Below are 288,358 nucleotides of genomic sequence, written 5' to 3'. Positions count from 1 at the left end.
GCTTTGCCATGCCATGACACCCAAGCCCCTGAAAGAGACCCCAAGTCCTTATGTGCTGTTCGAGGAGATGTCCACGTTCTTGTCCTCTCCTTCTGTCTGTGTGCTTGCCTCTTTGTTTCTGGGATCTGTGTCTTCTTGTGTCTGAGTCCGATAGGGCTTCATGTGTCTCGCTGACACCCACTTCGGACCTCGCCCTGTGGAAATACAAGCTAAACCCTCGCCTCACGTGATTAGTGTGAAAGGACCTTCAATCTGTCCTGTTTCTGGATTTCTGATCAAAACTAAAGGATTCTCCCTTAGTTTTGCCTGGGTACTGTTAGAAAAATGCCTGATAATTGGTGGCTTGGGTTCTGAGAAGGAGCTGTTGAGAAAATTCAGCACATACAATGCTTTGTTCAACCTCATGTGAGATGTTGCCTCTGACTCCCCCCTTTTTTGTTTATCCAAAAGGGATTTCAGGGTATGGTGTGTTCTTTCAATGATTGCTTGACCTGTGGGAGTGTGGGGAATACGGAATATATGTCTGACACCCCACTTTTTCAGAGATTTGTCAAGCATCTTCCCTGTATATGTTGGACCATTGTCTGTTTTTATTTCCTGAGGCACCCCTAATGATGCAATTGCTTGCAAAAAGTGTCGACAGGCATGTTGTGCAGTTTCTCCTGTGTGTAACAATGCAAAAATTGCTCCTGAAAACGTATCAACAGAGACACGGATATTTTTGAGCTTCCCAAAAGATGGATATTTTGTGACATCAGCTTGCCACAGTTGGAGACTCTGCAATCCTTTCGGATTGACTGTTCCTGTGGATGGAGGTGGTTGCACAAGCTGGCAGTCTGGGCAAGCACTAATGATTTCCCTCGCCTGGCTTTTTGAGATGCTAAAGGATTCCATCAGTGCCTGTGCATTTTGATGAAAAAATGCATGGCTCAACCTTGCCTGCTCAAAAATATCCAGTAACGTCTGTGAAATGGGCATGGTTAGCTTGTCTGCCTGGGCATTCCCTTCTGCTTAGAATCCTGGGAGAGATGAGTGTGCCCTAATGTGAGTAATGAAATATTTATGTTCCCTGTTTTCCAGCAGCGTTTTCATACATGATAAGTATGAATATAAGATGTCATTCCTTGTTTCTTTCAAAAGTGAACCTTCCAATTGTTTGACCACATTCGCAACATAAGCTGAATCTGTGATCAGATTGAGAGGTTGCTGGAACAATTGAAAGACTCTGACCACTGCTGACAATTCCACAATTTGTGGTGAACCTTGGACTATTTTTACATCTGAGTCCCATTCCCCTGTGACTGAATTCTGCCACATGATTACTGATTTGTGGGTCTTCCCTGAACCATCGGTGAATACTGTTATCCTGTCCAATGGTTCCTCACTTACTCTTGGTTTTTCCCTGTAACATATTTTTGATTTCAGCAATCTGTGACCTGGAAAATGAATTGTGCAAATTCCTGGCTACCCTAACAACTCAATTAACAATCTTTTGATTTTTGCATTGCCCAGTCAAAATAATCTTTTTTCAATGGTGAATGAATTGCAGAAAAATTCCTGCCTGACATTGTCAGTAGCCTTGTCCTTGCTTTTATGGTAATTTGGGATGCCATCTCCAGGTCTGTGAGGATCGTCTTTGGAGACTTTTTCCCCCAGCACTGCCAACTGAAAGGTCAGTGATTCTACAAAACGATGTGCTTGTTTCTGCTGAATGACCTCTGTAACGTTCTCGAGTTCTTTCCGCGCTTCAGGTGTATGAGTTCTGGGAGATTCGATGTCATTGTCCCCTCACAAAAGATCCAGCAATGATGAGATATCATAATTTGTGTTCCCCAAGATTGGTCTCATCCAATTGATTTCTCTGACAAGCTGTTACAGGTCATGCAAATTGCTGACTTTGGAGATGACTTCCATTTTCTGTGGTCTTATTGTTTGCTCCGAGATCTTCCACTCGAGGTATTTCCATGGTGCGATCTCCTGAATTTTTGAAACACTGATTTCCAGTCCTGCTTTTTGTACCTTTGCAATCACACAGTCATTGTTGGGAAATTTAGCTGACTAGAGACTGGAAAAGTACAAAGCCGTGGCTAATTCCAAGTTCTGCACCTGCTAGATAGTGTGTCCTTGGGCCTAGCTGTAGTACAATAACAAATAGTGAAAGAGACATGAGAAAAGAGAGATACAACCCCTAAGGAATGAGGAAGAGTTAATGGTATAGTTTAACCAATAGATTGCTTGGCTTACAGAATATTCATAAGCTTATTATTTGCTGTATAAGTGTTTGATGCTTTCTTCAATAAATTGGACCTGTGATGAACCAGCTGGTGTCCTGGTCCCCTTCCTACGACAAATGGTGACCTCGAACGTTGACCCCTCGTCTCGCACTAAAAGAAAAAGGGGGAGAACCTGCCACGGTCGAGGAAGTTGCAGCTGGGTCCTGTTTGCAGCTGGGATGGTGCCGGAATTTTGAAGCACCCTTGGGATTCACATCCGTGACTCAAGCCATTTACGTGCTGCCGGAGCCTGGAAAGCCGCAAGAGCGCTCACGAATAGGTATGAATAGGCAAGCAGCATATAATTTATCCGCCGCGTATTTAAAAAGGCGAGGACTAAAGGGGATAGATTTAAAAAAGGAGCTACTAGGGTTGTTAGCCTACGGCTATGCTAAAGAAGTTTTCCTTAACCCACATACGGTCCATGAACTCTCGGAATGGTGAAAATTTGGGGATATACTGTGGGAAGCAGTGTTAGAAGATGATAAGACAGCAAAGAAACTGAGCAAGCCATGGTGGGTGTTGCACAATAGACTGCTTCAGCATGTCTCTGAGCGCAAGGCAGCAGCCGCGGCTCGGGGCGCCTGCGGGGCTGTGCCCCTCCGAACTCGGCATGGGCTTAGCGGCGGCAGCTGTGGTGAGCGACCGCCTGAAATGTTGCACCGCAGCGGCGGGGGGAGTGACCCGCGCTGCCAGCGAGTCTCGAGAAACAAGGAGCCCAGCGCGGGGGGGTCGCCCGCTCCGACACAAGCGGTGCGGGACTGGAGCGCTTTTCCAGTGCCAGCGTTTCTCCCTCTGCCCCGCGGCCGGCAAAAAGCTTCAGTTTTAGACCTAACAGCCGTAATAAATGTGACTCTTGTCAACAAAAGATCCCTACTGCAATTAAGAAACCAGTGATAATAAACAAGAGACACCAAAGAGCATTGCTGTCAAGACGTTTCTCACCTAAGTTAAAAAGACTTTTTGTTCTTCCTGGCAGAAACTGTCAAAGAGAAATCAGTGTGTGAATGCGTGGGTCAAATTTAGGCCGATTTGGCTTAGCATCCATTATGCTGTCAAAATCACCTGTATTAACATAGACTTTGAAGCCCAAATAACTCAGTCAGTAGAACATCAAACTCTGAAATTGTATTTTGAAAAATTTAAAAATGTTAAAGATGTGTTAAAGTGATTGTATAAGTAAGATGTAGTAAGTATGCTTTTTGTATTCTTTGAGCTTTGCTTGGATGTGGTAGAGGTAAAAGCAAGCACTGAATTCAAAAGAATTTTTTCACAGATATACCTTGAACAAACTTCTTATGTTTAAGTGCATTTAAGCATAAAAATGCTGCAGCAAACACGTGAAGAAAGTTGTTTTAGTTTAGTGTTTTGGAATCAGGCCTGTAAGTAAGTTATAATAAATGCTATATTCTATTTCTATGGTAAGTTCTATCCGTTACTAAGTAGTTTAAGTTAAATTATCTATTAAGTGTCATTAAATGTTAAATATTGTTAAGTTTAAGTTTTGTTAAGTTTATGTCCTGTTAGGTTTAAGTGCTGTTCAGTTTAATTTTTGTTAAGTGTTATTAAGTTTAAGTAAAGTTAGACTCTGTTAAGTTTAAATTATATTAGGTTTAAGTTATGTAGAATTTAAAGTCAGTTAAGTTTTGTTAAAGTTAAGTTCTGTTAAATTTAAGTGAATTTACATGTAAGTTCTGTTGATTTAAAAATCTGTTACGTTTAGGTTCTGTTAAGGTTAAGCTTTATTAAGGTTAAGGTTTGTTAAACTTAAGTTCTGCTAAGTTAAAGTTTTGTTGAGTTTAATTTCTGTTAAGTTTAGGTAAAGATAAGTTTAAGTGATGTTAAGTTCTCTTAAGTTTAAATATTTTAAGTTTAAGTATTTTAAGTCGAAGTGCTATTAAGTTTAAGTGATGTTAGATTTATTCTTTTATGATAGACGTTTATTTTATAACTTGTGTGCAAAGTGTTGTTGTGAACATCAGAGAAACTTTAGTTAAAAAGGACAATCAGAAGCATTTGTGAGTAGAGCCATTTCTGTTTGAAGTATATCTGCTGTTTGAGAATAGAAAGCAAACTTACCAGACAATCAACGCAGGCGAAACCTGTGCACGTTACTCCTTTAGCTTATTTTTGTAGGTTGTATTAGCACACCTGAGTTTTGTTTGAGCCTTGTAGCACATAGAATCCTTTTTGTATCTGTCATATAGCATATCCTATAAATAGCGATAGCCTTTTCGGTTTGTTTCCCTGGCTTAAATCCCTTATAAGAAAGAAACCTTGCTAGCTGAGAATACTATTTGTAATATAATAGTTGTTAGAATTGCCTATTTTTGTGTTGCAAAGAGTGTGACACAGTTATCCCATAGAAATTTGTTTTTTCCAAAAAAAAATAAAAACAGGGGAAATGTTGGGAAATTTAGCTGACTAGAGACTGGAAAAGTACAAAGCTGTGGCTAATTCCAAGTTCTGCACCTGCTAGATAGTGTGTCCTTGGGCCTAGCTGTAGTACGATAACAAATAGTGAAAGAGACATGAGAAAAGAGAGATGCAACCCCTAAGGAATGAGGAAGAGTTAATGGTATAGTTTAACCAATAGATTGCTTGGCTTACAGAATATTCATAGGCTTATTATTTGCTGTATAAGTGTTTGATGCTTTCTTCAATAAATTGGACCTGTGATGAACCAGCTGGTGTCCTGGTCCCCTTCCTACGACAAGTCATGAGCTTCTTGCAGCTCCTGTTGTGTTGGTACCTTTGCAGAGGCTCGTCCCTGTTGATACTTGGGACAGAGAATGCAAGTCGAGGAGCATCATCTAGATGGAGTGGGATGCTGAAGAAACAGTCCTTGATATCAATGATCACAAGTGGCCAATCTCTGGGAATCATTGAGAACAAAGGAAGTCCCTGTTGAAGCGGTCCCATGTCCTTGATGACTTTGTTGATCTTTCTAAGGTCATGCAGCAGTCTCCATGAGCCTGAAGTTTTCTTCTGAATGACGAACACCGGACAATTCCATGGACATGGTCTCCAGAGGGAAAGTCCTGCTGATCAAACACCGGCATGACTTGTTCCGCTGCATGTGGTGGCAAAGCGATAGCTTTGGCTACTGGGGTGTTCTCTGGAACAGTCAGTGGTGGTCGAAGAGCTTTGGCTAAAACTGTCAGCTCTTCATTCTGATTTGCCGAGATCATCAAGGAGTAAATGACAAGTCCAAGGATGCTGCTTCTGTCCTTACCAATTATTAAAAAGTCCTGTCTCGTGGGCGAAGTTCCAGTGACACCAGTAGGTATCACTGCGTGGCTCTCATCCATGAAGCAACCCGAGGTCCACAATCTTCTGTGGGCAAAGCACAAGGGTTGGAATCTCTGTGAAGTCTACATCTGTGTGTCTCCTTCTCTGCTTGTGGAATGGTCAGCGTTTTATTGCCTGCGCTTCTTGTCAGCGTTCTCTTGCACTTGATGGAGTTTCACATTCTTCACTGAGATCCACCTGGACTTTTGCACCTGCTAAAACACAAACAAATCCACATCCCTGCAGGGACTGGAGGATTTTCTCAAAATCCCAGAGGTGAAGAATGGGCCCTGATGTGAAAATAAAACATTGATCTGTTCTGTTTCACTCTCTATGCAATATTGCATAGGGAAATGTAAGATAACAGCAATTAGAAATCAATTAGATAATACACATAACCAATAATACATCTGAAATCATACAATTATCAAGCACTACAACACTGAACTGTCATCCCAGAGTCTGCAACAGCTGATGAACCTTAAAACAACAGAGAATTGGAGAATTCATGTCCTGATTCATGTTTCTCCAAACTCCCTCTGAAAAAAGGCTCAGCTACCATATATGGTGAAATTGCCAAGCCAAAAGGGTTTGAATACTTTTTGATGCAGAAAACATCTGGGCTGATTGTCAATCACTCCATTCAAGTAGAGCTAGGACCTGGCCAGAGCCCAAACTCTAATTGATGGATGTCACTTAACACATTCTTAAAACAAAACTCTTAAAAACAGCAATTATGAATAGGAAACCTTAGGATTAAAGATCAGTCAAACCATTAAATAATTGAATCCCTCCAAAACTTCTGTCAGGATAGAAATTCTTCAAACACAGCAAACCTCTTGAATTCTTGGCTGGAGTACCTTGTTAATAACTGAAGAAATGATAACTGAAGAAAACCACAAAACTGGCAATCTGGATTTAAAAGAAATCCAAAAAACATGAGTAGTTAAGAAATAAAAAGACAGGATCCTAAAGAGACGCGTGTCTTGTAGATGATCAGGCAAAGAGATAGTGAAACACATGAAAGATGGCTGTAAATACTACAATATCTTGATAATAATTCTTATCACAAAAGCTGAGAATTCTCATTATATAATCAGCTTATCAACAGGAAATGTTTGAAGGGGTTAAGACAACTGTTTTTAAAGTATTCATAGTGTTATATGTAGTAGAGATAATTCATGCTATAGAAAATAGGTATATGTATGTATAAAATATTAGTAGACCCTAAACCTATGTTGGTGTATGAAATGTTGGTGAAGGTTAAACATATGCTTGTGAAACCACCCTGTCCAGAAACAGAAGCTATTCATATTGTTACTAGTTCCCGGACAGAGATAAGATAAAATGAAACCCTGTTCACATATGAACAGAGTAGCTCTGAGCCACTGTGCCTGCAATCGGCTTTGTCAGGGCTAGAGGTATTCACATGTTAACCAGTTCCACGGTCTGGCTCTGGGATTGTGTTGGACCCATTATCAGATGCAAGAGACAGGCTGGAGCCGATTTACTCTGCACCTGGGAGATATTATCTGGAATTTCCTGGGTGATGATCAACGGGACATCTCAGGAAGCCCACGAGGTCTTGCACCTGGACTTGAGATGGCATCACCTACTACATACGAATAGTTCTTCCTCTGGAATACTCAGACATTCGTCTGGGCTGTGGACACTTTCTTTGTCTGATTCTACACATGTATGGACCCAACTTTACATGCCAAGAGAGACAAAGAATTATGTGGTCATCTCAGGCAGAATAAACTGTATATAAGCAGGCTTCTGGAAGCATTCGGGGTGTACCTTTCGGGGGGAACGCTGCCACTCTGTCGGCCGGATCCCAAAGGGCACCCAGCGGCTGCTCCCGGGACTGACGCTGTCTTGGTTGTGGGAAGGTTTTCAAATTTTCTGGTTTTAATTGATCTAATAAATCTTTGTCAAATTTTTATAAATTTGGCTCTCTTTTTGATCATTTATAACAATAGCATCAACAACAATCACTATTTATCAGCATTACCTATAAAATCCAAAAATAACAAAGGTTACAAACTCAATACCAACAATCCCTAAAACTCTGACCCATTGGAGAATCAGCTGATGACTCCACAGATAGGATCTGATTGGTGTTTCTGAAATGCTCTGTCTTCAGAGACATTTCAGATAATTGAATCATTACTAATACTTCTATCTTTATATGGTGGTTTCCCTCCCTGCGAGGCATTTTTCGCGATAGAAGATTTCCATCTACATCATATTTGGAATAACATTGATTTGCATTGATTTCCCCTTTTTTCTCTATCTTGGGCAAAAGCCTGGTGCTTTCTCACTTTTCTCTGATTTTAGACAGCTTTTTTACATGTCCATCTTTTGCATCTGAAGCCCGATCATCTGGTAAATGCTGTTTCCATCACTTCTGTGGGACCGGTCTGTTAAAGAGTTCGACAAAGTGCGTCACATAACATGTGCTGAACCTGCGAAAAATCTCCAACGTGAGATTTTGATGGAGGCTGAAACTGTGTGCTGTTTGCTGCCATCGGCTGCGTGCCCGTTGCCATGGGACCGGAGAAGGGGTGGTGCCTCAGGCACCCTCTGCACCCTGACCATGCCACGTCTCTGCCTGTGTCGTCACGGGAGTGTGGATGCCCCCACCCCGACCGCGCCTCCCCTGCACTCGTCTCGGCGCAGGCGCGGTCTCGGGAATGTCCTCCTTGCCCAGATCGACACCCGCACTGCTCACATCCCATTCCGGCTCCGTGCCAACGCCCGCAACCAGTGCGCGCGGTCCCCGCTCGGCCGGTGTCCGTGCTGCGTCTGCGAACTGGGGAAAAAATCTTCCCCGCTCTGACTTTCGTGTTTTTGTGTCACCATCAGGCGCCTGCTGCGCTCCATAGCGGTTGCAGTCCAGGACCCTGCAGCAGTCCTGGCTGGCTTAGTTCCGCCCGGCGCAGCTGTCGCAACCCGTGCGCTTTCCCCGGTTGGCTGCTGATTGCCAGCCAACGCAGTCGCACGGGGTTTTCCCTTTCGCGCGCCTTTGACACCGCCTCGCCTGAAAACGCCGCTGCCGTCGATACCGCCCATGCGCCCGCCGCTGCCACCGCCAGCACCGTGCCTCCCGCTCCCGCGGTCCCACACAGTCCCACACTCCGTTCCTCCCGGCCCGGGTCCGCTCAGCTCTGCCCCAGAAGCTGCTGGGCATGCACTGGACGGCTGCTGACCGCCCGCTGCTGCGATCGCGTGCACTGCCGTGCGCGCTATCGCCTCCACTGCTGCTGTGTCTGCAACTCCCCCCGCTGCCCCTGTGGCCCACCTGCCGGCCTCCGAAACCCCCACGGCCGCCTCTGCGGCCCCCCCTCGGCTGCTGGCCAGCTGGCGCCACCATGGCACGGGTTCACCAGTTGCCAAGAAGCAGCTCTCCCCCGGGTCCCACGACTCCCTCCACCCTCCTCCCCCTGAGTCTGTGTCAGAGGACCCTGAAGTTTCTGGGGATTCTGGGCATTCTGGGGACCAATGGGACCTTGGGGACTCTGAAGATGATGCCAATTCCTTCCACACCTGTTTGGTGGGGATTGTTTCTGCCCCTCCCTGATCGGTAAGAGCAACTGCTGCCTGATGATGCAGGGCGATTCCCCTTCCCCCATCCTTGGGGGAATATTTGGCTGCCTGCTGATAGCTGGCAGACCTCGCCGAATTCCGTGGAATTGTCTCTAGTGTTACCCTTGCTGGGGATAAAAGCTTCAAGGCTGCTTTATCTTTTTTCAGAGATTTTCACAGGGTGTGTGGCTGCCATGCCCTGTAGGGCTGACAAGATGCTGAGTTGTTTCTGGGAGCATGTACCCCCCATGTTTTCAATTTTGACCTTTCTTACCAAAAGCTGAATCATCTGCAAGGTCAGTCTGGAGTTTGTCCTGGTCACTGTTCAGCAGCTTGGAGGTGAGGATTTCCCAGGTGCGCTTCTGGTTCTCCTCCTTTCCAGGTCGAGCTTGAAGCAAGTCGTCTTGGCAGAGGTCAAGATGTTCTCTCTGGATTTTTCCTTGAAAGTGCCTGCTTTCTTCTCTGGCTGGGTTGCAGCAGCTGATGGCCAGTGGCGTGGCTGCTTGCCAACTGCCCACCGGGGTGGCCTCTTGGAGCCCAGCCAAGGAATGCCAACGTGTCGGGATCTCTAGCTGGTCAGAGTGACCCCGAGAAAAGTTGGAAAGTCTCTTTTCCCAGCCCAGCGCTTGAAGAAAGAGTCAGAGCTCTTAATTTCTCAGTCTCAAAGTTGTTTATTGTATCTTATCTATAAAATTCTTTCTCCTGTCCTGCCAAGGTCTGCTCAGCAAGACAGTCAGAGGCATTCTCCCTGCCCTCGGGGTGGTGTTATGTCTTTTTACTACAAACTACGTATACAATGTTTACAATTACTTTCCAGTACCTATCACCTATGTTAGCCAGTGAGCTTCTACTCTAAACCAATCTAAAAGTGCCAACATCACAGCAGAAGATGGAGGCCAAGAAGAACAAGAAAGTCTGGACACGCCCAGATCCCTACACCTTGCCCCCCTGAATCCCCATTCTAAAAACGCCAAACTCTACTTTTTCACCTTGTGATAAATTCACTAGCATTCTCCTTATTTTGTCATGGCTTGCAGATCTTCATCTAAAGTTGGTAACTTGCTCCACAGATCATTGTCGCAGACATCTTTTTGTGGAAATCCTTTCTTAGGATTTTTTCCTTCCGAGAAGCTAAGAGGCCTCAGAAACAAAATGTAAAGTGTTATAAACGAAAATCTGCCAATTTCTTTGTGAGAGAAAAAAAGTTACAAAAACTAATCAGACCCCTGTTGCTGCTGGGGTGCTGCTGGTTTGTTATGGTAATTATGAGTTGTTGGCGTTAATAGTTGTTTTTGGTATCCGTAAAAGCCCTGGCTGGGGCCGAGTTAATGGCTCTTCTCTGGGACAGTGAAGGGTGGGGACCTCCCCAAACAGTGAGGAGAAGAGACTTAGGAGGGGGGGAGACATGCAAAATAACCCCAAGACCGGCATGCCATGAGAAGCTACTGCTCTGAGCTTGCTAAAAGGACCCCCAAAACAACGAGCCAACATAGAGTTGAGAGATTGGAGTGATGTCTGGATGTGAGGAATGGAGTGCTGAGCCTGCAGAGATGCTGAACACCTTCGTAGTCCCTCTCACCCTGAGCGCCGGAGTCGTCCCGACGCCGGGACCGGGAAGGGGGATGAGGCTGCGGAGTGAAGACCAGGGGTCACCACACCCTAAAGGTTCCCACATGGTCTGGACCCCCAGCTCTGCCCCTAGTGGACAAAGCTGCGCATAACCTCCTCCTCGTCACCCTGGGAGAGACGAAGGAGACTGCAGACCCGTTAAGCTGCCCAATCCTGAGCTGATCACTTTTAATAAAGGCATTAAAAGGAGAAAAAGTCTCCTGCCCTGTTTATTTCATAAACAACAGTTATCTGCTGCTGTGGAATGCAACAGGTGCGTCTGTGATTGGTCTCGTCTGCTTGTTTGTAACTAATAGCCAATCACAGCGGAGCTGGCTTGGACAGAGTGTCTGAGGCAGCTGCCTTTGTTATCATTCTTTTCTATTCTATTCTTAGCTTAGCTAGCCTTCTAAGATGAAACTTTTCCTTCTATTCTTTTTAGTATAGTTATAATGTAATATATATATCATAAAATAATAAATCAAGCCTTCTGAATATAGAGTCAGATCTACGTCTCTTCCCTCATCTGGAAAACCCCTGTGACCACTGTCACAGGTCATAATCAAAACCACAGGCATTTTGGGCTCTGAGACCCCTGGCAGGGGTCTTGGCTGCTCAGGACAGCCAGAGGGATGTCCTGGGTTCTGACAGGTCCGTGCCCAGGAGAGGCGGGGGAAGAGCGAAATGCCAGGGGGAATTGCCAAGACACTGGCAGCATGGTGGGGGCGGGGAGTTAAGGAGAAGACGGAAGTGAATCTTCCATTTGGGGATGGGTATGGGGTGTCCCAGGGACTGCAGATCCAGGGGCCCCAAATGACACCAGTGCAAAGCTGGGAGACGGGAACAAGCTGAATGAATCAGGGCTTGGCAGCGGCGGTGTCACCGCCCCACCCACCGGGTCTGGGTCCAGCTGCCCCGCCCATTGTGGGCAGGTCCTATGGCCCACTGCTGCCTCTGGCCTTCCGAAGGAAAAAAAAAAAACAAAACAAAAAACAGACAGCTCAATGGCCCCAAGTCAGCCTCGGCCCAAGTGGTTGAATTAAAGGCTATGGCCATGGCATTCCAAAGATTTTCTCAGTACTCTGAATTTGTTAACAGTTTTACACAGAAAAGGTAATTCTTAGAGCTTGGGCCGTGGCCAGGCCCTGACTACCTGGATGGGGATGATTGACAATCAACCCAGATGTTTTCTGCATCCAAACGATTCAAGTCATTTTGGCATGGCAATCTGACCACATATATATATGACAGTTGAGCCTACTTTCAAAGGAAGTTTGGAAAATCATAATCCAGACATGATTTCCAACTCTGCTGATTTGAGGTTTATCAGCTGTTGCAGACTCTGGAATGACAGTCAGTGCTATAGTGCCTGATAATTATATGATGTCACATGTGTTATTGATTATGTGCATTATCTGATTGATTTCTAATAGTTATTAGTAACCTTCTCCAGCTGTTCTAAGTTTCAGGATTCAGCAGTTCTCTGTTTCAGGACCAAGAAGGACATTCAGGGATGTCAAAGATCAACATCTCCAGTTAATGGACCTTCTCCTGAAACTCAGCTGTTTGGACTTTTAAAACAATGATCATTCATTGCACTGTTGTTTGGTTTTCTAATATTGTAAACTTTGTCTCAATGATATTGTGAAAAATGCATATTTTATGATTGGCTTTTCACAAATATTAAAATGAATATTATATGTGTTATGTTAGAAAGTTATGCTGTATTAATTTTCTTAAGCAGTGTGTTAAATATAATTTTAGGTTATAACATAATGTTAAAATAGAAACTATGCTATATATTTTTTTAACGAGAGGAATGAAGTAGTCACACTGAGCAGCCACAGGACACCTAAATTTTTCAGAGAAAAGGAATTTATTGCTCCCTTATCAGAAGAAACAAACTTCTTCCCACCTCACTCTGTCCTGAAGATGCTGTCAGGATTAAGAGGAAGAAGCTGACACTGACCAGACAGAAACCATTGTTTGAATGGAAGTTATGCATCATGTATGAGATGTATGAATATGCAACAGGCTATTGCTTTTAAAGGTTAATCCTCTGTTAATGTGTGTCCTTTTTCAGGCTTATTTTGCCCAGAAAGAGGTACCCAGACTCTTTGTTTTTATTGTCTCGTATTGTCCTAATCCTAATTGTCCAAATTTTTATTGCTCTAATTATATTACTATTTTTATAACCATTTTATTACTATTAAACTCTTAAAATTTTAAAAACAAGTGATTAGCATTTTTCACAGATATGATAGAAATAGATATTCTACAGGTAAAGAATCTCACTGATCATTTTAAGTCAGCATCTGATTGAGGTTCTGATTGACAACCAGAAAATTGCTAAGGGAACCTCTTGAGCTGTGTTTGTTCTCATTCCTGCAAAGGGCCCTCTAGAGGACTACAAACACTGCCTTTTTTCTTTAAACACAAAAGGGTAAACTGTGGCTGCAGCTCTCTGGCCACAGAGAGCAAGACACAACTTTCCCAGGCATTGTCCTGGGGAAGGGCTGTGAGAAGATCAGAGAAAAGAATGATAAACAATTCTTAGCTTCACTTGCTGCACCTGTTGTTGTGAACATGTGGAATGTGTTATGGAGATTTTTTACCAAAGGGTGATTTCTTAATTGGCCACTGGTGATGGTGTTTTGATTAATTGACCAATCTGGTCAAATCTGTATCTTGACTGTCTGCAAGGGCAATGGGTTTCTTAATAAGTATAGTATAATAAAGTGATTGATCAGCATTGTGGAATCATGGAGCCAATGCTACTTATTTCCTGGCTGGGGATGTCATGCTACGATGCTCCCCTGCTACACCTGAGCAGAGGAGGGGAAAGAAAAATAATAAACACTTAGTGAGTGAGATAAGAACTGGGGGGAAATATTTCAAGGGCAAACCACGCTCAACTTCAGTTGCTAAGTGAATTTTATTACTAACAGAATCAGAGGAGGATAATGAGAAGTAAAATAATCCCCTAAAATACCTTTTGCCCTCCAGCCTCTCCCTCCTTCTTACCAACAGCGCAAGGAGACAGGGCATGGGGGTTTTGGTCAGTTCATCACTGTGAGAAATGACTGCTAACTTTAAATATTTTAAAGGTTTATTAAACCTTTACAAAAATACAACAAAAGGACTAAATAAGGAAAAACAGGCCTGGGAATCCCCACATGGCTGGCTTGTCTTCAAGATGGGTGCTTCGCCTTTTATACCTCTGGGGGTTGCATCAGCCAACCCTAGCCCCTCCTAAAGTCTGTCAGTCAACTCTTCTTTGCCATTTATTGGTGGAGACTGCTTTCTTGTAACTTGATTAAAGGGTCATGTGTTGTCATGCCGCACCTCCCTAGCAACAAGCTTTCCCATTCCCAATTGCCCCATACAAGGGGTATATGTACACACCTTCTTTCTACCTGTCCTAGACAACCTAGGCTGTCTGGTGGCAACAATACAGAGGAGGGGGGAAAAGAGAACTATGGGGAGAACAGAGGACATCTTAACAACAAATCAGAATAACATAACTATACATAAATAAATCTTCTCTTAATATAAACACAATATACATCCCTTTATTGCGAGAGCTAATCATCCCATTATCTATATCTATAAAAATCACTGAGATTTTCTTCTGCTGCTCTGGGAGAGGAGTCCTTCCCCTGTGAGACCGTGGGGTCCCTCCCATGAAAGACCGCTCTCCATGAACTTCTCCGGTGTGGGTCCACTCTCACAAGCAGCAGCCATACCACACGTGCTGCAATGTGAACTTCCCCCACAGGCAGACACTCCTCCCAAACTGCTGTGATGTGGGTCTCTCTGTGCATGGGGTGCAGTCCTCCAAGGACAGGCTGCTCCAGCCTGGAAGAAAGGGCCCTCTCTCTCTACCAGGTCTTCCACTGGATCACAGCCTCCTCCAGGCATCTACCCAATCCAGCATAGGCACCTTCCCAATGGGCTGTGGGTAGATCTCTGCATCTCCCATGAATCTCCATGGGCTGCAGGGGGACAACCTGCTTCACCATGGTCTTAGTCACAGCCTGCAGAGGAATCTTGGCTACGGCACCTGGAGCAACCCCTACCCCTCTTCCTTCACTGACCTTGGTGCCGCCATGTTGTTTTCCCTCACATGTTCTCACCTCCTCCTCTTGTCTGATGAGAAGCAAAACTGAGTGATTTTGTTTTGATTTTCTTCTTAAATATGTCATCACAGAGCCTCTCTCATTGTCCCAGTTTTGGCCAGCAGCATGTCCATCTTCACAGCCATCAGCCACTGGCTCTGCCAGACATGGTGGGAAGCTTCCATCAGATTCTCACAGGAGCCATCTTTGTGGCTCCGCTGCTGCCAAAAACCACGCCGTGCCAAACCAATACACACCTGAACCAGGGTAAGTTAGACCACATGGTGCCACCTAACAAGGTTTCTGTATTCAGTGCACAAAAAATTGGGTTACCCAGGAACTGCTACTCTTTTTTCAACCTTTCCTCTTGTCCGAGGGTGACATAATGATGCTTGTATCCCTATTTGTGTGTTCTGTTCATGCTGGATATTATGTTCTGTGCTTTCAAGACTGGCTCTGAAGAGTGAATGTTTTGTTTTGGTTTTGCTATCAGCTGCTCCCCCACAGCTGTGTAATGGGTTAAAACTTTAAGTTTGTTCATCAAAACTGACAAAGCTATTCCAGTAAGACTGTTGCACCTCTAGTTTGTTTAAGTAAATTTCCAGACTTTAAAGGATAAGGAAGGTGAAACCAAAAGGACAATAGGTTTCACAAACATTTGTTTATCTGTTTAGTAAACTGTTAATATGGGTGGGGGGGTTGCTATGATTGATAACACAGTATCAGCTCATCTGCTCAGTAAACCAAGGATTCCAGGAACTCAGCAGATTGAGCCTAAAAATTCCAGGAATCAGACAAAGGAAAATTACCAACCTTCATCTTCAGACCCCGAGAGGTGGACTATGACCACCTAGACACAAAAGAAGAATACACAGAGTACTACACATCAACCTGGAAGAAGGACTGTGTAAGAACTCCACAGAAAATCAGGAGAGTGTGACAGTGGCAGAGCGGAGACTCCCCTGTCGTCCAGAGCTGATTTGCTTATTGCTTTGCCCGCTGTAATCAATAAATTCTCAATTGGTTTTACTTGGCATATTGTCGGCTCAATTTATAACAAATTTGGTGCTGTGACTCGGATAGGGATAATTGCGGAGGGCGGATTTTACCGAGAAGGCGCCCCACCACCCCTGGTGGTCTCGGATCCAACTTTTCCCTTCTACCCTACCGACGAACCTAAATTTAAGTCATTAAGCAAAGGGAACCGGTCGACCCTGTAAACTTTGTACACAAAGGTCCGGACGAAGACGCAGGACAACAGGATGCGTAAGTATAGTGCAGTGATCGTTCGGTCTGGGTCGGGTAACCTGGAGTGTTGCGAGTGAGAGGGGAACCGGCAGCTCGGATTCCCCAAGTGATTGCGGACCCTCAGTAGTGTGTTTTCCACTGCTCGCGAGAGCATGGGCCACGAACCAGGGGAAGTGAAAGCAGATCTGTTGTGTGAGTGTACTCCATAAGATGGGGCGGGCGTACTCCAGAGGATGGGACAGGCAAGAAGTAAGCTGTCTGTATCTGATAAACTTGGTAAACTTCCCCCAGTGCCTAGAGACAGTCCGCTGGGATTCATGTTAGATCAAGTGGTTGTTTGCTATTATTGCAGGGAGAGGGGACACCTAAAATGAACATGCCAAAAGAGGGAAAAGGATGGGAAACGATTTCAAGACCAGGAGTTCTATTTGCTGGGAGAAAAAGAGAAGCCCCTGATAAAACTTATGATAGGTCCCCAGCAACAGATCCACGAGTTCCTTGTGGACTCGGAGATCGAGCGATCTACAATTCGAACTCTCCCCAAAGGCTGCACCCTTTCCACAGAAATGGTGCAGCTGAAAGGATTTAAAGGGGAAGCCTTCGGGGTACCTATAATAAAAGATGTAATAATTAAAGGACCCTCCAAAATGGGAATAGGGTCTCTATTGCTGGTCCCAGAAGCTAATTGTAATCTTTTAGGGCGGGATCTTATGATTGAATTCAGAATAGGAATAGAGGTATCTAAAGGCAAATTAGGTGTAAAATTATTTCCTTCAGAAATTAACAATGAGCAAATGTACCCCCTAAGGGAGAAAGATGACTGCGTAAATTATAAAAATAAGAAGAAGGAGGAGGTTCCCTTAATATCACCATCATATACTCCTCCCCCACCAAACGCACACCCTGTTCAAACTGGGAGTCAGGAGGGGGATCACCTCCCCTTCCCGGATGGTTATCCAGATGATTTGGGACTACTGACTCGAAGTAAAACCAAAAAGGCTGCACCTCTATCCCTTGAGGGAAATGCCAATGGGGGTGCTCAAGCCGGGATTGGGTTTACTTCAGTTCCCCTTAAGGGACAAAATATCGACAAAATAATTAATAAGAAACAGAAGAAAAATATCTACAAGGTAATCAATAATAGACAGAGAAAAGATGAAGCACCTACACACTGGTTAAAAAGACTTAGGCAAAACATACAGATGTATTCAAGACTGGACCCAGATAGTCCAGCAGGACAATCTTTTCTAAAGATGCATTTTGTGGTTAAATCATGGGAAGATATCAGAAAGAAAATTGAAAAACCAGACAACTGGGAGGACAGAGGATTGAATGAACTCCTAAGGGAAGCTCAGAAGGTGTATGCAAGAAGGGAAGGAGTTGGAACTCCGAAGATTGAGCGGAGGAAGGAGAGTGTTTGTTTTTATTGTGGGAATAAAGGACACTTTAAGAGGGAATGCAGTAAGAGGAAGGGGGATGATAAAGAGAAATGGATGCAGGATTTAAATAGAGGGTCTGAAAATAGGGTTTCGTGGGTAAATTGGCAAGCAATTGCAAGGGAGGCAATAGATCATCAGGATTATGACTTCCTGAATACTATGAGTGAAATACAAGCTTTCCCTGTAGTAAATACAACTAATAATCAGGGAAAAGTCGATGTCACAAATACTCCAGTTGATCAGGAATTAGTGACTCAACTGCAGAATACGGACAATGAATCTGGCCTCCACAGCGAGACAAAAATTATAGAGGCAAATCTAACAGACAGGCAGCCTCTAGATCGGTTAAAAACAATTACAACTAAAACAAGGGAAATTGAACAGGCCTACAGACAAGACTGTGAAACCTTTAGCATGGTAGTTAAGATGTTAGTGGATAAAGATCCATCATTAGAGAAAGCCATTCAGTTTGCCCTGAGGCAGACCTTGCATGAAAGAGGTGAGAGATGCGTTGAAGACCTCAAACATTTTATTGCTCAATACGATGCTGCGAACCAAAATGTGTTAGAGCCTCTCAGAGAAGGCTCATACTAAAGATAAAAATATGCTTTTAGAATTTTTTTGCATTTTGTCTACCATAGTACACGAATCTGCTTTTTAGGATTACAATTTGAAGTGATAAAAGCAAATAAGTTAGGGTAAAAGTTTTTATAATAAGGAATGTATGTTTTATGTAGTTTGGCCAAACTGTGTGAGTGTTTGATATGTGTGTTTTGTTTGACAAAGTGCATCAGAAGCCCAGATAACTCCATTGGTGGAAAGTTAAATTGTCTATTGAGTGTCATTAAGGGTTAAATACTGTTAAAGTTAAATGTTAAAAGTTTCATTCCTGTTAAGTTAAAGTGCTTTTAAGTCGTGCAGAATTTAAAGTCGGTTGAGTTGTGTTAAAGTTCTGTTAAATTTAAGTGATTTTACATGTAAATTCTGTTGATTTGAAAATCTGTTAAGTTTAAGTTCTGTTAAGTTTAAGTTTTGTTAAAGTTAAGGTCTGCTAAACTAAGTTCACATTCTGTTGAGTTTAATTTCTGTTAAGTTTAAGTAAAGATAAGTTTTAGTGATGTTAAGTTCGGTTAAGCTCAAATGTTTTAAGTGTTATTAGGTTTAAGTGACATTAGATAAATTTATGCTAAATGCTTATTTTATAATTTGTGTGTAAAATGTTAACATGAACATCAGAGAAATTTCCATTAGAGCCTAGCCCTGTTCAAAATATATACCAATTGATTGAGAAAGGAGAACAGGCTTGGTGGGCAGTTAATACTGATGAAATTTGTATATATGTTATTTTTGTTATTCTTTTGGTTTATTGTAAAAAATCACTCATAATTATTTTAGAGCATGACAAAAATGTTTTTGTGCCTTATTCTTATATTTTTAAGTGGTATGCATAGAGTGAATAATCCTTTTGTATGCCTTTGAAGTTTGCTGGGAGCAGTGGCAAGTCCATCACCACTAGGAAAAGATTTCTGACAAAATTTTATAAAGGGTGTTAAAAGGGAATAGACAGATATCATTCTGTAATTAGAGAAGCCTTTGGGAAAATAGGTAAGAAATAAATTTTAAGAATAATAAGGGTATATAACCTAACAAAACAGGTAATCAGAGGATGTGTAACCTGCTTGAAGGAGAACAAAGCCCATTTCCGAGAATGTCCCTTGGGGGGGAGAGCAGACCTCTAGCTGACCGGCTATTTACACACATTTTGATTGATTTTACTAAACTGGCTAAAGTAGGGAGACATCGATAACTGCTAGACCTAGTTTGAAGAGTTAAAATTTTGTTTGAAAATATTATACCAAAATATAAGGTCATGGAAGTAGTTGACTCTGACAGAGGACCGCATTTTGTGTCTAAAGTTATTCAAGAAGTAATGAAAATAATGGGGATACAATGAGACCATCACACTCTGTGGCACAAGAAAAGTTGAGAGGATGAATGGGGAAATAAAGAAACAACTCACCAAATTGATGATAGAAACAAAGTCGTTATGAATCAAGTGTTTACCTTTGGTACTATTAAATATTAGAACTCAGCCTAGGGCTGATGTGGGGGTTTACCCCTTCGAAATGCTGTACGGGATACACCCCAAGACCACCCCAGCCTCAGGGACTAGCAGTTTAACACATACTTGACCACCCTAATGCGATATAGAGAAGAACTGCGGAAAAGAGCATGATAGCCCAAAAGACCACCACAGAAAGAAGGTGAATTTCATGCCAGCAGAACCAAAAGACTTGTGAAGAAACCTGAAAAACGGACTATCACATTTAAACCAGGTGATTGGATATTAATTAAATCATGGAAGAAGACTTCATTAACCCCACAGTAGAGGGTGTAAATGTAAAATTTGTCAAGATAGACGGTAGAATCAGCCACAAAAGAAAAAGGGGGGAGTCAAGTTCTTGGCAAAATCATAGACGGTGCCCCTGTAATCCGATCCCTCGTACCCTTTGATAATGAGCTCTCTCTCTCTGAAACAGCATAACAGTGATAAGTTAGACCCTCCTGAAGAAATACCTCTGCTGCCGAGAAGACTATACCTCTCTCGTAGCTCGAGGCAACCGAGTTGACGAGCAAAGGCAGAGTGGTAAGTACCTGTGGAGGAATAGATTCTAACCTAACAAAGAGAAAGATTATGGAACAGGCAGAGCATGAACTCCTAAAAGGAAAAGAGGAACAGTCACTAAGTTGGGGAATGAATTGGCAAATATTTCAATTCAGAGGCAATATCTACCGTCTGACCTGGCAGGTTCTGGTTTTTCTCTTCTAAATGTTGTAACCTGAGTGGATAAGGTTCTGCCAGAGTTTTATATTAGGGAAGGGGATATCCCTGTGTTTCTACCCCTACAGGAGCAGTATAACTACCTGCGAAGTGGACCAAGCCTGCTTTCAATGCAACGGCAGGTGGACAATCTGGCAGACAAAGACAAAGAGCGATTAGAGGAGAAGCTGCCCCTGATCCTGCGGCCACTACTGATACAACTGAAAGGACACTCGAAAGCGGTCGACAGAGCCGTGACACGCTGCCAAACGGCTAAAGAATTGATTGACACTGTTGAATCATTATCGCCTTTTTACATAAGGGGACCAGCAGGGAAAAACTGCCTTGAGTGTTATAGCCCGTATTGTGTTGCTTGAGTAGCACTGTATTGCGGGGGTTGTGGTAAAACTTTTTGGGTGGAACAATCTTTCCTCTGGCACTTATGGTGCAACAAATGCCAGCACAAGCACACATTTGATAGCTGGCAGGGGGGACCTGAGGAGGCAGACAGGGCTGGATACAGCTTCGGCTTTAGATCTTTACGAATCTCCTGAACAGAAGATTTTGGCTTACTGTTGCAGTGTGTTGTAAACTTCCTTCCCCAGGTGTGCCAATATCTCTCTTCCCCTTCCCCCCTCGCCCCCTGCTGGGCTGTCAATCAGGTTTAACATTCCAGCAAGGCGTCATGTGGTTGGTCAAGTTCAAAGGATGCCCCTCAGGCCCAGGGGTCATTGGCCTGTCTAGGTGTCATCCCCCCCTGAGACCCTGCCCCTCTCACCTGGTTGGGTGGCTCACCTGTTCCCTCCCCTTCCCCTGTCCCTGAGCTTAAAAAGGTGATCAGGCCATGTGGTCAAGATTCTGTTGGAGCAGTTGCTCACATTCAGACCTCTGTAACCATGGAATAAACCTCTGGATATAAACCCTCCAGCAGAATCCATCTCCTTTTCCTCTTCACCATCGCCTGAAGCTTTCCTCCTGAGATAAACGGAGTTCCTAACAAGCCTGGACTTGTTCAGTGCCCAGCTGCAACCACCAGCAAGCTAAAGGTATCTCTGGGGTGATTACACCACAGTTGCTGCCTTTGGTCCAGCAGCAAGGGTCAGACTGGCCCAGGCACTATCTAACTGGTAATATTGGGACTCACATTCCAATATTTTGGCGTCCCAGGTCGGGCAAGCGATTCTGCAGCCCAAGACAGACTTTCACTACCTCGGAGAAGCTTCTGGCAGCCGTGCACCCAGCTGAAAAGGGCTTTGGTGGCATCGCCCTCATCTAGAGACTTTGGGAATATTCCCAGAAGAAGTTTCGTGGACTGTTCGGCGCCTCTGGAAAGCCCAGCTCCTTTGTGGCGAGCAGATTTTCCAGAGGGAGGACAGGGTAGCCTCTCTTGCCCATAGAGAGGTCCTGTTCTGGTGAGGAGACCTGCCTTAGACCCCAGCCAGCTACAGCTTCCATTTCGGGTGAGTATCTCTGCTCTTGGTGGAGCAGAAGCTCAAAAAACAGACTTTGCCGTGAGTTCTGTTCCTTTTTTTGCCTTTGCATTTTTGGCTGCGCAGCCCCACAGACGGGAATTCATCGCGTTCTAGCTTTTAGCTTTCTGCTGCATGTGTTACTCTCTTTTGGAATTCGTGCCGGAGCGGGAGTGCTCTCTGCCCTTCCCCCCGGCTCTGCAGCGCAGCGTGCTCGGCTCTCTCCACGTGGTCAAGGGATATCTCTCTCTCTCTCTCTGCGCGGGGGAGGGGGGTTCTCTGCACACGCGGCGCGGGGGGACCCCGATTTCAGCTTGCCACGTGGCGTGGCTGCTCTCTCTGCTCCGCGGGGGGGCTGCATTCCACGGCGGGGGAGGCTTTGTTCCCACCTGGGCTCGGTAGGGTGTGCCCTGCTGCTGCTGCCCGGGAATTTTAAAAGCAGTATATACAGCTGCATTGTGAAGCTTTTGTCTGTTCATTATCGCTTTCCTTTCCTATCTGTGGTTTTTTTTTTAGAAATCGGTAGCTGATTTTGGCTTTGTTTTTGGTCAGGCGGGATTTAGTACTTTGCCTTTTACATCTAACATGGGTTCGAAACTCAGCATTGTACAAAAAGGAGTGTATTATAATATTGCTAGTATTTTAGTCAGTGGTAATGTGAAGTTCTCAAAAGGAAAATTGAAACTGTTTATAAGATGGCTTTTCCTGCACTTCCCGAAAATGTCCCCTGAAGAAATCCACAATATTCAATTCTGGGATAAAGTTGGGAATGAATTGATAACCTTAGGACAATCTGGCAATGCACCCTCAGCTAAATTGGTGTTTTGGAGTTTACAAATTCGAAAAGCATTGCTCAAACAAAAGGAAATGGCGAAAAAGCCAAATGTAAAACCATGTACCTCTGCTCTCCCTGTTTCTCCCTCTCCTAGCTCTAAAACCCCTAAACCTCTTTCCCCAAAACTTGGTATTTTAAAGAGAGCACACTCATTGGGAAGTCGACTCCCAGAGTCTGTTGAAATGCCTGAGTTGCCCTGTCCACAAGGCTCTGGCCAGGCTGCGTGGAACCTTCCCCAATCCCCCTTGTCCCCTCCTCTGAAACCCAGAGCACGTGTCAGCTTTCCAGAGAGCAGTGATGCCCAAAATGGCCCCCAGTCCCTAGGGGGTCCACAAGATGGTGGATGCCATGTGGCATCTTCCCAAACCTGGTCTTCTTCTTCCCAAAATCCTCTTAAGCATCCCAAAACTCCAGCCCCATCCCCCTCTCCTCCTGTTCCTCGTGATACCTTCCCCTCTCCCCCTCCCTTCCCCAAAATACCCTCAGCTCCACCCCTCTACTCCTCCCAGGGGGCATCTGCAGACGTGATGTCACCAGGTGTCCCCGCCCCCTGCTCTCCCCCTGACCCCGCCCCCTGTTCCCACGGTTTCCCCGCCCCTTGCCGGCCCCCTGTCCCCACCCCCTGTACCCATTGCGTCCCCGCCCCCTCCCCGGGTTCCCACGGTGGGGACACACCCACTGCCTGTACCCAAACCTGTATCTGTGATCCCAATGCTTCCAATTCAAGGGATACAGAGCAGGGAACAGCAGACTAAATGCATAATCCCATGTTGTCACTGGCTCCTGTTACCTTTCAGCCTGCAGCTCAGGGAGCATCCCCAACTGCTAATTGGAGTTCTTTTGGACGACAATTGATTAAGGAGATGTGTAAATCTCATAAAGAATATGGTCCACTCGGTCCATATTTCCGTGGCCTTTTAAATTCTGAATTGAGTAGGACTGTAGTGATTCCACATGATTTAAAAAAGCTTTTTTCCTGTCTCATGACCTCCACGGAACTCAAATTATGGGAATTAGCATGGAAACAACTGCTAAAAGATGCTCTCCCAGGCTTGCATGCTGATCCAAACACAGCCAAAGACAACAGAGGTAACCCTATCACCATTGAGCACCTCTGTGGTGAGGGCCAATGGTCTTCTCCCTCAATCCAAGCTACTGCAATTCCTGCAGAAACACTCGAGAAAGTAAAAGAAGCAGCTGAAAAAGCATTCTTTTCCCTACAACCTGAGGGGCCTTTTGAGCCCTATAGTAAAATTAAACAGCTACCATCAGAGCCTTTTTTGAAATTTGTAGAAAGGTTAACTAGAGCTATTGAAATACAAGTTTAAAAAGAGTATGCTAGAGAAGCGATTTTAGAGGAAATGGCATTTACAAATGCAAATAAACAGTGTCAAGCGGCAATCCTGAGCCTTCCTATAGAACCTCCCCCTACACTAAAAGATATGCTTCTAGTCTGTAACAGGAAAGTGCCTCTGATGAGTGTGGCTGAAGACACCACACCAAGGCTGCTGCCAAGACCACCTCAGCGTGTCGCCGTTGCCAGCCCTGCGCCTTTCCCCTCAGCACAGCAGTACCCTGGGCAGCAGCGGAGACCAGCAATGGTTGAGCCCACAAAACCATGCCTGCTTTGTAATAACCTAGGGAACTGGAGTAACCAGTGCCCCCTGAAAAGAGAATATGATGAATTCAGACATGGCAGGGGAGGACAACTACAAGCCCTCCCTGAGGGTCAACAACAACAAAAAAACTGAAAAAGGAGCGCCCGCCTGCCAGGCGTGCAGACACAAAAAGAGCAGGCCAAGGGAATAAGGGTAGCAAAACAAATCAAGCGTGCAATAATATTAATGTTTGTGTAAGTGAAGCAGGTGCTTCAAAGACCAGGTCTGCTGGTACACTGTTGAAAGTAAAACAAAATAACCTTTGTTATGATTTAGGTGATCCTGTGTTAACCACGTCTTCTGTCAATGAGCCTTACAGGTTGCAGCTGACAGAGTCACTCCACCTGGAGGAAACTGACTGGCACTTTATCTCTGTCAATCCTGAACAGAAGGGTACTTGGAACCGAATTCGTTGTAAGTACATCGTCATTGGGGAAACCAAACACACACCACAAGAGATCGCAATTGCTCCAGGAATGACAACATCAGATCCTGAGTAATTTGTTCTTGGCCTGAACTGTTTCCACCCACTCCTGTTTCTTCCCAAGGGACAAATTGTTGCACAAGCTATCCCTGTGCCATCTTTACCTGAAAATATCGAAAAACAAGGGCCCACAGTTGTCCGGGTCCAAGTTATTGGGAAAGACAAACCCAAATTATGGTGTAATGTCAGTGGGGGTGGGGAGTCAAAACGCATTGAGATGCTTATAGACACAGGTGCAGACTGCACAGTGATTCCAGTACAAGACTCACCAGCACATTCGCCTTTGCAAAATGTTGCCGGTCACCTTCAAGGTGTAGGAGGTCTGCAATTCGCAAGACAATCCAAAAGCATTATTCAATTTGAAGGACCAAACGGACAATTGGTAAATATCCGTCCATTTGTGTTAGATTATTCGGAACCTTTGTTAGGGAGAGATTTCATGGCCCAGTGGGGTGTCACAATTGATATTCCAGACTCTCCACAGCATCTTTGTGCCGCAGTCATTGAACAACAGCGCCCCACCCAAAAACTGAAGTGGAAAACAGACAAACCAGTTGATGTGAAACAGTGGCCGCTCAGTAAACAAAAAATAAAGGTGCTTGAGGAACTAGTAGAAGAGCAACTAAAAAAGGGCCACATTGTGGAGACCATGTCCCCATGGAACTCTCCAGTGTTTGTCATCCAAAAAAATGACAAAAAGAGATGGCGACTCCTCTGCGACCTCTGACAAATTAATAATGTAATTGAAGATATGGGTTCTCCCCAACCTGGTATGCCATCTCCAGCGATGCTTCCCCAAGATTGGAAATTAGCTGTTATTGATATTAAAGATTGTTTTTTCCAAATCCCCTTGCACCCTGACAATGCACGGCGTTTTGCATTCTCAGTCCCCTCCATTAATTTAGAAGCCCCTATGAAAAGGTACCATTGGACCATTCTTCCTCAGGGCCTCAAAGTATCTCCAGCTATCTGCCAGTGGTATGTCTCTTCCCTGCTTTCCCCAGTACGTGCAGCTGCAGAGAAGGCCATAATCTATCATTATATGGATGATATCCTCGTGTGTGCCCCCAATGATGATTTACTCACACATGCGCTTGACCTAACGATCGATGCATTGATTGTTGCAGGGTTCGAGCTCCAGGAAAAGAAAATTCAAAAGATGCCACCTTGGAAGTATTTGGGCTTAGAAATTGGAAATAGGACCATTGTTCCTCAAAAACTAGAAATCAATCCAAGGATCAAGACCCTTACGGATGTCCACAAGTTGTGTGGGTCCTTGAATTGGGTAAGACCATGGCTCGGTCTGACTAACGAAGACCTTGCCCCTCTTTTCAATTTATTGAAAGAGGGAGAGGACCCAGGTGCTCCTAGGTCTATTACCCCAGAGGCACGGAAAGCTCTAGAAAAGGTTCAGATTGCAATGTCCACAAGACAGGCCAACCAATGTCGGCCTGACCTGCCATTCAAATTTATCATCTCAGGTAAGTTGCCACACCTCCATGGAATCATTTTCCAGTGGGAGCAGAAACAAACACCTAAGGCAAGGGAAGCACCTAAAAAGGGCCAGGATCAGAGTGACCCTCTCTTGATCATAGAGTGGATTTTCCTCAGTCACCAAAGGTCCAAGAGAATGACAAAGCCTCAGGAGCTGGTAGCGGAACTGATCCGGAAAGCAAGGACCCAGATCAGGGAGTTAGCAGGATGTGATTTTAAGTGCATTCACATTCCAGTTGAGTTAAAATCAGGTCAGAATACTATGAAAATACTGGAACAATTGTTTCAAGAAAATGAAATGTTGCAGTTTGCTCTGGATTCCTACTCAGGACAAATTTCGGTAGCGCTGCCCACTCACAAATTGTTTGAACAATATGTTCAATTTACTTTAAAATTGAGAAGTGCTCTAAGTAGGAGACCTTTAAAAAAGGCTCTGACTGTCTTTACAGATGCATCCGGGAGGTCCCACAAGTCCGTTATGACTTGGAAGGATCCTCAAACCCAGCAGTGGGAGACAGACATTGCTGAGGTGGAAGGTTTACCTCAGGTTGCTGAATTGGCTGCGGTTGTTAGGGCCTTTGAAAGGTTCTCAGAGCCATTTAATCTGATTACAGACTCTGCATATGTGGCAGGAGTAGTATCCAGGGCAGATCAAGCAATACTGCAAGAAGTGTCTAACATCGCACTTTTCGAATTGCTCTCAAAACTGGTAAAGTTAGTCACTCACCAAGAGCAACCTTTTTATGTGATGCATGTCAGGTCACACACTGACTTGCCAGGGTTTATCGCTGAAGGCAACAGAAGGGCAGATGCTCTTGCTGCACCTGCAGTGATGGCCACTCTCCCAAATGTTTTTGAACAGGCAAAAATCAGCCACCAGCTTTTCCACCAAAATGCACCTGGCCTGGTTTGTCAGTTTAACATCACTCGAGAACAGGCCAAAGCGATTGTGGCCACATGCCCAAATTGCCAACAACATGCACTCCCTACAGTGAGTATGGGAGCAAACCCAAGGGGACTGAACAGTTGTGAACTGTGGCAAACAGATGTAACACACATACAGTCTTTTGGGCGGCAGAAATATGTTCACGTTAGTGTAGATACCTTTTCTGGAGCAGTCTATGGTTCTGCCCACACAGGAGAATCATCTATCGATGCTATTAAGCACATCTTACAGGCTTTTTCTTTCATGGGCATCCCCAAGGAGCTGAAAACTGATAATAGGCCTGCTTATAAATCCAAGGAATTCGGGAGCTTCCTGCAGCAATGGGGAGTAGAGCACAAAACTGGCATCCCCTACTCCCCTACAGGTCAAGCCATTGTAGAAAGAACTCACTGTGATATTAAAAGGGTCCTGGACCAGCAACAACAGGTTCTGAAGGTGGAACCTCCCTACATCCGGTTATCCAGGGCGCTATTCACAATCAATTTTCTGAATTGTTCTTTTGACAGCCTGAACCCACCCATCCTACGCCACTTTGGGGGGAGCAATCATAGGTTAATGAAAGAAAAACCTCCAGTTTAAGTAAAGGACCCTGAGACTTGTAAAATGGTGGGACCTTACAAATTGGTTACTTGGGGACATGGATATGCCTGTGTGTCCACCCCCTCTGGTTTAAGGTGGGTTCCTTCCAAATTGGTAAAGCCCTATGTTCCTAAAGTCTCAGAGAAATCTACAGAAGCATGTGGTAGATAGGGATAGGCGCTCTGGAAGATTACGCGATGTCACAGAAAGGCAGGATCCCCTGTTCCCCTAAGATAAGAGATTACCCTAGGAGTGTGGGCCCGCTAACAGTAGTGCTAGTAACTTTCCATTCCTTACCCAGTAATTTTCCATTCCTTACTAACCATAGATAATAAGGACAGACCCCCTTTTGACATAGAGAACCCCTTAGACTATAAAACCCCACGAGAAGAAGTAATAAATGCCTCTGACCGTCCACCATATTGGTGTCCGCGTGTTTTATTGGCCCGAGCGACCCTAGGGAGTTTTGGGTTGCCGTGCTAATCCTCAGAACCAGGTTGCCTTGCCTTGCACCAGAAGGCAACAGAATCACCCCAGGTTGCTCATGCTGCCTGGAGAAGAAAACGCCGCACGTGTTCTCTGGAGGAAATTGCATTTAAGCCTCCTATCTGGAATAGTTTGTAATATATGTTTGTTTCAAGTTTTTGTACCAGTTTAGATCCCACTGTTCATGTGTAGCTTTGAGATGCCATGAGACCGAGACTGCTTCTCGTCCTACTTGTGATCATCCCACCTGCGATCTCCTGCATAGTGCCGCAGCCCAAACCACATATCGACTACCTTGACAAAGGCTCTCAAACATCAACAGAGAAACTGACAACTGGCTGAATGGACTGTTCAAAGGCTGGGGACTCTCGGGCTGGTTGGGATCTATTCTGAAAACTGTGTTTTTAGTGCTGTTTATTTTTTCTATAGTTTTGTAGTTGTTAGCATTGTTTTTGGACTAATCAAACGCATGGTTCTCAAGTTAATTTCAAGCTCATCTCCCCCTCCTGAGGTCTACCATTTGGAAGCCCTCAGTGCTCCGATGGATGACCTAGAAGCCTCAGTGGAAGACACTGACCCTCTTGTATAGGAAGAACTGATTTACCAACCATGGTTTGGCAATCATTCTGCACCACAAACACAGTCCTCTTCTTTTTAAACAAAACTAGGGGAAGATGTTGCAGTGTGTTGTAAACTTCCTTCCCCAGGTGTGCCAATACCTCTCTTCCCCTTCCCCCCTCGCCCCCTGCTGGGCTGTCAATCAGGTTTAACATTCCAGCAAGGCGTCGTGTGGTTGGTCAAGTTCAAAGGATGCCCCTCAGGCCCAGGGGTCATTGGCCTGTCTAGGTGTCATCCCCCCCTGAGACCCTGCCCCTCTCACCTGGTTGGGTGGCTCACCTGTTCCCTCCCCTTCCCCTGTCCCTGAGCTTAAAAAGGTGATCAGGCCATGCGGTCAAGATTCTGTTGGAGCAGCTGCTCACATTCAGACCTCTGTAACCATGGAATAAACCTCTGGATATAAACCCTCCAGCAGAATCCATCTCCTTTTCCTCTTCACCATCGCCAGAAGCTTTCCTCCTGAGGTAAACGGAGTTCCTAACAAGCCTGGACTTGTTCAGTGCCCAGCTGCAACCACCAGCAAGCTAAAGGTATCTCTGGGGTGATTACACCACAGTTGCTTCCTAGACACAAAAGAAGAATACGCAGAGTACTACACATCAACCCGGAAGGACGCTGTATAAGAACTCCACAGAAAATCAGGAGAATGTGACAGTGGCGGAGTGGAGACTCCCCTGTCGCCCAGCGCTGATTTGCTTATTGCTTTGCCCGCTGTAATTAATAAATTCTCAATTGGTTTTACTTGGCATATTGCCAGCTCAATTTATAACAGCTGGAGGGACACACAGGGCAGTACATAGTGCTGCTTTTGCTTTTTGCTTTGCTCTTGCTTCTGCTTTGCTCCTGCTCTTAGCTTCTGCTCATTAGTTAGTTTAGCTAAGCAGTCCAAATTTTTCCTGGACTGTTTCTCCTTTCCCTTTTTTGGACCTACTCGAACCTGCTCCAGACTGGGACCTGGGAAACACCAAGAGTTTGCACCCTGTGGCCTGCAGCAGCTCCCCCAGCACCGGAGGGACTGAGAACAGAGCGACCACCCCCGAGAGAGACTTACTGAATTTGTCATCTTTTTCAGAGCGGTGAAAGAGTTTTGTCATCCGGTATTGTTCATTTTGTGTGCTGAGGGGTGCTTTGCCAGTTTAAAAAACAGGTTCTTTCCACTTGTCTCTGAGGAATTCTTCCCGAACCGGTTGGGGGGAGGGGCCGCGTGGGTTTGCTTTCTGGAGGGGCCCCGTTTTGGAGGTTTTCTCCCAAATTTTCACTAAAACAGGACACCTTTCAATGCCCTAAGGCCCCATATTGGGCACAAAATTCTGTCTTGGTTTGAAAGACAGGTGTCTGCCACGGAAGGCGGGAACCTCCCTCAGAATGAAGAATATGACCCCCTTCCTTCCAAATTATTTTAGTTTTGAAATTAGGGGCATCCAGGCAGAGATATGGCAAAAGGATAACAGTTCTTTACTATTATGTGTATGTATAACAAGGCAAACAAAAAAACAACAATGGTAACAACAACAAACAAGAAAAGAAAACCCAATAAACAGTCTCTTCCCTGCTGCTTAAGCATTTTCCCCTTCGGTGTAGTTATGGTCACAGCCAGCAGGAGCACTGGCAAGCTCCTAGTGGGTAGGGCAGGTGCAATGATTCCCTCACGGCTGCAGGGGGCGTTGTGACACGAGTTCAGTCGCATCTCCCTCACGTGGTAATGCTGGACGGGCTGGTTGGAAAAAATGAGCTGCAGAAGGAACCTCGGGAGCAGCGGCTGGAAAGGCAGGGCGGGCTCACCCGAGGTAACAAGCAAGAGGTAGCAAAAACTCAGTAGATGTGTCAGGAGCTGCAGGGTGTCCCAGAAGGCATGGCTACAGTGTAGCAAAAAACCCGAAGCAGTGGCAAAGAAATGGGGGGCTGGGCAGTGTCAGCCAGGCTCCTGAACATAGCCAGGAAAGGCTTCCTTGGAGGGGGAAAGGGCTCAGGGTTCTGGGGTTTCCCCTGAGGCACCTGAGCAGATGATGAAAGGTGTTATGAACAAAAATTCGGTTAATATTTTTTTCTGTGAGAAAAAGTTACCACTACTGCTGGGCTGCTGCCTTTGTTATTGTAATCACGGGTCGTTGTCGTTAATGGTTGTTTTTGTATTAGTAAAAGCCCTGGCTGGGGCGAGGTAATGGCCCTTGTCCTGGGTGGGGACCTTGCCCGAGGCTAAGTTTTACCTTTCTCAGAATAGGGAAGACACCTGAGAAGGTGGGCGGGGTTATGCAAAGTGACTCCCAAGACCAGAATGATTTGTGGGACCCCCATCTCCAAACTCATGGAGAAACCCCAAAAACAACGAGCCACCTAAGAGTTGAGAGACTGGAGGGATGTCTGGACGTGAGGAGCCGAGTGCTGAGCCTGCAGAGACGCGGAACACTTTTGGACCCTCTTGCCCTGACCATGAGAGTTGACCCCGGCGGTGAGACCAAACTGACGGAGTGGGAGGGGCACCATCTTATGGGATCAGCAGGCCCTAAAGGCTCCCAAGAGGATCTGATCCCCAGCTCTGCCCCTGGTGGACAGAGCTGTGCATATCCTCCTCCTCTGAGTCGCCTTGGGAGAGACAACGGACGCTGTAGACCCTTCGAGCCGCCCAATCCTGAGCTGATCACTTTTAATAAAGGCATTAAAAAGGAGAAGAATTCTCCTGGCCCCTGTTTATTTCAGCTGGGGGCTCTCGTCCGGAATAGCCACGCCACAAGAGGACTCAGGACTGGCCATCTTGGATCTTCAGAGGACAGCTGGCTACCAGGACCAAGAGGGACCGGCTCAGGACAGCGATGCAGAGGAGCACCGGAGCACTGGACTGGTGAGAAATCCGGTGGCGAGAGTGGGAGACATGCGCATGTGTGTGTGAGTGAGACGAGGGCCGGCAGCCGGACCTTCGAAGTGAGAGTGGACCCCTCAGTACTGCAGTTCCGGCTTTTCGCGAGAAAACCGGCCAGGAACAGGGGGAAGCGAGTGGAATTAGTGTGAGTGAGTCGTCTCCCAAGGGGGAATAAAGGGCCCCCCCACTCCGGGCGTGCGGAGTGAATTACTGTGTATGAGTGGCACGCACCCAAAGTAAGTCCTGACAAAGGGAGGTCAGGCACTTTTGTAAGTCTCGAGAAGGATTCGAGTAAGATTTGTCAGTCCTGAGAAGGATTCGGGTGTTTCACAAGCCCTGCAGGCAAAGTAAGTCCTGACAGAGGGAGTCAGGCACAAACCCCAGAGAAGGAGGCTGTGGTTTGCTTTTAAGTCCTGATACGGTAAAGCCTAAGAATTGGCGGGTGAGGCGAACTAAAAAATCAGGCAGTTGTTTTCCTGACTGAGGGAGTCAGGCACGACCCGGATTCTTGGCCGAGGCTTCGTGTGTTCAAGTCCCGATAGATGTAAGACCTGACGTTGGGAAGTTGGGCAATCAAGAGATTGGGCAGTTGTTTCAGTATAAAGTCCTGAGCATCAGGCAGAAATTGAAGTTCAGTGGAGGAGGCTGAAGATCCTCAGACAAGGTTTTTTGGTTTTTTTTTGAAATTCCCGGTCAGTAGAGGCACCTTCAGGATTTTTTATTGAGACCTGAAAAATGGGAGGTTGTAATAGTAAAAAGACCGGCAAGAGACTGAGGTGTATACCTCCCAGTAGTCCCTTAGGAGAACTGTTAGAAAATGGGATTCTATAGAGGCCACTGAGGGATTAGATAAAGTGAAAATGATCCATTATTGTATGGAAGCGTGGCCAGAATTAGAGTTGCAAGGAGGATGGCCTTGGTGTGGGACAAAGGATAAGTGGATGTGCCAACAATTAAATAATTATCTGACAGCTCGAGGAGATACCAATCCTGAGCAATTACTGTATGTATCTTGCTGGGTAAAGAGCGCTGTTGGGGATGAAGGGGTGCAAATTTGTAAGGTACAGAGGAAGAAAGAGGGGAATGAAGGAGGGGATGATAGAACTAGTAAAAGATGGGACCCCCTGGATTATTTGCCTCCTTCTGCCCCTCCACTTTATAATCCTCTTCTTCAAGCACCTCAAATGGCAGGTCTGGTTCCTCCCCCGGCTGCCATCTCATTACCACCTCCTCAAATTCCTCCTTCTACCACTTCATCTTCCACTATGATAAACGCAGTATCTCCTCCAGTCCCTTCTGCACCACCACAAGTACCTACTCCACCTGCTGCATTCTCCACCCCTTCTCCAGCTCAGCTTAATATCTACTCAGGTCCCTCTCCCCCTCCTATTGCTGTCCCTTTACCTCCTCCTAGTTGGGACACAAATGCCTCCTCGCCCGATAAACAGCTATCAGCAAATACACCTGCTGATGGGCAGAAAGTTCAGGGTAACCCAGATATCCCCCAAAGTAGTTTGGCATCTGAAGATGGGCCATACTGTAGCACCAGATCCAAGACCTCCAAGGCAGAGAGACTCTTTCCCCTCAGAGAGGTTCCTATGGGAGGAATAGCGGGAGGTGTTGGCTTTGTGAATGCTCCCCTAACTGCTTCTGAGGTGAGAGGATTCAAGAAAGAGTTTGGGCATTTGGTTGAGGACCCAGTGGGCATAGCCAACCAAGTGGATCAATTTCTAGGTCCAAATATCTACACTTGGGGGGAGATGAATTCCATCCTGAGTATATTATTTTCCCCAGAAGAGGTCCTGATGATAAGGGCGGCTGGCATAAGAATATGGGAGAAAGATAACAGTCCAGGACCCCATGTGCCAACAGGTAAACAGAAATTGCCGCTAACAGATCCCAGCTGGAACCCTAACCAGGAGGAGGGGAGGAAGGCCATGAGGGAATATAGGTCTTTGATAATACGAGGGATCAAAGAGTCAGTTCCCAAAGGAACTAATACCCAATTGGCATTTGAGGGTACACAGGACAAAGATGAAGCTCCTGCTGCCTGGCTTAATCGCCTAAGGCGGAACTTCCAGTTGTACTCTAGAATAGACCCAGACACCTCAGAAGGTCAAATGCTGCTAAAAGTCCAATTTGTTACCAAATCTTGGCCTGATATAAGGAGAAAACTGGAAAAGATGGAAGATTGGCAAGAGAAGGACATTAATGAGTTATTAAAGGAGGCATTGAAGGTGTATTTAAGGAGGGAGGAAGAAAAAGTAAAGGCAAAGGCTTAGATCATGGTTGCAGTAGCTAGAGAAAGTGCAGGGGGGGGTGAGTCCACCATCAGGGGGAGGCAGAGGTAGGCCAGTACTGACCGGTGCACGAAGGACAGAGAGACTTCAAGAAGTCCCTTTGAGAGGACGACAGTGTTATTACTGTGGGGAGGCAGGACACATCAGGAGGTTTTGTAAAAAGCTCAGTCTCGATGAGGCAATAGCCAAGGAACAGGACAATTTAGATAGGATTCTTAAGGGGGAGGACTAGGGGTGTCAAGGGCTTTTTACTATAGGGGACCCGATGAAACATCTAGAAGAGCCTTTGGTAAACTTTGAAGTGGGACCCCTAAATGAGGAATTTGAAATTTTGGTTGATACAGGGGCAGATAAGTCCTGTCTCAACAAAATACCACAAGGTATGGAAATTGGGAGACAATTTTGTGAAGTATTGGGTGCAGAGGGGAGACCATTTAGAGCATCGGTGATTGAAGAAGTGAAAATAATTGGAAACTCAAGGCAATGTAAAGCTAATTTTCTTTATCTGCCTAACTTAGAAAAAAGTTTGTTAGGAAGGGATCTGCAAGTCCATTTGGGGGTTGGGATTGTTCCAAGGGAAGGGAGGATGGTAGTACAAGTGATGAAGCTGTCTCAAGGAGATGTTGCAGAGATAAATCCTGAGGTATGGGCTGAGGGGGGAAAGAGAGGCTTATTAGACATTCCACCGATAACAATAAAAATGCAGGATGATACCTCACCCATACGGGTTAAACAGTATCCGATTTCCCTAGAAGGAAAGAAGGGGCTTGCTATAGTCATTGAGCAACTGTTGCAGGAGGGAATTTTAGAACCCTGCATGTCACCACATAATACCCCTATACTGGCAGTTAAAAAGGCTGAAGGGAAATATAGGCTGGTACAAGATTTGAGGGAAGTCAATAAAAGAACCATTGCCAGACATCCAGTTGTGCCCAACCCATATAGTCTCCTAAGCAGAATTCCAAGAGAACATGCTTGGTTCACTGTCATAGATTTGAAGGATGCTTTCTGGGCGTGTCCTCTGGCAACAGAATGTAGGGATTGGTTTGCCTTTGAATGGGAGGACCCGAGTACGAAAAGGAGGCAACAGCTAAGTTGGACCCGATTACCACAGGGGTTCACTGAATCCCCCAATCTCTTTGGACAAGCTTTAGAGAGTTTGTTGGAACAATTTGTCCCTGAACAAGAAGTGCAGATGTTGCAGTATGTTGATGACCTGATGGTATCAGGAAAGGAAAAAGATCAGGTCAGACAAACTAGTATTAAACTTTTGAATTTTCTGGGGGAGAAAGGACTAAAAGTTTCCCAAGGGAAACTACAATTTGTGCAATCAGAAGTAACATACTTGGGGCACATAATAGGGGGAGGGTATAAGAAACTGAGCCCTGACAGAATTTCAGGTATTTTAGCTCTCCCGGCCCCAAAAACGAAAAGAGATGTGAGAAAACTCCTGGGCTTGTTCGGGTATTGTAAGTTATGGTTGGATCAATACACACAGAGTGTGAAATTTCTGTGCAATAAACTAGTGGATCCAGAACCCCTAATTTGGACAGCTGAAGATGATCAACAATTGGAAAACTTAAAAAACAAATTGTCTTCTGCCCCGGTCCTAAGCTTACCAGATCTCAGAAAGGGCTTTGACCTGTTTGTGAGTGCAGAAGGAGGTATAGCCTATGGAGTATTAACTCAAGAGTGGGGAGGGTGTAGGAAACCCGTGGCATACATCTCCAAATTGTTAGATCCAGTGGCTAGAGGCTGGCCAGTTTGTATACAGGCAGTAGCAGCAACCGCAATCCTTATAGAGGAGACTCAAAAATTGACCTTACAGGGAAAAATTAAAGTGCATACTCCTCATGATCTTAAGGCAGTACTGAGACAGAGAGCTCCGCAGTGGTTAACCGATGCTAGAATATTAAAATATGAGATAATACTAATGAATACAGAGGACTTAGAATTTATCACATCAAATGCCCTCAATCCAGCACAATTCCTAATGGGAGAGCCTATAGAGAATTTAGAACATGATTGTCTAGAATTGGTTTATCTCCAAACAAAAGTAAGAGAAGATTTGGAAGATCAGCCTCTAGCTACTGGAAGAAGCTTATTCATAGATGGCTCTTCGAGAGTAGTAAATGGAAAAAGAGCTTCAGGTTATGCCATTATAGATGGAGAAACATTACAAATTGCAGAAAAAGGGAAACTATCCCCAAGCTGGTCAGCCCAAAGTTGTGAAATATATGCCCTGAAAAGGGGACTGGACTTACTGGAGGGGGACCGGGGAACCATTTATACGTACTCCCAATATGCGTATGGGACAGTTCACACATTTGGGAAAATATGGGAGGAACGTGGGTATTTAAGTTCAAAGAGAAAGAGCTTAGCCCATGAGAACCTAGTCTGATCAATACTAGAAGCCCTACAAAAACCTACAGAAATAGCAGTGGTCCATATAAAGGGGCACCAAAGAGGAGACAGTTTAGAAGTTAAAGGTAACCGACTGGCTGATCAGATAGCCAAAGAAGCAGCTCTAGAACCAGGGGATCCAGTAAAAATTTTGAAGACAAAAATGACACCTGAAAAAGGGGAAGACCCTATATTTAGTGAAGAAGAATTAGAAGCAATAAAAGATTTAAAGTTACATCAAGGACAACAGGGAGAGTGGTTAACCTCAGATGGACGGGTGTTTTTGAATAAAGCACTGGCTCGGACAGTGCTAACAGAACTACATAAATTAACTCACTGGGGAGTCCAAGGACTATGTGATCATTTCCTAAGAAATAATCTATGCATCGGGGTATATAGCCTGGCTAAAGCTGTTACCAGAGGGTGTATCATTTCTCAAAAAGTGAACCAGAAAGTTATGAGAAAAGTAGCACCTGGAGGAAGGGAATTAGCCTTGAGACCCTTCCAAAGCATACAGATAGATTTCACTGAAATGCCCCCAGTGCAAGGGTACAGATATTTACTGGTTATAGTTGATCATCTCACACACTGGGTAGAAGCCTTCCCGACCAGAAGGGAAACAGCTCAAGTCGTGGCAAAAGCAATCCTAGAGAATATTATCCCCAGATATGGTATTGTGAACACCATAGACTCAGACCGAGGTCCACATTTTGTGTCCCAAACATTACAAAATATAATTGAGGCTTTAGGAATGAAATGGAGGTAGCATACTCCGTGGCACCCCCAGAGTTCTGGGACAGTGGAGCGAATGAACAAAACTCTCAAAAATGTATTAACTAAATTGATTGAGGAAACAAAAATGAATTGGCTGAAGTGTTTGCCCCTAGCGCTATTGCGCATCAGAACAAGACCTCAGGCTGACATAAGAATTTCACCTTATGAAATGATGTTTGGCCTGCCATTCTTGTTAACACCTTATAGAACAGGAGACTATCTGGAAGGGGAAGAAGCTACCAGAAAGTATTTAGAAATAATTGGAAGAACTCTGGAGGGGCTTAGAAAGAAAGGATACCTTCCTCAAACTTCCCCTCTCGACATAAAAGTTCACAACATTAGTCCAGGAGATTGGGTTTTGATAAAATCATGGACTACGGGAACATTAATGCCTAAATTTGAAGGCCCCTTCCAGGTGCTCCTGATCACAAATTCAGCTGTGCGGACCAAAGAAAAAGGTTGGACTCATATCACAAGAATAAAAGGGCCAGTCTCACCCCCAGGTACGGGACCGGATCCAACATCAGCTTCCCCCTCTGGCACTGGACCAGAGTCCACACCACTCTCACCCCCCGGCGCTGGACAAGATTCATCTGCTTCACAAGTTAAATCACCTGAGTATACTGTGGTAAAAGGACCAAAAGATTTAAAGTTGACTCTCAGAAGGAAGAGTCAAAAAGACTGAACTGTGTGGGAAAAAAATTATTTAAGAGTTCTAATATTTCTTAAAATGTTTTAAGACTGTTCTGTGTAAACTATTTTGGTAAAAAGTTTAAGACTGTAAATAAGTAATTCTGGTTAAGCTCCTCAATTTATTTCTAAAGACTCCAGGTTAATCCTCTACAGAACACTCCCCTGGGAGGGGAAACCAAAATTGGTAGGGAACAGACCAAGAGAGGTTTAACCAGAGAAGCAGGTGGAAGGGACTCTAAAGAGCTTGGAAGCTTCTTCTTAGTAAAATTCCCCAAGAGGCAAGGCCGGGTGGGCAGGCTATGCAAGATGACCCATACCGGACTCTTGGGAAGGGTAGTAATGATGGCTCTGATTGCTGGTGGTGCTCAGGGGAGCCCAGCTGAGCCATGCAGTGAATGCTATCAACCCCTCTATGAGGAGGAAGTGAGCTCCTGGTCTAGAGTCCACATCAGTTCTAACCCTGATTGTGTTAACCTCTCCCAATTGGTCCTTTATCAGAAAAATAAGAGAGTGTATTGGAGAGCATACAATACTGCCACTTTTAGGCAGCCACTCCTAGGAGAGTGCCCTATAGGGGAAGCCTGGTTGTGCTTTGAATGTGATGCTGCTGAAACAAGCTCAGCAGATCTAGTAAAAAGCAAAGAAATGATGAAAATGGTGAGAAAAATTGTTTGTTACAAATATTTATATGAGTGTACTGGAAAAGAGATAAACCCCTTTTGGAACACATTTCAGGGGAGCCTTAAGCCCCTAGATTTGATCTCGTCTGGCAGCTGCACCGCTAGAGTGATAAAACCAATTTTCTTATTACCCAAAGAAACTGGATCAAGTTTGGGAGTTCCTATATATAATAATTTGGGAGAAATTAAACAGAACAGGCACAGTGAAATAGAAATTAAAAAAATCCAAAATTGTAAAAGCCAAATTCGGATCCCAATATCTATGTTAAACAAAGTTATCTGGCTCCAGGCAGTATTAAAAATAAAGAATTCAATTATTAGGAACATTTCAAACGAAATAAAAAAGTTAGCATGTGTAAATAATGAGGAACAAACTCCTACACTTGATCCCAGTGGGTGGGGGAACCTGGAGATTTTCAAAAAGGATGTATGGGAAAAGGTAGTTTTTCTCACTGTGTGTGTACTTGGAGGATTGCTCTTTTTACTATGCTTGTTTATCTGTTTTAGTAGAATAGTACTTGCCGTGCAGACCAACCTGAAGAAACCAAGGAAAGTAACAAGGTTAAGTAACCATGATTACCAAAGTGCACAAGAGATTTATAGTAGATTCAAAACAAAAATTGGGAGTTGATGAGAGCTTAGAATTTAAGCTCGATCAAAGAAAAAGAGGGGGGACTGTTATGAACAAAAATTCAGTTAATATTTTTTTCTGTGAGAAAAAGTTACCACTACTGCTGGGCTCCTGCCTTTGTTATTGTAATCACGGGTCGTTGTCGTTAATGGTTGTTTTTGTATTAGTAAAAGCCCTGGCTGGGGCGAGGTAATGGCCCTTGTCCTGGGTGGGGACCTTGCCCGAGGCTAAGTTTTACCTTTCTCAGAATAGGGAAGACACCTGAGAAGGTGGGGGGGGGGGGGGTTATGCAAAGTGACTCCCAAGACCAGAATGCTTTGTGGGACCCCCATCTCCAAGCTCATGGAGAAACCCCAAAAACAACGAGCCACCTAAGAGTTGAGAGACTGGAGTGATGTCTGGACGTGAGGAGCCGAGTGCTGAGCCTGCAGAGACGCGGAACACTTTTGGACCCTCTTGCCCTGACCATGAGAGTTGACCCCGGCGGTGAGACCAAGCTGACGGAGTAGGAGGGGCACTATCTGACGGGATCAGCAGGCCCTAAAGGCTCCCAAGAGGATCTGATCCCCAGCTCTGCCCCTGGTGGACAGAGCTGTGCATATCCTCCTCCTCTGAGTCGCCTTGGGAGAGACGATGGACACTGCAGACCCTTCGAGCCGCCCAATCCTGAGCTGATCACTTTTAATAAAGGCATTAAAAAGGAGAAGAATTCTCCTGGCCCTTGTTTATTTCAAAAGGGTCCTTTTTTAGTGAGGTAGAGTGTTAATAAGGTTCCAGTGCAATGGCCACTCCCACAAGCAGAACTTCACTCACGGTAGAAGGCAGCAGGTGATGGAGCCCTGTAGTGTTGGCAAATTCTCCCCACATTGACCGCAGCCAGTTTCCTGTCAGAATGCCAAGAGAGCAAGAGAGCTAGGAGCTGCACAGTCTCCTTTTCCCCAGCCCAAATCTCGAGGTATCTCTGCCAGTACAAGAGAAACCTCCCAGCTAAGAGTGTAGACAGCTGCACCCTTCCCGTGGCAACTCCTTTTGTCTCTTTTAAGTATCGATCATTACTGTCTCTTAGCAACATTTGGGAGAAAATTCCCTGAGAGAAAGAAACAAAAGGAAAAATCCTAAACCCCAACACCATCAAATGTTCTAACCTCCTCCTCTTCTCTGGCTAGAAAAAAACCGTGCTCCACTTTGTTTTGATTTTCTTCTTAAATATGTTATCACAGAGGTGTTACCATCATCTCTAATTGGCCCAGGCTTGGCCAGCGGCATGTCCATCCTCAGAGCTGAGAGGAATGACGGATTTGTCTTTACAAACAAGCTGTGGGTCTGCTGGTAGATACAACTAGCATTGAGAGATAAAAGAAACAATGGGAAGGATTCCACTGATTGATGAATGGAAAAAGATATTTGCTTTTACAAATTGTTATAGGTTAGTTGCGGTGGGGAATCAATCACCAACTAGTAAGTCCAAATGAAATGAATTTATTGGTGGATAATCATCACCGACTAGTGAGTCCAATTTAAAATGAATTTATTAATTGTTAGAGCAAGCGATAATAGGCAAAGTCAGCGCCCCAGGCGCGCTGGGCGACAGGGGAGTCCCCGCTCCACCACTGCCGCATTCTTCTGATATTTCGTGGGGTTTTTATACAGTCCTGCTTCCGGGTTGGCGTGTCTTTCAGGGTAGTACTCTGCTTATTCTTCTCCTGTTGCTAGGTGGTCGTAGTCCGCCTCCTGGTGTTCTGAAGATGAACGTTGATATTTTTCCTTTGTCTGATTCCTGGAATTTTAAGCTCAATATACTGAGTTCCTGGAATCTTAAGTTTACTGAGCGGATAAGCTAATACTGTGCTATCAATCATAGCAAGCCCACCACCCATGTCAACAGTTTACTAAGCAGATAAACAAATGTTTGTGAAACCCATTGTCTTTGGTTTCACCTTCCTTATCTTTTTAAGTCTGGAAATTTACTAGGCAAACAAATGGATGTGGTGCAACAGTCTTACTGGAATAGCTTTGTCAGCTTTTGATGAACAAACTTAAAGTTTTAACCTATTACACAAATAAACTTTAGGTTTGCTGATAAATGAAATTGGACATTGAAAGATGAAAGAAAAAATGGGGGAAAACCCTAAATTCCATCAGAATTAAAAATTAAAAAGGAGGGTTATACATTAGAGGGAAATCTCTGGTATCAGGTGTTCCGGGAAGTCTGTACCTCTCAAGTACTTCAGCCAATGGGGAAAGAGAGAAGGGAAATGCGGCCGGGAAAATTAAGGTAAAAAGGAGTCTGTGTCCTCCAAAAATTTGAGAGACCCCAGGGGAATGCCCCATGGCCTCTCCCTTTATTCGAATAAAGACAAAGGACTCCCCTGTCTCCTTTTTGGACATAAATCTCTGATGTTTGTGAATTAATTTTCCTGACAAGCTGGGAGCTCGGTCCAGGATCTTTCCACCATCAGGGGCGGCAGGCAGCGAGCAGAGCTAGAGGCATGCCTCACCCAGTTTGGGTGATCACCTCCCCTTGGTGGCGGCTGGCACCAAGCAATTGATTGGGTTCCCGAGACTGTCCAGGAGACAGACGAGTGGCAGACCACGGGGATCCGTGAAGAGTCCACAAGGAAGAAACACTGAAAATCTCACCGGTGAGTAAAATGGGATCTTTGGGGAGCAAACCTGGGAGGGCACCCATGGAGGGTAATGATTTGCAGATAGAAAAAAAACTCCACAACTTTGTAAAAGTTGTAAAGCCAGTATGTTTATTAAAGCGCTGGATGCATGTGGGGATCGTTCCCTGTGAAAGACATGCGCTCCTGAGAACTCTCAATCCTTTTTTTATCCCCCTTACTGGTACATATGCATAGAATTTCACAACAGGTTCATACATATTAATTTTACTAGTTTCCCATTACACTTTAAGCTGTTTTTTTTATCAGAAAGTACAGAAAGAACTCCTGGGTCATCTTACCCTGTCTCCCGCAGCCTCAGCTTTGGTTTTCATCCGTTTCAAAGTTCAAGGGGTCCTTCTTATCTGTTATGAGTGGAAAAGTTTTCAATTTTTTTAAAGGTTGCAGAAGTCACAAGTTAAACCAATTGCTGCCAAATTGGAGTTCCAACTATTTGTGGTTAATGATTTCATGTTGTAATCCCCTGTTGTTAATAGTTTTCCTTTAATTACCTGTTCTTGATGGTTAGAAATCCCCTTTTGTCGAGTACCACCCTGCTGCTTCCTGAAAGATGGCACCTGGGACTGTGAGGAGGAGGTGACATCAGGGTTGGCATGCAAATGAGGAAACCCCTCACCAAATCGAGCAGGAAAAACCCCTAAAACAATCTGCTACCAAGGAGTTAAGAGATCGAAGTGATGTCTAGACGTGAGGAACATAATCCAGTGTCCACTAAGACCCTTTTTACCCCTCACCCTAACCTAAAAAGATGTCGGCTAGAAAGAGGACCTCCAATGTCAAACTGAAAAACCAGGAATCTCCTGGTGCTCTCCTGAGAACAGAAACCCCAGCTCTGCCTGCATACCAGCAGACACAGCTGCACACTTCCTCCTCCTCCGTGCCAATCCTGGGAGCAGTGGTGGCATGAGCACGACCCGTCGGTTCTCCCCACCCAAGCTGATTTCTAATAAAGGCATTAAAAAGGAGGAAGGTCTCCTGCCCTATTTATTTCATTATCTTTCTCGCATTTTTCCTTCAGCTGAGGCAGTTTTTTTAAACAGCACATTCCACCTAAATCCAAAATTGATTTCCACCCTGGTAAATTTCCACTGTTTCATTCCCCTCTTTCCTAAAAGAAATAAGTAAATTCGTTTACTTAATGCAAATCCCTATGATAATAAGTGTCTCTTAATGCGTTACCATGTACATTTGATAAGGAGGTTTCTCAAGCATACGCAATCTTTACCAGTATATACAAGCACAGTTTTTTGATCAGTGACTGGATGAACCTTGAAGTGGCAAATAGTTTGTTCGGTGTCAAGACACACATCTTGAGCATTAATCCTAGTTGTTCCCTAGTAACAAAAGATTCTAAGTTTACCGTTTACCACTTTTCATTCACCTTTCATGCCCATACCCTATGTTCTGAGAGGTAGAACACTGTTTTTTATTATTTAACCATAGTGCAATGATGGGGTGGATAACATAAACAGTGGCATTAAATATTGTTGTAAGTAAAAAATCTGCCAATTTTTTTTGGAAAAAAGAAAGGTTGCAGAGTGAAACCAGTTAAACCAGTTGCTGCTGTTATAAATGATCAATTTGAGAGACAAATTTAGAAAAATTTGACAAAAATTTATTAAGTCAATTAAAAAAAAAGAAAATTTAGAAACCTTCCCACAACCAAGACAACGCCAGCCCCAGGAGCAGCCGCTGAGTGCACCCCGGGTTCCAGCCAGCCGAGTGGCAGCGTTTCCCCAAGAGGTACACCCCGAATGACTCCAGTAGCCGATTTATATACAGTTTATTCTACCTGGGGCAGAGATGACCACATAGTTCGTTGTCTCTCTTGGCATGTAAAATTGGGTCCATACATGTGTAGAATTGGACAAAGAAAGTGTCCACAGCTCAGATGACAGTCTGAGTATTCCAGGAAAGATCCATTCACATGTAGTAGGTGATGCCATCTCGGGTCCAGGTGCCAGGCCTCCTGGGCTTCCTGGGATGTCCTCACCCAGGAAATTCCAGATTATATCTTCTAGGTGTGGAGTAAATCAACTCCAGCCGGTCTCTTGTAACTGATAGGGAGTCCAAGCAATCCCTGAGCCAGTGGGGAACTAGTTAACATGTGAATAGCCCTCACCCTGGCATAGACAATCACAGGCACCAGGCTCGGAGCTACTCTGTTCATATGTGAACAGGGCTTGATTTTATCTTGACCTCATTGGGGAACTAGTAACAATATGAATAGCTTCTGTTCCAGGACAGGGTGATTTCACAAGCATATGTTTAACCTTCACCAATATTTTATACCCAAACATAGTTTCAAACTCTGCTAATATTTTATATGTACATATGCCTACTTCTTATAGCATGAATTATTTCTACTACCTATAACACTGCCAAGGTGAAGTTCTACCTGTTTGTTATCGTAATCACCGGTCGTTTTCATTAATTGCTCCTTTTGTATCGGTAAGGCCGTGCATGGGGCTAGGTTGATGGCCCTTCTACCCAGATGTGAGAGGAGGGGACATGGCGATGGGGGAGGGAGGGGGGGGCAGGGCATCAGAGAGAATGCAAAATAACCTTGGGACCAGGATGCCATGGGAAGCTACCCCACCAAACTTACCAAAAGGACCCTGAAAACAATGAGCCAACACAGAATTAAGAGATCAGAGTGATGTCTGGATGTGAGGAACAAAGTACCGAGCCTGCAGAGATGCTGAAAACCTTCATTGCCCCTCGCCCTGAGCAAAGACCTCAGCTGGAACCAAGACCCCGAGCCTGGAAAACTCGTAAGTTGAAAATGGGGTAGAGCCCCACTACTCTTGTGAGGATGGGACCCCCAGCTCTGCCCCCTAGGGGACAAAGCTGCATATTCCTCCTCCTCCGAGTTGCCCTGGGAGCGGCGATGGTGAAACCGCAGACCTGTCGAGTTCCCCAACCTTGAGCTGATCACTTTTAATAAAGGCATTAAAAGGAGAAAAAGTCTCCTGCCCTGTTTATTTCACATATGGTAAGCACAAAGGCAGTGGCCACATTAGAAGCAGGATCATAGGTGAAATTTACCATAGTCCACCAGGATTGAAACTTCCTTTCAAAATCAATTGCATTATCCCACGCAATTTTCCAAATTTCAGCTGGAAAATCACATTCACCCCCTTCCCGTATGATCAAAGCTGCTGTTGTCTGCATCCATAACTGTGCTTGTATATAACTGAAAGCTAAAGACACATTATCTTGAACCATACTAAGTGCTTCTACTACTAACTTGGGGCCTTGGTCCCCGAACTTTTCCCACTTTGGCAGTACTTTTGAAATCTGCCACTGGCTAGTTCCTAATGCCAATAGAGATGACTGAAAAGGCTGTTTCAATTTTGCTAGACCACCTGCTGCAGTGGCCAGCTTGTTCATCAGTATTTCTGAATCAATTCCATTTAGAACTCCTAATCCTGTCCCTAATATCCCAGTTAGATCTTCTTATTCTGTTCCTGAGGTGTACTTGTCTTTGTAACCACGTTGTCCAGCCCTCAAAGGATGTCCTTAGGAAAGAGGAGAAGGATGGTTGGATTTCTGAGATGTTAATTTGCATTAGGAATTATATCATCTATACTAAATTTAAATGAGAGCCCGATAGCAGCACGAGCCCAAAGGCAAGTCACTTCTGCAGGCTGTATTAATGTGAAATAACACCAACAATCTGATTTATTTGAGCTATCACAACGTCCTGGTACCTGTATACAGGAGAGGTTGATACACTAATTTGATTTGGTCTCTCATGAGTGGTCCTATTGACCATCCAGCATTCTACCCTGATTTCTTCTCCTCTGATCCCTTGAAGTGTCCACAGTTCCCATTCCTGTCACTCCTGCTTCTCATATACCTGATTCCCATGGATTACTACAGTGGATAGGTTTAAATTTTTATCTCAGAAGGTTCTCCCATGGATCCAGTATACTGATTAAAAGCCTGGGACCAAGGCCATTCAGCATCAGTTTGAAAAGAGGTACTCGCTAATTCCAAGACTCAAATTATAATTATGCACAAAACAATTCTGTAAATGAAACTGCAAACTACCCATGGCCGCAATATACTTATTTTGCCCAAGTAAGTTTTAGTCTCAGTTCATTGTCTCCTGGTGTCACTTTCCAAGGGGCTTCTGGGGCCATCTTCTCTCGAGAGTGGTGGATCCAGGCATTCTGCTCTTTGACCTTGATCACAGTGAAGGTGGTGAGAAGCACCTGGAATGGTCCTTCCCATTGTGGTTCCTGTGACGGTGGTCACAGGGGTTTTCAGGTGAGGGAAGAGACGAGAATGTTGACTCCATGTTCAGAAGGCTTGATTTATTATTTTATGATATACATTACATTAAAATGATACTAAAAAGAATAGAAGGAAAAGTTTCATCTCAGAAGGCTAGCTAACCTAAGAATAGAAAGGAAAGAATGAAAACAAAGGTCTGTGGCTCGGACAGAGAGAAAGAGCCAGCTTTGCCGCGACTGGTCATTAATTCCAAACATCCAGATGAGACCAATCACGGATCCACCTGTTGCATTCCACAGCAGCAGACAACCGTTGTTTACATTTTGTTTCTGGGGCGTCTTAGCTTCTCAGAAGGAAAAATCCTAAAGAAGGATTTTAATGAAAAGATGTCTGCAACAATTCCAAAGTCTTTTCTGTAAGACACTTAGCATATACATAATCCCCAGGCTGTATGTTATGTACTGGTCCATCTAGCTCCCTGCTCCGAGTTCCAGCCACATGCTTTTCAATTTCTCTGAGCAGTTTACTTAAATGAAATGTGATCCTCTATCTGAGGATATTGTAGCTGGAACTCTGAAATGTGGTATTATTTCTTGTAATAATAACCTGGTGTCGTGGGTTGACAGCCTTTATCCCAATATCATGTGTTGTGTCTGGCAGCTGTGCCTTTTCTCTCTCCCCCCCCCGGCCGTCTTGCTGCGGCGGGGCGGGGAAGAGAGGAGGGAGTGTGTGACCAGGCACTTTTGGCTTTTTGGCTTTTGGCTGCTTGGCTTGGCTAGCCACTTGCTTGCTTGCTTTCTGCTTTTTGCGCAGTTTTTTTTTCCTTTTCTTTTGTTCCCTCTTTCTTACCCTCCCCTGAAGATACTGGACCGGCTCCGGACCTGACCTGAGACGTCCAGGACACCCGGAGCTTGCGAGAGAAGCTCAGCGCCCTTCACAACACAGTCTGGTTTCTTTTCTTTCCTTGTGTTGGGGAGTGTTCTTTTGTTACTTGTAAATAAATAGGTTTTGTTTTCCACTTTGCTCCTCCGAGAAATTCCTTCCCGAACCTGGTGTTGGGGGAGGGGTGGTTGGAGGTTTGTTTTGTTTTGGGGGGCTCCCTTTTGGAGATTTCCCCTAATTTGTCCTAAACCAGGACACCTGGTCACTTCTTGAACCTAGACAGTCCTCGTGGGGAATGGTTCTGGCTACCCTGAAAATGTATCTGTAAATACTAATAAATATGGATACCCCCCTTTTCTTGGGAGTTCTGAAAAGTCAATTTGCCAATGCTGTCCAGGCCCATGGCTCCTCCCAATCATATCAAGTTTTGGTCTGGGGATATTTTTGGGGGTAGTCTGGAGGCAAAGATCACACTGTTGGCTCACTTGAGTAATAGAGGCATATAAATTCCTGGCAATGATTCTTTCATTTTTCTGGTGCTCCTCCCTTACTAGTGACCACAACAAATGGGAAGGGATTACCAGCTTCCCTTCAATGGTAGCCCTCCCTTCTTGGTTGTATGCCCCTTTTTGATCAGTTTTCTGTCTTTCTTATTATATTCTGGCTTATCTTCAAGGGAAATCTGTCCATCTGGAATTAGGACTCCTTCAGTAGTTACCTCACCTTTCGCTGCTTCCTTTGCCTCTCTATCCGCCCGCTCATTTCCTTCCTCCAATTCTGAGCTCACTCTCTGGTGTGTCTTAATATGCATAATTGCTACTTTTTCAGGCAGCTGAACTGCTTCCAGCAGCTGGATTATCTCTTGCGCATGTTTGATGTTCTTTCCTTGTGAGGTTAGCACTCCTCTCTCTCTCCAGATGGCTCCATGTGCACGCACGAATCCGAATGCATACCTCGAGTCTGTATAGATGTTTATTATATTTCCTTTTGCCATTTCCAAGGCAAGGGTCAGTGCAATTATCTTGGCCTTCTGTGCAGAGGTGCCTGATGGTAAGGGTCCGGATTCCATTACTGCTCTGCAGGTAGTGACTGCATATCCAGCATGTCGCTTTCCACTGGCAATGTAGCTGCCCCCGTCAGTGAACCAGGTCTCTGTATCATCCAAAGGAGTGTCCTTTAAGTCTGGGCGGCTGGAGTAACTAGCTTCAATGGTCTCCAGGCAATCGTGGTTTACTGCTTCTCCTTGATTTCCATTGAGAAAGGAAGCTGGGTTGACAATATTTGTCACTACTATCTCTACATCATCTTGTTCTACCATGATGGCCTGGTATTTCAGAAACCTCTGTGTTGAAAGCCAGTGACTGCCCTTTACTTTCAGTACTGTGGACACTGTGTGGGACACTAGAACAGTCATTTTCTGTCCCAGGGTAAACATGCGTGCTTCTTGAATATTCAGCACAATTGCAGCTACAGCTCTGAGGCAACCTGGCTGTCCTTTGTCTGTTGCATTTAGTTGTTTGGAAAAGTAAGCAGCTGTTCTCCAATATGGACCCAAGTCCTGAGCCAATAGTCCCAGGGCAATTCCCTGTCTTTCATGGGAAAATAGAAAGAATGGTTTACTTACATCTGGAAGTCCCAAAGCTGGAGCTGACATGAGGGCACTCTTTAGCTGGTGAAAGGCCCGTGTTGAGACAGCGTAAAATCTCCCAGAGTAGAAATCCATTTTAAATTAGGTGAAATGTCTGGAAAGGGTGAAAACTCTGTAAGGCCTAAGTTAAAGGGAAAACTGCAAGACAGAAATAAGAAAGAGACAGGGGGAGACAGATAAAGAAAAACAGAAACTACTGCAAGGGCAGGCCAACTTGACCCCGAAATTCTTTCTGATAAAGAAGAACTAGCAGCAAATGTCACGCAAAATCTATAAAATGAATGTGTATGAGCCCATTGTGAAACTGTATGCATATGTATTTGGGGGGGAAGATAAAAAGAGATCTGAAGTTCTCAGAGGTACGCATGCCTTTTTAGGAGAGAAATCTCCGCATGCGTCCAGCGCTGCAATAAACATACCAGCTTTACAACTTCTACGAAGTTGTGGAGTTCTTTTCGCCTTCTCCGCAAAACAGTGTGGCTTCCTTTGTGCACTGAAGATTTCCATTGGCAATAGGAGCATAGAGGGGTCTGACAAGTGAGACAGAGTAGAGATCCATTCTGAATTAGGTGAAGTGTCTAAGAGAGGTGAAAAGTCTGTGAGGCTAAAGCTGTCATTTGGTTACCTTGGTTACTCCCGCCACAGTTATGTCAATCCTCTCTGTTATATGATTTCCCCTCCCCTGTGTTTCCTTATATGTGAATTTGTTCTCCTCCCTGGGCCCTGTCAATCACTCCCCACTCCTCCTAGTTTGCCAGAATCTTCTGTACTTAGGGAGACTTGATTGGCTGTGGCTCCGGGGCCCCTCCTTTACATTGTTTCTATTGGGTTTTTCCTCATGCCTGTTATCCTAAGTTCACTCCCCTACCTTCCCCTATTGGTCCTTTGTAAACCCCTCCCTGAGATCCCTCCTCTCTTTTATAACCCTGTTACACCTTTTGTTCTGGGCACATGCTGGTAGACACGTTAGATTCAACACCTAGGTGTCTGTCACTCCCTGGTTCTACAATAAATCTGACAAGTCTCCAGTGAGTGTCCGGACTCTTTACTCTCGTCGGCCAGCAGCGATTCCATCCGCTGTGAGCACAGCCCGAAGCCTTCTGACACCGAGGGGTGCTCACATATTTGCAGCTGGGTGTTTGGCCGCCCTCCTGCTAGCCAGACACCTGACTTTAAGGCCACACCTCGCTGCACTCGGAGGAGATAATAGGAAACCGACTGGCTGATGAAGAAGCTCAGAAAGCTGCATTGTTGACAAAAATATCTAAGATCTTCCCTTTGCTCCCAGTAACCCCACTTCTGCCAGAGAAACTGTCTTTTCCACCAGAAGAACTTGAGATAGATAAAAAGAGTGGGGCAGAGGAAAGAGGGGATAATTGGTTTACAAGGGATGGTAAACAGTGGATACCAAAAGCTCTGGCCTTACAGATATTAAAACAACTCCATGAAGGGAGTCATTGGGGCTCCTGAGGACTGGCAGTAGCCTTCCTCAAAAGGTATGCTCGTTAAAAATAGGTTAGAAACTGTTGCAAAATAGTTGATAGATTGCTAAGCATGTAGTATTAGTTTGATTTTTATATTGTAAAAGGGGTTAAAAGGGTAGTTATAAGAAATACGGTACTCAAGGTATCATAATACACCTAAGTAAAGTGCACCACCCCCGAAGCAAAAGGAGCCAGCCTGGACAGAACTGTAATGGGCCAATCAAGTGCCTTAAAGCTTCATGCAAATGAAGGATCCAAAAAGAAACCAATTCAAAGGGACAAAAAACAGGATAAAAAGGGTCTTCTGACCCACTGAATCAGTGCCGCTCCATCTGAGACATCGGGGACATCACATCGCTACATCACTACTCAAGAAGATCCAGCGCCGTAGTTGCAGCATCCTCGATGGGAACGCTCCTGCTTGCCCACAGGCCCCCGGGCTTTAGGCCTTTCTTTTTCTTATAATAAATGCTGAAATCATTTTAGTACTGGGAGCCTGCTCTCGTTTTTAACATGCTGCTGTGGGTATTTTTACTCTGGCAAAGCAGGCTATAGAGGGTTGTTTGATTTGTGCTAAAACCAATAACAGTTACAAGGAAACTTGAGGGGGGGAAGGGGGGTGTCATGGTTTGACGCTGACACAATGCCAGTGCCTCCATGAAAAATACTTTCCCCCTAGTGTCTGCTGTGAGATGTGACCAGAAATAGTGCAAAGCAGGCTCCAACTTAGGAATAAAGGAAAGAAAATTATTAACTTACAATATATAAAAGAAACACACAGAACTCAGAATGAAAACCTTCCAAAAACATTCCTCGTCCCCCTACCAAATTTCACACACATCACAGTAGTACAAAACCTTGGATTCTCAATTCAGTTACCATGCCTCAGATCACCAACTCTCAGTCCATCACCACCCTTCAGATAATCAATTCTCAATTCATCAGGAAGAGAGGAGTCCCTCCTGTACCATAGGCTTCCCCAGGAAACACAGTTGAAACCTTGAGTGTTGCCATGTCACATGTGGCACCACCCGAAGAACATTTGCCATCATAACATCTTCCTTCCATGTACAGTGCTCTCACCACTGCGCATGAACCAGAGCTGCTTCTAGGGTTCCCTTTTTAAGGATGCTTTGCCCCGTTCCAAAAAAAGCACAGTCTCTCACTTTTGGGACACCAGTCCCCCCCAAATTCACCCCCTGGGGCCGAGGGGTCTTGAGAAAAGAGATCTTCTTCTTCTCTGAAGATCAAGGGCACTAACCACCCTCCTTACCCATTGTCTCTGTTCCCGCACTCCTTCACATAACATCACCGCACTATCTTGGCTCCAAGCCATTTCGTCCCCCTAAATGCAGTCTCTGTGTGTTATTAACAAAAATTCTGCCAATTTTTTTTGTGAGAAAAAGGTTACCACGGTTGCTGCTGGGGTGCTGCTTGTGTTATGGTAATTACGGGTCATTGTTGTTAATAGTTGTTTTTGTATCAGTAAAAGCCCTAGCTGGGGTGAGTTAATGGCCCTTCTCTGAGACAGTGAAGGGTGAGGACCTCCCCAAACAGTGAGGAGAAGAGACTTGGGTAGGGGGGGATATGCAAAATAACTTCAAGGACCAGCATGCCGTGAGAAGCTACTGCTTCTAGCTTGCTAAAAAAGGACCCCCAAACAACGAGCCACCTAAGAGTTGAGAGATTGGAGTGATGTCTGGACGTCAGGAACGGAGTGCTGAGCCTGCAGAGATGCGGTACACCTTCGGAGTCCCTCTCACCCTGAGCACGGGAGTCGTCCCAATGCCGGGAGGGGACGGGAAGGAATGGGGAAAAGTAACATCGGAAGGGGTCACCACGCCCTAAAGGCTCCCACGAGGACGGGACCCCCAGCTCTGCCCCTAGTGGACAAAGCTGCGCATATCCTCCTCCTCTGAGTCGCCCTGGGAGAGACGACGGGAAGCTGAGTGTAAGTTTTCTGGTGCTGTTTAGGTGGCCTGGAAAGGCCCAGGGATGGCCTTGAAGAGCCCGGCGCTTCAAAGGACGAGGAGAGACTTCTGATCTTGTCTCGGTCTCGGTGTTTATTAATTGTTTATCTAAAAGATTTTCTTTCAGCCCGACAGAGGTCTGCACAGCAAGTCAGCCATGGGCACACTGCGAGCCCCCGGGGCGGTCACTTATCTTTATACCTGAAGTTACGTGTACAATATTTATCATTTTTCCCCAATACCCTCTACCCTTATTAACCGGTGCACTTTTAGTAATAACCAATCCCAAAGTGCCACCATCACCACAGAAGATGGAGGCCAAGAAGAAGAAGAAGAAGAACAGGACACGCCCCAATTCCTCCATCTTACTTCTTTAGACCCCCCTGTACCAAAATCCTAAACCCTGTGTTTTACACTTTAACTAACTTATCCCCTCACCATTCACCCAGTGAAACCTTCCCAGTCCTCATACAGGCGTCGTCTCCTGTGTCGGATCAAAGTCCAGCCACCAGACACTTCTGGCAACATTCCAGGACTCCCGAGCCCCCCAAGGGTGTTCTCGGCCACTCTGCACCTCCATCCTGAGGTGCTGAGATCCCACATCTCCCCCTTCTGTTTGCACCAGGAAGACCTCTTTTGTTATCCGATTCATAGAGTGTTTTAAACATGCAAATATGCATGGGATGACAAGTATGAGGACTAGGAGAACTATTAAAACATAGAACCCTACTCTTAAAATTCCTCTCCAAATGGGAGAGATGTCAAAGAACTCTACTCTTAAAATTCCTCTCCAAATGGGAGAGATGTCAAAGAATTTTACCATACATTTTGCTTTGGCTGACTAATAAGTAATTACCCCCAGTGCTTATTGCAATGAATGAAAGAACGATGCACATAAGCATCATGAATCTCATGGCTTTGTTTCTATGTGAAATCATTGTTTCGCTTTTCTTTCAGGATCTTAACAGAAAATTCCCCCAAAGTCCTTAGTTCCTTTTTATTTCTCTTCCGAGTCGTCTTGGCAATCTGAGTCTCGACCCCTGTCTGAGTACTCGTCTCTTTTTTTTCTTGGATCTTTGTTTCTGGGATCCGCGTTTTCATGTTCTCGCACTCGAAATGGTTTCACGTGTCGTGCCGACACCCACGTCAGACCTCGATCTGTGGAGATACAAGCGAAAGCCTTGCCCCCCACTAGGTGGTGCTGTCACCGGCCTCCCCAGCTCGGATGACAGCATGAGCTCGACTGCCCCTCGTCCTGTCGACTGCCGTGTTCGTGATCTCATTTGAGACCGTGTCTGTCTGGCTTTTAATTCAGCTGGAAATGGAGCTTGAACACCAGAACGTCTCCCTTGAAGGAAAGGGACTGGGACTCCGAGGGTGACAACCAGAAGTACCAAGGCTGAAGAGGGTGTGGAGCCGCTGGGACATAGGATCCCGAGCATGGCCCCTCCTCGCCCGAGACGTCACAGGGGATCGGGCTCGCCCCCGCCCGCGCTCTACTCTCTGCGCATGGGTGCTCTCCGAGTCGCTCCCTGTCTCTCCCGAGCTGACGTCACTCTCTCCCCCTTGTTCCACCTCCGAGGCTTCCTCCCCTCGGTCTGTCCCTGACTCTGTCTCCTCCTCCTCTGATGCTGTGTCCCTGGCTCCTCCCACCGGCGTGTACAGCCCGCCCCCCGCCGGCACCCGGGCCCGCCCCGCAATTCGACCCGACTTTCCCCCCGGGTTCTTGCGAGTTTTGCCCACCGCGCGCGTCTCCGCTACTCTGCCGGCCGGGGCGGCCGCCACCGCCCGGCGCCGCGCTGACAAAAGCCGCGTCTGCACTCATGTCTCCCTTTATCTCTTCACCCCCGCTCCCCGCCGGCTCCGCCGCTGCCGCGCCTGCCCCCCGCGAGGAAGCGACCCCCCCGATCCCTTCTCTCCCCCCTTCACCCCCCCTTCCGATCCTGACTCCCCTGTACTCTCCGGAGTTTCAGGACGCTTTAGGAGCTTCCTGGGGTTTCTGGGTTTTGGGACCGGGGCTTTAATATTATTTCCTGCTCTCTTTTCTCGAGAGCCCTTTCCCCCGGCTTCTTGAGGCCAGAGCTAATTTTTTTTTCCTGGAACCTTGCTCCCCACCCTCCTTCTGAGGGTGCCGCAACTTTTCGTTGCTCTCCCAGTCTTTTCGACTGTACCGAAATGCCTTTCTAGCATTACTCTTGCCGGCGAGAGCAGCTTTAACGCTGTCTTGTCTTTTTTTTTTTTTTTTTTGTCGTTAAGAAATATAAGTGTCTATTGATTTCCTGCCAAAACCCCACTTCGAATAGCAGGCATTTTTTCGGCCAGTGGGTAATTAGGCCTTGCCCACAACAATAGCTGTTTTAATTCTTTCTTTGGGATCTCTTCTGTATATGCTTGAGCCACGCCTTGTAAGGCGGACAAAATTTCCCGTTGTTTTTGGGAGAGTGTGCAATTATGTTTTTTTTTTTTTTGATCTTCTCACCGAATCTGTCGTCAGAGCTGTCCGAAAGCTCCCTGTCTCTGTCCAGCAGGTCACAGGAGAAGGAATCCAGAGGCGCCTTCCGGTTCCGATCCGGGCTGCTCTGCTACGAACTGTCTTCGGTAGAAGCTGAGAGATGTAATTCTCAGTGACTGCTGTTTTTTTGCAGACTCTTCTGGCCGTTTTTTTTTTTTCTTTCTTTCTTATTTTCCTTTTTTCTTTAGGCTTCTCTCCTCAGGAGCTGCCCTCTCGGCTCTTCAGCTCTTCAGCTCTTCAGGGCTGATCCCACCCCGAAAGGGTTGGTGGGGGGTGCCCACGCAGCGAACGCCACTTGTAAATTTCATGTTTCTCTTTTTTTTTGCTGATTTATTTCCGGAGATAGCTCAGGGATGCCACTTGCTCGGTTTCTCGGCTGTTTAGGCTTGTAAGTTTTCTGGTGCTGTTTAGGTGGCCTGGAAAGGCCCAGGGATGGCCTTGAAGAGCCCGGCACTTCAAAGGACGAGGAGAGACTTCTGATCTTGTCTCGGTCTCGGTGTTTATTAATTGTTTATCTAAAAGATTTTCTTTCAGCCCGACAGAGGTCTGCACAGCAAGTCAGCCATGGGCACACTGCGAGCCCCCGGGGCGGTCACTTATCTTTATACCCGAAGTTACGTGTACAATATTTATCATTTTTCCCCAATACCCTCTACCCTTATTAACCGGTGCACTTTTAGTAATAACCAATCCCAAAGTGCCACCATCACCACAGAAGATGGAGGCCAAGAAGAAGAAGAAGAAGAACAGGACATGCCCCAATTCCTCCATCTTACTTCTTTAGACCCCCCTGTACCAAAATCCTAAACCCTGTGTTTTACACTTTAACTAACTTATCCCTTCACCATTCACCCAGTGAAACCTTCCCAGTCCTCATACAGGCGTCGTCTCCTGTGTCGGATCAAAGTCCAGCCATCAGATACTTCTGGCAACATTCCAGGACTCCCGAGCCCCCCAAGGGTGTTCTCGGCCACTCTGCACCTCCATCCTGAGGTGCTGAGATCCCACAGCTGAGGACCCGTCCGAGCTGCCCAATCCTGAGCTGATCACTTTTAATAAAGGCATTAAAAGGAGAGAAAGTCTCCTTGCCCTGTTTGTTTCATGTGTCACAGGAAATAATGGTTCTGTCCATGGCCATACAAGAAAAGTCCAGCCAAAGGCCACTCCATCGTCTCCTCCCACCTAGGATTCTTCTCAACTCTTCTGACATCTTTCACTTGCATGGGCTTTCATCGCACTTGCCCATTTCCTGCTATTTCATTTCTATCTCTCTTCTCATTCAAATCCAGGAGCATCAGTATTTGTAACATTTCCTTCATTCAAGAAAAGGGTTAAAAATTTCAGGGTCTGCCTGCCCAGAACTCCCAGGACTGCCCTGCCTGGCACCTTCTCTGATGCACCCCCCCTTCTCCTTAGCTCAAATTTCAAGGTGGCACAAGCACAGGCAAAGGCGCTCTCTCTCTCTCTCTCTCTGGGGGGGAGGAGGGGGGGCTGCCCAATGCCTCTCGGTGCTCCTCCACCCTTCCATCCTGCAGGGGCCTTCACCCCCCCTTCTCTGTCCAAGGCCCTGGCCTACCTCACCCAGCAGCATGGCTTCCTCTCCCCTGCCCAGCCTGCAGCTGGGCAGGGGAGGTCTGACCTCTTTCACCCACTGGAACCAAGAGAGCTTTCCTCTGGGAGTTCTCTGCTTTTAACCCCTTCCCATGACTGCTCTGCCTTGGGCTGTACATCCCTTCCAGAGATGACAGGTGATTTTACTGAAATGTTGTGAGTAGCAAGATTTAAATATCTTCTGGTAATACTATGTGTTGGGAAGAATGAAAGTTTGACAAGAAAGTCTCAGGTATGTATGCTTGGCAGAAAGATTTTTGAATGTAGAATCTGAAGAAGGAATAGAAATGAAAGCAAGTTTTGATATAGAAGAAAAGAATTGCTGAGCCAGTCTTACTGGATAACTAAGAAGGCAAAGGGTATCTTAGTTAGAAGAGGTTTTTATGACTTAGAGCACAGGATAAACCTACCTGAAACAAGATGTTTTTACCAAGCAGAAAGATAGCACAGGCAAACAAGTCTGCCAATGTTGCAAGTAGAAAAAAAGGTCTCAGAATTTTCCACTGCAAGAAAACTGAAAAACCTCTAGCTTAAACTGTAACGTATTAACTTTTAGTGATTTGAGAATAGTAACATGAATATGGTAATTCTAGTAGCTATGATAGGCTATAGATAAAAGTTAAGGTATAGATTGGTTCCTCTGTATTAAGATGCTCAGAAAAGTATATAATGCATTGTAACCAAAACTAAAGGGTCTTCAGGTCTGCCTGCAGCTGGAGCTGACAGCTGTAGGCACAGGCTCTGTCACCCACAACCCTGGACTGCTGTAACTCTTGGATACAATAAAATGCATTTTGAAGAGCTGCCTGAAGTCTTGCATCTCTCATTCAGGCTCTTACTAGTATGTCTGTTAACAGAAGCATTTCCAGCCATTTCAGCAACTATGGGATCAGTTATTAAAGTATTTTTGGAACAAATAATCCCAAGATATAGAATTGTAGAAGCAATAGACTCAGAGAGGGAAACTCATTTCACAGGAAATATTCTTTAAGAAGTTATGTCAGCTTTAGGGATACAATGGAACCTCCAAAACCCCTGGCACCCCCAGAGTTTGGGCTGGGTTGAAAGGATGAATGGACAAATAAAGAAACACCTCCTGAAGCTGGTGATAGAAACTAAGATGCCATGGGCATGGCTCTTGCCACTGGCTTTGGCAAGAATAAAGGCCAGACCCAGGGAAGATATTCAGTTATTTGCCTTTGAATTGATGTTTGGAATTCCTTACCCTGGTAATTCTCAGCCTAATGGCGAGGGGGGGGGGGGGGGGAGGGGGGGAGAGATAAGTGATGTATATTTGAAACAATATATGGCCAGGATACTGTCTCTTGTGAAATCTTTTTGACAGGAAGCTCAGCTGGCACAGACCCTGTGTTTGGACTTGGCTGTTCATAACATCCAACCAGGGGATTAAGTCCTGGTTAAGGACTGGAAAGAAGCACCACTGATGGTGAAGTGGCGTGGGCCTTTCCAAGTGTTGCTGACCACAGAAACAGCCATCAAGACAGCTGAACACAGGTGGACCCATCATACTCAGGTCAAGGTCTCTGAAGCCCTGGAGATTTGGACATCTCAGATGGAGGAGAAGGATGAGAAGCCGCAACTGACACTCCACAGGGGTGGAATGGAGCAGTAGCCAGTGCGTTGACCTTGGGGAAAGCCCTGTGTGCCTGCCCACAGACTGCCTGCTGAAACAGTTTGTGTGGGCATCCCTCCTCTCAGATCTCCAGTCATAGGGGGTCAATCCTTGCTGTCATTGTTTTCTTTATGTTAAGCTGTTTCTGTGCCTTCTCTTGCCACAGTGGTATGGAAGACAAAGTGAAAGTGAAAATTAGGTTAGGAGATTAGATTATGCTGTTAGAATGTTTCTCTTAATAATCTTACCTTTATATTGTCAGTTAGGTGGGGGCCAAAAGTGTGAAAATAATTCTTTTAACCTTGGGAGAAGAAGTAGCAAAAATCTTTAACCTTAGCAATTGTTGGGTCTGTGGAGGGCCAGAAGGATCTGAAGACTAGCCATGGGTGGCCAGCCCAGTCAAGCCTAAATGGTGGGTTAGCACCCTGAGTGAGGTCCATAATGCAACAGGATTTTGGGATGAAGAAGGAAGTCCATGGCAGTTTCATTCTTCTGAAAGAGGCATTTATTGTCTAATTAGAACAGGAAACCTATATGTGGGAAAAAGCATTTGTGACTGGACTTTATCTTTGGGATTAGATTGTTGGACCCCCAACTGCTCTCCTTATGATTGTTCCAGATATCAAGGGAAATGGAATCAAACGCATGTTAAGCTCACTAATGGTAGCTGAGTAAGCTGATCCTTCCATAATTACCGAAACAATGGAAAGGTGATGGTCCAAATGTTGGAGAATTTTGCTCAGACATGGCTTGAAGGAAAAAAGGCCAAGAACATATACAGCTGGTTGAAAAGTAAAAGGCAGCTGTGGGCAGCAAGTTCTCAGGCTTTTTCCTTAACAACAGTAAACACCATGTCCTTGAGTAGTGATGAGAAAGCATGGTGGAAAACATGGAGGCCTTGAATGATAAATAACAAGTCAATAACAGGATGAGAAAAACAAGTATTAGTCTCAACAAGAAAACCACAGGTTTCGGCAACAAAGTAAGGGTTGGTGTGTAATCTGCAACCAATGATGAGCTCAGGTTTTGTAATATGTATAAGTTTAATTAACACGTCTATAAAAGTGTGTGAGATCAATAAATCGGAGTTTGATGCTGATCAATTAGGATGGGTCGACTCCCTTTGCTTCCTCATCCAAACATGGAAAGGATGGGAATGGGACATGTTTTCATGGTTACCTTGTAGACTATGGGTTAAACAAATGCTTTTTTCCTTTCTGATGTGCTGTAGCAACTCTAATCTTTTTACCATGCATGATCCCTTGCTTAGTACAACTTATTGAACATGCCATCAAAGGGATGCAGGTTGTAGCCATACCTACTGATCCAGAGATGGCTACAAAAGGACATAAATTGATGTAACTTCAAATAATTGCAAAACCAAAAAAACCCACAGGAACAGGAAATTAAGTCAATGATAACTAAAGTTTGTAAAGACAATTATTAAAAAAATAAAAGAGGAGGGATTGAGAGGAATGACAGATTTGTCTTTACAAACAAGCTGTGGGTCTGCTGGTAGAAAAAACTAGCATTGAGAGATAAAAGAAACAATGGGAAGGATTCCACTGATTGATTAATGGAAAAAGATGTTTGTTTTTACAAATAAACTTTAGGTTTGATGATAAATGAAATTGGACATTGAAAGATGAAAGAAACAATGGGGAAAACCCCTAAATTCCATAAGAATTAAAAATTAAAAAGGAGGGTTATACATTAGAGGGAAATTTCTGGTATCAGGCGTATCGGGAAGTCTGTACCTCTCAAGTACCTCAGCCAATGGGGAAAGAGAGAAGGGAAATGCGGCTGGGAAATTAAAAGGAGGCTGCGTCCTCCAAAAATTTGAGAGACCCCAGGGGAATGCCCCATGGCCTCTCCCTTTATTCGAATAAAGTCAAAAGACTTCTCTGTCTCCTTTTTGGGCATAAACCTCTGATGTTTGTGAATTAATTTTCCTGACAGAGCCATCAGGGACTGGTTCTTCCAGACATGGTGGAAGCTTCTAGCAATTTCTCACAGAAGCCACCTCTGTAGCCCCCTCCCCACCAAAAACCATGCCATGTAAAACCAACACTTAGTGAGAAGGCTTTCTATGGACAGAAACTTAATAATGATTTCAGGCTTGGATTCCTCTGAAGGCTGTGAGGATCCTGGTTCTGCATCATCATCCACTGGGTGAATTAATTTTTTTGTTTCCTTCTCTGGACAGGGGCAATTACTATTGGCTTAGGTTCTCAGTCTAGTTTAGCTGCAGCCTGAGTGACCAGGGTGTCTGCTGATTCATCTTCCCACCCCTCTGGCTGTATCTGCTGCTCTACAGTATCTAGCAGTGTGTGGTAAGCATTAGCCAGGGCCCAGCTTATTGCAATGAGCTGCTTCCTGTTACTTTACCATCACACATATAAAATCCATTTTAATATTTGTGAAAAGCCAATATTATAATATGTATCTATAACATAAATTAACTTTATTATAAAGATTTAGTTTTTATTTCTGTTGTTAATTAAGCTTAGACATAGTATTGAAATACCTGATATATGTATGCTTGTGTTAAAATGCCTGCTTGGATGGGATACCATCCAATGAACATGGGATGAGGACACCTGCTACAGGTATGCCTACTAACAGGCACTCACGGTCTGAAGATAGTGTGGACTGAGGCCAAAACTGAAGGTGATGATAAAAAAGAAGGACTAAAACCACAGCCAAGAAATGCACATGCTATAAAAAGGTGGATGTGAGGAGGAGCCATGCTAAACAGTTCTTGGAACATGTAAACTAGTTTGGGAAAAAAAGTTTACTATGCATAATTGTTTATGAATATGTAACAGGATGATGCAATAGAAATTATGTGAAGGGTGTTTCCAAAATAGCAAATAGCAGGTGTGCTCTTGGCTGAGTGCTGAGACGCACCAACCGTAACATCTTTTGCTCTATGGTCTTTATGTCCTATTGTCCTTTATAAAACTTTTTAACGTTTCACAGGAGAGTGAATGTCTTTTTCCCAATGCCTATGTGCCAGAGAGCCATTATTAAATCAAGCAGCATGGTGACAACTGATTGCTGTACACCAATACAAAGTGTTTCAAACCAGAATGTAATTTTTATTTTTTTTTACTTTCTCCTGCCCCTTAAAGATAGGCACCAAATTTTGTCCCGGTTTAGAGACGAGTTTAGGAGAAAACTCTCTGGAATGAGTGTTTCCTCTAAAGAAAAGGGCTTCAGCAATCCCTTACTGTCAATGAGAAAATGAATACCAGTGGGTCAAAGTGAAAAAATTCCAACTGTTTATTGACAAAGTGCCAACATGGCAAGGGGAAAAAGAAAGAAAAAATGCTAGATATTTAACCGTCAGAACCTTACTTCACATCCTGAACCCCTCCCCCATCCCTCAGCAGAACAGAACAAACAATGAAAAAACCCAAAAGGCCAGGGGAAGAAACAATCCGGCTGGCCACGTGGCAAAGGGGAACAAAATGGCGCCGGCTTTTTGTCTCAGGGAAGGGAAAAGAAGTTCATGCAACAGCTCGGGCAAAACAGATGGGAACATGTTGAACCTCTGGCATTGGCCTCCTCCTCAGAGCAGGTGAAGGTGGTGGATTTTGGTGTCCTTTCTCTTGTTGATTCAGCTTTTCCCATGGTCTGGGGCTGGGGGGAGCGGCTCCCACGGATCCTGGCCGACCGTCTCCCTATCGATTGTTTGATCTCAGACCAAAAGCAAGCCGAACAGTTCAAGAAAAAAACAAAAGCCGCTGAAGGATTGCTGCTGTAGTCTCTTCAAGGCCAGAAAAATGGGAAAAAGAAACTTCTTGCCTAAGCTAACAAAAACCCCAAGCTAGCTAAGCAACAAAGTAATGCCTATCCCTAGAGCACCAAGCACGACTGGGTGTGAGCCTTTGAACAGAGCTGCTGCAAGAACTCCCCCAGGGCTCCCGCCCCTCCCCCAAACCCACCTTAAAGTTACAGCAACCGTTTCTGGGCATAAAGCAGACAATCAGGAATAGAGTATCATCGTAAAATCACCCCAAGACAGTCTCAGGTACCAATAATTGTACTTTTCTATCCGTAAATATAATTTGAGCCTGCTGTTTACTTAAGAGATCTCTTCCCAAAAGAGGAATTGAAAGGAATAAGAAGGAGGTGTCTTTACAAACAAACTGTGGGCCTGATGGTAGATAAGGCCAGAAAGGGAGAGGTGAAAGAAGCAATGGGGGGAACCATAAATTCCATAGGAATTCCACTAATTCACAGACTTACTCAAGACTATACTACATCTCTGGATTTAGAGAAAAAGATCAGAGACACAAGGAAAAAGAAAAACATGGGGGGTAGACATTAGAACGGGATATTAGGTGTTTTAGGAAGTCTGTATCTCTCAAGTACCTCAGCCAATGGGGGAAGAGAGAGGGAAATGCGGCCGGGAAATTAGGATAAAAAAGAGGCTGCATCCTCTAAAAATTTTGAGAGACCCCATGGGGAATGCCCCATGACTTCTCCCTTTATTCAAATAAAGTTACAGGGCTCCTCTGTCTCCTTTCTGGACATAAATCTCTGGTGTTTGTGAATTTTCCTGACATTCTTAGCACCAAATTTTATATTAATACATTAATCTGGGACAAGATACATAAATATATATACCTACATACATATGAATTTTAAAATCCACATCAGGTAAATAAGAAGATGCTTTTACTGAAATATCATTATTAGTAGTATTATAAAGTTTAGAATAAAATTCACATATTCATTTACTGGAGTTAACATACTTAAAAATATTTAAAATTTTCTTAAATACTTTTAAACATTATACATAGAAAACTGTTATAAATCTAAACAAAAGTTACTCATTTTTTAAATAACAAAAAACATTTTAATGCTCTGAAAACTGAGAACTATATTATTCTATTGACTATTACATTTTCATTTTTTAATTTCCTCTTAGTCATGCTTTATGGTGGACTCTACTTAATTCATATTGACAACACATGTGCACAGTTGTAAGCGTGAGCACGTGATCAAAACAGGTGCTGGAGAGGATATTGCATGTGAAACTAAAGAATGGAGAGTGATGCACCCCTCTAACTACCTAATAGACTATTATGGCTTTCCTGGGAGATTTTTCAACATTCCCAGCTATTTATTTAATATGGAGGTGGGAAAAGGTAGGGCAGCTGTGGGAATTTTGAAATAATTTACAAATCCACTATTGTAGCAAGGTGACCCCCGTGGCAGGGAGAAATCATGAGGAGGACTCCATGAATATCAGAAGGCTAATTAATTACTTTATTATACTATATAATTCTATGCTATATTACATTACATCTAAATTGAATCTGCCAAGCACTCAACTGCACACAATCTCGTGACGGTCAGCTGACAGTCCCCACACACACACCGGGATTCAATTGGTCAGTGAATCAAAACACTCACACCAGAATCCAATTACCAATTCCCTTCAGGTAAACAATCTTCCACAATGCATTCCACTTGTGAACAACACAGGCACAGCAAATGAGATAAGAATTGTTTTGATCATTCTTTTCTCTACTTCTCTCAGGTTTAGAGAATGTGAATCCCACAATCCACAAAAAGTACAACTTAATATTTCCATCCAATTGTGTGCTATCACTCTGGGAGCTACTAAAGGCTATGTTAAAGACAGGCTTTCTAGTACTGGAATTGAAGGCAAACTGGTCTGGGTTTGTGAAAAAGGATGGTAGCGAAAAGCATTGGTTGAATAAAGGTTATAACAACAGGATAGAAAATGCGATATATCGATGCCTTGAAATGATAGAATATTAGGTTCTTACAAGCAAGGGAAGTACGCTACTGTTTTTATCTGTTGTAAACATCTTTTATTTCTTCTGCATATAACAGAAGTATTCAAGTATTTTCAGGATTACCGGAATAAAAAAGTTACTAGTGTCTAGTATATTTTTATCCCACACATTTTAATTGCCATCTTAAGGTGGAGAAGATACTTCTTCCCTTGTGTAAATTATTATATTCCCCCCTTTACCTATGAACCAAAGCCATCTCTTCTAGGAAGAGATTGCAGGGGTAAAATAAAAAGGTGCATTTATCGACTAAAACCAAAGGTAGCAAAAGCAAATATAACACGCATGATCGGGAGCTGCACCCTAGGAATTCCTGGCTTCTCCAGGCGCTCATTCCCATCGTGCAGCGGCGCAGGGAAAAAGCGAAGCGACAGAGGCAGTCCGCCATATTTCTACCTCACCACGCCCGCAGAGACACGCCATTGAAAAGCCCGTCCAGCTGGGCTCACAGTGTTCATGCTCTAGTCCCCACCTGCCTTCTCTTCCTCTCTGGTGGAGCCCTTTCTACTCGTCCTCCCTCTCTTCCTTACTACCAAGGCAGGAACGAGCCGCGACAGCTCTTCAGCAGCAGTTCTCCTCGCGCGAGGGGTGAGCGACCGTGCGTGGAAAAAAGGTTCACCTTAAGGAAGTTCGCCCGCCAGGCGCACGCTGAGTTTGCCGGGCAGCGGCTTTACCCGCTTTCGGAGGAGCCGAACTCTCGCTTTAGGACAGAAGGAGCGACAGGGAAGCGTAATTGACGAGGAGGGGAGGGATTAACAGACATTAGCATTTCCGTGGGGGGGTGGTTATTTCGGAGGGCGGCGGGGGTGTAGTTTGCGAGGCATATTCGGGTGGTGGTAGCGGTAGCAGAGGCAGAAGTAGTAGTGAGGGGAGGAGGAAGAGGGGTGTTTGTGCCGAGCAGTTTGGCTGGCGAAGAAAGCACTGCTGCCGCCACGGCTGCAGTGGGGGATGTTTTCATGTTGCTTGGTGCATAATTTAGAGGAGGAGCTGGAAGCGGCGACTATTTGAGGCAGGGAACGGGGGGATTTGTGCTGCTGGGGCCCCGCTTTTTCTTTATCTGTGAGTGGCATCGAGGCAGCTCGCTGCACTTGCCCTACAGTGCCCGGGTGGGGACTTCCGGGTAGAGAGCGTCTTGTCCCCCGGGACTGGTGCTCTGGTGGGGTGTGTGTGCGCGCGCGTTTTTAGGGTGGGGGTTGTGTCTGAACCAGTTAGGAAGAATGACTTTGGAGTCCATGATGGCGTGCTGCCTGAGCGAGGAAGCCAAGGAAGCCCGGCGGATCAACGACGAGATCGAGCGGCAGCTGCGCCGGGACAAGCGGGACGCCCGTCGGGAACTGAAGCTGCTGCTGCTGGGTGAGTGTGGGCCACCGTCAGCACACACGCCTTAAGCGCCGCTGGGGTGCAGCCCAGACATTGCTGTCCCGGGCCCTGTCCGGCTGGTCCCCCAATACATTATATGGCGTGGTTGGTTCGGTTTTCCTCAGGCGCCTGCCACCTTCACCGCGGGGCGGCCGTGGAGGTGGTGGCAGTGAACCGCTCGTCGTTCCTCCGCCACCGCGTTGTGTGCGCGTGCTCGTGTGCAGGCTTCGCCGAGGCGCTTATAGCTGGGTAAATAACCGTGGTTACTCTGAGTGGGTTTGATATGGTCGGGAACCCGTCCTTCCAAAATGGAAAGGGAAAGGATAGCGGGTCAGTGGAGGGGGGTGTTGGGGGAATATCGGCGATGATGTGTATAGGAGAGTGATGGTAAGGAAGCAGATTAATGAAAGAACTTGCAGGGGGGTTGTTTTGCAGATTTCTGGTGCATTGTTCTCTGAGTCTTAGGTTGCTGGGTCACCAGTTGCATTGTTTTTCATTGTGATTTTTATTCAGTGAGGTAAAATAGGATAAGGGGCTTATGCCCAGATTGTAGACTGAATTTTAAAGCAAAAGGAGAAAAAAAGCATAAAGACCAAGATGCATCCGTGAAGGAGAAAAGTAACCTTAAAGTATACTGGTGGATAGCAGGATCTTTAAGACCTTTGGAATTCACCCACTGTTCCAAGAAGTAAAATCTATAGTTTTATTTATCTTTAATTAAAACAGGTTGTTATTTTAGAGCCACGAGTGTGCAAAGGCAATGTTTGTTTAATAGGAATTTGGCTTGTGTTAAAATAAGCTTTTTAAATTAAAACACATTTGTTTGTATATGAGGTGCTCTACTACACTCTGTAGTTCTTGTAATACGGCTTCTGTTGTAGACTAGCAGGCCTTGAAATATGTCTGCACCAGTATTTGGGTATATGGGAATGTTCCAAGTGGATGTGGGATGTTTATGCCAAAGACTTTAGTCTTGGGTCAGGTACATGAAAGTAATTATTTATATTGGGGAAATAAACTGCCTTTACACTAAGGCGATTTAAAAGGATCTAATTTAATGCTTGCTTATGAACGTGTTACTTTCTACTTTAAATAATACAGCTTGTCTCCTGTATACGGAGAAAGGTATTGGCATCCTTAACTGATGTAGAAAAAGGAGGGGTGGAGACAGAAACAATGCTACCAGTAATAACATTCTGTCTCATTTCGGCCTAATTTTGGGTTGATGGAAGTGTGTGCTGTGGCTATTTCAAGATCCAAAACCAAGATAAAATAGAGGATAGATAGCTTGCATTTCAAAAATTTTATGGATGTTCAAGTATAATTACTTAACTATATGCATTTGCTGCAGGAGAGGCAGTTGATGTTTGACTTGTTACTTGGGTCAAAATTGTTGCTGCATTTCCTGGTCTTGCATTAATGCTAGAGGTTTCTCCCAAGGTTTTAAAAATGCATGAAACTTACTGAATGGTACCAACATATACTGCACAGAGAAGGAATTCAGAGATTTGATTCCACAGTCACTAGTACAGATCTGGTATTGTTTTATAAGATCCACCCACTGGTAATGGTGGATTAAGCCCTATTTGTGGCATTACTTTTAGAACAAATGAAATAAAGTGTTTTCAGAGCAAATAGACAAGAAGCCATCACTTAGAAGAAAACACACTGATTGCCTGTATGAATGTTTTCTTCATATATCACTGTCTGTATAAACTGTGCTTCTGAACGTGTAAGCATGATGTACGTGAAACTGAAGTAAATATTCTGCTTCATACTTGATAGCATATCTGCATTTGAGTAGAAATCAGTATAGAAATTCTTCTTGTGTACACATTTTTTGTGTTGTACTTTGTAAATTGCAGTCACATTTGATTGAAAGTGTTTGTGCACATGTAGCTGTTTAACAGTTAATATTGTAAAATGCAGTATAGCAGTAAACCACTGTTGAAGTCACAGGGTTGGATAGAGATTCAAGTTTCAATTTATTAAAAAGCCTCAAACAAACCAAAACTCAAAGTTTCTAAAAATTTGTTTTAGTTAGTGTATTTCTTTTAGGTATCTGACAGTACTTTCAGTCACTCTCCAGCCTAATCATTTGTTCAGTTCTTAAGCTTTTGTTATTTGTTTGGGTAATTCATATGGTTAGAATGGACAAAATAATTTTAAACATAGGAAAATAATTAAAATGAGGAAACTGGGAAAATGTCTGTAGCTGTTTGCCATCCGTTTTTTAAATTGACTTGACCTTTACCGTGCCGTTAAGTATCTTTAGTCATCAAAACTTAAAGTAACAGTAGTGCTTAACTTTATTTTATGTAAATGTAAGGCAAACTTTTTTCAATGTGGGACTGAGAAGTTGGCACTTTTTAAAGTGTTCTTGGATTTAGAAGCCTAAATGGGTTAAAGGCTCTTGAACATGGAACAAAAGGTATATCCTTTTGATGATAAGGTGAAAACGAAGCTTAAGCTGAGCTCAGTTAACTGACCACATGTGCTTTTTGAACTTGTTGCAAGTGTGAAGTAAAAGGTATTAAATCAAAAGGTTTTAAGGAACAAATGAGCATGTCTATGCCATATTTTTTGATCTCGTTTAAAAATTAGACATACATACAAATGCACATGTATAGCGAATATAAAGTAAAATTCTGTGTCAGAATGGAGGATATTTTTCCCTCCTTTACTTGTAGAAATTATAGTGCTTCCTTGCAAAATGAAATATTTCCCTCCCATCTATGTTGGTTACTGTTACTGTGTGACACATTATGCCGTGTGCACCTTTCTTGTGTATTAATGATATGTTTTTACTTTTCATGAGATCAGAGTTTAAAATGTTGAAAGCAATTTCTGGAAAACTTTGCATGGTAAGATTATATTAAATTATTAGTTAAAAAATAAACTCTCTCCATGATTAAACATTAAAATACCACTTTTAGGTGCTGCATTGAACATCATTGTCCTGTTTTAATCTACTGTAAAAAATTAAGCAAAGTCTCTCTTACTATTGTAATTCTAAAAAGTGAACTCTAGCATATACACTGAAAATAGTTCAGCTAGCACAAGTTGGTTGCAATGTTTAATGTACTTTGGAGCAAATTCAGTCTTCCACTGATTTGATTTTTATCTCCTGTATTTTTGAAATTCTTCTGTATTCCATTACTACTGAACATTTTGTAAAACCTTATGATTGTTCTCCAGAGCATAAAGTTGTTAGTGTTTGTTTTTTGCCATTGTAAATACGTATGTTGCTACAGTACAAAAAAGTCATGTGTTTTATATGGGTATGCACTGAACAATGTACAGTATTCTGCATGCTTATATTTTAAGCATGTATGTACGTATTTATTGTTAAGTAGCAAGAGGCATGTGATCTAACTTTTCTATGTATATAATTTTGACTGTCATCAGTGGAAGTTTTACCTGGTTTCAGAAAGCAATGTTTGGGCTTAAATGTTAGTTTGTAGCCGTAAGCCTTCACTACTGATCATAATATGCCTGTAGACTGTATATATTTGTGTTATGCATTATTTTCTCTTCAGGAGTATCTAAGAAAATAGTCAGCAATATCTTTAAATTTTGGCAAAATTAGGTATTGCAGATTAATCAGGGAAGCAAGGTGTCAAATATGACTATCTTTTCATTATCTATATGTTACCAAAGAAAACAGGTGGGAAGTAAGCCATTTGAATTTAGCATGAATTTCAACTAGTCCTGAGTGGAAAACTTTGTTTGTTTTCCAAACCTATAGGATATATATATATGTTGTAGGGTTTTATTTGTATACCTGTGGTAGCTGAATGAAAGATTTGTGTACAGAACTCTGTAAATTAGCAGACTTAGACTTCAAAAACCTTGAAGAGGAAGTGGGCCCGTCAAGCCAACAATCAATCTTCCTTCTCTGCTGTAATCTGAAATATGTATGCCAATAGTCTCATCTACTTATATAAGTAGATAAACTGATACTACACGTTTTAGGATTTTTTGTACACAATTTAAAAATGCTGGTATTGATTAGCATATCCTAATTGACTATTTTCTTTGCTCTTCATTAAAGCAGAAAATGTAATTATTTTGAAAGAGCATTGCAACCTTTTCTTATTATCTTGTATTGATCCATACTTATATTTACACTGAACACTTGCAAATAAGTTTAGGTAATTACAACAGTATGTATTTATGATTAGAAAACAAGCAAATAATATATATCTTGATGATGTATGTTGAAACTAGATTGGTAAGTATATCCTAATTTGGAGAAGCTGTTTCTAAAGTTATGTAATTTGATTCTGGATGACAAACACTGATCTATCTTATATATATGACATATACATTCATTTATAAAAATAACTTTTTGAGGAAAACATAAATCATCATATTGATATCTATGTGATATCATGACTTCACATTTTCTGGAAAAGAGCATATTAATTTTTTAATGCGTGATAAATGAATATTTTATTTTCAGCTCTTTTAAAGAAGGAGGAAAATCAAAACAAAATAACCGAGAAGAAGATTCTTTATAAGTTATCTACTTTAGTTAATGGAAATTAGTTTAGAACCTCAATACTCAAAAAATTCTGACTTAGTTTTGCTCATATGTCAAAAAATCAAGGGACCCAAAATTTGTACTTCCTTTTAAAAACATTATTGAATTTGTATGAGAGGGAAACATGATAAAGCAGAGGACTCTCTTGAGAAGGGACTTTGGGGTATATATTGTAATGTTTAGAAATATTTCTGGTTTTAGCTACTTCAAATTGTTTGGTGTGTAAAGGCAGTGGTAATTTAATAAGAGACAGCATTTCTTTTGAAGTACTTGGACAATCTGCAAAATTAATTCCAGGAAGGGAGAGCATGATAAGGTAGATGTGTGTTTCTTGCTCTGCTGAATGGATTAATACTCAGGAAATGTGTTCTCATACTTGAACAAGATGGCATGCAGCCATTGCTAATAAAATTATGGGACATTTTTCAACATTCAAGTCTTATTTGCTCTACTTATTTAAAAAGTAACTTGCAAGAATCAAGAGCAACAAAGTAAAATAAAAACTGAGGAAGCACTTGAATACTGGAAATACTATGAAGCCATATAAATAGTATTCTTAAAATCAGAGAAGTAAGTGAGCAACAGGCTTTAAATATTGTGTTAACACTGTGCAAAGAAATAAGATACTGAAGGACACAAGTCTAAGCGATACCACAGCTTGAAAAGTTTTCAAAGTTCCCAGGGAAGTTCTAGGAACAATATATATATGTGGGTTCTTTTTTTTTTTTTATGCTAAATTTGAGAATAGAATAGTTCAATTGGAAGGGGCTTAAAATAATCATCTAGTCCAAATGCCTGACCACTTCAGGGTAGATCAAAAATTAAAGCCTGTTATTAAGGGCATTGTCCAAATGCCTCTTTAACATGGACAGGCTTGGGGCATCGATCAGATCTCTGGGAAGCCTGTTCTGGCGTTTGACCACCCTCTGGCTAAAGAAACACTTCCTAATGTCCAGTCTAAACCTCCCCTGGTGCAACTTTGAACCATTCCCACACATCCTCTCATAGACATTTTGTCCAGAATGATACTAGCACACAGATGGATAAACATGTCATGCAATGGATGAGCACCTGGCTCATGGGTCAGGCACAAAAGGTTATAGTGAATGGGGTAACATCAAGCTGCTGACCCATCGCTAGTGGGGTTCCACAGGGCTCCATCTTAAAGGCAGTTCTCTTCAACATCTTCATAAATGACTTGGATGCACGACTGGAAGGGATACTAAGCAAGTTTGCAGATGATACAAAAGTGGGAGGAGCTGTTGACTCCCTTGAAAGCAGGGAGGCCCTGCAGAGAGACCTCAACAAATCAGAAGACTGGGCAGTCACCAACTGTATGAAGTTTAACAACAGAAAGTGCTGGATTCTGTACTGAGGATGGGGCAGCTCTGGATGTATGGACAGACTTGGGAATTAGATGCTGAAGAGCAGTGCTGCAGAAAGGGACCAGGGAGTCCTGGTCAATGGAAAGTTGAATACGAGTCAGCAGTGCCCTGGGGTGCATCAGGCACAGCATCACCAGCCAGTTAAGGAAGGTGATTGTCCAGCTCTGCTCTGCACTGGGGCAGCCTCACCTTAGATATTGTATGCAGTTTTGGTCACCACAATATAAGAAAGCTATAAAGCTACTAGAGAGTGTCCAAAGGAAGGCAATGAAGATGGTGAGGGGAAGCCATATGAGGAGCGGCTGAAGTCACTTGGTCTGTTCAGCCTGGAGGAAACTGAGGGAAGACCTCATTGCAGTCTACAGCTTCCTTGTTGAGGGGAAGAGGTGTCTCGGTCCCTCTGTGAGCCTCTCAGTAACCCTCGGCCAGTCCCGAGTCAGCAGACACTGGGGGGGAGGGGGGGGGTGGCAGCCCCAACACGGGCCGCCATCAGGGAGACACACTCTCGTGCCCCAAGGGTACTGAGGGCACCTAGGCTAGTTGCCTTTGCAGCAGAAGAGACACTAGAGACATCGGTAGAAGATAAGGGGCTGACTCTTAGCAGGGGTTAATCCAAGGTGTTATTCAGGGGCTCAGGGGAGCTCCTGCACCTTAGGGGGCCTCCTGCCGAGAGCACTGGGAGATGTGCCAAGGTTACATTTAAAGGGAGGTGGAAACCAAAAGTAGATAACATTTTACCAACCAATAAGTGACCCTAAGGGAAATACACTGAGGGATAGACATATAGGACAGTGTATGGGGCAAGGCTTGGGGGGCTGACCCCTAGCCTCTGGCTAATCACTCGATGACCTGGACTGAAACTTCTAGATGGAGGGATGGGATGCTGAGTGATTGACAGAGAGCCAGGGTAGGGGTTTGGGGATGATCTCATCCCGGGAGAGGGATAACACAGGTAAAGGGAGGGGGGTACAGTTTGGGATAAACCATTTGGCAAAAATATGGGGATACAAAACAAAACTACTTCAAAGTATTACAAAGTATAAAAATGCACTACAACAAAGAGGAAGGGCAGACACTGATCTCTTCTCTGTGATGATCAGTGAAAGGACCCAAGGGAAGGCCCTGAAGTTGTGTCAGGGCATATTTGGGTTGGATATTAGGAAGAGGTTCTTCACACAGAGAGTGGTTGGGCACTGGAACAGGCTCCCCAGGGAAGTGGTCACAGCACCAAGCCTGCCAGAGTTCGATAAGTATTTGGACAACGCTTTTGGTACATGGTATGACTCTTGGGGATGGTCTTGTGCAGGGCTGGGAGTTGGACTTGATTATCCTTGTGGGTCTCATCCAACTCAGCATATTCTGTGATCTTGTCTGGATACCAGGGAGAAGAGATCAGCACCTCCCTCTCCACTTCCCCTCCTCAGGAAGCTTCAGAGAGCCATGAGGTTGCCTCTCAGACTCCATTTGTCCAAACTAGACAAACCCAGAGTCCTCAGCCACTCCTCACAGGACATGCCTTCCAGCCCTTTTACCAGCTTTGTTGCCCTCCACTGAGGGCACTTCAAGGACTTTCAAATCCTTTTTTAATTGTGGGGTAAAGAAGTGCATGCAGTACTCAAAGTGAGGCCACTCCAATGCTAAATACAGAGAGATAGTCACCTCTATTGACCGGCTGGTTGTGCTGTGTTTGATGCATCTCACGATGTGTTTTGCCCTCTTGGCTGCCGGGGTACACTGCTGACTTCAATTGAGCTTGTTGCTGACCTTCACCCCCAGCAGGGCTATTCTCTAGCCACTCTTCTCCCAGTTTATACTCTTAAATTGTTAATCTGAATGTTAATTCTCTTGGTCATGTTAGAGAACGTTGGATAAGAATTCCTGAAACTACTTCTATCCATGTTTCTGGGTAAATGGGTTTCAGCCAGAAAGACAGAAGTTTTCTGTAGCAGCAAATGCTAACTTATAATGCCAGAAAAACTAGAATGCATGAATGCTGAGAAAGGTGTCAGGTGGTTTTAGGAACCTATCAGGCTTGGGAAACTGAGGCTCTAATATGGGACTTTGTTTTTTCTAAACCCTGATATTTGCTTTACTAAGTATTAGGCATGTCACTTCATCTCATAGACCAGGACAATGCTAGCAATAAAAATTCAGTGCTATATCTGGATGGGATGGAGTTAATTTTCCTCATAGCAGTCTGTATCATACTGTGTTTTGGATTTGTGACTAAACCAGTGTGGATGCCATCAATGTTTTGGCTATTGCTGAGCAGTGCTTTCACAGTGCTAAGATTTTATCCTTTTTTTCCCCACTCTGCCCCCTCCCCCTCCCTTCCCCCATCCCTGATCTCAAGTCATTAAGGGGGGTGGGGGGGTTGGTAGGATGTGCTCAGCAATAAAAGATCTGGGAAATAAGGAGGAAAGAGAAATGCCATTTATCTTCCTAAATAGCATTGTACATGCTGAGGCTCAAAAAGTGTCAAAACAGCCTCATTTTGCTTTACTTAAATGTGTAGCTTTTTCTTCACCTGTTAAACGATCCTTATCTTGATAGACAATGGCAAAAAATGCGCTCTTGAGCTAAAAATTCTTACAGATCAACATGCTTGCACAATTCTTGGTATGTTATAAAAAATAACTTTCCCCTGTGAAACATTGTCCTGTTCTTACCTTGAATTTCTCCAGGATTTGCTTCTAGTCACTTGTTATATTTTGACCTTTGATATTAGATATATGACCCATGGGCACTTAGAAACTGAGACCAAGATAGTAATTAATCTTTGTATCGATTATGAAGCTAAATTAATTGATTTCCTAATGCTAATTGTAGGGTGAATTTTTGAGTCCTTTAATCATTCTTATAGTTATCTTTCTCATCCTTTCCAACATCACTTCTAAATTACAGACTATGAGAAATGAGCACTGAGGTGTATACATTCTTTGCTACAAGGGCAGAAGTAAAATTTTTCTTGTGATAGTTGAGATGCCACTGTTGAGATTTGTACAAGGAAAACAATGACCTTTTTAGTTATGGCATCAAACTATTCATCTTTAAATGGCTATGTACCGTAACTAAAATATTCTTCAAAACAATTGCATTTCAGGGTGGGTTGATTGACCATTTGCAACCTGCTTTCTCTATTCCTATATAGTTAACCTTATATTTACCTGTATTCAGAAGCACAGTCTCTGCCTGTTCCTGGTTTACAGGTTATTCATCATCATATCCTCTTTGTAATTTACCAGTTCACAGCTTTTGTATCACCTACAGATATTGTCAGTAGTAAGTTAAGAGGTATTTTTTTAATCTCATGGGAAATGATATTTAAGTTTCTTATCAGAATAGGGGTATCACTGGAATCCTGTTAGAAACAAAGCTGCCTGAGGACTTTCTCTTATGTAATTTAATACTTTCTGCTTAAAGAAGGAATGTGTGCTGTTTGTTTGTTGTATGATACCAAATCAGTTGCTTAGCAGAAGCCTAGTTCCTCAAAACTGCTGCATTTATGAACCAAACCACTAGAACTGTTGTAACTGCTTAACTCTTGGTATGCAATCTCTCCCACGTCCCATTCTCATCCTTGGTGTTTTGGGGGTTTTTGGTGATATTTCAAGATTTATGACAGAAGGGCTTCTTGATCAGTTATCCTTTTGATAAGAGGTGTCCTGACTTACTGAGTAACGATAATGTTCTAATTTTAGTAACTGCTCTGTAACATCTTCAATAACTGCTGTAGTGGAAACTCTTTCGGTGTCACTTTAAATATGATCTGTGTTTCCCTAAAACCAAAACAGAAATATTTGCAAACTGTATGTGGATTTTTTGGTGTTAATATGAAGAACCATATCCATTTAATAGAGGACCAATGCAGTTTTAAGTTTTTAGTTTTTGGTTGGTTTTTTTTGCATGAAAATATGAAGTTTAGAAAACAACAAAAAAAAGCCCCTCCGCAGTCTTTGGAACCCTTTAGTTATTCATTTGACTTCTCTTCCCCCCTCCCTCCCCCTTAAAAATTTTTAATACTTCTGAATGTTTTAACTTGCCTATTTCAACTTTCTCTTTACATCCCCTCTTATCCAAACTACTTTTACTGTTTTTCATGCTTTCTTGTTTTGTGGAATTGAGGCTGTCTAGCTATTTAATGAAATGTTATGAAATGTCTCTTAGTTGTTCCCATTTTAAATTTAATTGCAGCTGTTCTCACTCCTAATTCTGTCAGGTTTTGTTCAAGTATCTCTCATGAAACATGAAGTATTTGTACTACTAGTTTTGGACTTTTTTTGCTTGCATATAATAAATGTAATCAAGTCATGATAACACCCTCTAAAAATTACTTTTTACTTCAGTTCTGCCGCAAGTTCTTTTTCTTCATATGATAAGATGTATTTCTGTATGGTGCTTTTTTGTGTTAGAAAATCATCATTTCTGAAATACAGACATTCCAATGTCATTTGACTGGGACTTGTAGTATCAATTATGTTGCCCTGGGAGACTGTTACCTCCTTCTGTTTTCATTAAACTGTTTAAAGAACCCCACTCAGTTGTTTGTCAAATCACCTGTGACATGGTCATCTGACACGGTTCTAGCTTTTGTGTCAATTCTTTCTATTAGATTTTAAAGTGAAAACCTTAAAGATTGCTGTCTAGAAGCCAGTTTTGAAGCACAGAAATGTTAATCACTGCACTTTGACTCATGTAAATCTTTGCTTCAATTATATCTCCCTGTTTAAATTTAATTTGTATATTAGCAAGCTTTTGGGTTTACCACCTATGCATCTAGCATTTTTGTAGACAGTTAAATTTCCTCTTTTAATGTGATGCTTTGTTCAATTTTAATCTTATTTTTATTTTTTTCTGCTAAATAAGTACACTATTGTTTTCCTTCTCATCCTTCTCTTTCAGTAGTGAAATAATACTCTGGCCTCTTTGTCCAGTCTGTCTTTCTGAATGTTTTTCATTTTAACAATGGGAACTATCCAAATTCTGCAACTCCATCTTCCACATACATCCAGTGATGCTCTATCATATATTCTTTACCTGTCCAGGAATTTACCTTTAGGTGATCTGGTGGGTTTTTTTTTTTCTCCTGGTACATAACAAAATTGTCATTTAAATTTGATGCCAAGCTAATAAATGTAGAATGTTTAGATATTTATTATTTGGAATAATTGCAATTATTTGTTTATTGGCAAAACTGAAGTATCATCAGTGGATATTCACAGATGACATGTTCACATATGTTCACTTTTGCTGTCATTGTCTGTGTTAAGCAAGTTCCTTCATCTGTTGTCAGGGACTTACATCCAAATAGAGTGCACATTAATGAAATAGCTATCCCAGCCATATGCACCTACCCCTTGGGATACCTGCAGACTTCTCTTATGTACTGTATGTGCTGTGTTCATGGCTTGTCTACCTCATGAGTACAATATGACTATAAATTAATGTCTTTGTGAAAGGAGCAATGCTTGGTGAATGTTGGCAGTAGCTGTTTAGCATTTCTGTGAAATATGAAAAAAGTGTTGTTACACCTTGAGAAACAATGACTTTAGAGGACTATTAGAAGGCCTTCTGCAATTTCTGCAAAGGGTCCAAGTTTGTCCTTAACAGCTGTGTGGCTCTTGTTCTCCTGAAGGAATTGAATGCTTCAGGACTTAACTGCAAGTGGAAGGGTCTGGGATGCTTACTGTTTAAGAAAAGTTCAGACGCTAGGTTCTGAATTTATTAAAATTTATTACAGGTTGAGCTGAGTGCCTCCAGACAGACCCTAAACAAAGAAATCCCTGTGCCTTTATACCTTCACAGTCTGTGCACCTGATCTTCACGTGCTCTTCATGTGCCTTGCACACACCTCTTGGTCCAATGGTGATTTGTGGTCTGGGGTCTTCTAACACCTCACTGATTTTATCCACACGGGCCATGCCAACTTTAGTAGTCCCACATCTGTGCTCATCCAGCTCCACAATATCTTTGGGACTTTTCTCAATTCTGAGGGTATTCCAAAATAATTTCTGGTTATACCTTCTTACATTTTTTCTTTTATCACATTCATTCCCATAACAATTAAATCTATTCCTTCTGGTGCCAACCTTATTTCTATATCCAAAGCCTGCAACAGATCCCTTCCCAAGAGACACACTGGTGAGTCCTCAGCTATTACATTTTCCCCATACGCTCTTATTTCCAATCCTTTGTTTCTATCCTGAAATTTTTTTTGCCGACACTGTCACCAATAAATTCCCTTCCTGTTCCTTTATCTTTCTTTTCACCTTCCATTCTTCCACCTTTTACCTTTCTTCCCTTCCATCATATACAAACATGGATACACTCAATATTTTTTTACATGTTTACACTTTCACCATACTAGATTTCACAGAATCACAGAATCACTAGGTTGGAAGAGACCTTTAAGATCATCGAGTCTAACCCATGCCCTAACACCACCTCGACTAAATCATGGCACTGAGTGCCACATCCAATCTCACAAAAGCTGAAAATAATGCACATGAGCCTTTATATATACATTTAAACTTGAAACAGCTCTAAACAACATCCTCCCTCAGCCTTGGCATTTTACTTCCCCAAGCTGTTAATTCTCCTGAGGACCACAGATAATGGTTGTAAAATGCTAACACTGGGGCACTACTTGGCAGAACCCTACGTTGCATAGCAGCGGGATTTGGCACCATGTGCAGGAACGTAGGATACAACTCTGCATTTTGCAGCAGCGGGGAGGTAGGAGCAGGAGCAAGCGAAGGGACAGTGAGCAAAGTGACAGAAGGAGATAAAGCAGCTGCAGTTTGCCAAGGTAGGGGGTAGAAGAAAAAGCAAGCAGAGTGGGTGAAACAGCCGCAGCAGCTGCAGTGTAGGGAGGAACATCCTCCCCCATTTCAGATACTAGTTCTGTGATTGCAATCATCATTTGCTTTCTGACTTTGTTTTAGGTTTTCTCCTTGCATAAGCCAAATTATCCCATATAAACAAATAACACATATGATTAGAATGATGATTTTCTAAAGATATTCCTAAAGATGTTTGATGGTTTTGATCAAATGTGTACCTCAACCTGGCCAGGTTTTCTATGGATTTATCCTTGGCTTTGTAGTGACAGATGGGCATTCTTCCTGATGCAATTCTATAGCACACTTTTTCAACAGTTCTTTTGTTCCAGACTTTTGTTTTTGTTTTGTTTTATTTTTTTCTTCAATTCTGGAGGATTTCAGCCAAGGGCATCCCCTTCTCTACTCTGGCCATATTCCCCAGTTTTACCTTGTTTCAGAGCTCTAACCCCAAATTTCCTTTTTACATAATTTCAGTGACTTGAAGTTCAAATTTCTTTTTTACCAAAATACAGGTAGCATTTTTCAGAGGACTTAAAACTCTCTTAGACAAACTCCTTGTCATCTCTTCTAGAGTAAGGCTGGACTCAAACCTGCCTCCTTGGAATGCTGAATTTGAACCTGCATCCCACTTGCCTCTGTATCAGAATTTAAACTCATTCTAGAGAGAAAGCTTCCACTGCAAAGAGCCCACATGAACTCACCTGTCTGCCAGCAGTATGGATATTTGGAGTCAGGCGGATCCAGAGGCAAGACCTAGGATCCCATCTGAGTTGCTGTTTGTTTAAGAAAAGTTCAGACCCTGGCTTCTGAGGCAGAGTTGGTTTATTTCAGCTTGAGCTGGTGGCTCCAGAGAGGGACCCCGAACAAAGAATCCTGTGCCTTCATACCCTCACAGTCTGTGCACCTGATCTTCACATGCTCTTCACGTGCCCCAGGCATGCCTCTTGATCCAATGGTGATTTGTGGTCTGGGTCTTGCAATACTTCATTGGATTCTTTCTTCATGTCCACCTGGGCAGGCCATTAACTGCTCTTATCTTCCAGCTTGGGCCAGCCTTGGGGCCCTCTAGGGTCTCAACCCTTCTCTGAAGGTATCCAATCTTCCTCTGTTTTCTCCCCTGCTTAGCAATTCATGCTGACCGAGTTCTTTTAGAGTTCACCTCTGCTAAGTTTTGAGCAGAGCCTACTCATGCTAAGCTGTAAGTTACAATTAAGCTTAAACTTACAAATTAATTTCTAATATTCTATAAGTAAATTTTTAAAGTAAATTTATAATCCCCAGCACTTACAGTACATCTTCTCTCTTTCATCATAGTCTAGCTTTTGGACATGGCCAGACAATCTCACCAAGATGAGGATTTGGAGCCTGTGGGACTATGTTGTCCTACGTGCTTGTGGTGACTAGCAGGTTATGTATAATTTTCAGATGTGAATAAACATAGCTGAAGCATGGTTGGGATTTGACTCCTGCTCTCCAGCTCTGACACATGCAGTCTGAGCTCTTGTACTTCCTGAAAATGAGTTTCCTTGTGTAGTAGAACTTTTAAACCCCTGACTCGTTCTGCTTGGTGGGCAGGGATTTTGAGGTTAGTGAGTTCACAGTGAGCATGCTGCAGCATCATCTTGCAGATGTGTATGAGCTATGTTACCAGTTCACCCAGACATTTAATTAGTGTGGCTGGAATCTTACTATGCTGTTCCTCACCTATCAGTTCCTTGTGTGCCTAGGGATTTATAAAATATTATTTTGCAGACACTCCTGGGCTGCGATGACTGGCTGCTTGAGGAAAATCTGTGAAAACGTTAGTTCTGCAGTTTTCAGGACTTCCAGCAGTAGTAGGCCAGCAGACTTCTCAGGGAATAGCACCCTCTGCTAGTAGTCTTTCATGTGGGGTAAACAGCAGGATATCTTGTTACTTTGGATTACGGGCTCCAATAGATAGCCTAGGTCTGTCTTTCACCTGGGCTCTGAACATCTACAGGATTGAAGCAGAATGCAGCTTCAAGTAGTTGACTGTAAGCCAAGAGGCATTAAGAATTAACCTGGTGTATTAAACCCCAGTGTGGTCAGCTTCATACCACATCAGTACCAACACCTCCTGATAAATAAGGTTTGATCATTATAAAAAACTCAGCTTTTCTGCCCAGTGTTCTGAGGTTCAGTCTACTGCCAGCAACTTCCCTTTGCACACAAAACAAAGCCTTTAAGTAACTATATTGGGTTTCCATGGACAGGTTTTGGTAATGGGAAGGCTATTGGGGTGGTTTCTGTGAGAAGCTACTGGAAGCTTCCTCCATGGCTGGCAGAGCCAATGCCAGGTGGCTTCAAGATGGACATGCCACTCACCAAGGCTGGGCCAATCAGAAATGGCGGTAATACATCTGTGGTAATATATTTGAGAAGAAGAAAAAAGCAAACAAGGTATTGCACAGATGTAATTGCAGCCAGTGAAGAGCAGGATGAGAATATGTGAGAGGAACAGCTATGCAGACACCAAGGTCAGTGGAGAAGGAAAGGCAAGAGGTGCTCCAGGCACTGGAGCTGGGATTCCTCTGCAGCCCATGGTGAAGACCATGGTGAAGCAAGCTGTCCCCCTGCAGCCCATGGAGGACCACAGGGATGCAAAGATCCACCTGCAGCCCCTGGAGGAGACCCACACCAGAGCAGGTGGATGCCTGAGAGGAGGCTGTGACCCCGTGGGAGGCCTGTGGTGGAGCAGGCTCCTGGCAGGGACCTGCAGACCCATGGAGAGAGGAGCCTACGCTGGAGCAGGTTTCCTGGTAGGGCTTGCGACCCTGTGGAGGACCCACAGTGGAGCAGGCTGTGCCTGAAGGACTGCACCCCAGGGAAGAGTGACCCACATTGCAGCAGTTTGTAGAGAACTGTTGCCTATGGGACAGACTCACCTTGGAGAAGTTAATGGAGAAGTATCTCCTGTGGGAGGAACCCCATGCTGGAGCAGGGGAAGGACTCCTCTCCCTGAGCAGTAGCAGAAAGATGAACTGACTGTAACCCCCATTCCCCATCTCCCTGTGCTGCTGAGGGGGAAGAGGTAGAGCTGGGAATGAGGGAGGGGTGGGGGGAAGGTGTTTTTAAGGTCTTATTTTACTTCTCATTATCTTGCTCTGATTTTGTTGAATAAATTCAATTATTATCTCTAATTCTAGTCTGTTTTGCCCATGATGGTAAACAATGAGTAATCTGTCCTTGTCTTTATCTCAGCTCATGAGCACTTCATTATATTTTCTCTCCCCTGTCCAGCTGTGGAGGGGGATGATAGGCTTTGGTGGGTCCCTGGCATCCAGCCAGGGTCAACCCACTACAGTCTTTTTGGTGCTGTGACTCAGATCATGATTTTGAGATAAGGATAGTAATTGGGAGAGGTAAAGGGGAAAACAAGTACTGAACAATGTTAGAGAATAGAATGATCATGGGAAATTAACATTCTCATCTCTTTCCTTCCCAACACTTACTAATGTAAGCGTGCTATAAAGTCAGATCTTGCAAAGGCCAAGATCTAACTGTAGGTTCCTTTTTAAATGTAAAACTGCTTTTCAGTGCCCTTGTGATAACTAGGCAGTGAAATCCTTGAAGACAGTTAGACCTTGACAAATAGGAGATTTTTAGCCTTGAATTAATCATTCTTGGCTCTTAGCAATTATTTTCTAAAAAGGGCAAGCAGACTTTGAATTTTTCCTATTAATCCCTCCTAGTGTTCCTCCATTATCGGAAGAGGCAGAGGAAAGGGCACATTGTGAGAATAGAAGCCACCCCTGTAGAACCCTGCTACTAAAATCTTGCCACACAAACCCAGTACATCTAGAAATAAGGTTTAGGCTTGCATTTGTAAATTAAGGTTTTCCTTCCTGCCATTCTCCTTTTTAATTTAATTGCCTTACTAATGATTACTCTTTCTGGAGATTGTAGGTCAGGATCTTTCTCACTGTTTTCCAATTTGGATGATGATTCTGTGATTTAATTGAAGAGATTAAATCTATAGGAAGATGACTTGAAACCAGACAGGAAATAATTGATTCCCTTATCATTTTCTCTCAGAGTAGAGGAGAGAAAATTATTCTCTCTGCGTGTTTTTTAAATGAAAAACCTCACTGACCAATTGATATTGCAAATTCAAGCTTTTAATGCTTTCACAAAATCTTGTTCTGAAATTGGGCAGACTTAAAAGTCTGTCAGCAAGCAAGGTAGATTTGTTTTCTAATAATGCAGACTATTGCAATTGTATATTGTGACAGAAATGTCACCTAAGAGTGTTTCTTCTTAAGCTAACAGTATCTTTGCAATGATAAGTATCATGGACCTTATTTACCTCCCAGTAATCTCACTAAAATTATAGTTCTTCAGAAAAATGCTGGAAATGACACTAGATTTTGTTCCTGGATAAATTAATGAATCCACACTCACCATTATTTCTCAAATAAAACACTGATTCAGGCTGATCTAGGTTTTGACTATTGGGGTTTTTGTTGGTTGGGGTTTATTGGTTGATCTCTCCCCCATTTGCTTTATAGTGTGTTTATGTTGTAAATCACCAGATATTTGGAAAAACATTTCTATTTGTCTTTAAACCATTTAGTGACTATGACCTGGATCCTGCTGAATGATTTGGTTTCTAAATGATCAGGAATTTGCTTTTAAGTGAGCGCTATGAATAAGTATTTTCATATAATAACTTTTCTGTTTGGAAAAGTATCATACTGATGCTAAATATTCAAGTTGGGGGAGTAGAGAGAATATATTACTCTTGTAGATGATACTGTTATCACCCAATTTATAGACTGATATGGAAAAGAGACAAAGGTACCAAAGCAGTAGCTTTTACTAATTTATGTTGCACTAGAAATGTTTCCTGGGAATAGTAAGATTTTTGTGTTACCCAGACATAAATGCTTGAACTAAGCTTCACGTTTTAATATATTGGGGAACTTGTCATAATTCCATTAAAAAATACTATTTATAGGACTTGCTTGGAAGATGGAACAAATAATATAGAGATTTTTGCAAACTAGTTTGCATGAATAAAACAGAAGAGTAATCCAGAAAATATTGCTTATAAATATTTCATAAATTTAGAAATGTTCATGAAGAATTAGACAAAAAGTTTTGTTTGAAATAAGTTGCAATAGTTCAGAAATTGAAAGTAACAAAAAATCAAGAAAACAAAATATAACAAACATAGCTATTAAAAAGTGACGGGAAAAAGAAAGTTTACAGCAGTTTGCAAAAATGCAGGTGGCAAAAATGCCTTTATTCCACTCGTGGCATTGTGTGGCTGTGTTGAAAAGAACCTAGTTAATTAGCAAATCTACTCTTTCAGTACACTGTTAGCCTATGTTAAGGAAACTTCCCAGTCTGACCATTCAGGAGCCACTCTGGCAGTCACACTCCTGTTATAAATGATCAAATCGGCAGCCAAATTTATAGTTAAAATTTAACAGAGATTTATTAGATCGTTCACAAAAAAATAGAATTTTGAAAAAAAAACCACCACAGCCAAGACAGCGTCAGCCCCGGGTGTAGGCGCTGGGTGAACCAGGATCCGACTGACAAAGTGACAGCGTTTCCCCAGTGGTTCACCCCGAATGCTTCAAGCAGCTAACTTATATACAGTTTATTCTGCCTGAGGCAGGGATGACCAAACGTTTCTTTGTGTCTCTTCACATGTAGAGCTGGATCCATACATGTGCAGGAATAGACAAAGGTAGGTCCAGGGGTCCAGACGAATGTCTGAGCACCTCAGCAGAGTCTGCATTCCTATGTAGTAGAATGTAGTAGTAGTTTGCATGCATCAAACCTACTAGTTCTGCTCCTTGTGAGCTCATCCTTGCTGGGAGTTTTTGTGCTTCTGTCACCTGCTCCTGGCTCACCACAACACAGCCCATCACTACCCTTGTAGGTAGTAGGATGGGCCATCTGCAAATAGAACTGTATCTGGGTTATGTGAGGGAACATCAGTTAAATCAGTCCATTGTTTACTTGGGATATGTATAATTTGCTCACTGGTGATGTTCTCCATCATCAGGTAGAGGCACTAGGCTTGCTGGACTCAAGGTGTTATATCTTTTTAAGATTCCATTATCTGCTATTAGGAAGATCAGTTCATATCTGTGTGCCTGTTGTGGCATCAAAGCTTGGGTCACACACTGTCTCACCAGTATTTTCACCTCATGTGGTGTCATTTTCCACCAATTTTTTCCAGATCTATTCTCTTGATTCAAAGAAAATCACTTGAGAGCCTAAACTGTTAAGAAAGCATTTCTTTACTCAATGTCAAGAACATGCTAGGGGTGTCCTTTCCATAAGCACGCGTTCTCAAGCACTGTTCCCTCAGGTTTATTTTCATTGTAATATTCAAAAATTCCTCAAACCATGCCCAAAGTCTGTCTTCCTTTGTTACGTAATAGGTATGTAATTTAATATTTCTTGGACTTCTTGGATTTTTAGCCCTTTGTGTTCTCCTGGAACAAGATAGTCACCTATTGTCCACTGTTTGGAACTGCATCCCCCTTTTTTAGGTTTCAGGGTGTTTTATTTGATTCCAGAGTCTTCCTCATAATGTTTTCTGTTTGAACTTATAGACTTGCGCACATGTCAAATTCCTCTTGTGCTGAGTTGTGCAGTTCTTATCTGGTAACATAAGACTCATACAATTAAATTAAACTCAGTGTCTCGGTTTGGAAAGACAGGAGTCTGCTAAGGAAGGCAGGAGCATCCTCTGAAATGGAGAATGTAAACCCTTCCCCACCCCTCCGAATTGCTATAAATTTTAAATTAAGGGGCTCTCAGGCAAAAAATATGGGAGCAGGAAATAACAGTTCTTTACTAGGGAAAATAAAAAAATGATAAAATAAACAATGCAGTACACTAGAACAACACTGACAGAGTCAGAAACCCAACCTGACACCCTGTGGGTCAGGGTGTTGGTGGCAGTCCAATTGGAAATGTGGCTTCAGTCCTCCTGAAGTATCAGGTGTGGTTCTGTTGGAGCAAGGAAGATCTGTAGAGGAAGGTGTATTCCTCCTCTGAAGATCCAGTGGAAGAAGAGACAGCTGCTGTTCCTCTGGGGAATCCTGTGGAGAAAGTCGTGGTGTTTCAAAAACTTCTGGATAATATTTGGGTAGCAATGCTTGGCTCCTCCCTCTGGGCGGAGCATCTCACAATGGGATGTTATAGTTCTTATCAGTCATGCAGTGACACTCAATAGTCTGTTATCAGCAGATGTCCCCTCCCCAGGGAGGTGTGAATGTGGTCACTCAAAGAGAGAGATAAAGCAAACTGCCCACTGGACAAAGGTAATCTGCCATACAGATGGTAATCAAAAACAACTTGCATTGCAATCTTCAACACTCAGCAAGGCAAAAGTTAAGGCTTTCATCTAGATAGGTTTTGACTTATTTAGTGCTCTGAAGGTCTTAGGTCATTGTGATCAAGCCACAGCTGGCAAGGTTTGCTCATCTTCTCAGCCCCATGCTATCAATATTCCAGTATGAGCTAATAGCAATTAAAACAAAGCTACGAATGTTGGTTATATGGTAAAACCAAACTATAGATTAAAAGTTACAAAGTTTAAGCAAAATTAAGTAAGTAAAGCTAAATTATAAAATGAAAGTTGCAATGTTTTAGGCAAACTACAAAAACAAGTAAAACTAACTACTGAATTAGGCAAAAATACAGGGTTCTTTGCTTAAGTCTGTTGCTGTTTTCCCAAAATAAAGCCTAAATATTTAACTTTCTTTTGACCCAGCTGAAATTTGGATGGAGATGCATGGTGTCCTCTTTTTACTAGGGCAACAAATAAATTTATAGTGTAATATAAAGGCATTCTCATCACTACTTGCTAATAACAAATCATCTACACACTATAGAAAACCTGATTTGCACGGTGATTTCATACCCTTTAAATCAACCTCCAATATTCATGGAAAAAATGGTAGTGGATCCAAAAAATCCTTGGGAAAAGCATGTCCAAGTTAGTTGCTGTCTTTTCCAAGGCAAGGAAAATTAAGGTTAATTTTTTTCATCTAATGGAATACTTCAAAATGCATTGGGCTAAGTATTGGTTTGTCTGCTTCTGGATATTCTTCTTGTCTTCTAGGGGAATAGAATCCCTTTGTTTTAATACATAGGGTCTGTGTTGAGACCAACAGTTCCCCATCTGTACTGGTCCCTGCCACACTGGCATATGTTTCTTAAAATATCTTCTGATGTTGGTGGCTGCCTGGTCTACAAAGACACTAACTGCAAGTGTGTCATTAAAGTTTTGTGATGGTCATTGCCCTGCTGAGCAAACAGACCAGGTTATAGCTGGCCAATTCTCCTGGCACAATATTGCACAGTCCTTGCAAAATTCTACTGTACCTAAAATTTTTTCCTAATTTTGCACAATCTTGGCCAAGGGCATCCCCCTAATCTATGCTGGGTTTATTTCGCATCATTTCAAAAACTACAATGGACTTGATACACTTTTTACATGCTAAAAAAGGGACTTATCATGGTTTGACACTGGCCAAATGCCAGGCACCCATGAAAGTCGCTCACTCACACTCCCCTGCCACAGCTGGGCAGAGGAAAGGAAAAACTAAACAAAGGGTTCATGAGTTGAGATAAGGACTGGGAGAAAACTCTCCAAGGGCAAAATGGGCTCAACTTAGAAGTATAAAGTGAATTAATTACTAACAAAATCAAAGGAGGATAATGAGAAATAAAATAAGCCCTTAAAAACACCTTTTCTTCCCCCAACCCTCCTTCCCACCGACAGTGCAGGGAGACGGGGGTGGGGGTCCTGGTCAGTTCGTCACCTGAGGCTTTTTTCTGCTGCTCAGGGAAATAAGTCATTCCCCTGTGAGACCGTGGGGTCCCTCCCATGGGAGACAGTTCTCCATGAACTCCATCATGGTTCCAATCTCACGAGCAGCAGTCCTCCCAAAACTGCTGTGGAATGGGTCACTCTTCCACGGGGTGCAGTCCTCCAAGGACAGGCTGCTCCAGCTTGGAAGTAGGGGCCCCCTCTCTTCACTATGTCTCCCACTGAATCACAGCATCCTCCAGGCATTGTCCTGCCCCAGCATGGGCACTTCCCCCATGGGCTGCAGGTGGATCTCTGCATCCCCGTGGACCTCCATGGGCTGCAGGGGACAGCCTGCTTTATCATGTTCATCACCACAGCCTGCAGAGGAATCTCAGCTCTGGTGCCTAGAGCACCTCCTCTCTCCCCTTCTTCACTGACCTTGGTGTCTCCATGTTGTCCCTCTAACATGTTCTCCCCTCCTCCTCTTCTCTGGCTAGAAAAAACTGTGCCCCACTTTATTTTGATTTTCTTCTTAAATATGTCATCACAGAGGCATTACCGACATCTCTAATTGGCCCAGTTTTGGCCAGCAGCATGTCCATCTTCAGACCCATCAGGGATTGGTTCTGCTGGACATGGTGGAAGCTTCTAGCAGCTTCTCACAGAAGCCACCTCTGTGACCCCCCCACTACCAAAAACCAGGCTGTGCAAAACCAACACAGACTTCATCCCCCCTTCTCTGTGCACCAATGGACTCTACCACTTCTTGTGCAGTGTGAGTGACTCCATACCCCCTGCGTGGTACAATGGACAAGCCTGTCACCAAAAGCCAGGAATAAAGCTCTCTAACACTCTAATTCCAGTATTAGAAAGCAGCATTACTTTTTTTTGGTTCTGGGTGTGCAGGGAATATCTCCACCTATCACTGCAGCTAGCTAACAGACTAGTTTATATCTATGTAACTTATACATATGGGCTAAATGTCCCGGGAATTCTTTTATGGATTTAAATAACTTCTTGGAACTTATATGCATTAGAGGATCTCTGGTAGTCATTTGAGGAACATCTCATTTCTCAAATTATCCTTTTTTGGTCACAGGCCTCAAAAAACCCATTTTCTTCTTCTTGAATGCATCCCAGCGATGTAGTCTGGCCAAGATATACCTTCTTATCAGCATTGCTCAGGCCCACAGTCTTTAGTCTCAAGGCTAAGATATCCACTTGCACACATTAATCACTGATATGGGTGAATACAGGACTAAGCACTGTCTGGTAAAGCTAAAGGAATGCACAAGACTTAAACATTATTTATTACAATTAAACATTTTCCCAATATTCCTCCCCTTTGATACTTGCTGAAATTTTCAGCAAGTCTCACTTAAAAGCTATATAATATTTTGGGTTACAAAATTTAGTACAATAGTTCACATAAATGCCTACAAAGACTATAATCACTATCATCACAGTCTCTATAATCCATTTGACCCATTGAGATAGGTGTGGAAACCAAGATGATATCTTTTCCAAAAACTCCTGAAATCCCCAAATTGTTTCCTAATTAGTCACTACTTTCTGAGTTTGATCAATATAAACACAGCAACTACTGTTGGTTATGGTACAGACTCCCCCTTGGGAGGCCAACATCATATCTAAAGCCATTTGGTTCTAATTTGCTTATAAAATAAAACAATCACGTTACATTTCATATGGTTTCCTACAAAAGTGGTGTTAACACAATCCACTTTGCCTAGTCCTTTTGGGGATTACATCTGTTTATACATGTTCTAGGATAAGGTGATTCCTCCACATCCCGTTCCTGATCTTCTTCTTGACTTATATTAAATGAGGTACTTAGCCACAATGCTGCCCATTTTATATCAGTAGGAATTGGAACTCCAATTAAGTGCATTCCTTTTCCCAAATGTTCAGGCATATGAACACATACCTGACAATCACTCAGATTAGCTGTCTTTGTTACTTCCTCTATCAATTTCAGGTGGAGATTGAAGCTCCATTGTTTTCCCAGATCTTATCTCAATGGTATTACTAAACTTAGTCCACTTAACAAGATAGTTAAAGACTTCATATTGCTTTAAATAGAAATATCAAAATAAAAATACAAACACTATTGTAACATATCTTTGTTTACACATTATTTCCCAATAACTTGTAGTCCTCTCATGGACAGTTCATGTGGGATCTTATTAAACTTTAATTGTTGAGGTCCAGTTGATTCCACTTTCCATTCAAACTTCAGTATGGCTTTAAGTTGGCTGTAATGAATCCATGGACTGATTCCATCAAGCTTGGCTGCTGTATGGGTGGTTAACAGAACTTAATATGGTCCTTTCCACCTTTCCTTTAAAGGTTCATCATTCCAGGTTTGAAGATATACCCAATCTCCTGGACCCTGAGGGTGTGCTTGAACATCTAAGGTCACTGGTGATGCTAAAACAATAAACCTATACAAGGATGAAAGTGTTTTTCCCAAGGATATTACATACTCCTGCAAATTGTGATTCCCTATTATGTGACTTTCTCCAGGTATAATTACAGCCTGATATAGTCCCCTATAGAGGATTTCATATGGGCTTACCTTCTCCTTAGAGCTTGGATGAATTCTAATTCTCAACAATGCCAGGGGAAGAGCCTGTGGCCACCTGAGTGATGCTTCCTGACAAATTTTACTCATTTACCTCTATGCTCTGATTCATTCTTTCAGCCTTCCCACTAGATTGTGGTCTCCATGATATGTGGAGATCCCATTTTATTCCCAGATTTCTGCTGAGATTCTGAACTATTTCTGCCACAAAATGAGGTCCTCTGTCTGAGGACATACCCAGTGGTATCCCAAATCTGAATATAATTTTTTTAAACAAACATTGGGATACTTCTCTTGCCTTGTTGGTGCAACAGGGAAAAGCTTTGAGTCACCCAGAAAAGGTATCTATTAGGACCAAGAGGTACCTAGATCCATCCTGCTGAGGTGACTTGGAGAAATCAATTTGCCAGTAATCTCCCTCACTATTTCCTTTCTTAATAGTTCCTAGTGGAGGCCTTTTAAGCATTTTTAGGTTGTTTTGTAGACAAATCCAGTATTTCCCTACTATACTCTTAATAATTCCTACCATCCTGATACTAAGCACCTGTGTTTTTAAGTTCTCCATCATTGCTTCTCCTCCCCAATGAGTTTCATTATGTTCTTTCTCTGTTATCTGTTTCATTATTACTTGTGACACTATTACTTGTCGCGTTGGGGTTACCCACCAACTCTTGGCATTTAATTGAGCCTTTAAGGCTTTTGCAAGCTGTTGATCTTGATCATAGTACCTAGGAGTAATTTGGGGAAGCATCTCTGATGAAATTACAAGTAGAATACATTTTTCTGCAACCTTAACTTTTCATTATCATTCTACTTAACCTTATGACCTAATATGTGCCTTGCCATTCATTTCTCTCAATTAATTCCCTATCTCACAGCGTTCATCAATTGACTGCATTCTCCACCACATGATGTGGTGGTTTCAGTTCAAAACTGGGCAGAAACACCAATTTCATGTAGTGGTTTTTGTTCACCAATTTGAGAGTTCACCAATTTTGAGAATTCCTGGCCAATGCATCAAAGAGTGTGGTGGGTTTCAGTGCTGGCCAATCACCAGTGCACTCACTTCCTGCTGTGAGATAGGATTAGGAGGAAGGCAAAGCAGGCTCAAAAGTTAAAAAGGGTATAAAGAAAAAATTATTAATGGTAGCCAAAAGAAACAGTAATAAGAATCAGAAAAAAGCCTTCAGAACACTTCTCCTACCCCCACAACCTTTTCTTTCCCACAGACAATGTAAAGAAACAAAACCTAAAATTTCAGTCAGTTTACCACCTCTAGAATAGTCTTTCTTCAGTTCACTTAGGGAGAGAAGTCCCTCTTATTAAGATTATGGAGACTTCTCCACAAGAAAAAAACCAGTCCTCTCATGGCTCTCTCACAAATAGCAGCTGCCTGGGGAAATCTGCAATCGTGAAGTCCTTCCCATTTTCCACAAGCTTTTCCCGCAGCTGTGTTTATGGGCCATGTCAACTTATGGGGTAGTGTTTTAAAGATAAGCTGTTCAAAGGCAAAAGTTCTCATTATCTATTTCTAAAATCATCTTCATCTCTGGGAACAGAGGTCTTCTCCTGGGGGCACAGGATTACTCTTCTCTCCTTCTCTGTTCAAACTTTCCTTAGGATCACAGCTACTTTAACATCTGCTTCCATTGGCATGGAGGCTTTTGCTCGATATCAAATTGAGTCTTTCATCTCCCCATGGCTTTCATGTGTTGTCGGGGACTCTCACTGGTCAGAGTGACCCCGAGAAATGTTAAAAAGTCTCTTTTTCGAGCCTGGCGCTTGAAGAAGGAGTCAGGGCTCTTAATTTCTCGGTCTCAAGGTTGTTTATTGTTCCTTATCTATAAAATTCTTTCTCCTGTCCTGCCAAGGTCCGCTCAGCAAGACAGTCAGAGGCATTCTCCCTGCCCCTGGGGCACTGTTATGTCTTTATACTAAAAACTACGTGTACACTATTTACCAAAACTTCCCAATACCTATCAACTATATTAGACAGTGAGCTTCTACTCTAAACCAGTCTAAAAGTGCCAATACCACAGCAGAAGATGGAGGCCAAGAAGAAGAAGGAGAAAGGCAGGACACGCCCAGATCCCTCCATCTTGTGCCCTGAATCCCCATTCAAAAAACCCCAAAATCTACTTTTTCACCTTGTGATAAATTCAATATCACTCTACTTAATTTGTCGTGGCTTGGAGATCTTCATCTAAGTTTGGTAACTTGCTCCACGGGTCATAATCAAAACCACAGGCATTTTGAGCTCTGTGCCAGGGTTTCTGAGACCCCTGGCAGGGGTCTTGGCTGCTCAGGACAGCCAGAGGGATGTCCTGGGTCCTGACATCTCCCTCTTCTGTTTGCACCAAAATCCCCTCTTTTTCAACTTTGTTCATGGCCCGCCGCATGCAGTGGAAGATGCATGGTTAAATGAGCAGAAGAACTACAAGCCCTATCAAAATATAACAACCTATCTTAAAAAGTTCCCTCCACAATGGTGAAAGGTTAAAAAATCCAACTACATCATCCATCCAGGATCTAGTGACCTCCCCAAGCTTGTTAATGCTTTCTTGTAACCTTTTGATGTTTTCATGAATTGATTTTGAATGATCTGACATGGTCATGTAGCACATCCCTTAAATTCTTCACACCCATGTCCATGTGCCAGCAACAGATAGTTGATTGCTGCCCTGTTTTGGAGGGTTGCTCGTCTCACACTGTTGATGTCTGTTAACATTTCACTCAGTGTAAGAGAAACAGCCCGAGCATGCTTGCTCAGACAGCAACCCATATGATCCAATTGAGTCAAGGCCACCCCTGATGCTGTCTGTGGTGAGAAAATTGCAACTGCAATTCCCCGAGCCTTGTCCCATGTGTGCACATCATCAATTTGGACTGTGTTGTTCCACTGATCTTTTCCCCTTATGTTTTTGCTCTTTTAAAATTTTCAAATCGGGTGTTAGCAATGAAATTCTCCCAATGCTGCATGGACCACCTTCGACATTTGCAGGGATACCAGGACAAATTCTGTCCCCACAAATGAAAAAGATTCCCTGTAGCAACTGTGCTGAAACCTGGAGTGATGCTTTGGCTGTCAACTTGGTGTATTTGCACCAAGTAGATGCTTTTCTATAAATTATATGATTTGGAGTGACATCAATTGTCTTATTTTCTGTTTGTGTCACTTCCGGAAGCTCGAATTTTATGCAAAAATTCATTTTTGTTGACCCTAGAATTTCCACTTCCTGAGGTTCAAAAGGAGCCACAGGAAGGAACTGTGTCCAAAGACGGCACTCATTCAAAATGACCTGTGAAATCTTTAAAGGGGTGTTTTTTGGAATTGGCCCCTCATTCACCAGCAAGCCCACCAAGCATGTTGAAAATGGTTTCCCTGGCCTTGAATGTGTCAAGCTGATGCTGTCTAAACCTGCTGCATTGGCCAAAGTTCCCAAACACTTTATTTTGGCTGGACCATGGGCAAATCTGCCCCATTGCCTAAGGCAATAGGTGGAAGAATGAGGTACATGAGCAACACTTGACTGAATCTCAAGCTCATGGCTTCATTCCTTGTGAGAAGCTTTGCAATGCCGTGATGCTCAAGCTCCTGAAAGAATCCCCAAGTCCTTGAACTCTTTATGTGTTGTTCGAGGAGATGTCCACATTGTTGTCCTCTCCTTCTGTCTGTGTGCTTGCCTCTTTGTTTCTGGGATCTGTGTCTTCTTGTGTCTGAGTCCGATAGGGCTTCATGTGTCTCGCTGACACCCACTTCAGACCTCGCCCTGTGGAAATACAAGCTAAACCCTCGCCCCACGTGATTAGTGTGAAAGGACCTTCAATCTGTCCTGTTTCTGGATTTCTGATCAAAACTAAAGGATTCTCCCTTAGTTTTGCCTGGGTACTGTTAGAAAAATGCCTGATAATTGGTGACTTGGGTTCTGAGAAGGAGCTGTTGAGAAAATTCAGCACATACAATGCCTTGTTCAACCTCATGTGAGATGTTGCCTCTGACTCCCCCCTTTTTTGTTTATCCAAAAGGGATTTCAGGGTATGGTGTGTTCTTTCAATGATTGCTTGACCTGTGGGAGTGTGGGGAATACGGAATATATGTCTGACACTCCACTTTTTCAGAAACTTGTCAAGCATCTTCCCTGTATATGTTGGACCATTGTCTGTTTTTATTTCCTGAGGCACCCCTAATGATGCAATTGCTTGCAAAAAGTGTCGACAGGCATGTTGTGCAGTTTCTCCTGTGTGTAACAATGCAAAAATTACTCCTGAAAACGTATCAACAGAGACGGATATTTTTGAGCTTCCCAAAAGATGGATATTTTGTGACATCAGCTTGCCACAGTTGGAGACTCTGCAATCCTTTCGGATTGACTGTTCCTGTGGATGGAGGTGGTTGCACAAGCTGGCAGTCTGGGCAAGCACTAATGATTTCCCTCGCCTGGCTTTTTGAGATGCGAAAGGATTCCATCAGTGCCTGTGCATTTTGATGAAAAAATGCATGGCTCAACCTTGCCTGCTCAAAAATATCCGGTAACGTCTGTGAAATGGGCATGGTTAGCTTGTCTGCCTGGGCATTCCCTTCTGCTTAGAATCCTGGGAGAGATGAGTGTGCCCTAATGTGAGTAATGAAATATTTATGTTCCCTGTTTTCCAGCAGCGTTTTCATACATGATAAGTATGAATATAAGATGTCATTCCTTGTTTCTTTCAAAAGTGAACCTTCCAATTGTTTGACCACATTCGCAACATAAGCTGAATCTGTGATCAGATTGAGAGGTTGCTGGAACAATTGAAAGACTCTGACCACTGCTGACAATTCCACAATTTGTGGTGAACCTTGGACTATTTTTACATCTGAGTCCCATTCCCCTGTGACTGAATTCTGCCACATGATTACTGATTTGTGGGTCTTCCCTGAACCATCGGTGAATACTGTTATCCTGTCCAATGGTTCCTCACTTACTCTTGGTTTTTCCCTGTAACATATTTTTGATTTCAGCAATCTGTGACCTGGAAAATGAATTGTGCAAATTCCTGGCTACCCTAACAATGCAATTAACAAGTCTTTTGATTTTTGCATCACCTAGTCAAAATAATCTTTTTTCAATGGTAAATGAATTGCAGAAAAATTCCTTCCTGACATTGTCAGCAACCTTGCCCTTGCTTTTATGATAATTTGGGATGCCAGCTCCAGGTCTGTGAGGATCGTCTTGTGAGACCTCTGTAACTTTCTCGAGTTCTTTCTGTGCTTCAGGTGTAAGAGTTCTGGGAGATTTGATGTCATTGTCTCCTCTCAGCAGACTGAGCAATGATGGGATATCATCATTTGTGTTCCCCAAGATTGGTTTCATCCAGTTGATTTCTTTGACAAGCTTTTACAGGTCATGCAAATTGCTGGCTTTGGAGCTGACTTCCATTTTCTGCGGTCTTATTGTTCGCTCCGAGATCTTCCACCTTGGACAGAGGCCCAACGGCTTTTGAGTCCTTGGCATTTGTGGGCAGTTTCTCTTAAAGTGTCCAAATGCCCCACATTTGTAGCATTGTCCTCCAGAACGGTTGCTTTTCTTTTCAAAGTTTGCAAAAACTTTATTGATCCTTTCATTGTGCGCTTGGAACATTCTGTCCATCCGTTCTTCCATTCATCCTTCCAGTTGTCCTTCTAGTTCTTGCTTCACGATGGATGCAACATGCTGAAGTATTCCCACCTTGCTGCACGCCTCCACCATCTCTGCCAGGGAGGGTTGATTTGGCATCGCATTGATGACTCGCCTGCAGTCCTGGTTGGCATTGGCAAAGGCAAGGCTCTTGATGAGGTGTGGTTTCGCTCCCTCATCAGTCACCTGTCGGTCCACTGCTTGTGTGAGTTGATCTGTGAATGAAGAAAAAGGTTCAGTGGGACCTTGCCTGATGTCTGTGTAGATGGTGTTTTGGACTCCTGCAGGTGCGATTTGTAGGATTGCCCTCCGTGCTGCTTCCTTGATGTCGTTCAGCACTTCTTGTGGAAGCCTCGCCGCTTGTTGCACTGGATTGTCCTCTGGAGGATCACCTGCCAATTGTGCCAAGGTGAGGTTCGCGTTTGGCCCACGCTGGTATCTGGCTCTCAGCTCACTGAGAGCTCTTCTTAATCACTGTGTGTCTGTAAGAATCATTGACACAAGACATCTAAGATCACAAGGTGTTAAGTCATATGTGTTGAAAGTCCCCCTCCGCCCTCCTCCCCCTGACTGAGTCTGTGTTTTGCGGAGAAAAGAAGAAAACCCCACAACTTTGTAAAAGTTGTAAAGCTGGTATGTTTATTACAGCGCTGGACGCACGCGGAGATTGCTGTCCTCAAAAAAGTCATGTGTACCTCTGAGAACTTCAGGTCTCTTTTTATCTCTCTCTCAAATACATATGCATACAGTTTCACAATAGGTTCATACATATTCATTTTTATGGCTTTCGTGTGACATTTACCACTAGTTCCTTTTTATCAGAAAAAATTCCAAGGTCAGGTTGACTTGCCCTTACAGCAGTCCCTGTCTCTCTCTATCATCTTCTGTCTCCCCCCCTTTTATCTCTGTCCTTTACTGAAGTAACTTCACAGAGCTTAGGCCTTGCAGTCTGGCTAAATAACTATGGTTTCTAACCACAGACTCAACTCAAAAATGTACATTTCACCTAAATTAAAATGGATTTCTATCCTGGAAAATTTTCACTTTGCTTCATCCGTGTCAGAGGACCCTGAAGGTTCTGGGGATTCTAGGTGTTCTGGGGACCCATGGGACCCTGGGAACTCTGAAGATGATGCCAATTCCTCCCACACCTAAATGAGCCTTAATTGGTCTTATCCTAGGGCAAGCTATTACAGCTCCAGAGCTCAGCCCCCAAGGGGACTGAGTGCCAGAGGCCAGCTCGCTCAGACCAAGGCGGCGGGTCAGCCCCTAGCAAGCAGGGAATATTCAGCTCTTATAGTGATTAGCCAGCTCTTATGATTTCAGCTTTGCTTGCTAGGTAGCTTTCCCTTTGCTAGAGGCTCCAGAGAGAGGAGAAGGAGAAGACGCCATATGTTTCATGAGTATGGCTTTATTGGAGGGGTCCGTGAAGGGTTTCAGCTCTTCTTCTTCTGAGTTACTAGGGGTACAGTATACTACTTTTATAGCCTTGGCCCGGTTCCAATCCTGACCAATGGCAAAAGGTTAGAGGGACCATAAGTGACCAATAGTAAGGTTAACAAGATGTTGCCTTACATGGCTATAGGGATAGGTTGTAGGGCAGATGTCCCTGGAGTCAGGAAGCTTCTTTGCTGCTGTGTCAGCATTTCTATTATTCAGATTCTCCACGGGGCCCTGTCTAAACCTGTGGGTTTCACTACACACACCTGTTTTTTAGGGTTTTTTTTCTGCCCCTCCCTGATTAGTAAGAGCAACTGCCGCCTGCTGATGGCAGGGCGATTCCTTTTCTCCTATCCTTGGGGGAATATTTGGCTGCCTGCTGATAGCTGGCAGACCCCGTGGATTTCCAAGGAATTGCCTCTAGCATTACCCTTGCTGGGGATAAAAAGCTTCAAGGCCGTTTTATCTTTTTTCAGAGATTTTCACAGGGTGTGTGGCTGCCGTGCCCTGTAGGGCTGACAAGATGCTGAGTTACTTCTGGGAGCATCTACCCCCCGTGTTCTCAATTTTGACCTTTCTTACCAAAAGCTGAATCATCTGCAAGGTCAGTCTGGAGTTTGTCCTGGTCACTGTCCAGCAGCTCACACGTGGGTATTTCGAGGCTGGCTTCTGGTTCTCCTCCTTCTGGGTCGAGCTTGAAAGGAGTCGTCTCGGCAGAGGTTGAGATGTTCTCTCTGGATTTTTTCCTTGAGAGTGCCTGTTTTCTTCTCAGGCTGGGTTTCAGCGGCTGATGGCTGGTGGCATGGCTGCTTGCCAAGACCCCACCTTGGTGCCCTCTTGGAGCCCAGCCAGCGAAGCCAATGTGTCGATTATGTTTTTGCTGGTGCCTGGTAGTTGCGGTGGTGGAATCTTGGCTGAGCCGGCTTGGCCCGGGGCTGCTCCTGGGGGCCAGCAGGTTCGTCTTGGCCCTTGGCTAGTGGCAAGATGTCAGAAATCACAGCCATGGCCAGGCCCACGGCCCACGGCATTCCCCCCTCTGTCTGTAGCCGCTGGGGGGAGCTGGCAGGCACCCCGGAGGAAAGGGCCCTGCCTGGCTGAGACAGGGGGCCGTGCCGGCCGGAAGAGAAAGAGAAGTTCCTGGGTTTCTTTTGTCTTTAATGTGTTTTTCACAGAGGCGTGGACAGCGTTCTATTGGCTAAAAGCTTTGCATCACTTCCATAAATGTCTCCCATGCAAAACCATGACACATACTTAGAATCAGTCCATATATTAACTTTCTTACCTTCTGATAGTCCTAGAGCTCTTTGTAAAGCTCTGCCTTCTGTGCAGATGTATTGACAGGTAGTGGGTTGGCTTCAATTACTTTACTGTGAGTTACTACAGCATATTCTGCTTTTCACTTGCCTTCTGGGGTAAAACTACTGCTGCCTGTAAACAGTTCCCAGTCCAGGTTTTCAGAGGGAATATCCTTTAAGCCTTTCCTGCTGGAATAAATTTTTTCAATAGTTAATTCTCTGATCCAGGATCAAGAAACAGCAGGATTTAGAGCAGTGATAGTCTTCAATTCCTGCTCTAGCAACACAACCTGATATTTAAGCATCATGCTTGGGGACAACTGGTGCCCCCCCCCCCTTTTGTTCTAAAACAGAAATGACCATATGTGAAGCATAAACAGTCATCTTTTGGCCCAGTGTCAAATTCCAAGCCTCTTTTATAAGAACTGTGGCTGCTACTACTCAAAGGCAGGCAGGACGTCCTTTACTTACATTGTTCAACCACTTGTAAAAATATCCCACAGCCCTCTTCCAGATTCCCAACTTTTGATCTAATACACCTAATGCAAGGTGTAAGCGCTCAAATGTTTCATCAAGTCTAGTAGTCCTAATGCCAGGGCTGACATCAAGGCTCTTTCCATATTTCTAAGAGCAGTTTGGCACTCAGGAGTCCAATGTAATGTTTCCTTAGAATCCTTTAAAGTCTCATACGAAGGCCTAAGTAACAGTCTGTAATAAGAAATCCATAATCAACACCACCTAGCCATCCTGAGAAATGTTCTCAACTTGCCCACTGACCTTGGTTCTAAGGTTTGACAAATTGCCTCTTTCTGTTCCAAGGCTTCACTGTCCTCATGAGATGGTGAATCCTAAATAAGTCACATGTTTTTGAGCAATTTAAGCCTTCTTCTTGGATACCCTGTAACCAGCCTGTTCCAGAAAGTTGAGTAAAGTTATAGTCATTTCAGTGCAGGTCAGCAAAGTAGCTGAGCCTTATGGCCAGTTGAAGGACTTTCCCATTTGAAAGCAAAGGCTGATTTTCAGCTTCTAGAGGTATGCAGAAGAAAGCATCTTTAAGATCTAAAACTGTGAACCATTCATCACCTTCTTTAATAGTAGTCAAAAGTGTGTATGGATTTGCTACTATCAGATGTAGATCTATCACTATTTTATAAATAGCTCTGATATCTTCTCTAACCTGTATTCATCTGAGTGGGGTTTCTTGACAGGTAAAATAGGTGTGTTATATTCAGATGCACATTATTTTAATAGTCCATGTAACTTGAAGGTATCAATCAACTTCTGTTACCCTTTTCTAGCTTCTAATTTCAAAGGATATTTTTTCAACCTTACTGGTTTGGCCTCAAGTTTCAATTGTATTTTTACTGGTTCAGCTGCTTTTGATTTCCCTGGAACTCCTGTAGCCCATACCAATGGAGTCACAGCATTTTTGACCTCCTCTGGAATTTCCTCTTCTTTCTTTTCAGGTTGTTGTAACATAAAAACCTGGGCTTCCAGATCTTTACTCTCAGGAATCTGCACTTGTATTTACATATCTTTGAATGAAATCTGAGCATCCAATTTGCTTAAAATATCTCTTCTTAACAGGGGTATAGGACATTCTAGCATATATGAAAACTGGTGGGTTACCCATCTTTTTCCCAATTTAAACCTTAGAGGCTGGAAAAAGGCTCTGCTTTCAGCCTCCCCCGTGACACTGATGCCTTTTTCAACCTAGAAATGAAACAACACACACTTTCTAGATAATATTAGTACGGGAGGTAATATAAAAGTGGATCTTTAATGGAGCTCCAGGAGCAGTTATGGAAGAATGTCCACAAAAGTCCACCCCCACGGGAGTGAACACAGTTTTATAAGTTTGGCAATTAGCATAATTGACAAAAAAGTACCAATTAGGAGGACAAGTGGTGATGCAATTCGCCCCAGGTCAAGCCCCTTCTCTGGAGCCCCTACCCCCCTTGGTACTAGCTATACTTTGTTTATGAAAATATGTCTTGAAGAGTTGGTCTCAACCTTGGTACCCAGGGAGAACCAAGATAGGATAGGGGCCCTGGAATTTGTTTTTTTCTTTCTGCCTAGGGAAAGGGCATGGAAAATTACTGGGAAACTAGCCACTAATACAATAGGCTACAAATAGATGTGCAATTCTTTACACAGAAAATATATAAGAAAATTTACAGACAATATATAAGAAAAAAGGCAAAAACCAAAACGGCATCAACACCCACATAATTTACAGTCTCCTGACTAAATTATCTTTAATATGTATTTAAAACTGAATGCACCACTCCAGTATCTACTAAGAAATACATTTTCTCACTCCTCAGTGTTAATGTAACCAGAAGTTCTGTCGTGGCAAGGGAAAACTCGGGACGCTCAATATGAGAATCAGCAAGCTTCCTTTATTGATTAGAGCACCAGACATTTATTTACAACAAGTAATAAGCTCATGCATATTCTGTAAGCCAAACAGTCTATTGGTTATACTACAATATCAGCTCTTCTTCATTCTTTAGAACTTACATTTCTTTTTCTCACGTCTCTCTCACTACTTGTTATCGTACCACAGCTATGCTCAAGGACACAGTGTTTTTGCAGGTGTAGAAACTCAGATTAGCTGGATTCGGTACTTTTCCAGTCCTTGGTTAGCTATTATTCCAACAAGTTCAGTTGGGGATGACACCTTTGGTCCTCATCACACATCTTACTTCCTGATCAGGAGCTCTGGGTAGAGTCCAGGGTCCAGCAGCTCTTACTTGTTCCTTTCCCCCCAGACATTCCCGGTTCCAGTGTCCCTTATTTTTAACTACCAGCATATCATTCCAGTCAGGGTCCTGGGTTTGAACAATGATTTCAAATACTTTCACAACTTTCTCTGGGTCTTCCCTGATAACTCTTTCTAGGACCTGAGGTCCATCACTGATAATGGTATCTTTAGCTAGCACTGGCTCCTAAGTTACGACTGCTTGCCTCAGTGGGACTTGCAAAATAGCTCTGGAGTTCCAGACTGTCTAGTACAGCATTACAGAAACAGTAGCACTGCCTTGGTCACCTGCCAGCCCATGGGCATCATTATCAAAACATTCCCAGGCACAATACAGTGAGGTGATCGGCAGTACAGCAAGCAGTGAAAGCAAAAAGTGGCCACTAACAAGTCCATGACACTGAAATACAGTCAGGGGAGACCTATGGCAATTATAGGAGCCTGCTAATTATCAGCTAAGCAGCACTAACAGATCTTGCCATAAGTCTCAGTTTAACCCCATCCAGCAGTGGTAGCTGCTCGTTCATTTTCCTGTCAGCTGAATCATGGAAAGAATCAGAATGGTACAAGAAACTCATTCACGGCTTCCCATGGGCAGGCAAGTGTTCAGCTATCTCCAGGCAAGCGGGGCCCTATCATGTGTAAGTTACTTAGGAAGACAAACGCCATCACTCCAAATGCCCCCCACATCTTCCTGCATCCATTTTATCCCCTCTCTCAGGAGCTACCAGTAAATCAACCTCCTCTTCCTCTGCGCAACCATAATTTTTACAATGCTTCCCAATACTACAAGCTGAGCAGCATCGTTTTTTGGGGGTTTTTTTCCATTCCAGATGATTATGCAGCATGAAAAACAAATCTACATATGACACTTCATTCCATCAATTATAACATTGTATTGTAACTTGAAGTTCTATTCTTTGGCCATTTTCGCCATGATCCAAAGAGTACAAAAGCCACCAATTATTACAATATTCAATTAACTGTCTTCTGGAGAGATAGCCTCCCATTACACCTCCCATCTCTCTACAGTATTTCAAAATACATCCTGGGGGGGTAATTCTCCAAAACTTCCCTTTTGATGATAGGCCAGAACTCGTCACAGAATATAATAAAAGACAATTAAATTTCCCTTTGAGAGGGATGCACAACACCCACTCCCACCTTTTTACCCTGAGGGGTGTGCAACACTCACATACTGCAAAGCTTGAAACACAGGTCACCTGTGTAAGCTCACAGACAAAATAGCCAGCACGGATTTCAGTATGTAGGCAGTGGGACTCTAACCCACAAGGTACCTTCCTTTTTACCTTTTTTTCCATTTATTATTTTTAACCTTCCATAGGGCTGGCACTCTGGGTGTCCCCATAGTAATGTGCAAGCAAGCCCAAAACCTGGTTTCCAAATTCCCTTTACCTTAATAATCCAGTGAGACTTTCCAGCAGCCTTGTTGTACCCCCTCCAGTAATGCCTTACTAAATCCTAGGGGAACTTGCCTTGAACTCAGCAGATCTAGGGACTGAGAGGATCTTCCCGAATAAAATCTTTGGTGCATGCTGGAGTCCTCAGGATCCTGGAATCTGTGAAGTGTCAACAGAGTTGTCCCATCCGGGTTGCCAGAAAATCACTAAAAATCAGGAATAAAACTCTCTAACACTCTAATTTCGGTATTAGAAAGTGGCATTACTTGATTTCAGTGCTGTGCATGCACAGGATATATCTTCCTATCACAGCTAGCTAACAGACTAGTTTATATCTATGTAACTAATACATATTCATTATATTTCCTGAAACTCATACACATATGCTGAACGTGGCCAAAAATTCTTTTACATATTTAAATGATTTCTTGGAACTCATTTACATTAGAATAAGGGTCTCTTGAGGATTGCTGGTTATCATTTGGGGAACATCCCACTCCAAATTATCCTTTTTTGGTCACAGGCCTTTAAAAATGTTTTTTCTCCTTGAATGCATCCCAGCAATGTGGTCTGGCCAAGATATACCTTCTTATCAGCATTGTTTAGTCTCACAGACTTTAGTCTCAAGGCTAATGTCACCAAAATCATTACAAAGAAATATAAAAGCTGTTTTGTTAATTAATAGACATATATTCTTACACAATTTTTGGTCAAATTAAGCAAGAATTAATAAATAAAATAAATTACCAATATACTAGCTGATATTTGTTGCTTCTGGTTTTGTAGCAATGACGTTGAAAAGAGTTCAGTTAATTAAAAAAAAAATCCTGGTTGGTATGTATGAAATATACTTCTCAGGCTTATGAAAAGCTTTTACTATATAAAGGACAAACTTCTACTTTACAAAACAGTATCCTAAATAAAATTTTAAAATGCACTTTATGTGTATGTGTAAGAATTTTATCACCTTTTATGAAATAAATATGCTACAATCAGCATTTATTTAACTGGAACAAAGTTTAACAGTGAAGATATTACAAAATAATTCTTGCTTTTACTGTTTTCTTTTTTGGATGGTGACAGCTCAATAATATTTGTAATAAAAGAGAATAGTTATTTAGCACTTTTTACATGTTCAGTGTTTTGTACACCCACTAGCTACTTTGTACAAAAGAACATTGCTATCGGCCATGTATTATTTTATATAATAGGAAAAATAGTTATTTATTGATATGAAGAAGACAAAGCAAAATGAGTGAAAACAGGCAAGATTAGATTTGGACCTAGGAAATTAGCTAGCTGAATTCACAGGACATGAGAATCTAAACCATGAACTTTCTTGTCAGTCATTTTCTAACTTCATGGACCAAGAGAATATAAGAGAATTTTTCTCTTATGGCTTCAAATAAAATTAATATATATATCCTGAATTTAATTATAAAGATTATAATGTCAAGTAAACAAATCATAGTGTAATTGCATTGTGCATTGGTTTCTAAGACTGCCAGTAAAATTCATAATGGTAAATATGAATACATGTATCTTTTTATGTTAGCAATCCTTCCTAGCAAATGCCAAGATATTATTCTTTAATAACATCTCTTTCCCTGTATTGGGTTTACGGGGTGGGGTGGGTGCAGGGGTGTCTTCTGTGAGAATTCATTAGAAGCTGACCTGTGTGTGGCAGAGCCAGTTTCAGCCAACTCCAAGCTGCTGGACAAAGCTGAGACAATCAGTAAAGCTGGTAGCGACTCTGTGATAACACATTTAAGAAAGGATAAAAAATGCTGTGCAACAGCAGCTGGGAGAGAGGAGTGAGAATATGTGAGAGAAACAATTCTGCAGACACCAAGGTCAGTGAAGGAGGGGGAGAAAGTGATCCAGGTGCAAGGGCAGATTCCCCTGCATTCTGTGGCGAAGACCATGGTGAAATAGCCTGTCCCCCTACAGCCCAGGGAGGACCCCACACCACAGCAGGTGTACATGTCCTGAAGGAAGCTGAAGCCCATGAAGAGCCCATGCTTGAGCAGGTTCCTGACAGGAACTTCAGTCCCTGCAGAGGGACCCATGCAGGAGCAGTCTGTTCTTGAAGGAAACCGACCCATGCTGGAACAGGTCATGAAGGACTATATCCCGTGAGAATGACCCCATGCTGGAGCAGGGAAACAGTGTGAGGAAGGAGTAGCAGAGAGGAAGTGTTATGAACTGACTGCAACTGCCATTCCCTGGGGCTGTTCAGAGAGAGCATGTAGAAGAGTCAGGAGTGAAGTTGAGGCTGGGAAGAAGGGAGAAGTGGGAGTAAAGTGATTTAGTTTTGTTCTTATTTCTCACTATCCTGCTGTTACAATTAATTGACATAAATTAAATTATTTTCCCAATTTAAATCCGTTTTGCCCATGACAGTAACTGGCAAATGATCTCCCTGTCCTTATCTTAACCCATGAGTTTTTTGTCATATTTTCTCCCCCTGTTCTGTTGATGGAGGGGTGTAAGAACCGAAATGAGGGATGCAGGACTCCAGGCGGCTCTTCAAAATGCAGTTTATTACATTCAAGATGTTATAGCAGTCCAGGGTCGTGGGTCACAGAGCCTGTGCCTACAGCTGTCAGCTCCAGCTGCAGGCAGGCCTGGACACCCTTAGTTTAGGTTACAAATGCATTATATACTTTTCTTTGCTGAGCATCTTAATACAGTAGAACCAATCTATACCTTAACTTTTATCTATAGCTGTCGCAGACATTTCTCCACAGAAATCCTTTCTTTCGGATTTCTGTGTCTTCTGGAGGACAGAGGCCTCAGAAGACAAGGTAAACAATTATTATCAGCTGCTGTGGAATGTAATGGGACGCACCTTGATTGGCTCATTTTCTTTGTTTATAATTAAGGGCCAATCACAAAGTGTAAGCCAGGGACTCAGTCCTTGAACACAACTTTGTTATAGATTTTCTTTCTATCTATTCTTAGCCTAGCCTAGCTGCTCTGAAAACCTCTCTCTTTATTCTTATTAGTATAGTAATAATGTATTATATATAATATCTTAATAAATCAAGCCTTCTGATCAAGAAACAAGATTCACCGTCTCTCTCTCACCAGCAGCGCCCACACAGGCGCAGTAATATATAGCCTATCATAACTACTATAATTACCATATTCATGTTACTATTCTCCAATCACTAAAAGTTAGTACATTACAATTTAAGCTAGAAGTTGTTTTTCAGTTTTGTTCCAATGGAAAATTCTGAAACCTTTTTTCTACTTGCAACATTTGCTGACTTGTTTGCCTGTGCTATCTTTCTGCTTGGTAAAAACATTTTGTTTGAGGTGGGTTTACCCTATGCTCTAAGTCATAACCCCTTGTAACTAACATACCCTTTGCCTCCTTGGTTATCCAGTAAGACTGGCTCAGCAATTCTTTTCTTCTATATCAAAACTTGCTTCCATTTCTATTCCTTCATCAGACTCTACATTTAACAATCTTTCTGCTAAGCATACATATCTGTGAGACTTTCTTGTCAAATTTCATCCTTCCCAACAGAGGGGAATGATAGAGGGGCTTTGTGGGCTTATGAAGCAGTTCTACTGGCAGATAAGAATTGCCAAAACTTTGCCCGAGGAACTCCAGCCCCGTGGCATCAGCCTTCGGTTCTTCAGATACTGGTGCTATTGTCTCACTGCATCCTTCTGCCACCCACTGGACTCTGCCAGTGTTAGTGCTGCTGTTTCTGAGCCACGTGTGTGTGTGTGTGTGTGTGTGTGTGTGTGTGTGTGTGTGTTGAGGTGGATAAGAAATGAGGAGGAACATCAATAAGAATTTTACATTGGACCTCTGGAGGGCAGACTTTGGCCTATTTAGGAGACTTATTCAGAGAGTTCCTTGGGAAGCAGCCCTTAAAAACAAAGGAGTCCAGGAAAGGTGGGTGTACTTGAAAACAGAGATCTTGAGGGCACAGAAGCAGACTGTCCCTGTGTGCCAAAACATGAGTCAACGAGGCAAATGTTCAGCCTGGGTGGGCAACGAGGTTTTGAAGGAATTTGGGAATAAAAAGAGGATGTATCATCTGTGGAAGGAGGGACAGGTCTCTCAGGAAGTATTTAAGGGGGTTGCTAGGGTATGAAGGAAAAAAAAATTAGAGGCCAAAGCTCAGTTAGAACTTAATTTGGCAATTTTTATAAAGGATAATAAAAAATGTTTTTACAAATATATTAACGGCAAAAAGAAGGGTAAGACCAACCTTTGTTCTCTACTGGATGTGGTAGGGAACTTAGTAACTGCAGATGAGGAGAAGGTGGAAGTGCTTAACGCCTTCTTTGCCTCAGTCTTTAGTGGGAGGATGCTTGCCCTCAGGACAACTGTCCTCCTGGGTTGGTAGATGGTGTCAGGCAGCAGAATGGTCCGCCTGCTATCCAGGAGGCAGTCAGAAAACTGCTGAGCTGCTTGGATGTTCATAAATCTATGGGACCAGATGAGATCCATCCCAGGATGATGAGGAAGCTGGCAGATGAGCTTGTGAAGCCGCTCTCCATCATTTACCAACAGCCCTGGCTCACTGGTGAGGTTCTAGATGACTGGAGGCTGACCAGTGTGAAGCCCATTCACAAGAAGGGTAGGAAGGAGGATCTTGGTAATTATAGGCCAGTTAGCCTGACCTCAGTACCCGGTAAGGTAATGGAAGAGTTTATATTGAGTGTTATTGCTCTACACTTAGAGGATGGCCAGGGTATCAGACCTAGCCAGCATGGGTTTAGGAGGGGTAGGTCATGTTTGACCAACCTGGTCTCCTTTTATGACCAGGTGACCCGCCTGGTGGATGCGGGAAAGGCTGTGGATGTTGTTGATTTGGACTTCAACAAGGCCTTTGACACTGTCTCCCACAGCATACTCCTGGAAAAGCTGGCAGCTCACAGCTTGGACAGGAGCACTCTTTGCTGGCTTAAGAACTGGCTGGATGGCCAGGCCCAGAGAGTGCTGGTGAATGGTGCTGCATCCAGCTGGCGGCCAGTCACCAGTGGTGTCCCCTCAGGGGTCCGTGCTGGGGCCAGTTCTGTTCAATATTTTTATTGAAGACATGGATGAGGATATTGGATCTTTCATTAGTAAATTTGCAGACAACACTGGGACACTGCAGATGACATCCTGGGAGCATGTGCTGATCTCTTGGAAGGTAGGAGGGCTCTGCAGAGAGACCTGGAATGATTGAATGGATGGGCAGAATCTAATGGGATGAAGTTCATTACATCCAAGTGCCAAGTCCTGCGTTTTGGCCACAATAAGCCCCTGCAACATTATAGGCTGGGGACGGAGTGGCTGGACAGTGCCCAGGCAGAAAAGGACCTGGGAGTGCTGGTCAACAGCCAGCTGAACATGAGCCACCAGTGTGCCCTGGTGGCCAAGAAGGCCAACAGTATCCTGGCCTGTATTAGGACTAGTGTGGCCAGCAGTACCAGGGAGGTCAACCTTCCCCTATATTTGGCACTGGTGAGGTCACACCTTGAGTACTGTGTCCAGTTCTGGACCCCTCAGTTTAGGAAGGACATTGAGACACTTGAGCACATCCAGAGGAGGGCAACCAAGTTGGTGAGGGGCTTGAAACACAAGCCCTATGAGGAATGACTGAGGGAGCTGGGGTTGTTTAGCCTGGAGAAAAGGAGACTCAGAGGTGACCTTATCACTCTCTACAACTTCCTGAAAGGTGGTTGTAGTCACGTGGGGGTTGGTCTCTTTCACCAGGCAGCAACTGACAGAACCAGAGGACACAGTCTTAAGCTGTGTCAAGGGAAATATAGGATGGATATTAGGAAAAAGGTTTTTTACAGAAAGAGTGATAAAGCACTGGATTTATCTGCCCAGGGAGATGGTGGAGTCACCATTCCTGGATGTGTTTAAAAAAAGACTGGATGTGGCTCTTGATGCCATGGTTTAGCTGAGGTGTTAGGGCATATGTTGGACTCGATGATCTTTAAGGTCTCTTCCAACCTAGTGATTCTGTGATTCTGTGAAACGTTCACTTCGCACCAAGGAGCGGTGGCCCAATGTTGGACCAGCTCAAGCTTTGTGCTGCGGACAGTCTGTCTTGGTTTAGAATGGGAGGAAATTAAGGGAAGTGATGCAAAGCTTTTTGTGTAACTGACAATCTGTAGAACTACTGAGAAGCTAGACAGGCTTTCTGTGAAACAGACATGTTAGATGAAATAAACAAGGGCTAGGAGACTTCTTCTCCTTTTTAATGCCTTTATTAAAAGTGATCAGCTCAGGATTGGGCGGCTCGGCGGGTCTGCAGCGTCCCGTCGTCTCCCAGGGTGACTCAGAGGAGGAGGATATGCGCAGCTCTGTCCACCAGGGGCAGAGCTAGGGGAATTCGGTCCTCGTGGGAGCCTTTAGGGATGCCCCCGTCAGATGTTAGTTCGGTCCGGGTCTCCAGACCTCCCAGTCCTGGCCCGGGGGATCTCGAGAACAGGGTGAGGAACGACGAAGGTTTCCCGCATCTCTGCAGGCCCAGCGCCCTGCTCCTCACATCCAGACATCACTCCAGTCTCTCAACTCTTATTTGGCTCGTTGTTTTTGGGGTTTTCTCCGTGCAGTGGGGGACCCATGCTGCATTGTGGTCTTGGAGTCACTTTGCATAACCCCCCCCCCCTACCTTCTCAGGTGTCTTCACTATGAGAAAGGTACAACTTAGCCTCGGGAAGGTCCCCACCCGTTACAGTCTCAGGAGAAGGGCCATTAACTCGCCCCAGCCAGGGCTTTTACTAATACAAAAACAACCATCAACGACAACGACCCGTGATTACAATAACAAAACACGCAGAACTTCGGCAGCGACAGTGATCTGGCTGCCTTTTTGTAACCTTTTCTCACAAAAAAAAATATTAACCGAATTTTTGTTCATAACATTAGAGATGAAAAATCTCAGGAATTATCTCTTTCTTTTGTGGTCGGTAAGGAAGTGGCGGGCTCTGGTCCCCGGTCCTGGCCAGGCCGGGCCAGGTGGTCTTGCCGCCAGCCGGGCCCTTTCTTCCCTCCCCGTGCTATCTGATGGAGCTTCCCCATTGGCTCTGGTCTGGCCGGGCCTGGCCCTAGCAGCTGCCAGGTAGGAAGGCGGGGGAGGCTGCCGAGCCCTGGCTGGAGCAGGTTTAGCCACAGCTGTAAAGATTTTATAATCAAATTCCTTTCTCTCAGCGCGGCTGAGACTAGAGACTCCTGCAGCTTGTGCAAAAAACTAACTATGAGGCCGATCTTGATAAAGCCTAGTTGCAGCTTTCCGCTACAAGTTACCCGGCGGGTCAGGTAGGCTTCAGGTGTAATGTTAACCTTTTCGGTGCTTCAATCTTCTCTTGAGTGAGAGAAAAGAATAAAATGCAACTATGTAAAGGAATAACATGAAAACATCAAAGTCAGTAAAGAAGTTAAGTCTCAGATGGGAGGGGTGAGGAAATGCTTTGTTTTTAGAGTTGAAATCTTCTTGTAAGCTATGAAAAAAAGACTTTTTCCTTATAATGGATGAAGCTATGGAGAGATGAAAGTGTTCAAATTGATATTGAGCAAAAGCCTCTATGCTAAGATAAGCAGATGTTGAAAGGGCTGTGATCCCATGAGAAGTTGGTACAAAGAAAGAGAGAAATATTTTGCTTTTAGAAGAAAAAGATTTCTGTTCTTAGAGATGAAGATGATTTTAGAAATAGATAATGAGAACTTTTTCCTTTGAACAGCTCATCTTTAAAACAATACTCTATAAGTTGACATGGTCCACTGACAAGCTGTAAGAAGGCTTGCAGAAATGGGAAAGATTTCATGATAGCAGGATTCTCTAAGCAGCTGTTACTCGTGATGAAATTGAGAACCGTGAGAGAACTGTTTTTTCCTCTTGTGAAGAAGTCTCCATAACCTTAAAAAGAGAGACTTCTCTCCCTCAGTGAACTGAAGAAATATTATTTTGGAAGTAGTAAACTGACTAGAAATCTTAAGTGTAGTTTCTTTACATTGTCAGTAAGAAAGAAAAGGTTGTAAAGGGAGGAGAAGTTTTCTAGAGGGTTTGTTTTGATTCTTACTCCTTGTTTTCCTTCTAGTTACTTTTAATAAAATCTTCTTTATATCCTTTTAAAGTTTTGAACCTCCTTTACCTTTCTTCTAATCCTATCTCACAACAAAAAGTAAGTGTATTAGTGATTAGCCAGCACCAAACTTGCTACATTCTTTAGTGCATTAGAGAAATCTCAAAATTGGAGGAAAATTAGTGAACCAAAACCACTACACGAAATTAGTGTTTCTACCTAGTTTTGAACTAAAACCGCCACACAGTTGTTCCAAAATTCACTCCAGAACAGTTTCTGATTGCGAAGTGCAGCTTTCTTTTGGGTTGCTACTGTTGTGAGCCCAGAAAACCCACCTGAAACAACCCCCTCCGAAGAGGAGCCTCTGCCTTAAACAAAAGCCACCAGGTAAAAGAGGGTTTGCTTGGTTACCCCCGACTTTTTAGAGGCACCCCAGCAATCCCTCAGCTTTGTTTCCAGCTGCAATGCCAGGTCTTAAAGTGACAATAACAGTTTTGGGGACAAATAGATATGGACTATAAGAACAATTTGGGTTACCCAGGACACCTCTAAATTAATTTTATCTGCTTTAGAGATTTAAAATAATTTAAAATCAATTATGCTTCCTCCATGAGTACATACACATGTGTCTTCTTAGAGTTGCTGAAGAAGGATTTAGAGGTGTTGTGTAGTGTTCAATAAGCCAGTTGACAGCTATTTTGTGTTTCTGTTGATAGCTGTTTGTGTTCCTTTTGCTTGTTTTTTTGTTGAGCTGAAATTATAATATAAAAATTATGAAGAATATCGACTTGTGTGGATAACATTTTAATAGCTGAAAATGTAAGCTAAAAATTTAGACTTGAATACTTCTCATTTGTCTGTTTTACAAAGAAATTATGTATAAAATAACTGTTTATTTAATGGAAGTAAAAGTTTACTTTGGAGAAAAGTTAAAAAAAAGACAAGCTACAAGGCCTCATCTCTTGTGTGAGCTGAAATTTCATTATGATTCTTTTTAGGATCTGGTCTTAACACAGAAGCACAAAGAAAACTGTCTGTGAATAAAGCAGATTGAACCCAGAAAAGTTTGAATTATGCTCCAAAACTTGATTAAAACTAAACGAGCTTAGATGTTGATGTCAAGAAAATGGATATATTTTATTTAATAGTAAGAGAGGCAAAGAGAAAGTAATAGAAGAAGTGGTGGTGGGGGGGGAGAATGACAGGATGAGCATTCACTGCTTCTGACCAGAGGTTTTTGCACCATACACCCAAACCCTTTATTCGCCCCTCCTTTGGTGTGAGGGTCTGTGTGAGCTTTGCAGCAGATAAACCTGGGGCTGCAGTCTCCACCTCCAAGATGTGAGGCTTAATCCTCCTGTGAATATATTCTTCTTCCCTCAGCCCAAACCTGAGTCACTTTATCTTATCTCCATCAAGTGCCGTGCAGGGCCTCAGTCAGGGCGTGGTGTTCTTACATGCAGGTTTTGTCGTACAGATTTGTTATAATAGGCAAAAGTCTTTCATTAATATGTTTAAGCCATAAATTATAAGATTTCAGTCTCCAACAATTCTTTGCCAGAATATCAGAATAGGGACTGATTCCCTACCTAAGCCTATTCTTGAGTATCTTATTCCATAACAAATAAAAATAACTAGAAATGTATTTGAGTCAGTTCTGCAAAACCAGAAGCAAGTATGACTAGTGAAAAGTAGAACTATTGAAAACATTATAAAACAAAAACCTTAATTAGCCAGTGACTGTAGTGAATTTAGAATTTTTCTTCAGATGCAGAGGTAAAGCAGGATTTATAATGTCAATAACTCTTATGCCAGTAATCAGCTTGTGGACTTTTATTAAACAAAAAACCCCACATAACATTTTAAGAGAGCAGATCTGAAGAAACTTTGGGAGAGCTTGGTTTTTTCTAAGGTACATAAATCTGTACTTCAGTAGTATAGCTTATTCACTAGAGGTGATGTTGATTAAAACAGTAGTTGTAACTCACCACTTATAATTCTTGCATTTAGTAAGACTTTTCATACTAGAAAAGTATCAGAGAGTAGATACTGTTTCTGAATGGCAACAAAGAATACCACTTATCTATAATTTTCATTGTGTTCTGATTGACATAGTCTTATGATTTTTAAGGCCTTTTTAATAGAGAGCAGTTATTTATTAATCTAGCCATTTTTGGTTGATATTTTATGTGTGTTTATAAATGCTATAAAAACATTACAAAAGTAATTATAAAAACTTTTTGGGGAGTTGCTGATTTGGTATATACAAGGTTTCATAATCAAATGTAAATAAATATGTACTTTAAGCATATAACAAGCTGCTAGGTAAGTATAAAGAAAAGCAGCAGCTTTTCTTTAAGAGAATGTTGGGAGTATGAGAAACATTAGTTTTGATTTGTCTGAAAAGGCTGGAAACCATTTTTCTTTAGGTTACTGAATTAGCTCAGCTAAGCAGGTGGACAGAATGGAGCTGAATTCAAGCTAGTATGGCTGATTGGGCCCTACAGGTGAATGCTGTCCACATAATGTGATGCTCTGTTGTGCTAATAATTTTGCAGAAGAAATGGAATATTATGCTGTTCTTTTCAGTCATAGGAAAGCAGTGCTTTAAATGACATGTTAATACACTGTGCTGTTATGAATGCAAATGCAGAATGAACTGACCAGATGATTTGACTGATAAAATCTGCCCATTTGTCCCTCGTATATTCTAATCTCATGTTCTTAGTGACCCAATAAAAGCTTCTGTCCTTCCCTTCCCCCAAGAATAAATTTTGTTTTAATTTATTGTCATGAGCAAATACTGCATCTAAAAATTTACATTGCATTTCAGTAATCATGTAGTTAGCACCAAAATACCTATATAGTATAGTGCATAAGGCTAGCAAGGATGTCCTCTGAGAACTTAGCTGTTCAATTTGCTTTCTCTTTTTGCTTTCTTTTTTTTTTCTTTAATAAATATCACACGTTTCTTTTGTGTGCAGAATCTAATTATTATTTTAATTATAAACTTGTTTTTTGATAATATTGCCCTTACCTGTTTTCTTAAACTTGCAGTGCCAGTGGTATATTTGTATCTATAAAGTCTTCATCACTGTGTGTCTATCTATACACATTAAAGTATATGCATAGGTATATTGATATTAAACTATACAAGGAACATGATTAAAACACTAATTTATTTAATGACTTCTGATGATCTGTCTTCCTAGTTTGAAATAGTTGAAATTAAACTTGGGGTCTCTTCTGAGACTATAGAAGTTGTATTGTTCCTGTTCAGCTGGAGGGCTGGCTGGCCCTGACTAATCTGTATGGGAACATGGCCACCTTCCATGGGGAATGCTGGTGAAGGGAAGCTGGCTGGGCTTCCTCCTCCCCTTGCTGGTGGACAAAGTCCATAGAGGGGATAGTTTTCTTTGAGAGGGACTTCTTGCAATAGCTGTGAAGATGTAGAAGTGCAAGAGGACAGCAAAAAATTGCTGGTGACTCTCCAAGGAAAATAGACATTAAAAAGCACTCTCAAGGACAACCCACTGTAAGCCACAGGAAATGTGTTACAATATTTGGAACTGTGCTACCCTCTGGGTAGGCTTATAATGTTGCCCTTGGAACCAGTAGGAATTTCTCTGTACGCACACACGTGTGGGTGGCTGTTGTGAGAAAGAGATAAAACTGTAAGTGACCCTATAAATTCAGGACCAAGGGAGAGAAAAATAAAATGTGAGTAGTGTTTTCATTGTCTTGCTACATGTCATGCCCCGTTATGTCATGGCTCCTTATTGAGAACTTTCGTCCAATTTGGTCTATGCATACACACTGGGGGAGAAAGGATGAAGGAATACTATAAGTTTTAAGGAACAGATCTTTCAGGGACATAGCTTCTCTTAGCATTTATTAATATCCTGTGGGAAATTTTCACTTTGAACAGTGGCTTTAGTAAGGGAGAACTATGTTTTGTGCATAGCCAAGAAAGCAACAGTTGCAGTCTTGGAGCATTAATGAGAAGGGAAAGAGGGAAAGGATTTCATAATGCATTCTCAAGGCTGGTAATTGCAAAGTTTTGTACCCTTTAGCCTTGCCCTCCTACCTCCCTCCAATTGCCTCCTTTTCTATTCCTCTGTTGGAGGTTATGGCTAAAATTATCCATATGATTCCTAAGTAAAGTTTCCTGTGTTTTGTGTGTTTTTTTGGTTTTATTTTATTTTATTTTATGGAAGAGTGCTTTTGTTTATTCCTTATCAAATTACTAATATACCTCTTCTTTCCCCCCCTCAAAGTTTAATTATGTAATCACATGTAATGACACTGAGGCAAATCTGAGAAAACAGAGTAGCCAGGATGAGAGTATATGGGAGTGAGATGAATGTTCTTTTGAGAAAGGTCTATGAATGGCCTCAAAACTAGGTAGATGTAGGTCTAGATAGTTACTGCTTTTTCAGTCTTCTTAACAAAGAGGAGTGTGAAGAAATTCTATACACTGGTAGAAGCAAAAAGGGTTAAATATGAGAAGAAAATATTTATTGTAAGACAATATTTTACTTACACTAAGATAGTATTATCCTTATGGTACTCTTAAGATGTACTATTTGAAAACCAATAAGGATATACAGTGCGTAATAAATACTGTAAGGTATATTATTTTACAATTCATGTTATCCATGAGGATTCAAATTGTTAGAAGGCTTTGATTGCAAGACCATGGACTTATATTTTTTGTTTGTTTGAAGTAAGAATTACTTTATCATTTTAGTAGAAGTGGCATGTTTGAGCCTTGAAAGAATCCTTTTTTCAGGTATAGTTCTGACTGAGCAAATAGGTATTATGGACAATTGAAACTATCAGACAAGCATCTGAATACTAATATTTGATATATAATATATCAACTTATGTTAGAAACATAAAGCTATTTTATTGACTATATTATATAACACAATGAGATCCCAAATAGCTACATGGGAGAAATGTGTTTAATCTATCATGTTAGAATGACCAGCTTGATCTGCATTTACGTTTTGTACCATCGAAACCCATATGATAATGTTCTTTCTTTCACATGACTAAACAGCAGGTCAAGGGAGGTGATTCTCCCCTTCTGTTCCACTCTCATGTGACCCCACCTGGAGTACTGCACCGAGTTCTGGGGTCCCCAGCACAAGAAAGTCATGGGCTTGTTGGAGTGGGTCCAGAAGAGAGCCACAAAAATAAACAGAGGGCTGGAACACATTTCCTATGTAGACAGGCCAAGAGAGTTTTGGCTGTTCAGCCTGGATAAGGCTTTGGGGAGACCTTAATGCAGCTTTTCAATATATAAAGGGGGCTTACAAGAAAAACAAAGAGAGACTTTTTGCCAGTGCCTATAGTGACAGGATTTCACAGAATATTCTGAGTTGGAAGGGACTCACAAGGATCATCGAGTCCAACTCTTACGTGAACCGCCCATATGGGGATCAAAACCACAACCTTGGTGTTAACACAAATGGTTTTAAAGAGCTTAAATAAAATTTAGATATTAGGAAGAAATTCTTCCCTGTGAAGATGGTGAGGCCCTGGCACAGGTTGCCCAGAGAAGCTGTGGATGCCTCATTCCTGGTAGTGTTCAAGGCCTAGTTGGATAGGGCTTTGAGCAACCTAGTCTAGTGGAAGGTTCCTCTGCCCATGACAGGGAGGTTGGAACTAGATGATCTTTAAGGTCCCTTCAGACTCAAATGATTCTATTATTCTATGCTGTCTAGGCAAAAGCCTAGAATTTGAGTGACTGTCTCTTTTGGAAACAGTTATTTTGCTGGTAGGCAGGGTCACCACCAAAGACAGACACCAGCTTAAGGAATAAGTATAATTTACTATAACACAAAATTGCAAAGGATTACAAAAGGATAATCTAAGAAATGCACCAAATCATTAGCAAGTAATTACAAAAGGATAAGCTAAGCAATGCATCTAATCTTTACTACAAAAGATTGCCTGTAGTTATTAAAAAAGATACATCACCAGTTACCCTAGTACTTTATCCCTTCATCCAGATCCACAAACATCAGCTGGGGGAAGCTGTCATAGTGAAGGACTGGAGAACCAGATCCAGTAATTGAGAAATTCTGTGGTGTGTCCACTTTGCATTCCATGAGGCTTCTGACTTTGCTGTGAGTGGGGTCCTGTCTTTATACTGTTGAATAAACAATCCACGATAAGATCTAGGGCAGGAACATCTTGTTTCATTCTCCTTTTGGGTTTCTCCTAAAGCCTGGACATGGCTCAAGGAGGAACCATGGGAGTTGTCTTTGATCTTACACCCCCAAACAAGGCCAGATGTGGCCTTTTCCAGTTTCTAAATATGGAAAGGTAAATATATGTTTTGCCAATGAATGAATGCATATATCATATTGCTAATAATACTTTGTTAATGAGCAGATACATATATCATATTGCCAATAATACTTTGTTCATAGAATTAACAGAATTCACACAGAATTCACAGAATGACTAGGTTGGAAGAGACCTTGAAGATCATCGAGTCCAACCCATGCGCTAACACCTCAACAAAACAATGGCACCAAGTGCCACATCCAGTCTTTTTTTAAACACATCCAGGAATGGTGACTCCACCATCTCCTTGGCAGACCATTCTAGAACTTTAGCGCTTTTTCCATAAAAACCTTTTTCCTAATATCCAACCTATATTTCCCTTGACACAACTTGAAACTCTGTTCTCTGGTTTTGTCAGTTGTTGCCTGGTGAAAGACACCAACCCCCACGTGACTACAACCACCTTTCAGGAAGTTGTACAGAGTGATAAGGTCACCTCGGAGTCTCCTTTGGATGTGCTCAAGTGTCTCAACATCCTTCCTAAACTGAGGGGCCCAGAACTGGACACAGTACTCAAGATGTGGCCTCACCAGTGCTGAGTATAGGGGAAGGATGACCTCCCTGGTCCTGCTGGCCACACTAGTCCTGATACAGGCCAGGATACTGTTGGCCTTCTTGGCCATCAGGGCACACTGGTGGCTCATGTTCAGCTGGCTGTTGACCAGTACTCCAAGGTCCTTTTCTGCCTGGGCACTGTCCAGCCACTCCGTCCCCAGCCTATAATGTTTCAGGGGCTTATTGTGGCCAAAACGCAGGACTTGGCACTTGGATGTAATGAACTTCATCCCATTAGATTCTGCCCATCCATTCAATCATTCCAGGTCTCTCTGCAGAGCCCTCCTACCCTCCAAGAGATCGACACACAATCCTAGCTTAATGGTGTCTGCAAACTTACTAATGAAAGATTCAATATCCTCATCCGTGTCTTCAATAAAGATATTGAACAGAACTGGTCCCAGCACGGACCCCTGAGGGACACCACCTGTAACTGACTGCCAGCTGGATGCAGCACTGTTCACCACCACTCTCTGGGCCTGGCCATCCAGACAGTTAATGAGTGGATAGATATAACATTTGGTTGGAAGGTTCATCTAGAGGTCAACTTTGGCTCAGGGCCTGTTGTTCTAGCCTTAGTATTCAACAGTGGCCAAAAATTTCTTAAGGGGAAAAAATCATGAGAGCACTAAGAAGCACTTGCTGTTCTTAGACTCTTGTTTAAGATAATATTATTTAATAATATAAAAAATGCTGCTTGACATAAATATTGCACTGTAACAGAAGCATACCTATTCCTATGGCTTCTGTTTTTAATACAGATGCTTATGCTAGCTTTTGTATGATAAAGCAATTAATTTTTAAAGCATTTATACATTTTAAGAAACAAAATTCTCTTTAGTATCCTTTGATTTCCTGTATGGAGGCCCTTAATACAAGTGGCAGGTCAAAAGTTAATGTTATTTTGTCAAAACAGACCTAACAAATGTAAAATATGTGAAATAATAACTCCCCCTTTGAAAAGTGTACTTTTATCTTTTCGTAATTTGGTTTTTAACATATTCTTAAAAAGTAAAAATTGCAGAACATACGAGGTTTTAATTTGCATTTCTGATGTATACAAACATATATCAAGTATACTTTCCAGATAGTACTTATTTAAAATATCAAATAGGAAATTGAGTAACTAATATTTTATCTACAGTTTATGAAACATAGATGTACAAAGTTGTATTTCTGTGGTAAATGTGTGGGTTCAGTTTTTTCCTAGATATGTTTTGGTACATGATAATTATGTATAAGACTAGAAAACATCAAGAAATCCAGACCCCTCTTTTCCAGTTATAATGATTGAAATTTCATTCAGTGGAGAAAAATGTTACTCAGTGAGGTTGGAGGGGGAAGACAAGACAAAATAGGAGGAGCTGTTGATTCCCCTGAGGATAGAGAGGCCTTAGAGAGAGGGCTTGATAGATTAGAATGCTGGACAATTGCCAGACTTGTGAAATTCAAGAACAAATGCTGGATTCTGCACCTGGGACAGTGCAATCTTGGGTGTAAATATAGATTGGGGAATAAGAGGCTGGTGTGCAGCCCTGCAGAAAGGGATTTAGGAGTTCTGGTATATGGTAAAACTCAGTATGACTCAACAAAATTCCCAGGTGGCCAAAAGGGCCAACTATGTTCTGGGGTGCATTAAGCACAGTATAGCTATCTGATCAAAAGAGGTGCTTGTACCACCATACTCAGGATTGGTCCAGCCTCACCTTGAGTATTGTGTGCAGTTTGGGACTCCTCAATATAAGGAGGGCAACAAAGATGATGAAAGGCCTCAAGGGCATGAATTATCAGGAGCAGCTGAGGATACCTAGGTTTGCTCATCTTAGAGAAGAGGAAACTGTGGGATGACCTCATTCCTGTCTGCAACTTCCTCAAAGGGGGCAGCAGAGGGGAGGTGCTGAACTATTCCATGTTGTGTCTGGTGACAGGACATGACAGACTGGCTTAAAGCTGCATCAGGGGAAGATAGATATTAGGAAATAGTTCTTCACTGACAGGGTTGTCAAGCACTGGAACAAGCTCTCCAGGAAAGTGGCCATGGCCACAAGCCTGTTGGTGTTCAAGAAGCATTTGGACACTGCTCTTAGGTTAATGTTTAGGTTGCCCTGTATGGAGTCAGGAGTTGGACTCGATCCTCATGGGTCCCTTCCAACGTAGGTTATTCTGAGATTAAAAGCATATTCTATCTTACCATTTTGTAGTTTCCTTTCTGCAAGATGTGTGCCAGGAAACAATAGTATTAATGCAACAAATTGTGCATGATGTTTGTATATAAGGGGCTACTGCTGCCTTTAAGCAACTTGACTACCTTCCTGACTCTGCTATAAGTGTGCTATCAGCCAATGCTTTGATCTTTTCATAGTGTCAATCATGGAACTTTAAAAGGTCAAAAATATATAAAAATAGTTTGATTTCAGTGCTGTAATAATAGTCTTAAACATCACTTTCCACTGGTAATAAGGCTGTAATGATTGCAGTTTTTTTTAGCTAACCTTTGAGATCCATTAATCCCAACTTTTCCTTGTTTTGTTGTAGCTAATAACACTGCTCATTTTCTTCCAAGTTATTTTAGTTGTGGGGAAAGTATCTGAGCAAATCCCTATACATGCATATATTTCATGTTCTGCCACTACTAAGCAGCTTTATTTTCACCTTAAGAGGATTTTTAAAACAGAAATATGTGATTTCATAGTTAAAAAAACTTTTTCTGTGCACTTTTTTTGTGACTAACAGTAGAAAAATATTGACTTACTTCCCCTTGATCATATCTAAGAGAAGTTATTAATGTTAAGATTTTGTAAGTTCCTGTATATTGTGTTGAAAATCGCATATTCACTTCCTAATAATTTCTGTGTAATCCCATAATTTCTATAAGATCACAAATTCATATGGTTTTATCCAATTTTAATGCATTCTGTGATGGAAATTTTCCATTATTTCTTTTTTTATTAGGATTACTCTTCACACTTTTCCCCTGTACATAGAATCATGGAATCATTTAGGTTGAAAAAGTCCCTTTATATCATCAAATCCAACTGTAGTCCTAATGCTACCAAGTCCACCACTAAGACGTCCCTTAAGCACCATGTCTACATATCTTTTAAATCCCTTCAGGGATGGTGACTCAACCACATGCCTGGACAGCCTGTTCCAATGCTTGATAACCCTTGTGGTGAAAATTTTTTTCTTAATATCCAATCTGAACCTCCCCTGTCACAATTTGAGGCCATTTCCCCTCATCACTTGCTACTTGGGAAAAGAGCCTGGCACCAACCTCACTACAACCTCCTTTCAATTAGTTGTAGAGCGATAAGGTCCCTCCTCAGCCTCCCTTCCTCAAGACTAAGCAACCCCAGCTCCCTCAGCTACTCCTCATAATCACATAAAATTTCAATTGCCAAACCAAATTTCATTTTTATATCTTTTATTTTAAAGAAAGCAAGCAAGCAGCGCTAGGTGGCTAGGGAGTCACTGCTCCACTCACGGCACACACCACTTATAAGTTTGTCAAGGTATATATGCTGGTTTTAAGCCTACAAAGCATTTTCCAATGTGCTTGGTTAGTCCGAGTCAGCAAATATCAATAAGCTGGGATCAGCAATTTCATAATCTTTCCAGGTGGTTGTTGGCTTCCGGTCCTTCTTGTGGTTGTCTGGAGGGAGGCCTTACACTGGTGTCTGCTACATGATTTTGTCAAGTGCATCAAGCTTTTTATTATACATAAGCATTTAGTTCCTTTGTTGCAGTATCTCATAGCTTTACTACAACTTCCTCTATTTTATTCTAAGCACCAGTCGTCTTGCTACGTCATCTCTTTTACTCTACTATACTTTTATTTTGATGCTTTATTTGGCTATTCGGTCAGAAAGTTTCAAAACCATTCTTTGCATCTATTTTTGACACAGCAGATACAAGCATTTGCTGATTCCATTACCAATTGACACGAATCACAAAAACAGTTTTCACAATAAAACTTGTACTTCAGACCTTTCCCCAGCTTTGTTGTGCCTCTTTGGACACCTTCCAGCACCTTAATGTCTTTCTTGTATTGAGGGGTCCAAATATAAACACAATATTTGAGGTGTGACCTCACCAGTGCCGAGTACAGGGGACAATAACTTCCTTAGTCCTGCTGTCCACACTATTGCTGACACAAGCCAGGATGCCATTGGTGTTCTTGCCTACCTGGGCACATTCTGGCTCATATTCAAAGGCTGTCAACCAGCACCCTCAGGTCCTTTTCCTCTGGGCAGCTTTTCAGCCATTCTTCCCAAGCCTATAACCTTACATGGGGTTGTTATGGCTGAAGTAGAGGACACGACTCTCCATGCAGTTAAGGAGGGCTGTAAATATTTCCTTCACTGTTGCTGCTGGCTTAAACACTGTGGGAACCCAGAACATCCCTCTGGCTGTCCAGGATGGCCGGGACCCCTGCCAGGGGGCTCGGAGGCCCTGGCACGGACCCCAAAGCACCTGTGGTTTTGATTATGACCCGTGGAGCAAATTACCAACCTTATGAAGATCAGCAAGCCACAACAGTTTAGGTAGAATAATAGTGAAGTTATCATGGGGTGGAAAAGTAGATTTTAGGGTTTCTGGAATGGGGGTTCAAGAGGCAAGATGGAGGGAACTGGGCATGTCCAGCCTTTCTCCTTCTTCTTCTTGGCCTCCATCTTCTGCTGTGATGTTGGCACTTACAGATTGCTTTAGAGTAGAAGCTCACTGTCTAACATAGGTGATAGGTATTGGAAAGTAATCGTAAACATTGTATACGTAGTTTTTAGTATAAAGACATAACACCACCCTGGGGGCAGGCAGTGTGACTGGAACTGTCATGCTGGACAGACCTCGGCAGGGCAGGAGAAAATTTTTTATAGATAAGATACAATAAACAACCTTGAGATCGAGAAATGAAGAGCTCTGACTCCTTCAAGTGCTGGGCTGGAAAAAGAGACTTTCTAACTTTTCTCAGGGTCACTCTGACCAGCTAGAGATCCCGACAAAACACAAGATCAGTCTATGGGAAGAAACAGGATGGTTTATTGAGCATTGACCTAAGAAGGGATGGACTTGAGAAAGCACAGAGAAATTACATTTTTTAATATGTATGTCTAGTATTAAATTTTCTTTTGCATGTGTGTGTGTATGGCTGTATAAAAACGATATTGGATCCAGTTCTGTTCTCTTAGAGACTTCTAGAAAAGCTGAAGCCAGGAGTAAATATAGTTTTAATTCATCACCATTGCATCACAGTCTTTGCAAAATTTAGTATACCTTTAGATCTCCAAATATAGTTTATTATCGGCCTTAGGCTGACAAAGCCTTAGTACAGTGCCACTCAATTAAAGAATCACAAAGCTGAATAAGATATAGACTCCTTCAGTTTTATTTTTGTGAGTTTAAAAAATTTAGTTTGTCTATACATCGTAATTTTTTTATACTCACAAAGAGTAAATAATTGGAAGTACTGTTTTCTGTAATATAATGCAGATGGCTTTATCGGCATGTTTTCTTTCCAGTTGTGTATGATTTTTATTGCTACCTAAACTCCCAATAAAGAATTACAAGCTTCAAGTTTTATTTTATTTTAAAGCAGAGTAGATAATACAAACATGTTCTTACCATCTCAATGGCTAAATTTGTATTTTATGATTTCTTATTGAGGAGTATGGATTTCCTCTTAAAGAAGCAATATTTTGACCAAAAATGGAAGTTACTTTGTGTTCAAATGATTTAGAGATATGTGGAAAATCACACTGTGAAAGGCCAGTGTCCCCAAAGGACAGAGGAGTCCTGCAAGAATCAACTTTATTTGAATAAAGGGAGAGAATCCACAAGGTCATACCCTCATGGGGTCTCTGTCAAGTTTTTTCGAGGACACAGCCTCCTTTCATCCTAAACTGTTGACTGCATGTTGCCCCTCTCCTTTCCCGACTGGCTGCAGTACTAGGAAGGTACAGACTTCCCCAACTGCCTATTACATATTCCCCCCTCATCATGCATTGTATGACCATTAAAATTAGCTTTAAGCCTCCCTGGGCAGAAAAGTTAATATTCATATCTCTATTAAGCCTGAGCATTTTCTTCTAAAATTCAGAAGTTCAGACTGCTTGGTTCTGCAACAAACTTGTGTGGCTTGATGTTCATGAAGACTCCCACACCCATTCTTCCAGAACCTGATAAGTTCTTTCAGATCGAGTAGTTTGTGCAGACATTAACACCCATTTCTCCTATCAGGGGGATTTGGTGCATATTACTTTTTAATGTGTTAGTTAAAGGAAAGTTTTTAATAAGAGTTAATCCTGTCAAAAATGAATACCATATATTATTCTGTGTTTTTTGGCTTCATATTGAACACTCTTATACTAAATGTATCACATATCTTGCAGGAAAAATAGAAAATATTACAGAATTATTAAAGCAATGTGTGATATGGTACTTACTTCATATATATAAGAACATGACACTATTGCATAAGTTTCAGAAGAAGGGGAAAAACTGAGATCTGAGGTGTCTTGGTTTAGGGCAAATTTGGGAGAAAATTTCTAAAGGGGTTTTTTTAGAAGGTAAATTTAAGTGGCCTTTTTTAAAATGGTTTGGGTAAATATTTATTTGGAGAAAGGTGGAAAAAACCTGTTATTTAATAGGCAAAGCATTTCTTAGTATAAAAGAAAATGAACAATATTAAACAATAAAATCTCTTGCCACTCTGAAAAGATAAAAAACTCAGAAAGTCTCCTTGGTGGGCTGTAGCTTGGCTCACTTAGTCTTATCAGTCTTTCTGGTGCTGGAAATGCTGCCTCCTAAGCCAGGCCTGGTGGGCTATAGGTGTGAACTGCTGGTGTTTTTCTGGGTTTTTGGTCTAGAGCAGGTTGAAACAGTTTTAGGAAAAAGAAAAATTATAGTTTAGGGAACTTTTCTGCTTTAGTTAATTAAAAATTAATTAAAAAGTAAAAGAGAGCTCTCGCTGTCTGTGTTGCAGACAACAGAGTCTAGGAGAAGGATGTGGGGGCATAAGTGCAGTTTCTGATAACAAACTTTGCACTTCTTTTCTCCTCCCCTTTGCTTTTGGAATTAGTCTTAAAGGTGCAAAACTTATTTTTGGGCTAAATACAAGAATGGGGTTATAAGCATCATAAAATAATTTTAGTACATTTTACTCCTTATTCCTATATTGTTAGGTTATTACTAAAACTAATATATATTTTCACTTTATAAACATACATTTTAGATAGATAGGTAGATAGATAGATAATGGTAGTGATATTTAGCAAATAATGATATGTATATATGGTTCTTATTTAATAATTAGATCTCTTTGAGGTATGCATTTTGTTGTTCTATCTTTTTGTATCATTTACTATGTGAAACCTGGTCCCTGATCAAAGACAACTTTATGAATGGGTTTGTTTGTATTTGAGGTAGAATTGATCTAAACTGTTTTTCCTAATAAATTTTTGATATGTATTATTGGGACTTTGTTTTTGTTTATTGTATGCAGGGGCTTAGATTGGGTACGGCCTGCTTGGTTGATGGAGCCTTGGATGTTAACTAATTAGGTGGTCTTTGCTAGATGTTGGTCTTAATTTTTGAAAGATTTCTTGCTTAATGTTTTTAAGGTGTTTTTTAATTATCTCTTGCACTTTTTTACTTTGTTTGCAGCTGGTGTATGGTAGGGGATATGGTATCCTTACATAATGTTATGGTTTTTAGCCTAGGTGTTGATAAGGTTGTTTTTGAAATGATTCTCATTATCTGACTTAATTTTTTTAGGGGTATTATGCCTCTAAAAGACTTGGTTTTTAAGGCTTTGGATGGTGTACAGGCTGTAGCATGAGGTACAGGGTAGGTCTTTAGCTATTTAGTAGTGGTTTTTTTCATTGTGAGCATATAGCACTTGCCTTGGTGGGTTTGAGGTAGTATGATGTGAATTAATCTGCTAGGCCTCCCCATACTTACATTTGGACTACTGTCTACTATACTATAGGGATTTTACCTTCCTTGGCTTGCTTGCTTGCTGGCAGTACACATCTCACAGTCATGGATAACTTGAGAAATATTGTTTATGATTAAATTTATTCTTTGGTCTTGTGCCTACTTATAGATGGTATTTTTATTTTGATGACTTGAGGCATCATGGGCCCATTGAGTTAGGAATAACTTTTTTTGTGTTGCTAATTTAAATCTATCTTTGACACTTTTATTTTTGTAGCATGATTTACTTGTTGATTATTTTGGTGTTCTTTATTAGTTCTACTCTTGGAAACATGGGCATCTGCATGGCGGACTTTCACAGCTAGTTTTTTTTATCTTCGTAGTGATGTTTTTTACTCTTTAGTAGCTTAAATTTTTTTTCAATGCTGCTAATTAGGTTTTTTTATTTCTCCAGCCATCCCCACAGAACATTGGTTACTTTCTATGAATTGGTATAAAGGTATAGTTTTGGCCACTTCTCTTTTTTAGTAATGTTTAGGGTTACTTGAATTGTTTTGAGTTTAGTAAGTTGACTTGATCTACTTTTTCTTTTAGTAGCTTTTGTAACTTGTTGTGTGGGGCTTTCTATGGATGCTTTTTACTTTTTTTTAATCTTTATAATGTGGTAAGAATTATTAGTAAAAGGAGTAAAAAGATTGTAATGTGTTTCTTCTCCTGGAGTTATTTGCTCTTGTTCTTTTTTGTTTATGAGACTAAAGTTTTCACTTTCAGGCTAATTTGTAATTATTTTTAAAATGTTAGGGTGATTTAGTTTTTTAATATGAGCATGTTGTGTGATGAGGGCAATTCACTTGCTCCATGTGGCATTGGTGGTATGGTGGGTAGAGGGAACTTTTGCTTTGAACATTTACTCCAGCACCGGTAGTTGGGGTGCCAGGAGGAGTTGTGTTTTAGTGCTTATTACTTTTGTGGTGGCTTAGACTCTTTTATAGGCTGTTAAAATGTCTTTTTTTCGTTGAGATTGAGTTGGTTTTAGACTCTTTCTAACTTTGACTCTGAAATTTTAGTGGTTGATTTTGAGTCTCACTAGGCACCTTCTGCCAAAGGCTCCGGGACAGACTATAACTCCTGGATGAAGAGTAGAGTATGTTTTTTATATCTGGTCCTGTCCTGACTGGGCTAAGGGTTATTGTATGAGTGATTTTTTGCTTGATTTGGGTAAAGACTTGTTGCTGTTTAGGGCCCCACTGGAAAGTGTTCTTCTTGTGGGTAAGTAGAGGGCTCATAATTTGCATATATTAAGGAATATGCATTTTCTAAAAGCTTACGGTGCTTAGGAAAGTTTGTGCTTCCTTCTTGGTCGGTGGAGACATGACTGTGATTATGTGGATGACGTTGGTGGGAATCTGATGCTATTTTGTTACTTTATTCTTAGGAACTGGATTTCTTGAGTAGGTCCCTTAACTTGGATCTTCTGGGTGGTAAAATGAGTTTTAAGAAGAATTTGGATGCTTTTCTCTCTTTTCTTAAACACTTTTGCTGCTGTGTTCCCCCACATAATAATGTTATTAATGTACTGTAGATGTTCTGGAGCTTTATCTTTTTTTTGAGTGTAGTCTGGATTAGTCTATGGTAGATGGTAGGATTGTGTTTCTATTTTTGGGGCAGTTGGTTTTAGGCGTATTGCACACCCCTCTATGTGAAGGCAAACTGAGGTCTGTATTCTGCTGTTAGAGGAATGGAGAAAAATGCATTGGCAATGTTATAAGTGGCATATTATTTTGTTGCTTTGGGTTTTAGCTCGTATTGGACTTCTAACATGTTTAGTATAGCAGTGCTCAGCAGTGGAGTCACTTCATTTAAGGTATGATAGTCTACAGTTAATTTCTTTTTTTTTTTTTTTTTTTTTAGATTTGTGTATAGGCTAAATGGAGCCGTTGAAGGGTGAGTGGGTTTTGGTGACTACTTTTTGGCTTTTTAGCTCACAGATTATTTTGTGGATGGGAATCACTGTATCTTGAGTTGTTTTGTATTGTTGGTAGTGTACTGTTGAGGTGATAGTTGGTATTTGTTGTTCTTTTACCTTTAGGAGTCTTATTGTAGATGGGGTTTTTGATAGTTTAGGTAAGGTGTTTAATTGCTTAATGTTCTTTGTTTTTATAGCTGTTATTTTAAACAACCACCTGAGTTTTTTGGGTTTTTGAAATATTAATTTCAGAGGAAGTCTGTTTAAAATGCATGGGGCTTCTGGGCAAGTCATAATTGGGTGATTTTTTAAACTCTTTTTTAGATAGGTTTACATTAGTTTTTACTAAAGCAAAATCCTAGGATCCCCGTGTCATGCCAGCAATAGAAACAGATTCTGCCCCCATATGTCTTGATGGGATTAATGTGCAGAATGTTTTGCGGAGAAAGAGAAAAAGAACTCCACAACTTTGTGCAAGTTGTAAAGCCGGTATGTTTATTACAGCGTTGGACGCATGCAGAGATTGCTCTCCTTAAAAGGCATGCGTACCTCTGGGAACTTCAGGTCCCTTTTTATCCCCCTCTCAAATACATATGCATAGTTTCACAATAGGTTAATAGTGATTTTTACGAATTTTGAGTGACATTTGCTGCTAGTTCTTCTTTATCAGAAAGAATTCCTAGGTCAAGCTGACCTGCTCCCACAGCAGTTTCTGTCTCTCTTTATCTCCCTCTGTCTCCCCTGTCTCCCCCCACCCCCTTATCTCTGTCTTTCATTGCCACAGTTTTCCCTTTAGCCTAGGCCTTGCACCCAGGCTACACAGGCTTAAAGATGTACCTTTCTCCTAAATCAAAACGGATTTCTACTCTGGGGGATTTTTACTCTGTCTCATTCCCCCCTTTTCTAGAAAATAAGTAAATTCTTTTACTTAATGCAAACCCCTTTGACAATAAGTGTCTCTTAATGCTTTACCATGTACATTTGATAAAGAAGTTAACACAGCTACTCGCTGTAGTGTTCTCCAATTCTAAATTAGCAATATAATGGATAATCTTAAACTTATTCCAACTAATATTAACAAAACTACAGTGGGATGACACAACTTATTAAAGATTCCATTTGCAGTTGGTGACCATCCAAAGATCACATCCCACCAGTGATGATCCACATTTTGTTTTATTCTCTTTAGAATTCTGGTTATTTCTTTTTTATCATGTTGAACAGTAATTAGGGTTTTCTTTCTGCTTTCTTGGATTTCCTTCAAGATCCCCAGTAGGTCTTGGTGCTTAATTAATTGTTTTACTAATGTAAGGTCCATCCCGATAGGAGTAGGTGATAGTCTGTGATACATTGTATAATTGGCTTTAATTAACCGGTGAGATGTCACTGGGGCCAAGTACAAAAAATCACACTTGATAATCTTAACAAATTACAAATACAGAAATTAGAATGATTTCTGCTGGACAAAAAACCATCATTGCTATCAATATTTACAGCAGCACAGGCAGTCCTCAGGCACACACATCCTTTTCTAGTATATATGAGCACAGTTTTCTGGTCAGTGATTGGATGAACTTTGAAGTGGCAAATACTCTGTTCAGTGTCTAGACACACATCTTGGGCATTCATAATATTGCTTTCACAAATGAATCTCATCTGTCCTCTGGTAATGCAGGATTCTAAGTTTACTGTTTGCCACTTTTCATTCATCTTTCGTGCCCACACTCTATGTTCTGAAGGGTAGAGTATTGTTTTTTCATGGTTTAATCCTAGTGCAACGATGGGATGGATAACATAAACAGTGTCATTACGTATGGTCAGCACAGAGGCAGCGGCCACATTAGAAGTAGGATCATAGGTGAAATTTACCATAGTCTACGAGGATTGAAACTTCCTTTCAAAATCAATTGCATTATCCCACACAATTTTCCAAATTTCAGCTGGAAAATTACCTTTGCCCCCTTCTCGTATGACCAGAGCTGCTGTTGCCTGCATCCATAACTGTGCTTGTATACAACTGAAAGCTAAAGACACATTATCTTGAACTGTACTAGGTGCTTCTACTATTAGCTTGTGGTCTTGGTCCCCAGCCGTTTCCCACTTTGGCAGTACTTTTGAAATCTGCCACTGACTAGTTCCTAATGCCAATAGAGATGACTGTAAAGGCTGCTTCAATTTTGTTAGGCCACCTGCTGCAGTGGCCAGTTTATTCATCAGTATTTCTGAATCAATTCCATTTAAAACTCCTAATCCTGTCCCTAATTGTTGAAGTGAGGGGGAGAACGACCATCCTATAATGCATCGAACTCCAAATTTATTGATCGATCAGTCACTTTAAATAACAGTGTTAATTAACTTCATGCATATTCCAAAATACAGCTTTATGATAGGCTAACAGAGAAAACTCTAACCACTCCTTTTGTTTTACAATACCGTTGATTGTTTACATCAAACAAAATCAGTGTTCTCACTGTGATACGAACGGTTCTCAAAACTTCCATAACTGTTCCCAGGGTGCCATCTTTTCCCAGAGAGGATGTTACCTTTGTTATGGGAAGACTGCCTGAGAACTTTATTGTTTATGCAAGGATGCCTGAGAGAGACTAATTGTTTATAGAAGTCAGGCTGGAAACTGCTTTGAAACTGCTTCACAGCTACCTGTTACTTTTCTCTCAGCTGCATGGCTTCGTGGCCTTTTTCTTTAAGCCATGCTTGAACTAAACTCCCGACATTTCCCCCGTCTTTTTCTTTAAAAGAAAGGAGGTTAGTTTGCCACATTTTCTCTATCATCCTACTAACCATCTTTTGGATACAGCCACAGAAACAAGGTAAGATAAGTAAAAGCAATAAGCGTACACCTAATATCCCTATAGCATATTTTACAAGGTTTCTTAGCCGTGGTCCCAATCCTAAATTTTTAAGCCACTCATCAATACCCAATCCTTCTTCTTCCTTAAGGCTGTTAAGCCCTAGCCGTAGCTCTTTCAACTTAGCATGAATAGATACAGAATGATTAGACAGGTTCATGCAACACATTCCTTCAAACTCTTCACACCCATGGCCTTGAGCTAATAATAAGAAATCTATAGCAGCTCTATTTTGTAAATCAGTGTGGTTAACACTTTGTACATCTGAAGATAACATATCTAATATCTGTGAAGTTTTATTTAGTTCACCCTTAGCCCAACACCCTATTTGTTTTGCTAGAGTCAATGCTTTGCTTGCAGCACCCCAGGGTAGGAAAGCTGAAACCATCACTTGTTTAAATTTACTCCAGAACCATGGATCTCCTATTTGACTACAGTCTAAATTATGTAAGCTACGCTTTTGCCTGCTTACCTGATGACTTAATTGCATCAGCACAGATATATTAGGGTGAAATAGTGATAACTTGCCTAAATAACAAGTTCCACCCTGAGGTTGGGCTGGTATTCCATTCCAGGCTCTATCTCCACAAATTAGAAATATTCCTGTAGGTAATTTCTTAGGTGTCATGATGCTAGAGCCTTTACAATGGCTGTAGAGTTGTTTAGACACTATGTTTGGCTTTAGAGCTGAATCCAAAGTTGCCCATGTTTGTTTATATGGATTCATCTTTTGAGGATTAGAATAATCAAAGCTAAACCATCCACTGTTGGAAGTGCTGGTCATGCTAGCATTTGCACTTCCAAAAAGCTCTAACTCCTCAGGTGGAGAATGCAAAGGAATATTAAGAGATTGAACTAACAGGCATTGACGGTAGCCATCACTCTGACTGGCAGTATACCCTTTAGGCAATTTAATATTTACCATACTGTGCATACATAAGGCACGGTTATTAATAAAACTGCAGAATTCTTGAGGAGACGATACTGGCAATGCTGAGACAAAGCGACGACTGATTAATCTGTCTAGCAAGTGTTAGCCATACATTATCTCTAGGTTGATTAAACTGTATTACCCTTAATTCTTCAGCTACTACTACACCTAGCAATATAACAAAAGTAAACCTCATTTTTCTGTTTTTACTTTGACCTTTTTTTTCTTATCAGTTTTTAACCTTTAACCCTTTTCAAAATACACTGTACCTCCCACCGATAATAAGCCAAGATTTTCTGCTCATGTGATTCATAAAGATCTAAAGCTGAGGCAGTGTTTAGTCCTGTTTCGTTCCGTAGAGCCCACTCCCAATTATGTTCCCAGGTATGTCTATAATTACAGGTGTCACACCATAAACGAAAAAGTGACAACCGATCCACCCAAAAGGTCCTGTCACAACCCCCACAACACAGTGCAACCCAAGCAGCACAATGTGGGCTGTGACATTCAAGGCAGTTCTCTTTTGCCAGTCCTTTTATATGGAAAGATGATAATGATTCAATAATGTCAATCAGTTCCCTGGTCGTCCGGCAACAGCGTTTTATCCCAAAGGGTTAAAACCACCCTCAGCTGAGCCACAATGTCCGGCCTTATCAGGCATTGCACGGTAGGTGGTAATTGGACTAAGAAAAGAAAGCTATTAGCTGTTTTCATTTATGTGAACCTGGAGAGGAGGTGAATGGCAAGTCTGAAAACGATCCTTTCTGTCCTTGAGATTTTCACATCCACCTCTTCCTTGGGTTTCTCAAAAATGTTCAAAATCAGTTTTATAGTCTGTAATCCTTTAGTCATTTGGCTGAAATGGTATCAGCTGGGCGATTCTCAGTCCTTTGTTGATTTGGAGTGGTGAGAAAGTAGTATGCACTTGAAGCACTTAAAATACTTAACTTAGCAGACTTATTTTCAAATTAATAGAACTTAACTGGCTTCAAAATTCTATGGGCTAACTGTGCTACACTCTTTGCAACATAAGAATAGGCAATTCTAATAACTAAATAGTATTTTCAGCTAGCAAGGTTTCTCTGATGTTCACAACAACACTTTGAACACAAGTCATAAAACAAACACCTATCGTAAAAGCATAAATCTATCTAACATCACTTAAACTTAATAGCACTTATACTTAAAATACTTAAAATATTTAAACTTAATAGAACTTAACATTACTTAAACTTATCTTTACTTAAACTTAATAGAATTTTAAATCAACAGAACTTACATGTAAAATCTCTTAATTCTAACAAAACTATAACAAAATTTAACTGATTTTAGACTTATTTGTAAATAATGTAAGATCAAACTTAACAGAATCTAACTTATCTTAAACCTAATATGATTTAACCTTAACAGACCTCGAACTTAACAGAAAATAAACTTAACAAACTTAACCTTAATAGTATTTAGCATTTAATTTAACTTAAACTACTTAATAACAGATAAAACTTACTATAGACATAAAATATAGCATTTACTATAACTTACTTACAGGCCTGATTCTAAAATATTAAGCTAAAATAACTTTGTTCACGTGTTTGCTATAGCATTTCTATATCAAAAAGCACACTCACAACATCTCACTCATACAATCAGTCTAACATATCTTAATATTTTTAAACTTTTCAAAATATAATTCTAGAGTCTGATGTTCCACTGACTGAGCCATCTGGGCTTCTGATGTTAAAGTCTCTGCCAATACAGGTGATTTCAAGACAGCATACCCAATGCCGAGCCAAACCGGCCGAAATTTGACCCATGCATACAGTACGCTGATTCCTGTTTCAGTCTCTGCCAGGAAGAACTAAAGTGCCTTTAACTTTCCTTGTTTACCATCACTTGTTTCTTAATTTCAACAGGGATCTTTTCCTTTTGTTGACAAAAGTTACATCCATTAGGCTGTTAGGTCTTAAACTGAAGCTTTTGCCGGCTGTGGGGGGAGGGAGAAATGCTCCTGCTGCAAAAAGCGCTCCAGTCCCGCGGTGCGTGTGTCGGAGCGGGCGAAAACCCCCCCCCTGCGCTGGGCTCTTTGTTTACTCGCCGGCAGGCTGACTCCGCTGCAGGCACCGCTGCACCCGTGGCTCCCCCCGCGGCGGCTTCGCTCTCTCCCCGCGGCGGCTTCGCTCTCCCCCCGCGGTGGCTTCGCTCTCTCCCGGGGCGGCGCGCCTCGGCTCCCGCGGCGGCGGCTCCGGTCTCCCCCCGCGGCCTCCGCTCCCGCCGCTATAGCGCAGCATTTTAGGCGGTCGCTCACCGCGGCTGCTCGCCATGGCGGAGCGCCCGTACCGAGTTCGGAGTAGCACAGACTCGGAAGCGCCACGAGCTGCTGCCGCTGTCTTGCACTCAGAGAGATAGTAAAATAGTGCATCAGACATCACTCGCCATGGCCTGCTTAGCTTCTTGGCAGTTTTACCACTCTCTAAAGCAGCCTCTGACAATAAATCACCGAATTCACGCAATTCCGTTAACTCGTAAACTGTGTGGGGATTCACAAAGATTCCCCGTTCCAGACCATAAGCCAAAAGACCTTGCAATTCCTTCCGTAAGTCTATTCCCTTAATTTGCCTTTTTTGCAAAAACATAATAAAAAGTTCATATGCGGCTTGTCTTTCCATACCTCTTTTTAAGTGCGCACTTTCACCTAGCAGCGTTTTCCCATACTTATGCCTCACAAATCAGCTGGTCCCATCTATATGGTCGCCAGGGCACGGCGCGTATCGGCGGTTTCCTTTTTTCCTCCGCTTTAATTTCGCGCTTATTGCCGCTCCCGCTGCTTCGGAGCCTGAACCATTCCTCACTTATCCTTTGGTGTTCGCAATCCCCGTGATGGCCGCGATCGTCGTGGTGTCCGCTATCACGTCCGGGTGTCACCAATTTGTTGAAGTGAGGGGGAGAACGACCATCCTATAATGCATCGAACTCCAAATTTATTGATCGATCAGTCACTTTAAATAACAGTGTTAATTAACTTCATGCATATTCCAAAATACAGCTTTATGATAGGCTAACAGAGAAAACTCTAACCACTCCTTTTGTTTTACAATACCGTTGATTGTTTACATCAAACAAAATCAGTGTTCTCACTGTGATACGAACGGTTCTCAAAACTTCCATAACTGTTCCCAGGGTGCCATCTTTTCCCAGAGAGGATGTTACCTTTGTTATGGGAAGACTGCCTGAGAACTTTATTGTTTATGCAAGGATGCCTGAGAGAGACTAATTGTTTATAGAAGTCAGGCTGGAAACTGCTTTGAAACTGCTTCACAGCTACCTGTTACTTTTCTCTCAGCTGCATGGCTTTGTGGCCTTTTTCTTTAAGCCATGCTTGAACTAAACTCCCGACACCTAATATCTCAGTTAGATCCTTTCCTATTCTGCTCCTGAGATATACTTGTCTTTGTAACCACGTTGTCCAGCCCTCAAAGGATGTTCGTAGGAAGGAGGAGCAGGCTGGTTGGATTTTCGAGATGTTAATTTGCATTAGCAACTCAACAGTTTGAGAGACCATTCTGGATTGAATAATTGTTGTTGTTCACTCACATTCTTTACTACGTAGAGGCCTATTTCATACACTTTAGGTTCACGTTTGGGTTGAGTCTGAACTATTTGAGTCCTAGTATGGGTTGTATAACGCCCTGCTGTGTCGCAGACATTTTTTCATAGAAATCACAGAATCACAGAATCACAGAATTTTCAAGACTGGAAGAGACCTATAAGATCATCTAGTCCAGCCGATGTTCTAACTGTTCAGCTAGATCATGGCAGCAAGTGCCACATCCAGTCTTTTTTTAAATTCTTCAAGGGATGATGCCTCTACCACCTCACTGGGTAAATGATTCCAGTTTCTGACCACTCTTTCTGTGAAGTATTTCCTTCTTACTTCTAACTTACATCTAGCTTGACGCAACTTGAGACTGTGTCCTCTTGTTCTATCCGTTGTCGCCCGGAGAAAGAGGCCGACCCCCAGCTCACTACAGCCACCCTTCAGGAAGTTGTAGAGAGTGATGAGGTCACCCCTTAGTCTCCTTTTCTCCAGGCTGAACAACCCCAGCTCCATCCTTTCTTTGGGATTTGTTCATCTTCTGGGAAGCTGAGGCCCCAGAAGAAGAATGTAAACAATTGTTATCGGCTGATGTGGAATGTAACAGGTGCAGCGGGGATTGGGCTTCTGTGAGTGTTTGGATTTGCTAATTTTTAGAGTCCTGTTTGGTTTCTCCTGAGGTCTGGAGCCAGAATGTGGCATCCCTGAAGCCTTCCCCCCACTGGGCCATGGCGTGGGGCTCCTGGCAATGTTCAGGTGTTTCAGACTGGAGCAAAGCTTAACAGTTCCAGAAGAAGAAGCCACAGTCCTGGGAGAAAAACTTCTTGCCTCAGCTAACAAAAAAAAGCTAGCTAAAAGCAGACACATCTACCTTTTTTTTTTCTGCTACATACACAGAGCTGAGTGCTGGGGAAAAGCCAAGGGAGTTACCTGTGTTTTTGAACATAGGCCACTGAAAGAATTCCACCGCTGTGCCCTCCCCTTTGAGCTTGAAGTTACAGGACCCATGTCTGGGCATAAAGCAGACGATAGGAGATACAGTATCATGACATCACCCCAAGACAACCACATTTCTACGAAGTCTCCCTTTACATGTATTCTATACAGAATAAGTTGCTCCTGTGTCCACCAAAAATTCCACTTCTTCTTTTCCCAGCCTCAGTGTAACCAGGGGATCAGCTGGGGTAGAATCCCCTGGTCCCCTTCAATCTTCATCTTCTAATGGTCTAATCTTTAAGACCAGGTCCAGCTTTCCAGCCTCTGGGCATTCTCCCTTCCAATGCTTCTTTTCCTTGCAGACTTCATACTGGTCTTCCCCTAACTGTTGTCAGGGAAACAGTGGAAGCCTTCCACCTCCCCTTCCCCTTGTTCCCCCCACCCGACCTCCCCTGTTGGCTGGTCCCTTAGTACCCTCCACAGGTCCCCTAGCCACCCCAAAAGTCGCAAGCAATTTATCATGTCTCTTGTTTTCCCTTCTAGCCTGCCATAGTTCTTTTTCCCTATCCCTGTCGTGATATACTTTCCACGCTTCATCTAACAACTTTCCTAAGTCATGTGACCCCATTCCTTCCAGTTTCTGGAGTTTCTTTCTAATATCTGGAGTAGACTGCCCTATAAAGGTAGTTGCTAACTGTACAGCCTCTTCTGGATTCTCAGGACCCAGATCAGTATATTTTTCTGGCAGTCACCTTCAATAGTTCCATGAAAGCTGTAGAGGATTCAGTACTGTCCTGCTTTACCTCATACAGTTTTGACCAGTTCATGTCTTTTGGTGTAGCATGCTTTACATCAAACAATATTCATCTCTGATATCTTGTTAAACAATCTTGGAGTCCCAATAAATTAGGGTTCCACCTTGGATCTGTTGAAGGAAAAATCTCATCTACAGTTCCTCCTAAGTCTCCATTAGCATGTGCCCCCTCCACCTGCTTTCTGGCCATGGTCAAAACCATCCTTTTTTCTGTGTTATCCAACAACATATCTAACATCATTTATATATCATTCCAGTCAGGGTCCTGAGTCCTAATTATGGTTTCAAATACTTTAGCAACTCTATTCGGATCCTCTCTATAAACTCCTGCTGCCTTTTCCCATGACATTAAATCCACAATTGAAAATGGGGTCTTTACTTTTCCTGGACCATGTTTCCCAACCGCCTGCCAGAAGGGAGCCATCAGAATATCCCCAGCATCCCTCCAACATCTCCTTGCTGCCTTCTAGTGGGTCCTGCAATCAGGCTAAAATCCTCTGATCCCCTAAAGTGTTCTCTCCATTCCAGTCCACTGTCCCATGACCTACTTATGCATCTAGCCGTGTTCCCTGCTGATTCATCATTCACCCCACCTGTTCCCGGCTGATTCACCATTCACCCCACCTGCTCTTTGCCATAGAGTAACCATCATCTCTAAATCATCCTTGTCCTCTCTTCCACACTTTAAGCACCTCTGCCCTAGGCTGAAGACAGAACATCACCTTTTCAACCCTTTGCCTTTCTTTTCCTTTTCAAGTGCAAAAATTAATGGATCTTGCAGGGTCCTCCCACATTCCTTTTGCCACTCTGGATGATTTATTAGGGTGAAAACCAAGTCAACATAGGGAGCTTCATTCCACTTCTTTTCCCTTCTACAAAACATCATTAATTGCAACAGGGTGTTATACTGTAAGGTTCCATCCTTAGGCCACTTCTTTTGATCTTCCAGCATGTAAAGTGGCTACCACTGATTACAGAATTCTAAGTTTTTCACACATGAGGGGAATACCCCAAATTTGTTTCCAGTGTTTCAAGATACATCCCAGCAGTGACACCTGTGATGCCCCTTTTGAGGTTTTGTTTCTCATTATAACAAATTACTGTTTAGGAGCTCCTTAGAAGGGAGTCTAACCCTTTCCTTTTCTCACCTTAGGTACCTTTAAACCAAACACTCTGTAGTTTTTGCTGTGCCTTATAGGTAGGTTAACAGTTAACATCTTTAGAGTGAAGTAAAGAATGCCTTTATCTTACCAGGGATCTTGTTCCGATTTCCTTTGGACCAGGGATCGAAGGTTCTCCCCGAGAATCCCTCGGTGCTGGCTGGAAGTCCTGAGATCCCTTGGATCCGTGGAAAATCAGGAGTCTGTCCCATCTGTGTCACCAAAACTGTTACCAAAAATTCGGTAAAATAAGAAACCCCTTAACACCAATGTAGCATTAAGAAGCAGGCATTCTTTATTTGACTGGATGCTCGGGGGAATAGCTCCTCCCAAAGCTGTGCATGCTGGGTACAAGAAAGTTTCTGTTTAGATACTGTATTTTGCATACATATTTATTGATTGTCCCAGACTAAACAAACATGTGATAATCATTTCCCTGAAATCATTAACATATTTCCCCTCCCCTTTACTCGTGGGTTCTTCTGTCCTGGGGGTCTCTCTGGTGGTCCCTGGTGTTCCTAGACCCTGGTGTTCCAGGTGACCTGGCTGAGTTGGCAGAACACTGAGGCTGGCTAACTTCCAGTTCTCCTTCTTACACAATGGGCATTGTGCAGTTTCCGTAGGCCAGTAGTTTCAGAGAATAAGCATTGTGTTAGCTCACCAGGTGAAGGCCATTTATTATCTGGTAACACACCTATGAGGAAAAGAATTAGTTGCCTAGCCGACAGTGAGTATGCTCATCCTTCCTCTTCCATCACGGTGCAGGTATGTCCTGTATCACACCAGGAAGCATGAAAGCCTCAGCAGTCCAACTGCTGTTGGATATACTTCAAAAGCTTTTTAGGTAAGCTGGTGTTCTATACTCTCCATCTTAGAGATTTGGTCTATATCATTTCCATAATTTAGCACATTCTGACCAGACTGTCAAACAAAAGATAACAGCTCCTGGAAACAACAATTTGCAGGTGATAATGGTTGGTTAATGGCCCTTTAGTTATTTTTGGCCACCTGTCCTGCTGACTCTAGTGCTTGGCTTTGACTTAATGACTCTGCTCCTAGCATACATTATTCCTTAGCATGAGCTGTAATAGCCAAAAATTTAAGTGGGAGTTTAATGAACAGTCACACAGAGTAAAGACAAAATCTTGTAGAAACTTTGAGGTTAGATTTTGAGGAGTACTACCTGAAACACTTAAGAGTTGCAAGCACAGAATCATGCTTTAACCTTGCATTGCACTGTCACATGATGTTCATGAAATAAACACGGGCAGGAGACTTTTCTCCTTTTTAATGCCTTTATTAAAAGTGATCAGCTCCGGTGGGGAGAACTGACCGGTCCACGCTCACGCCACCGATGCTCCCAGTAGTGACTCGGAAGAGGAGGAAGAGTGCAGCTTTGTCCACTGGTCTGTGGGCAGAGCTGGGGGTTCCGTCCTCATGAGAGCATCGGGAAATCCCTTGCTTTTCAGTTCAACATTCAAGGTCCTCTGTCTAGCTGGCATCTTTTTAGGTTAGGGTGAGGGGTAAAAAGGCCTTGGCGGATACTAGATTCTGTTCCTCATGTCTGTTGCAGACATATTTTCATTAAAATCCTTTCTCAGGATTTTTCCTGCTGGAGCTGAGAAGTTTCAGCAACAAATGTAAACAATTGTTATCTGCTGCTGTGGAATGCAACAGGTCCACCTGTGATTAGCCCATCTTACATGTTTACAATTAATAGCCAAAGACTGAGCTCTCTTGGACAGAGTCAGAGAGAGCTCCTTTGTTATCATTCTTTTCTATTCTATTCTTAGCTAACCTTCTGAAAACTTTTCTTTCTATTCCTTTTAGTATAGTTATAATGTAGTATATATATCATAAAATAATAAATCAAGCCTTCTGATCATGGAATCAACATTCTCACCTCTCTCTCATCCTGAAAACCCCTGTGACCACGGTCACACACGTCTAGTCATCACTTTGATTCGTCAATTTTCTGTTGGCTCGTTGTTTTAGGGGTTTTTGGCTAGGTTTGGTGAGGGGTCTCTCCCGTTGCATGCTGGATCCGATGTCATTTGCATGTCGATGTCCCTTCCCCTTCACCTTCTGGGTGTCATCCTCTAGGAAGCAGCAGGGTGTCACTCGACAAAAGGGGGAATTCTTAACCATCAACGACAGGTAGTTAACAAAAATGACCAGTGATTACAATAACAAACAGTTAGAACTCCACCCCTGGCAGCAACTGGCCCAACCTGCTAACTCTGCAACCTTAAAAAAAAAATGGGCAGCTGTTCTACTCATAACAGTTCATGTGTCTGAGACATAACACATGACAGACCTTCGTTGCTCCTCAGCCAAACAGTGTGTTTTATTGTTCGGGGCTTGCTGTTATAGGCAATTCGAAAACTCTTGGCTCTAAACAGTCATTGGTCTAATCTCCACACCTCCTAGATTCTGAACCAGTCAAATGCTTGTACTTTAGGAGAGTTGTTATTGGTTGAAACCTCTGTCAGTCACCCATAGGCTGGTTTATGGAACTGGGCTGGATTTCTTATTTATAACCAGATTCATGTTCAGTACGAATCAGCTTGTACTGCAACATTGCACTGCTTGTGAAATACACTACTCTGAGACACCTAAAATATCATGTAAGGCATAAAACTTTCTTTGTCCTGGTAGTCAAGTATTATATCATAAATGAGGCCTGAAAGCTTTATAAAAATGATCAAAATAGAATCTAGGCTGCAAGGCTAAGTACTTCATGCATTTGAATGCATTGCATTTCTTAGGGAGCTAAATAGCTAGGTGTACATACAGCATTCATGTGGCTGTGCAACTATTTTAAATTTCAGTTCCTTCTTATAAAGTATTCATACGATTTGATTGCTTAGATAAGCTCAGCTAATCACAGAGAGACTGAATTTTGCCAAAGGAAAAAATGCTATGTGATATATTTTGTGCAAAATTCCAAACAAGCAAATCTTAACTTTAAATTGGTAAACATGCAGAATATTAATTTATTAGTTATTTATGCTTTGTGTAAAGTACAAAGATACAAACAAATGTAAAGGAAGTCGTGACTGTGCATTAACAAATACAAGCCAAATTTTACTTAAAGCTGATTTTATATATTTCTGAGGTTGAAGTTTGCACAACTATAATTGTTACATTATTTGGCTTTCTAAGAATTATGCATTGGTTGTATATTGCTGCTTACCATAATGTTCTGAAAGTTGGCCATGCAAGCTAATTTTTGTTCTTACTCTATGATTTTTTGTGATAGAACATCTAATAGTAATTCCCTGTAGTTGAGAACTATTTCTTTGGGATTGGAATTTTATGCTTATAATTTTAAATACCCAGTGGTGTATTCTAGATTTTTTGGAGAAGTTTTGTTTTAGTTATTAACTCATTGCTTTTTTTTTTTTTGCTTGTATTTTGTCTTCAAAAAATTTTTTTAATTCAATGTTGCTGCAGTTGTTACTGTGTTACTGCTGTCTTGATATTGAAGCAAGCACCTTGCAAGCACCATAACCACTTGACAGTGTTTTGCCCTGAACTTAACAAGCTGTCCACTTTGTGCAGAAAAGTCATGTTTGTGTCCATTGGCTGAAGTATATTCTTATTTGTCTTGCAGGCACAGGAGAGAGTGGCAAAAGCACATTCATCAAACAGATGAGAATTATTCATGGATCAGGTTACTCTGATGAAGACAAAAGGGGCTTTACGAAATTGGTGTACCAGAATATATTTACAGCAATGCAGGCCATGATCAGAGCCATGGATACCCTCAAAATCCCATATAAGTACGACCATAATAAGGTGAGATTTTTGTTTATTTCCATAGCTGAAATTTTTCCTCTTTTATCTTTAGGAAATGTACTGAAGGCCTCTAAAAATGATAAATCACAAATTATATTCTACCTAAAGTTTGAAAGAAAAGAGCTTCTTCTAGTCCTGCCTCAAGTTCTCTGCCCTTTGCACTGCTCTGACAACACAGGTGCTGTTCATATCAAGATGTTTGGAAGGTTTGTGACAGCAAGAGGGTAGAGGGCAGGCTGCCATTTGCCTGTGACTTTAATTATCTTTTTTCCCTTCCTCCCAGCTCATGTTCTGGCCAGAGCATAGTTAAGTCATTTTTCTGGTTTGTACCAGTACTACTTAAGGTTTTCCATAAATATTATGTGGGGGAAAAATATTAGAAAAATAGGTGGGAATATCTGCTTGTATGTGAGTATATTATGAAATAAAACTTTTGATACAAGGCCTTAGAATAAGCAAATTCTTTTGAAAGTGATAACATCATTGAAACTTTGAAAGAAAACACATTTAAAGCATTTTATAAGGTTTATCTTGGATTAACCTGACTCCTTTTAATTTTTGTTCCATTCAGAAATTTTCCATTTAAAATCAAATGTATAACTGGTATAACTAGTGTTAAAATTGAAATTTGCATGTGTATTTCAGGTCCATGTTTTTGCTGTACATAAAGCACTGAATTTCCTAACAAGCTGACTTGAAGACTTAGTTGATTGTGAAGCGCACTTTTTTTTTTTTTCAGAATCGGTATCGACAGCCATTTTGCTGTAGTATATGGAAGTCCTAATCATAAATCAATAAATTGTTTTCTTGTATTATACTGCAAAGTGTTTTGTATTGTTCAGATTGAGTGTTCAATTCATATAGGCTGTTTTTGTATAGTTGTAGTGAATTAGATGTCATACCTGTATATGTGTGGCCAGACCTTTCTAATTAGAGCTGTTCATTTCTCTATATAAAAATACCTTGACTTTAAGTGAGTCTATATTTGCACTCACCTCCTTCACAAGCATTTCCATTAGTTCTAGGTGTGAATTAAAGTACAACTTGCCAAAGTTGCCAGGTTCTAGATGCAATTCCTTTAAAAACTTGGGGATTTTTTAATTCAAAGAAATTATAAATGCAAACTTATTTCTCCACTTCCCTCCTTTTTTTCCTTCATTAAGAATGTAAATTCATTAGCCTCGCAACCTAAAAAACACAGGAAGGGCATTTCCTATTAATTTGAATCTCATAAAAATATTGGTCTCTAGAAAATATCTCACAGTTCGAGTAACTGCATATTTTTAGCACAGTACTTGTCTTGTACAGTAGCTTAGAAAACTACAGCTCAAGCTGATGTTTGTCTTGCTGAGCCTAAAGAAAAGAGAGTGAAGTTACACTTATCAAATTCAAAAAGTCCAGTTAGGTAGACATTTGTAATCTTTGTATAGTGTAAAAAAAAAATCACATCCAGGCTGGATTATTTTAATATCAGTGTAGGAAGAAGCATGTTGTAAGTTAAGGAAGTTAGTTCTTCCAGTGTTGTGTTGGCTTCATAGTAAGTGATATAATTAAAGAGGCAGAGTCTGAAATTCATTGTCCTATATTATAATAATCTAGGATCTTTGAAATATTTACTATCAGAATAATGAAAGTCAATTGAGAAATGTAAAAATTATTGTTTACATAGTAATGTCTCAAAACTGATGGTAAGGCATTGTATCATACTTCATCACACTTTTCATCACACTTTTTTGTCTTGTCAGTTTCAGAATATAAGCTCGACTGAGCTTTAAGATAATAGGTGAGGGTTATCTCTTAGGGATCTGACATAGGAAATGGTGGCTTATGGACTAGGTTTTTAGTTTCCATTTGAGTAAACTGTTACTGTGTTTCCATTTTATTTAACCAGAAATTTTGAATTTTTTATATGCATCTTGAATTTTAGAGAAGTAGTTTATAAAATTCAGAAAAGCCTTAGGTGGAGTTTTTTTGTCCTGTTTTTTTATAGAAATGGACTTGAGCAATTCTCAAAATTGCCTGTCTGCAAGGTTTTTGTGAATGTACAATAGTATCTCATGTGCAGCCACTGACACTCAAATTCAATTAAAAAAATCTTATATATATTTTAAAATAATTTTTAAAATTATCATTTTAGAAATCTGACCTGTGTATTTATGTTGCTGTCAATCCTTTCAAATTCTGAATTAAAACATTAAATTTTTTATCTTCTGACATTCCCAGTGTTGTCCATAGTGGCTTAGAAGTCATTGCTCCAGGTAATGTAGTCCCCCGTTTCTCCTTTTCTATCTTTCTTCATGTCTAATTGCTGAAGGAAGGCTTTTTATTTTTCCTCTCCTGTTGTTACAGAACTTTTACTAAATAAATTTACTACTGTGCTAAAGAACTACTAGCACTTTTACCCATTATTGTTCCCTTTCAGTGTAATTTCCAGAAGACAGTTGCCTCTTCTTACAGACTGTCAGGAAGATGTCACTCAGCAGTGGTTATCAGGCAGAAAATCTTATTTAAATCCATATACATAATTTCCCATGATACTTCTTAAATGTTTATAACAAGATACCTAATGTAAGATAGAGCAAGTTACAAGAAACTATAGGCACTAAAAACGTAAAACTATGCCTTAAAGTAGACCAAGAATTTTGCTGTAAGTTGTTTCTATTGGTGAAGTTGTTTCTTTATTTAAGCCTATTTCCCTATAGGAAATGTTTAAAAATTAAAAAAAGCAGATATGGGAAAATGGTTTTAAAGTCCAAAATCTTACTGAAATTGTCTTCAAGGCCAAGTTTACTTTGTTAATAGCTCCACATCCCCACCCCCATAGAAGCAATCTACTGTAACAAACTGTCCTGGTTTAGGGTAAATTTGAGACAAAAGCTCCAAAGGGGCTCCTCTAGAAAGCAGATTCAATCGGCCCCTCCCCCAACTGGTTCAGGAAAATATTTCCGTGGAGAAAAATTGAAAAAACCTGTTTATTTAACAGGCAAAGCATTCACCAGCACAAAAAAAATTAACAATATAAACCAATAAAGCATCTTGCTAATCTGAAGAGATGACAAACTCAGAAAGTCCTTTTCGTGGGTTACAGCTCAGCTCATCCAGTCTATTATCAGTCCCTCTGGCACTGGAAATGCCACGGCCCAGGCCCAGCCTGGTGGGCCACAGATGCGAGCTGCCGGTGCTCTTCTGGGTGTTCAGTCCAGAGCAGGTTTAAACAGTTCCACAGAAAAGAAAAACCACAGTCCAGGGACCTTCTCTGCCTCAGTATAGTAGGAGTCCTAGTAAAATATATGTATTATGTAGTGGCCTTGCCCCGATCCTAGTTGTTCTAAATGGGCTGCAGCTGTGATGTCCTTAATTGGGTGGCAGCTGTTGGTAATGAAGATAACTGGGATAAAAGGAAGGGGGGGGGTGGGGCGGGGCAGGCTTGGCTTGGCTTGGCTTGGCTTGGCTTGGCTTGGCTTGGCTTGGCTTGGCTTGGCTTGGCTTGGCTTGGCTTGGCTTGGCTTGGCTTGGCTTGGCTTGGCTTGGCTTGGCTTGGCTTGGCTTGGCTTGGCTTGGCTTGGTCAGGGAGAGCTTTGTGAGGAGCCCTGACAAAGAAGTGGGAACAAATCTGCTGTAAAGAGCTGCTTGTGAGAAAACCAGCCAGGAGGTATGGGACTCTAGAAATATAATAACACCTCAGATAGCTAAAAACTAGCTAAAAGCAAAGGAAAGCTCTGTCCTGCTGTTTGTCCGTCTGCAGACAACACAGTCCAGGAGCAGGAATGTGTAGGAGTGAGTGCATTTTCTGATAACAAACTGCGCGCTTCTTCTCTCCCCCCCCTTGCTCTCAGAACCAGTCTTAAAGGTGCAAAACTTATTTTTGGACTAAACAGATGAATGGGGATACAATTCAGCACCATGAAGTCACCCCAGGACACAAACACACAAAAGTAAGATATCAGGATCAGGTATGGAGTCAAATTACATAAATTCTCATCTCAAGTAGTGGAGTCTTAAAAGTTTTGGGTCTCTTCAGTGAAATTTCATGTTGAGCAACAAAGTAGTAATTTCACATGACATTTTTTTCTCCCTGGTTAAAGTAAGTATGAAGTCTAAACATTAGGGCTATGTGAACAACATAGGTTGGAGAAAATGACCTCCCTCATATACCTTACCTGGTATTCAAAGAGTATGAAGGTTAGAATCCCAAGCATCAGCATGCAAGCTGTGTGTGAGATGCATTGACTCTCAGATAATGAAGAATCTGCAGGATTTATGGCCTTCTAAAAAGAAATTATTATATTTTTGGGATGTTGAAATGAAATGCTTCTAAAGAATAGCTTATTGGTCTGGAATACACATAATAAAAACCTGAACTGTGAATCTTTGTAAAAAGTATTCTTCAGCGTCTCAAAGCTGAAGCAGAGAGCTTAGAAGCAGGTTGCAGGAAAAGGGGATTTATACTAGTCATGTTAGTTAGTGCTCCTAGTACTCTTAGATGTCTTCCTCCAGACACACAAAACTAAAGAAAAATTACCCAGTAAATAAAAGTCTTGCAGTCAGTTAAATGCTTCTAATACTATGAAGCTACTGATGCAATTTTTTTCCACAAGAAATAGATTACCTAAGAGCAAGCTGATATGGAAAAGAGTGCAGTAAGATTTCAAGTATTGTAATCAATTAACATCTGTGCAGATAAAGAAATTAAAGATTACTTGTTTTGTTCATGAGCCTTGTTTAATATGAGGTAAAAGCTGGTTCCCCAATAGTTTTACATTTCCTCCTATGAGGATTTGCTTTAAAAAGGGCTTCAATAAAGCCATGAACATTTTTTTCTTCAGTGCTTCATAAAGAATAAACTTCTACAATCCAAAACAGAACTCAGTTTACTCCTAACTGCTTTTCTTTTTATCTTCCTCTGTCAGTCATTTATTTCTCTCTCACCTAGCTGGTCTCTATTCTGTTTTATTTTACATTTGACATTATAAAGTTATCTGTTTATCTGTGACCATATTGTCCTACTCTCTATTGTTTTCATTTTTCATTACATTTAAAGCAAATTTTTTTAAAGCCATTGCTTACTTCCCTTTTTTGTTTACCTTTTGGTTAGAGCTGAAATTTCTTGCATTTGCCTGTATTGCTCTGTGAGTGAAGCCCCTCTCGTTGGGCCCCAGAGGCTCCCCTGATGGGGGAAAACCTCCTTTTAACAGTTCTGTGCCAGGATTGAGAGACGCATAGGACTTTTTTTGGTCTTCAGGTTGCTGTGCATTGTTATCTTATCAGAAAATTGGCATGTCATCTGCCAGACTTAGCGCATAAGAAAGTACAGCAAAAATGGTCACAAGATGTACGGTTTCAAGGTCTTTTAAAGCTGTTTTATCCAATTAACTCTTAAAATGTACTTTATTTCTACCTTTGTACCAATAACTAATCCTTTGTCTGTCCATGTAACCTCTGCACTGCGGCTTCCTGTGGCAAATCACCCTGTGCCACCAACACTGCAGAAAATGGAGTAGATGAAGAAGAAGCTTGAGACAACGCCCAAGATCGTCCATCTTGCCTCCTATCTACCTCTATACTAAAATCCCAAAACTCTAAATTTCTCACCCTGTGACAAACTACACTATTCTCTATGATCTATTTCACACACTTGTAGACTCCAGTCCATCCCAAAGTCTTGGAAGTCTTCTCCATGGGCCAAGGTTAAAGGCAGTGCTTCTCTGGGGGCCAGGACCCCTCAGGGCAGGCAGAGAAATATTCCCTGTGCCCTGGGTTCTAACATTGCTCAAATGATTTTATAAATTATTTGTTTCCATCTCCTATATTCTTCTTTACTTTTTCATATTTTAGCCCAACAGAAGTGACTTTTAGATTATATTTTTTCCAAGTGTAGGAAAACTGATTGTCTATCAGAGGTAAGATAGGTTAGCAGCGTCACTCAAAGAACTAAAAATATCTTTTGATTGCATTTTAAAACAGCTGCAAGCCCACAAAAATAAATTAATCACACTGAAGTTCACGCATCTGCTAATATTTAATTTTGAAATTAATAGGACCTAGATTATTTAATATATATGCCAGATATAGAATACTGTAGGCATAAATTTGAAAACTCAATGTTAGCTACTCATATTTCAGTGCATTAAAATTTCTTCATTCCTTCTTTTATATTTTAAGAGAAGCACTTTATCTTTTTTGGAATATAATGTTTTAAGTGATTAACTACCCTTTGCTAATGGGAAATGAGAAGTCAAATACAAAAGCATATGTGTGGGGTGTGATATCCATGTTTTATCTTTCCAATTCCACCATTTTACTCCTAGTAGAGAGAATGGGTGGTTAAAATGCTTGTTTACAGATTCTTGTGGATTTTGTGATAGCTCCTGCAGATATTAAAGGATGTTAATTATACAAGATGTTTCCAGCTTTTTTTTTGTCATTGTTGTTTCTTTTTTATAAGTATTCTTTCTCTTTTACTTTAGATATGCTTGATACAGTTATTTTTCTTACTGAGTATCTGAAAAGAAATAGTCATATGACCATGCATTCTGACAATAAAAATATTGAATACTCTCTGGGCAACTTTTCTATGTAATAGAGGTCTGGAGTTTATTTTAAGGTAATGAGTAAGATGTCACAGTCTTGAAATGATTCTGATTTTTTTCCTTCATTAGCAGTAGTTTAATAGCTATATGGGTATTCATATTATATATATATTTTTTTTCTGAGAGCAAAATATTTAACTTCCTATTTAGTTAATTCATTTGTACAAATTGTGTTTACATAATCCAGCATTCAATTATGAAATAATTTCATATTGAAATATTTTCTTAAAACTCTCTGAAACTTTAGAAAATATGTTCTGCCCCCAGTAAACATTTTTTTGGGAAACTAACTGATGCAGTTATGTTCCATTTATGTTATGTGAAATTACTAAAAGCTTTTCAGTCTCATGTCTTTGTTCATTTCTACTAACTCACAAGATTTGCATGAAATAAGATTTACTGCCATGAATTAAGAAACTGTCAGCAAAAATGGAGCATTTTTTCTCAAGATTTTATTGGTGTCTCTTTTTTAGTTTGCACTTCCTATGTGGTAAAAGTTGTAACATCCTGTAGTGGTTTTGGTTTGCTAATTTTTCGTTTCTTGGGTTTCGGCACCAAATAATGTGGTAGATTGAGTGCTGAACAAATGCCAGTGCACCCACTAGAATTACTTACTCATTTTCTGTTGTGAGATAAGAATTAACAGGAAAGCAAAGCAGGCTCAAACTTTAAAGGGTATAGATAAAACTTTATTAACAGAACTAAAAGAAAAATAATAAGAATCAGAATAAACTTTTAAAACACTTTTCCTCCCCCCAACTCTCCTTTCTCACTGTCAATGTACAGAGACAAAACCTGGTATTTTCAGTCAGTTTACCACCTCTGGAATAGTCTTTCTTCAGTTCACTTAGGGAGAGAAGTCCCTCTTATTAAGATTATGGAGACTTCTCCACAATAAACAGTTCTCTCATGGCTTCAATTTCCAGGAATAGCAGCAGTCCATAAATCTGCATTTGTGAAGTCCCTCCTATCTTTCACAGCCTCCCCACAGCTGCATTCCTGGGCCATGTCAACTTATTAGGGTGCTATTTTTAAGGATGAGCTGTTCTAGCATAAAAACAAAAGTTCTCTTCATCTATCTCTGGGAAAGAGAGGTTTTCTTCTTCTATTCCTAGGGCAAGGTTTCTCATCGCTCTCATTTCTCTCTGTTCAAACTTCTCATTTGATCACAGCTCCTGCAACATCTGCTTATTTTAACACTAGTGCCTCTGTTCATGGCTGTGGTTAGAATGCTACATCCCTCCAATGCATTTAATGAGTTATAGGGAAAAAGAGTATGATGTATCAATTATATTCTTTTCCATAGCTTTACAAGAGGATTTCAGCCCAAAACTAAGGCATCTCCTCATTCTCCTCCAGTCTGGAATTTGACTTCTTTACTGACCTCAGTGTCTCATGTTGTGTTTTACGTGTCTTTGCTCTTTTCTTTCACTCGAGATAGGAGCAATGTTTTGCAAGTTTCATCTGTGCAGTGAAGGAGTTAATATCTTGCTCAGGCCTTCGGGTGGTCATGTGATTTTTTGCAGGAGCTGTTTACCATGAAGATGAAAGTTTCTTCAGTGGCCGTGCTGGGAGGATGGGGGAGCAGCTAGGATTTCAGTAGCCAGGCTAGGACTCAGCTGCAGCACGCTGGGGCTGATGGCCTCCCCTCCCCTGCCTGGCAGCTTTGAACTGGTCCCATAGCCTAGTCTCCCCCTGCCTGGCCAACACACTGGGAGGGGGAGAGGGAAATTCTCTCTCTAAAAGCCAGAAGAGAAAGAGCTTTTCCAAGGCTTGCCTGTCTTTAAAATATCAATCTCACAGAGGTGGATCTAGTTTTTTTAATTATTTAATAGGTTGTTATTTCTTAGAGCCTAGCTAGCTATTGGTTTTGCTAGACACAGAGGAAGCTCTTTGTAGCTCTTCTCAAAAATTACTTCCATAGTTAGCTCTTTCCCTTCTCACCACAAATCAATTAATGCAAAACCAGCACACATCTGAAATGCAAGAAAGCTTCCTCTTATTATACAGTTCAGGTTTGGTTTAGAAAATTGGCTAAATGTTAAGCAAATTAGTTATGGAGATTTTTTAAATATTAGAAATTAACCAACTTTTTTTTATCAAATGTTTGGTTTTTTATTATTAGTGGCACTACTACTAGTTTTGCATTTATAGTGGGATATATTGCCTGATAGAGGTATTCTCATAATTACTTTGATTGTTGAAATATTTTTGCATTCTTTTCTCCTTGCTTAAAGTAGGTATAAAATCTAAACATTAGAGTTTATTACATTTTCACACTATGCAGTTCTGGTCTCATGCCTGCCTGATTTCAGAATGTGGACCTATGTGCCTCCATTCTTACAACAATGTGAATACAAAATCTAACTTTAGGTGTCTACCTAAAAGTGAGGCATGAGAAAAAGGACCAGTGTTTTATTTCTGGAACAGGAGGTGGGTGAAAAAAAACTTAGGTATGACATTATTGGTGTTAATTTTGTTTTGACAGTATGCTTTTCCAGAATCAAAGGGCAAAGCCTCTGTTGCATGCCTTAATTTTGGAAAAATGTATATACATTTTGAATGGTTTCTGTAGATTATTTATTATTATGGTGGACCTAAGATATTGAATAAGAAGGAGATGATTTGTTATGAGCAAGTGGCTTCTGTGGACAGTCTTCAGTTTGACAAAACCAAGCTTAGTATTGGGTTCAAAGGGTAACTGAGACAGGGTTGCTTTGAATCCCTTCTTTCACTTCTCTAATTCTCATGTGCATTAGAGTTCATGAAATGTATGCATTGGGTGGGGTAAGTAATACTGTGAAAAAACTGTTATGATTATGGTATTTTCATGCTAAATAAGTTTGTTTAAGGTTTGTGACTTTGCGTTTTTCTTCCCATGACCAATAGGGCAGAGTTTAAATTTGGCTTTTGTTTTGGTTAACCTTGTTAGCTAATTTGTATACAGTGCAGCTATAGATTGCATGCACATGTTTTGCAAATTTGGAGCTTTTCTTGAATATTTTCAAAATGTAACCTATGTGACAAGTAGTTTGGAGATGTTCCTCTATTTTTAGATTTCATTTTATTTAATAAGCTATGAACTTTGTTTTGAGAACATATGCTCTCAGTATGTATTGTTGCTGTACAAGCAGATAAATGAACACTCTTGGGATGTGCATACTTTCTTTGCATCTTGCCTTCAGTCCTTATCCAGCTGGTTTTTTGGGCCAGAGAACCAAGTGCAATTAATTGTACAGGTTATGCAAAAAAGTAACTGTCACTGGAGCATAAAAAAGGTCTTGGGCACACTTGTTCCCTTTATGGACTCTGGTACAGACATATACTGGGTGGAGACAGAATGGAAACATACCCTGGAGTAAAGAGGTATTAACACTGCAGTTGTGTAACCCTGGTGAATCCCATAGCCGTCTTTGGGGTGCCAATTGCACCACTTCATGACTTTTTTTAATGTTTTTATTTCTGTTGATCCAAAAAAAGAAAAACACAGAGATCAAAATTATTGACATTGAATTTTGTTTGATCATATTTTTCTTACGTAGTCTATATCTATTTGAAATCTACAGAAGGTTTGCTGTGTCTGTTGTAGTAAAGAAGCACTACCTTGACTTTGGAAAGTCTGACAGCAAATGTTTTTTTCTAACTGTACCATTTATAGGGCCGCACTATGTTGTTTTACATTTGTTAAGAGGTTTAGAACAAAATGGAAATCAAATTTTTGTGTGCTCATTTCTATTAATGTTTGTTAAATTTTTTTGCGGTAGTCCAGTAGTTTATTCTTGTATTGGGTTTGCATGGCAAGGTTTTGCTAGGGAGGAGGTACAGGCGTGGCTTTTGTGAGAAGCTGCCAGAAGCTTCCCCTATGTTTGATAGAGCCAATGCCAGCTAGCTTCAAGAGAGACACATTGATGGCCAAGGCCATCAGTGATGGTGGTACCACCTCTGGGATAACATATTTAAGCAGGGAAAAAAAACCCCTGTGCAACAGCAACTGCAACCAGAAGAGAGGAGTGAGAATATGTGAGAGGAACAACTCTGCAGGCCCCAAGATCAGTGGAGAAGGAGGGACAGGAGGCGCTTCAGGTGCCAGAGCTGATTCTCCTGTAGCCCATAGTGCAAGACCATGGTGAGGCAGCTGTGCCCCTGCAGCCCAGAGAGGTCAATGGGGGAGAAGAGATCCACCTGCAGCCTGTGGAGGAGACCCACACTGGAGCAGGTGGATGCTTGAAGGAGTCTGTAAGCCTGTGGGAAGCCTGCACTGGAGCAGGGTCCTTGCAGGACCTGTGGAGAGAGGAGCCCACGCTAGAGCATATTTGCTGGCTGGACTTGTGACCCTTGTGGAGGACTCATGCTGAAGCAGTCTGTTTCTGAAGGACTGCACCCCATGGAAGGGACCCACGCTGAAGCAGGTGAATGCCTGAAGGAGGCTATGACCCCATGGGAAGCCTGTGCTGGAGCAGGGTCCTGGCAGCACCTGTGGACCTGTAGAGAGGAGCCCACACTCAAACAGGTTTGTTGGCAGGACTTGCGAAACTGCAGGGTAGTCATGTTGGGAGCAGCCTGTTCCTGAAGGACTGCACCCTGTGGAAGGGACCTGCACTGGAACAGGGGAAGAGTGTGAGGAGTGGTCCCCTTGAGGAGGAAGGAGCAGCAGAAACAGTGTGACAAACTGACCACAAACTCAATTTCTTGTCCCCCTATACCACTGGGGGAGGAGATAAAGAAAATTGTTAGTAACATTAAGCTCAGGAAGGAGGGAGAGGTGAGGGGGAGGTGTTTTTAAGATTTGGTTTTCTTTCTCATTATCCTGCTCTGATTTGATTGGTAATAAACTCATTTCCCTGAGTCTGTTTTGCCCATGACAGTATTTGGTGAGTGATCTCTCCCTGCCCTTATCTCAACCCATGAGCTTTTCATTATATTTTCTCTCCTCTGTTCAGTTGAGGAGGGGAGTGATAGAGGGGCTTTGGGCACCTGGCATCCAGCCAAGGTCAACCCACCACAATTCTTTACTGCTGCTTCTGCTCAAGTAGGTGCTTGACATTGGAGAACTATAGTAGCACCAATAATTCAAAGATCCTTCAAGGATCATTTAAAACACAAATCTGCTGAGTACAAAACATGAATAACTTTTACACCTGCAGGGTGCACTTGGACTACACTAGAACTTATAGTTGTGCAGAAACAGGCTTCCTGTCTCATCTAAGTATTTTAACAGGTGTTCTGACATAACAGAACTTTTCTGCAGTGTATTTCAGTATTTCTTTTGAACTGGGTGTAGATGCAAAGTTAATATGTTATCAATCTTCTTTTTAAAAAACTGAAAAGATGTGAATAGTTTGGTTTGGAAGGGTTTTCCTTACTGTTATGATTTTTATTAAGAGTTAGAATCATAATGATATTCCATTAAAAAAAACCCCAGCATCCTCCATTTCTATGACTAAGCTACAATGTCATATGTTGCTATATCATTTGGTAATAAAGGTAAAAAGGCCAGAATAATTTCATTGTACCGGTCTCTGAAAGCTAAACTTAAAGGCACATATCACAGTCAAATAGGAAGAATCTTGTATCATTTTAAGTTTTTGGAGGGTGGGAGTTTTTTACTTAATTCACAACATGTGATCTGATAAAATTGTGTGTTTTCTGGCATGAAATATTTGTATTTTTAAGAAATTTTTTTAATACATTTTTAATGTTTTCTTTGATGTTCCTATGCATTTTTTTAAAGCTGGCTTCATTCAAACTCTGGATTGAAAAGGGACTTTTGAAAGCTGAAATCTTTTGCGGTAAGGCTTTTAAATACTTTTTTCCCCATGAAACCAGTACTTTCTGGGTTTCATTTGGTTCTTTTTTTCTGCCTTTCCTTTCCTCTACTTTCTCTGTCAGCTTGAAACTTTAATACTCCCTTGACCTTTTAAAATTTAAAACATTAAAGGATTGAAAATAAAGCTGTTCAAAAAAGCGCAAAATATACTGGATATTTGTGGTGGGTTGACCCTGACTAGATGCCCGGTGTCCACCAAAGCTGCTCTATCACTCCCTTTCCTTAGCTGGAGAGGGGAGAGAAAATACGACAAAATGCTCATGCCATGGGTAACGCAGAATGTTATTGTATTCCATATCCATCTGTGCCCAAAAATTGTTACTGTCTCTTTAAGGACCAGCAGTTCAGGCAGAAACAGAATCAGGAGTTCAGGGGATGGTAGGGCAGGTACTTTAAAGTCTGCTCTTTCCCAGGCAGCTCACTCTCTTGTTTTTGACTCATGATCTTTGCCTTGCTGGCTTCTTGGGTTTTGCCTTAGGCAGAGCTTGCTCTTTCTTGGTTGCTTTGTTTGGCTCTTGGTTTCTTGTTATAGAGCCAAGGCAGCATGGGTAGATGCTTTTCCTTTTTGGACTCTCTTTTTGGTTTTTTTTCTCAACTTGGAGAGACTGCCTTGGGGCGAATTCTGAGCAGTGGCCCCTGCTCCAGCAAGCCAGTCTAGATCGCCATTGGTGCCCAGCCAAGGGGAGAAGACCGTGAGCTGCCCCAGCCCAGCCACCTTGTTTTGCCTGTTCCTGTCATCTCCTGCCGCAAGGAAGGTGAAGTCCCATCCCTCTGTGAGTTTCTAGCCCTTGATCCAGAGAATACCAGTTGTAGCTCCAGACATCAGGGAGATAAGCAGAGCAGGACATGGGAGGAAGACTGACACCATCTTTCCCTTTGTCCTTCAAACCACATGCTTAGCTGCAGAGGGCCATCTTGGGGGAATATGCCTGGCATTTTGGGTCTCTCTGTTCTTGGGGGAAATCTGTGAGATTTAGCAATGTTTTATCTAGCAGTTATTTACTGGTTTGGTTGTTTTGGGGTTTTTTGCCTGTTGCTGTTCCACTTGTTAGTAAACAGTTACTGTTTCACCTATATCCACTTGTATTCATTCCTCATTGGTGGAAAGGGATTTGTTAGAACTTATAAAAGGAGGCAACTCATTCCAGAGTGTTGTCCTCTAATTTGTCTCAAACCAAGACAAATTTGTCACCCAACTTAAGGGGCATGAGAGAGAAAGTGGAAAAATTACAATTTTGTCTGGAACATTTTATACTGGATACAGAACTCACTGGTCAACATGCTGCCCTGTTTAATCATGGGTTTCTGGCACCTAGGCTTATATACATCTCCATATATATGGTACAATTTGCCTGGGAAATGGTTCTTTTTCAGATCGGGGACACAAGCCAAGATTGCTTTGTTGGTGCACTCTACAATATCAGTTTTTGTTAAAATAACATCAGAGGCAATGAGATGTGTATTCGCTGCTGTTTTGCCTGTCTTGGTCTCAGCTGCAACTTCTGGGCGTTTAGTAATAATCACCCCCAGCCTGTTGGAAGAAAAGTAGGGGATGATTTTTCCCAGCCTTTTACATCCTTCTCCCCCTTCAGGTCTGACACATCACCTTTTGAGAATGTTCATTTCTGTCTGGATGTTAAAGACACCATGTTTTTGTTGTTATTTCTGTTAACTCTCCTCTATATAGCCTACAACACATTTAGAATCAGGGCTGAGATTTCCAGGGTGGTTGCTCAGAGATCTGCCTCAGTGGTGGAAAATCTGGAGTGGCATGGGATGTGGGAGGATATAGGCTAGATCCTGAAGAAAAACTCTGCCCCAATAGTTTGGAATTTTGTCCCTGAACAAATTCAGAACCCAGATAAGGTAGGGAAATATCTGAAAGAAAATTGCAATGACAGCTTCAATGAGGGGTAGCTCATTGCACTGTGCTGGGTCCTGGCTAATGCTTATCGCACACCTTACAGCAGCACCTACAGCTGGAGGGTAAGGAGAGCAAATCAGAGGACACCATGGTCACTCAGTGTGCAGTTAAACCAGAAGGGCAGCCTAAGCCAATAGCAGTTGCCCCCATCCAGAAAAGGAAGACCAAATCCATTTGCCTGATGGATGATAACAGGGAGGCAGGACCCTCACAGGAAGCAGAAGAATCAGAACCAGAAATAATCACCAAATCTTCATCCTTAGAAAGTCTCTGCAATCTCAGGAAAGACCTCGCCTGACAACACGACAAGTATATTGAGCTTGTTGATCTGAGTCTGGGACACTGCAGTGATGGTTCAGTTTTGGATGGTATTAAAGCAAGGCACTTGGGATCTCTGTTGTGTCATGAGTATCGACCAGGGGATCGTGAGGAGGTCTGAACCCCTCAGCCTCTGGATGCAACTCTTGGCCATTGTGAAGGAGAGATACCATTGTCCAGAAGATCTCCAGCTTCAGCAAGGCCCTATGAAGACCATGGAGCAATGAATCCAATGCTTGCGAGAACGGGTTGTGCTAGAGATCCTTTTCTCAAATGACAAAACCACTAAGAGTCCAGACCTGGTAAAATGTACAACACTGATGTGACTCAAACTTGCATGACACAGGCATACTCACATTTCCTAGCGTCACCGCAGTGGAATGAGGAAAACAAGACAGTGGGTACTATGGCTTCCTCTTGTTAGTTATTCAGGTACAGGGAGGGCCTTCCTCCACCCATCAGAGGTGATTTGAAAAGGGAGCTGAGCAGGTGGTTCCCTTCCTCTCATTAGCCATTCAGGCACAGGAAGGGGCTTCCTCTGCCCATGGTAGATGGTTTAAAGAAGGCTTTAGGGAGCATACTGACCTAGAGCAGGCAAACAGGGGCATGGCATGTCTTGGAAGGCATTGCATGGCAGTTTGTGCAGACAGGGCAAGCGGGCAGGGTTGCAGCCATCGTCCTGGTAGTGGGGTTTTATTTTGTGTTGGGATTTTGTTTGGTTGGTTGTTTTTTTTTGTTTTTTGTTTTTTTCCTTAGCAATGGTCTCCAAACAATCAAAAGCTATAGCTAATAGAAGTATACCAACCCAAACAGAACCCCTCAAGGAGGACAGATTTGTCAAGACCCCTTTGTGCAAGGAGTGTTTGAGCCTGTCAGTAGTACCAGGGGATGGTGCAAAAGATGCCTGCATGCAGTTCAAACAGGTGAATGATCTGCTCTGTCTGGTGGTGGAGCTTAAGGAGGAAGTAGAAAGACTAAGGAGTACTAGGGAAAGTGAAAGGGAAATAGACTGGTAGAGTTTCACCCTTCCATCCCTGAGAGAAGCTCACCAGGAGTCAGAGGACTCCCATGCCTCTTACCATCAGACAGAAGGAGGAGACCTAGTAGATGAAAGGGAGTGGAAATAGGTCCCTACTCGAGGAGTTAGTAAAAATACCTCCCGACCCCTATCACCCACCCACATGTCACTTCAGAATAGATATGAGGCCCTGGATGAGGAGGGTCAGCCAGATATCAAAGAAAATGATCTGGCTGGAGAGCCTCCCAATTAGACTTTGTCTGTCAGATGGATCACTACCTCTAGTATTAAAAAGAAAAGAAGGGTAGTCGTAGTAGGTGACTCCCTCCTGAGGGGAACAGAGGGCCCTGTATATTGACTGAACCCATCCCACAGGAAAGTCTCCTGCCTCACTGGGGCCTGGGTACAGGATATCACTGGGACACTGCCTTAACTGATTCAGCTCTCTGATTATTACCCACTGCTGATACTCCAGGTTGGCAGTGATGAGATTGAAAAGAAGAGCACCAGGGCAATTAAAGGGACTTCAGGGCTCTGGGTTGATTGGTTGATGGGACAGGAGCAGAGGTGGTGTTCTGCTCAGTCTCTTTGATAGCAGGGACAAATGATAATTAAAGAAAGAGAACCCACATTATCAAAAAGTGGCTTAAGGGCTGGTACCATCAGCAGAATTTTGGGTTCTTTGATCATGGGGCAAGTTTTATGGCACCTGGCCTGCTAGAGCCGGATGGGCTCCATCTGGCTAACAAGGGCAAAAGGATTCTAGCCCATGAATTGACAGGACTCATTGAGAGGGCTTTAAACTAAGTTCAGGGAAGGGGATGCCACTAGACTATCCAGAAACAAGCCCAGAGGTGGTAAGCCAGTTGGGGGTGAAATCAGTAGCCCATTTGAAGTGCGGGTATACTACTGCATTCAGCATGGGTAACAAACAAGAGGAGCTGGAAGCCATGGTACAGCAAGAAAGCTATGATGTACTCTCCATCATGGAAACATGGTGGGATGACTTGCATAACTGGAGTGCTACGATGGGTGGCTACAAGCCCTTCAGAAGAGACAGGAAAGGGAGAAAAGGTGGGTGACTGTATATTAGGAAGGCTCTCAACGCCATGGAAATTAAAATTAATTATAAGGTTGAGTGCCTATGGGTAAGAATCAGGGGGAAGGCCAACAAGGCTGACATCCTGGTGGGAGTCTGTTATAGACCATCCAAACAGGATGAAGAGGTGAATAACTTATTCTACAAGCAACCAGAGGATGTTTCAAGATCACCAGCTCTTGTTCTTGTAAATGACTTTAACCTGCCAGACATCTGTTGGGAGCTCAACACAGCAGAGAAGAGGCAGTCTAGGAGGTTCTTAGAGTGTGTGGAGGACAACTTGTCACAGCTGGTGAGTGAGCCTACCAAAGGAGGAACTACACTAGATCTTCTGTTTGCAAACAGAGAATGACTGGTGGGAGATGTGGTGGTTGGAGGCCATCTAGGGCACAGTGATTATGAAATTATAGTTTTCAATATTTGGTGAAACAACGAGGGGCATCAATGAAAATTCTACACTGGACTTCTGGAGGGCAGACTTTGGCCTATATAAGAGACTTATTTGGAGAGTACCTTGGGAAGCAGCCTTTAAAAACAAAGGAGTTCAGGAAGGATGGGTGTACTTCAAAACAGAAATCTTGAAGGCACAGGAACTGACTGTGCCTGTGTGCTGAAAGAGGAGTTGACAAGGCAAACGTCCAGCCTGGGTGGGCAACAAGGTTTTGAAGGAACTTAGGAATAAAAAGAGGGTGTATCATCTTTGGAAGGAGGGACAGGTCTCTCAGGAAGTATTTAAGGGGGTTGCTAGGTCATGTAGGGAAAAAATTAGAGAGGCCAAAGCTCAGTTCAAATTTAATGTGGCAACTTTTGTAAAGGATAATGAAAAATGCTTTTACAAATATATTAACAGCAAAAGGAAAGGTAAGACCAACCTTTGTGCTCTACTGGATGTGGGAGGGAACTTAGTAACTGCAGATGAGGAGAAGGTGGAAGTGCTTAACGCCTTCTTTGCCTCAGTCTTTAGTGGGAGGATGCTTGCCCTCAGGACAACTGTCCTCCTGGGTTGGTAGATGGTGTCAGGGAGCAGTCAGTCCTGGCTCACTTGGGAGGTCCTAGGTGACTGGAAGCTGGCCAATGTGATGCCCATTCACAAGAAAAGATGGAAGGAGGATTTGGGAAACTACAGACTGGTCACCCTGACCTCAATGCCTGGCAAGATTATGGAACAGTTTATATTGAGAGCCATCACATGGAGGATGGCTGGGGGATCAGACCCAGCTAGCATGGGTTTAGGAGGCGCGGGTCATGCCTGACCAACCTGATCTCCTTTTATTACCAGGTGACCCGCCTGGTGGTTGTGGGAAAGGCTGTGAATGTTGTCTACCTGGACTTCAGCAAGGCCTTTCACACCGTCTCCCATAGTATACTCTTGGAAAAGCTGGCAGCCCATGGCCTGGTCAGGAGCACTCTTTGCTGGGTTAAGAACTGGCTGGATGGCCATGCCCAGAGAGTGGTGGTGAATGGCGCTGCATCCAGTTGGTGGCAGACACTAATGGTGTCTCCCAGGGATCCGTATTGGGTCCTGTCCTGTTTAATGTCTTCATTGATGATCTGGAGGACGGGATTGACTCTACCATCAGCAAATTTGCAGATGGCACCAAGCTGGGAGCATGTTGATCTGCTGGAGGATAGGAGTGCTCTGCAGAGAGACGTGGACAGGCTGGATAGATGGACTGAGGCCACAGTATGAGGTTTAATAAGACCAAGTGCTGAGTCCTGCACTTTGGTCACAACAACTCCCTGCAGCACTACAATCTGGGTACAGAGTGGCTGCACAGCAGCCAGGCAGAAAGGGACCTGGGGGTACTGGTTGACAGCTGACTGAACATGAGCTAGCAGTGTGCCCAAGTAGCTAAGAAGGCCAATGGCATCCTGGCCTGTATCAGAAACAGTGTAGCCAGCAGGACAAGGGAAGTAATTTTTTCCCTGTACTCAGCACTGGTGATGCTGCACCTTGAGTACTGTTTCCAGTTCTGGGCCCCTCAGTTTAGGAAGGACATTGAGATGCTCGAACGTGTCCAGAGGAGGATGACAAGGCTGATGAAGGGCCTGGAACACAAGGCCTATGAAGAATGACTGAGGGAGCTGTGGTTGTTTAGCCTGGGAAAAAAAAAAAGGTTCAGGGTTGACCTTATCAGTTTCTACAACTTCCTGAAAGGAGGTTGTAGTCAAGTGGTGTTTGGTCTGTTCTCCCAGGCAACCTCTGACAGAATGAGAGGGCAGAGTCTTAATCTGCACCAGAGGAAGTTTAGGTTAGACATCAGGAAAAAATTCTTCATGGAAAGAGTGGTTTGGCTTTGAAATAGGCTGCCTCTGGACATGTTGGAATCACTGTCCCTGGACATGTTTAAAAAATGACTGGACATGGCACTCAGTGCCATGGTTTAGTTGATAAGTTGGTGTTGGGTCACAGGTTTGACTTGATCATCTCAAAGGTCTTTTCCAGCCTAGTTAATTCTGTGATTCTATGACAAGAAGGCTCCAGACACATGAAGACACTGTCCATGCCCCCAAGAAGAGCCCAAATCCTGGCTGTGGAAACAGACTTGACCAAGCATATGCAGAAATTGGAAGACAGGATTGAAGAGACACATCAGAAATTCAGCAAGGAGCTTAAAGAGAGCCTTCTCCAAGTCTCATCAGTACAGACCAAAGACCCTGTTATCAGAAGCAGACCTTGCCTAGCTAGGGAGAGGAGGTACACTCCATGAGCCAACCCATGGTTCCTCCTGTGCAAAAATGGGGAAGACAGGAGAAGATGGGATGGAAAACCCACTTTTGTCCTTACAGCACAGGTGCATAAGCTAAATGAGGAAACTACTAACAAAAGGAGTCCTACAAGAATGAATGTATCTCCTGAGTCTTGTGACCAAGCTGCTAAACATAGCAGAAGGCAGGATGACATGTCAGATCCCCTTGAAGGAACCTCCAGAATGTTTTCCCCCCACCCACCACCAGATAATGTTCTGTTGATGGCCATTTATCTCTTTGGGTATCTTTGGGCTACTCCCTGTCTGTTGGTATATTAAGCCTATCTCCTTAGAGTGATGCTATATCTCTTTAAAAAATAAAGAAAATTCCTTTCCCCAAGGCAAAGTCAAGTTAAGCCTAACTAGAGAGACAAAATACAAATTTAATAGTTGTATTGTTTCCAACAGTGCCTACAGGCAGAGGTTTTTCTTCTGGTCGGAGAAGAGGAGGAAGTGAGTAGATGTGAGGGAAAACAACATGGCGGCACCAAGGTCAGTGGAAAAAAAAGCAGGAGAGGAGGTGCTCCAAGCACTGGAGATGAGATTCTTCTGCAAGCTGTAGTGAGGACTGTGGTGAAACAAACTATCTCTCTGTAATGCATGAAGTCCACAGGGGATGCAGAGATCCACTTGCAGCCCATGGGAAAAGTGCTCATGCCGGAGCAGGTGGATGCCAAGGAAAGCTGTGATCTAGTGAGAGACCCAAATAGAGAGAGAGGGCCCCTGCTTCCAGAGATAGAGAAGGAGAGCCCTTGCTTCCAAACTAGAGCAGCCTATCCTTAAAAGACTGCACCCCATAGATGAGTCACACATACCACAACAGTTTTGGGAAGACTGTTTGTCCATGGAAAGAACCCCAGGGCATAGCAGAAAAAAGACTTCTCTCCCTGAGCAAACAGAAAAGGATTTTGAATGTCAAACAGCCCAAAAACCTCCACACCCTGTCTCCCTGCGCTGTCAATGGGAGCGGGGGGCTGGGGGGGAAAAAAGGTGTTTTAAAGGCTTATTTTACTTCTCATTATCCTCCTCTGACTCTGTTAATAATAAATTTACTTTATAACTTTAAATTTGAACCTGTTTTATCCTTAGAGTATTTTTTCCTAGTCCTTAACTCATGAGCCCTTTGTTAATTTTTTTCTTCTCCTCTACCCAACTGTAGCAGGAGAAAGTAAGCCAATGACTTTTGTGAATGCCTGGCGTTTGGCCAGTGTCAAACCACGATAGGACAGAACCTATTTCTATTACTGGGGTGACAGAGGTATCTCAGCATTTGACTTTGTTTGAAGCTGAGGTGAGCTTGACTGGGAAGGAGGGGAAAAAAACACCCTATTGTGACTGGTCCAGAGGCTCTGTGCATCCTTGGTATAGATTGCCTCCAGAGTGATTATTTCAAAGACCCAAAAGGACTCAGGTGGGCTTTTGGGATAGCTGCTGTGGAGACAAAAGACATTAGACAGTTGAACGCCTTGCCTGGTCTCTCAGAGGAACTTTCTACAGTAGGACTCCTGTTGGTTGAAGAACATCATGTACTGATCGCCATCAGAGCAGTGCATCGTCAGTAATACTGCACAAACCAAGACTGATTCCCATCCGTATGATGATCCATGAACTGGAGACACAGAGACTTGTCAGTAAGACTCACTCTTCAACAGCCTCATTTGGCCTGTGCATAAATATAATGGGTAATGGAGACTAACTGGACTATCACTGAGTGCTGCCATGACAAACATGCTCCAACTTCAGTATGAACTGGAGTCCAAGGCAGCAAAGTGGTGCCACTATTGACATTGCTAATGCATTTTTCTCCATTCCTCTAACAGCAGAGTGCAGGGCACAGTTTCCTTTCACCTGGAGGGGTGCATAGTATACTTGGAATCGACTGCCCCAGGGGTGGAAGCACAGTCCTACCATCTGCCATGGACTGATCCTGCCTGTACTGGAAAAGGGTGAGGCTCCAGAACACTTGCAATACATAGATGACATCATTGTATGGGGGAACATGGCAGAGGAATATTTGAGAAAGGGGAGAAAATAATTCAGATTCTCCTGAAAGTGGATTTTGCCATCACACAAAGTAAAGTCAATGGCCTGCCCAGGAAATTCAGTTCCTAGGGATGAAGTGGCAAGATGAATGCAGACAGATTACAACAGCTCATGAGTTTAGATAAGGACAGGCAGAGATCACTCACCGATTACTATCATGGGCAAAACAGACTTGGCTCGGGAAATTAGTTTAATTTATTACCAATCAAATCATAATAGGATAATAAGAAATAAAACCAAATTTTAAAACACCTTCCCTCCAACCCTCCATTCCTCCCAGGTTTAACTTCATTCCCAGTTTTTGATACCTCCTTCCCCTGAGCAGCGATAGGGGATTTGGGGTTGTGGTGAGTTCATCACATGTTTCTCTGTTCCTTCATCCTCCCATTCTTCTGCTCTAGTGTGGGGTCCCTCCCACAGGAGACAATCCTCCATGAACTTCTCCAACATGAGTCCTTCCCACAGGCTGCAGTTCCTCACAAACTGCTCCAGCATGAACCCCTTCCACAGGGTACAGTCCTTCAGGCACAGCCTGCTCCAGCATGGGTCCCCAGCAGGGTGACAAGTCCTGCCAGCAAACTGCTCCAGCGTGGGCTCCTCTCTACATGGGTCCACAGGTCCTTGACAGGACCCTGCTCCAGCATGGACTCCTCACAGGGTCACAACCTTCTTTGCACATCCACCTGCTCTGGCATGGATCTCCTCCACAGGCTGCAGGAGGATCTCTGCCCTGCCATGAACCTCCATGGGCTGCAGGGGCACAGCTGCCTTATCATGGTCTTCACCATGGACTACAGGGGAATCTCAGCTCCAGTGCCTGGAGCACCTCCTGCCCCTCCTTCTTCACTGACCTTGGGTCCTGCAGAGTTGTTCCTCTCACATATTCTTACTCCTCTCCTCTGGCTGCTGTGTGCAGCAGGTTTTTTTCACTTTTGAAATACGTTATCCCAGAGTTGCTACCACTGTTGCTGATTAGCCTGACCTTGGCCGGCAGTGGGTCTATGTAAGCCACCTGGCATTGGCTCTATCAGACATAGGGGAAGCTTCTGGCAGCTTCTCACAGAAGCCACCTCTGTACCACCTCTGCTACCAAAACCTTGCTGTGCAAACCCAATACAATGTTATAAATTCTCTTGAAGTCAGTCTGAAAGAAAATATTTTAATATTTTTCAAAAGTAGTTTGTGGAACATTTAATTTAGATCTACAGTAACAATTTGGGAAAGAAAATTTCAACATTTATTCTCTTTTTAAAAAATTTTTTTCAGCTCCCTGCCATTTCAAAACTAGCATGTTTTTTAAATCCTTATCTGTAGTGAAAAGGTCAACTGGTTCTGTGGTAATGCAGGTGCTAACAGTATTGGACTGAGATATCACTAAAATATATGGAGACCATTTGACTAGCATGTTTGTACTGTGGCTGACTGTATAAAATGGATTTTTCTAAAAGAAAATTGGAGTTACTTCTCTGTTTCAAATTTGCTTGTGGGAAAAGGTTTTAAGGATATACATGAGGAAATTGAGGAATATGTGAATGGACAGATTTTTCAGGGGTTGCAAATGAGTCTCTTGCACAATGGGATGTCTGCAAGGGAGAACAAAGCACTCAGGTAGTTTCTAAACTACCTTCAGGAAGTTTCTAAGAACCCTATCTGTCCCTTCTTGGATGCTTATCATCTTTTGTGGTCTTTATGCAGAGCTTTGTGTGTGCTGTTCTTGGATACCATATGAATCAGCAGTGTGTGTGATGTTTTACCCATCTAAAAAATAAAATTGCAGCAACAATATTTTTAATATTCTTCATTGAGACTGGCTTTATTAAGAGAACTGCTTTCTTAAGTTGCACTGCAATTAATTTATGCAATCCAGTAGGTCTTTTTTAATTTCTGTCATTTACTAGCTAGGATAGGCAGTAGAAAACAGCTTTTTATGAATGCATCCCAAGCAGATGGTACAATCGTCTGGGTGTGCTGAAACAGATGCCATATTTAGAAGCATTTTCTACATAAAATCAAATCATGTCTCTTTCACATTCTAATGTACGTTTTCTTTGGGTCCTGCATTGCTAGGTTGAACTACATGAGAATTGGATTGTATGATTTCTTTCCCCTTCGGAAAGGAATGAAAATTAGATCTCTCATATAAAGCTGTCCCAGTGAGACTAAATATACATAAATATGCTTTGGAGAGGATTTGACAGTATAAGAGTAGGTTATATAGCTGAGATGCAGGTTGAAATGTCAAACCTACTTTTAAGGTTGGGGTTAACACCTGACTAAGTATTATATTCAGTAATGTTTCTCCAGTGTTGAGATAGTCTCGTTAAGCCATTATTCCTTAGAATGACAGCTATTTCTCAGCAGGGTATCAAATTAAGTTTTTTTTCACTAAACACCTGTGCAGGTTTTGCCTGAGATAGAGTTCATTTTCTTCACAGTAGCTAATATGGGGCTGGTTTGCATTTGTGCAGAAAAAGTTTTGATAATAGACATGTTTTAGTCATTGATAAGCAGCACTTGCACAGCGTCAAGGCCTGTTTTGCTTCTCACCCCACCTCACCAGCCAGTAGGCTGAGGGTGCACAAAAAGGTGGGAAGGGACACAGATAGGAAAACTGACCAAAGGGGGATATTCCATAAGATATGAGGTTATGCTCAGCATATAAAGCTGGGGGACAAAGAAGGAAGAGGGGGATTCTCAGAGTTATGGCATTTTGTCTCAGCGAAGCTATGATTACAACAGCAAAGCTATGATTTCAACAGCAAAGCTATGATGTAGTCGCCGTCACGGAAACATGGTGGGACGACTCACATACCTGGAGTGCTGCACTGGATGGCTACAAGCTCTTCAGAAGAGACAGGAAAGGGAGAAGAGGTGGAGGGGTGGCCCTTTATATTAGGGAGGCTTTTGATGCCATGCATATTGAAACTAATGATGACGAAGTTGAATGCCTATGGGTAAGAATTAAGGGGAAGGCCAACAAGGCTGATATCCCACAGGGAGTCTGTTATTGTCCACCCAAACAGGAAGAACAGGTGGATAACTTATTCTATAAGCAGCTGGAGGATGTTTCAGGATCACCAGCCCTTGTTCTCGTAGATAACTTTAATCTACCAGACATCTGCTGGGAACCTAATATAGCAGAAAAGAGGCAGTCCAGGGAGTTTTTAGAGTGTGTGGAGGACAACTTCTTGTCACAGCTGGTGATTGAGCCCAGCAGGGGAGGGACTATGTTAGCCCTATTGCTTGCAAATAGAGATGGGCTGGCGGGAGATATGGTGTTTGGAGGCTGCTTGGGGCATAGTGATCATGAAATTATGGAGTTTTCAATATTTGGTAAAATGAGGAGGAACATCAATAAGACTTTTACACTAGCCTTCCGGAGGGCAGACTTTGGCCTATTTAGGAGACTTATTCAGACAGTTCCTTGAGAAGCAGCCCTTAAAAACAAAGGAGTCCAGGAAAGGTGGGTGTACTTCAAAACAGAAATTTTGAGGGCACAAGAACTGACTGTCCCCGTGTACCAAAAGATGAGTCCATGAGGCAAACGTCCAGCCTGGATGGGCAACAAGGATTTGAAGGAACTTAGGAACAAAAAGAGGGTCTATCATCTTTGGAAGGAGGGACAGGTCTCTCAGGAAGTATTTAAGGGGGGTGCCAGGTCATGTAGGGAAAAAATTAGAGAGGCCAAAACTCAGTTAGAACTTAATGTGGCAACTTTTGTAAAGGATAGTAAAAAATGTTTTTACAAATATATTAACGGCAAAAGGAAGGGTAAGACCAACCTTTGTGCTCTACTGGATGTGGGAAGGAACTTAGTAACTGCAGATGAGGAGGAGGAAGTGCTTAACGCCTTCTTTGCCTCAGTCTTTAGTGGGAGGATGCTTGTCCTCAGGACAGCTGTCCTTCTGTGTTGGTAGATGGTCTCAGGGAGCAGAATGGTCCCCCTGCTATCCAGGAGGAGGCAGTCAGAAAACTGCTGAGCCTCTTGGATGTTCATAAATCTATGGGACCAGATGGGATCCAGCCCAGGGTGATGAGGGAGCTGGCAGATAAGCTTGTGAAGCTGCTCTCCATCATTTACCAACAGCCCTGGCTCACTGGTGAGGTTCTAGATGACTGGAAGCTGACCAGTGTGATGCCCATTCACAAGAAGGGTAGGAAGGAGGATCTTGGTAATTATAGGCCAGTTAGCCTGACCTCAGTACCCAGTAAGGTAATGGTAGAGTTTATATTGAGTGTTATTGCTCTACACTTAGAGGATGGCCAGGGTATCAGACCTAGCCAGCATGGGTTTAGGAGGGGTAGGTCATGTTTGACCAGCCTGGTCTTCTTTTATGGCCAGGTGACCCGCCTGGTGGATGCAGGAAAGGCTATGGATGTTGTCAAATTGGATTTCAGCTAGGCCTTTCACACCATCTCCCACAGCATACTCCTGGAAAAGCTGGCAGCTCACAGTTTGGACAGGAGCACTCTTTGCTGGCTTAAGAACTGGCTGGATGGCCAGGCCCAGAGAGAGTGCTGGTGAATGGTGCTGCATCCAGCTGGTGGCCAGTCACTAGTGGTGTTCTTCAGGGGTCCGTGCTGGGGCCAGTTCTTGTCAATATTTTTATTGATGACATGGATGAGGATACTGAGACTTTCATTAGGAAATTTGCAGATGACACTAAGCTGGGAGCGTGTATCGACCTGTTGGAAGGTAGGAGGGCTCTGCAGAGAATTGGAACAGTTGGATGGATGGGCAGAGTCCAGTAGGATGAAGTTTAATAAGTCCAAGTGCCAAGTCCTGCATTTTTGCTACAATAACCCCCTGCAATGGTATAGGCTGGGGACGGAGTGGCTGAAAAGTGCTCAGGTGGAAAAGGAACTGGGCATACTGGTCAACAGCCAGCTGAACATGAGCCACCAGTGTGCCCTGGTGGCCAAGAAGGCCAACAGTATCCTGGCCTGTATCAGGAATAGTGTGGCCAGCAGGACCAGGGAGGTCATCTTTCCCCGATATTTGGCACTGGTGAGGTCACACCTTGAGTACTGTGTCCAGTTCTGGGACCCTCAGTTTAGGAAGGATGTTGAGATGCTTGAGCACATCCAGAGGAGGGCAATGAGGTTGGCGAGGGGCTTGGAACACAAGCCCTATGAGGAATGACTGAGGGAGCTGGGGTTGTTTAGCTTGGAGAAAAGGAGGCTCAGACGACCTTATCACTCTACAACTTCCTGAAAGGTGGTTGTAGTCACGTGGGGGTTGGTCTCTTTCTCCAGGCAGCAACTGACAGGACGAGAGGACAGGGTCTTAAGTTATGCCGAGGGAAATATAAGTTGGATATCAGGAAAAAGTTTTTTATAGAAAGGGTGATAAAGTACTGGAATGGTCTGCCGGGGGTGGTGGTGGAGTCACCATCCCTGGATGTGTTTAAAAAAAGACTGGATGTGGCACTCGGTGCCATGATTTAGTTGAGGTGTTAGGGCATGATTTCGACTTGATGATCTTGAAGGACTCTTCCAACCTAGTGATTATGTGATTCTGTGAAAACAGAAAATATTTGTGAAGATTTGTTTTCCCATGGAAGAGAGATTCTTTAAATGGGCATCTTAAAATCAATTAGTCCACATAGATCATTGATACAAAACAACCTTGCCTGCTGCATCTCAAGCATATTGCTTTCTTCTGTGTATCAGAATACTCTTTAAAAATGGACTGCATTTGTGCATGTCTATCATAAATCTTTTTGGTCAGTTAGAAAGCTGTGACCAAAACTGCAGGAAAAGCAAAAACTTTCTAACGACATATTTTCAGTGTAAGAGAATCAAGGCATCACTTTATTCTAGCCAGGATGTTGTTCTTGCCAAGATGTGCAACAGAAATAATTTCATCCACACATTGCCTGAGTTGTGCAGAGAAAATCATTCCATCACATGATCTTTGCTAGATTTTTGACATACTCATACAGTCCAAACCCAGACAAAGTCATTGGTTCAATCTTCATTTGTCCCAAGTTACGCAGTTCTTAGTATTTGATTTCCTACTGATTATTGATCCCTTTGCCTTCAATGCTAAATAGGTTCTCATTCTTTTTTCTCATTCTTTGTTCTCTTATCTATCTTTTCCCAGACCAGGTATCTCTGACCATGCCAGAGGTGATGTTTGGAGTTGATGGTTGTTATCTTTTGTCTATCTCCTGTTCTTCCCCCAGTCTGTTGAGATGTTAAGCTCATCAGGCCTTGAGTAGTGAAACAGTCCTTTGAAAAGAAACTTCAATTCCTTTCCCCCTGGGCAAAGGAAAACAAAACCCTTGACTAAAGTTATATAAACATTTAAAACCTTGTATAATTTCCAACAAAACTAGTTTAAAAAAATTACATAGACAATATCAAAAGGAATATTAAAAAAACCAACTTCTTGCTAAGTTTCTTCTAACATGGACTGTGTGAGATAATGACTCTCACTTTTAAAATTTTAATGGTTTGTTAAACTTTAACAAAAATGCAACAAAGGACTGAATAAGGAAAAATTACAGTGCTGGGAGTCTCCATGACTAGCAGCCAGGTGCTTGTCTACAAATTGGATGCTCTGACTTTTATACCCTTAGCGCCTCCCAAAGTTTATTCAGTTAACTCCTGTGCTGTCTATTGGTGGAGATCACTTTCTTACATCTTGATTGGAGGTCAGGTGTTATTATGATGTGCCTCCTAGTAGTAAGCCAGCCCTCCTCAAATGCCTTGACTACCAAAGCTATTACAAGGGGGAGGGGAAGAGGACTATGGGAGGACATATTACAATAACATCACTATACATCTTAACATACACACCATATCTATTTCTTAATTGTGAGAGCCAACCATCACATTACTCATTCATAACAACTGTAACCACTTGTAATGGTTCTAAAAAGAAAAACTCAGTGGGGAAAAAAAAGTTAATACTCCTCGAGCTCCTCCCCCCTGCCCAAGTGGAGGGGAAAACAGGACTGTGAGAAATAAAAAAAACCCATTAGTCACAATTTTACTGAGGCAAAAGGTGCAAACAATACAACAATACAGAGAAAAATGGTTTATCTATAAAATCAGCAAAGGCAAAACGTCACCTGGCCCCCCACCCCCTAGGGGAAAACCAAAATGGTAGCTCCCCCCACACTGTCTGCCACGTGGCACCTGGGAGAACAGGCAGCACACCGGAGAGGGTCTTGTGGCTCAAACCTCCTCCCCCCAGACTGGGAACAATAGAAAAACAGGAACAAAATGAAACCCAATGAGATATTTCAAACCAGGAACTATGCTGCCAAGATGCACGGTCCTGGGCAAGCTCCCTCCCCCAGGCAGCAGCAGTGGTAGTGGCAGTGGGGCATGCTGTCACTGTCTGGATCTTCCCTTACTTGTGGTGAGTGTCTCTCCCCGACAGCGAGTGGCAATGGCAGTGGGGAGTGCTGAGTCATTCTCTCAGTGAAGGCAGCAGCAAACCGGCAGGCAACATGCAGCTGGGTCCTGAGCAGGCTCTGGCTGCACACAGCTTGATTGGACTGGGGGCCACCCCTGCTGCTCCATTTCCCAAGGCAATCTCTGAGTCAGAAGCTGTCTTTTCAAGGCTTTGCACTCCACGGCTGGAGAAAATGATGAACCAGGGACCTGTGGTGACGATGTGGTCTGGAAAGCCCCAGTCCCTCCCCAGCTCCAGGCCAGAGAAAGAATGGCAGACCTTATGCTTCCCACTACTGCCTTAAAAAAAGACAATCCACTAAAGATAATGTAGAAGAGTCTAGAATACATGATTTTGTTATCCCTAATGCTAAACTCTGCCTTCTATCCCTGTAACTAGGTCACCACTGTTGTAAGATTCCAAAAGGTTAGTGCATCTATGGAAAGAATATGGGAACAGATCCATTTTCTGTCCCGCTTAGTCACTGAGGAACATGAGTGCTTTCAAAAAATTAGAAAATAAGTAGAAAACTGAGACTATGAAACTGTCATGGTTTAGGAATGGTACTCCTCAATTTAGTTCTCCCAATGAGACTTTGCAAACAAGACTGCTGCTTAGTAATTTCTCCCACCCCCTCTTCCACCCCCCCCTCACGGTAGGTGGCCAGAGAGGAGAACTGGATGCACAAAAGGCAAAAAGTATCAGTGAAGACTAAGAAGTACTAGGTAAAGGTTATACTGCGGAAACTGGATGAATGATGAGTCCTCAGATTTTTCATGCAAGCAGTTTGAGTGCTAACATCAAAAGTAATGTTCCAAGATTGATATTATATTAGTGGAAGGAAACTAAACCAAATATTTAGCAGTTTTAGCACCACACATCATGCATACTTGAGTCTTTTTCTGCATTAAATTCATGCTTTTGCATCTCATTAGGCTTCAGTAGAATTACTTTTGTTTTTATGGGATTGAGAAAACAAGCCAATAGATGAGATCCTGGTTTTAAATCTCTTTTCGACCAGAAATTAGAAGCCAGTAAAAGATACCAACTGACAAAGACTCAGAGAAAGAAAAAATGTAATCTACAGCAAAGTATAGTACCTCTGGGGAACAAGACACCATAGCCTAGACGTAGCATAAAGACTTGAAATCTGTGTGAAGGGTTAGTACTTTTTTAAGAAAAGCAGCTTTGTTGTCAAAAGCTGTATGTCAGTAGGATACAAGTAGTCATAAGTCTACCAAGGGAACCAGAAACATTTTTTATTGAGGAAAGAATGTTCCTATGTTTCTTTTAAAAGGCTGAATTAGATTTCTGCTGGATATGCGTCACTGGTATATATTGAACTTCATTTCAGAGGTTTTTGCCACATAGTGCAAAGTCATATTAGTTCTGGGGCAGGACAAGCAGAACTGAGAAACAAAGCTATTTAAAATCTTCATCTATTTTTTAGTAATTACATGTCTAAATTATTAACTGAAAATAGTAAATACCTTTTATGATGCTCCTGATGTATAATACTTGAGCATCTGTCAATTATGATGAATTTCCAATGAAAGCTTAAGAGCAACTTTTGAATACTAAGTCCGTCTTTTACCTATGTTAGCATTTTGATATCAGCTGGCCATACTTTCAGAGCTCAAGAACAATAAAATAAATAATATCTGAATATATTGTGTATCGGTTTGTCGCAAGTAGTGAGCAAATACTTGGAGTATCATTCTTTTGGAAGACTATAAAGCAAATTGAATACATAACTGGGCTTCAGCAAAAAAACCAAAATATTTTGGGAAAAAATATATCTTCCTGTTTCATAAGAGTACTGGCTTGCGCTTAGTTGGATACCATTTTGTAAAAATTTTGTTATCAGACAGTAGAAACCCTTCATGATCTGTCCAGTTTTGGGATGGGTGAACATGATGTTCCAGAAGAAAATAAACTTTGTTAGAACTTGGAGACTTGAATTCTTAGAATAGAGAACATATATTCTCCATATCTCAAAGACAAACATTTTTCAGATTGAACTTGGGGTTCTTGATTTCCCTATGAGTAGACAATAGTTGCAGGTATAAAATTTTGTTAAGTAATGAGTTGTAGCATTCTCCTGGACTGCCTAAAAAGAGAGGTGACAGGTTGTACATGTGAAAGCAGGACAAATTACTTTAAAATTAACAAACCCAGTCCTTATTTTATGTACTTACCTGATTTAAAATGGAAAGGGGTCTGTGTCCTTACTGAAATGAGTCTAGTCTGAAATGTAGACTAAATTTGAGAATAGAATCCCTTTTTTTTTTTTTGCTAAGTTTTCATCTGTTCTTTTACTTTCTTAGTGTATGTACATATAAATGAATCTCTCTAAAAGACAAGTTTTCTTCCTCCTTCCCATTCTTTCTGCTTCTATCAGTCTAACTCTGTCAAGTTGCTTAAGAAATTATAATTTTAAAGCAAGCATATTATATGCCCTAAAATTAGATCTGAAAAATGAGAACTTTCTTAAAATGTAGCCTAATTAAATGTAAATTTTCATAAGAATATTATATCAATTTCAGCTACATAATACTGGATTAGGATAAGTTTATTCTGAAATAATGGCCCATATACTCATTTATTAATTTACCTTCTCTCGTAGAATTCCGATTACTATTTTTCTTAGTTTGAACACACCTTAACATCATTCATTCATAACCACACATTGGTAAGATGGCCAGTCTGAAAAATTATTCCTGTTAATCACATTCACAATATATGAATGTCTTGGTTTGAAAAGACGGGTGTCTGCTATGGCAGGCAGGAGCCTCCCTTGAAATGTAAACCCCCTCCCTCCAAATTATTATAATTTTGAAATTCAAGGGCTCTCAGGCAAAGATATGGGAATAGGAATAACAGTTCTTTACTAGGAAAATTAAAAACACAAATGTAATAATACAAAAAAGAAAACAAACTACTGACAGAGTCAGAATACAACCTAAAACCCTGTGGGTCAGGGTGTTGGCAGCAGTCTGATTAAATGGTGGCTGCAGTCCTCCTGGAGTGACAGATGCGGTTCTGTTGAAGCAGTGATCCTGTATAAGGGTGTAGTTTTCCTCTGAAGGTCCAGTGGTGGTGTAGATGGGCCTGGTCTTCCTCTGAGAATCCAGTGGAGAAGAAAGCTGCTCCTCTGGGAATCCAGTGGGAGAAGGCTGACTGTGGTGTTCCAAATCTCAGATTATATCTAGGTAGGAATGCTTGGCTCCTCCCTCTGGGCAGAGCATCTCACAAGGGGATGATGTAATTTTATCAGTTATGCGGTGAGACTCAATGGCCCATTAACAGAAGATATCTCCTCTGAGGGAGGATGGGTAGTGGAAGAGATAAAGAAAACTGCACCACCTGGTTTTAACAGATGGCTCAATTAACACAAGATAACTGCCCCACCTCTAACAGATGGCAATAAAATACACACTCAGCTACACTTTTCAACCTAAGACATTTTCCACCCCTTATTCTATTACCATCTGCATCTTAGCCAAATCAATAAACTCTACACAGTCAAACTTTACACACAGTTTTCACTTAATAATAGGTTTCCCTGTGGTACACAACGGGCTTCTCCATCTTTCTGTATTACCCACTAAGTGTAACCAGGTCCTTGAGCAAAAACAATCCCGCAGATGGGTTCATCTTTGCCTGCGGTCAGACTAATCCAGTCTTTCCTAAAATACCTTTTATGTGTACCATAGGGACTGTATGTCCATCCACTGTGTGCAAGGGTTCAGACTCGGCAGGACTAGCGCGATTGATGGACCCATGGGTGTTGACCATCCAGGTGGCTTTTGCCAAGTTAATGTCTCAATTTCTAAAGGTTACCCTGCCACGTTCCTTCAGGGTGGTCTTAAGCAGTCCGTTGCACCAATCAACTTTCCCAGCAGCTGGTGCATGATAAGGGATATGATATATCTTTTCAACACCATGTTCTCTGGCCCAGGTGTTTATAAAGCCATTCTTGAAATGGGTCCTGTTGTCTGACTCAGTTCTCTCCAGGGGTGCCATGTCTCTACAGGACTTGTTTTTCCAGGCCCAAGATGGTGTTCTGGGCAGTAGTGTGAGGTACAGCGTAGGTCTCCAACTAGCCAGTGGTGGCTTCCACCATGGTCAGCACATAGTTCTTACTGGGGCAGTGTGATGTAGTCAATCTGCCAGGCCTCCCCATAGTTATATTTGGACCACTGCCCACCATACTATAGGGGTTTCACCTGCTTGGCCTGCTTGATCTCAGCACACATCTCACAGTCATGGATAAAGTGAGAAATACTATCCATGGTTAAATCTACCCCTCGGTCTCATGCCTTATAGGCGGCATCTCTGCCCTGATGACTTGAAGCATCATGAGCTCACTGAGCTAAGAACAGCTCTCTTTTGTGTTGCCGATCTAAGTCTGTCTTTGACACCTCTATCTTTGTAGCCTGATTTACCTGCTCATTGTTTTGGTGCTCCTCATTAGCTCTACTCTTGGGAACATGGGAATCTACATGACAGACTTTCACAGGTAACTTCTCTACCTGAGTGGCAATGTCTTTCTACTCATCGGCAGCTCAGACTGGTTTTCCTCTACATTGCCAGTTGGCCTTTTTACACTTTTCTAGCCAGCCCCACAGAGCATTGGCTATCATCCATGAATCAGTGTAGAGGTAGAGCTTTGGCCACTTCTCTCTTTCAGCAATGTCCAGGGCCAGCTGAACGACCTTAGATCAGCAAGTTGGCTTGATCCACCTTCTCCTTCGGTAGCTTGTGCAGCTTGTCTTGTGGGGCTCCATACGGCTGCTTTCTACTTCTAGTTCATCTCTACGATGCAACAAGAAACATCAGTGAAAAGAGCATATCGTGTTTCTTCTGCTGGTAGTCTGTTTTACAGTGGAGCTTCTTCAGCCTGTGTCACTTGTTCCTGCTCTTCTTCATCAGTGAGACTAAAGTTTTCAACTTCCAGCACGTTTGTAATTATTTCCAAAGTCCCAGGGCAATACAGGCGCGCTGTGTGATGAGGGTAATCCATTTGCTCCATGTGGCATCAGTGGCATGGTGGGTAGAGGAAACCTTTCCTTTAAACATCCATCTCAGCAGTGGTAGTCAGGGTGCCAGGAGGAGTTGTGCTTCCATGCCAATCACCTCTGAGGCAGCTTGAACTCCTTCATAGGGGGCCAAGATTTCCTTCTCTGTTATAGTGTAGTTGGCTTCAGATCCTCTGTAGCTTCGACTCCAAAATCCCAGTGGTCAGCCTTGAGTCTCTCTAGGCACCTTCTGCCACAGGCTCCAGGACAAGCCATTTTTCCTGGCGGCAGAGTAAAGCACATTCTTCACCTCTCGTCCCGTCCTGACTAGGACAAGGGCTATTGGCTGAATGATCTCTTGCTCGATCTGGGCGAAGGCTTGTTGCTGTTCAGAGACCCAGTGGAAATTGTTCTTCTTGCAGGTAACCAGGTAGAGAGGGCTCACAATTTGACTGTACTCAGGAATGTGCATTCTCCAAAAACATGGCACCTAGGAAAGCTTGTGTTTCCTTCTTGCTGGTCAGTGGAGACATCACAGTGATCTTATTGATGACATCAGTGGGAATCTGACACTGTCCATCTTGCCACTTTACTCCTAGGAATTGGATCTTTTAGGCAGGTCCTTTGAAGTTGCTCTTGATGGCGAAGCCAGCTTTCAGCAGAATATGGATGATGCTCTCTCTCAAATGCTTCCATTGCCGTGTTCCCACACACAATGATGTCATCAATGTACTGGAGATGTTCTGAAGCTTCACTCTTTTCTAGGGCAGCTCAGATCAGTCCATGGCAGATGGTGGGGCTGTGTTTCCACCCCTGGGGCAGTCGGTTCCAGGTGTACTGCACTCCCCTCCAGGTGAAGGCAAACTAAAGCCTGCACTCTGCTGCCAGAGGAATGGAGAAAAATACATTGGCAATGTCAATAGTGGCATACCACCTCGCTGCCTAGTCTCCAGCTTGTACTGGAGTTCCGGCATGTCCGGCACAGCAGTGCTCAGTGATGGAGTCACTTCATTCAAGCTACGATAGACCACCGTCAGTCTCCATTTTCTGTCAGACTTGCGCACAGGCCAAATGGGTCTGTTGAAAGGGTGAATGGGTTTTGCTGAGCACCCCTTGGCTCTCCAGCTCACAGATCATTTTATGGATGGAGATCACAGCATCTTGATTCATCTGATACTGCCCGTGGTGCATCATCAAGGTGGCAATTGGTACTCGTTGCTTTTCCACCCTCAGGAGTCCTACTGCAGATGGGTTTTCTGATAGTCCAGGCAAGATGTTCAATTGCCTAATGTCCTCTGCCTCTACAGCAGCTATTTCAAAAGCCCACCTGAGTCCCTTTGGGTCTTTGTAATAGTTATTCTCAAGAAAGTCTTTGCCTAGAATACACGGGCCCTCTGGGCTGGTCACAATAGGATGTTTCTGCCACTCCTTCCCAGTCAGGCTCCCCTTGGCTTCCAACAGGGTCAATTGCTGTGGCCCCCCCCCATTACCCCAGCAATGGAAACAGGTTCTGCCCCCACATGTCCCGATGGCATTAGGGTACATTGAGCACTAGTATCAACTAACGTTTCAAATTTTTGTGGCTCTGATGTTCCAGGCCATTGGATCCACACTGTCCAGAAGATCCAGTTTTCCCGTGCCTCTTCCTGGCTAGAGGCAGGGCCCCTCTAGCCCTGGTTATCATTCCTTTCCTGGGCATACATGCTAGAGGTACCTTCAAGGGGATCTGACAGATCATACCCAGCAGCTCAGTCATGAGAGGCTGAGGCTGCTTTCACTTTAGTGGAACTCCCTCAGTTAGTGTTTCCCTCCTTGTGTTGACACACCCATTCTGCCAGGACAGAAGTAGGTTTCTGTTGTATTGCACTAAATAGTTTATTTAGTTGTTGTTTTGCACTGGGTTTGGTATTTTGCACCGAATAGTATGTTTGTATCCTCATGGGTTCCCCCCTCATATCTCATGGTCTTCCCCTCTCCCTTAAGCCCCAGTAGTGGTGGTCTCTCCCCATGTTACTCCTCCCCTCACCCCTCCCCTCACTTGTATCACATTGGCTGTGGCCCCTCTCCTCTGCCCCCCTTTCCCTGGATTTAAAATCTCCTGCCATCAGACATTCCAGCCTCTTTCCCCCCAGGGACACCGCCTTGATTCCCAGGCAGCTTCTATCCAGAATAAAGTGGGACTCTGGTCCCAAGAGGAAAGAGTGCCTCGAGTATTTTTATTTTGTCCTTGTAAGACTGCAAGGGGCCAAGGTCCAGATCTAGCCAGATCGGACCCCCGAAAAGGCCCCAGAGATCACTCTTACAGGTTTCACATCCCATGTCTTCCCCATGGTCACCCAGGAAGAACCACAGGTCAGCTCAGAGGGTGTGCCATATCTCTCTATCGGGGGGACGTTGGGCTCTGATTTTGCTGCCTGTGACTTTCACTGGTGCCATATAGGAACTGTTCCTCCTCACCTCCTCCCTCATCTCCTCTTGGAGGCTTCTAATTACAGCAGAGACATGGGCCTGCATCAGGCCATTGATCATACTCTCATAATTTCTAAGCTTGTTGGTGACAGAACCTACTGTCTTGGTTGTTATCGGCATTAATAGTTGCAATGAAGGTGGTGTATAGAGATGGCCCTAGATTTGCCAGTCTACAACAGTTGCCCTGTGCACCTGGCTTTGTCAGGTTCATTATCATGCTGTCCATCCCTCCCAAAGAGTACCTCCAATACTGCTGCTTCTCTCAGCTGTTGGATCCCTTCCTCAAGGGTCTTTTAGCGCATTCTATGATGGTGCCCTTGCATTCTCTCCCTGTGGACAAACCTCTCTCTGATGCTCATTGTTATGGTTTTGGCCTGGCAAAGCCAGAGCCCCCATGAGTTCATCTTCTCCCCGGTGTCTGCTGTGAGATGTGACCAGGAATAAGCAAAGCAGGCTCCAACTTAAACATAAAGAAAAGTTTATTAACCCAACTACACACAAACAATTACTAAACTACACACAAAAGAAAAAAAAGAAAACACTAGGAAAATGAAAACCTCACAAAAAACACTCTCCCCCTCCTCTCCCCTAAATTCCCAATACAATACATCCTCCAAAATCACCAGTTCTGGGTCCAACACCACCCTTTAGATTGCTCAAACTTTCAGTTCCTCAAGAGGAGAGGGAGTCCTTCCATGTGTCGTGGTGGCCTTTTCCGTCCTTGTTCCGGTGCTCTCACCACCAAACAGGGATCAGGACTGCTTCCAGGGTTGTCTTTTTAAGGATGCTTTGTCCAGTTCCAGAAAAGCACAGTATCTCACCTTCTCACCTTTGGGACATCTGTCCCCCCCATATTTTATATACCCCCTGGGGCCGAGGGGTACCCACACTGAATCTTCTTTGGCACTGGGACATTTCTCCCCCTGGACTCAGTCTCTGTATCACACGGAAACATGGCTCTGTCCATGGCTACACGAAAGAGTCCAGCATAAAATGCCACTCCATCTTCTCCATTCTTTCAACATCTCTCACTCTCTCTCTCTCTCTGGTCCAGACCCCCATCACTCGTTCATTTCCTTCGTCCTCCTCCACTCTTATCACTCGTCTAGGAAGGGTTAATGTTCTGTAAGGTTTTCATTGTCCAAAAAAGGGTTAAAAACTCCTCCAGGCAGCCGGACTCCTGGCTGCACCCCCCCCATCTCCTCAGCCGGGCTGCCTGCTGCCAGCACATATTTACTGAGTTTCAAGATAAAGACACAGGCTGCACTCTCTCTCTCTCTCTCTGTCTCCAAGGCTCTGTCCAGGCCCAGGCTTACCACATGGCTGCCCCTCCCCCACCCAGAAGCAGCGGCTGGACGGGGGAAGGGAGATCCGACCTCTGTCCCTCGAAGTCCCAAGAGAGCCTCCCAGGGCTGAAGCTCTGCTTTTAACCCCTGTGTGTTCTCAGAGGTGTGTCCAAAAACCCACTGGCTACACCAGGTGCCAATATCAAAATCCAAGCACCCATTGGTTTGACCACAACATCCCAGAATTCCCACTTCTTCCTGGTCAAACCACCACACTCATTAAAAGCCGGTCCCAGAGGGAAAGGGGACCCTGGCTCCCTTATGAATACCTGATTCACACCTGAGTCCTGGGTCAAGGGTCCCACATTCCTTGCCTCACCACCATCTTGTTGCACACCTGTACCCATAAGGTCTCAGACTCAAAATTACCAGGTTATATAAGCCTGATGTCCCTGTCATATGTCTTTGTGCAGATTACAGAGACTTTCATATGTCAGGGACTTTGTGATGATCTCAACTGTTGGCTCCCCTGCAGGTTGTGAAGATGCTCCATTCTTATCCTTATCTGGCTGTTTTGTTTTCATCTTAGACTTCCTCATTTCCACAGAGGCGACTGTTGCTGGCTGTGACTGTCCTTGCAGTTCAGCTGGAATGTGGACAGTTGTAACATCTGTGGGTTCCACTGCTGCACCCTTAAACTCTCCCTCTTTGAGGCAGGAGGAGGATTTCTCACCAGCTGGAGAAATGTACTCTTTCAGCATCTGGCTCATCTCACATATCTCCTTTACCAGAACTCCTACCCAATCTGGGTGGTTTATTTCTGAGGTGGGCTGTGGGGCATGGTCAGGCTCTGGGGCAGCATCCCTAGTCCCCAGGGCAGTGTCAGGTTCTGTGGCAGCATCCCTACTTTCTGGGATAGGTGTCAGGGTGGTTATGCAAGTCAATCTTCCCTTATCTCTGAATGCTAAATAGAACAGGCTTAACAGATGTATCAGCAACATCAACCACTGTATGATGTCATTAGCATTTAGAGAAGATTTGAACCCATTGAATACTGGTGGGGCAGACCCAAAGAGATGGTTAAAGGGTTGGGAGAAAACTTCCCTCGGTGTCATTTCCTCACAGTAGGTACCATTATTAAAGTAACCCCAAAAACATACAGTTAGTGTGTGATAGCTCTGACTCCATGTGCCTGCCTTCCAGAGGAAGTTAAATATCCATGAATTCCTCCCCCTATTAACCCGTAAAGCAAACTGAATAACAGCCACACTAGCCTTAGTTATAGGAACCATGTTTAGATAAGGGCATTCAAATGGGAGAAATATAGCCATGACCACATGCCACCCGAACCAGGGTAAGCTAGACCACATGGTGACACTTTACAAGTTTTCTGTATCCAGCACACAAAAAATTAGGTTACTCAAGAACTGCTATTTCTTTTTCACCCTTTTTCTCTCGATACCCTCGAGCCTCACATTGGGCGCCAAAATCTGTCTTGGTTTGCTAAGGCAGGCAAGACACGTCCTTAAAATGGAAAATGTAAACCCCCTCCCTCCAAATTATTATAGTTTTGAAATTAAGGGCCTTTCAGGGAAAGATATGGGAGTAGGAATAACAGTTCTTCATTAGGAAAAAATAAAAATGCAGTAATACAAAACAACAGTGAAAGAATCAGAATACAACCTGACACCCTGTGGGTCAGGGTGTTGGCAGCAGTCTGATTAAATGGTGGCTGCAGTCCTCCTGGAGTGACAGGTGTGGTTCTGTTGAAGCACTGATCTTGTAAAAGGGTGTAGTTTTCCTCTGAAGGTCCAGTGGTGGTGTAGATAGGCCTGGTCTTCCTCTGGGAATCCAGTGGAGAAGAAAGCTGCTCCTCTGGGAATCCAGTGGGAGAAGGCTGACTGTGGTGTTCCAAATCTCAGATTATATCTAGGTAGGAATGCTTGGCTCCTCCCTCTGGGCAGAGCATCTCACAAGAGGATGATGTAATTTTATCAGTTATGCGGTGAGACTCAATGGCCCATTAACAGAAGATATCTCCTCTGAGGGAGGATGGGTAGTGGAAGAGATAAAAAAACTGCCTAATTAACAGAAGATAACTGCCCCACCTCTAACAGATGGCAATAGAATACACACTCAGTTACACCTTTCAACCTGAGAAAATGAACTATTTGTAAACATAGAAAATGAAATAAATTAAATTGTTTTCTTTGTTTCAAATTAGGCTCATGCACAGTTAGTTCGAGAAGTCGATGTAGAGAAGGTGTCAACTTTTGAGAACCCCTATGTAGATGCACTGAGAAGTTTATGGAATGACCCTGGAATCCAGGAATGTTATGATAGACGACGAGAATATCAGTTATCAGATTCAACAAAATAGTAAGTATATAGTGGCTACAAATAACTGTATCTTATTTTCTGTTCTTTCTATCAAATTAATTCATACTTTTTATCTTTGTATACTGTATTTTTATGTAATTACACGTACAGTTTCTTTATGTGTGTGTGCAAGGATCTGCGTGTGCATGCATATTCAGCACAAACCTGCACTTAATTATGTGAATGTAAAGACTACTGTAAGGAAGGTAGTGAATCTAGTTTAGTATTATGTGTGTGTTTCTCAAAACATAAGTGTATGATAATTTGAAATCTTACATTATTACTAGGAAAGTGCAATCAAAGGTAGACCTCTATGCAAATCACAAAAATTGCAACGCCCTTGAACATCTGTTTTCCTTGTTTAAAATAGCAATGCAATTTAACATTGGACCCTGAGCATTGTCTAAATGTCATCTCCAAGAAATTCAGATGCTCTGAGTAATATACTACAGAGGTCTGGTAAAATTTTTCATCTGGTAAAAAAAAAGGATGGTTAAGTCAATGGAACATGGCCATACACATAACAAAAATCTGGAGATTTATCTGCATAGTAGCCTGAGGGTCCTTATCTAGCACAATCCTTTATACGTGATTGAGTCAAGAAAAACTTTAAAATACCTTGCTGATACAGTTTAGGCAGCTAGAGAGCTACTAGTGTGTTAATTAGGTCTGCTGAGATTGGCTCAAATGCTCTCTAATTACCATACATTTTGCTTCTGCTTTATCAGCCTCTCACGCGGGCTGTTCTATGTTAGGTCACGTGTAGGGGGGTGAGGGGCAAGGAGACAGAGACCGCTCTCCCCAGATGTTCATGTGGCACAGAGACCTTTATTTTCCATGCCCTCCCTTATATAGAGGATTTGAAAGACCCAGTCCGGGTGCTCTCACTGGTTTGAACTCCACACCCCTTCGGGTCCTGGACCACTGAAATGGCTGTAGTCTTATGAGAGATCTGATTGGCCAAAACCCTTGTCACTCAGCCCAGGGGCTGGAAACATGGCACCAACATCTCACCCTTTGTTTTCTATAAATTTCGATTTGCGTTATAGCTGCAGCATTTATGTCCAGGACCCGATAGGGGAGAGCTCAGGTAAATATGCCACAGGCATTAGGCTTGTAGGTTACAGATTGCAACTTTTTTTTAAAAGCAGCAAACCATTTAACCAATGAAGAAAATGAAACAGTCTGTAAGAACAAGAATCATTCAACCCTTATTGAAGAAAAAAAACCAAAAACAAACCCAACTGGAAAACTAGGAAACAATCTGTAGACAAGGAAAACAGTTTGTAAACAGAGAAATAATTTGTAAACAGATTGAGTCTTTATGTGAACTGTAGTCCCAGATTTCCATGAGGTAGTCATCAATCACTCTGATCACATGGCTCTGTGATGTCTGCTGAGGGTTTATCAGGAGGGTGCTGTCTGTGGTCCTGAGCAGGACACAGTGCAGGTCGGATGCATCTGGCAGGTACCCAACATGTCTCACGGTCTGTTGGAACACATACATATCCCTGACCCCAAGTAATGAGATCCCAAGGACCCTCCTATGTATTGGTAAGGAGGTCGTGTACCATTACCTTGGGTTTGGGCAATTGAACATTGCAGGATGATTGTAGTGATAAGAAGTGATTTAGGATGACTGGATTCTAATACTTTTAGGTGATTCAATGTGTATATACCTTTAGCTATTCTGCTTTGTGGAGTCTCACCACACATACCTCCCTTCTGTTTATTAAGTATACCTTTTAAGGCACCATGTGCCCTTTCCACTATGGCTTGTCCAGTTGGTAAATGAGGGATATGGGTTTGGTTTGATACACCCCAGAGCTGTAGAAATTGCCTGGTTTTCTGTGAGATGTATGCAGGGCCATTATCAGTTTTGATGGTTTGGGGAATGCCCAAGGATGCACAAGCTGATCGCCAGTGTGCGATGGCATCCTGTCCTCTTTCCCCTGTGTGTACTGTAGCCCATGTTGCTGAGGAAAAGGTGTCAATTGAGACATGGGTGTATTTAAAATGGCCAGATTCAGGGATGTGTGTGACATCAGTTTGACAGATTTGCAAAGCACGCAGTCCATAGGGGTTCACTCCCATCTGCAATGGTGCAGCGTGACCTTGACAGTCAACACAGATGCTAACAATATTATGAGCCTCTGTGTTTGACAGCTGAAATTGCCACTGTAATGCTCAAGCACCTTGGTGGAAAAAACTGTGTGATGCCTTTGCTTGTGCCAGCAAATCTGGTTTTGGTGCTGTCCAAGCAGAGATAGCTAGCATATCTGCCCTGGCATTGCCCTCTGTGATAAAATCTGGTAAATTTGTGTGGCTCCTGATGTGTAGGATGTAGCACAGGTAAGTCCTGGCCTGGATGGTTAGACATAGAAATTTTAGCAATTTAAATAGTTGCTCATTATCAATCTCTTTTAGTAGTGTTCAGTCTAACCTTTGTGCAATGTCAGCCACATATGCAGAATCGGTTATGACATTTAGGGGAGAGTAGGGAAAACATGGAAAAGCCATATCTACAGCCCATAGCTCTACTATTTGAGGTGATCCATTCTTGTGTCCCTCCAATGTTTGCCACTCACTCTCCTCTATCTATGTCACAATGGCCTTTCCTGTTTTCCCAGAGCCATCAGTTAATACTGTAACACCCTTTAGGGGTGTTCAGCTATTTAGGGGTTTTAGAGTGTAGTTTCATCACTTAGCTTTAGTGATTTATGGCTTGGTAAGTGGTAAGTGATTTGTCCAGTAAAGTTTTGAAGGGTGCATTGCAAGGCTGTGCAGTTAGCAAGACTCCACTTGAATTCCTCTTGTTTTATGGGAATAATAATTTGTGCAGGGTCTTTTGCATTCACTTGCAGACACCTGTGACGGCATTTAATGATTAGCTGTGCAGTTAGCTCAGACACAGTAGGTGCCGACTTTTTTGATCGGTGAGGTAAGAATACCCACTGTAGGATGTGCAAAGGGTCAGGCCATTGTGTGTTCCACTGTCCAATAATGCCCGTAATATGAGTCAGCAATGATAAAGAATATGGTGATACATACCTCTGGGCATATCCGGTGGACCTGTCTGTTTGTGATAGCTTGCTCTACTGTTTCGAGAGCAGCTTTTGCATCTGGGGTTAGTTTTCTGGGGGAAGTTAATTCGGGATCCCCTTTCAGTAGGTCAAATAAGAGTGCTAATTGTGAACTATTTACTCCCAGATATGGTCTGACCCAGTTTATAGTACCCAAAAGTTTCTGTGCATCATTTAAATTCTCAACCTTGGTTGAAAATTGAATTGGCTGTGGCTGTATTGTTTTGTTCGTAATTTTAAGTCCCAAATATTTCCAGGATGCTTGTTATTGCACTTTCTCTGGCGCCATCTGTAGCCCAAATGATTTCAGTGCTGGCAGCAGGTTTGGCTGAATCTGTAAGAGTTCCCATTTTGTTTGGGATGCAACCAAAATGTCATCCATGTAATGATAACAGTATGCCCCTGGAAACTTCTCTCATGGATGAGAGTGCTTGTGCAACATACCACTGACAGATACTGGGACTGTTGCGCATTCCTTGTGGAAGTACACGCCATCGATAACACTGTGCTGGTGCAGCGTTATTAATGGAGGGCACCGTAAAGGCAAACTTTGAGGTATCGTTTGGGTGCAGTAGAATAGTGAAAAAGCAATCTTTTAGGTCCACAATCAGGATGTCCCAGGAGCCAGGTATCATTGTAGGGGAAGGCATACCGCCTTGCAAAGCCCCTGTTTTGCGGAGAAAAGAAGAAACCTCACAACTTTATAAAAGTTGTAAAGCTCGGTATATTTATTTGCGGCGTCGGACACATGCGGAGAAAACTCTCCTCAAAAAGGCATGCATACCTCTGAGAACTTCAAGTCTCTTTTTATCTCCCTCTCAAATACATATGCATACAGTTTCACAATAGATTCATACATATTCATTTTTTATGGGTCTCTTGTGACTTTTACCACTAGTTCCTTTTTATCAGAAAGAATTCCGAGGTCAGGCTGACTTGCCCTTACAGCAGTCCTTGTCTCTCTCTATCATCTTCTGTCTCCTCCCCTTTATCTCTGTCCTTCGCTGAAGTAACTTCACTGAGCATAGGTCTTGCAGCCTGGCTAAATAATTACGATTTCTAACCACAGGCTCAACTCAAAAATGTACATTTCACCTAAATTAAAATGGATTTCTATCTTGCAAAATTTTCACTTTGCTTCAGCCCCCATGCCCTCCATCACTGAATTGATTCTTCTCAGGTCATGGAGCAATCTCCATATACCCGATTTCTTTTTTACCACAAATAAAGGGGTATTCCAGGGGCTCATAGAGGGTTCTATGTGTCCTTGTGCTAGTTTTTCTTTTACAAGTGTTTTTAGGGCATTTAACTTTTCTTCCTCAAGGGGCCACTGTGGTATCCACACAGGCTGATCTGTAAGCCATTTTAAGGCTGGTGTGGAACACCTTGCACCCTTCAACACAGCGGCCCCTGTTAAAAATCCCTTCCTACCCGAACCCCCCATGCAGACAGAACATCCCTCCCCTACAGGTTCAACGGTGCAGTAGTGATGTATGGCCATATTGTAGCTGTTTGGCCCTCAGGATTCTTTATCAGCACAGGACTGCTGCTTCAGCATCTGTGTGCCCCCTCCTAGGCCAGCAATGGCAGATCCCAAAGGTGTAGTAGGCCACGATGGTGGTCACATGTTGGCAGAGATGATGGTGATGTCTGCTCCTGTGTCCACCATCCCACTGACCTTTATCTGTGAGGGCTTTGCCTTAGGCATCATCATAGTACAAACCATGTTGGGTCTTTGATTACTCACGATCTGAGTCCAGTTCACCTGGGGTTGCCCTGTGGATCCAAAGCCTTGATCTTCTTGCTTTCTAGAGTCTGTTTTGGGGATATAAGATTTAAAAGGGACAAGTTGAGCAATTCTATTTTTTTCAGGAATGGTCTACTGGTGGAGTAGAGTTTGAAACCATTGCATGTATTTGTCCAGCAAAACTTGTATCGATAACAATAGGGTACAATTATACCTTGCATTGTGGTACTGGACTTTCCAATTAACAGTGCACTTAATTCTTCCCCGATTGGCCCCCAAGTCTAGAGAGGGACCCTGTGTACCTGTGAAGTGCATATAGTTATTGTGACAGAGGTGGACACATCCATTCCAGTTGCTCCTCGAGTCCCTCTTGTGAGCTGATCACATAGGCTTGTGCTGAGACGTGGGAAATTACTTGTGCCGCCAAGCGATTTCTGTCCTTGCTCGGTATCCTGTTTCCCTGGTTCTTAAGAAATTGACCATTAGCATGAAGTCTTGACATGCATACCTTGGCCACATGTCCGGTCCTTCCTCATCAGCTGCAGCTGGTATATGCTCTGTTCTGTCCTTGAAACATCCCCTGTGGAAAGGACTTTGGGGACAGTTTGCTCTCAGGTGGCCTTGCTGACCACACTGGAAGCATTGAGGTGCTACCTTTGCAGCTGCTGTTATAGAATTTGCTTACATAGTCATGTTATGAAAATTGGATCCAACCTTAGCACAGGCATTTATCAGGTCATTTAGTGATGGGTTCTCATTAGGTAACAGTTCTACCACCCTCCGGCAATCCTCATTGGCATTGTCTTTTGCCAGCTGTAAAATTAGCTGATTTCTGCACTAACAATTTGTTTTTCCATTGCATCTTGCAATCTCTCTATGATTTTTAAGTACAGTTCTTTGACTCCTTGTCTTATCTTTGAGTGTGTTTGGGTCGGGTTTGTCATGCTAGCTACTTTGAACAGTGCTTGCAGACCCAATTCCTTTACTTGTGCCAGTATTAGTGGGTGTAACCTGGCTTGGAGCTTCATATTGTCCAGTGGCGTGAGACCCAGAAGCTGAGGGACCCTTGCCCCATAATGTGGGTCCTCCCATGGAATCTTTAGATTTTTTAACCCTTGTTTATAAGCATCGCTCTTCCATGCTGATTCAAAAACCGTATATTGGACAGTTGTAAACATCAGTTTTGCTAGTTGCTTTATAGCAAAGGGAGTTATCTCCTCAGTGGTTAAGAACTGTAGCATATTAGAACTGCAGTAGAGCCCAAACCATGCTTGGCCACAAGTTGACACAGTTCAGATAGAGCTGGCCATTGAAAAGGGGTATATTTGTCAGAACTAGTCCCATTGCCTCTTATTACAGGATAAGCTCCCGGTGTCTCATCCTCTGGTTCCCCGTCCCCCGATATAGGAACATTAATGAGTTCTGCTCCCTCATAGTCTCCACTCATGACAGCAGCAAGCTTTGCCTTTTCCCAGACACTTGCAGGATCTGGCAGGACTGTCAGCAACAAGACGACTGTGGTATTGTCGTGGTGTTCTGCAGGGGGACGATGATACCTTGTGTCCCTTGCCGGCATGTAAGGCTGTTGTTCTGGTAGAAGCAGGGCTGAGGGGGTAGCTGCTCTGCTTCTGGGTTGGATGTCTGCTGGGGTTCCTGGTGGATGCGTTCCCAGACCCGCCCTTGGGGGTTAGGTCGGTGGCGGGACCACTCCCATCGGAGGTGAGGCTGTGTTCCACGGAGGCTGGCTTGGGTGCAGGGGCCCGCCCCCTGTCGCAGGCGGGGTCACGGGGGTAGGCACATCCCTCGAAGGTGTGGCTTTGGAGCCAGCCCACTAAGTCTCCGGAGAAGTTGGTGTTTCCATGGTGATGGGAAGTACAGGCGGACCCGGTGCGAATGGTGGGGGGGCGATGTCAGCGGCCACGTGACACGGTGTAATGGCTGCGGAATTCCCCTTTAACCGGGGAGGACTCAGAGCGGCCGCATGGCATAGTGTCCCGTTGGGGTAAGAAGCACCCACAGCGTGGTCTGTTCCCCCAGAACGGGGTGGCATGGCATACCCGCCTGGATCGGCGATATATTGGCCCGGGGTAGCTGCATGGTGATTACAGCAGTCCGGACTGGACGGGGGGCATCCCGGAGCTACGGCGGCATCCCTCTCTCCACGTGTCCGGATTGCGCAACCGGCGCTACTGGTTCCCTGGGCATTGCCGACAGTTGCGGCTCGGGCAGCCCCCGGATGGTCTCCGTTTCCCGGGATTCCCCCACTCCCTGGGGCTGTGCGGTTTCCCACGATCGCTCCACAGCGGTCAACCGTAGTCTCAATGTAGCAGGGCACGTCTTCACAGCAGCCGGGGACAGACGGCTCCCGCGCAGGGTGAGAAAGAGGAATGGTTGCGCTACTGCCCTTCCCTCTTTGCCTTTCATAATCTAATTGTTTTACCAAGTCCAGAATGAGCGTTCATGGTTTATAATACCGATGGCTGCATCATTGCCAAATAAGACTGCCTCAAATATATTTTGTCCAACCCTCTCCCAAAAAGGCAAATTTAAAACGTCCTCTTCTGATATGTGCAGCTCATGGTTTTCGCACCACGTGAATAAAGCTTGTAGAGCTCGTTCATTGTGCATTATCCCTCTTCTTTGAAAGAAAATCAGTACCTTCATTACGGAGTTATCTGGTCCTGACATCTAAGCTCCCATGGTCTCCTAAGAGATTCCAGTCCACAAAAACAGGGCTAGAAACCTTGTAGCACTTTCCGCTACTTAGCAAAGTCCTGTTTTTTCACCGTATCGGCTCTTCCACTGTTCCCAGCTCCCAGGCTGTATTCCTCCGGTTCCAAACATCAATCCGGGCTCTGATGCCCTTGTAATCCGGCTCCCACACCAATTCCCAGCTCTTACACTTCTTATAATCTAGTTCTACACCGATTTCCAGCTCTAATGCTGTGTGTCCACTTTGCTCTGTGCTGCTGAGTTCTATAACTTCAGGGTTCACCACGTCTTAGGTCACGTGTCAGGGGGTGAGGGGCAAGGAGACAGAGACCACTCACCCTAGATATTCGTGTGGCATAGAGACCTTTATTTTCCATGCCCTCCCTTAATATAGAGGATTTGAAAGACCCGATCTGGGTGCTCTCATTGGTTTGAATTCCATGTCCCTTCGGGTCCTGGGCCACTGAAATGCCTGTAGTTTTATGAGAGATCTGATTGGCCAAAACCCTTGTCACTCAGCCCAGGGGCTGGCAACATGACACCAACAGTTCTATGCAATATGCTGTCCCATAGAGCTGGTTACCTTCACAGTCTATCACTTTTACTACTTATATATGCATATTTTGATGCACAATGGTTCAAAATACAGTAAAATCTCTCTTGTATTGCATGGATTCTCAGTGTCCCCAAATATAAAATATTGTGGTTTATTTTTCAATGGTAAGAAAGCTAAAAATCATAGGAAATTACATATAAGTGAAAATTTCTAGCGTACATAAGTAGGAAAAGAACATTTTAAAGCCAAATTAAGCTAACGATGCTTTCTGATTGTTTTAATTTTTAAATGAACAGCAAACATAAGTAGAAGGTAAAACAGAGCTTTACTTATACTTTGAGTTTCTTATATTTGTATGTCCCAACTTTGATTCCATGATAGATGTAATACTGATTTCAAATTTGAAATTAATGCATATATTTTAATGTTTGCCTTAGAATAATACAATAAAATTAATAAATCTCCAAAGTAAGGAATAGGCATCTGATCTCACTTCAGATCAAATTGTACTGAATCTGTGAGAAACAACTGCTCACTTTGAAAATTTAGAAAGGTTTATTAAACCTTAACAGAAATACAACAAAGGACTACATAAGGAAAAAGCTGCAGCACTGGGAACTACCCCTCATGCATACCATGTGGCCAGTTAGTCTTCAAGAGGGATGCTCAGTCTTTTACACCCCTGGGGGGTTGCATCAGCTACCCCTGGCCCCTCCCAAAGTCTGTCAGTCAGTTCTTCTTTGCCATTTATCAGTGGAGACTGCTTTCTTGTAACTTGATTGGAGGTAAGGTGTTGCCATGCCACACCCCCTAAGTAACAAACTTTTCCATTCCCAACTGTCCCAGGTAAGGGACACATGTGCCCTCCTTCTTTTTTACCTGTCCTAGACAACCCCGGCTGTCGGATGGTATCAATACAGGGGGGAAAGGGAACTATGGGGGACAACAGAGAACATCTAAATTACAATAACATAACTATACATCACTAAAGCTTTTCTTAATATTCACACAATAGTTATCTTTTAATTGTGAGAGCCAATCATCTCATTATCCATCTATAACAAATCTTAGTTTTGACCTAGTTCTAATGAAATTATCACCATAGCAGATCTTTGGAGTAGTATTAAAATAGTACAGCTCATTAATGAGCTATAGAAACACAATTTTCATACATTTTCTTGCAGAAGGGAAATATAGTAGTTGATTGGTAATTTTTAAAGCACAGCATATGTAACCCTTTAACAACATGATTTATTGAGGATTTTGTGGATTTTAATTATAAAATAATTCAGTTCATTTTATGGTCTGCAAAAATTGTTTTAGAACAAGTAATAAAACATTAGAATTATGGAGCACTATATATGAATCTTTACCTGAGCTTCTCTTATATTTATGCTTGCAAATAGAGTTTCTTTACATCTGTAAGTCCAGGAAAAGCAATTAGCAGAAACCAAAGAGGCATTATTTAAAAATACAGAAAATACAGTCCGCATGTCAACAATCAAAGTCAAAGAAACTTATCCAAACTTATCCTTTGATGCAAATAAGCAGACACTTCTTTATTCAGGGTTCCGGGGACACTTAACAAACAAACCTCATCCATTTTATTTACTTTTTCTGCTGAATCATTGTTATATAAATTCTTTTGCGTACTATGCATACCATGCCTGCTCTTAAATTTACCCTTTACACTGATTGAGTCCAATAGTTAATAACTTCATTAATATTCTTATCCTAAAACGATCATTGGTCATCTCTACTGAGGTCTACTGATTCCAATCCTTAATGTTAAAATCAAGATGGGAAGGGTAGTGGGTTTCCAAGCAGCATAATTGGAGAGCATGACAGTCTCCATCGCTTCTTGACTGAAACATAAAGGTCCAGTAACTTCTTAGCGAGATTTCTGTGGTTACGCATTCCAAACACATAATTCTTGATATTTCTATACTTTATACTTCACAATGTTCTATTTATAATCATAGCTAAACCTTTAATATAATTAAATTGATTATTTGATCAAAATATTCATGGCGCACATGTTTAGGGATAAAACATCGTCCTTGTTTTAGCCAGGACAGGGTTAGGCTTTGCAGTAGGCGGGAGGGGGTGTGGCCAGGGCCCGGAGGTTATTCTATACCATCTCACATCCTTGCTGGGGGTGGGGGAAGGGACTCCCTTCTGAGGAGAAGGGAGTCCTTTTGGTTGAGCAAGTGTGGCAGACAGGGCAGTCAGGATGGGGTAGCAGTCACATCGGGTTGGGCTATGCAGAGAGCATTTTTGCATGTGAATCACTCTCTTTCATACACTTTTGTTGTTAATATTGTTGCTGTTGCTGTTTGTTTTCTTGTCTCATTGCCGTTTCCAATAAATTGTTCTTATCTCAAACCGGGATCTTTACCTTTTGTGCCTCCAGTTCTCCTTCCTGGCCAGCTGGGCGGGTGGAAGAGAGGGATGGGGAGCAAGTAAACGGCAGTGGGGTTTGGAGAATCTTAGTGGGAGAACTAAATTGGTGTTATAGATGGGTAATGAAATGATTGACTCTCACAATTAAAAGATAACTATTGTGTGAATATTAAGAAAAGCTTTAGTGATGTTTTAGATGTCCTCTGTTCTCTCCATGGTTTCCTTTCCTCCCTGTATTGTGACCATCAGACAGCCTGAGTTGTCTAGGACAGGTAAAAAAGAAGGAGAGCACATGTGTCCCTTACCTGGGACAGTTGGGAATGGAAAAGCTTGTTACTTAGGGGGTGCGGCATGGCAACACCTTACCTCCAATCAAGTTACAAGAAAGCAGTCTCCACTGATAAATGGCAAAGAAGAACTGACTGACAGACTTTGGGAGGGGCCAGGGGTAGCTGATGCAACCCCCCAGGGGTGTAAAAGACTGAGCATCCCTCTTGAAGACTAACTGGCCACGTGGTATGCATGAGGGGTAGTTCCCAGTGCTGCAGCTTTTTCCTTATGTAGTCCTTTGTTGTATTTCTGTTAAGGTTTAATAAACCTTTCTAAATTTTCAAAGTGAGCGGTTCTTTCTCACAAATGGGGTGTTTTAGGGGATATAAAGCCTCTTCGCCCGTGGCCTAGGAGATTTCAGACGAATGGCGCCGCTGCTGATTTTAGCAGGTCAAACAACTTCTCTTGGGACCATCGGTGACTGCAGGTAAACCTGGGGACTACAAAGGACTATATAATGAAAAAGAAGAAGAAGGATCAAGACGATTGTGAGTATAAGTGTGTGTATGTCTGAAGTGTGAGTGAAGTCATTTTGGGACTGTGCTTAAGATTAAAGATCCTCATAATTGTTTTGGCCAAAATATAGTTCCATAATTCCAGTATATGAACGTGGACTGCACATTAGTAATATACGGATCCATCATGGTCTGTTGAAGCTTCAGGATAATGGATGGTTGGAAGCAGGGCGGGACGCTTATGAGAAGAAGGGGAGGAACCCGGTAACTGGTGGGATGCATGTAAAAGAAGAGCTGAAATGCGGTGGGCAGGATATGTAAAAGACAAAAGCAGGGACTCTCAGCTTGGTGGGATGCGTTAGATTAAGGGATTTGTAAGAGCTCAAAAGCACTTGGAAGCTGCCAAGTGGAGAGACACGGTGTTGAAGTGATAACGAAAATCATTATTCAGCAGTGTTTGCAGCTGCGTCGGATGCAGCGAGTTTAAAATAGCATCCATTTGAGGACAGCTAAAAGAGGTAACTTTCCAAGACCACAGATGGTGGGAGGTGGGAAGGACATCAGCATTTAGCAGAAAATGGCGCTCAGAGGCGGGGGGGGGGGGGGGGTGGGGTGGTATAATAAGGCCTCAATCTTGGCCTTATCATCGAGAGATGCAAGGTAGTCCGGATAGCTCAATCCCTCTGGGGGACAGAGTGCCCGAATACCCAGTCAGCTTGCAGCCGTCAGCTACCCTTAGCAAGCTCAGTGATTGTCAGCTCTTTAGTGATTATCAGCTCTCTTAGGTTTTCAGCTCTTTACTAGCTTGCTAGGGCGCCCTTGGCTGAGGCAGAAGCAGACGTGAGAGAGGAGAGGTCCTGGCGTTCCACTGCGATGGTTTATTGGGGGGTCTGTGAAGGGTGCCAGCGACAGCTCCTCTTCTGTCGAATGGGCTAAAACAGCCCCTTTTTATAGGGTATAAGGGGATCCAAACTTGTCCAATAGTAAGGGTCAGGGAGAAGTGGCCTATGAGGTTACATAGATAAGCTGTGGGGGCGAGGGGTAGAAGACAGGAGCTTATTTTGCTGTCTCATAATGACTCAGCATTTCCTACTGTTAATCCTCAATCGAGCTCTCGCAAGCTCTATGGAGTCCACTACAACTCCACTTTCTGTTTTTAGAAAAAAGGCATTCGCTATAGTTCTTTTGAAACAGTGAACAAGGCACAAGAACATAGCTAACATGATAACAACTACAAGGAGAATCCACAACATTCCCTTAACCAAAGGTACAACCCATGCTGTTAATCTCCATTGCCTGAAAAGTTCATTGACCCAGTCTGGGATTCTCTCTACTTTCAAGTCCTTCACGAATTCTTTCAATTTCTGGATGTTCGCATGGATGGATTCCGAGCATGAAGAGAGGTTGAAGCAGCACATCCCTTCGATGTCTTCACAGCCATGTTCATGGGCAAGCAGCAGGAAGTCGATTGCTGCTAGATTTTGAAGCGAAGCCTGTCTTGTGGTTTCTTCTTCCTTTAAGAGATCGCTCAGGGCAGCAGAGGTAGCATTAGCTTGTTTACTGAGCCAGCACCGAAGGTGATTGATTTCACCGAGGGCTTTAGCTGCAGCTACCCAGGGTAAGAACAGGGAGACAGCAATCTTTTTTGGTTTCTTCCAATCGTATAATTTGGGATCACAATTTTCATCAAATTCCGTGTAGGACCTTTTTTGGCATTTTGATTCGCTTTCTTTTTTCCAATTACATAACAGGGTGATGTTTGGAGTAAGGGTAGAAAGTTTTCCAAGGGTACAGGGACCTCCCTGGAGTCGGGAGGGGATCTCCGCCCATACTCTGTCACCACAGATGAGAAACATTCCCTTGGGTAATACTTTGGGGTGGAGAGAGGACACAGAGATCACACGAGCTGCGTAATTGCACCAATTGTGAGAGTTATAGGCTTTGTTAATTGGTGATCTGTCCTTTCAATATGTGTTTTTGTTCTGGTCAATTTCTGGTCAATTGTTTTTTGGATGTCTAAAGTAAAATTTGACAAAATATGTGGCCTTGGAGGACCCCAACAGATCTAATTCTTGGGGTTCCTCTTGAGCATCAGGCAGAATTTTTGTCCACTTGTCCCAAGTATCAGCCACATTGGGTCTCTTACCTGTGGTGCAGAGGAGCTCTGAGTTATAGACGGGCCATTCATCTGCTACAAAGGGAATTCCTACTAGACATGTGGAAAGTGGGTTATCAGTGCTTCCCATGGACAAGCACATGTTGTCCTGTTTTAGTGTTTTTGCTAAGGTTACCCAAACAGTATGGCTAGGCTGTGGGCTAATCCAGCCGAAGGGTGAAGAACATCCAGGCGGCAGTGAGGACAGCACCAACGGAGATATTTTTCATCTTTGGGCAGGAATAGGGCTTCTGATAGGGAATATAAGCAGAATTTGTTATCTTTATGATGGGAGGGTTTTCTCCATTGTTCTTTTCTCTGCTCCCCTCCTCTCCCCCTTTTTTCTTTTAATTTCTAAGCTACACTAAGGGAGGGGGAGTGGGTATAAGGTTAAGGGGTTTTAAAAGGTTAGGAAAAGGGAATAATAGGGTTTTCTGAGATACAAAAAAAGGGGTAACAACACATAATTCAGAGAACACTTTTGTGTTAAGGCTATCTATGGTTTAATGCAGCAGAATGTTATTTAGCTTTTAATTTTGTCTGCTGTCTCGTGATGGGGCACTCTGTTCTTGTGTTTGTGGGTATTCGGCAACGTCTTTGTCTCCAGGCAGAGCTGGTTTGGTTTTGAGGCGGTCTTGTGTTTGACTCAGGAGAGTTCTTGTCCCCGTTTGCTGGAGTAGTGCTTGCAGTGCCTAGGTATGGTTTTATGTTTTTTCCTGGGTACCACCTTGGACCAGATGGTAGTAGCACGCAAGCATATCCTCTACCTCAGGTAATCAATTAGTAAGGCCCAGAAATTTGGTGTGTTTCAGGGTCCTTCACGAGCACAGGTGGTTTCTCAGTGAGCTTTGCTTGAGTGGTATTTGCAAAGTAGTGAAGTATTGGTGAGTCAGGCTCTGATGCTGTACAGTTCAGGAAGTTGACAACGTAGAGAGCCTTGCAAAGTCTTTCCACTGGAGATGTGATTCTCTTGTCTGTTCTGTTGATCGAGGACTCTTTTGAGGGTTTGATGTGTCCTTTCCATGATGGATTGTCCTGTGGGGTTTACATGTATGCCGGTCTTGTGTGCTATTCCCCATTCATCGAAGAACTCCTTTAACTTTCGGGAGGTATAGGCAGGTCCATTGTCTGTTTTAATCTCCTTTGGTATTCCCAGGGTGGCAAAGGCGAGGAGAAAGTGTTTTATTGTGTGCTGTGTATTTTCTCCTGGATGTGATGATGCATATACTGCTCCCGAAAACATGTCGACCGATACATGCACATATTTTGACCTTCCAAAAGGTGTGAAGTGAGTTACATCTGTCTGCCACATCTGGCAGCTGTTAAGACCTCAGGGATTGACTCCCGTCCCCAAGGATGATATCTAATAGTTTTGACAGTTCGGACATGTAGCAACAATAGCCTTTGCCTGATCCTTTGAGAACTTGAACATTCTCATAAGGGCAGGTACATTTTGATGGAAAAATGCATGTGACAACTTTGCCTGGGCAAAGATGTTAGGGACATCGTCAGTTTCTTCTGCCATTGCTAATGCATCCGCTTTCCTGTTGCCTTCTGCAACAAAACCTGGGAGGTCAGTGTGTGACCTCACATGCATTATATGGTAAGGTTGCTTTCTGTGGGAGATCAGGTGTAATAATTTAGAGAGCAATTGATACAACCATGGATTGGAAACCTCTTTGAGAAGAGCATGTTCTGCTCTCATAGCTATACCAGCAACATAAGCTGAATCTGTGACCAGATTGAAAGGTTCGTTTTTAAATTTTTCAAAGGCTCTGACAGCAGCTGCTAATTCTGCAATCTGTGGAGATCCCTCCACTATTTTTATGTCATATTCCCATTTTTGTGCCCGAGGGTCTTTGCATGTCATTACAGACTTGTGGGAAGACCCTGAGCCATATGTAAAGATGGTTAGAGCTTTGAGAGTTTTTCTGCTTTGGATTAATTTTGGAGTCAAATGAAAGGTCACATCAGGGTTAAAAAGTTTGTGTTTTGGGATCTGAACTGAAATTTGGCCTGTATAGCTATCTAGGGCAAACTGGAGGCTTTCATTGGTCTGGAGCAAATCCTCCAAGTCTGCAAGGGTTATTGGCAAGTATATGCATGTGAACTCACACCCTGCAAGAGAGCGGAGGCGAGTTCTAGCCTTTTTTATTAAATGTGCCATGACCTCCTGGTAGGTGGTATGTGTCTTTGCAGGCTGGCTATTTGTAAAAATCCATTTCAGAATCAACAAAGGGTCTCGAAGCTGAAAGTCCCATTGGAAAACCAGTCCATGGAATCGAGGTGCTTTGCCCACGATGATGAACTGGAAAGGCAGGCTGGGCTCAAAGCGATGGGCTTTGCGTGAAGACAGGGCTTCCTGGACCTTGGTGGTGGCACCCCGGGCTTCTGTTGTGAGAGTGCATGGAGAGTCGAGGTCTTTAGGCCCACAAAGAAGATTGAACAGGGGAGCAAGGTCCTCTGTTGCAATTCCTAGCAGTGGATGTACCCAGTTGATGGATCCGCACAGGCTGTGTAAGTCCCTCAGGGTTTTTGGGTCATCATTTATGGTGAGCTGCTGAGGTATGATGGTCCTTTCCCAGATCTGGACTCCAAGGTAAGTCCATGGGTTGGTGTACTGTATTTTATCCTCACGAATCTCCATTCCTGCCTTTTCTATGGTTTCAATGATCTTTTTAACTGTTTTGTCCAAGTAAGCTTTATCTGAAGCACAAACCAGGATATCATCCATATAGTGGTGTGTGATAGCATCTGGAAATAATTTCCAAAAGGAAGACAGGATGTGAGCCACATATCACTGGCTAATAGTGGGCGATTTTTTTAGTCATTGGGGAAGAAAAAGCCAATGATATCTTTTGAGTGGAGCCTCTTTGTTAAGAGAGGGAACAGAGAAAGCAAACTGTGGTGCGTCCTCAGGGTGCAGAGGAATGCTGAAGAAACAGGCCTCAATATCTATGATAGCAAGTGTCCAGGCTCTAGGCAGCATCAATGGGGAGGGCAGGCCAGGCTGGAGGGGGCTCATGTCCTCGATGACCTCGTTGATTCTGCGACGGTCGTGGAGGAGCCTCCACCTGTTTGTCCCAGGCTTTGGTAGAACGAAGACTGGGGAGTTCCAAGGGCTGTTGGACTCTACTATGTGGCCTTTTGTGAGCTGTTCTTCCACGAGGGTGTTTAGGGCGCACAGCTTGGCTTTAGAGAGGGGCCACTGTTCGATCCAGATTGGCTTGTGGTGTTTCCAGGTGAGACTAGGTGTATCTGGCAGTGCGTGTGCTTCAGTGGCCCCAATTAGAAATCCTGAGTAGGGATAGGTAGGAAAGCTCCCCACTGGGATGGAACGTGTCTGCCCCAAAGGGTGATGGGTGCCCTTACCACGAATGGGCGGATGGTTGCCAGCTTGCCTTCAGGCCCTTCAATGAGGATGTCGTTCTTGCTTCTTATTGATACTTTAGCTCCACCAATCCCTGAAATCATGCCTGCGACAGGTTGTAGTTCCCAGTGTGCTGGCCATTCTGAGCGAGCGATGATGGTCACATCTGCACCGGTGTCCAGCATCCCCGGTAGGTGGATCTTCTCTCCTTTGCAGGTAAGGCCGCACTCTATGGTAGGCTTGGTTGGTCCCACAACTTGTGCCCACATTGCTGTAGGGTTGAGAGGAATCTGTTCCCTGTGATTCTTTGGGAGTAAGAAGGCTTGTGCTATTGGAGTTCCCTTTGAAAGAAAAAATGGTAAGTCCATGCAGTACACCTGGACAAGAATCTCTTGTCCTGGGTGCACTGTTTGCACTTGTGGAAAAACAAAGATCTCCTTTGGGCAATTAAGAGAGTCACCTATAATTAAAATGTCTGAAAGGCCACCTTTTGGCCTATATTTGCCTGTGGGAACACGATAAACATTCTCATTTTTAAAGTCAATGGACAGAGCAGTTGCCAGTTGTCGGCCGGTTCCCATCTGTATCGCCTCGTCTGCTGGATCCTCTTCTTGTGGTCGGGAACCTCCTGGGTTGGTGTGTGGTTGGGTCTGGATGGCCTTTGATTTGCTGTCATAGCCTGGGGCCCCACTGGGCTTCACAGGGCGTTTCCCGGACGCTGCTGGTAGTGCTGCTGATTCTGGGGTCTTTGATAGGTATTGCGGGGGTATCGGGGAGGTGACCTGTCTGGGCAGTCCTTTATATAATGTCCAAGATCCCCACAGTGATAACATTTAGCTTGCTCTTTAGAAGCTATTACTGCATATGCACCAGAAACTCTTTCAGCAATACCCTTAGCAACTGCTTGGGCCACTGTATTTTCAGTGGACATGTGACGTGTACAGCATTCCAGCATTTGCTCTATGGTGGGGTCTGTATCCACGGGTAGAGACCTCAGAATGGCTTTGCATTGTTCATTTGAGTTACTCAAGGCAAGCTTACATAAGAGTTCTGTCCTTGCCTCTGAGCTCTCTATCTGTTTTTCCAGAGCATCTCTAAGTCTGTCCACAAATTTGATAAAGCTTTCATCTATACCTTGTTTATTAGTAGAAAAATACATTGTCGGCATTGACTCATCATGCATGAGAAGTAAGGAGGTTTGTGCTGCAAGTGCCAGATCTTGCAGTGCCTCTTTATTCAAAGTTTCCAATTGGTCCCCTGGTTTCTGTAAATCCCCTTCCCCAGCCAGCTGTTCTACTGTAAAATTTGTCTTATCAGCATTTGCAGAATATGAGTCGGATAATGTTTTTAATTGTTTTTTCCAATGCCTTTTCCATAACGTATATTCTGCTGGGGAAAGGAGGCAGTGTGAAATATTCTTAATATCGTGGGGAAGTAAGACGTGCTGAGAACATAGACTTTAAGAAATTTCTAAAAATATGTGAGCCTCTGTCATGTTCTTTGGCTATATTTCTCAATTGTATGAGTTCCTTATTTGAGTTTGGTTTCCATGTCTTTATAGCAGATTCCCCACCATTTCTTCCCTGTCTATACTCTACAGGGAAAGCATTAATTTTCTGTGCCAGCTGCCAATCACCTGTCTTAGTCGCTTCTATCTTAATTAGAGCCCATGGATCAATGTCCACTGTATCAGAATCAGTCACTGGAACTGCTGTCGTCCTCTAAAGAGGATCGAGGGGGAGCAGTTCGTGTCCTATGCTTTATGCGACGTTTAGAGGCGTCATTTTTCAAGGGTTTTGGGAGCTGTGGGGGGACACATGGCATAACTTGACCAGAGGGAGGCACCATTGGGGATGGGATAGCAGCACAGCATGCACAGGACTGGGGGAGAGGGGTGGTACCGTGGGGGTTGTCTGGGATTCCATTCTTCGGGTGAGATTGGAGGTGGGTGGGAGGCTAGGAGGACTGGGGGTGGGGGCACGGGGGGGGAGCGGAGGAGCGGGGGCAGTGAGACCGGTCTGGAGGCTCTCCCAGGGCAACTCAGAGGAGGAGGATATGCGCAGCTTTGTCCACCAGGGGCAGAGCTGGGGATCAGGTCCTTGTGGGAGACTTTAGGGCGTGGTGATCCCATCCAATGATGAATTGGTCTCAGTCTCGCCTCCTCCCAGACCTGGCCCGGGGGCTCTCGAACACAGGGTGAGGAACAACAAAGGTTTTTCAGCATCTCTGCAGGCCCAGCACTCCGCTCCTCACATCCAGACATCACTCTAGTCTCTCAACTCTTAGGTGGCTCGTTGTTTTTTGGGTTTTCTCAGTACGTTTGGAGCAGCAGTCCCTCACAGCATGCTGGTCCTTGGAGTCACTTTGCATAGCCCCCCCCCACCCTCTCAGGTCTCTTCACCATTCTGGGAAAAGTACAACTTAGCCTCGGGCAAGGCTCTGCTAATACAAAAGGAGCAATTAGCCACAACGACCCGTGATTACAATAACAAAACACGCAGAACTTCGGCAGCGACAGTGATCTGGCTGCCTTTTTGTAACCTTTTCTCACAGAAAAAAATCAACTGAATTTTTGTTCATAACACAAGGTAGTCTGGATAGCTCAATCCCTCTGGGGGACAGAGTGCCCAAATACCCAGTCAGCTCGCTGCCGTCAGCTACCCTTAGCAAGCTCAGTGATTGTCAGCTCTTTAGTGATTATCAGCTCTCTTAGGTTTTCAGCTCTTTACTAGCTTGCTAGGGCGCCTTTGGCTGAGGCAGAAGCAGACGTGAGAGAGGAGAGGTCCTGGCGTTCCACTGCGATGGTTTATTGGGGGGTCTGTGAAGGGTGCCAGCGACAGCTCCTCTTCTGTCGAATGGGCTAAAACAGCCCCTTTTTATAGGGTATAAGGGGATCCAAACTTGTCCAATAGTAAGTGAAATAATCAGGGCCAGGAGACTTCTTCTCCTTTTTAATGCCTTAATTAAAAGTGATTAGCTCAGGATTGGGCGGCTGGACGGGTCTGCAGCGTCCGTCGTCTCTCCCAAGGCGACTCAGAGGAGGAGAATAAGCACAGCTTTGTCCACCAGGGGCAGAGCTGGGGATCAGATCCTCGTGGGAGCCTTTAGGGCCTGGTGATCCCTTCCAGTTGTTGCCCCTCCCACTCAGTCAGCCTGGTCTCACCGCCGGGGTCGACTCCCATGGTCAGGGCGAGAGGGTCCAAAAGTGTTCCGCGTCTCTGCAGGCTCAGCACTCGGCTCCTCACGTCCAGACATCACTCCAGTCTCTCAACTCTTAGGTGGCTCGTTGTTTTTGGGGTTTCTCCGTGAGCTTGGAGTCGGGGGTCCCACAGCATTCTGGTCTTGGGAGTCACTTTGCATAACGCCTCCCCTCCAGGTCTCTTCTCCTCACTGTTCGGGAAGGTCCCCACCCGTTACTGTCTCAGGAGAAGGGCCATTAACTCGCCCCAGCCAGGGCTTTTACCAATACAAAAACAACCATTAACGACAACGACCCGTAATTACCATAACACAGGCAGCAGCCCAGCAGTAGTGGTAACTTTTTCTCACAAAAAAAATATTAACCGAATTTTTGTTCATAACAGTCCCCCCTCTTTTTCTTTGATCGAGCTTAAATTCTAAGCTCGCATCAACTCACAATTTTTTGTTTTGAATCTACTATAAATCTCTTGTGCACTTTGGTAATCATGGTTACTTAACCTTGTTACTTTCCTTGGTTTCTTCAGGTTGGTCTGCACGGCAAGTACTATTCTACTACAACAGATAAATAAGCATAGTAAAAAGAGCAATCCTCCAAGTACACACACAGTGAGAAAAACTACCTTTTCCCATACATGCTTTTTGAAAATCTCCAGGTTCTCCCACCCACTGGGATCAAGTGTAGGAGTTTGTTCTTCATTATTTACACATATTAACCTTTTTATTTCGTTTGAAATGTTCCTAATAATTGAATTCTTTATTTTTAATACTGCCTGGAGCCGGATACCTTTGTTTAACATAGATATTGGGATCCGAAATTGGCTTTTACAATTTTGGATTTTCTTAATTTCTATTTCACTTTGCCTGTTCTGTTTAATTTCTCCCAAATCATTCTATATAGGAACTCCCAAACTTGATCCAGTTTCTTTGGGTAATAAGAAAATTGGTTTTATAACTCTAGCGGCGCAGCTGCCAGACGAGATCAAACCTAGGGGTTTAGGGCTCCCCTGAAATGTGTTCCAAAAGGGGTTTATCTCTTTTCCAGTACACTCATATAAATACTTGTAACAAACAATTTTTCTTACCATTTTCACCATTTCTTTGCTTTTTACTAGATCTACTGAGCTTGTTTCAGCAGCATCACATTCAAAGCACAACCAGGCTTCCCCTATAGGGCACTCTCCTAGGAGTGGCTGCCTAAAAGTGGCAGTATTGTATGCTATCCAATACACTCTCTTATTTTTCTGATAAAGGACCAATTGGGAGGGGTTAACACAATCAGGGTTAGAACTGATGTGGACTCTAGACAAGGAGCTCACTTCCTCCTCATAGAGGGCTTGGTAGCATTCACTGCACGGCTCAGCTGGACTTCTCAGAGCACCACCAGCAATCAGAGCCATCAGTACTACCCTTCCCAAGAGTCCGGTATGGGTCATCTTGCACAGCCTGCCCACCCGGCCTTGCCTCTTGGGGAATTTTACTGAGGAAAAGCTTCCAAGCTCTTTAGAGTCCCTTCTACCCGTTTCTCTGGTTAAACCTCTCTTGGTCTGTTCCCTACCAATTTTGGTTTCCCCTCCCAGGGGAGTGTTCTGTAGAGGATTAACCTGGAGTCTTTAGAAATAAATTGGGGAACTTAACCAGAATTACTTATTTACAGTCTTAAACTTTTTACCAACATAGTTTACACAGAACAGTTTTGGAACATTTTAAGCAATATTAGAACTCTTGATACCATTTTTTTCCACACAGTTCAGTCTTTTTGACTCTTCCTTCTGAGAGTCAACTTTAAATCCTTTGGTCCTTTTACCACAGTGTACTCAGGTGATTTAGCTTGTGATGTGGATTAATCCTTATCCAGTGCCCGGAGGTGAGTGGTGTGGACTCTGGCCCAATGCCAGAGGGAAAAACTGGGAGTCTGGCCCAATGCCAGAAGGAGAAAGGGGTGGAGTCCGGTCCAATGCCAGAATGCCAGAGGGAAAAAAACCTGATGTTGAATCCTGGTCCAATGCCAGGGAGTGAGAGTGATGTGAGTCCAACCTTTTCCTTTTGGTCTGCACCGTCGAGTTAGTAATGAAGAGTACCTGAAACGGGCTTTCAAACACAGGCATTAATGGTCTGCAATTTAATGATTTTATCAAAACTCAGTTTCTCTGTTTAATGTTATTGGTTAATTTCTCTTTTTTTTCCATAGCTTGCATGTTTCTCTCATCAACTTCTACATACTCTGTATTTTGCAAGGAGTTGTATTTCTCAGCTAACTTAACTCCCGAAGTATTTTTATTCCCCTATTTTTCTGTGTATTTAATTCACTGGTTTTCTGTTCTATTTTTCAAGATCTTATCTATTTATCTCTTGCTTCTGTTTCTTACTTTCACTTACAGCTTAAATACTTCTTTCAACCCCTTACACTTAAAATTTTTTTCCCTTTTTTTTTTCTTACACCATTCTTCTACACAATACACTTCCCTCTAAGGAGATGTGGTAAAACTTATAATGCACAATCTACATTACTTCTATTCTTATTTGTCTATATTCATTCTCACACATTCCTTCACACCCTCAAGACACAAACTGGATCATTATTGCGAGAAAATCACTGTGGCTCCCCTCACCTTGGGGTTGGCCCACAGGTCTCAGTATCCCTGGGCCTCTTGGAAGGGCCCTGGCTCTTGTTGCCTCTGGTGCACATTCACCTGTGAGGCTGTCTGCGTGTCACTCACGCTCTCACAGCTACGGCTCCCTCACACATCTGGGGAGCACTAGTCTTGTTTGCAGGTCACACACACTCTTTGGTCACAGCCCCCACCCGCCCGGGGGACACAAGCCTGGTTTGCAGGTCACACATACACACACTTCCACTGCCCCCTTCCCACCTGCCCGGGAAGCTGAGGCTGACTTTGTGACTCACTCTCACACACACAACAAGACAACAATAAGGTACCTTTTACTTTCACATCACTTATTGCAAGTTTAGTTTTACTGGCCAGTTTTGGTGCTATTGGATATCCTTTCTACCTAGCTGTTTTTGTCTAACTTCAGATGTTTTTCACTATACTATACTATCCTATCCTATCCTATACTATACTATACTATACTATACTATACTATACTATACTATACTATACTATACTTCTTAGTACTTTGTTGAGACAGGACTTATCTACTCCTGTATCTACTCAAAAATTCAAATTCTTCATTTAGGGGTCCCACCTCAAAGTTTACCAAGGGCTCTTCTAGATGTTGCATCGGGTCCCCTATAGTGTAAAGCCCCTGACCCTCTAAATTGTCACCTTTAAGGATCTTCCCTAAAGTATCTTGTTCCCTAGCTATTGCCACATCGAGACTGAGCTTTCTACAAACCCTCCTGACGTGTCCTGCCTTTCCACAGTAAGAGCAATGTCGCTCTCTCAAAGAGCCTTGAGGTGTCTCCATCCCTCTTGCACCTGACAGTACTGACCTATCCTTGCCTCCTCCTGGTGGTGGACCCACCCACCCTGCACTTTCTCTAGCTACAGCAACCATGATCTTAGCCTTGGCCTTTGCTTTTTCTTCCTCCCTCCTTAAATACACCTTCAATGCCTCTTTTAATAACTCATTAATGTCCTTCTCTTGCCAATCTTCCATCTTTTCCAGTTTTCTCCTTATATCAGGCCAAGATTTGGTAACAAATTGGACTTTTAGCAGCATTTGACCTTCTGGGGTGCCTGGGTCTATTCTAGAGTACAATTGGAAGTTCCGCCTTAGGCGATTAAGCCAGGCAGCAGGAGCTTCATCCTTCTCTTGTGCACCCTCAAATGCCAATTGGGTATTAGTTCCTTTGGGAACTGACTCTTTGATCCCCCGTATTATCAAAGACCTATATTCCATCATGGCCTTCCTCCCCTCCTCCTGGTTAGGGTTCCAGCTGGGCTCCGTTAGTGGCAATTTCTGTTCACCTGTTGGCACCTGGGGTCCTAGATGGTTATCTTTCTCCCAAATTCTGATGCCAGCCACCCTAATCCCCTGGACCTCTTCTGGGGAAAATAATATACTCAGGATGGAATTCATCTCCCCCCAAGTGTAGATATTTGAACCTAGAAATTGATCCACTTGGTTGGCTATGCCCACTGGGTCCTCAACCAAATGCCCCAACTCTTTCTTGAATCCTCTCACCTCAGAAGCAGTTAGGGGAGCATTCACAAAGCCAACACCTCCCGCTATTCCTCCCATAGGAACCTCTCTGAGGGGAAAGAGTCTCTCTGCCTTGGAGGTCTTGGATCTGGTGCTACAGTATGGCCCATCTTCAGATGCCAAACTACTTTGAGGGATATCTGGGTTACCCTGAACTTTCTGCCCATCAGCAGGTGTATTTGCTGATAGCTGTTTACTGGGCGAGGAGGCATTTGTGTCCCAGCTAGAAGGAGGTAAAGGGACAGCAATAGGAGGGGGAGAGGGGCCTGAGTAGATATTAAGCAGAGCTGGAGAAGGGGTGGAGAATGCAGCAGGTGGAGTAGGCACTTGTGGTGGTGCAGAAGGGACTGGAGGAGATACTGGGTTTATTATAGTGGAAGCTGAAGAGGTAGGAGGAGTTTGAGCAGGTGGTAATGAGATGGCAGCCGGGGGAGGAACCGGACTTGCCATTTGAGGTGCTTGAAGAAGAGGATTATAAGGTGGAGGGGCAGGAGGCAAATAATCCAGGGGGTCCCATCTTTTACTAGTTCTATCATCCCCTCCTTCATTCCCCTCTTTCTTCCTCTGTACCTTACAAATTCGCACCCCTTCATCCTCGACAGTGCTCTTTACCCATCAAGCCACATACAATAATTGCTCAGGATCAGTATCTCTTTGAGCTGTCAGATAATTATTTAATTGTTGGCACATCCACTTATCCTTCGTCCCACACCAAGGCCATCCTCTTTGCAACTCTGATTCTGGCCACACTTCCATACAATAATGGATCATTTTCACTTTATCTAATCCCTCCGTGGCCTCTATAGAATCCCATTTTACTAACAATTCTCCTAAGGGATTATTGGGATGTATATACCTCAGTCTCTTGCCGGTCTTTTTACTATTACAACATCCCATTTTTCAGGTCTCAATAAAAAAAAGTCCCAAAGGTGCCTCTACTGACCGGGAATTTCAAAAAAAACCTTGTCTGAGGAGCTTCAGCCTCCTCCACTGAACTTCAAATTTCTGCCTGATGCTCAGGACTTTATACTGAAACAACTGCCCAATCTCTTGATTGCCCAACTTCCCAACGTCAGGTCTTACATCTATCGGGACTTGAACACATGAAACCTCGGCCTTAAGAAACCGGGTCGTGCCTGACTCCCTCAGTCAGGAAAAACAACTGCCTGATTTTTAGTTTGCCTAACCCGCCAATTCTTAGGCTTCACCGTATCAGGACTTAAAAGCAAACCACAGCCTCCTTCGCTGGGGTTTGTGCCTGACTCCCTTTGTCAGGACTTACTTTGCCTGCAGGGCTTGTGAAACACCCGAATCCTTCTCGGAACTGACAAATCTTACTCAGATCCTTCTCGAGACTTACAAAGGTGCCTGACCTCCCTCTGTCAGGCCTTATTTTGGGTGCGTGCCACTCATACAAATTCCCTTCACACGCCCGAAGGGGGGGGGGGGGCCCTTTATTCCCCCTTGGGAGACGACTTCACTCACACTAAGTCCACTCGCTTCCCCCTGTTCCTGGCCGGGTTTCTCGCAAAAAGCCGGAAACGCAGTACTAAGGGGTCCACTCTCAGGTCGAGGGTCCGGCTGCCGGCCCGCGTCTCACTCACACACACATGCGCACGTCTCCCACTCCCGCCACCGGATTTCTCACCAGTCCAGTGCTCCGGTGCTCCTCTGCGTCGCTGTCCTGAGCCGATCTCTCTGGTCCTGGTAGCCAGCTGTCCTCTGAAGATCCAAGATGGCCGGTCCTGAGTCTTCTTGTGGCGTGGCTATCCCGGACGAGCGCCCCCAGCTGAAATAATCAGGGCCAGGAGACTTCTTCTCCTTTTTAATGCCTTTATTAAAAGTGATCAGCTCAGGATTGGGCGGCTCGACGGGTTTGCAGCGTCAGTCGTCTCTCCCAAGGCGACTCAGAGGAGGAGGATAAGCACAGCTTTGTCCACCAGGGGCAGAGCTGGGGATCAGATCCTCGTGGGAGCCTTTAGGGCCTGGTGATCCCTTCCAGTTGTTGCCCCTCCCACTCAGTCGGCCTGGTCTCACCGCCGGGGTCGACTCCCATGGTCAGGGCGAGAGGGTCCAAAAGTGTTCCGCGTCTCTGCAGGCTCAGCACTCGGCTCCTCACGTCCAGACATCATTCCAGTCTCTCAACTCTTAGGTGGCTCGTTGTTTTTGGGGTTTCTCCGTGAGCTTGGAGTCGGGGGTCCCACAGCATTCTGGTCTTGGGAGTCACTTTGCATAACGCCTCCCCTCCAGGTCTCTTCTCCTCACTGTTCGGGAAGGTCCCCACCCGTTACTGTCTCAGGAGAAGGGCCATTAACTCGCCCCAGCCAGGGCTTTTACCAATACAAAAACAACCATTAACGACAACGACCCGTAATTACCATAACACAGGCAGCAGCCCAGCAGTAGTGGTAACTTTTTCTCACAAAAAAAATATTAACCGAATTTTTGTTCATAACAGTAAGGGTCAGGGAGAAGTGGCCTATGAGGTTACATAGATAAGCTGTGGGGGCGAGGGGTAGAAGACAGGAGCTTATTTTGCTGTCTCATCATGACTCAGCATTTCCTACTGTTAAATCTCAATCCTTCATGGAGCTCTCGCAAGCTCTATGGAGTCCGCTACAGGGGGGGGGGGGCGGGCGTGGGTAGGGGGAGGGCTGCCAGTGGTGCCTTTTGCCAAATGTTTGGAGTTTCCGAGCCGGAGGCATGGTGCCGAGGTTATGCGTGGCACTGTTGGCGTTCAGAGACTGGCTGGAGTGCGAGGTCCGCCACGGCTCCTCTGTGGGAGCTGGCTGTGGTATTTGGACACCACGTGGGTGATGGTTCCCAGAGGCGGTGTGAGTGCTGCCGGCGGCAGCTTTCGCCAAATGCGTGGGGTTTACCAGCCAGGGACCGCACGGGCCCGCATGGGCGGTAGCAAGCCAGGAACGTCTGGCTTAGTGGCTTTCAGCAGTTCTTACCCAACTGAGGGTGACCGCGGCCATCAGATGCACTGGAGCCCAGGACTGCCGGTAGTAAAGGCTGCACTCATGGACCAGGGGAGTTTAAAGGCACAGGACAACTGTTGCCGAGTGCCTTTGAGCTTGGCGCTGCCGGGTGTGGAGGCGGGTCCATCAGTGCGGGCTTCCGCTTTCATAGACCGAGAGATTTAGAGGTGCGGTGCCGCCAGGGTAGTGGGCGGGCTCAGTTGTGTAATCTTGCAAATCACAGCAGTCACCAGCCTGGCGGCTGTGCCGCGGGATGTGTTCCTAGTCCCCAGGCAGCAGGTCTCGCTTAATCCCGAAGCCGAGGGAGAGGCGGGACATGTGACAAATCACTGTAATTGAGCTGCCACAGCCCGCGGCGACTCGGGACTGCCAGGGTGGCGGGAGGCAGCTGAGCCCAGTGGGGCTGGCCGGGGCATCAAGCTGCAGAACCCCCCCCCCGAAATATACATCAGCGTAGAGCCGCACGAAAACAAGAGCAGCACATGAGTGGCTTAGCAGCTGCTTCCACTAGTGTTCCAAGAATATAATTTGCTTTTACTTTCCAAGAAGAAGGCAAAGCTTCTTCTTTCTTTTTCTCCCTTTTTCCTTCTTTCTTTCTCTCACCTTTTAACTAATCAAGGAGACAAGTTCTGTCAAGGGGACTAGTAGTCATCTCAAAGCACACCCTTTTAGTTAAAAGGTATTGAAATAAACAGGGCCAGGAGACTTCTTCTCCTTTTTAATGCCATTATTAAAAGTGATCAGCTCAGGATTGGGCAGCTCGGCGGGCCTGCAGTCTCCCGTCGTCTCTCCCAGGGCAACTCAGAGGAGGAGGATAAGCACAGCTCTGTCCATTAGGGGCAGAGCTGGGGAATCACGTCCTCGTGGGAGCCATTAGGGCATGGGGACCCCATCCGATGTTAGTTTTCTCTGTTCCTGCCTGCCCGCTCCCGGTTTTGGGACGACTCCCATGGTCAGGGCGAGAGGGGCTCTGAAGGTGTTCAGCATCTCTGCAGGCTCAGCACTCGGCTCCTCACGTCCAGACATCACTCCAGTCTCTCAACTCTTATTTGGCTCGTTGTTTTTGGGGTTTTCTCCGTGCGTTTGGAGTAGGGGTCCCACACAGCATGCTGGTCCTGGAGTCACTTTGCATAACCCCCCCCCCCAGGTCTCTTCTCCTCACTGTTCGGGAAGGTCCCCACCCGTCACTGTCTCGGAGAAGGGCCATTACCTCAGCCAGGGCTTTTACTAATACAAAAACAACCATTAACAACAACGACCCATAATTACCATAATACAGGCAGCAGCCCAGCAGTAGTGGTAACTTTTTTCTCACAGAAAAAAATCAACTGAATTTTTGTTCATAACAGGTATCCCTTAACAAAACACAACGGTGTAAGTGTGAAAGTGGTAGAGAATATGATGACCTATTTATTTACTCTTTGAGCAGTGCATTTGTAGAGATTTCTTGTTCACTGTCACATATTTAGATGTTGTACATTACTAGTCAGTTTTACGTGCAGATCCAGTTGTGATTGATGTTGTAAGATAGGTTGGGAAGCATCTGCTGACATTCCACATTTATTAATGCATTTGAGATCACTTCATTTGCGAACTTGCAGGACCTTCCAAAGAAAGCAGTTTCTGGGTGCCTTATAGAGACTTTGCACATGGATGCTGTTAGCAGTGTGAAATCTTACTAGTATTAGAGCCGAGCTATTCTCTCTGTGTCTGGGATTTGATGCACTGCCTGATTGTGTTGAATAGTTTGGGCAGTTCAAAGACTAGTTTGATAGAAATTTTTGTGTTGTGTTTCTAAGTGCTTCTCATTATATCAGAAATCCTCTTAAAATTTTACCTGGCAAGGGAGGAGGGATAGCTTCTTGTTTGAGTGGCTGGGAGAAGGGGACTTGGGTTTAGTTTTTGTGTTGCCCTCTCCTGAGAGGATGCAGTGAGTCTACTTGGCCTTGGAGGAGGGGAGGTACAAGATAAGACGTGTTGATGTGTGCCATGAAAACATGGAAAGTTTGAAGGTTTGGCACCTCTTCATTTCAAAGCCTTGGGTCTCTGCTAAGAAGTGCCTCAGTGTTTTCATCATTCTGGGGGGAGAACAGAACAACAAAAAGCACTCCGTTTTGTGCCCTCCAGGCATTGTAAGGTGAGAGATGGAGGATGGAAGTCCAATACAATCTTACTTTAACCTTTCCTTTAAAACAACACTGTCTGATCCCACCCCAAAGGCACAGAGGGTAAAATACTACCTAGAAGTGGCAGGGTGGTAACAAACAGTAGGTATCCTACTACTCTCTTCCCAGAAGAGCTCTGGGGAGTGCTTTACACATATGTGCCAGTGTGTATCTATGGGTACATGTGTACCAAAGTGTGAATCTGCACATGCAATACCTGTGTGTGCCACTGTGCACAGCTCTGAGTGCACACACAAGTACCAAAGCATATGCATGTTGTGTGCATTATTATATGCATGTGTGTTAAATTTTCCTCTTTCCTCTCAGTATGACTATGTTAGTGTACAGCCCTGTGTTTGTGAGTGTGCACAGAATCTGCAAGTGTGAGCATAGCCCTATGTAAGATGTGTGTTAATAACATTACCCATATTAGTGTGCACAGATTTATATGCTTGTGTTGATGTACACAAGTTCTATGTACAAGCAAGTCATGTGTTTGTGAGCATGTGTGCATTAGTAGAGACTGTATATAAGTGAGTGTCTCTGTGGCACACGTGTGCTAGAGTGTGCAAGTAGAGTGTGCACAGCTCCATGAGTGTGTGCAGGTGTGTGCTGCTAACAGGTACCTCTGTATGCCAAGGCTCTATACCAGTAAACAAATACCTGTGTGTGTGTACAAGTTCTGCACATAACCCTACATGCAGACATGAGCTGAGCATGCCCAGAAACACGGCTCTGGATGCACAGCTCTGTGCATCTAGCTGCTGTCTCACCTAAGAAAACATGTATGTGTTCGTGTGTGTCAATGTGTATGTATCACTACTGAGCTCTACTGACCAGAGGAGCCCCTAACTCCCTGTGTACAATATGTAGAGTTCAACTTAGTTTATAACAGTAATACAAACCAACCCAGTCAAACTGTTGTTATTTACATTCTTACCTTGTGCCTTAGTTTTGTTATAGACTTGTTAAAATGTATAAATGTGTACCGTACTTTGTTAAAAACAAGTAAAAGCCTCATGACTACTCTTAAGTGCTTTAAATAACTGTTTAAGTAACATTTTTGAACAAAAAATTTAAATTAAATTAGTCATTAATATAATTGTGCTATGAAAATTACAAGTATCTGTTAAGGGGAGGAACAATGAGAAACATTAAAATGATTCACTTAAAACTGAAGTATAGTGAGAACCAGAGGGCAAAACCAGGTTGGCCCCTGTACTTGCCACCGAGAAGATTATAATAACCCTGCTGCAGGCAGCAACCCTTTAGGCATGGGAGGTGGGGGTAAAAGCCATACTGGACCTCTGTTCACAAACTCTACCAATCATTTTACTTAAAACCCTTTCCCACTGTCCTCACCCACATCAACAGATACTAGTAAAAATAAGTTAATTACTCAAGCCAAATAACTTATAAAATAGAAAAGGGGGGATTGTTATAGATGGATAATGAGATGATTGACTCTCACAATTAAAAGATAACTATTGTGCGAATATTAAGAAAAGCTTTAGTGATGTTTTAGATGTCCTCTGTTCTCTCCATGGTTTCCTTTCTTCCCTGTATTGTGACCATCAGACAGCCGGAGTTGTCTAGGACAGGTAAAAAAGAAGGCGTGCACATGTGTCCCTTGCATGGGGCAGTTGGGAATGGAAAAGCTTGTTGCTTAGGGGGTGTGGCATGGCAACACCTTACCTCCAATCAAGTTACAAGAAAGCAGTCTCCACTGATAAATGGCAAAGAAGAACTGACTGACAGACTTTGGGAGAGGCCAGGGGTAGCTGATGCAACCCCCAGGGGTATGAAAGACTGAGCATCCATCTTGAAGACTAACTGGCCACGTGGTATACATGAGGGGTAGTTCCCAGTGCTGCAGCTTTTTCCTTATGTAGTCCTTTGTTGTGTTTCTGTTAAGGTTTAATAAACCTTTCTAAATTTTCAAAGTGAGCAGTTGCTTCTCACATTGGGGAGTACCATGCCTAAACCATGACAAACATCTAAACAAAATTTGCCAGCTTTAAGTCCCAATGTCACAAAGCAGAAAAAAAAAGAAATTTATTACTGCAATTGAGAAAGCACTTAAAAGGAAGTAAGCATCCAGGTCTTACTGACTTGGTGAGATTTCAGTAATTTCATCTGACTTAATATATAAAACTGGAAAAATTGTTGGCCACCAGCTCTCTTGTATATGTTTTTAAACATGTGTCAATCTCATTCTTCTTCTTCCTTCATCCCTTGCATGAATCTCTCCTGTAGTCTTGTGAGGTTTTTTGCCCCAGCATTTTTACAATAGTGGTATTTTTAATCTGTTCAGTGTTGCTTTTTCCCCCTCACCATTGGTATGTGTTGTCTTTCTAAATCTCTTTCCCTGTATTTTTGTTGTTTCTAAATTCTGTTGCTAGCTTCTAATATATTCTGTAAGTTTCTATACTTGCACATTCTGTCATCTTCCGATCTGCTTTGTCAATCTTAGCAACAATTTTGATGTTTTCTATCCACTGCTAGTACACTGCAAGAAGACATCTGATAGATGTGCATTTACCAGAAGGGGTTAGAGGAGTGTCTAAGGAAGTAAGTTTCCTGAAAGATGGGAGTTGATCTGCATCTCTTGGTAGCTCAGCAAATGGATTCCATATTTTACCACTGGGTGCACCAATGGTTGTATGTTCGTACTGTTTTCTAAGTAATTTCTAGACTTGTATCTGCACTAAAGTCAAGAGCGCAACTTATAAAAAGATATTATTCACTTCCCACATACATTGCTGGGTGACTTACCCACTTATTTACCATTAAACCACTTCCATTTATGGCTTCAAAGAAACCATTCACAGTATGAGACACATGCAAACCAACACCACAGTGTGGATAGCCTGAAATTATAGCTGAGTGAGATTAGATATTTTTCTATATATAAACTCTACAGACCTAAACCTAAATAGGAACAAGTTGCTAGTCAGCAGTTTGATTATATCACGGTTTTTCAAAGTCTAAAGGTAAGAGAAGCAACAGTTTTGCCAAGATACAGTTGTTAGAAGTATCATCTCACATTTGTGTTACAACTTGCAGAATTTGTGAAGACTCATCACCATAGGAAACTTTTAAAATGTAACTGGAAAACTTGCCATAACCTTGCTAAGAAACTTCACTTTCATTACCCCATTAGATAGATGAGTTACGGCATTGTGTACCTCCAACCAAGGGTTTTCTAGTTGTTACCCAAGCACTGAGGATATTAGTTTAGCTTCTCTTCCTTGTGTTTTATTACATTTTGGATAATTAAATATCATTCTCCCTCAAGTTCCTACCCCACTTTATCTATGCCAGTCAGTATTTAATGCATTTTTTTAGTTATACACATATGGTTATTCTATCATGCAATAGACATACTAAATCTAAAAGAAAGGTTTGAACAAAGGCATGGAATTTGCTTTGTAATGGTGCTTCCTGTAGAAAAACTGAAGATTAAGCAGTTGAACTAGGGAAATTCAGAAAGGCAAGTGAGATTGCATTAAACAGTATACAGGATGCATTTCTTTCAAGATTTTTTTTTTTAATGCAGTACTGAATGTGCTTTTCATATCTATAATTTTTAACTCCATTTCCCATTTAGAAGTTTTTAAAAATTTGCACAACTGTTTTTTCATTTGATGACTTTAGTTTTTTAGTTGCCTCCTAATTTTGGTTTTGAGCCATGTAGAAATTATAAATTCAGAGAAGTAATTAGGTAGGATTTGGATGGGGATAAGAATAAAAAGAACATAGTGCATCTTTCTTCTACACCTACTAAGCTTTACTATATTTATTTTACTTTAGACTAAGATTAGATATTTCTGGAAGCTGGTAAGCATGCCTCAACTTTTTGCAAGTGGTAAAGAGGCTCAGAGATGCAAACATCCACATTTCTGAACATGCAACCAGTACTTTACATTTAGCTTTGCTCACAGCATGTGTTACTATAGTGGAAATTTATTCCATTTACTGTACTGGATGTTCCCAAAGAGGATGCTTGTCTCAGTCTGGCAACTCTGATGTTGGAAAAACTGCTACAACTACTTTGATATTTTGCTTATGTGGAATTCAGAGACGATAGTTATATGTATTTTTCAAAAGTGCATAAAAACTCCGTTGCCCTTCAGAGCTTATTGTTTTCTAGCACATGGTCAAAATTACTGCTTGTTTTGGGTAGTCTCATCAGTCAGTACAGTTTTTAGCAAAAAGAAAACTGACAGAACTCCCCCACCAAATCCCAACAATAACTCAGTAAGTGTAGCACCATCCAATTCCAGAAGAAACAGGTCCCAAAGAACAGAAATATAATAAATGGAGTTAACCAAAGCTTATGACTTATGGCTACTTAATCAGATTATTTTGTGTTTTTTTTTTTTTAATTTGAACTGTCAGTATGACAGGTAGTTGTAGAGAGCAATAAGGTCTCTCCTAAGCCTCCTTTTCTCCAGACTAAAAAACCCTAGTTCCCTCAGCTGCTTTGCATATGACTTGTGCTCTACATTCTTCAGTTGGCTTCAACCCATCGATCCAGTTGGCCCAGATCCCTCTGTAGAGCCTTTCTACCCTCAAGCAGATCAACACTTCCACCCAATTTGGTGTCATCTGCAAACATACTGAGGGTGCACCCAATCTCCTCATCCAGACCATTGATAAAGATATTAAACCTGACTGGTCCCAGTACTGAGCCCTGGGCAACACCACGTGGGACCAACTTCCAACTGGGTTTAACTCCATTCACCGCAACTCTTTGAGTCCAGTCTCTGAGCCAGTATTTTACTCAGTGAAGAGTATACCCATCTGTCCTGGTTTAGGGCAAATTTGGGAGAAAACCTCCAAAAGGGGCTCCCCCAGAAAGCAAACCCACACTGCCCCTCCCTCCAACCGGGTCAGGAAAAATTTTGACGGAGAGAAGTGGAAAAAAACCCTGTTTATTTAACAGGCAAAGCACTCCTCAGCACAAAAAATGAACAATACCAGAGGACAAAACTCATTCGCTGCTCTGAAGAGATGACAAATTTAGAAAGTATCTCCTGTGGGTGGTCGCTCTGTTATCAGTCCCTCCACTGCTGGGAAAGGCTGCTGCCCAGAGTAGGCCCCGGTAGGCTACAAAGTGCGAGCTCTCGGTGTTTCCCCAGGTCCCAGTCCGGAGCAGGTTTGAACAGTTCCAAGAAAAGGGAAAGAAAAACAGTCCAGGGAAAACTCAGACTGCCTCAGCTAGCTAAACTAACTAAAAAGCAACGGAGCACCGTGTTCTGCCCTGTCCATGCCCAGACACCACAGTGGCGTTCTGTGTTCCAGCTGAATGTGGAGGAGTGAGTGCAGGCTGATAACAAAAATCTGTGCTTCTTCTTCTCCCTGCCTTTGCTCTCAGAGCCAGTCTTAAAGACACAGAATATGATATACAGCATAAACAGAACACCCGATTGGGGATACAAGCATCATAACATCACCCTAGGACACCATCCAAGCTATAAGTGTCCAGTTTCTCCAAGACAATGATGTTAGCAATGATGTTGAAGGGTTTACTAAAGTTGAGGTAGACAATACCCACAGCCTTGCCTTAGTGTTCTTAGGTGCTTCCATGGTTTCTAATGCATTGACAACCTCTGCATCTTTGCTGCTGCAAAGATCTCCATCCCCTACCTCCACTGAAATGGCTATGGTTCTGTGCACATTAATACAGGGACATTTCAAATGTACTCCAGAGTAGTCAACATATAGTGGATCGGATTGAAGGACGTTACTATCACACTGTCCCTCAAACATTGGCATGCTGATTCCAGGCTTATCTATAGCAAGCTTGGTTTTATCCCTTAATGAGGCAACTCTGGTGTTTTTGGGGTCTCTCAGACCCTGGCTGTCATGGGTGCCCAAGACAGAGAAATCCAATTAAGCACGACCTGTCCGGGCCCCTCAGGCAGGCTCCAGAGCCACAGGCAGTCTTAGCAAGCTCAGTTCTTAGTGATTATCAGCTCATTCATGATTTCAGCTCTTGGCTTGCTAAGTACCTTTGGCAGATGCCAGGAGACAGAGGAGAAGGCTGTGTAAGGTTCCACAGAGATGTCTTTATTGATGTCTTCTGTGAAGGTTCTCAGGGACAGACAGCTCTTCTGCCGAGCTGGGCAAAAGTAGGGCTTTATATAGGGTACAGGAGTTTTAGAAATTGTCCAATAGTAAGGGTTGAGGCGAATGTGACCTATAGTCTTACAGAGAGATAAGCAAGGATCTGAAGGCAGAAGAGGGGCTTCTTAGGTCCAGTCATCATGACTAGGCATTTCCTATCTTAGGTTGCTGAATGCCATGGAGGCATTGCAGGCCCTGTGCCTGCTACACCTTTACCTCTTCAAATCTAGTTTAAAGCTCTTACAATGAGCCCTGCTAACTCTTGCACAAATACCCTTTTTCCCTTTTGAGAAAGATGTATCTCATTTGACACCAGCAGGCCTAGAGTCACATGAACTGACCTGTGATTAAAAACCCAAAATTCATCAGTCACAAAGCCAGGTATCGACCAGCTGGCTCTTCCTGTTACTTTCCTCATCATTCCCTGCAACTGGAAGGACAAAGGAAAACATAGGACCTTTCATTCCCCACAAAAGAGAGTCTGCTATGACAATAACCTGCCTTTTTTTCTTTATGTAAATGGTTTGGATATGGTGCATAGGCCAGCTTAACCTTGACAACACCTCCAACATAGATGGACCATCATCCTCATCATTGTTTGGTTCCACTTGCAGACCCTCATACCTAAGACACCTGGGAAAGTGAGGTAGTCACAGAGGAGATGCTCCTGCTGCATCAGGCAGGATGCCACCACTCCCATATCTTAAGTCACTGCATTTTGCCAGGTGGAGAGAGCATAGGGAATCCTCCATATCATGTGTCCTGTCTGCCAGACAAGACTATCCCAGGGAAGGTAGGGTGCAGTTCCAGTAGTCAATCTTCTTAGACTTCCTGATGCTGCTTAACCTACTTACCTCCTCCCTGTAATCTCCTGAACAAACTTTCTGTTAAATAATAAACCTAATTTCTTGGGTTTTCTCCCTTCTTTCTTCCCCTGTACTCCCACTCTCCTCATATAGATTAAGAAAAGGTCTAATTGCTGACTGTGTTGTAATAAGTCATCTTTACTAGTCTTAGATTAACCATTTTATTAGTGTGAATAACCAGCTCTATCTCAATAAATTTATGTGTAGAGATTTTGCTTTCTAGTGTGGTGCCAGTCACATTCCTTCTCCTAAGCAGTGCATTTCAGAGGCAGTATATCCCCAAGAATTTCTCCTGTGTTCATAAGGACTTCCAGCAGGACTTCATCTAAGCATGGGGTTTATTAACATGTCAGTATTAATAATTTAGTATCTCACTCCACCAGATACCCTGAGTTTGGGAAGAGGTACTAGGCAGTATTCCTAAATTAAGCAATCTTATTCTTGGCCTTGGAAAGGAAAAGGACTTAGAAATAGATGAAGGCTATAGCTATCTACCTTTACCCATCCCTTAATGCCGTCTCTTGATTAATTGGAGTATATACTAGATTGAGTTGAGAGTTACAGAAATTCATAGAATGTTTTCGATTGGAAGAGACATGTAAAGATCATCTGGTTCTATTGCCCTGGGAGCTGGGATCCTAAGGACAACTGGCTTTGGTATTACAGACTGAGGAAAAGAAGGCATTAAGTACCTCGGCCTTTTCCTCATCCCGACACTATGCTATTCTCTGCATCCAGCAAAGGATGGAGACTCTCCTGAGCCATCAAGATGGTATCCCTTCCCTGAAGTGTATCAACCTCACCATTCAACATTATGTCATCTGCAAACTTGCTGAGAGTGCACTCAATCCCACTATGTCATTAATAAAGGTATTGAACACTAAAGGTCCCAATATGGACCCCTGAGGGACACCACTGATTACAGGTCTCCATTTGGACATTGACCCACTGCTCTCTGTAAAACCATTTTAGCTCTCTCTAATCACCTTTCTGTCTTCCATGGTTTTTGACACATCTTCCAGGATGATCTCTTCCATGATCTTCCTGGGCACAGAGATGAGGCTGGCTGGTTGGAAGTTCATCTGATTGAATTCATCCTGAGAAAATGCTAATATATCATGGGACTATTTCCAACAGAAATGTGACTTCAAAGATACTGAAAAACAGTAATTAATGGATGGAGATGGATGTTAGTTTGAAGTGCCTGCCCCATGTTTGTTTATGTTGAAAATGTTTCAGAAGTTCATTTATTGAAAGTAAGTTCAGATATGTTTCAATGGCCAGTCTTCATTAGGTGGCATAACTTGGGATTTTAAATAAAGCTGTCAGGAAAATGAATCCACAAACAAAAGAGGTTTATGTCCAAAAAGGAGACAGAGGAGTCCTGGAACTTTATTCAAATAAAGGAATAGGCCATGGGGCATTTCCCCATGGAGTCTCTCAAATTGTTAGAGGATGCAGCCTCCTTTTTATCCTAATTTCCCAGCCTCATTTCCCTCTCTCTTTCCCCATTGGCTGAGGTGCTTGAGAGGTACAGACTTCCTAAAACACCTAATATCCCCTTATAATGTCTACCCCCTGCTTTTTCTTTTCCTTGTGTCAATCAGTGGAATTCTTATGAAATTTATGGTTCTTCCCATTGTTTCTTTAATCTCTCAGTATCTAACTTTATTTGCCAGCTGAACCACAGTTTGTTTGTAATGACAAATCTCTCTCATTCCTTTCAAAGCTGAATGTTCAATTACAAGGTTATTTTGAATAGAATGTATTAACCATATTAATGAAGAGTGTTATTAGTTAAAACTACTCTTGTTCTGATACTGAAATTGGTCAGATAGAAACTTGCTAATACAGTTTTGAGTATTAGAAAGCAGGCATTCTTTAGTGCAGTGTTGGGTACTTGGAGGATCCTTCCTCTAATTGAGCGCACGGAGCATCAGGTAAACAGTTTTTATCATACACACTGGTTACATAATCATTAGCTATCTCTGCTTACTTGATCTATATGTATTACTTTATTTTACATAGTCGCACTCCTTATTGAAAGTCCTTATATGGTCTTTTGGGGGGGGTCTTCTTTGGTGGTCTTCAATGTCCCACGTCCTAATTTCTAGGTGGCCATTCCTTGACCCCAGCGCTTAAGTAAGCACCATACTCTTATAGATGAGTAATGTGATGGTTGGCTCTCACAATTAAGAGATAGATATTATGTGTATGTTAAGGTATATAGTGATGTTATTGTAATATGTCCTCCCATAGTCCTCTTTCCCCTCCCCCTTGCAATAGCCTTAGTAGTCAGGGCATTTGGGGAGGGCCGGCTTATTACTAGGAGGCGTGGCATAACAACGCATGGCCTCCAACCAAGATGTAAGAAAGTAATCTTCACCCATGGACAGCAAAGAAGGAGTTGACTGACAAAACTTTGGCAGAGGCTAAAGGTATAAAAGGCAGAGCGTCTATTTTGTAGACGAGCATGTGGCTGCTGATCACGGAGATTCCCAGCTCAGTAATTTTTCCTTATTCAGTCATTTGTTGTATTTTTGTTAAGGTTTAATAAACCTTTAAAATTTTAAAAGTGAGGGTAGTTTCTCATAATACTGTTGTTTTGCATAACTCCTGCTTTGTCAGCCTTCTCTAGGTACAGAAAGTTGTAGCTAGCATCCTTTTCTCACTCAAAAGCAAAAATCTCTTGACTTTCAGTACTCAAAGGGATAGAGAAAAAGGCATCTTTCAAATCTAATACTGTAAACCACTTTATTTTTTCACTCAAGGTTGTTAGCAAGGTGTAAGGATTTCCTACTACTAAGTATATATCTTCTACTATCTTATTTATGGCTCTAAGGTCCTGTACCAGCCAGTAATCCTTCCCATTTGCCTTCTTAACTGGCAAAATAAGGGTATTAAATTTGGATTCACATTCCTTCAATAGGCCATGTTTTATAATTTTTTCCACAAAGGGTTGTAACCCCTTATGGCTTTCTATTTTCAAAGGGTCTTGCTTTTGCTTTACCAGTCCTGCTCTAGGTTTCAATTCAGTTCTTACAGGCTCTGCTCTTCTGAATCTCCCTGGAACCTCTCCAGCCCAGACTATCGAAATCACTGCATCCTCAAGTGATACTGGCAGATGAATCATGCCTGATTTTGGAGACTGTAGTGTAAAAATTAAGGCTTCCACATAATTAGGTTATAGAATAATAACTTGTATTTTGCCATTTTAAAATTTGATTTCAGCATTTAGTTTTTCCAATAAATATTACAGTGACCTGATGAGGTCTTCAGGGGTGAGAGAAGTGGACGAGAATCTTGGTTGATGATCAGAAGGCTGGATTTATTGATATATGATATATAATACATTATAACTATACTAAAAAGAATAAAGTGAGAAGTTGCAGAGGCTGCTAAGCTAAGAATAGCATAGAAAAGAATGAATAACAAATTTCTGTGTCCAGAAGAAAGCAAGGACAAACTCTCCTGTGAGTGGTTAGCAAATCCAAACACTCACAGAAGCCCAATCACCACTGCACCTGTTACATTCCACACCAGCCGATAACAATTGTTTACATTCTTCTTCTGGGGCCTCAGCTTCCCAGAAGATGAACAAATCCCAAAGAAAGGATTTCTATGAAAAAATGTCTGCGACAAATAAATCTTTCCCAAGGAGAGGCTTTGGTGAATTGGGTAGATACAAAAACTAGTGAGTCATCCACTGTTTTCCTAATCAATGGGCTTGAGAAATTGCTGAGTTTCACAATTCCCTGTTGCACCAACAAACATTATGGAATCATTACTCAAGTTTTCTTTTACTGGATTTAGTACAGAGTAACTAGCTCCTGTATCTACTAAGAATTCAACCTCTTCATTTACCTCCTCATTCCCCAGCTTAGCTGTAAGCAGAGGTTCTGCAGGGGAAGAACCCTCCAGTCCCCCTCAGTCCTCATTGGTGATGGCCATGACGGGGAGGCTTTTGTGTTTCAACTGCGGACAATCCCTTTTCCAATGTCTGTCTTTCTTACAATGTGCACATTGATTAATACTAAATCTCCCAGGGAGGTTCAAGGTAGGTTGTCTATGCCCTTTTCCTCTTCCTTTCCTCAGGGGCACCATTCCTTTGGAAATTGCTTCCACAACTGCAACTACTTTTTGTTTGGCTATTTCTTGCTGGTTTTCTCTATTCTGATAAACTCCCCAAGCAACATCTAACAGCTTCCCAAAATCAACTGGTCTTGTCCCTGAGCCTTTTGTAATTTCCTTTTAATATCGTCTCAGGTGTTGGAAGCTAGGATTTTTCTCTTTTTTTTTTTTTTTTTTTCTCTCAGGGAATTTTCTCCCATATATTGCCTGAGAGATGATAACGACAGTACTTAAAAGAGACACAAAATGTAGCCAAGGAGGAGGGTGAGGGGTGCAGCTGACTGCACTCTCACAGGTGAGGGGCTTTCTCTTGGGAAAGGCAGAGATACCTTGAGATTTTGGCTGGGGGGTGAGGGGCTGGGCTTGGCTCCTTTTCCCCTTGCTCTCGGGATCAGAGTGGAGAGGTACGGTTTTTGGTGCTGGACTGTTGCTGATGCCTAAATAAGCTACCTAGAACAGAGACCAGGCAGTGTTAAAGGAATAAGCTAGGTATTTATTAAAAAGACCTTCAAAGGATACACTTTGGGCAGTGCAAGAGCCCAGCCGTGGCTCCACCCGAGATGGACTAAGATGGACTCCAAGTAATGAGTTTTCAGACTTGTATAAGTTTTGGTCCATTTACATATTGCAGTTAATTGTCCAATTACAGCTTCAGGTCATGAAGTCCGATCTTCCCAGTTTGCTCTTAATTCACTGTTGTTTATACCTTTTGGGCCTGTATTGGAAAAAAAGGCTCCCAATATTACCAGTTGGATTGTGCCTGGGCCAGTCTGACCCTCGCTGCTGGGCCAAAGGCAGCAACTGCGGTGTATTACCCCAGAGATACCTTAGCTTGCTGGTGGTTGCAGCTGGGCACTGAACAAGTCCAGGCTTGTTGGAACCCCGTTACCTCAAGAGGAATAGCTTCAGGCGATGGTGAAGAGAAAAAGGAGAGGATTCTGCTGGAAGGTTTAATGTCCAGAGGTTTATTCCATGGTTATAGAGGTCTGAACGTGAGGACCTGCTCCAACAGAACGCCGACCGCATGGTCTGATGACCTTTTTAAGCTCAGGGACAGGGGGAGGGGAGGTACAGGTGAGCCACCAACCAGGTGAGAGGGGCAGGGTCTCAGGGGAAGATGACACCCAGACAGGCCAATGACCCCTGGGCCTGAGTGGCATCCTTTGAACTTGACCAACCACACGATGCCTTGCTGGAATGCTAAGTCTGAGTGACAGGACTCACTCAGCATGGGGGTAAGGGGGAAGGGAGAGAGTATAGGCACACCTGGGAAAGTGACCTGGAAGGCCAAAATGGGACAATACAGCACACCACAACAGGCCTGAAGCTGCAATGATGTCCTTGGTTCTCAGGCTGGAAAAGGATTGTTTTGTCTAACTACCCTGTGAAGAGAACTTGCTAACACTTTATTTGAAGTTCAGAGTTATATATTAACACAGTACAGAATCTGGAAAATATGAAAGCTAAAACTTAGGGCATCATTGCTGCCCTGAGGATTTGCTCCCATTGTGGAGTTCTCATCCTGTACAGCTCCTACTTATTGTGGGTGAGCTTCTACGTGCAAGAGCAGCTGTTGAACTGGGACTGTTCCAACAACCTGACCTCACTGGGTAGGGGACCCCAACCTCCTCCTCCTTCCCAGAGGGTGCGTCACCCAGCTGTGTGTGACAGCTGCTTGCACAAGTCTGGCTGCCACTGCCTAGCTCAGCTGTTTTTCTGACACTGCTTCAGGCTTTTTGCTACACTTTACCCAGCACCCTGTCTGCCTGACCCCCCATGGTTCCTGCCATGGCTGCAGAGTTTCTGCTACATTTTGTTTGCTATCCTGGGGCCTGCTTGCCTCTGCCATTCCAGCTTGCTGCTCTGAGGTTCCTGCTACAATCCATTATGCCTTTCGGAGGGGCACTGAGACCAGCTCCCCCTGTGGGTTTGTAAAGGAAGCTCCTTTTCTATCTCTCCCACCGGCTTGCCCACCATTGGCTATGTGGAGAGAGGCAGCTGAACTAGCACCAGAGTGCCCTCTGCAGCCGTGGGGAATCATTGCAACTGCCCTGCCCAGCCAGGAGCCAACAGCACCTCCTGCTGGCTGTGGCCATAACTACACCAAAAGGGAAAGTGCTTTACAGCTGAGATAAGGCTGCTATTGGGTTTCTGGTTTTGGTTGTTGTTGCTCTTGCTTGCCTTATCATGTATATAGATATATTCTAGTAAAGAACTATTATTCCTTTTTCCATATCTTTGCCTGAAAGCATCATAATTTCAAAGTTATAAAAATTTGGAGCAAAGGGGGTCACATTTTCCATTCCAAGGGAGGTTCCTGCCTTCCTTGGCAAACACTTATCTTTCAAACCAAGACATGATGATTGCCCCACAAATATGGGGGCTAAATGAGTTTCTTCCTCTGTTTCAGAATCGATATTAATATACTTTCGAACCATTTATTTCAGGTGATTTTAAAATTTGGTAGGTATTTGCCTGTCAAAATTTGCTCTTCCACCAACCTCCTACTCGTTTTAACGACCATCTCTTTCCATACTATCAAACAACATTTCTAACATAGTATCTATATCCTTCCAGTCTGGGTCCTGAGTTTTAATCATAATTTTAAATGCTTTTGCCATTTTGTCTGGGTCATCTCGGTAGGTGCCAGCCATCAACTTCCAATTTTTAAGGTACATTAGTGAAAACTGCACTTTTACTGTAATTGGACTGTCTGCACCTACCGTCTGATGGAGGGGAGCTACTATTACATCTCTGTGTTTAGCTCTAGTTCTCCCTGCAATGAGGCTAAAACCCTCTGCTCCTTGATACATCCTCCCCATCCTCTCTATCTTCTCTTCTAGACTTGCCAATCCCCCCTTAATATCAGTCTTGGCAACCTGATTATCTGTTTCCCCATCCAACCTGTGATTAGGACTGACCATAAGATCTAAATCATACTCCTTTTTGAGGAGATGTTTAGAACAAATTTTTCTTATGCTGCACATAGAACAAGGTTTTAACCCTTTTCCTTGATTCTTTTTTTTCAAGAGCCAGATTAAAAGCGTCTGAGTGGGCTGGATTCAAGCCACAATCTTTCTGCCATTCCAGATGATTACACAAAGTGAAAAACATACCAGCATACATAACCTCATCCCATTTCTGTTCCCGTCTTAAAAACAACATTAACTGTAACAATGTATTATACTTGAATGTTCCATTTTGTGGCCACTTTTCTCCAGAGTCTAGTTTGTACAATGGCCACTATTATTTGCAAAACTTAATCAAATTCTCCTTGATAGCTGTTCTCCCAGGGAGCCCGCCAATCTTTCTCCAATGTCACAAAATGCAACCAAGTGGGAATTTTTTCAAAATTATTGTCTGCTACCCATCTCCAAATAGTAGATCCAAAATGTTACAATACAGATACAAATACAAAACAATTAAAACAATTATCAATCAATTGAAAAAACCAAGTCATACACTGAATTCCAGAATACCAAATAATCCACCAAACATGCTGGAAAATCTACATGCCTTATATGGTCAGGATTCCCAAAAAAATGCCTTAGTATTGAATGTGATCCTACCTGTGTCCCAGACTGGTCCGAAGAACTGTGGTCTTCTCCAGGAAAGTCTCGGTGCCAGCATGAAGATCCAGAGATCACTTGTATCCACAGGAGATCAGGCAGAGTGTCCCATCTGGCGGCCAGTAAATGATTCTGAAATCAGTCAGACAGAAACTTGATAACACAGTTTTGAGTATTAGAAAGCAGGCATTCTTTATTGCAGTGCTGGGTACTTGGAGGATCCTTCCTCTAATTGAGTGCGCTGAGCATCAGGTAAACAGTTTTTATCATACACACTGGTTACATAATCATTAGCTATCTCTGCTTACTTGATCTATATGTATTACTTTATTTTACATAGTCGCACCCCTTATTGGAAGTCCTTATATAGTCTTTTGGGGTCTTTGGTGGTCTTCAGTGTCCCATGTCCTAATTTCTAGGTGGCCATTCCTTGACGCCAACTCTTGAGAAAGTGCAATACCGTTGTTTTGCATGACTCCTGCTTTATCAGCCTTATCTACTTCTCCAAGTCTACATTGTTCCCTTTATTTGGTAAGAGTAAAATGTTCTGTTCTACTATCCTTATCAGTTTTTTTATTAAGTTTAGGAGACTTTTCACTTGTCTGTCTGATTTCTAGATGAGAAAAATATGGGAAAATGCAAAGCTAATTAGTCTATTCCTATTATCACATTCTTTTTCTTTTTGTAATATGGACAGATAGTTCCTTTGAAAGTCTTTCAAGGGTATTATTAGCACCTTCATAGCCTGGTAACTTCTTTGAAGGCTGATTGTAGTTTTGGCCCTTGTCACAGGGAATATATAATTCATTAAAAGTAAGTGCTTTTTTCCCAACACTGACTAGGAAACAAAGGGTTTTCTTCTTTTTCTGACTGGTTAGTTTGCAGATCACAAGTATACTTTAGCAGTTTTTTCTGATGTTAAGAAATAGCTACTGTCAGCAGCTTGTTACATACACATTACTTTGGTAATGCACCTTCTGCCTGTTGCGATAGTAACCTCAGAACCTCAGCAGCCAGAGAAATTAATTTTTACAAAAGTAAAGTAATTATAGCTACAATTAACTTCTTAGACTCGGTCTGTAGTGTAAATTTACGCAGTTACTAGGTTACTGGGGTTTTTTAAAAGTAACTTTATGCAATTTTTTTTTTTTGTTTGCTTTGTTTTGTTCCTTTGTAAAATGCTTAGCTTAGTACATACCATTTGGGTGAGAGGTCATAACCACAATTTGTCTCATCAAAATAAGATATTTCTTAGCAGGTGGTAAAAATAAAATCCTAGTGCCATGTAGTTCTGCCCTAAATTGTTTGCACAGTTGCTGCTAACTGTATAACTGACTCCTCAGTAATAATAGTGACTATCTGGTTTTGGACTCCACCTTAAGACAATGGTCAGGATGTTTCCAAGATCTGTATCTTTAATATATTTTTAAAATTTGAAGTTAATAAACTAACAAAACATGTTGTTGGCAATAGTTGGCAACACTTTTTGTGAAAGTCCATGTTTATGACAATTTCCTTGTTTGTTTGAAAGAGTGCATGTGTGTAGTAACTTCTTGTGTATACTGAACCAGCAGTTGTGTCACAATATCTGATTGCAGAATTTGTGCATGCATGTATGTGGTAAAGCTTCTAAGGGCTTCTAATTTTATCTAGGCATTGTCTTTTTTTTTAGTTAGACCCTTATCCTAAAATCCCTTATGCATGCCTGTTATGTGATTAAAATTTTTATATGTGCACATGTCGCGGGTAACCCAAAATGCTGTTGTATTCCATATCTATCTGTGCCCAAAAATTGTTAGTGCCTTTTTAAGACCCTGCAGCCAGAAAACAGAACTGGGCGAGGGGGGGAGAACTTTGCTGCGGTCCTTTTTTAAGTTGGAGCCTGGAAGCTGAGATGTCTCTCTCTCCTGGCAGCATTTGCTGACGGTGGAGGCTCCACTTTTGAGGGGCTTGTTTTGTGTTTTTTGGCTTTTTTTCTGGGCTTGCAAAAGTAGCCACTCAGAAAAACTGCATTTCACAATCAAAAACTGTTTTGGAGTGAACTTTGCAATGCAAGCCTCAGTCCCTGGGACCAGGTCACCCTGCATCGGTGCCAACAGGCCAGTTCTTTTTCCCCAACACAACTGCAGTGCAGAAGACAGCAGCACCAACACCAGCGGACTCCAGCGGGTGGCAGGAGGAAGCAGCAGGAGACAGTGCTTACTTCACACATGCCGGCAAGTCTTCATCTGCCACTAGAACTGCTCCGCAAGCTTCTACCTTCCCAGAAGGGTTTGCCACCATCCTTCTCCCTTGTCTCCCAGACCGTGTGATCACCTGTAAAGGCTGCCATCTTGGGGGAAGGGTCAGATGCCATTTTCCCTGTCTCCTTACATGTGGTTGCCAATGGCAGGAGCCAGTTTGGAAAGGGAATTTGTACCATTTTAGGTGTCTGTTCTCTGGGAGTTTGTGAGATTTAGCAATTTTGTATCTAGTGATTATTTACTGGGGTTTTTTGCCTGTTGCCGTTTTGCTTGTTAGTAAACTGTTATTTTTTCACGTATGTCTATTTGTATTTCACTTCTCCTTATTGGTGGAAAGGGATTGGTTAAAACAAAGGGAAAGAACTCAGAGTGTTTCCCTTTAAATTGTCTTAAACCAAGATTGCATGTTTTCTCACATGAGTACTGTATTTGTCAGTAGTTTGATTAGAACTTCAGTAGATGAATGCTTTAAAAGCCATGGTGAATTGTCTTTAATAGGTAATGATAAAAAAAAAAATTCATTTTCTGATAGTATTCACTTTTACTCTTCATCCAGAGTAGTCTGAATTCAGCGATTCTAAAGACATTTCATGTAGCCTTATCATTTTGTTATATAACTTTTAAATTAAATGTCCTCTTCTGGTTGCAAATAAACCAGTGGAAAAGGTAGCTCCATTCTGCTTCCCTGCTGGAGGTTACAAACTTCCCAGTCTGTATCAGTCAAACAAGCTGAAATAATTTTCACAGCAACAGATCATGGAGACATTGCACAAGAGCAAGAGTTAAGCATGGACTGTGACTTATGGAAAAAGGTGTAGTTAGAAGCAGCTGGAGTGAGGATTTGGCCTGCACAGTTGCAGTTGGAAAAGGTGCTTGATGTGTTGATGTTTTCATTTAAAGCTGCTGCTTGTGCCAGAGACAATACCAGTGTGATTGTCATTACTGTTCTCTATTATGTGCTCACTGTCAGGATGCTAGGCATCCTCATGTGTCAGGAGGGAATATGTGGATTGAAACTTATTCAAGCCTGTTGCTCTCTTCAATACTCTTCTGCTAGCTGTTCAGTTCTTATACTCTTTATTGAGCTTAGCCATGTATATGCTCCTCCCATGCTGGACTGGCTAACTCAGAGATATTCGCACTCTTAATGAACTCAGATAAAATCATTTACATCACCAATTGATCCACTCAACTCATTGATCCAACCTGATATGAAGAATCCTTGAATATAATTCACTGCAATAATAAAGACTTATAAAATATGATCAACCAAATCTATGATAAACCCTTTATCAATGAGTTATCAAAGGTGGAGCCTCAATTTGAGTGCTGTATGCAGTTTGGTGCCCACAATTTAGAAAGAATGTGAAGGTCTTTCACTGTGTCCAGAGAAGGACCACCAAGCTGGTGAAAGGGCTGGAAGGCATGTCCTGTGAGGAGCAGCTGAGGACTCTGGGTTTGTCTAGTTTGGAGAAAAGGAGGTTGAGGGGTGACCTCATGGCTCTCTGCAGCTTCCTGAGGAAGAGACATGGAGAGGGATGTGCTGAGCTCTTCTCCTTGGAATCCACTGACAGGGTGTGTAGGAATGGTTCAAAGCTGCATCAGGGGAGGTCCAGATAAGGAAACATTTATTTACTGAGAGGGTGATCAAACACTAGAAGAGGCTTCCTAGAGAGGTGGCTGATGCCCCAAGCCTGTCAGTGTTTAAGAGGCAATGCCCTTAATAATATGCTTTCAGTTTTGGCCAGCAGTGAAGTGGTCAGGCAGTTGGACTACATGATCGTTGTAGGTCTCTTCCAACTGGAACTATTCCATACTTTTCTAAAAAAATAAAAATCTAAATGTTCTGTATTATTGTAACAGCTATGATAATATTTGAAAATTGTGTGTGCTGGTAGTGTGCATTTAGGTTATAATAGTATTCCAGTAATCTTTTCCTTTTATGTAAATATCCACTTTTATTAATTTCTACTTTCCATATTCCTGCTCAGCATTTTGAAATGGTCTGTCAACCTAATAAGTTACTTTAAAAAAATTATGCCATTACCCCATTCCTTCTAATGGAAAATGTGTATGCAGTTCTAGAAAAATAAAAGTATACTCTTACATGGTTAATACAAAAGTCATTTTAATGGTATTGAGCATGTCTGATGATTTGTTCTACTGGCATTTTGGGAAGACTGTACATGAGTAAAGAGAAACAATTAATTGCTGCTATATTCCAAAATATTCAGATGTTGTACAAAGCAGTGGGTGCAGTAGAGCAGAAATACTCTGATGACAATCCCTATGATACACACGCTTACCCACTGATGATTTTTAAAAAAATTAATTATATTATTTTGAATCAGAGGGAACATGAGCTTTAAAGAGAAATATAAAGAGATTTTATTGATTTTAGTGTTTTGAATGAAATTTTGTATTGCTGATGCAGACAAAGCTTTCAGACTGATTGTCAGAAACATGTTCAATTCCCTCTAAGTTGATAAAATAATCAAAAGTTATATCAACTGCGAGCAACTAAGTACGATGCAGCAGCTCACTCCCCTGCTTTTCTCTTTCCCAGTGGGATAGGGAGGAGAATCGGGGGGAAAAAAGTAAAACTCATGTGTTCAGATAAGACCAGTTTAATGAAACAAAGTAACATATAATAACAATAATAATGATAATAGCAATAATTATAATAAAAATGAGAGAGAGACTGGAGCACTCCTTTTAATTCCCTTTCCTCTTTTATGTCATTATTGCTTTTTTTTCCTGTTGTACTTCTTCCTATCCCACACCTCATTTCTTTTCCTAAGACTACCTTTCTCTTTTCCTCAGTGACATTATGGTCTCACTGTCTTGCATTCCTGTTGTTTCTTCCCATCTATAGTTACCTTAACGACTTGGACCGAATAGCAGATTCAGCCTATCTGCCAACTCAGCAAGATGTGCTTAGAGTTCGAGTCCCAACAACAGGGATCATTGAATACCCATTTGACTTACAAAGCGTCATTTTCAGGTAGAAAAAAGTTTAACACCTGTTTGTTTTGTGTGTTTTGTTTCCTTTTACATTAGTAATACCATGTATAAGATATTGGTCAAATATACAAATGAGTCAATGTTTTTTTAAATTTGAGCTTGGTGTTAATTTTATTTTCATGTTTTTGTCCATATGTGATTAGCAGCTGTTGTTAAAAGTGTAAAGAGAATGAGAGACAGATTTGTCTTTTTCTGAAGGTAGTTATTATTGATAGAAAATCTGGAAGTAATTTTTCAATAAAATTAGTACAAATGTCTATTATGAATAATTATGAAATGGAAAGGTACCACTTCTGTACTTGATTTTTATAGAGAAGTGATATTTTGCAAATGTAATGCCATTCTTACAATTTTTCCCACAGCTCATTTTGAGGGCAAATACAATTGCTAAAGAATAACTATGCAGTTACAAGTACAAGTTAGACACCTGAGTGTCTAGTTACATTGAGATCCATAATAAATTTGGAGTACACTCTGCCAGCAAATTTGAGTTTCTATTTTGGCTAGTAACAACTTCAGTAAAACAGATTATATACTATTTATACTCTTAAAATTGGGCAGCCTTGACAAGTTTGGAATTTTGACTGGCAATTTCTTGGGAGAATGGCAGGCCACCAACTAAATTCCGTGGATGCATTTCTGCTGAATATGCAGAGCATACATTCTAGAATTGTGACTCAAAATCATAAGTGTTTAGAATAACAGAAATTTGAGGGCTTTGAGACCCATAATAATTTAAATTCAGAAAGCAGATCAAACTAAAAAGCAAATAGGATAACTTATTTATTTACAACACATTCCATTAGTCTTTAATATGAATGATAACTGTTTTAAGAAGAAGAAAATTGTTTTCAATTAAATTCTTGAATTCAGTGTTTCATGTGTTTGTATGTTTATCTGCAAAGGTATTTGTGGAGTTGATGCGATCATTGTTAATTTTGCAGAATGGTGGATGTAGGAGGCCAACGATCAGAAAGAAGAAAATGGATACATTGCTTTGAAAATGTCACATCTATCATGTTTCTAGTAGCTCTTAGTGAATATGATCAAGTGCTTGTGGAGTCCGACAATGAGGTAAGCAAGCATTAGCATAAATCACCAATTTTAAAGAAAAAAAACCCCTAAAATTAATTTTAAATTTTATTTGAAAATTGATTAAAACACAAATTTGTAGAGAGTTTTGGTATGTGTGTTTTTACATGTATATTTGGATATTAATTTTTTTTTACCAGTAAAGTTTAATGATAGATTGAATACTTCATGCTAAGCAGCAAAACAAAAGGTTGCTAGTCCTTTTAAGACGCTTTCAAAGCAGGCTGGCTTGTTTTCCAAATATCTACCAGCAGTTGTATGCAACTGCATGGAATGAAATGAGAAGTTCTTCATGGATTAAGATGCTAATCTTCAAATAATATGATACAAACTAATCTCTTCCATGGAAGGTCAGTGGAACCCATCTATTTTGTGTTAAAGGTGGAATAGCTGACGGAAATGTTCTTATTGTAGCTATTTGCATGGTTAATGTTGTGTAGCAAAGCCATAAAAATACAATGGGAATTAAAACAAATTTCATATATTCTTTGCTAGAACAGACCCTATAGTAGTAAACTTCATTCCATTGACTTAAAGTATAGGATTTATATTGGCTTATATTTCCTACTTCTGTTTCTATTTCAAAAGATAACAGAAGTAAAAAACTCATGGGTGGTGATACATGAACTAAGTAGGAAAAGTGCAGGAGTACCCAGTGTTATGTACACAATTTTAAAAAGTAGGGGGGAAATTTAATGTTTGGACTTTTTCTTTCATAAAGACTATTCCCATTATTCATCAAACTTACATGAGTTACTCACCAACACTGTTCTATGCAAGTTTTTAGCATTCATTTACAAAATTTAGGTGAAAAATAGAAAACATTTTGTTGTTCTTCATGACTGTATATATATGTTGATTTCATTATTTAAGAGAAGGGTTGATATACCAAGGTAAAACATATGTCCTGGGGCAGTCATGATTGTATTCTCAACTTTTTCGATATTAATTTTTTTCAAGAAAGACTAGGAGTTCTGAGAGCTTTTAAATTTATACTTTTCCCATAAAAGAAAGAAATCTCATTACAGTCTTTATATCATCAGACATCTCCTTAAAATGTACAGATGTTACAAAGAAAAAAAAATCAGTTGCTTATACAGTGAATATATCTTCTCATTTATTTTTGTATTTTTTTTAACTTGGAAGGTATCAGAATGCTTTTATTTTGTTTTGTAAGGCATATATTTGATGTTGTGGTCGAAACAGCAATGGAGTCTGGTAATACATCATAAAACAAAGCTTAATTGAGAAAGAAAGATGAACAAAAATTCCCCCATATAGCAACTCACCCAATCACCAATAGTGAGTACGGGATCATAAGCAATGCCATGGCTCTGGTGGACTGCCAGGGACATTTGATGTCAGGGTCATCTGGCAGAAACAGCCAATCATGCAAATGCATTTTAAATGTGGAAAAGAGTTTTGACAATGTAGGTCGGAGGCAGAGTGTTGGCAGACTTTCTAAGATAACAGTATTGGTTAAGGGACAGGGTGTCAGAAGGCAAGATGTCACTTCCACCCTGTGATTCTCTCAAATCATCATTTGACATGGAGTTATAGGCAAGGGTTTTATTTTGATGGGTTGTTAGTTATATAATAATCTAGGTGAGGTTGGTGTTCCAACACCTACAGGGTATGTTATACAGTCAGAGTTTGAAAGGTGGTGTATCACAAGACAGGTACTGTAGAATCACCTCTATCAAGTATCAGTTGTGCAGGCATCTGGAGGTGATTACTGTTATGAATGGAGAGGAGAGCTTAAGTCCTGCCTTTGACTCAGATTTCTGGCAGTAGCTCTGTTGGGGGGAGGCCTGCACCCCAGATCCCTCTTGCTCGTGCGTTCTTAATCATAGCCAAGTCAGTAAATTACAAAATGAATAATTTATTTACTAGACACAAATTTAACAGATATAAGACTTTTACAGATTACTTCCTACACAGGATAAACAAAAGAAACACTACTAGTAGATAAACAATAGAGTGCACAAGTGAGTTACCTATTATTACAGCTAGCGAAGAAATAGTATAAATTAGGATTCAATGTATCTTACCATCCAATTTCTGATGGGGCACACATAGGATCCTTTCCTCTTGTTTCCAGAAAAGTAACCACAAAGATGCGTCCAAGTTTTGAGAAGTCCTATGCATTTCCAGGGAGTGTGTAGGAGACTTCTACCTCCGTGAAAATTTGTGTAGCTTTTATAGTTGTAAAAGTAGTGCCTTTCAGTCTAGGATTCCTGGCTTATCTCTCTACATCTTGCTCTCAAGGCAAGGGATGTTTATTATCAGCTGGGGATATCACCTCCCTCAGTAATTCATGTGAGGGGAGAGAATGTCCGGAGCTATGCACCAGCTGATGCACAGAGAAGATAAGCAGATAAGTTTTTTTGTGGTAGAGAGGGGATGTCCTGCCACAATTGCTACTGCATTTTCCCAATTGCTGTGAGAGGCTGTGAAAAAGATTACAACCAGCTTTTGTTTATATCTAGTGGCCCTAACCCCAGTCAGGGAGTGGCTTGACATGACTGGAAAATGTTTTATAACACAGTCCACAACCCCATACACTGATATGAAACAAAACATAAATAATGACAAATTAGATAATTTCAAAAAGCACAGCCAAAATATTTTGACAGATGCCCTGAGATATGGGAACTAAGAGGTAAGCCATGACCACAATTTGCCAATTCCCCAATGAATATCTTCAGTTGCTACCTGGTGCAAGGGCTTTAGTTGTTCCTGGATTTTCTTAAGGTCAGTCTAAATGCATAGATTTTGGCTGACACAGACACAGCAAGTAGTATTTACTAATGTGCAAATCCCACTTTGTCAAGTACTCTGAAGCTAGTGGTTTTGAACAGTAGTCTGTGGTACTTGAGCAACTTCTTGCTGCAGTGCTTGGATGGCATCAATTGTTACATTTTCTATATTTTCCAGAGTAGCAGAGAGATTGATGATTGCTTTCTCCAGCTCAGAGACCCCTAGACAAGGAAGTTCAGGGAAGCTGGTGAAATATGCATGCTCATTCTACTAAAGGGTTAAAAACCACACCAGTGTCACAGGGCATCAGGATATTTATGGACATGAGTCTTGAAGAGGTTTACTTCAACATGCATTGCAGGCACGATTAGTCTGGGTGCGTTGTTGAAGTGAGGGGGAGAACGACCATCCTATAATGCATTGAACTCCAATTTATTGATCGATCAGTCACTTTAAATAACAGTGTTAATTAACTTCATGCATATTCCAAAATCCAGGTTTACGATAGGCTAACAGAGAAAACTCTAACCACTCCTTTTGTTTTACAATACCGACAATTGTTTACACAAAACAAAACCAGTGTTCCCACTGTGATATGAACGGTTCCCAAAACTTCCATATCTGTTCCCAGGGTGCCATCTTTTCCCAGAGAGGGTGTTTCACTTGTTATGGGAAGACTGCCTGAGAACCTTATTGTTTATACAATGATGACTGAGAGAGTCTAATTGTTTATAGAAGTCAGACTGGGAACTGCTTTTGGGACTGCTTTGCAACTGCCTTTTACTTTTCTCTCAATTGCATGGCTTCATGGCCTTTTTCTTTAAGCCATGTTTGAACTAAACTCCCGACATTTCCCCCGTCTTTTTCTTTTTGAGAAAGGAGGTTAGTTTGCCACATTTTCTCTATCATCCTACTAACCATCTTTTGGATACAGCTACAGAAACAAGGTAAGATAAGTAAAAGCAATAAGAGTACACCTAATATCCCTATAGCATATTTTACAAGGTTTCTTAGCCATGGTCCCAATCCTAAACTTTTAAGCCACTCATCAATTCCCAATCCTTCTTCTTCTTAAGCCTGTTAAGCCCTAATTGTAGCTCTTTTAACTTAGCATGAATAGATACAGAATGATCAGACAAGTTCATGCAACACATCCCTTCAAACTCTTCACACCCATGGCCTTGTGCTAGTAGTAAGAAATCTATGGCAGCTCTATTTTGCAAAACAGTGTAATTAACACTCTGTACATCTGCAGTTAACATATCTAATATCTGTGATGTCTTATTCAATTCATCCTTAGTCCAACACCCTATTTGTTTTGCTAGAGTCATTGCTTTGCTTGCAGCACCCCATGGTAGGAGAGCTGAAACCATCACTTGTTTAAATTTACTCCAGAACCATGGATCTCCTATTTGACTACAGTCTAAGTTATGTAAGCTGCACCTTTGCTTGCTTGTCTTATGACTTAGTTGCATTAACACAGATATATTAGGGTGGAATAGTGATAACTTGCCTAAATAACAAGGTCCACCCTGAGGTTGGGCTGGTATTCCATTCCAGGCTCTATCTCCACAAATTAGAAATATTCCTGTAGGTAATTTCTTAGGTGTCATGATATTAGAGCCTTTACATTGATTATAAAGCTGTTTGGACACTATGTCTGGGCTTAGAGATGAATCCAGAGTTGCCCATGTTTGTTTATGCGGACTCATCTTTTGAGAATTAGAGTAATCAAAGCTGAACCATCCAGCGTTGGAAGTGCTGGTCATGCTAGCATTTGCACTTCCAAAAAGCTCCAACTCCTCAGGTGGGGAATGCAAAGGAGTATTAAGTGATTGAATTAGCAGACATTGGCGGTAGCAGTCACTCTGACTGGCAGTATACCCTTTTTGCGCAGGCAATTTAATATTTACCATATTGTGCATACATAAGGCACGGTTATTAATAATACTGCAGAATTCTTGAGGAGACCATACTGGCAATGCTGAGACAAAGCGACGACTGATTAATCTGTCCAGCAAGTGTTATTCATACATTATCTCTAGGTTGATTAAAATGTGTTACCATTAATTCTTCAGCTACTATTACACCTAGCAATATAACAAAAGTAAACCTCATTTTTCTGTTTTTATTTTGACCTTCTTTTTCTTATCAGTTTTTAACCTTACTGTTCCCGATACCTGAAGACCACACCTTTGTAACCTTCTAATGCAGTTATCTAATGCTTGATTGGGATCTCCTTTTATAGGCCCTACAACAGAATGTTGTGTTAAAGGCACCAGTTTTCTACACCTTACAGAGGTTATATATGATGCACTTTGAGCTTTAACCCTTTTCAAAATACACTGTACCTCCCACCGGTAATAAGCCAAGATTTTCTGCTCATGTGATTCATAAAGATCTAAAGCTGAGGCAGTGTTTAATCCTGTTTCATTCCGTAGTGCCCACTCCCAATTATGTTCCAAAGTATGTCTATAATTACAGGTATTACACCATAAATGAAAAAGTGACAACTGATCCACCCAAAAGGTCCTGTCACAACCCCCACAGCACAGTGCCGCCCAAGCAGCACAATTTGGGCTGTGACATTCAAGACAGTTCTCCTTTGCCGGTCCTTTTATATGGAAAGATGATAATGATTCAATAATGTCAATCAGTTCCCTGGTCGTCCGGCAACAGCGTTTTATCCCAAAGGGTTAAAACCACCCCCAGCTGAGCCACAATGCCCGGCCTTATCAGGCATTGCAGGGTAGGTGGTAATTGGACTAAGAAAAGAAGGCTGTTAGCTGTTTTCATTCATGTGAACCTGGAGAGGAGGTGAATGGCAAGTCTGAAAACGATCCTTTCTGTCCTTGAGATTTTCACATCCACCTTTTCCTTGGGTTTCTCAGAAAAGTTCAAAATCAGTTTTACAGTCTGTAATCCTTTAGTCATTTGGCTGAAATGGCATCAGCTGGGCGATTCTCAGTCCTTTGTTGATTTGGAGTGGTGAGAAAGTAGTATGCACTTGAAGCACTTAAAATACTTAACTTAGCAGACTTATTTTCAAATTAATAGAACTTAACTGGTTTCAAAATTCTATGGGCTAACTGTGCTACACTCTTTGCAACATAAGAATAGGCAATTCTAATAACTAAATAGTATTTTCAGCTAGCAAGGTTTCTCTGATGTTCACAACAACACTTTGAACACAAATCATAAAATAAACACCTATCGTAAAAGCATAAATCTATCTAACATCACTTAAACTTAATAGCACTTATACTTAAAATACTTAAACTTAAAATATTTAAACTTAATAGAACTTAACATTACTTAAACTTATCTTTACTTAAACTTAACAGATTTTTAAATCAACAGAACTTACATGTAAAATCTCTTAATTCTAACAAAACTTAACTATAACAAAACTTAACTGATTTTAAATAACAGACTTATTTGTAAATAATGTAAGATCAAACTTAACAGAATCTAACTTATCTTAAACCTAATATGATTTAACCTTAACAGACCTCGAACTTAACAGAAAATAAACTTAACAAACTTAACCTTAATAGTATTTAGCATTTAATTTAACTTAAACTACTTAATAACAGATAAAACTTACTATAGACATAAAATATAGCATTTACTATAACTTACTTACAGGCCTGATTCTAAAATATTAAGCTAAAATAACTTTGTTCACGTGTTTGCTATAGCATTTCTATATCAAAAAGCACACTCACAACATCTCACTCATACAATCAGTCTAACATATCTTAAAATTTTTAAACTTTTCAAAATATAATTCTAGAGTCTGATGTTCCACTGACTGAGCCATCTGGGCTTCTGATGTTAAAGTCTCTGCCAATACAGGCGACTTCAAGACAGCACAACCAATGCCGAGCCAAACCGGCCGAAATTTGACCCATGCATACAGTACGCTGATTCCTGTTTCAGTCTCTGCCAGGAAGAACTAAAGTGCCTTTAACTTTCCTTGTTTACCATCACTTGTTTCTTAATTTCAACAGGGATCTTTTCCTTTTGTTGACAAAAGTTACATCCATTAGGCTGTTAGGTCTTAAACTGAAGCTTTTGCCGGCTGTGGGGGGAGGGAGAAATGCTCCTGCTGCAAAAAGCACTCCAGTCCCGCGGCGCGTGTGTCGGAGCGGGCGAAACCCCCCCCTGCGCTGGGCTCTTTGTTTACTCGCCGGCAGGCTGACTCCGCTGCAGGCACCGCTGCACCCGTGGCGGCTCCCCCCGCGGCGGCTTCGCTCTCCCCCCGCGGCGGCTTCGCTCTCTCCCGGGGCGGCACGCCTCGGCTCCCGCGGCGGCGGCTCCGCTCTCCCCGCCGCTGCCTCCGCTCTCCCCGCCGCTACAGCGCAGCATTTCAGGCGGTCGCTCGCCGCGGCTGCTCGCCATGGCAGAGTGCCCGTGCCAAGTTCGGAGTAGCACAGACTCGGAAGCGCCACGAGCTGCAGCCGCTGTCTTGCACTCAGAGAGATAGTAAAATAGTGCACCATATATCACTCGCCATGGCCTGCTTAGCTTCTTGGCAGTTTTACCACTCTCTAAAGCAGCCTCTGACAATAAATCACCGAATTCACGCAATTCCGTTAACTCGTAAACTGTGTGGGGATTCACAAAGATTCCCCGTTCCAGACCATAAGCCAAAAGACCTTGCAATTCCTTCCGTAAGTCTATTCTCTTAATTTGCCTTTTTTGCAAAAACATAATAAAAAGTTCATATGCGGCTTGTCTTTCCATACCTCTTTTTAAGTGCGCACTTTCACCTAGCAGCGTTTTCCCATACTTATGCCTCACAAATCAGCTGGTCCCATCTATATGGTCGCCAGGGCACGGCGCGTATCGGCGGCTTTTTTTTCCTCCGCTTTGGTTTCGCGCTTATCTGCCGCTCCGGCTGCTTAGGAGCCCGAACCAGTCCTCACTTCTCGTGGTGTTCGCAATCACCGTGGTGTTCGCGATCGTCGTGGTGTCCGCTATCACGTCCGGGTGTCACCATTTGTTGAAGTGAGGGGGAGAACGACCATCCTATAATGCATTGAACTCCAATTTATTGATTGATCAGTCACTTTAAATAACAGTGTTAATTAACTTCATGCATATTCCAAAATCCAGTTTTATGATAGGCTAACAGAGAAAACTCTAACCACTCCTTTTGTTTTACAATACCGACGATTGTTTACACAAAACAAAACCAGTGTTCCCACTGTGATATGAACGGTTCCCAAAACTTCCATATCTGTTCCCAGGGTGCCATCTTTTCCCAGAGAGGGTGTTTCACTTGTTATGGGAAGACTGCCTGAGAACCTTATTGTTTATACAATGATGCCTGAGAGAGTCTAATTGTTTATAGAAGTCAGACTGGGAACTGCTTTTGGGACTGCTTTGCAGCTGCCTTTTACTTTTCTCTCAGCTGCATGGCTTCATGGCCTTTTTCTTTAAGCCATGTTTGAACTAAACTCCCGACAGTGCGTAGACCTCCTCTCTCTCCATGGGAGCATTGTCATGGCACAGCTGCTGCACAGCCAGTATAGGCCAGGGGCACCTATTTTGATAAGGTCACAGCAGCAAGTGGTGTCTTTCAGGCAATTGTCAATATTGGCATGGTAGGTTTGCATGGTGTAAGATGAATCCTGTTGCATGGTTTGTTATTGTTCATGGGACAGATGATAGCCCATAAAGTTTTGGAGGGCATAGAATTCTGATCCATGATTTACCAAAGTGGCAGTCAGTAGTCAGTTTTTGAGAGACTAGCCTAAATAGAGTAATATCTAACAAAGATTTTTCATGCACAGCCCCACAATTCCACCAATACCAGCATTCCTACCGCAGGAAAACCTTGGTTCACAGATGCAGTATGCTATGTACAAATCCAACAATCAGTTCCCTTCCTGACATTCACCGTCAGCTGAGAGAATTAGCAAGTTAGGATACCAACCGACAAGGTTCTGGTGTACCTCTTGGGGAAGAGTAGCTTGAAAGATGCTCTGCAAAAAAGGACCTGGGGGTGTTGGTCAACAGTTGGCTGAATATGGGCCAGAAGTGTACCCAGGTGGCCAAGAAGGCCAATGTCATCCTGGCTTGTGTCAGTGTCATGGTTTAACTCCAGCCAGCAACCAAGCCCCATGCAGCCACTCTCTCACTCCCCCACCAGTGGCATCTGGGAGAGAATCAGAAGGGTAAAAGCCAGAAAACTCATGGGTTGAGATAAAGATAGTTTAATAGAGAAAGCAAAAGCCATGCACACAAGTAAAGCAAAACAAGGAATTAACTGCTTCCCGTGGGCTGGCAGATGTTCAGCCATCTCCAGGAGAGCAGGGCCCCATCACACATAATGGTTACTTGGGAAGACAAATGCCATCACTCCAAATATCCCCCCCTTTCTCCTTCTTCCTCCCACTTTATATACTGAGAATGATGTCATATGGTCAGGAATATCCATTTAGTCAATTTGGGCCACCTGTCCCGGCTGTGTCTCCTCCCAACCTACCATGCACCCCCAACTTCCTTGCCAGCATGGCAATACAAAAGCAGAAAAGGCCTTGGCTCTGTGTGTGCCCTGCTCAGCAACAGCAAAAACATCTCTATATTATCAACCCTGTGTTCAGCACAAATCCAAAACACAGCCCCATACCAGCCAATGGGAAGAAAATTACCTCTAGCCCAGCCAAAACCGTCACAATCAGAAATAGCAGGGCCAGCAGGACTAGGGCAGTGATCATTCTCCTGTACTTGGCACTGGTGAGGCTGCACCTTGAGTACTGCATGCAGTTTTGAGCCCCTCACAACAAGAAAGACACTGAGGTGCTAGAGCGTGTCCAGAAAAGGGCAATGAAGCTAGTGAAGGGTCTGGAACCCAAGTCTTATGAGGAGCTGCTGAGGGAGCTGGGGATGTTTAGTTTGGACAAAAGGAGGCTCAGATGAGAACTTATTGCTCTCTACAGCTACCTGGAATGAGGTTGTAGGGAGGTGGATATCAGTCTGTTGTCCCATGTAAGAAGCAATAGAACAAGAGGAAATGGCCTGAAGTTGCACCAGGGGAGATTTAGATTTGACATTAGGAAAAAATTTATACATCAAAGGGGTTGTAAAGCATTGGAACATCGTACCAAGAAAAGTGGTTGAGTCAGCATCCCTGGCAGTATTTAAAAGATGTATAGGCATGGTGCTTAAGGACATGGTTTAGTGGTGGACTTGACAGTGCTGGGTTAATGGTTGGACTTGATGATCTTTGAGGTCTTTTCCAATCTAAATGATTCTATGATTCTATGACTATCCTTAAGAACAGTATCTACAGCATATTCAAAAGAGGGGCATGCTTGGAATAACCAACAAGAGTACAAGTAAAACAACTACAGTAAACAGCAATATAGCAGGAGGATTTTTCCAGATTGTTGTGGTTGAGATGAAGACAGTTTAAGAGGTAAAGCAAAAGCTGTGCACACCAGCAAAGTAAAATAAGAAATTCATTCACTACTTCCCATTGATGGGCATATGTTTAGCCATTTCCAGAAAAGCAGGGTTCCACCATGTGTTAACAGTTACTTGGGAAGACAAATGTCATAACACTGAATGTTCCCCATCCCTCTCCCCTCATCCTTCCCATATATTCTTGTCCACCTCAGCCTACTTACTGGCAGGGCAGTGTGAGAAGCAGAATAGGCCATGATGTTGAAAAAGCACTGTTCAGAAATAACTGTTGTCAGCACTGTTTTGGTCACAAATCCAAAACAGCACCATACGAGCTGCTATGAAGAAAATTAACTCTATCCCAGCCAGAACCAGTACACATATCAGTCTGTACATCCAGGATGGTCCAGTAATTGGGCTGAGTGAATGGCTCCTGTCTCATTATGGATCTTATCACTTCCAGAAATGCAAAATCATTTTTATGACAGACCAAAGGGGCAGTATGTGGATCCAATGACTGCCAACCTGTCAGCCTCAGTTCCATGCCCAGGAAAATGATAGAACAGAACCTCTGAGAAGCTATGCTAAGGCACGTGGAAGACAGGGAGGTGATTCGAGACAGCCAGCACGGCTTCACTAAGGGCAAGTCCTGTCTGACCAACTCAGTGGCCTTCTGTGATGGAGTGACTACAGCAGTGGACAAGAGAATAGCTACAGATGTCATCTATCTGAAGTTCTGTAAGGCTTTTGACAGTGCCCCACAACATCCTTCTCCCTAAATTGGAGATACATGGATTTGATGGCTCATTTATTTATTGGATGAGGAATTGGCTAGATGGTTGCATCCAGAAGGTAGTGGTGAACAGCTCAATGTCCAGATATAGACCAGTGACAACTAGTGTCCTTCAGGGGCTGTATTGGGACCAGTGCTGTTTAATATCTTCACTAATCATATAGACAAAGGGATGGAGTGCAACCTCAGCAAGTTTGCAGATGACAAAGCTGAGTGGTGAGGAATGGGATGCCATCCAGAGGGACCTGGACAAGCTCAAGAACTGGGACCATATAAACCTCATGAAGTTCATCAAGGCCAAATGCAAGGGCCTGCACCTGGTTTGGAGCAAATATAAGGCCCCAAAAGCTCACTTGATGAGCCTCTTAAAAGGGCTTACAGTTTTTCATGCACTCTGAGTTAGATGTACGGAAAAAATACTGACAAAATATCCTCAAAAGGCCAAAACAGCAACAACATTTACTGGCAACATCAGAAAATCAGAGAACTTTGTCAAAAGTTTAAAGCAGCATTCAATCAGCATAAAACATTTCACAAAACATTAACTTAGTCCATTAGATGCAGCAGACTCCAAGCCCATTGGATTTTAAGTTACTCAAAACTCTGAGAAGAAGGAATTAGAAGAAGAAGAAGAAAGAGAGAAAGACAGAAAAGATATAGAAAATAACAAGTATAGCTTCCCCTCCTGGTTCCAGTGGTATTCAACTGATAGAAATCCCAAGAGGAGGTAGAGTTAAGACATATGCTTAACTGCTATGAAAGTCTGTCAGCCACTGAGAAGCCTTGAGCCAGCTCCAGCTGCACATTTCTGTACATTAACTATTCACAAATTTTTGTCTTTAGCCTTTTCACTCTCTACAGCTATCTGAAAGGTGGTTGTAGTCAGATGGATGTTGGTCTCTTTTTCCAGGCAACAACTGACAAAATGAGAGGACAGAGTCTTAAGCTGCACCAAGGGAAATTTAGGCTGGATGTTAGGAAAAAGTTTTTTATGGAAAGAGTGATAAAGTACTGGAATCATCTGCCAGGGCAGGTGGTGAAGTCACCATCCCTGGATGTGTTTAAAAAAAGATTGGATGTGGCACTCAGTGCCATGGTTTAGTTCAGGTGGTATTAGGGCATGGGTGGATCTTGATGATCTTCAAGGTCTCTTCCAATCTAGTGATTCTGTGATTTTCCATTGCAGCTGAAATAGGCTTTTGCTGAAAGCAATTTTGTGAGGTAGAGCTGGCTCATAAAATCAGAGCTAGAAATTGAACGAGGTCGAGGTATTAAATATTGCCTGCTCCCCACTGCTCCTGTCCTCTCTGCAGAGCCATACTGTCTTGCTTGGTTTTGGCAAGGCTTCCATCACATTGCATCTAAGGTCAAATCCCCAATAGAGGCCTTTCCCTATATTCCTTGTTATCCCATCTGTATTTCTAGAACTAGTTCATATTTCTTCAGCTGTACAAACAGGTAGTTAATGTGTTTGTAGGAAACAGTTTTCCCTTGGAGATTAGTTTAGCACTGGAAAAGGGAACCCAGGGAGGTGGTGAAATCTCCATTCTTGGAGGACTTACTTAGACAAAGCAATGACTGACTTGGCCTTGTGTTGCTAATAACTATACTTGAGTGAAAGGCTGGACTAGATGGACTTCAGAGGTTAATTTCAGTTCACACTTCTGATATAATATTCTACTGTTATTTCAGTGGTATTTCAGTGGGATATGTGTGAGTACTTACAGATGTTTACATTTCAATAGATTAATTATTTGACCATTGGTTGTTCAGTGGTAACTAATGGTCTCAGCAATGCATCAGTATACTTGCTACAGTCATGCTCTTTATGTTCTCTTATGTTATAAAAGTAACTGCTCTCATCTAACTGTGGTGTTTTACCATTGATAAACCTAACCCTTACTCTGAAGCTACCCATGTAGTCAAACTCTACATTGGGTAGGACCAGTGGTATTGTATGATAACTCTGATTCTGGAAATAAACTGTAAATTCCTGCTCCTAATGTTATAATGAGTAATTTATGGTGAAATGAAGGGAAAATTCTCCAAATGTAAGTGCCCCAGTATCTTAGTGCAAAGAATGTAGGAGGTTCCCTCTTGGGAAGAGCTATTCAGCAACAGATGTGCATATGATGAAATTTTCCTACTCAATTCCTAACAGACCACCTTACAATACAATTTCCCTCTTATGTCTAATGATAAGCAAAGGATCAGTTTTGCAGAAATACATACATATTTACAGTTAAATTTAGACTTAAGTACTTTGCTGAATCACAGAATGCTTGAAGTGGGAAGAGGCATCTCGAGATGATCTAGTCCAACCTGCCTGTTTAAGCAAGGTCAGCTAAAGCAGGTTGCCCAAGAATAATAATAAGACATTCATAACAGTAAGAAATTAATTCTCCTAATATTTATCTGGTAGGCTTAAATTGAATATTTATTAGCTACCACAAAATAAATTTACTGCACTTGTTTCTCATTGTAAATATGAGTGACAAGTTTAACAGTTTATAAAGTCATACAAATTGTAATATTTTCATTAAAAGTCCACTACTTTCTATTAGTATTCTATCAGTATTTAAGCTATAACATTTCATCTCTTTGCTTCTTTATTATGCCTCCACTTTCTTTTAAACTTTCTGATTCTATCAAAATACAAAAAGCAAGAGGTATTATTCATGTGAGCCTTTAAATAGAAACAAGAGGCTAATAGTTTTTCACAATAAAACATTTTAAATTCAAGTTTACAGTGATGGCTTTTGGGACAGTTTTTAAAAAGTGCTTAGAGTTTAATATGTGTTTAACAAAATCCTGTCTACCTTCCTTATAACAACAAGGAAAGGGAAAAAGCCTGATAAATATTTTTATATACTTCTGAAGGAGGGGCTCAGTTTTGGAAAGACCACCCACCCGAAGGTGGCAATTGCAGGGACAGAATGGAAGATCTAAATCCTACGAGATTGTCCTGGTTTAGGGCAAATTTTGGGAGGAAACTTTCGAATGGGGTCTCTCTAGAAAGCAAAACTCAAGTGGCCCCTCTCTCTACTGGTTTGGGAAAAGATTTCCTTGGAGAAAAGTGAAAAAAACTGTTTCTTTAACAAGCAAAGTACTCACAAGCATAAAAATGAATAATACTAAGCAATAAAACTTCTTGCTGTTTTGAAGAGATAGAAAATTCAGAAAGTCCTTGTCATGGAATGTAGCTCAGCTCTTTTAGTCTCTCATCAGTCTCTCTGTGCTGGAAAGTGCCACGGCCCAGGCCTGGTGGGCCACAGGTGCGAGCTCCTGGTGCTCTTTTGGGTTTTTAGTCTACGGCACGTTCAAACAATTTCAAGAAAAAGGAAAAACTACAGTCCAGGGAACTTCTCTGCCTCAGTTAGCAAAAAAAAAATAGCTATAAAGCAAAGGAGATCCCTCTCCCACTCTCTGTCTGTGCTGCAGACAACACAGTCTGTGAGAAGGATGTGGGGGAGCAAGTGCAGTTTCTGGTAACAAATTCTGCACTTCTTTTCTCCCCCTTGGCTCTTTGAACTAGTCTTAAAGGTGCAGAACTTCCTATCTAGCATAAACAGAATAGATGATTGGGGATCCAAGCATCATAAAGTCACCCTAGGACATTTCACTTCTTATCCTTATATCGTCAGCTTACTACTAAAACTAATATATATATATATATACAGCATACAGCTATATACAGACAATGGTAGTGATATTCATCAAACAGTAATATTTACACATGGTTCTTACTCCACAATTAGATCTTCCTGAGGTACACACTGTGTTGTTCTGTCTTTCTGCATTATCTACTATGTGCAACCTGGTCCCTGAGCAAAGACAACCCCACAGTCTCCGTTCTCGGCCTGTTGTCTCTGCCTGGTTAGGCTTAGGATGGCCTTGAGGCAGCCCGCGCTCCAAAGGACGAAAGCAGTCTTCAGATTTTTCAGTCTTCAATATTGTTTATTAATTCTTATCTACAAAGTTGTCTCCCAGCCTGACAGAGGTCCACACAGCAAGACAGCCATGGGCACACTGACCTCCCTCTGGGCAGTCGTCTATTTTTATACCAAAAACTACGTATATTTACCTTTACCTTCCAATACCTTTTACCCTTATTAACAAGTGCACATTTAGTGTGAACCAATCCCAAAGTGCCACCATCACCATCAAAGATGGATGACAAGAAGGAGAAGAAGAAGGACAGGACACACCCTAATTCCTCCATCTTGTCTCCTAAAACCCCCCTGTACCAAGATTCCAAAACCTGTGTTTTCATCCTGTAATTAATCAGTCCCTTCACCACTTATCCCCAAGTGATCCTCTCATCCTCACACAGGTGTCACATCCCGTGCAGGGTCAAAGTCTAACCACCAAGCACTTCTGGCAACATTCCAGGATTTCCGAGCCCCCCAAGGGTTATCTCGGCAACTCTGGACATCAGGAGTGATGTGCTGAGTTCCCACACCACAGATCAGTTTGTCTGTACTCGAAGCAGAACTGATTTAAACTGTTTTCCCTGATAAACTTCTGACATATCACTGGGACCTTGTCTCTGTCTACTGTATATAGGGGCTCAGATTGGGCAGGGCTTGCTTAGTTGGTGGAACTTTGGGTGTTATCTAACCAGGTGGCCTTTGATAGATGCTGCTCCTAATTTTTGAATGATCCTCCACCCAATGCTTTCAAGGTGGTTTTTAACAGTCCATTGTGCTTCTCTACTTTGCTTGCAGCTGGTGCATGGTAGGGGATATGGTATACTCACTCAATGCTATGTTCTTTAGCCTAGGTGTTGATAAGGCTGTTCTTGAAATGAGTCTTGTTGTCTGACTCAATCCTCTCAGGCGTACCATGCCTCCAAAGGACTTGCTTTTCAGACCTAACATAGTGTTATGGGCTGTAGCGTGAGGCATAGGGTAGGTTTCTAACTATCTAGTGGTGGCTTCTATTATTGTGAGCACATGGCGTGTTTGGGGCAGTGTGATGTAGTCAATCTGCTAGGCCTTTCTATACTTATATTTGGACTACTGACTATACCATAGGGGTTTCAACTGCTTGGCTCGCTTGATCACAGCATACGTCTCACAGTCATGGATAACTTGAGAAATACTGTCTATGGTTAAATCTACTTTTCGGTCTTGTGATTACTTATAGGTGGCATCTCTACCCTGATGGCCTGAGGCATCATGACCCTATCGAGCTAGGAACAACTCTTTCTTGTGTTGCTAATCTATCTTTGATAACTTCTATCTTTGCAGACTGATCTACTTGTTATTTCAGTCCTCTTCATTATCTCTGTTCTTGGGGACATGGGCATCTACATGGTGGACTTTCACAGATAGTTTTTCTACTCCGGTAGTGATCTTTCTACTCTTCAGCAGCCTAAATTGGTTTTCTCTTATGCTGCTAATTAGTTTTTTTCTACTTCTCCAGCCATCTCCACAGAGCATTGGCTACTATCTATGAATCCGTATAGAGGTAGAACTTTGGCCACTTCCCTCTTTCAGCAATGTTTAGGGTCAGTTGAATGGCTTGATCTACTTTTTCTTCTAGTAGCTTCTGTGACCTGTCATGTTGGGCTTTATATGGCTGCTTTGTATTTTTGTTTTATCTCTACAATGGGACAAGAACGATCAGTAAAAAGAGCATATCGTGTTTCTTCTGTTGGCAGTTGGTTGTATTGTGGAGCTTTTTCACCACGTTACTTGTTTTTGTTCTTCATCAGTGAGACTAAAGTTGTCATTTTTAGGCTAATTTGCAATTATCTTTAAAATCTCAGGGTGATTCAGTTTTCTATTATGGGCACGTTGTGTGATGAGAGCAATCTACTTGCTCCATGTCGCATTGGTGGCATGGTGGGTAGAGGGAATTTTTGCATTAAGCATCTACCCCAGCACTGGTAGTCAGGGTATGAGGAGGAGTTGTGCTTCAGTGGATATTACTTCTGAGGCGGCTTGGACTCTTTTATAGGCTGCTAAGATTTTTTTTTTCTGTTGGAGTGTAGCTGGGTCCAGACCTTTTGTAGCTTCAACTCCAGAATCTTAGTGGTCGACCTTGAGTTTTGTTGCAGTGCAAGCTGATCTGTAGTTAGCATTAATCCAGTTATAAATAAGAAATCCAGCCCAGTTCCATGAACTAGCCTCTGGGCTGACTGACAAATGTTCCAACCAATAACAACTCTCCTAAAATGCAAGCATTTTATTGGTTGAGTCTGGGGAGGGAGTGCAGAAACCAGACCAATGTCTGTATAGCACTGGGAGATTTTGAATTGCCTATAAAAGGTTGTGGGAAACAATAAACCAGGCTGTTTGGCTGATAAAGCATGGGAGGTCTGTTGTGTGTTATGTCTCAAACATACAAACACCAATGCATCAAAGTTTCACCAGGCACCTTCTGCCAAAGGCTCCAGGACAAGCCATTGCTGTTCCCGGCTGCAGAGCAGAGCATGTTCTTCACATCTGGTCCTATCTTGACTGGACCAAGGGCTACGGCATGAGCAATCTGCTTGATCTGGGCAAAGGCTTGTTGCTGTTCAGGGCCCTATCGGAAAGTGTTTTTCTTGTGTGAAACTCGGTAAAGAGGGCTCACAATCTGGCTGTACTCAGGAATATCCATTCTCTAAAATTTTATGGTGCTTAGGAAAGCTTGCATTTCCTTCTTACTAGTCGGTGGAGACATTGCTGTGATCTTGTTACTGACATCAGGTAGGAGTCTGACACTGTCTATCTTACTACTTTACTCCCAGGAACTGGATTTTTTGAGCAGGTCCTTTAACTTTACTCTTCATGATGGTGAAACTGGCTTTTAGGAGAATCTGGATTATTTTCTCTCCTTTCTCAAACACCTCTGCTTCCATGTTCTCCCACACAATGATATCATCAATATACTGTAGGTGTTCTGGAGCCTCACCCTTTTCTAGTGCAGTCTGGATTAGTCCATGGCAGATGGTAGGATTGTGCTTCTCCTCCTGGGGCAGTCAGTTCTAGGTGTACTGCACTCCCCTCCAGGTGAAGGCAAACTAAAGCCTGCACTCTGCTGCCAGAGAAATGGAGAAAAATGCATTGGCAATATCAATAGTGGCATGCCACTTTGCTGTCTTGGACTCCAGCTCATACTGGAGCTCTAACATGCCCGGCACAGCAGCACTCAGTGGTGGAGTCACTTCATTCAATGCACAGTAGTCCACCATCAATCTCCATTTTCCTTCAGATTTGCGCACAGGCCAAATGGGGCTGTTGAAGGGTGAGTGGGTTTTGCTGACCACCCCTTGGCTCTCCAGCTCTCGGATCATCTTATGGATGGGAATCACAGCATCTCGAGTGGTTCTATACTGTCGGCGATGCACTGTGGAAGTGGCAATTGGTACTCGTTGCTTTTCCCCCTTCAGAAGTCTTACTGCAGATGGGTTCTCTGATAGTCCAGGCAAGGTGTTTAATTGCTTAACACCCTCTGTCTCTACAGCAGCTATCCTAAATGCCCACCTGAGTCCTTTTAGGTCTTTAAAATACCCACTTCAGAGGAAGTCTATGCCCAAAATGCATGGCTCCTCTGGGCCAATCACAATAGGGTGTTTCTTCTACTGATTTCTAGTCAGGCTTACATCAGCTTCTACTAAAGTAAAATCTTGTTACCCTCTTGTCACGCCAGCAATAGAAGCAGATTCTGCCTCCACATGTCTCTATGGGATTAATGTGCACTGCACACCAGTGTTGACCAAGGCCTCATATTTTTGTGGTTCAGATGTTCCAGGCTAATGAATCTACACATTTAAAAAAACATGCTTTTCCCTAGCCTCTACCTGGCTCGAGGCAGGACCCCTCTAAACCTGACTATCCTTCTTTCTCTGGACATATGCCTTGGAGGTTCCTTTAAGGAGATTGGACATGTCATCATCATATCTGGCAGTCCGGCTATGGGCTACTGGAGCTGCTTCTTTTTTGGTGGAACTTCCTCTCTCAGTCTTGTTGTCTTTTAATTCAAACACCCATTGTGCCAGAGCAGTAGTATATTTTCTATCCCATCTCCTCATATTTTTTCTACAATCACACAGGAAGAACTACAGCTCAGCTCATGGAGTGTACCTTCTCTCCCTATCTGGGGGATGTCTACATTTGGTACTAGAACTTCTGATCTGTACTGCTGAGATTTGGAGAAAGCCCTCTTTAATCTCTTCTCTGAGTTTCTTGTGATTCTCTTTCATCTTATCTTCTAACTAACTAATTATAGATTCATCAGGTCATTGAGTGTAATCTTTTCTTAGGCCAAGAAGTTCCTTCAGGCAAAAGGACCTAATAGCAACTTCTGATTTTGTGTCAGTTGCTTTGACTTTTGATTTTGTGTCAGGAAGTGGCTTTGACAGTCTTTCCCCCGGATCATCATCGTCTACTGGCCAATTGGTTTTGGTTGTGTGCTTTTTTCCTGCCGCGACTGCCAGTGGCTTAGGTTCACTGTCTGGTTTAGCTACAACCTAAGTGACTGGGGTGTTGGCTGCAGCCTGAGTGACTGGGATAGCTACTGATATATCTCCCTGCCCCCCCTGCCTCCATCTGCTGCCCTACAGTATCTAGCAGCATGCGATAAGCATGTGCCAGGGCTCAGCTTATTGCAATGATCTTTTTCTCCTTAGAGTCATCATGGCAGTTCTCTTCCAGGTATTTCCCCACCTCGTCTGGGTTCTGAATTTGTTCATGTGAAAATTCCCAGCCTGGAGCATCAGAAAATTCCTTTGGAGATCAGAAAATTCCTTCAGGATTCCACCCATTCTCTCCGATTCTCCACACTACTCAGGATTTTTAACTCTTGGGTCTACTCCTGGGTCAGGAGTCTCATCAGCCCCTCTGGAAATCTCAGCCCTCACTCTAGACAAGCTTCAAACTATGTAGAGGAAGTCTACTAGATTAAATACCAGGAAGGTGGTCTCTTTAACATTCAGGGGGAACTGAACATTCTCCAAAAGTGACGTAACAGATTCAAAGGAGAAGAAGGAAAGGAAAGGTTGAAAAGCCTCATCTTCTGCTCCTCCTCTAACAAACTGGGTGCAATTACTAATAAATTCCTAAAACATGCTACTGGAACTGGGATTCAGGGTAGGATGAAGAAACCATAAACTATATATATCTGGAACAAACTGTAGCACTTTTGTAAATTTCCTATAAATCATTATCACCATGCCCAGCAAAATAGCTATTCTAATCCATGCCCCTCTACTGTAAAAACTCTGTGTTAGGGACAATACTGGAGCTATCTCTGGATTAGAAAATAAGCCTAGGGACCAGAAAGGTATTAAAACCTCAAAAAAGCCTAGGGACCAGAAACACATGAAGTCTTACACCCACAGCACTATGAATTCAAGCAACATGGCTATTGACTGCTTTATCTCAATACAGAGTAAATACAACTAAAATGCAATTTGTACAGTTTTTTACAAGAAAGACATTGAGGTGCTGTTGCACATCCAAAGAAGAGTAAGGAAGCTGATGAAACATCTGGAACATAAGTCCTATGAGGAGTAGCTGAGCATAATGAGTGTTTTTGGTGTGGAGAATAGAAGGCTCAGGGGAGACCTTATTGCTCTCTACAAGTGTTTGAAAGGAGGTTTTAACAGTGTCAGTCTCTTGTCCGATGTAGCAATTGACAGAACAAGCAGAAATGGCCACAAGTTGCACCAGGGGAGGTTCAGGTTGGATATTAGGAAATAATTTTTCACTGAAAGGATTATAAAGAATTTGAACAGGTTACCCAGGGAAGTGGTTGAGTCACCATCCCTTGAGGGTATTTAAAAGATGTGCAGATGTGGCACTTAGGGACATGGTTTAGTGGTAGACTTGGTAGTGTTAGGTTAATGGTTGGATGTGATAATCTTTTAGGCCTTTTCCAACTTAAACAATTTTATGATTCTATGTCTCAGCAACATCAGAATCTGCAAGATTCACTTTGATTTTGTTCTCTAGAAGCCTGTGTGAGGACTTAAAGAGTGCAATTACATGTCTTAAAACACTATTCCCATAAGATAAGCCACTACAACAGGAACTTGAGATAAGCACGGATGGCAAAAAGGAAGGCACTAATTCCAGGCTTAAACAGAGGTGAAGGTTTGGAATTAGCACACCGGACAAAATTCCACTGTGCAGACTGTGGGAAAGGAAACCACTACTTACACCCATGCCAGTCCAAGTTGTGGGAACATCTGCGACCACCCCTTGGATACCTGGAATTTGGACTGTATACAGGTGGTACCTCCAGTAGAATGACTCTGGGACCCCCACCACCGAAGACCAGGGTGAAGAATGCTGCAGGAATCCACATGGTGGTGGTATCTTTTGCTTAATTTCTTTCTCACTCTCTCTCCCCCCCTGTTCTCTTTCTATTTCTTTCTCTCTACCTCACATTTACTGTTAAATAAAATCTGTACTATTGACTTTGGCATATGGTCTTGTTTGCACATTCATTTGAGCAGAGGCATCTCTCATTAATCAGATCATAACAGCCTGTTTGATGGTGAAACTGTTGTTTTCAGGAGGCATCTCCTAAAAAAAGCTTCTGCAGTAGCTAATCAGGTCTGCCTTAGAATTTTCAAATAATAAAGGAGTTAATTCCTGGTTCTGAACTCTGTTCTGACTCTGTATTAACTACATCGTGTCAGCCTAACAGTTCTTCAGAATTGTATTGAACCACACAGAATTTTACAGTGTCAGGAAGCCCTTGCAAACAGAACTGTATGCTTCACTTATTTAAATTTCCACTATCACACAAAATGTTTTGCAGGAGCAATTAAACAAGGCTTAAGTAAAGGCTAACTTGATGTTAGAAACAAATTTACCATTTGTAAGATTTTATGTCATAAGCCTTTGATTTGGGCAAATATTCTCAGGTTATCAATGAGTAAATTCTAAATTTACCCAGAAATATTTTAATGTCAATCTCTTTCAAAAAATTAAGGATTACATGCATTTAAAATTCAGAAAATTCATATAAAATAAATAAGGTTCTTGAAACTTGGTTATTATATCTTGTTGTACATTTATCTCTGCCTTGAACCACATGCATTTCAGTGCCCATGAATTTGTTGACTGATCATAACTGTGCATAATCAGTATTTACAACAGTACCTGTTACAGCTATTGTGTCCATGACCTGTGTTCTAAAGAATAATCATGCTTGAGTCATTGAGTTTGCAAAAGGAAACTGCCTGCATATTTAATATACCACATACCTATGAATTGTAAATGAATCAGTTAAATCTTACATTTTGGTAAGAAAGTGGAAAACATGAAACTGATATGTTTATCAATCAAAATGGAATTGCATTGATTGATTAAAAAAAAAGTTATTTTCACAAATGCATAAATGTATCTCTTTTATTTTTAAATTCCAGAATCGAATGGAAGAGAGCAAAGCACTCTTTAGGACAATTATCACATATCCATGGTTCCAGAATTCTTCGGTCATTCTGTTCTTAAATAAAAAAGATCTTTTAGAGGAGAAAATTATGTACTCCCATTTAGTTGATTATTTCCCAGAGTATGATGGTAAGTATATTGCCACCAGAGCTCATACTCCATTTAAATTGCAGTAGTGACCAAATGTAATAATGTTGCCAATATTTTGCTTGGAGGTTCTTAGGACAAAGATAATCACCCATTCTTCATTAAATCCATTTTCTTCTTTATAAATTGTACTAAGTACACCAAATGGTTAGTTTGTAGTTGAATGACTTACTGGTCATGTTTTTTTAAAAATTATATGAGAAGGAAAATATTATTAAGAATAACAGTTTTTAATGCTTCAAATTTTTAAAGTCACTGAAGTCTTGTGGAATTTTCTAGATTGCTAGGAATTCATCTTATACCTCCATTAATAGTGGACAAAACGGCAGTACCTTTCATGCCAAATTATTGATTCTAGATGAGTAACATCATATTTGCGATGGAACTTATTCTGTCCTTGTTCATAAGTTGGGGTGAGGATTTGAACTGAAATATAAAGCTAAAATTATATAAAAATACATTTTTCATTCTACTCAACATCTCACATACTCTTTAATAATTGGGTTTGTGTTTTGTTGCTTTTTTGATTAAGGCTGGAAATCTGTATACAAGTCATAAATTCTCTGTGGTTCTCAGATAAACCAATATCACTTCTCCCACCCTTTTATTGTACCATTTCTTCTTTGTTTCCATTATTTTAATTTTATGTTTCTTATGTGAAATTTAATGTGCTTGTCCCTGAAAACATTATGTGGAACAAACAGCTGTTTCCAAAGAAGCTGTACTTTGAGAAAGTTCTCCTGAGGTGAAAACCTACATATTCAAAGGTAACTGAGTAGAGGTTTTGGCAACAGAGAAAAAAATCATATTCAAATAATAACATCTCTTTTGTCACACCAGAGAGTGAAAAGCAGATTCAAAAGTGACAAAAGAAATTAAATCTCTCATTTTCAAAACAAGACAGTGATAGAAGGAAAAAGTTTCATGTTTTTCCTCTTTGAGAGGAAAGGATGTGTTCACAATGAACAGCCTGCAGGATCAGGCCATACTTAATTATGAATCAGTGTAAGTTTAGTTTGATAGTACTAAACAGAAGATAACTGACAGTTAAATAGAATATATTCTTGTATTTTCATGTTAGAAGTGTGACAGGTGCCTTAGATGACATCCTGCAGGTGAGAAGGCTATACGGGCCCTTTTGTTATGATCACTCAAGTAGAGGTAAACCTGTGTTAAATTCTTGTCCAGAGAAACCAGACAAAAATTCATACATAAGAGTTGACATTGGAAGGGAGCTCTGAAGATCATCGAGTCCAACCTTTCTGCTCAAAAAAGGTCATCCAGTGACTGCTTCACAGGTATATGTCCAGATGGCTTTTGAATATCTCCAAGGAAGGAGACTCTATAACATTTTTGGGCAACCTGTCCCAATGCTCAGTCACCCTCACAGTAAAAAAGGAGTTTCTGATGTTAAAATGGAAACTCCTGTGTTTCTTGTTCTGTAACTGGGCACCATCCACAAGAGCATGGCTTCATCTTCTTTGCATGCTTCCTTCAGGTATTTGTACACATTAATAAGATCTCTATCTGAGCCTTCTTTTCTCTAGGTTAAACAGTCCCAGGTTTCTCAGCCTTTCATCCAGTCCTTTAATCATCTTTGTGGCCTTTGGCTAGACTCTCTCCAGTATGCCCTTGTCTTCTTATACTGAGGAGCCAAGAACTGGACACAGAACTCCAGGTGTGGACTCATCAGTGCTGATTAGAGGGGAAGGATCACATCCCTCGACCTGATGGCAACATTCCTCCTAATGCAGCCCAGGATACCATTTGCCTTCTTTTTGCCAAGGGCACACTGATGGTTCATGTTCAACCTAGTATCCACCAGGACCCTCAGGTGCCTTTTCTGCCAATCTGCTTTCTAGTTGGGTGGCCCCCAGTATATATTAGTGCCTAGGTTTGTTACTCTTCAGGTGCAGGACTTGACACTTTCCCTTGTTCAATTTCATGAGGTTCCTGTCAGCCCATTTGTCCAGCCTGTTAAGGTCCCTCTGGATGGAGCCACTCCTCCCAGTTTTGTGTCACCAACAAATTTGCTGAGGGTACACTCTGCTTCCTTATTCAGATCATTAAAGATGTAAATAGGATTGCATCCAGTATTGGCTACTGGGGTACTCCACTAGTTACTGTCATCCAACTACACAATATCCACTGCTCTCCCCTCATCTACTAGGCCAGTCATTTCAACATAGAGGGTTGTCAGATTTTCAATCAGTCAGCTCAGAGAAACCTTCTTCCTCTTCTCCTTTACCATGGGTAAGGGAAACAAAAAAAGGTTATGGACAATTAGGGCCATAGCAAGTAGGCCAGACCTGAAAGTCATTTAAGTATCTAATTCTGCAGATCTTGCTGAACTTAACCCCTTAGAGAAGGTTATGGTTTAATTTGATTTCTTTTGGTGGAAAGATGGGGTGGATGACTTGTGGTTTACTCCCATCTGGCAACTTAGTATCACACAGTTACTTACTCACTTCTCCGTGCCTGGGGAGAAGAATCAGAAAAAAGGCAGAATCCATGGTTTGAAATAAAAAGTTTAATAATTGAAGTAAAATATAGTCATAATACTAATGACAATAATAACAATAATAATAGTAATTAAAAGGACAGAATAAAAACAGTTGATGTACAATAAAAGCAATTAGTGCACAATATAATTGCTCACCACCCCACTGACTAACGCCCATCCCATCCCTAAGCAATGATTGGCCCCTTCTGGCTAACTTCTTACAGTTTATATACTGGGCATGATGTTTTATGGTGTGGAATATCCCTTTGGCTACTTCAGGTCAGTTGTCCCAGCTGTGGTCCCTCCCAACTTCTTGTGCACTTCCTCACTGGCGGAGCATGAGACACTAAAAAGGCCTTGACTCAGAGTAAGCACTGCTCAGCAGCAACCAAAACATCAGTGTGTTATCAGCATTATTCTCATACTGAATCTAAAACACAGCACTGTACCAGTGTAGTGATTTTAACTTGGCTAGATGCCAGGTGCCCACCAAGCCACTCTATCACTCCCCAGTGGGACAGGGCACAGAAAATAAGATGGAAAGCAACTAGTCGGTTGAGATAAAGCAGTTTACTAAAGCAAAAAAAAAGAAAAGTGAAAGTTTGAGTGCACATAAGCAATGGGAAAAGTTAATCTTTACTTCCCATCAGTGAGCGATGTTCAGCCACTTCCCAGGAAGCAGGGCTTCAGCATGTGTAGCAGTGGCTCCTCTCTCCCTTAGTTTTTATATCTGAGCTGACATTATGTGGTATGCAATATCTCTTTGGTTACTTTGGGTCAGCTGGCTTGGTTGTGTCCCCTCCCATGATCTTGCCCACTCACAGCCCCTTGATGAGGGTAAGGAATGTTAGAGGGACAGTGCTGCTCAGCAGTAGCCAAAACACTGGTGTGTTGTCAACACCCTTCCAGCTACCAATGCAAAGCAAAACACTGTGAGGTCTGCTAAGGCAAAATGAACTCTATCTTAGACATAATACAACCAGCTACTAAGAAGAAAATTAATTCTATCCCAGCTGAAACCAAGACAGTTGCAAAGTCTTTGGCTTGCACAGGTCACTGTGTCCCTCTCTGCTGTTCCAACACCCTCTTTGGAGATGTTGAAGATGGATGCATTTGGAGAACGTATCAGAATTAGGTATTTTTCAGTCGGATCACTTTTCCCATGTGGGTAGTACAATGGAGAAAGCAGCATTTGTCCTGGTTCAGGGCAAATTTGGGAGAGAAGCCCCAAAGGGGTTCCTCTAGAAAAGCAGATTCAGTTGGCCCCTCCCCCAACCGGTTTGGTAAAAAAAAATCTCCTTAGAGAAAAGTGGAAAAAACTGTTTATAAAACAATAAAACCACTTGCTGCTCCAAAAGAGATGACAAACTCAGAAAAGTCCTCTCCCTGGGTTGCAGCTTGGCTTAGTCAGTCTCTTATTAGTCCCTCCGGTGCTGGAAATGCTGCAGCCCAGGCTCGGCCTGGTGGGCCACAGGTGCGAACTGCTGGTGCTCTTCTGGGTGTTCAGTCCAGAGCAGATTTAAACGGGTCCAAAGAAAAGGGAAAAAAAACCCCACAGTCCAGGGAACTTCTTTGCCTCAGCTAGCTAAAATAATGAAAACAAAGGAGAGCTCTGTCCTGCTGTTTGTCCACCCAAAGACAACAACAGTCCAGAGGAGGAATGTGAGTGCAGTGTCTGAAAACAAACTGTGCGCTTCTTCTCTCCCCCCTTCACTCTCTGGAACAAGTCTTAAAGGTGCAAAACTTATTATTCAGCATAAACAGAACAAGACGATTGGGGATAAAAGCATCATGTAGTCAACCCAGGACAGGATCAGAAATGGTAACCAGGATGGCAAACTGGACTGATTAAACCAAGCAGTTGTACTGCACAGTATGTCATAACAACATTGGATGAGAGACTGAGATGTGCTCAAGGGTCAGAGTATCACATGAGGATATGCTTTCAGAGATCATACTAAAAGACCAACTCAAAGACTGGAATGAAGAGCTGAGAGTAAGGAAAAAGACAAAAAGTGACCATGTTTGGAAAGGAAAGAATTCAAAAATATCTATCTGTGGGAGCGCACTCCCCTCCAGAGTCTTCAAAGAAAATAAATGCTGACAATTCCAAGTTAATGTAGCCAAGCTAAATTGTAGTGCTTTTTATACAAAACTTGACTATCATATAGAGAAACCCTTTGAAGATTGCTAAAAAGGGAGCTATGGACAAGAAACCTACTGATTTGTATTAGAATTCTTTTCCAAGATTAGTTAGATTGTAACCATTTAGCATTGTAAATCTAGCATTGGTTCATTCCCTTTTTCTAAATACCTGAGATGGTAAACTTTCTTTTTAATCTCAGTTTTCTGTACTTGAATTCCAGTCTGAAAAAATTGAATTACATTATGATAACCAGACTTATTATTAGGCAAGCAAAATTTGGATGTGACCTTTAAATAGTGCCGTAGATTTTAAAAGAGAAACAAAACCTCTCTGTGCCTACCCACTGTAAAAGTGTTTAACAAAATTCTAGGAAGTTGATTAAACCAATAAATGTCTTATTTTTAAGAAATCATTGTCTTTGAAAATGTTGGAGTCTTCTTTACAAATATTTAAACTTCCTAAGAATAAAAAAAAATAATAGGGACATTAACATTGCTGCTGTTTCTATAGAATATGTGATGAAGCTAAAGGCTAGAACCTGTTGTGTTTAGACATTTTAAAAATTTAGAAGTCGTCTTTGCCCTGGTTCAGAGAAATTATTATGTTTACATGTCCTCTACATCTCAGAAAATGTGTAAGTCTGTGTATATGTCTATATATAGACATACATATTCATGTGCATACAAGATATTGTAGAATCATGTTCTCCTTCCACAAGGCTTTGCAACCAATAGATACCAGAAAGTATTTTATCTTTTGTGATGCCATTGTTACATAATTTGTGCATTTATCCAAATTAGAAATGCTTAAATTTGTATTTAAATATTAAAAATAAGTTTTGTTTTGCAGTCATTGAAAGTTATGTGGGCACATGCTAACTTCCTAAGTAGAGAGTTCATAACCATTGAAGGACAGAACTATATAACAGCTGAGTGCTGGTATTTATACTGTCATATAACAAGACCAGAACTAATGAGGAGATAGGAGGAAGAGGCACAGCAAACATACATGTTCTGTATAAATTCACATTGCAGAAACAGGAGGACAATGGAATAATGGCCTATGAAAATTGCACTGGAACAGTATATGTATATACAGTATAAGAAAAAATAACTTGTGGCTGATGTTCCTACTTCTGTGCTGCTCTTTTGGCTGTGAACATGAACCAATTCTCACTCCTAGAGATAGGAAGTCATTATTTTGCCTTCTGCCTTATGCAATGCAGAATATGCAGTTTGGTTACATAGACTTCATGCTCTGAGAATTACAGACTTTGCTTAAATTTAATAGAATTGTTATATATCATTTAGACATTTGATTTGTTAGAACATTAAGTTTTGTGATTGAACAGCTTCAACTAGCAAGCATGTATATCTTGCTATCACTAAATGTGGTGGTTTGAAATTGGAATTGGTGCCCCGTGTGAGGAAATTGAACCAAACCCGCTACGGTAAAGTAAATTAAATTCCATTGGGGACAGTGTCAAACTAGTTTAAGATGCAACTTGATTATGCTACATTTTAAAAGAATGTGCTGTTTAAATACAGTAGACTGAAAATGGGCCAGATCTGTTAGGTTTTTTTTATGAGTATAAAGCAACTAATTATTCTGTTGTTCATTTTGTGGGGTCATCAAGTTCATCTCTCCATTTTTAACACCTTATTGAAGAAAGAAGAAAGCACAAAAAGAACAGCTTTTCTATTATCACCTTCTGGAATTTCCTTCAATTTTCATTTTTTAATGGTCCCCACTGGGAAAACAATAGTATATGGTAGTATTTGTTATTAAATTTTTTCCTTTCCTCTCTTATACAAAGATAACAGAGTGAGTCTTCTGTTTTCTGCTCCTGAGGTTCCCCTCCTAAGTAAGCTCAAATACTGAATTGACTTTAAGAGAAACTGACTTTTTCTTCTTAATTATCAGGACCACAACGGGATGCACAAGCAGCACGAGAGTTCATCTTGAAGATGTTTGTAGACCTGAATCCAGATAGTGACAAAATTATCTACTCCCACTTCACTTGTGCTACAGACACAGAGAATATACGCTTTGTCTTTGCTGCTGTCAAGGACACAATTCTACAATTAAACCTGAAGGAATACAACTTGGTCTAACTGTACCTAAAAGGTCCTCCAAAACCACCTTTGTGTGATTGAAGATGCACAATAGGGACGGGATTACCTGTGAAAACAAGTTGCATAATACTAATTTATTGCTGGCCTGCACTCTGTGACTGTTCAGAGTTTTTTAGTTGATATTATGATTTTATTTAAACTATATGGAGGAAAACCCAAAATATGCTGAAGTACAGTCACAGTACATTTTCTTATGTTTTAGGCAAAATCTTTCGACTCAGTTGTTTCTAAATTCTCAGTCATACACTCACAAAGGATAACAGGTTTTTGCTATTGCAGCAAAATCAAGCTGGTTTCCTCTTTCCCTGACCCATTGCCTCCCTCCTTCCTTTCCCACTATGTTTGAAAAGTACAATGGCCATTTTACCACTTGCATTCCTTAATAATATATTTTCTGTTGAGTGACTTGGCCAAGAAAATTACTATCATCAGAAGTGAATTTATCAGTCATTCAAATTTTACAGAATGTGCTTTCTCTGAAGGATCAGAAGTATTGATAGCATGATATTTTTTCATTCTTAAGATTAGTGTTCTCATTCTGTCTTCACTTCTGAGACTAGAATATTGGGAATTTGCAAAATAGAAATAGTTGTGTATGGATTTAGAATTTAAACATGCTTTCACAGCTCAGAAAGATGCATAGAAGACAGCAATAAAATAATTAAAGACATAAACCTCAGATGTTCATAGAATATAATCGAATCTCTTTTTAATTGCCATGTGCCATTATTTTCTCTTTTCTTTAATCACTAATGACAAGTAGAAATGTCATGGACACTACATTTTCCCCAGTGACTACAGCCGGAAACAGGGGTAGGGGTTTATTTTTCAGTTGTGTGCATTTTTTCTTAAGTTAGAGCTTTTTTAAAGTGTTTTTTTTGCTATATAAAATCTTGCCAAATATGGCTTATTATGAGACCAATACTTTTGAAACATAAGATAGTGATTGAAATGCCAAACTAATGGATTGGGAATTGACCTGATTGAGTCAACTGCCAAATGATAAACATAGTTTTAACTCATATGTTCCTGTTTTTATTGTGTTCCATTTTCTAATGCCAAAAACAACAGTGTGAGTGAACATGCTACTAAGTATACATGTATAGAAGACAGTTTAATTCTCTCCTTATGTCAGAGATGGCATGAGATTGCATACAGTGTTTTTTTAATAATATCAAGCACCTTGTTTATTACTGATGAATGATCACATTCAGAAACCTTTCTCGATAAGGTTGCCTCTTAACCTATTCACAGATATTTTATAGGTTTCATGCAAAATAGTCTCTCTTGATGTTCTTTAGAAAGATTTCTTAATGCAAATCACTCTTGAAATTTAAACATGAAAAATTTTAATAACAAAAATGTAGCACCCATCAATGAGCAGCTTGAGTTGAAAGGTATTTTTTGACCAGGTGCATGATTGCTAGCAAGCTTCAGAGAACTCTGAGGTCAGACATTGCCAAGTAGCAATGGGGTGCACTTAGCACAGAAGCTGCTGCCTCTCAACAGCAAAGGAGAGGTGGGAAAACAATCTCTTATTACTTGAGTAATGAAGTTAACAATAAATACTAATGAGATGTTTTTCATCCTTAATACTCCCTACTCTAAAACAACATTAATAAGAATAGTTGCTAGGTTTTGTTCCCTCATAAAACACCTTATAATTGGAAATTGATTGTAGGTATAGTGCAATTATGAATGCTATAATCATTGTACATGCATATATGCCAACATCCATATTGGCTTTATATTCATTAATTTTGGGCAAATTGATTGTGCTGTGTTGATATGTATCTATGTAATTGTATAATATGTCTTATAGCTGATTCACATTTTAAATAATGTTATTTTATTTACTTTTTAAAGAGAAGAATGTACATTTTTTTTCAGTTTATTCCTGTCTAGGTATTTGTTGGTTTTATTTAAAAAGCTTATAATAGTAAAGAACTGTAGTAGCATTGTGCTATATAGAATCATTTGAACATTCCTGAGTAAGAGTAAATTGGAGACACACAGAGGACAGTCAAAAGCAAAACAATGCTTAAATCTTGTCAGGGCTTTATACAGATGTAGAAGCTGTTTTTGTTAGAAGAATTTATGCCATTATATCTAGGATTAGAATATAAGCTCTTAAATATCAATTTGTATTTGGCAGATTCAACTTCAGTTATTTTTACCTTTCTAATAGCCTTTTTTAGAAAAGTGAAATTAGAGACATTTCAAACCATTGAACATAAGTACTAATGGGTATATTCTATTTCCCTAAAAATATAATAAAACCATCAGATCAGTTAAACATTAATTCAGAAATTACAGAAACCTTAGACTTAACAACCACAAAGTTGCTAATGTTAAAAATTTTAATCAGTTAAAATTTGTTTAATAAAGCTAAAGCACATAGTTGAAGGCTATAAAAAGTGACACTGACATTCTAAATGTATCATCTGAACAGCTGTTCTTATTATAGATGTAATTCTAACATTAGCCATGATCTTACTTATAAACATAACAAATCTTCTGTTTTAACTGTTGACTGGAGTGTGTGATAATATCCTTTCTTTCAGCCTGTGAATACATTGGCCACCATGGATTTAGTGATATAAATAGAACTGTAGGGGAGAAAAAAGCAAAAACATGCCAGTGTTGTCTAATGAAGGTTTGGGTTTGTTTTATTATGGGATATCAGGGGATTGTATGGGGTTTTAAGTTTTAATATAAAAAGGATTTGTATAAAACAAACCAAAAATTTACTCACACTTTATAGACATATTGTGATTGCAAAATTCAAATGTGTGTGCCACTGGGCTACTTCTGGTATATTTTAATTGAGTTGAACCTGTGACAATGTTTAGATCATTTAAACATATTCTGAAAAAATATAATCAGCATGTTAACGCAAGCCTTACATAACTCACCTAACACAGCATTGCAGTGTGACAGTGTTTACAAAAGCATTTAATTTTTAAATGACAGATGTTCTTGTGCAATATATTTCATTGCTGTTGCTGTTTTAATTAGTGATTTCCACTATGCATTATAGTGCTTGAGTCTAGAAGTATGTGCTTCTAACATGAAGCTGAAGGCAAAAATAAGACAGGAACCCTTTTAATTTTGCAAAATTACATTGTTTCATTGAATGTCATAAATGGGAGAGGAGAAAAGGAAAACATTGGGAAACTATTCTAGGTGTAAAAGAAAGCTGTAAATACGTTTTACAAAAACCTTAAACTTGCTTTTTCACTAGTTAGCTGGCACTTTGTTTACATATATAGGATGATGAAGCTATAAGGGCAGTTTACTTTTATAATTCAGACTTCTGATTTTCAAGGTAACCTGTAATTTTAAATCATACTGCCACATGATTTTGAAGCACATTTTAAAGTTTGAAAGTGGAGAAGAGGCTTTATGCTGGTTATCAGTCAGAACTGCCTGCATGATTTGCAAAAACTTTAAAGGTGATAAAAGGGCTGCATATGAAGATATTGCTAGACTCTGAGCTTTTGTTCATGAGAGGCAAGACTTTCAGATTGCTCAACTTTATGGTCCTTCCCTTGTTATGCATTTTTCACAAAATATTGAAATAATAGGAGAAAACAGAGACATGTTAACCCATATGGAAAAGAAAAATAATGTCCAAATTATTATATGTGCTGCTAGTATTGAAGGTCTGCATGATTATCCTGCATTACATTAGCAAAATAATGAAGTGTGCACAGTATATTAACAAGGCCTACAAACTACCTACCTGTAGTTAAGAAATCAATGAATTAATTATGTTTTTGAGGGTGTCACAAGTAAGGAAATTAAATGGCCTGTTGTTTATAATTAATGGTTATTTGAGGCCTTCACACTTTTGCAGATAAAGTCCCTCTTTGGACATAAACAACTAAGATAGTATGTCCCCGTCCAATTTGCTACTTTAGTAGTGATCATGAAAAACAATGTGTTTTGGTTTGAAGAGAACGACTGATAGTTCCTCTTTTTTGTTGTTGTTTTTGCTTTTCTTTTATTTACCATTTTATTTATCAGTCAAAACAAACATTTCCATGTAATCAGTAATTCATTGAGGGTCATTGTTTATCTAGTTACAGGGTTTTTACTGTAACTTTCTCTCAAGCTTTTTTACAGTAGCTATGTTGCAGGAAAAAAAAGAATTGAAGAATCATTTGGGCAAAGCTGATGTTGAAGGTAGTGTCAAAAATGCAAGGGAATTCAACCAAATCAATCTTACTCTTGGTAATAAGACTGCTGTTTTTGTGATGTTAGGGGGTTTTCTATCAAAAGATGGTCTAAGATGAAGTCTTGCTGGATTTCTTATTTATCATGCTGCAGAAAATCCTTTTTTTTTTGCCAATATATTGGAAGGGTAGTCAGATACATTTTTAAAATTTGCAGTGTTTAACAAAATAAAGATCATATTTGTTATTCTGAAGTGTCATTTAAATGCATGTATCGTGTATTGTTTGGGGGACAAAAATAGGGTGTGGTTTTCTGTTTTTCTGTTTAAAAAACTAATGCATAAATGCTGCTCCTTAACAATAGTGTTGGTTAAAAATACAGTACTTTTCACCATAGCTTTGTACTACAGTATCTTCTTCATTCCTTGACATTTAGCTTTTCTCAAATATATTTGGGCTTGTTCTCCCAAAATATTTCTTATGACAAATATTTGTCTTGGGAATGGCTTTTATCCCATAACAATTTTTTGGGGTTTTTTTTTTTGTCTGGAAATGGTCACTCCCCCCCCTCCGAGCTTCAGGAGTATCGCAAGGAGGGCCAGCACAGGATTCTGAGGGTTGGGGGCAAGGGGTTGTTTCCTTCTGGTGGGGCAATTCATCTCAGCGGCCACACTGCACAGTGCCTCTTACTAGAGATACTGTTGCTTTGTGGTTTTTGCCTGGTATTTTTTCTTCTCCTTTGGCACTGTGACTGGGCTTACTGGCTTGCTTCTCTGTTCCTCTGCTTGCTTGGGAGCCCAGAGATAGTGCTGCGCCGGGAGCCCCCTGGGGGCACCCCTCTGTGCGGCCCCACCCCGGGACCAGTCATCGCCAGTGAGCTATCTATGGGACCAATTCCCCGCCCAGCCCTGCTCTTTTCTGCTGCTGTTTCAGGGCTTCTTGCTACATTTTAACCTGACACCTGGCCACCCCGCAGCTTCTGGCACGGCCCTAGAGACTGTGCTACACTTTGTCATCCTGGGTGTGCAGCTTCTGAGGTTCCTGCTACAGTCCATTTCGCCATCCGGAGGGACATCGGGACTGACGGCCCCTGTGAGTTTGTAGAGGAAACCCCTTTTCTCTCTTCTGCCAGCTCACCTGCCATCGGCCATGTGGAGAGAGGCCACTGAGCTCGTGCCACAGCGCCCTCTGCAGCCGTGGAAGAATCAGTGTACCTGCCCAGCCTCACCAGGAGCCAACAGCGCCCCTGCCTGTTGTGACTATAACTACACCAAAGGGGAAAGTGCTTGACGGCCAGGAGAAGGCTGTTATTGGGTCTCTGTTCTTTTTCTGTTTGTTGTTGATACTGTTATTGTTTGTTTGCCTTGTTATACATACATACATACATACATACATACATACATATATATACATATATATATCTATGTGTATGTATGTATGTGTATATATATATATATACACTAGTAAAGAACTGTTACTCCTTTTCCCATATCTTTGCCTGACAGCCCTGTAATTTCAAAGTTATAAGAAGTTGGAGGGAAGGGGGTATATTTTTCATTCCAAGGGAGGTTCCTGCCTTCCTTGGCAGGCACCTGTCTTTCAAACCAAGACAATATTGTATAGATGCATTATCCCCATAATTAGTTTTTTAATTATACATGCTCTGTGCTCATAGTCCATATATTAATATTTCCTGATTATCCTTATTACAGTCAGAAAGTTCAAAACATTTAAGGTTCAGTACAGTGAATGCAGTTATTTGGCATTATTATTAAAGATTTTTTTGGTTTGTGTACAACAGAAACTCAAAAGCATGGGGGAAAATAAATAACCATCTGTCTTTATTAATAGAAAACATTCAGAATTTGTAGGCTTTTAAGCGAAATTCTGAAGTATTTTGCATGATTGCAATAGTTCTGCAAAAGCAGACTGTTTCTTTGTTTTGTTTGCCTAAGTGATGATTGAAAATCAGAAAGAGGCCTACATATTGCTTTTCAAGACTGACTCATACTTTAGCAGCAATCATTGCATCTCACATCTTTATGACTGAAGAAACAGAATTTCAGGACGCTTGCAAAGATGACTTTGTTCTCTATTATGTGATTACAAGTTTAAATAAGATTTTTGGAATGCAAATAATTTTCCTAAGTAAGAATTTCAGTGAATTGCTGTTGCAGAATGCAAAGGCGAGGGATCAATGAGGAAGGACTTCTTTTACCTTTATGTCTCGGTGAAAATAACATCAACAAAAATACAAGTGCAAGTTGTGATATTTAGATATGTGAAATAGGTGCTGAAACTATTTATGAGATAAATTGTTTATAGATGTGTGTCATGGTTTGAGACTGGCCAAATGCTAGGCACTCACAAAAGTCATTCACTTACTCTCTTCTGCTACAGTCGGGTAGAGGAGAGGGAAAAAAAATTAACGAAGGGCTCATGTGTTGAGATAAGGACTGGAAGAAAAAACACTGTAAGGACAAAACAGGTTCAAATTTAAAGGTGCTAAGTAAATTTATTATTAACAGGGTCAGAGGAGGATAATGAGAAGTAAAATAAGCCTTTAAAACACCTTTTCCCCCCCCCAGCCCCTCCCTCTTTCCCACCAATAGTGCAGGGAGATAGGGTGTGGGGGTTTTGGTCAGTTCATCCCTCAAAATCTTTTTTCTTTTCACTCAAGGAGAGGAGTCTTTTTTCTGCTATGCTGTAATATGGTCTGTGCTCTCAGGGTATGTCCGACCCCAGCTGCCGTAGGTGTCCCAGATAGCGAAGTCCCGCTAAGCACAACCTGTCTATGTGTCCCAGGCAGGCTCCCAGCTGCAGGCAACCTTAGCAAGCAGCTTAGCTCTTTAAGTGAGATCAGCTCTTTGGTGAATTCAACTCTAGTGATTTCAGCTCTTTGCTTGCTATGTGCCTTGGCAGACGCAGGGATGAGAGAGGAGAAGAGCTGTGTGAGGTTTCACAGATGTGTCTTTATTGTCAGCCTCTGCAAAGGATGTCAGAGACAAATCTTCTGATGAACTGGGAGAGGCAGGGGTTTATATAGGGTATGTGGGTTTTGGGGAACAGTCCAATAGTAAGGGTTGAGGTGTATATGACCAATGGTCTTAGAGAGATAACAAGGATCTGAGGTGGAAGAAGGGTCTTTTGGTCCAATCATCATGACTAGGCATTTCTTATCTTAGGCAACAGACCGCCAGGGAGGCCTTGCAGGCCCTGTGTGTTGTAGTGTGTTCATTAAGTTAATTTAATTCCTCCCCCATTTTATGTATCTGCTCCCCCCCATTTTGTGTAAAATGGTTCTGCCCTCTTCAGTTTTCCCGCCACAGCCCTGCCAGTTATATTGTCAATCTTTTCAGTTATATAATTCCTCCTCCCCTTTTTCCCTTATATGTATGCCTTTTCTCCTCCCTGGGCCAAGTCAATCACCCCCCCACTCCACCTAGTATTCCAGAAGCTTCTCCTCTTTGGGGGTTGTGGTTGGCTGTGGTCCCGGGACCCCTCCCATACCTGGTACCTATTGGGCTCTCCACTAGGTCACTTGTGTTAAGCTCATCCCCTCTTCTCCCCCTATTGGTCTTCTGTAAACCCCTCCCGGGTCCACCCCCCTTCCCTTTATAACCCTGAAGCACCTTTTGTTCTTGATCTTTCGCTGATACATCGTGGGCTTTCCAATAAACCTGTTTCAGCCCCCAGCGAGTGTCCAGCTCCTTCCTTCTCGTCGTTTAGCAGCGATCCAGTCCACAACCAGCACAGCCCGAGGCCTTACGACGCCGAGGGGTGCTGGCAGACTATGCAGCTAGGTGTCGGCCTTAACCTCAGCTAGCCGGACTCTGACCTTCTCTGCTCTAGAAGGCAAAATACACTTTGCTGCAGTTGACGCCCAATGCGGGAGCTTGTTCTGGACAGCTGGACGACTTAACGCCAGGTCCCTGGATCCCGCGGATTGGATTATAAATTCCTCTGGCCGTCAGACTACCTCCGGTGGCAGCAGACCCCGTTTTAGGGGTGGCGCTCCCGGGGAATTCGAAGCCGTAACTCCCCGCACCTGAGGAGGGCTTCGAGACGAGAAACCATCCGCCTGAACTTTTCGTTTGCACAGCTGCTGGATTAGGTGAGCCCCGGACTCGGTGGTTACCCCCCCTGCCTTTTTAATTTTCCCTGGGAGCCCTCCCTGCACGGGGGACCGCTCCCGACCCTTCTTCCCTTGAGGGCTGATTCCCAGGCATTACACGCGGCCGGGGGAAATTCTCTCTCTCGGTGCGGGGCGGGGGGCCGCGGTCTGCCGCTTTTTGCGTGCCGCGGGAAGCCCCGGCAGGCGCCGCCCGCCCCGCCGCGCGGCGGAGCCCTCTGCCGCTTTTTCGCGCGCGCGGTGTCCCTGCTCGCCGCGACGGGGCGAGCTCCGCGCTCTCTCGGCGCGGCGCAGAACGGCTGCCGCGGCTTTGTCAGCGCGGGGCGGCTTTTCTGCGCGGTTTGCCGCGGCGGGGCCGCTCTCCCCCCCCCCCCCCCCCCCCCCCCCCGCTTTTCGTGCGCCTTTTTGCCGCGTGGCGTGGGGGGCCCCGGTGCCTGCCACGTGGCGCGGGGGGCTCCGGTATTGGCTTACCACGTGGCGTGGGGGCAGCTGTTCTCTCGGCTCTGCGGGGGGGCTGCATTCCACGGCGGGGGAGCCTTTGTGTCTGCCTCGGCTCGGCAGGGTGTGCCCCGGCTCCCTACGGCTGCTGCCCGGGAATTTTAAAAGCAGTATACACAGCTGCGTTGTCTCTCTCTGCGGTGTGTTTTGCTGTCTTTTGGAATTCGTGCCGGCGGGCGCGGGGTGTTCTTCTGGGGGCAGTCCTCTTCCCTTTCGTTTTTTGTTTTACCTTCCCTGTGGGGTTTGTCTCCCCAGACTTGGGGTCAGATCCCACCACCAAAAATCCCTTTTTTCCCTTTCGTTGAAACCCCAGACTTGGGAACGGCGGGGGGAGCAGGGGCCGGCAGCGTGTGCTTCTTTGTTTTAGTTTGCATTTTTCTCGGGCGGGTGGAGTGTTCCGTCGTGGGTGCTTGCTCCTCCTGAAGTCGCCTTGTCTAGGGTGCTTTAGGAGCACGATCATGGGTGTGGGTCTGAGCAAAACCCAAAAAGGAGGTTTTTTTTGTAGTTAAAGATTTGTTGCTTGGGGGAGGGTTTACTGCCCCCAAGAAAGAGTTTATAGTGTTGATTAGATGGGTATTCTCCAATTTCCCCGAAGTTTCCCCAGAACTTGTAAGGGAGCCACGGTTTTGGGCAGTCGTTGTGGCCAAATTAGATAATGCAGGTAATTCTGGGGAAACTCATCTTTCAGCCGTGGCGTACTGGGCGGGTAGAGTGCATTCTTCACTCCGTCAGTCGGGGGAATTGAGGAAAAGTCCCTCACGTTCTAGTTTGATCCCCGGTTTTCCCAGTTCTGGTGTTCCTACCCCTCGTTCCTTACCCTCTACCCCTAGGCAGGAGCCCTTGAGAGGGGTTCTAAAGGCCAACAGCAAGCAGGGGGGTCACCTTGCCCCTGCTCCCTCTCGACCGGCTCGGCAACCCCCCTCCGAAGAGCCCTGGCCAAGCTCTCTGGAGTTCTCTTCCCGATCCCTTTATCCCTGTCCCCAAGTCCCCAGTTTCGGTCCCCAAAGTTGTCCGGTTTATTGAAAATTCCCAGGATGGCTCCCATGGAGCCCAAAATGGAGGCTGCCACATGGTTTTTCCCGCCCTTAATCCCTTCTTCTCCCCAGAATCCCTTTCTTTCCAAGTCCAACCCTTTCCTCTCCCTTGACCCCTCCCGCTCCTCTGTTTCTCCGCCCCTGGTTCCTTCCTTCTCCTCGTTTAGCAGCGATCCAGTCCACAACCAGCACAGCCTGAGGCCTTACGACGCTGAGGGGTGCTGGCAGACTATGCAGCTAGGTGTCGGCCTTAACCTCAGCTAGCCGGACTCTGACCTTCTCTGCTCTAGAAGGCCAAATACACCTCGCTGCAGTTTGTTACACAAAATAAAGGCAGAGGAATGTCTCCACAGATAGAACCTTCACAGCATGCTGTGGGAAAATCCATCCAGGGTTTATCAGTTGCTGTATGAAAGCAGTGTTGAAAGAAGGAAAGCATCTGAAGGGTCTCAAGATTTACTCGCTATCCAAGTTCCTCTTTTTATTTTGACTTATTAAAATAGCTATTTTATTAGGCTATTTCTTGGCACACATTTCTTACTGAGATCTGGAAAGAATCCTGCACTGCACTGTTCCCCACCTCCCATACATAACTACATGTATTTACGCATTGAATCCTTCAGAAAGCACTCAACTTTAAAAAATAATGACAAAAAATGTTAGTCTATCAGAGGACATTGAACTAGTAGTAGCCATTGTACAAAAGATTCGTGCATTTCAGTTGCACTTGTAAACTTGCTCAGTTTTGTCATGTATAGCTTCACTATTACTAATTCTCCACTTGCTTTTTGCAGCACTGAATGACATGCTGTCATGAGCAGACTTAATTATTGCACAGGGTTAGGAGTGAGGGAGTTTTATAGTTTGTGCTTGAGAATGTAGAAAATTCCAATATTAACCATAGCGTAATTTACTGAAATTGTCTATTATCCTTTTGGCTAGTTTTGTTGTTATAGTGTTTAGTTTTAAGCAATGGAGTAGAAGATAGCTTTCTTCACAAGTCAAATTTACTAACTCCTTCTTTAACCTAAATATCTTTGGCCATTTTGGAAGGATTTGAACTTTACCTACCAAAATTTTATCAAATTGATTTTGACTCTGACATTCATTTTCACCCCAGATTAGATCTCTGAATAATTTCTACACTCTTGATAGGACTGCTGTCTCATGGTGACTTACATTTATTCTTGTTTTGGCTTAAAATATTTCCTAGGTCAGCTCTTCCAAAAGAAATCTTAATGAAGTTATTTCATGCCTTGGAGGAGAGAATAGGGAGATCTTCTTTATGCTCAGCTCAGTTTCTTTCTAAAGCATAGCAGATGGAAAATATACTAATTTATTTAAACTAGTGTACTGGTTTTGGCTGGGACACAGTTAAATTTCTTTGTAGTAGTTTGTATAATGCAAGTGCAGATGTTCTGGGTTTGGGACCAAGAGTGTTGTAACATCAGAATGGGTTTTTTTATCTGTTGCTGGATAGTGCTTCCAGAGCATCAATGCCTTTTCTATTAAGAAGGAAAGGGGGGATGTTTGGAGTGATGCCGTTTGTCTTCCCAAGTCCCCGTTACATGTGATGGGGCCCTGGTCTCCCAGAGATGGCTGAACACCTGCCTGTCCTTGGGAAGCAGTGAGTTGATTCCTTGGTTTGCTTTGCTTGTGTGTGCAGTTTTTGCTTTCCCTATTGTGAAAAGTGCATATTATATGGCTCTATGCAGGTATTTACTATATGTATTATGTTGTATTGATTAGTAGTGCTGTATTAACATTTTAACACTATGGTAAATGTAGTTTTGTAGTTAAAATGTAACTTCTGTAGTTAAAATAGAAAATATGTATGTGGGATATTTTTTTAAAGAGAGGAATGAGGTACTCGCACCAGATAGCAGCCACAGGACACCTAAATCTTTCAGAGAAAGAGAATTTCTTGGTCCCTTATCAGAAGAAACTAACTTCTTCCCACCTTGCTCAGCCCTGAAGATGCCGTCAGGATTAAGAGGAAAAAGTTGACACTGACCAGACAGAATCCTTTGTTTGAATGCAATGTATGCAACATGTATGAGGTGTATGAATATGCAACAGGCTATTGCTTTTAAGGGTTAATCCTTTGTTAACGGGTGTCCTTTTTCGGGTTTATTTTGCCCAGAAAGAGGTACCTGGACTCTCCGTAATCCTTTGTTTTTTATTGTCTCGTATTGTCCTAATCTCAATTGTTCAAAATTTTATTACCCTAATTATATTACTATTTTATAACCATTTCATTATTATTAAACTTTTAGAATTTTAAAAGCAAGTGATTGGCATTTTTCACACTGCCAAAATCCATTTAGAAGTAATTAAAAAATTAGAACAAAGAGGCATTATATATAGGATGCTTTCTGTTTGAAATTCTCCTGTTTGGACAGAAAAAAAAAAGCAGACAGGAGCTGGTGTTTAACGGTTGATCATCGAAGGCTTAATGCTAACTCACTGCAGCTGTGCCAAATATTGCAAACCTCACTGCTACACTGCAGGCATCAGCACATGAATGGATGACAGTTTTGGATATAAAAGGCATGTTAGCTGCCTTCAGCTAGGTGCCAAGGTCCCTCTAAGGAGGTGAAATTCCTGGGAACCTGGTGGGTAGCAGGCCAAGCTGTAATTCCAGATGAAACCATTACAAAATTAGATGGTATATCTACTCCCACTACCAAAAAGGGAACTTCAGAAGAGCATGGGTACTTTGGGATAGTGGAGTGTCCTGGGGTGACTTTATGATGCTCATATCCCCATTCGTCTGTTGTTGTTGGACATGGAGAAATCACGTTCCTGGATTTTCTATAATAGCAAGACCCGTGTAGACATTAATGAGGAAAAACCAAAATGGGGAATGGCTTGACAGTTACAAACAGGCTTTGCAAGCACCAATAGAAGAGTTGAAAACATATCAATCACTTGGGCCAGTTCATCCCAGTGTTCCCATGATAGCTGAAGGAGCTGAAGGGGGTTTTGCTGAACATGGCGCTTACGTTTCAGAAAGGCCCACACGGACCAAAACAACCATTAGGATTCGATTCCACAGCATTAAAAGATACTGAGAAGAGAAACAGTGACTTGGAAAAAAAGGATTATTATCTCTGACCTGAGCTCTTAAACAAGTGGAAACAATTCAACAGCGTCAGCATGGAAAAACCCAAGGGCCTTTCAATCTGTTTGCCAGCATTAAAAAAGACAGTGCTTGGACAGAGAGAATTGCACAAAGACCGACAATGCACAAATGGTGTGCATATATCTCAGGGTCAAAGATCAAATGGATGTCACTGATGGGTCAACAAAACCTACAAAATTATGCCTCAGCCAAATGCATTGATGGTAAATGGAAGTACAGAGCAGTTGCTCTTAACACTGAAACAGGAGTGGAAGTAGTAGAAGAAGGAATGGGAAGTGCACAAGTGGGAGAGTTGAAAGCTGTGTTGCTGGCTGTAAAGCAGAAAACGACGATGGTGTATGTTGATTCTTATGCAGTGTGGGCTGGTGCCACACAGTGGTTGTGTCAGTGGGAAGTGTTAGTGTCGTGGTTTTACACTGGCCCAATGCCAGGCACCCACAAGAGTCGCTCGCTCACACTCCCCTACTACAGCTGGGCAGCAGAGAGAGAAAAAACAAATTAACAAATGCTTCACGAGTGAGATAAGGACTGGGAGAAACACTTCAAGGGCAAACCAGGCTCAAGTTAAAGGTTACAAAGTGATTTTAATACCAATCCTTCCAAAACTGCTGTGACGTGGATCTCTCTTTCCACAGGGTGTGGTCCTCCAAGGACAGGCTGCTCCAACCTGGAAGCAAGGGCCCTCTCTCTCCACCGGGTCTTCCACTGGATCACAGCCTCCTCCAGGCATCCACTTGCTCCTGTGTGGGCACCTCCCCCACCGGTTGCAGGTGGATCTCTGCATCCCCCGTGGACCCATGGGCTGCGGGGGAACAACATGCTTCACCATGGTCTTCACCACAGCCTGCAGAGGAATCTTGGCTCCGGCGCCTGAAGCACCTCCTCCCCCTCCTTCTCCACTGACCTTGGTGTTGCCATGTTGTTTTCCCTCACATGTTCTCACCTCCTCCTCTTCTTGGTCTAGGAAAAAAACTGTGGGACTTTGTTTTGATTTTCTTCTTAAATATGTCATCACAGAGGCATTACCAACCTCATTCATTGGCCCAGTTTTGGCCAGCAGTATGTCTGTCTTCAGAGCCATCTGGGATTGGCTCTGCTGGGCATGGTGGAAGCTTCCAGCAGCTTTGCACGGGAACCATCTTTGTGGCCTCACTGCTACCAAAAACCAGGCTTTGCAGAACCAGTACAGGGAATGGAAAAGGGGTTTTCCAGAAGGAAGACTGGAAATGGTTGTTGTTAGAGTCTGTCTCAACAAATCCAAATAAGATGGGTCAAAGCTCATGCAAATGACCAAGCTTTACAGACTCATTGGAACAACAAGGTGGATCAGCTGACAAAAATCAGAAAGATAAAAATTGATTAGTTGGAAGATCCACGACATTCGTATCAATTGGGTGAATGGTTCCTAAGTTCCGGTGTTTTAGTTTCTCTAATAAACTTGGATCTTCAAGTATATCCTCACCATATCGGTGATATTTTTGCCCGACGTCTGGGAAGAATGATGCATCTGACTCCATGATATCAGAAGGCTAATTATTTGCCATATTCTAGTATATTATCACAGAATCACAGAATAATGAGCTTGGAAGGGACCTCTAATGTGACAGTGGTCATAAGGGTTGCAGGATGAAGAGAGAGGTGAGAATGTTGACCTCATGTTCAGAAGGCTTGATTTATTATTTTATTATACATATACTACATTTTAACTATACTAAAAAGAAAGAGAAGGAAAGTTCTCAGAAGGCTAGCTAAGCAAGGAATAGAAAAGAATGAATAACAAAGATCTGTGTCTCAGATAGAGAGCGAGAGCCAGCTCTGCCGTGAGTGGTCAGTAAATCCAAACATCAACAGGAGACCAGTCACGGATCCACCTGTTGCATTCCATAGCAGCAGATAACCATTGTTTACACTTTGTTGCTGAAACTTCTCAGCTTCAGCAGGAAAAATCCTGATGAAAGGATTTTAATGAAAACATGTCTGCGACATGTTACCCTTTTTTTTATTTAGTTAAATTAAAAAGAAAAATGTTTGTAATTTGCTCTGCTGGGCACATGCAGAGGAAAGAACAAACACTTGACAGGTTATCTGTTGCCAATCCAAATCTCAATCAAGTGCTGGTGTGGAATGAACAGGGAATTTCTTCACCTGTAGAACATACAATTCTATCAAATCACTAAAACAATCTTACAATATAAGAAAATGCAAAAACAACGCAAAGAAAATTCCAGTCCAGGCAGCTGAGTTTCAGGAAAAGTCCATGGACTGAAGATGTTCCTCTTTGACATCTCTGAGACTCCTTTTTGCTCCTGAAACAGGCTTGCTGCAGAAAAGTCCATCAATAGTTGTCAAAAGTCCATTGACATTCAGCAAACAATTTCAAACAATTTTGAGACAACTTCTGGGATGTCATGACCCAGCCCTTTATTGAACAACTTGGGCTGAAGCTAATTTTTGGCCCTTCAATGCTTCAGAGCTGCTGCCAGCTATTTCAACTCTCTTTATTTAATTTTTTTTCTTTTTTTTTTATTTTTTTTTTTGATAGGATAAAACAGCAGCAGCAGAGCGGCCAAAGAAAGGCCCTGGGGGGCCTTGGCCCATGTGGACGGATCAGAAACCCCAGATCTGGCCCACGGAAAGGTGGGCCAGGACCAGAAGGGGGAAACAAAACCCCCAAACCCAGCAGGAGGCCGAGAAGTGGCCCTGGCCCGGGGATCCGAGCCCAACAGCCCAGGCCCAACCCGCCAGGCAGGCTCTGCATTGTCACAGCCTGGCACCACACTGCCAATGCAATGGCAGCATGGGTGGTGAAAAGCTTCTTTTCCCCAAAATCACCAAGGCATGCCAGCATCAGGAAGACAGAAGCCATCCCCAGAAATCCCATCTTGGGTCTGGGGATGTTTTTTCCCCACAGCAAACAAGCCATGATCACTTCCCACTGTGCCCTTTGCCTCTGCAATGCAAATGCAGAAGATGTTGTTCCCATCTGCCTCCCTGCACCACCCCCTCTGGCCTTGGGAGCAGGGGCAGAACTCTCGGGACCCACCTGCCCCACGCCGCTGGGGTGTGAGAGGGGCGGCAGAGATGGCAACCTTCAAGGGGCAATCCCTGACCCAACACCCGCAGAGAACACTGATTTTTAACGCAGGCAGCTGGGCTGCCCCCGCTGTCAGGCCATGCCTCCTCCACGGAAGGAGAGGCTAATGCCCTCTTCCCCTGTCCTAGCTCCCCCCACAGGGGCAGCCCTGGGACAGCCCGAAAAACTCGGGAGGGAAATCACTCTGGGCGCAGGAGCCACCGCAGCCTGCTCCAAGAGTCCTGCGAGCTCGACAGCGTTTTCAGCATCATCCTGAAAAGGGACTGGCTCGATTTGTGGTGGTGGGGGTGTGCGGGAACACACCGCTGTTGTGTCGGTTGGCTCCGTTAGGGGCAGCAGGCACGGCACTGGGGCGGCAGCGTCTCCTGCCCCTGGCTCTGGGGTCGGCTGTGGAGCTGTCGAGGCCAGAGAGGGGGCATCCCCCGCTGAGCCGGAAGCAGCAGCCGCGTTGTTGTCGCCTAACAACAGCGGCGCAGCCGCAGGGAGTGGTGTTTCTGAGCTCTCAGATGCAGGCGTGGAAGCCGGTGAAGCCGTGGGCAGGACCGCCCGGGGAGGCGGCTGCAGGGCGGGTCTGAAGAGGCGGCCCCACAGGCCCGGCAGGTGGGGGGGCCTCGGAGACTGGTGCCGTCCCCATCTCTGAGCGGGGCGGGGTCCAGGAGACCGGCCATGGCGGGGCCTGCAGGGCTGCCAGGGGCGGTGCTCACAGCACTGGCCGGGGCGGCACCACCCACTCTTCACCCCCCAGAGAGTGAGAAGGGGGGGAGAAAGACGGCCCCATCTGAGCATGCTCCGAAGACACAGTAAAAAAAACTTTTTCGGCTCCAAGCGAAACTTCGCCCCCCCGCCGGGATGCAGGGGGGCTGGGAAGCAGCAGATCGTCCCCCTCCAAATGTTCTTCTCCAGCTGGAGTCGGGGGAAATGGGGCGAGCCCGTGGCAGTTAGCAATCCTGGGAAAAACAGCTGCTCTCCAAGACTGGAAAGAGCATTCTAAATGCTGGATAAATCCAGAGGTATCCAAAGCCACGGTTCAAAACGAATTGGAAAATGGAGTCCATGCACTCCCATACGAACACATCAAGTGTATACAGCACATTCAAAAAGAACCCAAAGAGCTTTGTTAATTGAAAAAACTCATAGAAATCTGTCTCCAACAGGAGAATTCTGTCCTCTTCACCCCGTTTTTGCCAGAGGGCAATAAGATTCTCCTCTGAAGGGGAGAATGGAATCTCATCCTCTATGGGAGAAGTCCTCCACATCAGCAGCCACAAACTACGAAGGGCCGCATTTTCATGAAGGGAAAAACCAGCAGTACCTTTTGAAAGAGTCCAGCATGCTCTGGCCATCTGCATGGTGCTGCTGCGCTTTCCGAACATCTTCCTGGAGGCTTTTCAGAAGGTTCTCTTTGTGGTCAGCCTTGCTGTGAACTCTGTCCAAATCAGGATTTTCAGTTCTTCAGCTCCTGGCTAGAATCCACTTCTGTGGTCACTTGTGAAGCAACCATATCAATGCCACACATTCGGGGTTCACCCAGTGCAGCAATTGCTCCTCTGGGGTCTCATCAAGTGATGATTTGCTCTTTAGACTAGGGATTCACCAATTGATAATTTGTCCTCCTCAGTCACTCGGGGTTCACCAATTGTGACAGTGGTCACACAGGTTGCAGGATGAAGAGAGAGGCAAGAATGTTGACCTCATGTTCAGAAGGCTTGATTTATTATTTTATGATATATATACTACATTATAACTATACTAAAAAAAAAATAGAAGGAAAGTTCTGAGCAGGCTAGCTAAGCTAAGAATAGAAAAGAATGAATAACAAAGCTCTGTGTCTCAGCAGAAAGTGAGACCCAGCTCTGCCGTGAGTGGTCAGTAAATCCAAACATCCACAGAAGACCAATCAATGCAACCACATTCCACAGCAGCAGATAACTATTGTTTACACTTTGTTGCTGAAACTTCTCAGCTTCAGCAGGAAAAACCTAATGTAAGGATTTTAATGAAAAGATGTCTGCGACACTCCAAGATCATCAAGTCCAACCTATGCCCAAACTTCATCATTGCACTAAGATTAAATGAATGAAAAAAGCCTGCATCTAATGATGTATGACGAAACATAGCATCTCTTAAACGCTCTAGAAACTCAGATGGAGTCTCAGAAGGCCCCTGCTTAAGGCAGACCAATTTATGTTTTATGGAATAGCTCTTTCTACCACTGTTGCAATCTACTCTGGATAATCTGCTAATTTCTTTACCTCTGCTGATGTATTAGGATCTCATTCTGGGTCTTGGAGGGGGAAATATTCTTTCACATCTACATGCTTGCTCTTGCAGTAGTCTTCAGCCAAAGTCCCTGCTGTCTTTAAGATCAGCTGTTTTTCCGTTTCACTGAAAGCATCCAGTAGTAACTGGATGTCAGCCTAATCTGGATTGTGTTGCTTGATAACATATCGTAGACGTTTGGCAGTAAGTATCGGATCAATACGATAATTCCTAGCAATCTTTTCCCATGCCTCTAAATCAAGAGTTGTAAATGGCAATTTAATCATGAATCTCCCTCTTTCTGGTCCCACTGCCTCTTGCAGAGGGGCTTGTAACACTGCTTGCCTCCTAGTTCTAGATGCAACTGGACTGTCGGAGGGGGGGTGGATTCTAGTGGATGTGCCTTCTCAGCTTGACTCCTCCTCCTTTTTGGGGAAGTCTTGTTTTGCGTAGAAAAGAAGAAACTTCACAACTTTAAAAAGTTTTAAAGCTCGGTACGTTTATTTACGGCGCCGGACACATGCGGAGAAAATTCTCCTCAAAAGGCATGCGTGCCCCTGAAGATCTCAGGTCTTCTTTTATCCCCCTTCCAAATGCATATGCATACAGTTTCACAATAGGTTCATACATATTCATTCTGCGTGACGTTTATCGCCAGTTCTTCTTTATCAAAGGAATTCCTAGGTCATGGGCAAATTGACCTCGTGGTCTTTCCTGTTTTTCTTTCTCTGTCTCCTTGCTGTCTCGGCATGTGAGTTTTTCCTTCAGCTTTGGCCTCACAGACTTTTCGCCTCTCCTAGACACTTCACCTAATTCAGAATGGATCTCTACTCTGTCTCATTCTCTTTCCTCTTCATCTTCAACCTCTCTCCTTCTTGGAGGAGCTTTCATCTACTCAAATGTATCTCGTTCTTGCTCTTCAGAATGGTAAACCTTGTCTGATCTCATACACCGTTGTCCTACACTACATGCTGAACAACAACGTTTGATTTGTCCTCTCTTTGCCTTGTTTTCCTTTTCAAGGGCCAAGACCAGTGGGTCCGAGGGTGGTCTGATCCTACAGTCCCTTTGCCATTCTTGGTGATTTCTTAAAACAAAAAACATATCAGCATACGAAACCTCATCCCATTTACCTTCTTGTCTTAAAAACAACATTGACTGCAGTAAGCTATTATAATCTAAAGTTCCAGTGGGTGGGCTCTTTGCTCCGTCCTTTAACCTGTACAATGGCCACCAGCGCGTTGAATATTGGATAAGTTCTTTTTTATTCTCAGAGCCCCCCCTACTGGAGACTTCCTTCCAGTGGGCCGAGATGCACCCCAAGGGGCTAGCCTAAGGACCTTCTTTGCTCTGGTTAGCTCTCATTATCTCCTTCTCCTTGCCCTATCTCGCTTCCACCCAAACCTCTCTTCCTAGAGCTTCACAGTAGTTTCCCAGTCTTCCTCTCACACAAAAGTCCAGGTGGCAGGTATGAGATGTGATTTCTCACACACAAGCTTTAAGATCTTAGGTTCTGAATCAGCTTGATCAGGAAACTTTAATTTACACTTGGGCATGTGCCCTGATGCTTATTAGAACAGCAATACCAGCGTCTCTCACAAACTCCACACTGCAATAATACCCACGCACCGTGCCAGCCTCTTGATGCACTAAAGGCTCTCAGGAATTGCCCGCAGAGGCAGGCTATTCTGTTTATTACAGGGAACTCTAAATCATCTACAGCAGGTTGTTCCCAGTCCAGACTTACTATAGTACCAGCTGAAGTCTGATAAAGCTCTTCTAAATGAACTCGTTTGTCTCCTCTATCTATCTAATAATTCACAGGATTCAAAAACTCCTAGGGGTCGAGTCTAAACCACTGGGGCAGAGGAACCCCTTGGGTTCATCTAACTATGGCAAAAGCGTGCACAATCTTCACCACAATTCATCACCTTTACTCAATTAACGTCCTCACCCACGCTTCTCTACTACTTGCTCTACTTCTCTGCTGGGCGCTCCCTGCCCCCACAGCCTGCCCTGGCTGGTGCCTCAGGCCTCACTCGGCACTTTCAGTCGTGGGTAGAAACCCCTCCCACACTGTAGATATACTCTCTTTTATACACCATGCATTTGCATGATTACAAACACAAAGCATTAACCACACAATGCATTAACCATACAATGATACAGTGTCTGGACACCACACACACACATGCGCACACACACACACACACACACAGGTTTACTCGACCCACCCCCAAGGTCACTAGTGGTTTGCTCTATCAAATAGTTAACCCCCGTCTCTAGTCTAGCCCCTCGATCAACTGCAACTACAGGCCAAGCACTCAGACATCTCTGAATGACTTATTCCGCCATCCTATCTCTCTTTTCTCCCGGGGGACTCTATATAAATACCGTATCCTCTGCACACCAGCAGGTCCTTGTCTGTCTCCGCAGGAGGCAAGTCAAGATGAGCCGAGCTCCTCCAGCAAAATCCCGGGGCGCGCCTGGGAGTCCGTCTGTTCTTCCCTGCCTCTGGGGGACAGAGACGGTTCCTCCTGGCTGGCTTGCCAGAATGTTTCGCCGAGATAGCTAAAAACTCTACAACTTTGTGAAAGTTGTAAATCAGGTATGTTTATGTGGAGGTTACCCTCTTAAAAAGATGTGTACTTCTGGGAACTTCAGGTCCCTTTTTATCCCCTTCTCAAATACATATGCATACAATTTCACACTAGGTTCATGCATATTCATTTTGACTAATTTCATGTGACATTTGCTGCTAGTTCTTCTTTATCAGAAAGAATTCCTAGGTCAGGTTGACCTGCTTTCACAGCAGTCTCTCTGTCTCTCTTTATCACTTTCTGTCTCCCCCTCCTTATCTCTGTCTTTCACTGAATCAGAATCTCTGAGCCTAGGCTTTGCAGTCAGGCTACATAGCTATGTTTTCTAACCACAGGCTCAAAGATGTACATTTCACCTAAATCAAAATGGATTTCTACTCTGGGGAATTTCTACTTTGTCTCAGCACCTCAACTAGACTATAGCACCAAGTGCCATGTCCAGTCTTTTTTTAAACACATCCAGAGATGGTGATTCTACCACCTCCCTGGGAAGAGCATTCCAGTACTTTATTATTCTTTTGGTGAATTTTTTTTTCCTTATATCCAACCTATACCTTCCCTGACGTAGCTTGAGAATGTGTCCTCTTGTTCTGTCAGTTGCTGCCAGGTGGAAGAGACCGACCCCCACCTGTCTACAATCTCCCATCAGGAAGTTGTAGAGAGCAATAAGGTCACCTCTAAGAATTACCTCCCTGCTTCTGCTGGCCACACAATTCCTAATGCAGGCCAGGATGCCATTGGCTTTCTTGGCCACCAAGGCACATTGGTGGCTCATATTCAACTGGCTGTCGACCAGCACCCCCAGGTCCCTTTCCACCTGAACACTGTCCAGCCGCACTGTCCCCAGCCTGTAATGTTGTTGGGGATTTTTGTGGCCAAAATGTAGAACTCGGCACTTAGACTTATTAAACTTCATGCTGTTGAACTCTGCCCATCCATCCAACTGATCTAAGTCTCTCTGCAGAGCCCTCCTTCCTTCCAATAGATCAACACAAGCTCCCAGCTTAGTGTCATCTGCAAATTTACTAATGAAGGACTCGATGACCTCATCCATGTCGTCTATAAAAATATTAAATAGAACTGGTCCCAGTACAGATCCCTGAGGGACACCACTGGTGACTGGCCACCAGCTTGATGCAGCACCATTCACCATCACTCTCTGGGCCTGGCCATCCAGCCAGTTCCTAACCCATCGGAGAGTGCTCCTGTCCAAGCCATGGGCTGCCAGCTTCTCCAGGGGTATGCTGTGGGAGACAGTATCAAAGGTCTTGCTGAAGTCTAAATAGACAACATCCACAGCCTTTCCTGCATCTACCATGCGGGTCACCTGGTCATAGAAGGAGACCAGGTTGGTCAGACATGACCTACCCTTCGTAAACCCATGCTGACTGGGTCTGATACCCTGGCCATCCTGCAAGTGCTGTGTGATAGCACTCAGTATGAACTGCTTCATTATCTTACCTGGTACTGAGGTCAGACTAACTGGCCTGTAATTACCAGGATCCTCCTTCCTACCTTTTTTTAAATGGGTGTCACATTGGCCAGTTTCCAATCATCTGGAACCTCGCCAGAGTGCCACGACTCTTGATAAATGATGGAGAGCGGCTTCGCAAGCTCATCTGCCAGCTCCCTCATCACCCTAGGATGAATCCCATCTGGACCCATTGATTTATAAATATCCAAGTGTCCCAGCAGTTCTCTGCCTCTTCTTGGATAACAAGAGGACCATTCTGCTCCCTGGCACCACCTACCAATCCCTGAGGACAGTTGTCTTGAGGACAAGCTGTCTTACCACTAAAGACTGAGGCGAAGAAGGCGTTCAGCATTTCCGCCTTTTCCTCATCTTTAGTTACTAGGTTGCCTTCCTCATCCAATAAGGAACAGAGGTCGGTTATACCCTTCCTTTTACCATTAATATATTTGTAAAACTTTTTAAAATTATTTTTAACAGAAGTTGCCAAGTTAAGTTCAAACTGAGCTTTGGCCTCCCTAATTTTTCTACATGCCCTAGCAGCTCCCTTAAATACTTCCTGAGAAATCAGTCCCTCCTTTTAAAGATGATACATCTTTTTTTTTATTCCTAAGTTCCTTCAAAACCTCGTTGCTCATCCAGACTTGACGTTTGCCTTGTTGACTTATCTTTTGGCAGACAGGGACAGTCTGTTCCTGTGCCCTCAAGATCTCTGTTTTGAAGCACACCCATCTCTCCTGAACTCCTTTGTTTTCAAGGACTGTTTCCCAAGGAACTCTCTGAATAAGTCTCTTAAATAGGCCAAAGTCTGCTGTTGCGGTGTGATGTCATAGCTTACCTCACTTATCCCGGTCCTTCCCCAGGTGCCAATCACCTCTCCTTTCCCCCACCATGACCCTTGCTGAGGGCTGTCTGTTAGTCCTGGCATTCCAGAAGGGTGTCAAGTGATTGGCAGAATTCAAAAGATGCCTTCCACCCCTGGAGGACATTGGGCCATCCAGGTGTCATTTGTGCCCTGAGACTTCCCCCCCCCACCTGGTTGGTGGGATCCCTACCCCTTCCCTCCCCCTCTCCCCGGGGTTAAAAGGAACAGCAACCACGCGGTCTGGAAGTTCTGTTGGAGCTGTTACTGGATTCAGAGGCCTGTGGGCCAGGAAAAAAGCTCTGGATCGAAACCCTCCATCAGAACCGACTCCTTTTCTTCATCCTCGCCTTAAAGCTTCTCCACCAAGGTAAACCTGAGCTCCTGCATGTCTGGACTTGTCTTTATGGACCCAGATGCAGCATCTAGCTAGCCAAAGGTGTCTCTGAGGTAAAATCACCTCAGCTGCCGCCTTTTGGTCAAGCAGCAAGGGCCAGACAAGCTCAGGCACGTCTCGTTCCAGCTATATCTGGCTATATTGGTATTATTCCAATAGTCTGCCCTCTGGAAGTCCAACAAAGAGATCTTATTGATATTCCTCCTTATTTCACCAATTATCAAGAATTCTATAATTTCATGATCACTGTGCCCCAAGTGGCGTCCAACCTCCACATCACCCACCAGTCCATCTCTATTTGTGAACAACAGGTCTAACACAGTCCGTCTCCTGGTGGGCTCTCCCACCAGTTGTGACAAAAAGTTATCCTCCACACACTCTAAAAACTTTCTAGACTGCTGTTTTTCTGCTGTATTAAGTTCCCAGTAGATGTCTGCTAGGTTGAAGTCACATACAAGAACAAGGGCTGATGATCCTGAAACACTGTTCAGTTGCTTATAGAATAAGTTGTCCACCTCTTCATCCTGGTTGGGTGGATGATAGCAGACTCCCAGTAGGATGTCAGCCTTGTTGGGCTTCCCCGTAATGATTACCCATATGGACTCAACTTCATCATCATTAGTTTCAATACCTATGACATCCAAAACCTCCCTAATATAAAGGGCCACCCCTCCCCCTCTTCTTCCTTTTCTGTCTCTTCTGAAGAGCTTGTAGCCATCCAGTGTGTTGTAATGTGTTGTTAATTTTTTTGTATTGCTCCCCCATTTTATGTATTGTTTCCCCCCTTTCCAATGTAAGATGGTTCTGTCCTCCCCAGTTTTCCCGCCATAGCCCTCCTGACAGTTTTATTGCTATGGTTACCCCTGCCCCTGGGTTTGTCAGTCAGTTAAGTTATGTGATTTCTCCTCCCTTATTTCTCCTTATAAGTAAACTTTTTCTCCTCCCTGGGCCCAGTCAATCACCCCCCACTCCTCCTAGTCTTCGAGAACCTTCTTCTCTCTGGGGGTTGTGGTTGGCTGTGGTCCCGGGGCCCCTCCTTTACTTTGTATTTATTGGATATTTCTGTATGCCCATTATGTTAAGTTCCTCCCTATACCTTTCCCTATTGGTCTGCTGTGAATCCCTCCCTTATCCACCCCCTATCTTTAAAACCCTACTTCTCCTGCCCCTCGGGGCCATTTTGCTGGTTGGCTGTTCCTCGGTTGGTGCCCCTGTGTCATCGAATAAACCGACCTTCGCCCCCAGCAAGGTGTGCGGCTCCTTCTTCTCGTCCTTAAGCAGTGAGTCCAGTCCGCAATCCAGCCCAGCCTGAGGCCAGGACGCCAAAGGGGGTTGGCACTTTATGCAGTTGGGGTGTCGGCCACCTCAGCTAGCCGGACTTCGCCTTAGTGGCCACATACACACCGCTGCAGTGTGACGCCCACGCGGGGCCTGGACTACGCCCGGACGCTTAGCTGTTTGGACTGCCGGACCCCACAAACGGATTATAAATTCCTCTGGCCGTCAGACTACCTCCGGTGGCAGCAGACCCCGTTTTAGGGGTGGCACTCCCGGGGGATTCGAAGCCGCAACTCCCCGCACCTGAGGAGGGCTTCGAGACGAGAAACCATCCGCCTGAACTTTTCGTTTGTACCGCTGCTGGGTTTGGTGAGCCCCGGACTCGGTGGTTACCCCCCCTGCCTTTTTAATTTTCCCTGGGAGCCCTCCCTGCGCTGGGGAGCGCTCCCGACCCTTCTTCCCTTGGGGGCTGGTTCCCGGGCACCGCTCGGGGCTGGGGGAAATTCTCTCTCGGCGCGGGGCAGGGGGAGAGCTCTTCGTGGGGGGCCGCGGTCTGCCACTTTTCCGCTTTACGTGTGCCGCCGAAAGCCCCGGCAGGCGCCGCCCGCAGTGCCGCGCGTCGGAGCCCTCTGCTGCTTTTTTGCGCGCGCGGCGTCCCTGCTCGCCGCGGCGGGGCGAGCTCCAAGCTCTCAGAGCAGCGTTGGGCGGCTGCCGCGGGTTTTTTCAGCGCGGGGCGGTTTTTGCGCTCGGTTCGCCGCGCCGGGGCCGCCCCCCCCCTCCACTGCTTTTCGCGCGCCTTTTTTGCCACGTGGCACGGGGGGCCCTGGTGCCTTCCATGTGGCGTGGCTCTCGGCTCTGCGCGGGGGCTCCACGGCGGGGGAGCCTTTGTGCCTGCCTCGGCTCGGCAGGGCGTGTCCCAGCTCCCTGTTGCTGCTGCCCGGGAATTTTAAAAGCAGTATACACAGCTGCATTGTCTCTCTCTGCGGCGTGTTTTGCTGTCTTTTGGAATTCGTGCCGGCGGGCGCGGGGAAGCTCTGCCTTCTCTCTGTCCGGGGCGGGGGGCCTCTTGGCGCGGGGTGTTCTTCTGGGGACAGTCCTCACCCCTATCGTTTGTTGTTTTCCCTTTCCTGTGGGGTCTGCTTCCCCAGACTTGGGGCCAGGTCCTACCACCTAAATTCCTTTCTTTCCCCTCAGTGAACCCTCAGACTTGAGGACAGTGGGGGGAGCAGGGGTCCGGCGGCGTGTCTTCTTGTTTTAGTTTTCTTTCTCCTCGGGTGGGTGGAATTTTCCATCAAGGGTTTTTGCTCCTTCTAAGGTATTCTCTTTTTCAGGTACCTTAGGAGTTACTATGGGTGCTAGTATGAGCAAATCCCAAAAAGGAGTTTATAATGTTGTTAAAGGTTTGTTGCTTGGGGGAGGTCACCAAGCCCCCAAGAAAGAGTTGAAGTTGTCGGTAAAATGGGTCTTTTCTCAATTCCCCGAGGTTTCCCCAGAGACTGTTAGGGAGCCACGGTTTTGGGCAGCTGTTGTGGCCAAATTAGATAATGCCATTGACTCTGGGGAAACCAACCTGGCAACCGTGGCTTACTGGGCGCGCAGAGTGCATGCCACACTCTGCCCATCAGGGGGGTTGAAGAAAAGTCCCTCAAGTTCTAGTTTAATCCCTGGTTTTCCCGGTTCGGTTACCCCTACCCCTCGGTCCTTACCCTCTACCCATAGGCAGGAGCCCTCGAGGGGGATCCTGAAGGCCGACAAGAGGCAGGGGGTCCATCCTGCCCCTGCTCCCCCTTGACCTGCTCGGCCTCCCCCTTCAAGGGACCCTGGCCAGGCCCCTTGGAGTTCTCTTCCCGATCCCTCTCTCCCTGTCCCTAAGTCCCCCGTTGTTTCTCCAAGAGTTGTTCGGTTTGATGATGACGCACAAAATGGCTCCTATGGAGTCCAAAATGACAGGGACCACGAGGTCGTTCCCGCCACTGTTCCCTCTTCTCCGCCCAATCCTTTCCTTCCCATGGCCAACCCCTTCCTTCCCCCTGACCCAACCCCTTTTCCTGTTACCCCTCCCACGGTTCCTGTTGCCCCTCCTTTGGCTCCTCCCTCTTTCCCACCCTTTCCTCCACCCTCGGCTCCTCCCAAGACTCCTCCTTATACCCCTCCTACAGTTCCGCCCCCCAGTGTCTCCTCCCCTGCTCCTCCTTCGCAGGTTGCTCCGCCTCCGATCAACACCCAGGGGGCGGAGCGGGGTGGTGTGCCGCGCCCATGCCCTCATCCCGCCTCTCTGCCAGACCCCGCCTCAACCTCCTCCTGTTCCGGTTCCCACGCTCCCCCTTCCGGTTCCCACGCTTTATGTTCCGGGGGGGGGGGGGGGGGTGGATGACCGGAAGCCGGGGCAGGCACCTTTATTGGAAGCCGCCCTGGTCACGTATCACCTAAGCGGGGATGGGACCTCCCAGACCCAATGGGTGCCATTTGCACAGGCCCGGATCAAGGAACTGTGCAAGGCGCAGAAGGATTACTCCCGGGAGTCTGAGTACTTCCGGGGGATGCTCCGTAATGCCCTTGCGCAGGGAGATCTGGTGCCTGCGGACCTGAGAGCCCTCTTCTCCAGCCTTACGAGACCTATGGAGTTTAGGGTCTGGGTGACGGAATGGAGGAGGGAGATCTTGGAGGTTCTCCCAATTCTTTGGGGGAATCCTGCAACATGTCATGACGCGGATGGTCTGGTGGTTT

General features: G+C 42.8%; 1 protein-coding gene across 2 annotated transcripts; it reads left to right on the top strand.

The window, feature by feature from the left end:
- The first annotated feature begins 64,209 nt into the window (after positions 1-64,209).
- LOC132086218 (guanine nucleotide-binding protein G(q) subunit alpha) lies at positions 64,210-265,257 on the top strand. Of its 2 annotated transcripts, XM_059491707.1 has the most exons (8): positions 64,210-64,381; positions 65,002-65,146; positions 140,689-140,873; positions 180,851-181,005; positions 230,150-230,278; positions 231,243-231,372; positions 253,728-253,881; positions 260,472-265,257. In XM_059491707.1, the coding sequence occupies exons 2-8, from the start codon at positions 65,011-65,013 to the stop codon at positions 260,660-260,662; spliced, it is 1,080 nt and encodes a 359-aa protein (XP_059347690.1). In that variant the 5' UTR covers positions 64,210-64,381; positions 65,002-65,010; the 3' UTR covers positions 260,663-265,257. The 2 variants fall into 2 exon arrangements, with proteins under 2 accessions (XP_059347690.1, XP_059347689.1); XM_059491706.1 differs by lacking the exon at positions 64,210-64,381 and having other exon boundaries at positions 64,625-65,146.
- Positions 265,258-288,358: the final 23,101 nt, after the last annotated feature.

Source organism: Ammospiza nelsoni, chromosome W, assembly GCF_027579445.1.
Source record: "Ammospiza nelsoni isolate bAmmNel1 chromosome W, bAmmNel1.pri, whole genome shotgun sequence".
Taxonomy (NCBI): domain Eukaryota; kingdom Metazoa; phylum Chordata; class Aves; order Passeriformes; family Passerellidae; genus Ammospiza; species Ammospiza nelsoni.
Note: the sequence above shows the minus strand (reverse complement) of the source record. Positions and strands in the feature narration are given on the sequence as shown.

Excerpts from the sequence above, each read along its gene's own strand:
- LOC132086218 (XM_059491707.1), top strand. The coding sequence starts at position 65,011 with ATGACTTTGGAGTCCATGATGGCGTGCTGCCTGAGCGAGGAAGCCAAG. Across the intron at positions 181,006-230,149 it reads TTATCAGATTCAACAAAATA|TTACCTTAACGACTTGGACC; the intron begins GTAAGTATATAG and ends TCCCATCTATAG. Across the intron at positions 253,882-260,471 it reads TTATTTCCCAGAGTATGATG|GACCACAACGGGATGCACAA; the intron begins GTAAGTATATTG and ends CTTAATTATCAG.